This window comes from Pelophylax lessonae (assembly GCF_965119305.1).
Source record: "Pelophylax lessonae genome assembly, chromosome: 7".
In the NCBI taxonomy this organism is placed as follows: Eukaryota; Metazoa; Chordata; class Amphibia; order Anura; family Ranidae; genus Pelophylax; species Pelophylax lessonae.
Genome location: NC_138774.1, coordinates 69,009,871 through 69,298,228, shown reverse-complemented (window position 1 = coordinate 69,298,228; position 288,358 = coordinate 69,009,871). Strand labels below are relative to the sequence as shown.

General features: G+C 44.9%; 2 protein-coding genes across 2 annotated transcripts; both read left to right on the top strand.

Moving 5' to 3' along the window:
* The first annotated feature begins 47,862 nt into the window (after positions 1 to 47,862).
* LOC309559467 (cytochrome P450 2G1-like) lies at positions 47,863 to 158,586 on the top strand. The gene is made up of 9 exons (XM_082262739.1): positions 47,863 to 48,088; positions 87,467 to 87,629; positions 89,324 to 89,473; positions 93,001 to 93,161; positions 101,283 to 101,459; positions 104,505 to 104,646; positions 139,940 to 140,127; positions 146,570 to 146,711; positions 158,206 to 158,586. The coding sequence occupies exons 1-9, from the start codon at positions 47,909 to 47,911 to the stop codon at positions 158,385 to 158,387; spliced, it is 1,485 nt and encodes a 494-aa protein (XP_082118865.1). The 5' UTR covers positions 47,863 to 47,908; the 3' UTR covers positions 158,388 to 158,586.
* An 89,605-nt stretch (positions 158,587 to 248,191) lies between these two features.
* LOC309559462 (cytochrome P450 2H2-like) lies at positions 248,192 to 288,050 on the top strand. Its single transcript, XM_082262734.1, has 9 exons — positions 248,192 to 248,447; positions 250,362 to 250,524; positions 259,893 to 260,042; positions 264,157 to 264,317; positions 265,498 to 265,674; positions 266,155 to 266,296; positions 281,419 to 281,606; positions 285,382 to 285,523; positions 287,522 to 288,050. The coding sequence occupies exons 1-9, from the start codon at positions 248,265 to 248,267 to the stop codon at positions 287,701 to 287,703; spliced, it is 1,488 nt and encodes a 495-aa protein (XP_082118860.1). The 5' UTR covers positions 248,192 to 248,264; the 3' UTR covers positions 287,704 to 288,050.
* The last annotated feature ends 308 nt before the right edge of the window (positions 288,051 to 288,358 follow it).

Genomic DNA, 288,358 nt, shown 5'->3' with positions numbered 1-288,358 from the left:
TTTTTATGTTCTTATATTTGATATGGGATATCTGATATGTGTAACATAAGCATGTGTTTAATATACTTACATCCTCTGTGTTTTATACTGGTATCTGTTATGGAATAACAGATGTATGTAATTTGAGCATATGCTAATTATATAAAATGTTGGGGATTGAATGAGTTAATTGTACACAGGCGATGTCCCCACTGTCAGCAGGTAAGGTTATGTATCCATCCTTATTGAGGGATTAGGTTGCGGCGGAGGTGGGACCATAATGTAGTCCAATTCAATTGGATAATCGTTCTGTGTTCTTGTGGGTGTGCAGGGCCGGATGTGGTGGCCGTGAGCTCCACTTCCGGTTTCCGGTCTCGGCAACAGGGAGGCTGTGAGCTCCACTTCCTGTCTCTCACCTTGAGGGCTTGCCGAGAGGCGCAACGTCATTTCCGCTTTCCCTGACGTCCGGATTGGTAGACGCAGGGAGGGGCGGGGCTTGTAGCGTCACTTCCGGTGTCTCCAATGTCCGGATGAGCGGACTTGGAGACCAGCGGCAGGGTAGCTTCCGGCCGCTAACGTGAGCGGTACACGTAGTGGCGGCGGATTAGTTTCCGGCCGCCCACGTGGGGGAGATCTCCGCCCAGAATCTAGCACACACACCCCTCCCCAAAAGGGTATAAATATGAGGAGATGAGGCTGCGTGCTCACGCCCTCAGTAGAAGTCCAATGCCGACGAAACGCGTCAGGGCGTGAGCACGCGGCCATTCAGTTGTACACTAAGGACATCCCAGAGGATCCCCAGTCATAACGCCCATTGAGTCCGGGCAACATCGCGATCAGGTGGCTGGATCACCCGTACCGTGTGGCTCAGTGGGGACATCGTTTGCAGCGGGAGGACCGGGTTTTGTGCCTTGGATATTTGTTTCGCTTAACTACATCCGATTTCATGTGAGTGCGATTATAACCTTTTAATAAAGCCTTGTTTGTACATATTACACTATGGGTCCCTATTTATCCCCCTTTATGTGAGAGGAGAGGAGGAGGTGCTGTTCATATCTCTACTGGTTGGAGTGGAGTCCTGAGGGGATTGCCATCTGGGAGTGGAGGATCATCTGTGGAACAAAGCGCTAGACCCTAGCGTTAAGGGTACGTGTTTACTCTCAAGGGGGGGAGCACAGTGGTGAGGTGAAGGATACGGTAGTCGCAGAGTGACCAGCAAAGAAGTCTTGTTCAACACTATGTAACAAGTTTCCTATGCACCCTATCTCTCGTATAACTTTACCCTGTGAACACCATGGACCTATGAACTCTGGCTTTATTTTTATTTTTATTATCATTTTGCTATTTACCCTCAACCTGGTCAGAGGTTGTTTTCTAGCGCTGCTAGTGCTTATGCGGGCTGTGGCTCCTATACGCACCCTTTTACAGTGGGTTAATACAGCCTGTGGAAAATGTAAAGGTGTGTGAGGTTTGTGAAGCGCCACCTGAGCAGGGTGGTGGATGTGGTGCATTGCAGCCTGCTTTAAAAGATGGTGCATTTTCTCAGTGTGAAATGGGTAAAAGCATGTCACGATGTAATGATAAATGCACTGTGTTTGCTGCAGAATCCCAGGTGCCTCCTAGAGCAGGTGATGAGGTGCTGCAGAGCACCCAGGACAGAAGCACAATGGATAGGGATAGTTGGGCCAAACAATTGATAGCCATGCTAGACAAGGCTCTGGAATGTGAAAAGGGTGTGGACACAACAACTGCTATGCCAGAAGGAGGGATCGCAGAGCAGCCGGTGGCTGAGAAAGCGTTGGTGCCTGCGACGGTTGTTCCCTTCCAGTCAGAAGGACCGATTAAGGGTGCATGCATGGCAGATGTGGTATCCACAGCCCAACCTTTTAATGTCAAGTGTCAAGGTGACCATGTGACTGGTGTTGACGTGCAGAGGCTCATTGTTGTTGAGTTGGAGGGGATGAGTGGGAGACATACATCTGACAGTGTTCCAGGGGAGCACCAGGTTGTAATGATGGCTACCTCCGGTGAGGTTGATGCCCCTTTAAATGTCTCAACCTCTCAGGCTGCAGTGGATGAGCCCCTCCACGTCTACGATGAGGGAAAATCCCCTAAAAAGGTGTTGCATATCGATGCAGAGTGCATTGAAGTGACAAATGTGTTACTGGAACTGCTTGAACTAATAAAAGCACATTCCTTGTATACCTGGGTGCCTCCATTCCAGTCGGGTATGTTGGTATCCCGGAGTACCCATGGGTGGAGCCAGGTAGTACAAGCTGTGCTGGCTAACCTAAACTGGTTGGTACAGTGTGTTTTATTAGTGTGGCAAGTGATCTCACAGTTCCCTATGAGGGTGCTTCCAGATACTGTTGGGTATGGAAGGCTCTCTGGAGAGCTGATGGAGACATTGAAGGTCTCCCTGCCTGATGATGCGGTGACAGAGAACGCTTCTGCTAGTGCGGTCCGAGGTGTGGCTGAGCAGGTGTTAGTAAATGGTGCGGATACTGTCTCACCCACTAGACCTCATAAGAAGGAAGGGCCTGATATGGACGCGGCAAAACCAGAGATTTTGTCTGTCACCTGCAAAGAGGTACAATTTGAGGTACCCGGAGACACTCTAAAATACAATACTGATGGTAACAGAAACTGTGACATTGGAAAATGTGATCAATTAATGATTGGTACTACTAACAATAGTATTGGTGACCATGATGTTGAAATGTGTAAACCAGTGTGGGATATGGCATTATCTAATGATGTGGTACCAAGTTTATTAGGGAAAGACAGGTTAGGAATGTCAGAGGTTCCTTTGCATAATAGTCAGATGAAAAGCATTTCTGCTGCTGTGGTCTGGGGTTGTCCTGGTCAGTTAGCGGTATCCATGAAGGACTCATGTATTGCACCACTGGACAAACCCCCTGAGATGGAAGGGCTGAATGTGGACCAGCAAACAGCAGAAATCCTGTCTCTAGTTCAGATAGAAATGGATAAAGGAAAACTGGGTATCCAGAAGTAGGACTCCAATGCAATTCAGGATAGGGCGTGCCTGGAAACGCACCCGAAAAAAAGATTGGGCCCACGCAGCTGATAGCTGGCACAGATGTGTCCCGATCAGGAATTCGGGCTGGTGTGTTCCGCCCCCTACTGGGTCGAAACAAGGGGGGGGGGATATGTGACAGGTGGAGACTCTGTCACGGAGAAAGTGGTCATTTAAAGGACACAGAATGTGCACATTGGCTCTGTGTAAGACTACAGCGCATAGATGTGCAGTGGAGAAGACTGCTGTTGCAGCTTTCTCCAGGTTTTGGTTTACCTGAAAGGGGCTCTGTAGTTTGGAAATTTCAAAGTGTCTTGGGAGAGACGGAATCTCCAACTCTGTGTCCATGTTTTGTTGATGACCAGCAGGGTGTGTGCTCAGAGTCAGGTGCACACAGCCCTTATAATGAAGGTCTAGGAAGACATCAGGGCTCCCAGTTGGAGACTGCTTCAGCCACCAGACAGGAGGTCTGTTCGTGGGGAGTCAGGAGGACTCCGATACGCTCCGGGAGTCAGTGGCTGCAGGTGGCAGCCGGAGCACATGGGTGGGTGTGTGTGTGTGTGTGTGTGTGTGTCTGAAGAGACAGGAGACGGCCTGAGGACTAAGGCCAGAGTGAAGCTGCCAGCTTCATGGAGTTCATGGTCTGGGGGCCAGTGAAAAGAGCAGGGGTACTGCTATTGGAAAACTGCACGAGAGTGTGAGAGCCAGGTGGGCTGGTATTTTCAGTTTTTGTATCGACTGGAGAAGAACCCCTGCGTGGGAAAACCTATGTTACAGACTGTTTATGTTTGCCTTTTAATAAAAACGGGCTGCCATGCCCTTAAAATGTATACCTGACTGCAGTGAATCACTGGAGAAATGCATCTATCGCTATATATATATATATATATATATATATATATATATATATATATATATATATATATATATATAGTTCAAGACTGAAGGGAGACCATTGTTTAGACTGCTGAAAGTACTATACTTCCAGGGAGCTTTGGAAGAGCGAAGGATCATGGCAGAGCCTAAAAAACTATCTGCTACGCAGTGCGCACTCTCTCTTGCTTGCGGGGATTCAGCTAGTGCAGACCTGCCTGAGAGGTGTTGTCGGGACACTGTCAGTGATTGAGGCCTAGTGCATGCGACCTAGTGAGAGTGGAGCCTATCCTCAGCGATGCGGAGGCTGGTGACTACACGGAGGTAGTGGATCCAGTGGAGCTGAGATGAGAGCAGGCGGAAGCTGAGCTGATTGACGGGGAAAGCCGAGTATCGATCACTCCCAGATGCCGGGGCGTGGGAGAGCAAATCGTCTCCAGTCACTAGATTATTACATGTGGACACTGCCTGTGGAAGAGTGCCTGGTGACATCCCAATTGCAAGTATAATACAGGATTGCATCCATTATTACCCTGGGATTACAAATTTCACAGTGAACAGTGATACGAGCTCCAACTCCCGGCGAAGATTTAGCAAGGCCTTGCTAGGGAGGATAACTCAGCATTTGTTTGTTTCATAGGAAGTTAACTTCAGTAATTAGAGTTGCTATTAGTTTGAACCAGTAATAATTGAAGTTGTTACAGATGTCTCTTATTAGACCATAGCTTTTCAATATCACACTGATCATATCAGAGGTTCCTGACATTTTATGTGACTGTAATATCAGTGATATTCGACATCTCCTATTAACCTTTTATATTCATATTGTGTCAGTCTGTTAGATACCACTGACTTTACTGGGGTTTGATAGACTGCATTTAATACATTTTTACTACTAAGTTGTACCTGTTTATCTATACAAGTAAAATAACCAAACAGTACTTTTATTGCGTCAGTGTGTCTTTTGGAGAATATACCTGTAATGTCTGAACCTAAAGTGTCAGGTGGGTTCTCAGGTGAGTTCTCAGGGTCAGGTGAGTACAGAGGAACACCTGCTATTCAGCTAAACAGTCCCCTAGGGGGCAGTGCTACATATATAAATAAAGTGGTGCGCTACTCAAAATGTAGACAATGTTATGGTCAATTACCACTAATATTATTATAAAGTGCATAGGTGAAAAATTATTTCATATAAAAAAATATTAAATTTATATACATCTAATTCATATTAAAAAAAACTGTGAAAAAATTCATAGACCAATACAAGTTCATAGACTAATATAAAATGATAAATAAAGTGAGTTCAGGGGGGCGTGGCTTGCCGGCACCAGAGATGGCCGCTTAAGTCTGTGCTCTGAGGGGATAGAGAAGCGCTTCCAGCGACGACCGCCCGCCGACACCCGTATCGCCACACTAACCGGCTCTGGGGACACCCGCTGACAGCCTGCCCGGAATGTCCCGCAAGAGAAAGGACGATCATCGGCCGAAAAAGCTCACGGCCTTCTTCTCCCGTCCTCCGCCGCGGGTCCCTTCCCGCCAAGATGGCGTCGGCGCTCCTGCGGCCTTCTTCTCCACGCAGCCAAGGGGTCCCATCCGAGGTAATGCCGCCCCAGACCTCCCCATCATCTCCCACCAGACCAGGAGATTACTCCCCAGCCTCCTCTAGCCCTGCGAAAGCCCGCATGAGACTGGAGATGCAGCCCCCGGGTCCCTCACACAGCAGCCAGGACACTAGCCTCCTCTCCAATCCCACATTGCAGGCCTCATTTGCAGACTTCCCCACCACAGGCCAGCCTGTTCTGGACACTACCTTAAAGGACATGTTGCTCTCATTCCAATCCTCCCTGCTTCAGAATCTGTCCTCCTTATTTGGTAAAATTGCCTCTGATGTGCAGGGGATGGATCACAGGCTGAGCTCTGTGGAGGCTCAGATGGCTGACTGCACTGACACCATAAATGACATCATTGACACCTGTGATGAGACTAGAGATGAACAGCACTGGATTAAGGCTAAATTGGCAGACTTAGAGGACCGCTCTAGACGCAATAACGTGAAACTGCGTGGTATTCCTGAGTCTGTCCCTCAGAGCGAGCTCCACAACTATGCTAGCTCCCTTATGGCGGCCATGCTCCCTGACTGTTCTGCTATGGACCTTACTATCGATCGCATACACAGGCTGCCCAAGGCGTCCCATCTTGCCGACTCGGTACCGCGGGACACCCTTATGAGAGTGCCCTTTTATCAAACTAAAGACCATCTCCTGGCTGCATCCCGTCTCCAATGCACGCTCCCAGCCCCTTATGAGGGGATACAACTATTTGCGGATCTTTCTAAATTCACGCTCCAAATGCGGAGGCAACTTAGCTCCATCACCAAAGCATTGATGAATCACAATATCCCCTATAAATGGAGACACCCGGCGACTATCCTAGTTACTAAAAATGGGATCCCCCATACCATTTCCTCTCTACATAATGGCATGCGACTGCTCAACTCTTGGAGTATCATACCCACCCCTCCAAGGGAAGAACCTATGCAAACCATGTCTTACGGAACCCGCCAGCCCCGGAATCACCCTACTGGGGACTCCCGTCAGCGCCCTTGATCATCATGTGTGGCGGGCCCCATGACGCTCCAGCGCTCTCCTCTGTCCCACTCTCAGGGAACTATTGAAAGACTCTTCCCCCCCGATCCACTGGTAGTACACTAAGGCAGTGTCTCCTACCGGTGTTTCTCCGCTCTTGGATAGACTTTCTCGCTTCACGGAGCTTTTGTTATCTACCTACATACTAAGTGCAGTTATACAAGCACTGGTTCCGTGTCACTCACCACGAAGCTACGCTACTTGCTAATACTTTATTCCCCAGCCTTACAGGCGCTGCCACAGGGGCGTCTTCTGCAGCATAGTCTTCATTCATCTGCGGAGTTACTGTTCTTTTATTTTTGCTTGTTCTTTTCCTTTTTTGTTGTGTTGTTTTTACAGCTACTGGTCCACGCACACTTTGTTCCAGTGCCTTGGGCAGCGACGATCTCTCACCCATCCAGGCTCTACGTGATCCACTGGACTTGGTCACCCACGTCTCTCTTCGGAGTCCACTCATCCAACTGTGAGTACTTCTACTACACCACCCACCTAGCCACCTCAGCAACATGCCTCTCATAGTGTTGAGCGAACACGGACTGTATTATTCGTGTTCGTACCGAATAATTGGATTTTTTGTACCCGAACACGGACACGGACACTTTACTGTATGTTCGGGTAAAAATCCGTGTTCGGTCGTTTTATTTCCGGGTTTTGCATGCTTTGGCGCTCTTTTCATGGCGGGCTTTCAACAGCCAATCAACAATCGTTTAACTGGTGTGCCTTAAGCCATCCCAGCCATGCCTGCAAATGTCTCAGTAGCTGTGATTGGCCGTCTGAAGCATGTGACCAAGTCTTTATAAGTTCGAGGCAGCCGCAGCGGCGTCATTATGCTGCTTAGATTCAGGGACAGAGCACACATCAACGTGCTGGCTGCTGATTAGGGAAAGATAGGCAGGAAAAAACCATTTGTGTCCGGATAGAATTCAGGGACAGGTCGGAGTGTTTAGGCAGGGCGAGTTGTAGGCATTTTAGGGATAGAGTCTGCTGAATTATATAGGGTCAGTGTCTTCTACAAACTACAATCGATATTGCTGTGTGGGGGGTGGGGTCTGCACTCAATCCTGATCTACGATCTCTTCTCAATCCTGTTAGGGACAGAGTCTGCTGAATTTTAGGGAAACTGTGTTCTACAAACTACAATCGATATTGCTGTGTGGTGTGGGATTGGAGATAGGCAGGTGTCAGTGATCCACATCCATTTTTCTGTGTGTGAGCTGCAGTGAACACAATCTTTTTGGGCTGCAGTGAACACAATCTTTTTGGGCTGCAGTGAACACAATCTTTTTGGGCTGCAGTGAACACAATCTTTTTGGGCTGCAGTGAACACAATCTTTTTGGGCTGCAGTGAACACAATCTTTTTGGGGTGCAGTGAACAAAATCTTTTTGGGGTGCAGTGAACACAATCCTTTTTGGTGTGCAGTGAACACAATCTTTGTGGGGTGCAGTGAACAAAATCCTTTTTGGGGTGCAGTGAACAAAATCCTTTTTGGGGTGCAGTGAACAAAATCCTTTTTGGGGTGCAGTGAACAACATCCTTTTTGGGGTGCAGTGAACACAATCTTTTTGGGGTGCAGTGAACAAAATCCTTTGTGGGGTGCAGTGAACACAATCTTTTTGGGGTGCAGTGAACACAATCTTTTTGGGGTGGAGTGAACAACATCCTTTTTGGGGTGCAGTGAACAAAATCCTTTTTGGGGTGCAGTGAACAAAATCATTTTTGGGGTGCAGTGAACACAATCTTTTTGGGGTGCAGTGAACACAATCTTTGTGGGGTGCAGTGAACACAATCTTTTTGGGGTGGAGTGAACAACATCCTTTTTGGGGTGCAGTGAACAACATCCTTTTTGGGGTGCAGTGAACACAATCTTTTTGGGGTGCAGTGAACACAATCTTTGTGGGGTACAGTGAACAGAATCTTTGTGGGGTGCAGTGAACACAATCTTTGGGGGGTACAGTGAACACAATCTTTGTGAGGTGCAGTGAACACAATCTTTGTGGGGTGCAGTGAACACAATCATTGTGGGGTGCAGTGAACTCAATCTTTGTGGGGTACAGTGAACACAATCTCATACTGAAGGTTTGAGGGTGCTGCCTGTTCCATACTCCCCCTACTCCTCATCTAGCCTTTTAGGGGTACAAACAATAGTAATTGGGGCCTAGTGTGGTTGTGTACGTGTGATATACATACACTTTTTTGGGATCATATTTTCTATTCCGCTATTTAATCAAAAACCTTTGGGGATCAGTTAAATTGGGGGATAGTCTGTGTTGGTACGTGTGAGAGAGATCCACCTTTCCAAGTTGTTGGGGTTCATCTCATACTTCTGAAGGTTTGAGGGTGCTGCCTGTTCCATACTCCCCCTACTCCTAGCCTTTTAGGGGTACAAACAATAGTAATTGGGGCCTAGTGTGGTTGTGTACGTGTGATATACATACACTTTTTTGGGATCATATTTTCTATTCCGCTATTTAATCAAAAACCTTTGGGGATCAGTTAAATTGGGGGATAGTCTGTGTTGGTACGTGTGAGAGAGATCCACCTTTCCAAGTTGTTGGGGTTCATCTCATACTTCTGAAGGTTTGAGGGTGCTGCCTGTTCCATACTCCCCCTACTCCTAGCCTTTTAGGGGTACAAACAATAGTAATTGGGGCCTAGTGTGGTTGTGTACGTGTGATATACATACACTTTTTTGGGATCATATTTTCTATTCCGCTATTTAATCAAAAACCTTTGGGGATCAGTTAAATTGGGGGATAGTCTGTGTTGGTACGTGTGAGAGAGATCCACCTTTCCAAGTTGTTGGGGTTCATCTCATACTTCTGAAGGTTTGAGGGTGCTGCCTGTTCCATACTCCCCCTACTCCTAGCCTTTTAGGGGTACAAACAATAGTAATTGGGGCCTAGTGTGGTTGTGTACGTGTGATATACATACACTTTTTTGGGATCATATTTTCTATTCCGCTATTTAATCAAAAACCTTTGGGGATCAGTTAAATTGGGGGATAGTCTGTGTTGGTACGTGTGAGAGAGATCCACCTTTCCAAGTTGTTGGGGTTCATCTCATACTTCTGAAGGTTTGAGGGTGCTGCCTGTTCCATACTCCCCCTACTCCTAGCCTTTTAGGGGTACAAACAATAGTAATTGGGGCCTAGTGTGGTTGTGTACGTGTGATATACATACACTTTTTTGGGATCATATTTTCTATTCCGCTATTTAATCAAAAACCTTTGGGGATCAGTTAAATTGGGGGATAGTCTGTGTTGGTACGTGTGAGAGAGATCCACCTTTCCAAGTTGTTGGGGTTCATCTCATACTTCTGAAGGTTTGAGGGTGCTGCCTGTTCCATACTCCCCCTACTCCTAGCCTTTTAGGGGTACAAACAATAGTAATTGGGGCCTAGTGTGGTTGTGTACGTGTGATATACATACACTTTTTTGGGATCATATTTTCTATTCCGCTATTTAATCAAAAACCTTTGGGGATCAGTTAAATTGGGGGATAGTCTGTGTTGGTACGTGTGAGAGAGATCCACCTTTCCAAGTTGTTGGGGTTCATCTCATACTTCTGAAGGTTTGAGGGTGCTGCCTGTTCCATACTCCCCCTACTCCTAGCCTTTTAGGGGTACAAACAATAGTAATTGGGGCCTAGTGTGGTTGTGTACGTGTGATATACATACACTTTTTTGGGATCATATTTTCTATTCCGCTATTTAATCAAAAACCTTTGGGGATCAGTTAAATTGGGGGATAGTCTGTGTTGGTACGTGTGAGAGAGATCCACCTTTCCAAGTTGTTGGGGTTCATCTCATACTTCTGAAGGTTTGAGGGTGCTGCCTGTTCCATACTCCCCCTACTCCTAGCCTTTTAGGGGTACAAACAATAGTAATTGGGGCCTAGTGTGGTTGTGTACGTGTGATATACATACACTTTTTTGGGATCATATTTTCTATTCCGCTATTTAATCAAAAACCTTTGGGGATCAGTTAAATTGGGGGATAGTCTGTGTTGGTACGTGTGAGAGAGATCCACCTTTCCAAGTTGTTGGGGTTCATCTCATACTTCTGAAGGTTTGAGGGTGCTGCCTGTTCCATACTCCCCCTACTCCTAGCCTTTTAGGGGTACAAACAATAGTAATTGGGGCCTAGTGTGGTTGTGTACGTGTGATATACATACACTTTTTTGGGATCATATTTTCTATTCCGCTATTTAATCAAAAACCTTTGGGGATCAGTTAAATTGGGGGATAGTCTGTGTTGGTACGTGTGAGAGAGATCCACCTTTCCAAGTTGTTGGGGTTCATCTCATACTTCTGAAGGTTTGAGGGTGCTGCCTGTTCCATACTCCCCCTACTCCTAGCCTTTTAGGGGTACAAACAATAGTAATTGGGGCCTAGTGTGGTTGTGTACGTGTGATATACATACACTTTTTTGGGATCATATTTTCTATTCCGCTATTTAATCAAAAACCTTTGGGGATCAGTTAAATTGGGGGATAGTCTGTGTTGGTACGTGTGAGAGAGATCCACCTTTCCAAGTTGTTGAGGTTCATCTCATACTTCTGAAGGTTTGAGGGTGCTGCCTGTTCCATACTCCCCCTACTCCTAGCCTTTTAGGGGTACAAACAATAGTAATTGGGGCCTAGTGTGGTTGTGTACGTGTGATATACATACACTTTTTTGGGATCATATTTTCTATTCCGCTATTTAATCAAAAACCTTTGGGGATCAGTTAAATTGGGGGATAGTCTGTGTTGGTACGTGTGAGAGAGATCCACCTTTCCAAGTTGTTGGGGTTCATCTCATACTTCTGAAGGTTTGAGGGTGCTGCCTGTTCCATACTCCCCCTACTCCTAGCCTTTTAGGGGTACAAACAATAGTAATTGGGGCCTAGTGTGGTTGTGTACGTGTGATATACATACACTTTTTTGGGATCATATTTTCTATTCCGCTATTTAATCAAAAACCTTTGGGGATCAGTTAAATTGGGGGATAGTCTGTGTTGGTACGTGTGAGAGAGATCCACCTTTCCAAGTTGTTGGGGTTCATCTCATACTTCTGAAGGTTTGAGGGTGCTGCCTGTTCCATACCCCCCCTACTCCTCATCTAGCCTTTTAGGGGTACAAACAATAGTAATTGGGGCCTAGTGTGGTTGTGTACGTGCGAGATACATACACTTTTTTTGATCATATTTCCTATTCCGCTATTCAATAAAAACCTTTGAGGATCAATTGAATTGCGGGATAGTCTGTGTCGGTACGTGTGAGAGAGATCCACCTTTCCAAGTTGTTGGGGTTCATCTCATACTTCTGAAGGTTTGAGGGTGCTGCCTGTTCCATACCCCCCCTACTCCTCATCTAGCCTTTTAGGGGTACAAACAATAGTAATTGGGGCCTAGTGTGGTTGTGTACGTGCGAGATACATACACTTTTTTTGATCATATTTCCTATTCCGCTATTCAATAAAAACCTTTGAGGATCAATTGAATTGCGGGATAGTCTGTGTCGGTACGTGTGAGAGAGATCCACCTTTCCAAGTTGTTGGGGTTCATCTCATACTTCTGAAGGTTTGAGGGTGCTGCCTGTTCCATACCCCCCCTACTCCTCATCTAGCCTTTTAGGGGTACAAACAATAGTAATTGGGGCCTAGTGTGGTTGTGTACGTGCGAGATACATACACTTTTTTTGATCATATTTCCTATTCCGCTATTCAATAAAAACCTTTGAGGATCAATTGAATTGCGGGATAGTCTGTGTCGGTACGTGTGAGAGAGATCCACCTTTCCAAGTTGTTGGGGTTCATCTCATACTTCTGAAGGTTTGAGGGTGCTGCCTGTTCCATACCCCCCCTACTCCTCATCTAGCCTTTTAGGGGTACAAACAATAGTAATTGGGGCCTAGTGTGGTTGTGTACGTGCGAGATACATACACTTTTTTTGATCATATTTCCTATTCCGCTATTCAATAAAAACCTTTGAGGATCAATTGAATTGCGGGATAGTCTGTGTCGGTACGTGTGAGAGAGATCCACCTTTCCAAGTTGTTGGGGTTCATCTCATACTTCTGAAGGTTTGAGGGTGCTGCCTGTTCCATACCCCCCCTACTCCTCATCTAGCCTTTTAGGGGTACAAACAATAGTAATTGGGGCCTAGTGTGGTTGTGTACGTGCGAGATACATACACTTTTTTTGATCATATTTCCTATTCCGCTATTCAATAAAAACCTTTGAGGATCAATTGAATTGCGGGATAGTCTGTGTCGGTACGTGTGAGAGAGATCCACCTTTCCAAGTTGTTGGGGTTCATCTCATACTTCTGAAGGTTTGAGGGTGCTGCCTGTTCCATACCCCCCCTACTCCTCATCTAGCCTTTTAGGGGTACAAACAATAGTAATTGGGGCCTAGTGTGGTTGTGTACGTGCGAGATACATACACTTTTTTTGATCATATTTTCTATTTCGCTATTCAATAAAAACCTTTGAGGATCAATTGAATTGCGGGATAGTCTGTGTCGGTACGTGTGAGAGAGATCCACCTTTCCAAGTTGTTGGGGTTCATCTCATACTTCTGAAGGTTTGAGGGTGCTGCCTGTTCCATACTCCCCCTACTCCTCATCTAGCCTTTTAGGGGTACAAACAATAGTAATTGGGGCCTAGTGTGGTTGTGTACGTGTGATATACATACACTCTTTTTGGATCATATTTTCTATTCCGCTATTCAATAAAAACCTTTCTAGGGCAAGATCTTAAATTACAGAAATATGAGGAGACCGTCAAATAAGGGCCGTGGCCTGGGTCGTGGTGCTGCTGGTAGAGCTCCTGTTGCAAGGAGAGGACATGGTCGATCTGTGCCAGCTACACGCACAAGTGAAACACCTTCCTCAAGTGTGAGTAGGCGACAGAACCTGCATCAGTATTTGGTAGGGCATCAAACGCCCCTAGAAGTGATGAGGCCAGAACAAGTTGAGGCGATAGTAGATTGGTTTGCTGCTGACAGTGCCTCCAGTTCCTTCACATTGTCTCCCACCCAGTCTACTGCAGAAAGGTCAGAGTTGGCACCTGCAGCCAATGTCCAACCGTCTTTCACCTCACCCCCTTGCAAATCAGGCCAGCAGTCTGAGCCCCAAGCCATACAGCAGTCTCTTATTCTTTTTGAGGACTCTGTCAGCAGGGTTTCCCAGGGCCATCCACCTAGCCCTGCCCCAGAAGTGGAAGAGATTGAGTGCAGCGATGCCCAACCACTTATTTCTCAAGATGAGTACATGCAAGGATCATCGCAGCACGTCTCCGATGATGACGAAACGCAGGTGCCAACTGCTGCGGCGTTCAGCATTGTGGAGACCGACAAGGAGGGCAGGGGTGAAGACTGGGTGGAAGATGATGTGGAGGACGATGAGGTCCTCGACCCCACATGGAATGAACGTCATGCAGGTGAACTGAGTAGTTTGGAGGAAGAGGCGGTGGTCGCACAGAGCCACCAGCACAGCAGAAGAGGGAGCAGGGTGCAGAAGCGGAGCGGCCGTGCCCTAGACACTACGCCCGCTACTGCCCAACGCAGCAAGGGAACGAGCGCACCAAAGTCAGCTCAAAGGAGTTCTCTAGCGTGGAAGTTCTTTAGAAAATGTGCTGATGACAGGACACGAGTGGTTTGCACCCTGTGCAATCAGAGCTTGAAGCGAGGCATGAACCTTCTCAACCTGAGCACAACCTGCATGATCAGGCATCTAAGTGCAAAGCACGAGCTGCAGTGGAGTACACACCTTCAAAACCAAGAAACGTCTCTGGCTCATCCTGCTTCCTCTTCTGCTGCAGTCTCGGCCGCTCCAGCCACATCTGTAGTGATACCGGCACCTGCCACCCCGCAAACAGACGATCTGTCAGCAACACCACCACCTGGGTCACCAACAACCATCTCCACAATGTCCCGTGGAAGCGTTCAGCTTTCCATCTCCCAAACACTTGAGAGGAAGAGGAAGTACCCCCCTACCCACCCGCGATCCCTGGCCCTGAATGCCAGCATTTCAAAATTATTGGCCTTTGAAATGCTGTCATTCCGTCTGGTGGAGACGCACAGTTTTAAAAACCTTATGTCGGTGGCTGTCCCACAGTACGTCGTGCCCAGCCGCCACTACTTTTCCAGGCAAGCCATCCCTTCCCTGCACAACCAAGTGGGGGAAAAAATCAGGTGTGCACTGCGCAACGCCATCTGTGCCAAGGTCCACCTAACTACGGATACGTGGACCAGTAAGCACGGTCAGGGGCGTTATATCTCCCTAACGGCACACTGGGTAAATGCAGTGGCGGATGGGCCTGAGGCGGATAGCAATTTGGCGCATGTCCTTCCACCACCGAGGATTGCAGGGCGCTTCAGTTTGCCTCCTGTTCCTAACTCCTCCTACTCCGCTTCCTCATCCTCTACCGCCTCCTCATCCGGACAGCGTAACACCTTCACCACCAACTTCAGCACGGCCAGGGGTAAACGACAGCAGGCAGTTTTACAACTTGCCTGTTTGGGGGACAAACCACACACCGCGCAGGAGTTGTGGAGGAGCATGGAACAGCAGACAAATGAGTGGTTGCTGCCAGCGAGCCTCAAGCCCGGCCTGGTGGTGTGTGATAACGGGCGAAATCTCATAGCAGCTCTGGGCCTAGCCGGTTTGACGCACATCCCTTGCCTGGCGCATGTGCTGAATTTGGTGGTGCAGAGGTTCCTTAAAAACTACCCCGATATGTCAGAGCTGCTGCAGAAAGTGCGGGCCGTTTGTGCGCACTTTCGGCGTTCTCACCCTGCTGCTGCTCGCCTGGCAGCGCTGCAGCGTAACTTCGGCCTTCCCGCTCACCGCCTCATATGTGACGTGCCCACAAGGTGGAACTCCACCTTGCACATGCTGGAAAGACTGTGCGAGCAGCAGCAGGCCATAGTGGAGTTTCAGCTGCAGCACGCACGCGTGAGTCGCTCTGCGGAACAGCACCACTTCACCACCAATAACTGGGCCTCCATGCGAGACCTGTGTGCCTTGTTGCGCTGTTTTGAGTACTCCACCAACATGGCCAGTGGCAATGACGCCGTTCTCAGCTTAACTATCCCACTTCTATGCCTCCTTGAAAAAACAATTCGGGCGATGATGGAAGAGGATGTGGCACAGGATGAGGAGGAGGAGGAGGATGAAGAGGTAACATTTCCAAGGCTTTCAGGGCAGTCATTCGCAAGGGGCTCCGAGGGTGGGTTCCTGCACACGCAAACGCCAGGGACGCAATTGTCCAGCAGGGGCACAGTTCTGGAGGATGAGGAGGATGAGGAGGAGGAGGAGCTGGAGGAGGAGATGGAACCATGTTCACAGCAGGGTGGCACCCAGGCCAGCTCATGGCCATCACTGGTGCGTGGCTGGGGGGATACAGAGGACACGGACCATACACCTCCCACAGAGGACAGCCTTTCGTTGCCTCTGGGCAGCCTGGCACACATGAGCGATTACATGCTGCAGTGTCTCCACAACGACCGCCGAGTTGCCCACATTCTAACTTGTGCTGATTACTGGGTGGCCACGCTGCTGGATCCCCGTTACAAGGACAACGTACCGTCCTTAATTCACTCACTGGAGCGCGATCGCAAGATGCGCGAGTACAAGCGCACGCTGGTAGACGCCATGCTGCTGGCATTCCCATCTGACAGCGGGGCCACAGTGGAAGCACAAGGCAGAGGAGGAGGAGGAGGAGGTCGCCAACGCAACCAGGGCACCGCCAGCACCTCAGAAGGCAGGGTTAGCATGGCCGAAATGTGGAAAAGCTTTGTCAGCACGCCACAACAAACAGCAGCACCAGCAGCTCAGATGGAACGTCTTAGCAGGAGGCAGCATTTTACCAACATGGTGGAGCAGTATGTGTGCACACGCCTACATGTAGTGAATGACGGGTCTGCCCCCTTCAACTTCTGGGTCTCCAAATTGGGCACATGGCCTGAGCTTGCCCTTTACGCCTTGGAGGTGCTGGCGTGCCCTGCAGCCAGTGTATTATCTGAACGGGTATTTAGCACGGCTGGGGGCGTTATAACAGACAAGCGCAGCCGCCTGTCCAGAGACAATGTGGACAAGCTCACGTTCATTAAAATGAACCAGGCATGGATCCCACGGGACTTTTCCGTACCTTATGCAGAATAGCAATGGATACCGACCTTACCCACCCATTGTTCCATTTTTGCTCTTTCTCACTCTTTTGGGGTGTACCCTCATTTAAAATTTGTGAAAAGAAGCAGTGTTGGCTACCTCGTCCTCCTCCTCAGGGCCAGATTAATGTAGGGGCTATTGGAGCTGCAGCTCCAGGCCCCTACCTTTTATATAGGCCCCGGGTTGGCCATATTCACTGTTACCGCTCTTCTGTCACTTGTAAACACAGAAGTCTGGCTTCTATGCTCGCTTCCCCAGGCAGCACCCTCAGAACCTCCCCACACAGCGTGAAGGCCGGACAAGGAGGGACGGTTGGCGATGCATGGATGTGTTTATGGGCTTCAGAGACAGCATCCCATGTTGAATTAGGCATGCATGGCTGCACCCTTCCTCCTCTGGGTGCATGGCAAGGCACGGCCCTAAGGCCCTTCAAAATCCTCAGCACCAAGCCCATGATGCTGTTAATCCGGCCCTGGTCCTCCTCCACCGCCGCTTCCACCTACACCGCCCATAGGTGTGCGCAGCCTATTGCATTAAGGTGTGCACCCCAAAGTTGAAATACACATGCATGTGTTTGCCAGCAGGGAGAGTAATGTATCGGGGCCATGTACCTGTAGGCAAGGAGAAATAGAGCAGAGCAGGTCCCAGGGAGATCTTTCCCATCTCCTCACTGGCAATGCTATGTGCCCTAGGTGATTAGGGTGTGCCCAGGCACACCCAGCACACCCTGTGCGCACGCCTATGTCACCGCCACATCCACCACCACCTCAACCTCCCTCCTACTCCATATGGGCCTCGTCCTTCAGAGATGAAGAAGAACATTGTTTTATTTTTCTGTTTTTTTTTGTTGTTTTAAGTTATTTCCCTATCCACATTTGTTTGCAGAGCACTTGCCATGCTCTTAATTACGTTTTGCTGCCATTTGCAGCACTCTAGCCCTTTCCTTTGGTGTTTTAGAGCCATTTTAGTGCCTTAAAGTTCGGGTCCCCATTGACTTCAATGGGGTTCGGTGTCCGGGAAAAGTTCGGTAAAAGTCCGGGACACGGACCCGGACTTTTTTTTAAAGTTCGGCCGAACCCGTCGAACACGGACATCTAGGTGTCCGCTCAACCCTAGCCTCTCACGATCTTATCTCTCAACGCACGGGGATTAAACCACCCAGCCAAGCGCAAATCTCTATGGTCAACCGCCATCGCTCACCACAGTGACGTTCTCTGTGTCCAGGAGACTAATTTCTCGCAATCACCACTACTATACTGCCATCATAAAAACTTTCCACACATCTTTCACTCATGCTTCAATGCCAAGAAGCGGGGGTGATGATTGCTGTCAGGGACTCTGTTTTATTCCAACAACACCACCTGACAGCAGATGTCAACGGCCGCTACCTTATTCTTGTGTGTTCTATAAACAACGTGCAATACACAATCCTCAATGTATATGCACCCAATCAACGACAGATAACCTTTCTATCCATGGCTCTCAAAGCCGCTGCCAAGGTTCACAAGGGACATTTAATTGTCTGCGGTGATTTCAACACAGTTCCAGATATGACTTTAGACTCTACTGCCCCCTCCAAGCGCCACAACTCCCAGCTGAAAAAGCTACTTCATTCCCACGATCTACGTGATGCGTGGCGGTGCCAGCGCGCTGAAGAGCGTGACTACACGTACTTTTCCCCGAGCCACAATACCTATTCCAGGATTGATCTATTTCTGCTGGATAAGTGGTTATTGCAAAATGTTCTGTCTTCTGAGATCCACACGATAGCCTGGTTGGACCATGCTCCACTGACACTCACCCTGTCAGACAAATCGTCCCAACCATCCCATTTCATTTGGCAAACCAACAACTTTTTTCTCCAACAACCACATGTGGTCTCCTACATTTCTGACCAACTTGACCAATTTTTCGCACACAACCAACATTCTGTATCCGGCAGAACACCCACAAAGCGTTTGTTAGAGGACTCCTTATTCAGGTAGGCTCTAGGGAAAAGAAAAAGAGAACCGCCAGTGTGGACTCTCTTCTTTCTTCTATAGCAGACCTAGACGAGTTAAATAAGCGGCACCCTGATCATAATTGCAAACTACAGCTCGCTACTATGAGACAAGAATTGAGGACTTTATTGCTGGTGGACTTTGAACGCTTCCACCGCAGGTGTAAAGCAGCCTCTTATTCCACCTCCAATAAAGCTGGGAAGAGCATGGCACAAAAAATGAGGGGGCAAAGAGTTAAAACCAGGATAGAATATTTACACAACCCCACGTCCTCCAAAAAAGAATACAACCCACAAGACATAGCGGACGCGTTCAGTATATACTACGAGGCCCTCTATAACATTAACCGAGACCCGAACACTCACCAGCCCTCTCAGGAGGAGATTGATAAGTTTCTGGCTGCAGTCTCACTCCCTACCCTCTCGACAGAACAATTGGCACTCCTCAATGCCCCGTTCACGACACAAGAAATAGCAGACGTCATATCGGCCCTACCAGCCAACAAATCACCTGGAAAAAAATAAAAGGGGTTTGTTCCTAAATTGGCCTCTGTTATAGTAATAATAATATCACACTCAAGGGTATCTCTCCAAGTACCTATTGATCCCAATATACATAGCAAAAAACGGAATGTGTGAATTGGGTGGAAGTAAAGATGTGAATCCAACCCACCTTCACCGAAAAGAGGTGATCAAATATAGGTACCAATGATACACAAAGATAACTGTGGTGCTATAAAAATGTGAAAAAATGTTTATTGGGCACTTATGCCTGGTGAAGGAACTGGACACATGTATGGACACAAGACACAATATAAAATCAATTAAAAAACAAGAGGTGAACATGTATCAGACTGGAACCAAGAACATTGAAATAATGGTGCGGTTCAAGGCACGAAGTAGAGCTACCATGGAGGCGGGGGGGTAAAGACTTCTCAGGTCATGAGAATACAAGAGTCCTTGGCACAGCGAAAGATGATCATGTATAGCAAAAAGTGTTGAACGGATACACTGTGGCAGGACCAACAATCAAAAAATGGATTGGATAATCTAGAGCAAATCCTAGGTCTTGATAAAATGATGGTTAGTTATCCGATCATTGTACTGTGCTACTGTTCCATGATGGAAGTGTGAGGGGTTCCTTCAAGGTTGAAATTAAAGCACAGTTGGTGATGATATCACAAAAAGCAAAGCAGCCCAGGATAATGTGGTCCCCTCCTATGAGAGCCGTTAGGTCTAGTGCTGGGGGCATGAACTGTCCGCAGGGTTATCAAGTAGCAGACCGAGGTATATGATTAATGCCAAATGGTAAAGTCCTCCGTGCTAAGAAGTAGATAAGTAATGCACAGTGACATGTAAAGTCCAAGTGGAGCAAGTGTTCATACCTCCGTGTCTTGTAGAATGACTCTGCCGGCTCGTGGAGTCCTCCATCGGCGTTTCCCTTCCGTGCTAGCTCGAGCCTCCTTCCAGGTAGTGACGTATGGGTCCGTCAGTGGCGGCCCGACGTCATGTCCGGTATGGCGAGCGTAGTGCAGGGGGAGCTGCGGTGGAGCCGGCGATGCAGGAGTCTGAGACACAACAGGGAGGCTGGTCCAGGTGATACTGTTCAGCTGCCGCTGCCGCGTTTCACCAACCTTGCATCGGTTTCCTCAGAGCTAATTGGTGAGGGATTGGATGTTCACTTATATAGTGGTCAACGGGTAATCAACCAATCAGGCACAGGTGTATATGATCGGGAAAAGACCATCGGTGAGCATTACCATTATCTGGCCCCTAGGTGCCGGTATACCAACTGTACAAATTGAAAGAGAAAAAGAAACATCCAATTCCTCCCAGCGTCCGCCGAATAAACCCAGAAGGAAGTTGGCAGTTTACTCTGGTCGCTTGGCACAAAGCTTGTTAATATATAAGAGAGCCACATAGTACAGTGGAGCACAACTTGTCACGGGGGTAAATCAAATTACAAATGTGATGGTCTCAAAAAGCATAAACATCCAACAATGAAGTGCTATTCATGCAGTATATGTACAAAGAAGAATAAAAAAAAAATGATAAAGATAAAAATAAACAAATGTAAAAATATAAACAGATCACCTGGCCCTGACGGTTTGTCGGGCGAATACTTTAAACGCTTCTGTTCCGTCCTTTCACCCCATGTGTTACCTGTCTTTACCCAAGCTGCCACCTCCTCTACGTTCCCTCCTGAAATGCTTCAAGCCTTGGTCATCACCCTCCCGAAACCAGGGAAAGCCCCTACCTCTCCTCAAAACTTTAGGCCAATATCCCTACTAAACATAGATGCCAAAATCTACGCTAAATTGCTCGCTAATAGGATCAAAACAGTCCTCCCCTCCATAGTCCACTTGGATCAAACGGGGTTTACACCATTCCGCCAGGCATCAGATGCTACCAGGCGACTCCTTAACATCATTTATCAGGCTGAGACCTCTCGAACGCCTTCTCTGCTTCTCTCTTTGGATGCAGAGAAGGCGTTCGACAGGGTCCACTGGGACTGTTCTGACTAAATTCGGATTCCAAGGCACTATTCTGTCAGCGGTTCTTGCGTTATATTCCACCCCCTCAGCGAGAGTTTACACTTCCAACATGTTGTCCCGGCCCTTTGATATCACGAATGGCACTCGCCAGGGATGCCCACTATCCCCTCTGATATTTAACCTACTCATGGAACCATTGGCGGCCCATATACGCTCTAATCCCCTTATATCGGGGGTTCCAGTTTGGCGCGGTTACCCACAAGATCAGCTTATTTGCGGACGACGTGATAGTAATGCTTACAAATCCTACGACGTCCCTACCCGAAACATACCGGAACTTTCAATGGTTCAGCGAGGTATCTTATTATAAGGTCAACGTGACTAAATCTACCATACTTGATCTATATCTTGATCTAACGACTAAATCCATCCTCCAACAAAGCTTCCCGTTCTCATGGGCAGACCATTCCATTCCATACCTAGGTACCCACTTGACCAAATCAGTAAAATCCCTTTTCAAGTCAAACTATGCCCCTTTCCTTGCCAAAATGCAATCTGAACTCCAATCGCTCCAACATTACGAATTCTCTTGGTCCGGTAGACTCGCGGCGTTTAAAATGATGATTTTCCCCCAGCTATTGTATTTATTCCGTACGTTGCCTATTCCCATCCCCAACTCGTATTTCACATCCCTACAATCCATTTTGAGAGCATATATGTGGCAACATAAGAAACCGCGTTGTGCACACTCACTTCTGACCAAACACCGTCTAGCAGGGGGGACGGGCTATGTTGATTTCCAAGACTACTATCTTGCTACATTGACAACCCAATTGAAGGACTGGTTCCGCTCCTCACCCGCCACTAGCTGGGGTCAGATCGAATCTACTCAAATACCCAAATTGTCCTTACGAACTTGGTTATTAAGCGCCCCTTTTGGTTCCAAAGTCCCAACGACCTTCTCTCCCACTATGGTAGCTTCGCTAGCTGCATGGCGTAAACTCCTACCATTGACTAACACCTCCCCCAATATAACCCCACTACCGATACCATTGGAAATCGTTACCCTGTTAATCCCTGATATCTCTGTCATAGCATGGCAGACACATGGCATCATAACGTTACAAGCTCTTTTTCACGACAATGTCCTGAGATCCTTTACATCCCTACAGCAAGACTACAATCTCCCCCCCTCAACGCTCTTTACTTATCTCAGGATTAAACATCTTCTTTCTACTTTTCCCTCCCCGGTATATGGCCTTCCGACCTGCATATGGAACTTCTTGAACACCCCTACCACCTCTTTAAAGGGCATTTCACTGATATACTCGACCCTACACGACAGGTCCACACTTTCCAAATCTCGTCCTCTCCTTCAATGGGAGGCGGACCTGCAGCACTCTTACACACCATACCAATGGAAAACGGCACTCCGTCATGCATACAAACATACAAAGTGCTCAGCGCTTTGGGAACAAACAGTCAAGATTACCCTTAGTTGGCACTTGACACCCTCCAAATTGGCTACATTTTACAAATCAGCATCCCCGCTCTGCTGGAGACAATGCGGCCACACAGGTGATATATTCCATATTCTATGGGACTTCCCACTCCTGCGCCGGTACTGGCTAGCAATATTTAACAAATTAGGGGAAATCACACACTCTACCATGATACCCTCCCCAGCCCTTGCCCTGCTAAATCTTACAATAGAGAACTACCCCCCCCGACTCCAGACATATCATCACCCATGTGCTCCTGGCAGCCAGATTGACTATCACCAGGAACTGGAAAGGTTTACATCCCCCTTCTGTTCAAGATGTCTTGGACCTGGTCCACACCCACTGTACCTATGAGCTGATGTTTGCCTCCAGTAGAGGGAATTACTTAAAAGCCCTCTCAGTGTGGCAAACATGGCTAGGTTGGTCCCGCTCACTTACTAAGCCTGCTCTTCCTTGAACTCTACAAGGTCTTGTGTGGTGACTCTTGACAAGTCCTAATGTTCGTATGATGATCCCATGTTTCTATATGGCAATACCGTTTGTTCAGTTTTGATGCTTTTATACCTGTTGATATTGATGTATTTCAATGCTTGGAACATTGTGTATGATATATTTGACTTAATTTTTCTTGTATATTGTAAACTTCAATAAAAACCATTGAAAGTAAATAAAGTGAGTTCATTGGGTGAACTGTAGTGCAAAATTTATTTAGGCAGATGGTGGAAAAGTGCCAAAATTCTTTCACCAAAAGCTCAGCAAACACCCCTGTGTGCAATGGCCATTCACCTCCAGCAACCAGAAAGTGTGCAGCCAGAAAATGATAAGATGAGCCACCTAAAGCTCATATACCATCCTTCAGATTCCTTTAAGGTACATCAGTACGTGTGGCTCCATGGCAATATACAAGAGAATTCCTCATAGTGTAATATATGTACCAAATTTTATTAGGCATAAAATGTCCTCCAAAGTAATGCACTCACATTTAGTAGGCTTTATGCAGGCAGATTTCTCTCCGTGTGCCGAACCCCGACTCCACGGCTTCCTGGTATTGAGATGATAAAACGATCAGCCGGGGGAGACATCACTTGCTCTTCCTATGTGTTGCGTCCCTGGTCAGGGATGGAGCACAGCGACAAAGGCCGGAACTAAATAGCCGGCTTGTTGATCTTCATCACTATGGAGACGTCTCGCTCAGCTGATCAGCGTAACTCCCCAAATAAATAAAAATAAACGGTCCGGTAACACTTATAGTGATAACGCTTCCATCCCTAATTAATTTACATACAGAAAGGGAAGGTTGCCCTGGGACTTTAAATGAGGCGAACACAGGTGGCCACTCAATGAAGTAAATGTAATCTCAATTTAATAATTAGTATAAAAAATTACATCATGTAACATGGTAGATAAAACTTTAACCAAGCCAAACAAAGGTATAGGCACAAATATAGTACATGCTTGAAGTTAGTAACTGTATTGTTGCATGGATGTAAACAGGCATCTTAATAGCTTTGACGTATTTCCTGAGCAAACTGCTCGCTTCTTCAGAAATGGATGCACACATGCATGTCTGTAAAAAAACAAATGCAGAAATAGTATTGTAACAACAATCCAAAAATTAGTTATTGATGATGTTTGCAGGGTACAAAACCCATGAAGGATCCCAAGTCAGGGACCCATACTTGGTTTTTTTCACAATAAAATGCTTTATTGAGGGAATAAAGTTACACTTGGAGAAACAACATACAATTGAACATAGGTATCCAATAAATTGTGTATCATCGAATAATATGTTCAAGTAATAACATAGCTTATTCAGACTAGATAGGAAATAAAACCATAATACCTGCAACATGGCTCATGCATAGAAAAATATACGTTCAAATTTTCATGTTAGAAAAATAAAGAGCATCTCGGTTATGTATATGAGCCTGTAAGATTGAACCTGAAAGGAATAAAGCATTACCCATTGCAGATGGGCAAGTGGGCCCTGTCCAACAGCCAGCCATAGGGGTTGAGCTGGTGGGCATTGTCCCAAAAGGAAGAAGAGAGAGAAAAAGAGAAGGCAAAATAGCAAGAGGTGAATAGTAAAGAAAGAAGAGAGTTGTGTGGATGGGGGGGTGGGGGTGTAGATTGATGGAAGGGAAGAGCCGCCCCTGGTGTGGGGTCTCTGTCAATTAAAGGCTATTCCATAATGTGAAATGAATAGAATGAATAGAATGGAGGAACTTGGGGGTATCAAATCAATTGATACTTAACAGTTAATTTTTATGAGATTGTATTCCTCTGACACTGAGAAGACCTGCCACGGTAATCAAAGTTTAAGTTTCCGGGATTTATCACTTCTGTCGGTCTTCATAGCAATTGTCCTCTCCATTTCATGAAGTTGCTCTACTCTAAGGATCCACTCAGGTATGGAAGGCACACAAGCCGAGTTCCAATGTAGCGGGATTAAACTTTTGGCAGCATTAAGGAGGTGTCTCACTAAAGAAGATTTGTATCTTCTGTAAGAAAAATGATTCATGTGGAGAAGAAATGTGGGGGGCGTCAAATTCTAGATCTACGCCTGTTATGTGTTTAATCCAGTGATCAATTTTTTGCCAAAAGATCAGTATTTGTGCGCAGCTCCACCATAGGTACAAAAAAGTGCCCCGCTCTTTACTGCATCTCCAGCAAGAGTCAGATATTGTAGGAAACCATTGTTTAAGCTTTACAGGTGTTCTGTACCATTGGGTCCTAATTTTAAACGCTGTTTCCTGTAAACGAGTACTGAGCGAGCATTGGACCGAAAAGATGCAGGACTTCCTCCACTGTGCATTTGTGAATGATCTGCCTAAATCTCTTTCCCAAAGAGTTTTGTACACATCTGGAAGTGCAGAAGGCATTTCATTTAGCCATTTATAAGCCAGTGAGGTGACTTTCCTCATTGGTGCTTGAAGTAGACAGCATTTTTCAAAGCCTGTGAGGCTTCTATAGAAATTTGTCTTGTATTTATAACTAGGGTTGAGCGAACACCTAGATGTCCGTGTTCGACGGGTTCGGCCGACCTTTAAAAAAAAGTCCGGGTCCGTGTCCCGGACTTTTACCGAACTTTTCCCGGACACCGAACCCCATTGAAGTCAATGGGGACCCGAACTTTAAGGCACTAAAATGGCTCTAAAACACCAAAGGAAAGGGCTAGAGTGCTGCAAATGGCAGCAAAACGTAATTAAGAGCATGGCAAGTGCTCTGCAAACAAATGTGGATAGGGAAATAACTTAAAACAACAAAAAAAAAACAGAAAAATAAAACAATGTTCTTCTTCATCTCTGAAGGACGAGGCCCATATGGAGTAGGAGGGAGGTTGAGGTGGTGGTGGATGTGGCGGTGACATAGGCGTGCGCACAGGGTGTGCTGGGTGTGCCTGGGCACACCCTAATCACCTAGGGCACATAGCATTGCCAGTGAGGAGATGGGAAAGATCTCCCTGGGACCTGCTCTGCTCTATTTCTCCTTGCCTACAGGTACATGGCCCCGATACATTACTCTCCCTGCTGGCAAACACATGCATGTGTATTTCAACTTTGGGGTGCACACCTTAATGCAATAGGCTGCGCACACCTATGGGCGGTGTAGGTGGAAGCGGCGGTGGAGGAGGACCAGGGCCGGATTAACAGCATCATGGGCTTGGTGCTGAGGATTTTGAAGGGCCTTAAGGGCCGTGCCTTGCCATGCACCCAGAGGAGGAAGGGTGCAGCCATGCATGCCTAATTCAACATGGGATGCTGTCTCTGAAGCCCATAAACACATCCATGCATCGCCAACTGTCCCTCCTTGTCCGGCCTTCACGCTGTGTGGGGAGGTTCTGAGGGTGCTGCCTGGGGAAGCGAGCATAGAAGCCAGACTTCTGTGTTTACAAGTGACAGAAGAGCGGTAACAGTGAATATGGCCAACCCGGGGCCTATATAAAAGGTAGGGGCCTGGAGCTGCAGCTCCAATAGCCCCTACATTAATCTGGCCCTGAGGAGGAGGACGAGGTAGCCAACACTGCTTCTTTTCAAAAATTTTAAATGAGGGTACACCCCAAAAGAGTGAGAAAGAGCAAAAATGGAACAATGGGTGGGTAAGGTCGGTATCCATTGCTATTCTGCATAAGGTACGGAAAAGTCCCGTGGGATCCATGCCTGGTTCATTTTAATGAACGTGAGCTTGTCCACATTGTCTCTGGACAGGCGGCTGCGCTTGTCTGTTATAACGCCCCCAGCCGTGCTAAATACCCGTTCAGATAATACACTGGCTGCAGGGCACGCCAGCACCTCCAAGGCGTAAAGGGCAAGCTCAGGCCATGTGCCCAATTTGGAGACCCAGAAGTTGAAGGGGGCAGACCCGTCATTCACTACATGTAGGCGTGTGCACACATACTGCTCCACCATGTTGGTAAAATGCTGCCTCCTGCTAAGACGTTCCATCTGAGCTGCTGGTGCTGCTGTTTGTTGTGGCGTGCTGACAAAGCTTTTCCACATTTCGGCCATGCTAACCCTGCCTTCTGAGGTGCTGGCGGTGCCCTGGTTGCGTTGGCGACCTCCTCCTCCTCCTCCTCTGCCTTGTGCTTCCACTGTGGCCCCGCTGTCAGATGGGAATGCCAGCAGCATGGCGTCTACCAGCGTGCGCTTGTACTCGCGCATCTTGCGATCGCGCTCCAGTGAGTGAATTAAGGACGGTACGTTGTCCTTGTAACGGGGATCCAGCAGCGTGGCCACCCAGTAATCAGCACAAGTTAGAATGTGGGCAACTCGGCGGTCGTTGTGGAGACACTGCAGCATGTAATCGCTCATGTGTGCCAGGCTGCCCAGAGGCGACGAAAGGCTGTCCTCTGTGGGAGGTGTATCGTCCGTGTCCTCTGTATCCCACCAGCCACGCACCAGTGATGGCCATGAGCTGGCCTGGGTGCCACCCTGCTGTGAACATGGTTCCATCTCCTCCTCCAGCTCCTCCTCCTCCTCATCCTCCTCATCCTCCAGAACTGTGCCCCTGCTGGACAATTGCGTCCCTGGCGTTTGCGTGTGCAGGAACCCACCCTCGGAGCCCCTTGCGAATGACTGCCCTGAAAGCCTTGGAAATGTTACCTCTTCATCCTCCTCCTCCTCCTCATCCTGTGCCACATCCTCTTCCATCATCGCCCAAATTGTTTTTTCAAGGAGGCATAGAAGTGGGATAGTTAAGCTGAGAACGGCGTCATTGCCACTGGCCATGTTGGTGGAGTACTCAAAACAGCGCAACAAGGCACACAGGTCTCGCATGGAGGCCCAGTTATTGGTGGTGAAGTGGTGCTGTTCCGCAGAGCGACTCACGCGTGCGTGCTGCAGCTGAAACTCCACTATGGCCTGCTGCTGCTCGCACAGTCTTTCCAGCATGTGCAAGGTGGAGTTCCACCTTGTGGGCACGTCACATATGAGGCGGTGAGCGGGAAGGCCGAAGTTACGCTGCAGCGCTGCCAGGCGAGCAGCAGCAGGGTGAGAACGCCGAAAGTGCGCACAAACGGCCCGCACTTTCTGCAGCAGCTCTGACATATCGGGGTAGTTTTTAAGGAACCTCTGCACCACCAAATTCAGCACATGCGCCAGGCAAGGGATGTGCGTCAAACCGGCTAGGCCCAGAGCTGCTATGAGATTTCGCCCGTTATCACACACCACCAGGCCGGGCTTGAGGCTCGCTGGCAGCAACCACTCATTTGTCTGCTGTTCCATGCTCCTCCACAACTCCTGCGCGGTGTGTGGTTTGTCCCCCAAACAGGCAAGTTGTAAAACTGCCTGCTGTCGTTTACCCCTGGCCGTGCTGAAGTTGGTGGTGAAGGTGTTACGCTGTCCGGATGAGGAGGCGGTAGAGGATGAGGAAGCGGAGTAGGAGGAGTTACGAACAGGAGGCAAACTGAAGCGCCCTGCAATCCTCGGTGGTGGAAGGACATGCGCCAAATTGCTATCCGCCTCAGGCCCATCCGCCACTGCATTTACCCAGTGTGCCGTTAGGGAGATATAACGCCCCTGACCGTGCTTACTGGTCCACGTATCCGTAGTTAGGTGGACCTTGGCACAGATGGCGTTGCGCAGTGCACACCTGATATTTTCCCCCACTTGGTTGTGCAGGGAAGGGATGGCTTGCCTGGAAAAGTAGTGGCGGCTGGGCACGACGTACTGTGGGACAGCCACCGACATAAGGTTTTTAAAACTGTGCGTCTCCACCAGACGGAATGACAGCATTTCAAAGGCCAATAATTTTGAAATGCTGGCATTCAGGGCCAGGGATCGCGGGTGGGTAGGGGGGTACTTCCTCTTCCTCTCAAGTGTTTGGGAGATGGAAAGCTGAACGCTTCCACGGGACATTGTGGAGATGGTTGTTGGTGACCCAGGTGGTGGTGTTGCTGACAGATCGTCTGTTTGCGGGGTGGCAGGTGCCGGTATCACTACAGATGTGGCTGGAGCGGCCGAGACTGCAGCAGAAGAGGAAGCAGGATGAGCCAGAGACGTTTCTTGGTTTTGAAGGTGTGTACTCCACTGCAGCTCGTGCTTTGCACTTAGATGCCTGATCATGCAGGTTGTGCTCAGGTTGAGAAGGTTCATGCCTCGCTTCAAGCTCTGATTGCACAGGGTGCAAACCACTCGTGTCCTGTCATCAGCACATTTTCTAAAGAACTTCCACGCTAGAGAACTCCTTTGAGCTGACTTTGGTGCGCTCGTTCCCTTGCTGCGTTGGGCAGTAGCGGGCGTAGTGTCTAGGGCACGGCCGCTCCGCTTCTGCACCCTGCTCCCTCTTCTGCTGTGCTGGTGGCTCTGTGCGACCACCGCCTCTTCCTCCAAACTACTCAGGTCACCTGCATGACGTTCATTCCATGTGGGGTCGAGGACCTCATCGTCCTCCACATCATCTTCCACCCAGTCTTCACCCCTGCCCTCCTTGTCGGTCTCCACAATGCTGAACGCCGCAGCAGTTGGCACCTGCGTTTCGTCATCATCGGAGACGTGCTGCGATGATCCTTGCATGTACTCATCTTGAGAAATAAGTGGTTGGGCATCGCTGCACTCAATCTCTTCCACTTCTGGGGCAGGGCTAGGTGGATGGCCCTGGGAAACCCTGCTGACAGAGTCCTCAAAAAGAATAAGAGACTGCTGTATGGCTTGGGGCTCAGACTGCTGGCCTGATTTGCAAGGGGGTGAGGTGAAAGACGGTTGGACATTGGCTGCAGGTGCCAACTCTGACCTTTCTGCAGTAGACTGGGTGGGAGACAATGTGAAGGAACTGGAGGCACTGTCAGCAGCAAACCAATCTACTATTGCCTCAACTTGTTCTGGCCTCATCACTTCTAGGGGCGTTTGATGCCCTACCAAATACTGATGCAGGTTCTGTCGCCTACTCACACTTGAGGAAGGTGTTTCACTTGTGCGTGTAGCTGGCACAGATCGACCATGTCCTCTCCTTGCAACAGGAGCTCTACCAGCAGCACCACGACCCAGGCCACGGCCCTTATTTGACGGTCTCCTCATATTTCTGTAATTTAAGATCTTGCCCTAGAAAGGTTTTTATTGAATAGCGGAATAGAAAATATGATCCAAAAAAAGTGTATGTATATCACACGTACACAACCACACTAGGCCCCAATTACTATTGTTTGTACCCCTAAAAGGCTAGATGAGGAGTAGGGGGAGTATGGAACAGGCAGCACCCTCAAACCTTCAGAAGTATGAGATGAACCCCAACAACTTGGAAAGGTGGATCTCTCTCACACGTACCAACACAGACTATCCCCCAATTTAACTGATCCCCAAAGGTTTTTGATTAAATAGCGGAATAGAAAATATGATCCCAAAAAAGTGTATGTATATCACACGTACACAACCACACTAGGCCCCAATTACTATTGTTTGTACCCCTAAAAGGCTAGGAGTAGGGGGAGTATGGAACAGGCAGGACCCTCAAACCTTCAGAAGTATGAGATGAACCCCAACAACTTGGAAAGGTGGATCTCTCTCACACGTACCAACACAGACTATCCCCCAATTTAACTGATCCCCAAAGGTTTTTGATTAAATAGCGGAATAGAAAATATGATCCAAAAAAAGTGTATGTATATCACACGTACACAACCACACTAGGCCCCAATTACTATTGTTTGTACCCCTAAAAGGCTAGATGAGGAGTAGGGGGAGTATGGAACAGGCAGCACCCTCAAACCTTCAGAAGTATGAGATGAACCCCAACAACTTGGAAAGGTGGATCTCTCTCACACGTACCGACACAGACTATCCCGCAATTCAATTGATCCTCAAAGGTTTTTATTGAATAGCGGAATAGGAAATATGATCAAAAAAAGTGTATGTATCTCGCACGTACACAACCACACTAGGCCCCAATTACTATTGTTTGTACCCCTAAAAGGCTAGATGAGGAGTAGGGGGGGTATGGAACAGGCAGCACCCTCAAACCTTCAGAAGTATGAGATGAACCCCAACAACTTGGAAAGGTGGATCTCTCTCACACGTACCGACACAGACTATCCCGCAATTCAATTGATCCTCAAAGGTTTTTATTGAATAGCGGAATAGGAAATATGATCAAAAAAAGTGTATGTATCTCGCACGTACACAACCACACTAGGCCCCAATTACTATTGTTTGTACCCCTAAAAGGCTAGATGAGGAGTAGGGGGGGTATGGAACAGGCAGCACCCTCAAACCTTCAGAAGTATGAGATGAACCCCAACAACTTGGAAAGGTGGATCTCTCTCACACGTACCGACACAGACTATCCCGCAATTCAATTGATCCTCAAAGGTTTTTATTGAATAGCGGAATAGGAAATATGATCAAAAAAAGTGTATGTATCTCGCACGTACACAACCACACTAGGCCCCAATTACTATTGTTTGTACCCCTAAAAGGCTAGATGAGGAGTAGGGGGGGTATGGAACAGGCAGCACCCTCAAACCTTCAGAAGTATGAGATGAACCCCAACAACTTGGAAAGGTGGATCTCTCTCACACGTACCAACACAGACTATCCCCCAATTTAACTGATCCCCAAAGGTTTTTGATTAAATAGCGGAATAGAAAATATGATCCCAAAAAAGTGTATGTATATCACACGTACACAACCACACTAGGCCCCAATTACTATTGTTTGTACCCCTAAAAGGCTAGGAGTAGGGGGAGTATGGAACAGGCAGCACCCTCAAACCTTCAGAAGTATGAGATGAACCCCAACAACTTGGAAAGGTGGATCTCTCTCACACGTACCAACACAGACTATCCCCCAATTTAACTGATCCCCAGAGGTTTTTGATTAAATAGCGGAATAGAAAATATGATCCCAAAAAAGTGTATGTATATCACACGTACACAACCACACTAGGCCCCAATTACTATTGTTTGTACCCCTAAAAGGCTAGGAGTAGGGGGAGTATGGAACAGGCAGCACCCTCAAACCTTCAGAAGTATGAGATGAACCCCAACAACTTGGAAAGGTGGATCTCTCTCACACGTACCAACACAGACTATCCCCCAATTTAACTGATCCCCAAAGGTTTTTGATTAAATAGCGGAATAGAAAATATGATCCCAAAAAAGTGTATGTATATCACACGTACACAACCACACTAGGCCCCAATTACTATTGTTTGTACCCCTAAAAGGCTAGGAGTAGGGGGAGTATGGAACAGGCAGCACCCTCAAACCTTCAGAAGTATGAGATGAACCCCAACAACTTGGAAAGGTGGATCTCTCTCACACGTACCAACACAGACTATCCCCCAATTTAACTGATCCCCAAAGGTTTTTGATTAAATAGCGGAATAGAAAATATGATCCCAAAAAAGTGTATGTATATCACACGTACACAACCACACTAGGCCCCAATTACTATTGTTTGTACCCCTAAAAGGCTAGGAGTAGGGGGAGTATGGAACAGGCAGCACCCTCAAACCTTCAGAAGTATGAGATGAACCCCAACAACTTGGAAAGGTGGATCTCTCTCACACGTACCAACACAGACTATCCCCCAATTTAACTGATCCCCAAAGGTTTTTGATTAAATAGCGGAATAGAAAATATGATCCCAAAAAAGTGTATGTATATCACACGTACACAACCACACTAGGCCCCAATTACTATTGTTTGTACCCCTAAAAGGCTAGGAGTAGGGGGAGTATGGAACAGGCAGCACCCTCAAACCTTCAGAAGTATGAGATGAACCCCAACAACTTGGAAAGGTGGATCTCTCTCACACGTACCAACACAGACTATCCCCCAATTTAACTGATCCCCAAAGGTTTTTGATTAAATAGCGGAATAGAAAATATGATCCCAAAAAAGTGTATGTATATCACACGTACACAACCACACTAGGCCCCAATTACTATTGTTTGTACCCCTAAAAGGCTAGGAGTAGGGGGAGTATGGAACAGGCAGCACCCTCAAACCTTCAGAAGTATGAGATGAACCCCAACAACTTGGAAAGGTGGATCTCTCTCACACGTACCAACACAGACTATCCCCCAATTTAACTGATCCCCAGAGGTTTTTGATTAAATAGCGGAATAGAAAATATGATCCCAAAAAAGTGTATGTATATCACACGTACACAACCACACTAGGCCCCAATTACTATTGTTTGTACCCCTAAAAGGCTAGGAGTAGGGGGAGTATGGAACAGGCAGCACCCTCAAACCTTCAGAAGTATGAGATGAACCCCAACAACTTGGAAAGGTGGATCTCTCTCACACGTACCAACACAGACTATCCCCCAATTTAACTGATCCCCAAAGGTTTTTGATTAAATAGCGGAATAGAAAATATGATCCCAAAAAAGTGTATGTATATCACACGTACACAACCACACTAGGCCCCAATTACTATTGTTTGTACCCCTAAAAGGCTAGGAGTAGGGGGAGTATGGAACAGGCAGCACCCTCAAACCTTCAGAAGTATGAGATGAACCCCAACAACTTGGAAAGGTGGATCTCTCTCACACGTACCAACACAGACTATCCCCCAATTTAACTGATCCCCAAAGGTTTTTGATTAAATAGCGGAATAGAAAATATGATCCCAAAAAAGTGTATGTATATCACACGTACACAACCACACTAGGCCCCAATTACTATTGTTTGTACCCCTAAAAGGCTAGGAGTAGGGGGAGTATGGAACAGGCAGCACCCTCAAACCTTCAGAAGTATGAGATGAACCCCAACAACTTGGAAAGGTGGATCTCTCTCACACGTACCAACACAGACTATCCCCCAATTTAACTGATCCCCAAAGGTTTTTGATTAAATAGCGGAATAGAAAATATGATCCCAAAAAAGTGTATGTATATCACACGTACACAACCACACTAGGCCCCAATTACTATTGTTTGTACCCCTAAAAGGCTAGGAGTAGGGGGAGTATGGAACAGGCAGCACCCTCAAACCTTCAGAAGTATGAGATGAACCCCAACAACTTGGAAAGGTGGATCTCTCTCACACGTACCAACACAGACTATCCCCCAATTTAACTGATCCCCAAAGGTTTTTGATTAAATAGCGGAATAGAAAATATGATCCCAAAAAAGTGTATGTATATCACACGTACACAACCACACTAGGCCCCAATTACTATTGTTTGTACCCCTAAAAGGCTAGGAGTAGGGGGAGTATGGAACAGGCAGCACCCTCAAACCTTCAGAAGTATGAGATGAACCCCAACAACTTGGAAAGGTGGATCTCTCTCACACGTACCAACACAGACTATCCCCCAATTTAACTGATCCCCAAAGGTTTTTGATTAAATAGCGGAATAGAAAATATGATCCCAAAAAAGTGTATGTATATCACACGTACACAACCACACTAGGCCCCAATTACTATTGTTTGTACCCCTAAAAGGCTAGATGAGGAGTAGGGGGAGTATGGAACAGGCAGCACCCTCAAACCTTCAGAAGTATGAGATTGTGTTCACTGTACCCCACAAAGATTGAGTTCACTGCACCCCACAATGATTGTGTTCACTGCACCCCACAAAGATTGTGTTCACTGCACCTCACAAAGATTGTGTTCACTGTACCCCCCAAAGATTGTGTTCACTGCACCCCACAAAGATTCTGTTCACTGTACCCCACAAAGATTGTGTTCACTGCACCCCAAAAAGATTGTGTTCACTGCACCCCAAAAAGGATGTTGTTCACTGCACCCCAAAAAGGATGTTGTTCACTCCACCCCAAAAAGATTGTGTTCACTGCACCCCACAAAGATTGTGTTCACTGCACCCCAAAAAGATTGTGTTCACTGCACCCCAAAAATGATTTTGTTCACTGCACCCCAAAAAGGATTTTGTTCACTGCACCCCAAAAAGGATGTTGTTCACTCCACCCCAAAAAGATTGTGTTCACTGCACCCCAAAAAGATTGTGTTCACTGCACCCCACAAAGGATTTTGTTCACTGCACCCCAAAAAGATTGTGTTCACTGCACCCCAAAAAGGATGTTGTTCACTGCACCCCAAAAAGGATTTTGTTCACTGCACCCCAAAAAGATTGTGTTCACTGCACCCCACAAAGGATTTTGTTCACTGCACCCCACAAAGATTGTGTTCACTGCACACCAAAAAGGATTGTGTTCACTGCACCCCAAAAAGATTTTGTTCACTGCACCCCAAAAAGATTGTGTTCACTGCAGCCCAAAAAGATTGTGTTCACTGCAGCCCAAAAAGATTGTGTTCACTGCAGCCCAAAAAGATTGTGTTCACTGCAGCCCAAAAAGATTGTGTTCACTGCAGCTCACACACAGAAAAATGGATGTGGATCACTGACACCTGCCTATCTCCAATCCCACACCACACAGCAATATCGATTGTAGTTTGTAGAACACAGTTTCCCTAAAATTCAGCAGACTCTGTCCCTAACAGGATTGAGAAGAGATCGTAGATCAGGATTGAGTGCAGACCCCACCCCCCACACAGCAATATCGATTGTAGTTTGTAGAAGACACTGACCCTATAATTCAGCAGACTCTATCCCTAAAATGCCTACAACTCGCCCTGCCTAAACACTCCGACCTGTCCCTCAATTCTATCCGGACACAAATGGTTTTTTCCTGCCTATCTTTCCCTAATCAGCAGCCAGCACGTTGATGTGTGCTCTGTCCCTGAATCTAAGCAGCATAATGACGCCGCTGCGGCTGCCTCGAACTTATAAAGACTTGGTCACATGCTTCAGACGGCCAATCACAGCTACTGAGACATTTGCAGGCATGGCTGGGATGGCTTAAGGCACACCAGTTAAACGATTGTTGATTGGCTGTTGAAAGCCCGCCATGAAAAGAGCGCCAAAGCATGCAAAACCCGGAAATAAAACGACCGAACACGGATTTTTACCCGAACATACAGTAAAGTGTCCGTGTCCGTGTTCGGGTACAAAAAATCCAATTATTCGGTACGAACACGAATAATACAGTCCGTGTTCGCTCAACACTATTTATAACCATGGAGGAAGTCATGCATCTGTATGTAATTCCAGAAAGTCAAAGGGTGACTCCGTGTGCATCTCTTTTCCATTTCAGGAAAATGTAAAACTTTGGAGTCATGAAAACACCCATTAGCTAGTACAGCCCTTGTTGAGTCACCTTTCAAAACAGTAAAAGATCTATTGCCTACACCAGGAGGAAAATCAGGGTTGTTAAAAAGTGAGGTAATAGGACCTGGGCATGTTGATAAATTGTATTTAGTTGCTATCTTATGGAAGATATTTAAAGTTGTGTTAATAAGAGGATGTTTCTTTATTGCCTGCGGGTATGATGTCGGGCTAGACCAAGGTAGATAATGTGTATCATACTTTGTCCAGTGACATTCTACATTAACCCATGATTTAATTTTGCTATGGCAGTGCCAATCTATTATCCTCATAAGATGGGTTGCGTAGTAGTATTTTTGAAAATTCGGAATACCCATTCCTCTCGCTGTCTTGCTTAGTTGAAGGTATTGGAATCGGAAGCGAGGGTGCTTGTTTGCCCAAATAAAGGATCTTTGTAGGGAAGTGAGTTTACAGAAAAATGAGACTGGTATAGATATGGGAAGAGCGTGAAAAAGATAGAGAAGGTGGGGCAGAATGGCCATCTTGACAATGGCTGCTCTGCTAAACCATGAAAACTTCCCTCTGTCCCATCTTTTTATGTCATCACCTACTACCGCCTTAAGCAGAGGTAGAAAGTTAATATCATATAATGAGTCAAAGTTGGGTGGCAACCTAATGCCTAAGTATTTCAAAGAGGCATCTTCCCATTTATACAGGCAGTTCGCTTTGGTCATGTCTATCATATCTGGGGGGAGAGTTAAGTTAAGTGCTTCCAATTTTGAATTGTTTATTTTAAAATTTGAGAGAAATCTGAACATCTTGAATTGTTTATTTAGATTAGGGATTGAAACGTGGGGTTGGGCAATATAGAACAAAAGGTCATCAGCCTAGGCTGACACTTTGAACTCGTCTGAGTGAAGTCTGAGACCTTGGATTGATGGGTCTAAATTTATTGATCTAATTAGGGGTTCCAGGGTCAAAATGAATAGAAAGGGAGATAAGAGCAGCCCTGTCTTGTGCCATTATGAAGTGTTAGTGGGTCTGAGAAGACACCATTGACCTTGACTTTTGCCTGCAGGTTCGAATAGAGAGCCTGAATCCATTATCTCATGTTGATCCCCAGTCCTATATGTTCACAGGTGGTGAAGAGGAAGTCCCAGGCGACCCGGTCGAAGGCCTTCTCTGCGTCTGTGGACAGCAGGAGACCTTCAAACCCAGCGGCCGGTGCCCCATGGATCGGGTTCAGAGATTTGATAATATTATCCCTGGCCTCTCTGCTGGGCATGAATCCCACTTGTTCAGGGCCAATAATCTTCTCCAGGAATAAGCGCAGTCTATCAGCTAGAATTTTTGCTAGTATTTTGAGGTCAATGTTTAATAAGGAAATGGGTCTGTAGTTAGAGCAAATGGATGTATCTTTGTCGGGTTTTGGGATCACCATTATTTATATGAGCCAAGAGGAATTCATTAGAGGGCTGATGTTTATTCTTAATCACGTTAAGTGCGTCCATCAGATACTGGGCTAGGTAGTCTATGTTACGTTTATAATATTGTGATGTAAAACCGTCCGGCCCCGGACTTTTGCCTGATTTCAACACTTTAATTGCAATTTTGACTTCCTCAACTGATATATCGGCCTCCAGGCTGTCAATGTGATTGGGATTTAATGTCGGTAGGCCACTATCAATCAGATAGTCCCTAATGGCTTGATCCCTATGTGATGAAATATATTCTGGTTTATTCTGTGGCGGAATATTATACAGGTTAGCGTAGAAGTCCCCAAATGTGTTTGCTATGGCCTTGGAATCTTGGATTAAGTGACCATGTGTATTTTTGACACCTAAAATGTTGTTTGATAATTGTGCATCTTTGAGTGCCCTGGCCAGTGTCTTGCCCACTTTATCTCCATGTTCATAGTACAGTTATTTTTTTAAAAAGATGACCCTTCTCATGCCCGCCTCAAGGAGGGCTTGGAGCTCCTTCCTTGCTTTTTTTAATTCCTCTTCCACTTGTATAGAAAGAGTTTGTTTGTGCCGTGATTCCAGTTTGGATATCTTGGCAAGCAGATTGGCTATAAGCTGCTCTCTTTCACATTTCTTCTGTGCCCCTGTACCTATCAGTTCCCTACGAACAACCAATTTGTGTACCTCCAACACCGTGCGTGGTGAAACCTCCGGAGAACAGTTCTCGTTAAAATAATTGAGGATAGTAGATTGAATTTGTGTTGTTGTAGGTAGGTCTAACAGTAGGGAGGAGTTCAATCTCCAAGAGTAATCACACTCACGCCTTAGGGTGAATTGCATATGAAGAGAGACCGGAGCATGATCCGATATGGTCATCAGCCCTATCTCAGCACCAGATAGGTCCATCAAGTCTCTTTGGGTAACAAAAATGTTGTCTATTCTAGTGTATCTCTTGTGAGGAGCAGAATAAAAAGTAAAGTCTTTTGTTGAAGTGTGGAGAGTTCTTAAAGCATCAATCAGTGTAAGAGATTGTAGTCTTAACTTACGTTTTTTGAGGATTGAATACATAAGACTTGATTTTCCCGTGGAGGTATCACAAGAGGGATTCAATGGTACATTAAAATCCCCTCCTAGTATGACACAGCCCCAGGCAAATCCTTTTAGTTCATGTAACATTCGGTTACAGAAAGTCACATGGGCTTTGTTAGGAAAGTAAATGTTAGCTAAAGTTACAGGTTTGTCTAGTATAGAACCTGAGACAAACAGATATCTGCCATCTGGGTCAGCAGGGTGTTTGTCTACTACAAAGGGAGCGTCCTTGTGTAATAGGATAGCGACCCCCTTTGTTTTGGCCTGATCACTGGAAGCATAGAAAGCCTTAGGGAAGTATTTGTTAGTCAACACAGGATGATTGGGTCCCTTGTAATGAGTTTCTTGCTGGAATACCATCTGAGGCTTACATTTTTTCAATTCGTATAGAATACCTTTCCTTTTCTCAGGATTATTTAGTCCATTCACATTGTGAGAGACTAGTAAGGGGTTTTTACCCAGCTGTGTGTACACCATGGTGAGGGAGGTGAACAGTGTAAGACCCAAATGGGCACACCAGGGATGGAGGAGATGGGTGGGGAAAGGGTTGGGATGGTAAAGAAGAGAGGAAGAGGAGGGTTGAAGAAAGAGTAGAAGATAGAGACGAGAAGAGAGACTATAAAGTGGTCTGTGGTCGGCTTGTCAAAAATGATTAACAAAACCGAGCACGATCAATCTTAGGACTTATCAGTGTAGAGTTATCTATAGATTTTTGATATGTTATATATCCTTGAAGGGAGGTGGAAGGAGTCACAAAGGGATGACCTCAGTTATGAAAAGAAACTAGATGTCAATCACAATTATGAGACCGGGGCGATCCTAATCCCAAAAAGAAGTAATATGAAAAAAGGCAAAACTATTGCAACAGGCAACAACCATACAGTGTGTAATTTGTCTCCTCACCATGAATAACCACTTAAATGCAGTAATATTGTGGGTATGTGAGTATTTAACATTGTGACACGGCATAACTTTGTCAATAAATGCTCAGTGTGTTAATCTCATGATATCATCCCTTGGTCATCAATACATTTCCTCAACCTTCCCCCCCAGGGAAACGAGTATAGCTTGTTATTCAGAGTCTCATATCCCTGTATCCACCTGCGTATAATACATATGTATATACTTCCAGTTATTATCCATCAATCTTTGCTGACCCCAAATAGCCGCCTTCCTTCTACCGCTAAGCTCTATAGTGTAGGGACCAAAAAGGTAACAAAGATACCTGAGCTTCATCCCCCTCCTCCCCTGCTTCTTCTGTATCTCAATGCCCATTGTAGAAATAAACGTGAGAGAAAACATACCACCTTTTGTATTAAGTCCCACCAGAAGTATAGTACAAATACCTTACAATTTCTAGCTGTGAAATGTTAGCCATGATGAGCAGGAGCAGTTGTATATTTGAGATCAAAGCAAGTTTGCAGAAAGAATTTGAGAGTCAACAAAAGTAAAATAAAAAAAAAAAAAAAAACATTAAAACTGAATGCAACCAAGTAGTACCAGTGGTGAACCCTGGGGGGGGTCTCAAATAACCCCAAATCCCCAATAAATCCTCACTTCGGGCTATAGCATCTTGTGTGCTCAATTATAGCAGAAAAGCATAGATGTGTGGATCAAGTCAATCAATGGTATAACATTACAGGGGATCACTCACTGAACAGGGGGACAATTATCCTCAGAGGAATCTAGACAACCCACAGCTGATCTGAAGTAGGGCAAGTAAAATGGTGGTAGGCGGCCTATCAAAGGATCAGCAACAGGTTAAGCAGCAGGACACCTTCAGTTATCAACAGGTGAAGGAAGAGTCACCACTCCCTGTGTTGAAAACTAAAAGGTAAGTTTATCTGATAATACATGCTGCTCCACTGCCATCTAGTGGAGAGCCAAAGAGATTGCAGAACAAAAATAATGCTAGGTGAGGAATATGGACTGTCCCAGGGGTATTTTTATTAAAAAAAGTATTCCCAGGGTAGAACTCCGCTTTAAGTTTAAATGTGGACAGGGGAAAGGAAGATTCACAAAGGACCTATATTGGAGACTGTGATATTAAGTAGTCTACGATCAGAGATGGTTAACTACTGCCATCTAGTGGCAAATCAGGGTAAGTGCATGACAAATACATTGCCAGGTGAGGGTGGAGAAGACAACTGCATGGGCAGCAGAAAAAGAAAAAAGAAATGTTGAGCAGGAAAAATTTAACAGAAAAATGGTAAATGGTCTTAACGGGCAGTTCAAATTTCAGGAACATGGTAAAGGAGAGCCACAACGACGGCTATGTATTTCTCAGGAGTCATCATTTATGTTCCCTAGTTTTAGGTGTTTTTGGCGAAGATCCAAAAAGGGAGTTCGATTCACGTTTTTTCTGTTGCTTCCCTTTTTTTTGGTAGGGAGATCTTGAAGTAGAGGCCTCAGGGGTGTCCGGTACATGCCCAGGTGAATGTGGGATCAAGAACTTAGCATACCAGTCAGGCAATTCTATGCGGTCTATGCGGCTTAACAGCTCTCCTGTTTTTCAGGGTTATAGGGGAGAGATCCTGAAAAAGTTGAATTGGAACCTCGTTAAAGAGGATTTGATCGTTTTGTCTGGCCTTGGTAAGTATTTCTTCCTTTAGTGGGTGACTCGTTAGACAACAAATAATGTCTCTCGGGGAGGCATTATCTGGGGCCTTAGGGCACAATGCTCTATGAGCCCTTTCAAAGTCAATGGGGGACTCCTCAGGCCGTTACAATAGGCTATTAAAAACAGATTGTAAAGCAGGCTTGAGTTGCTCCCTTTCCACAGATTCAGGGATCCCCCTGACTCGGACATTATTTCTGAGACCCTGTTGTCTAAGTCCTCCAGTTGCCTATTCATGTTTATCAGATGGGATGAGTGTGATAGGGTCACATCCTCCAGCTTTCTAATAGTCTTATCTCTGTGCCTGCCCGCTTTTTCTACAGCAGCCATTTGGTCAGACAGCCAGAAGATATCAGCTTTCAGGTCTGTGATAGCAGCAGCAAAAGACCCTTTTATGTCAGCTGCAATTGCTGTCATGTCTTTATAGGTTAGAGGGTGGTCAAGGGGATCATGTTCTCCTACCGTGTCCTCTGTATCCGCAAGGGATTCGGCGTCATAGTCCCCTTCTTCATCATGCTGCGCTGCCCGCGCCATCTTGGGACCTAGTTATCCTCTCCTGCCCGGGGGGCTGAGATCCAAAGAAATCCGGGATATTTTTGCGGTACTGCTGGATCCGAGTCTTGGGGGCTCTGTGATGGCTCCGGACTTGCTAAATCTGCCCATATTTTTTGTTGAAATTGCCTGCCTGTGCTATAGGCAATAGATCGCTGACGGAGCTCCAGTCTCAGACGTCCATCCAGCTTGCGCACCAAGCCACGCCCCCCCATACTTACAAGTTGGCCGGGCTTGGACAGCGAAGAGACACTGAACTCCAGCGGCGGCATGAATCCCTGATCCGGGAGCTGATGGAAAGGGACCCAGAACCACCCAGCCGGGAGAGGATGAGGGACAGGGAAATGGTGTAGGTGTGCAAACTGAAGTGCCAGATGTCCATGATCACTAACTAAAATAAATATATGTAGGTTAGCAATGTAAAAATAAACTGCATCATAAATGTATAAAATATAAATATGTATTGAATGTACAGCAACAAGGATGTAAATACGAGGGCTGATGCAGGGATCAAAGGAGGAGATGCGCCCAAAAGTGAAACAAAATCTTAGGTATGAGCAGTGTGTGAAGCAAAGTGAAGACAAAGAAAAAGTGGTAAAAACAAAAAATACTGATTCGAAGAGATAGATATTGTACCATGTTTGGTGCAAACAAAAGGAGGCAACAAGGAAAGCAGTGATGCAGAAAGAAATGAATCTGAAATGGTGTAGTTTATGTCTGTGTACCCACAGTGTGTAGTGTGTGGACCCAGGGATAAGAGGCTACTCCCTTCATGCACAAACAGGTGAGTGAATGAATGCCTCTCTGTACCTGTCTCTCATATATATCTACCGGATAGGGCGTGGCCGGGTCCCACACCAAACGCCATGTGCTCTGGCTAAGGCGTGCAAACGCCAGATGGGCATTTGCCGTCAGATGGAGAAAGACGGTGCTGGCACGCCGATTTCATCCGGCCAAGAGAGATGACATGACGCGTGCATGACGTGATGACGTCACAAAATAATGGACGTCACCAGTCAGCTGCATCAGACATGGCGCCGATGGAAGGGTGGCCCCACCTGTCAGCAGACAGGAGGAGACAGCAGGGGAGGATGCACCTCCCCAGGACATGCATCGCAGCTCCCGGAACTGGTCAAAGTTGCAACTGGGAGGAGTGAAAATCGCCGGCCAGGTCTGGGCAACTGCAAGCAAAACAAGAGTAGGCAAAAACCACAATGAATTGGATGATAAAATAGTCAGATAAGACATACCAAACTGACAAACAACGAAAGGGCCAAAAGAGTAGCGGACCATAATGGGCAAATGGGTGTCTTCCACCCGGGTTCAATACAATAAAAATAAACGGTCCGGTAACACTTATAGTGATAACGCCTCCATCCCTAAATCATTTACATACAGAAAGCTGATGGAAAGGGACCCAGAATCACCCAGCCGGGAGAGGATGAGGGACAGGGAAATGGTGTAGGTGTGTAAATTGAAGTGCCAGATGTCCGTGATCACTGACTAAAATAAATACTGTATATGTATATGTTCTGGGTCCCTTTCCATCAGCTCCCGGATCAGGCGTTCATGCTGCCATTGGAGTTCAGTGTCTCTTCGCTGTCCAATTCCGGCAAACTTGTAAGTATGGGTCCCTAACTTGGGATCCTTCATGGGTTTTGTACCCTGCAAACATCATCAATAACTATATAGACAGAGGACTATCTCTATAGGTTTAAAGTAATTTAGAAAGCACCACGTCCCTATTGAATATTTTAATATAAGAAGTTATACTTGGAAGTATAGCTGGGTGCCACAAAGGGGGACTTTACAATAGGGTGCTTAGATATTATATGGTATACCAGATATAAAAAGAAAATATACAAAACAAATATTTTTGAGTAAAAAGGCAAAAATACAACTTTATTGTGAACAACAGTAAAAAATATACTGTGATTGAAGAAATCACAGTGTATTGTACAAAATTAAATTATATCACACCGACAATTGTCGGTGTGATATAATTTAATTTTGTACAATACACTGTGATTTCTTCAATCACAGTATATTTTTTACTGTTGTTTACAATAAAGTTGTATTTTTGCCTTTTTACTCAAAAATATTTGTTTTGTATATTTTCTTTTTATATCTGGTATACCATATAATATCTAAGCACCCTATTGTAAAGTCCCCCTTTGTGGCACCCAGCTATACTTCCAAGTATAACTTCTTATATTAAAATCATCAATAACTAATTTTTGGATTGTTGTTACAATACTATTTCTGCATATGTTTTTTCACAGACCTGCATGTGTGCATCCATTTCTGAAGAAGCGAGCAGTTTGCTCGGGAAATGCGTCAAAGTTATTAAGATGCCTGTTCACAACCATGCAACAATACAGTTACTAACTTCAAGCATGTACTATATTTGTGCCTATACCTTTATTTGGCTTGGTTAACGTTTTATGTACCATGTTACATGATGTAATTTTTTATACTAATTATTAAATTGAGATTGCATTTACTTCATTGAGTGGCCCCCTGTGTTTGCCTCATTTAAAGTCCCAGAGCAACCTTCCCTTTCTGTATGTAACTCCCCAAATATGACGAGCACGCTACTCGTAATAGATACATCAAAAATTCAAACACAATATACAATCGATTAAATACAGTATGTTGATTTAACCACTTCCATACCGGCACTTTCACCCCCTTTCTGCCCAGGCCAATTTTCAGCTTTTAGCGCTATTGCATTTTGAATGACAATTGCGCGGTCATGCAACACTGTACCTAAAAAAAATTATGTCATTTTTTTTCCCCCACAAATAGAGCTTTCTTTTGGTGGTATTTAATCACCGCAAGGTTTTTTTCTTTTTTGCTAAACAAATAAAAAAAGACCGAAAAGTTTGAAAAAAAAAAAAGTTTTTTTGTTTATGTATGTTTATGTATACAATTTTGTAAATAGATACGTTTTTTCCTGCACGGATGAGCACTGATGAGGCCACACTGACAGGCACTGATGAGGAGGCACTGATGGGGTGGCACTGATGGGATGGCACTAATATGCGGCACTGATAGGCAGCACTGATGGGCACTGATAGGTAGCACTGATATGCAGCATTGGTGGGCACTGATAGGCGGCCCTGCTGGGCACTGATAGGTGGCATTGATGGGCACTGATGGGCATTGATAGGCGACACTGATGGGCACTGATAGGCAGCACTGATGGGCACTGGGCACTGATAGGAAGCACTGATGGGCGGCACTAATGGGCACTAATGGGCACTGATAGGCAGCACTGGTGGGCAATAAGTGGCGTATTCTATTGGTCAATCCGTCCATCGTGCAATACTTCCGATCTAGGAAGTTGCCCTGACCAATGGGATCCAGCTGCGTTACTACGCTTCCGGTTTCCCCTCCCGTGCTGGTGGAACGCAGACACCGGCTCCGCCCACACTGCGTCATGCCGTTCTGACATGCGCAATTGGTTGGGGGCGGACTCGGGTTAAGGCAGTGCTGGAAAATAATGGTGGCCACAAAAAATATTGACACTTTGGGCCCAAATTGGAGATTTTCAATTAGGGGTGTACTCACTTTTGTTTCCAGCAGTTTAGTTTATTTTGAGGGGACAGCAAATTTACACTGTTATACAAGGTGCACACTCACTACTTTATATTGAAGCAAAGTGTTATTTCTTCAGTGTTGTCACATAAACAGATATAATAAAATATTTACAAAAATGTGGGGGCTGTACTCACTTTTTTGAGATACTGTATGTATGTATATATATATATATATATATATATATATATATATATATATATATATATTGTGGGGCTCGCATCAAGTATGGAACATTTAAAGGACACCGCCACTCACTTTTTCTTTCTTTTAAGGGCTTTCCTCGCCCATGTTTATTAAAGGAAAGTTCATCAAGCAGAAAAATAACAGGGTTTCCCTCGCAGGGGTTTCAGTCTTTCAGTTCTAAGCAAAATAAATGATCATTCAGCCCCTCTGGCTTGAATTTGCAGCACTGCAGCTCTGGCCTTAAACTCCAGGCCCTCGTCTGTCTCCCACAGACTTTGGCTCACCCTACAGGGTGCACACAGGTAGCAGCCTCATGCTGCACTGTCTCTCACGTGGAGCCCTCTTGACTCCAGGGCCAGACCTCCTGTCTGCCGGGGTGGAGCCCAGAACCATGGTCAGCTTACTACTAAAAGCGCAGCACACACCTGACCAATTATTATGCTGGCTGTTCTGAATATCTGGACCCAGGATTGGAGATTCCATTCCACCCAGATCACTTCCAGGCTCCTGGTCCCAAAATGGAATTTTTTTTTTTATATACAAACTTTTATTCAGGGTGTGTAAAGAGGCAGTACAAAAAACAAATAGGCATTAACATAGGTGCTTTACATTACATACGGTATTAGCATAATGACATTATGAGGCATTTCAGTGTGAAAGGTTATACAGACATAGCTACGTTATTGACAAAGTGTTCATCAATATTTAAGGAGAATCAAAAATAACGGTGCATATGAATGTTTTTTATAAGCAAAAAGGATGTAAGACTACCTTAGTTATTTGGGTTGGTGAAAAGAATATCTGAATGGTTAAACCAAGGATTCCATTTACGAATGTCATAGAATTGTAAAGGGTATAAAAAATACTTTCTCCTATCATAATGCTATTAATCTAGATTTCCATTGAAGTGTGGTGACTGATGGGGATTTCCAATTTGAGGCAATGAGCCACAGTATTGAAACACTGATAGAATCCATCCCACAGCTATCTGTACCCCAAACTGGACTTTTTAAAACACGGAGGAAACTGAAAAGCCAGTTTCCTCTTCATGTCACAAGCTCCCTGGAGACCCTCAACCCATCTGGTTGAGAACTTTGGGTCAAAACCTCTTTCTAGACCCTGGCAGGGCCACACAATATATACTGTATATATATATATATATATACTGCTCAAAAATATTAAAGGAATGCTTTTTAATCAGAGTATAGCATCAAGCCAATTAAACTCCTGGAAAATTGATCTGGTCAGTTAAGTAGCAGAGAAGGTTGTTAATCAGTTTCAACTGCTTTGGTGTTTATGAAATGAACAACAGATGCACTATATGGGCAACAATTAGACAACCTCCAAAACAGGAATGGTTTTACAGGTGAAGGCCACTGACATTGTTTTCCCCTGCGGTATTTAAAACTCTCCATTGGCAATGCTTTAAAAATGTTTACAGGTTACCTATTTAAAGCTACAGAGGAGGTCTAGAGCTCTCGCTCTAACGTTTGCAGCAATATTGTAACTTACATGTGTGGTGCGAGCATTGATTACATATGAGTGCTTGACTTACGTATGCGTTCGCTTCTGTGTAAAAAATACCTCTGTAACTACATTTATCATAGCTGATTCCAAGTGCAAGAAATATGAGATCCTAAAAGTTGTACCTATATCAATCTCTGTGATTTGTAGATGGCCACACATCAGTCTGTTCTACTATACCTCCTTTCTAAGTGATATTTATCCTATTCAGTCAATAAACTATGGATAGGCTTTTGCTACAGAGAATGTCATGGCTCCAGGTAGACATTAGTTGAAGGTTGAGACAAAATAGTTGCTTAAAATGCCAGAGATTTAAAATAAATTCTATGTTTTTGTCATCTCTTTCATGCTGGTCAGCTTCCGAATAATACAATATAAAAAATATTACCTTCCCTACGTATTGCAAAGATATTTCACTTACATGGTATTTAAAAACCTGCAGGATTAGTAATGATTAGCATAGCTTTATAATCTGTTATGCAATATGTCTGTAACTAGACCAAACTCCAACACCCTACCTGTCCTCATAACATAGTTGGAATGTTGTCAAAGTTCAGCTCACACATAAATACAGCGGTTCCTGGTTTTCAGGCAGTACAGGTTGTACTGAGATAGTTGTCACGATGGCGGTGAATGTGGCAGCGACACTTCTCCTCACCTCTGCGGTCACTCTCCTGATTTACCTCATTAAATGGTGGGTGAATGTAAAGAAGAAAGACTTGCCACCAGGGCCCACCCCTCTGCCATTTCTGGGGAATATTCTGCAGATCAGTACCACTGAAATGCCACAATCTCTGGTGAAGGTAAGAATAATTACACAGGATATTCTAAAACAATACTGTTTTCTTGTAAACACAGCAAGAGCGAGCCTCCAGCGGCACGCGCACGCCGCAGAGAGAGGGAGGTATCTGGCGACGTAGGTCTACGTCGCTAGACCCAGCTGAGCCACTCTGCTGTAATAGTAGCAGCAACATGAGTGCTCCGCAAGTGGTTAAAGAAGACCTGAGGAACCTTAGCCGCTTGCTGTCCGTTTACTGTATATATATATATATATATATATATATATATATATATATATACATACACAGTGGCAAGGCAGCTCTCCTGCTCAGGATTGCATACCTGGTGCATGATCCTGCAATTCCGGGTCTTGGGCGTGTCCACTAGTGGCCCGCACCTTCAGTGATTAGACAAATGCCAATAAGCCATTGTTATATGGGATGTGTTATATCTTGTATGTGGCTATTTGTTTTGATTCAAATTATTGTGTATATATATTGTGCTTTTCTGAATGATTATCACAATGCAATGTCAGCTATTCCATAAGGTTACATGTATTTTTTATTTATAATTATGTATCTGTTTTGTCTTTTCACTTTTGGATTCCCTTTTAGGAGACTATAGAGTTCTCTAATTATCTATGTTCATTCTTTAGAACAGGAAGGATTGGGAGACAAGGATTTTTTGGCACAACAACTTAATAAAATTCTATTTTTATTTAAATTCATATAAAAACAGGGAAAGAGAGGTATTTGATATAAAAGATACGACTTGAAAACAGGCCCAAAAATATATACAACTATGTATCAGTTGTTAGAGTATCAATTCCATACAGAAATACAGAAAATTCATACAAATTCTTATAAGAACAAAAATACTTGACATCAGAGGAATCTTGCCGACGGATTGCAGAGGGAACAATGGCCGTCCAACCAGACCAGCTGATGCTGTATTCAATAAGTCTTATACATATGTTCAATATTGCTCAACATGTTTCGCCTTTTTCAAAGCTTCATCTGGAGCATTTTAATGAAATACTCCTAACAATTTTATAGAGCGAGACATCTGTCTCAACTCTACTTGTAAGTAACGGGGAGGATGTCGTGGGTTTATCGGAGCCTCATGAAGTTGGTAAGTAAGTAAAAAGCCTTGGACATGTAGCAACCAAGGAATGGTAGGTGCCTGGCTGTCATCAACAGAGCCAGCACTGAGAGAAAGCTCTGGCTATGAGTTCCCAATGTAGACCCATAGAGTAGGTACTTTACGTGAGCTCCAAACAAGTATCCTCAAACGTCCTCCCCGGATGGGGAACCGCCACCATTAGAAAATTGGTGAGCCCATCACAGAAGCAGGAAAGGATGTTTCTGGGGTGTGATCAGTACATATTCTGTGTACAGAACAGCTCCAGGTAGCCATATTGCACTGCATTTTCAGAAAATTACAACAGCTGCAGATTAAAAAGGAAAGCTAATTTTTAATAATATTCAATTACAATATGATTTGTGTCGCAATTGTATACGCTATATTGTTTTTTCTATATTTGCTATTTTTTTTTTCCACGAAAGTGGAGTTGCTCTTTTTAGTCAGCTGAGAATGCTGAAACTAGGCGAACGTCTAAATACCACTGCCACATCTGGATTGATGTTTCCCTAATATGCATGCTCATGTGCATGCAACTGTATGTGATTGAACAAAGTATTAAATAATAATAATAATAAAGTAAATAATCACACACTAGCGAGCACGCAGGGTGTTAGCATGGTTGGGACTAGAACTCATGACTTATGAGCGCAGACCACTACGCCAATGTGCTGAGTACAATTAGACATACCTAAAAGTTTAGTATTATTAACCACTTCTGGACTGGAAGATTTTCCCCCTTAATGACCAGGCCAAATTTTGCGATTTAGCACTGCGTTACTTTAACGGACAATTGCGCGGTCATGCAATGCTGTACCCAAATAAAATTAATGTCCTTTTTTTTACCACAAATAGAGCTTTCTTTTGGTGGTATATGATCACCTTTGCGATTTTTATTTTTTGCGCTATAAACAAAAAAGAGTGACAATTCCGAAAAAAAACAATATGTGTTTGGCCGCAGGCCAGTATTTGTGGGAGGAGCTAGCGGGCTTTTATAGCGCTGCTCCTCCCCTACTCCGGCCTGCTGCTCCCGCTGTCAGTTGCTCTGGTCCCTCGCTGCTGACGCTCGCCGTGGACTTCCGCCCCTTCGCTTCTGCCGAACTAACGGTCTCGTGTGCGAGACGCCGCTGCCGCGTCCCTACAGCCGGATCCGTCTTCTCTTCTCCCGCTCGTGCAGCCATGCAGGCTGCTTCTCGCCGGATCAGGTACCTTCGGAGGGCAGGGGGAGGGGGGGCTTGCTGCTGCCTTGCCTCTACAGGCCACGGCTATATCAATCACCAACTTGTGCACCAAGTTCGCTGGGCAATCGAGTGGGGGGGGTTGGCAGCTGGAGGAGGGGGGAGGGGTTGGTCTGCCTGCCAGTCTTACGGCCCACGGCTCATTATTTCATCAAGTCATTTGCATTCGCTGGGTTCTCATTGGGCATTTGTCAAGAGGTGGGGGGATGGCATCTGGGGCATTTCGGGGGGGGGGGGTTTATCTGGGGCCTACTGTACTGTTCTTTAGCTTCTCTAATCCTGCCCACTAGTACCCATTATGGCATGCTATCTCAGGGCTACTACCCCAATGTTTCTTGGGGTTCATATGTTGCTGCCTCTGGTTATTTTCCATCTACTGATTGCCTTGTTCTCTTCAGGGTTTACGTCATGTCCATCAATACCGGTATCAGGTACTACTGCCAGGTTGCAGGTTCTTTCCATGTGTTTCACACTACGGCACTACCACTCATGTTAGTTAATCGCAGATGCCACTCCGGCATTTTGTCCATAGTCACTCGTTGGCCAGTCACTACGTTACTACTTTCGCCACTGGTCCTCCACATGCACCATAGTCACCTCGGTATGCTAGTACCGGTTATCTTGGTTCCCCTTCCATCACGCAATCATCATGCACGCAACACACCTTTCAGTATGTCACCATCAGGTACCGTTCAGTTCCATTTTCTTCGCTCATCACTGCCTATTTTTTCACTACTACCGTACTACCATATTTCACCATATTTCCACTCTGTGTATCATTTTGTCTTGTTCGAACCTCATGGGTGCTGCTAGTCGCTGTTGCTCTGACCTACTGCATATGTACTGCCGTTATGTGTTTTTGTCCCCCCCGCAGGGTGAGTGAACTGGCTGTTAGGGCTAGGTGCTGGCCTTATACCTCTCCAATATAGCTGGTCCCACGAGGCCAACTCCCCAATCTCAACACGGAGATTCTTCGCCCCTTTGGGCCAAACCATAGCTAGAGCCTCGCTTCACCCTTCTCATGGGGTTTATAGTTAGGGCCTCATCTGACACGGCCACACGTTTTTGGTTCTTTACTGTCACCGAGAGGCCAACCTCCCCGCCACCACGCTAGTGGCTCGTGCCCCACGCCCAAATCATAGCTAGAGCCTCTCATCTGCCGCTTGGCAACTAGCAGGGCCTCACTCGTCACGGGGTAGTCAAGTTTTTCGCCTGCAGGCACTAGTTAGCCTGCCAGTTCTGTGTTGGGGCTCTAATGGTTTGTTAATCAGATGTTTGGTGTTCTATTTGTTTCTTTTCTGCAGCATGTCTCAAGGAGCCATCCTGGACGAAGGATCTTCTCCCCCTTCCACACCAGCTAGGCCTGGCACGCCAGATAGAGTTTGTACCCCCAGGGGTCACCGGAATCCGTCCCCTCTAGGCTCCTATGGGTCCTGGACCATTCCAAAAATCTCTGCGGTTTTACACCACAGAGAGGAATCCCTTTCCCAGCCACGGCTAGGAAGGCTGAACTGTTCAAGATCCTCTCTGCGCATCCGGAAGATCCTGGTCTGGGTACCAGCTCTCAGGGCAGTGGATCAGACATGCAAGGAACTTTGGACACTATTTTGTCTACTCTACAGACCATCAGCGATAGACTGACCAAGCTGGAGGACGCCAGTCCGGCCCACGGGGTTCCTCCTCCTTCCTTACCATTGCAGGCTCCCGCTCCTGTTAGTGGACAGGGTAGGCCCCCAGTTTCTCCCTTCTTCTCCCCAGCTGCTTCTCCTATAATCACCCCGGCGCACATGGTTCCCCCAGCCCTCCGCAAAGAAATCCTTGATGGGAAGGATGTGAATCTAGTTGCCCTGCTTATTGCCTCCCAGGACGTCGTGGAGAACAGGGTTTATAACTACGGGGATTTGGCCATGGTGATGAAGGCCAGAGACCCTAGGCTCAACAAAAAGCTGACCATCCCGGAGTTTGTCCTGGCCTTCGGTATTTATAGGGATGTGATATGCTCAGTATACCCACATCGGCGGGAGGAATTAGACTTGTATCTCCACAAGGTAGTTGATCTGGGCCACAAATACGGGGGCTTCACGTTCTATGATTTTCACAAATCAGTTTCAGCTAAGGCAGCAGCAACTTTGGCCCAGTTTAATGTTCGGGTCTGATTGGAGCCTCCTGGACACGGAACTTTTTTGTAGCCACTTTCCAGGCCTAGTACCACCTTCGTGCACTACATGCTCCTCCACCTCACACACTGCCAAACTTTGCCCCATGGAGTCCAAGCCCTCCATGCCTGGGGTCTCGGGGGGTGCTGGTAGGCTGGAACAACGTGGCCTCAGAGATAAACTCGGTCGCCCGATTGTTTATCTAGGCAAGGCTCAGGTCTGCAATAATTTCAACGGGGGTGCCTGTAGCTTCAGTGCTTGCAGGTTGCTCCACGTTTGTTCGGTTTGCTTTAGGGTGCAAAAAAAAAAACAATATATATATATATATATATATATATATATATATATATATATATATATGGCAGACTTTGGTAATGTCTAATTTCTACTTTTGGAAAATGTTGAGTTTTGTCTGTTCATTCTGTAATCCTAGTACTTCTTTATATTATAGGTCTAATTGTATTCTGTACAGTGACAATCTTTAGCACTCACTGTTAGTTAGCAGCACTTAGGTCATAAGTTCAAATCCCAATCATGCTACCAGCCACCTAAATGTAGCTCTGGCGTATCTTTAACCACAAGAGCGATTGCACAAATGCAAATCAACACACTGCACAGTAAAACATGTTCAATATTGTGTGATTGTTTCAATTTTACAGATTGATGATATTTTTGTCACATAAAATACCATTACATACATTTAAAGCATTTAAAATTCTGTGAACAATCATGCTGCTGTGGAAAATTGGCGTTTGCCTAGTTTCAGCATTCGCAGCTGACTAAAAGTTAAGTAGGTGATGGCATGTCTGGGATTTGAACCCATGGTTTGAGTGTTTATAGATATGAGTGCTAACCACTAAAACATTGAGCTGAGCATGATTATACTTAGAATATTAAGTAGTACCATGCTTGATTAATTAACGTAAATCTCGAAAATATATATTGTGCTCAAATGCAAGATCAGTGCTAAATTGTCAACAATTTGTAGCTGTGACTTGTTTTGCTTATATTTATATGTTTCTCATTATTGTAAGAGTTATATCTCTATTATATATATGGCAGACTTGAACATAGATCAAGAGAATCTATATTCTCCTCAAATTCAAAATCAAGCTTACGGCGCCAAGCAGCAGTACTCTTCCGAGGGCATATGCACCCAGTTTCATGGTAATGCATTTCCGGATCGTCCCGGACAAATGCATATGCATTATATCGAACATATGTCATTACGAGTACCTTGTGATGCCCTTTGGCTTGTGTAATGCACCGCTGTCTCAGATTACTCGGGTAATCTGATGGACTGCAGATAGGTACTCGGGCATCCTGGGCTGGTGACAGGTACTCTGATGACAGGTACTCAGAGTACCCGAGTACCTATCATCAGAGTACTTGAGTACCTATTATCGGAGTACCCGAGTACCTGTCATCAGAGTGCACAAGGACAATGCATTTGGCTGGTTGTAATTGGACACAGCCAGTCACATGGTAAAGATACTTTTTTTATTGGTTCTTTACACTGATCGGGGATGGGCTGTGTCCTTACGGACACGCCTCATCCCCGATCGCTGCGCTGTGTACCCCCGGGGTTGCGGGAAAGCGGCAAGAATGGACGTCCACCCGGAGGGAGGAAGCATCCCTGCCAGCGTAATTTTACAATGCACCGGTAGGGAAGTGGTTAAACAGCCCTAAGTCCTTTGGGTGCAAAAAGTTAATCAATGTACATGTACCCTGGAAGTCCCAAGTGCCATTGACCAACCTGTTTCTGTGATATGCCATTTGGGTCCAAGGCTGGTTATGGCTGATTGCTGTCAGCATGCTCCTATAGAACCATCTCTAATTTTGAGGCTTTTCTGTTGGTAAGAGGCTGCAATTGGTGCTGGTGTGGAATTCACAAGCCTGCTTCTTGTCCTTCCCCGTGGAACATATATGGCAAGATTTGCAAAGATGGTGGAACCCTCCTACACCGAAAAAGTAAATTTCTTTGGGCATTTACCTATAGGTGGTAGAATTACATCAGTCATGAGGTCTGTTTCTTGATTTATTCTGTTTTATTTTTTGATTATTGGTGTGAGAGCGTAGAATAGTGGTGTTACCCTATGAATTTGGGTAATGACATTTTGATTTGGATTAATGATGTTGGTACACATTACATTTTTGTGGTAAAAAAATGCATCATTTGGAAATAAACAACACACAAATTTGTTACTCATTTTAAATTTGCATCAGCAATGGTATTGTGTGTGGGTTGTGAAGACAGCTGTGGGAGTTTAAGTTAAGATTTATGTGAGATGGAGAACAACAAGTGCATTATCTGCCATTTACTTATCAGGTGTCAAGAAGCAAAGTGTCTGAGCATGCTCAGTGTAGCAAGAGCTATATCCCAGATGACAAAAGTCCCTGGGCATACACAATGCACATGGCAGTATCTCTCTCTCTCTTGATATAGATATATATGTAGAGAGTGAGAATAATATCTGCTCCAAATGCATGAAAACATTACAGATTACTGGCATTGTTTAAAAAAAAAAAAAAGGAATAAGAAGCAAAACAAAAAGGCAGCAAGGACAATTTTCTTTAGGAATTCAACAATTCATACCAAAATTAAAATGTATGTTTTTGTGTAAATACCAGTTGTACAATTTGAATCAATGGATGACACTTGCGTTTATATATCTTACGCCAATTTTTACGGCAGCGTACTTATTTCTAACATTCGCAAATTCCCAAATTCACTATAGCACCTGCTTACAATTGACAAGGCGTAGGATTGTAACTATTTTTATGATCTGTGCATGCGCACACATGCTGCTTCATAGTCGTAGGCCGAGGGATAATTTATCTCTTCTCAGACTTTACAATAAATTTCTTTTTAAACATAATTATTTTTAAATGTTTCAAAACAGATCATCTCCAAACAATATACCACATCTTTAGGAACCATTTCAGCTATGCTATCTTGCTCTAAACATTATTTCCATGTGCAATATTGGTTTTACTCGCTCACTGACTTCTATTACCTATAGTAAATTCCATTCGCCACTATGTTCTCCCGCACGCTATACTGAACTCAGTTTAGGAGTAGTGTTGAGCGAACACGGACTGTATTATTCGTGTTCGTACCGAATAATTGGATTTTTTGTACCCGAACACGGACACGGACACTTTACTGTATGTTCGGGTAAAAATCCGTGTTCGGTCGTTTTATTTCCGGGTTTTGCATGCTTTGGCGCTCTTTTCATGGCGGGCTTTCAACAGCCAATCAACAATCGTTTAACTGGTGTGCCTTAAGCCATCCCAGCCATGCCTGCAAATGTCTCAGTAGCTGTGATTGGCCGTCTGAAGCATGTGACCAAGTCTTTATAAGTTCGAGGCAGCCGCAGCGGCGTCATTATGCTGCTTAGATTCAGGGACAGAGCACACATCAACGTGCTGGCTGCTGATTAGGGAAAGATAGGCAGGAAAAAACCATTTGTGTCCGGATAGAATTGAGGGACAGGTCGGAGTGTTTAGGCAGGGCGAGTTGTAGGCATTTTAGGGATAGAGTCTGCTGAATTATAGGGTCAGTGTCTTCTACAAACTACAATCGATATTGCTGTGTGGGGGGTGGGGTCTGCACTCAATCCTGATCTACGATCTCTTCTCAATCCTGTTAGGGACAGAGTCTGCTGAATTTTAGGGAAACTGTGTTCTACAAACTACAATCGATATTGCTGTGTGGTGTGGGATTGGAGATAGGCAGGTGTCAGTGATCCACATCCATTTTTCTGTGTGTGAGCTGCAGTGAACACAATCTTTTTGGGCTGCAGTGAACACAATCTTTTTGGGCTGCAGTGAACACAATCTTTTTGGGCTGCAGTGAACACAATCTTTTTGGGCTGCAGTGAACACAATCTTTTTGGGCTGCAGTGAACAAAATCTTTTTGGGGTGCAGTGAACACAATCCTTTTTGGTGTGCAGTGAACACAATCTTTGTGGGGTGCAGTGAACAAAATCCTTTGTGGGGTGCAGTGAACACAATCTTTTTGGGGTGCAGTGAACAAAATCCTTTTTGGGGTGCAGTGAACAACATCCTTTTTGGGGTGCAGTGAACACAATCTTTTTGGGGTGCAGTGAACAAAATCCTTTGTGGGGTGCAGTGAACACAATCTTTTTGGGGTGCAGTGAACACAATCTTTTTGGGGTGGAGTGAACAACATCCTTTTTGGGGTGCAGTGAACAAAATCCTTTTTGGGGTGCAGTGAACAAAATCATTTTTGGGGTGCAGTGAACACAATCTTTTTGGGGTGCAGTGAACACAATCTTTGTGGGGTGCAGTGAACACAATCTTTTTGGGGTGGAGTGAACAACATCCTTTTTGGGGTGCAGTGAACAACATCCTTTTTGGGGTGCAGTGAACACAATCTTTTTGGGGTGCAGTGAACACAATCTTTGTGGGGTACAGTGAACAGAATCTTTGTGGGGTGCAGTGAACACAATCTTTGGGGGGTACAGTGAACACAATCTTTGTGAGGTGCAGTGAACACAATCTTTGTGGGGTGCAGTGAACACAATCATTGTGGGGTGCAGTGAACTCAATCTTTGTGGGGTACAGTGAACACAATCTCATACTTCTGAAGGTTTGAGGGTGCTGCCTGTTCCATACTCCCCCTACTCCTCATCTAGCCTTTTAGGGGTACAAACAATAGTAATTGGGGCCTAGTGTGGTTGTGTACGTGTGATATACATACACTTTTTTGGGATCATATTTTCTATTCCGCTATTTAATCAAAAACCTTTGGGGATCAGTTAAATTGGGGGATAGTCTGTGTTGGTACGTGTGAGAGAGATCCACCTTTCCAAGTTGTTGGGGTTCATCTCATACTTCTGAAGGTTTGAGGGTGCTGCCTGTTCCATACTCCCCCTACTCCTAGCCTTTTAGGGGTACAAACAATAGTAATTGGGGCCTAGTGTGGTTGTGTACGTGTGATATACATACACTTTTTTGGGATCATATTTTCTATTCCGCTATTTAATCAAAAACCTTTGGGGATCAGTTAAATTGGGGGATAGTCTGTGTTGGTACGTGTGAGAGAGATCCACCTTTCCAAGTTGTTGGGGTTCATCTCATACTTCTGAAGGTTTGAGGGTGCTGCCTGTTCCATACTCCCCCTACTCCTAGCCTTTTAGGGGTACAAACAATAGTAATTGGGGCCTAGTGTGGTTGTGTACGTGTGATATACATACACTTTTTTGGGATCATATTTTCTATTCCGCTATTTAATCAAAAACCTTTGGGGATCAGTTAAATTGGGGGATAGTCTGTGTTGGTACGTGTGAGAGAGATCCACCTTTCCAAGTTGTTGGGGTTCATCTCATACTTCTGAAGGTTTGAGGGTGCTGCCTGTTCCATACTCCCCCTACTCCTAGCCTTTTAGGGGTACAAACAATAGTAATTGGGGCCTAGTGTGGTTGTGTACGTGTGATATACATACACTTTTTTGGGATCATATTTTCTATTCCGCTATTTAATCAAAAACCTTTGGGGATCAGTTAAATTGGGGGATAGTCTGTGTTGGTACGTGTGAGAGAGATCCACCTTTCCAAGTTGTTGGGGTTCATCTCATACTTCTGAAGGTTTGAGGGTGCTGCCTGTTCCATACTCCCCCTACTCCTAGCCTTTTAGGGGTACAAACAATAGTAATTGGGGCCTAGTGTGGTTGTGTACGTGTGATATACATACACTTTTTTGGGATCATATTTTCTATTCCGCTATTTAATCAAAAACCTTTGGGGATCAGTTAAATTGGGGGATAGTCTGTGTTGGTACGTGTGAGAGAGATCCACCTTTCCAAGTTGTTGGGGTTCATCTCATACTTCTGAAGGTTTGAGGGTGCTGCCTGTTCCATACTCCCCCTACTCCTAGCCTTTTAGGGGTACAAACAATAGTAATTGGGGCCTAGTGTGGTTGTGTACGTGTGATATACATACACTTTTTTGGGATCATATTTTCTATTCCGCTATTTAATCAAAAACCTTTGGGGATCAGTTAAATTGGGGGATAGTCTGTGTTGGTACGTGTGAGAGAGATCCACCTTTCCAAGTTGTTGGGGTTCATCTCATACTTCTGAAGGTTTGAGGGTGCTGCCTGTTCCATACTCCCCCTACTCCTAGCCTTTTAGGGGTACAAACAATAGTAATTGGGGCCTAGTGTGGTTGTGTACGTGTGATATACATACACTTTTTTGGGATCATATTTTCTATTCCGCTATTTAATCAAAAACCTTTGGGGATCAGTTAAATTGGGGGATAGTCTGTGTTGGTACGTGTGAGAGAGATCCACCTTTCCAAGTTGTTGGGGTTCATCTCATACTTCTGAAGGTTTGAGGGTGCTGCCTGTTCCATACTCCCCCTACTCCTAGCCTTTTAGGGGTACAAACAATAGTAATTGGGGCCTAGTGTGGTTGTGTACGTGTGATATACATACACTTTTTTGGGATCATATTTTCTATTCCGCTATTTAATCAAAAACCTTTGGGGATCAGTTAAATTGGGGGATAGTCTGTGTTGGTACGTGTGAGAGAGATCCACCTTTCCAAGTTGTTGGGGTTCATCTCATACTTCTGAAGGTTTGAGGGTGCTGCCTGTTCCATACTCCCCCTACTCCTAGCCTTTTAGGGGTACAAACAATAGTAATTGGGGCCTAGTGTGGTTGTGTACGTGTGATATACATACACTTTTTTGGGATCATATTTTCTATTCCGCTATTTAATCAAAAACCTTTGGGGATCAGTTAAATTGGGGGATAGTCTGTGTTGGTACGTGTGAGAGAGATCCACCTTTCCAAGTTGTTGGGGTTCATCTCATACTTCTGAAGGTTTGAGGGTGCTGCCTGTTCCATACTCCCCCTACTCCTCATCTAGCCTTTTAGGGGTACAAACAATAGTAATTGGGGCCTAGTGTGGTTGTGTACGTGCGAGATACATACACTTTTTTTGATCATATTTCCTATTCCGCTATTCAATAAAAACCTTTGAGGATCAATTGAATTGCGGGATAGTCTGTGTCGGTACGTGTGAGAGAGATCCACCTTTCCAAGTTGTTGGGGTTCATCTCATACTTCTGAAGGTTTGAGGGTGCTGCCTGTTCCATACTCCCCCTACTCCTCATCTAGCCTTTTAGGGGTACAAACAATAGTAATTGGGGCCTAGTGTGGTTGTGTACGTGTGATATACATACACTTTTTTTGGATCATATTTTCTATTCCGCTATTCAATAAAAACCTTTCTAGGGCAAGATCTTAAATTACAGAAATATGAGGAGACCGTCAAATAAGGGCCGTGGCCTGGGTCGTGGTGCTGCTGGTAGAGCTCCTGTTGCAAGGAGAGGACATGGTCGATCTGTGCCAGCTACACGCACAAGTGAAACACCTTCCTCAAGTGTGAGTAGGCGACAGAACCTGCATCAGTATTTGGTAGGGCATCAAACGCCCCTAGAAGTGATGAGGCCAGAACAAGTTGAGGCGATAGTAGATTGGTTTGCTGCTGACAGTGCCTCCAGTTCCTTCACATTGTCTCCCACCCAGTCTAATGCAGAAAGGTCAGAGTTGGCACCTGCAGCCAATGTCCAACCGTCTTTCACCTCACCCCCTTGCAAATCAGGCCAGCAGTCTGAGCCCCAAGCCATACAGCAGTCTCTTATTCTTTTTGAGGACTCTGTCAGCAGGGTTTCCCAGGGCCATCCACCTAGCCCTGCCCCAGAAGTGGAAGAGATTGAGTGCAGCGATGCCCAACCACTTATTTCTCAAGATGAGTACATGCAAGGATCATCGCAGCACGTCTCCGATGATGACGAAACGCAGGTGCCAACTGCTGCGGCGTTCAGCATTGTGGAGACCGACAAGGAGGGCAGGGGTGAAGACTGGGTGGAAGATGATGTGGAGGACGATGAGGTCCTCGACCCCACATGGAATGAACGTCATGCAGGTGACCTGAGTAGTTTGGAGGAAGAGGCGGTGGTCGCACAGAGCCACCAGCACAGCAGAAGAGGGAGCAGGGTGCAGAAGCGGAGCGGCCGTGCCCTAGACACTACGCCCGCTACTGCCCAACGCAGCAAGGGAACGAGCGCACCAAAGTCAGCTCAAAGGAGTTCTCTAGCGTGGAAGTTCTTTAGAAAATGTGCTGATGACAGGACACGAGTGGTTTGCACCCTGTGCAATCAGAGCTTGAAGCGAGGCATGAACCTTCTCAACCTGAGCACAACCTGCATGATCAGGCATCTAAGTGCAAAGCACGAGCTGCAGTGGAGTACACACCTTCAAAACCAAGAAACGTCTCTGGCTCATCCTGCTTCCTCTTCTGCTGCAGTCTCGGCCGCTCCAGCCACATCTGTAGTGATACCGGCACCTGCCACCCCGCAAACAGACGATCTGTCAGCAACACCACCACCTGGGTCACCAACAACCATCTCCACAATGTCCCGTGGAAGCGTTCAGCTTTCCATCTCCCAAACACTTGAGAGGAAGAGGAAGTACCCCCCTACCCACCCGCGATCCCTGGCCCTGAATGCCAGCATTTCAAAATTATTGGCCTTTGAAATGCTGTCATTCCGTCTGGTGGAGACGCACAGTTTTAAAAACCTTATGTCGGTGGCTGTCCCACAGTACGTCGTGCCCAGCCGCCACTACTTTTCCAGGCAAGCCATCCCTTCCCTGCACAACCAAGTGGGGGAAAATATCAGGTGTGCACTGCGCAACGCCATCTGTGCCAAGGTCCACCTAACTACGGATACGTGGACCAGTAAGCACGGTCAGGGGCGTTATATCTCCCTAACGGCACACTGGGTAAATGCAGTGGCGGATGGGCCTGAGGCGGATAGCAATTTGGCGCATGTCCTTCCACCACCGAGGATTGCAGGGCGCTTCAGTTTGCCTCCTGTTCGTAACTCCTCCTACTCCGCTTCCTCATCCTCTACCGCCTCCTCATCCGGACAGCGTAACACCTTCACCACCAACTTCAGCACGGCCAGGGGTAAACGACAGCAGGCAGTTTTACAACTTGCCTGTTTGGGGGACAAACCACACACCGCGCAGGAGTTGTGGAGGAGCATGGAACAGCAGACAAATGAGTGGTTGCTGCCAGCGAGCCTCAAGCCCGGCCTGGTGGTGTGTGATAACGGGCGAAATCTCATAGCAGCTCTGGGCCTAGCCGGTTTGACGCACATCCCTTGCCTGGCGCATGTGCTGAATTTGGTGGTGCAGAGGTTCCTTAAAAACTACCCCGATATGTCAGAGCTGCTGCAGAAAGTGCGGGCCGTTTGTGCGCACTTTCGGCGTTCTCACCCTGCTGCTGCTCGCCTGGCAGCGCTGCAGCGTAACTTCGGCCTTCCCGCTCACCGCCTCATATGTGACGTGCCCACAAGGTGGAACTCCACCTTGCACATGCTGGAAAGACTGTGCGAGCAGCAGCAGGCCATAGTGGAGTTTCAGCTGCAGCACGCACGCGTGAGTCGCTCTGCGGAACAGCACCACTTCACCACCAATAACTGGGCCTCCATGCGAGACCTGTGTGCCTTGTTGCGCTGTTTTGAGTACTCCACCAACATGGCCAGTGGCAATGACGCCGTTCTCAGCTTAACTATCCCACTTCTATGCCTCCTTGAAAAAACAATTCGGGCGATGATGGAAGAGGATGTGGCACAGGATGAGGAGGAGGAGGAGGATGAAGAGGTAACATTTCCAAGGCTTTCAGGGCAGTCATTCGCAAGGGGCTCCGAGGGTGGGTTCCTGCACACGCAAACGCCAGGGACGCAATTGTCCAGCAGGGGCACAGTTCTGGAGGATGAGGAGGATGAGGAGGAGGAGGAGCTGGAGGAGGAGATGGAACCATGTTCACAGCAGGGTGGCACCCAGGCCAGCTCATGGCCATCACTGGTGCGTGGCTGGGGGGATACAGAGGACACGGACGATACACCTCCCACAGAGGACAGCCTTTCGTCGCCTCTGGGCAGCCTGGCACACATGAGCGATTACATGCTGCAGTGTCTCCACAACGACCGCCGAGTTGCCCACATTCTAACTTGTGCTGATTACTGGGTGGCCACGCTGCTGGATCCCCGTTACAAGGACAACGTACCGTCCTTAATTCACTCACTGGAGCGCGATCGCAAGATGCGCGAGTACAAGCGCACGCTGGTAGACGCCATGCTGCTGGCATTCCCATCTGACAGCGGGGCCACAGTGGAAGCACAAGGCAGAGGAGGAGGAGGAGGAGGTCGCCAACGCAACCAGGGCACCGCCAGCACCTCAGAAGGCAGGGTTAGCATGGCCGAAATGTGGAAAAGCTTTGTCAGCACGCCACAACAAACAGCAGCACCAGCAGCTCAGATGGAACGTCTTAGCAGGAGGCAGCATTTTACCAACATGGTGGAGCAGTATGTGTGCACACGCCTACATGTAGTGAATGACGGGTCTGCCCCCTTCAACTTCTGGGTCTCCAAATTGGGCACATGGCCTGAGCTTGCCCTTTACGCCTTGGAGGTGCTGGCGTGCCCTGCAGCCAGTGTATTATCTGAACGGGTATTTAGCACGGCTGGGGGCGTTATAACAGACAAGCGCAGCCGCCTGTCCAGAGACAATGTGGACAAGCTCACGTTCATTAAAATGAACCAGGCATGGATCCCACGGGACTTTTCCGTACCTTATGCAGAATAGCAATGGATACCGACCTTACCCACCCATTGTTCCATTTTTGCTCTTTCTCACTCTTTTGGGGTGTACCCTCATTTAAAATTTTTGAAAAGAAGCAGTGTTGGCTACCTCGTCCTCCTCCTCAGGGCCAGATTAATGTAGGGGCTATTGGAGCTGCAGCTCCAGGCCCCTACCTTTTATATAGGCCCCGGGTTGGCCATATTCACTGTTACCGCTCTTCTGTCACTTGTAAACACAGAAGTCTGGCTTCTATGCTCGCTTCCCCAGGCAGCACCCTCAGAACCTCCCCACACAGCGTGAAGGCCGGACAAGGAGGGACAGTTGGCGATGCATGGATGTGTTTATGGGCTTCAGAGACAGCATCCCATGTTGAATTAGGCATGCATGGCTGCACCCTTCCTCCTCTGGGTGCATGGCAAGGCACAGCCCTTAAGGCCCTTCAAAATCCTCAGCACCAAGCCCATGATGCTGTTAATCCGGCCCTGGTCCTCCTCCACCGCCGCTTCCACCTACACCGCCCATAGGTGTGCGCAGCCTATTGCATTAAGGTGTGCACCCCAAAGTTGAAATACACATGCATGTGTTTGCCAGCAGGGAGAGTAATGTATCGGGGCCATGTACCTGTAGGCAAGGAGAAATAGAGCAGAGCAGGTCCCAGGGAGATCTTTCCCATCTCCTCACTGGCAATGCTATGTGCCCTAGGTGATTAGGGTGTGCCCAGGCACACCCAGCACACCCTGTGCGCACGCCTATGTCACCGCCACATCCACCACCACCTCAACCTCCCTCCTACTCCATATGGGCCTCGTCCTTCAGAGATGAAGAAGAACATTGTTTTATTTTTCTGTTTTTTTTTTGTTGTTTTAAGTTATTTCCCTATCCACATTTGTTTGCAGAGCACTTGCCATGCTCTTAATTACGTTTTGCTGCCATTTGCAGCACTCTAGCCCTTTCCTTTGGTGTTTTAGAGCCATTTTAGTGCCTTAAAGTTCGGGTCCCCATTGACTTCAATGGGGTTCGGTGTCCGGGAAAAGTTCGGTAAAAGTCCGGGACACGGACCCGGACTTTTTTTTAAAGTTCGGCCGAACCCGTCGAACACGGACATCTAGGTGTTCGCTCAACCCTATTTAGGAGTAAATCTACAGCGTCTCCACCGTAGAAACTAAAAGTACGCACATTCCCCTACTAGGTGTTATAGTAAATTAGGCCCTTAGACAGAGATTGAGGAAAAATCCAAAAATTTGGAGTTGTCAGCAGTGGAGGAGGTGAAGGAAAATCCTCCAGTGGGAACACCTGTTCTTATGACAACTCTCTAAGGTGGGAAATTGTTTTCATTGGGTAGCTTTCCTCTAATTTCCTTTTGTGGTTTTTGGGACAGGGAAGTGAATCCCCCCCACTGGGACACAAGTAGTACTCTATTTAAAAAAGCTTTTGCCTTTACATAAACTCTAAGAATTGGAATGATAATCTAGCTTGTAGTTAAAGCAGCAACAATCTCACTAATTTACCGGTTTTCCAGAACAATACCAAAGAAAGCTCAAGGTAAAAATGTTCACTAAATGTTATTAAATGTTATTAAAACCTAATCAAACACATCCATGTTGTTTTCTGCACTGTTCATCTACATGCCGCCTTTTAATGCATGTGCAGTAAATATTGTTTGCAGAAACCAAGTGAACACCAGCAAAACTCATGCTGGGCTAGTGGCGACCTCCTTTTTACCAAGTGAAATAGAGTTTAGGGAACCCACCTACTCACAGGGGAAACTCCACCAATGTCATTCGTACATGTGATTCCTGCCTGAGGCCCTAAGTGGGAAAAAAACAATCACTTTTCAAAATAAACAATGTCCATTTGGTCTTGCCTTTTCAAACTTTTACTGAAATGCACACAACATAATTCATCTGAAGCTCAGGGAACATCTTTAATTAACAGAGAAGCACAATCATCACATGGGCAGCCAGCTCTCCATTTGCCATTCCTTCTTCTCACTTCTTCATACCCTGAAGGCTCTGAAAACTTAAAGGCCCACTACGGGGAAGTACTGGTTGCCTTGTACTATCACATCCTGAGGACTCTACGGTTTCTTCCTTCCATATATATCCCACCTATGCTCCACTTACCTCTTTTTTTCTTTTTTCTCTTAGAACTTTTTTACTGAAACATTCTAAGTTTGCATACAGTATAATTGTAAAGCTATATCATTGTGGTGCATATAAGAGTGAACAATGGGCAAAGCATAGTCAGCCAAACTGCAATGTAGGAAAGCGCACGCCGACCTCGGATGATAACGTTTATTAACCAACAATACAACACATATAGATTGCGCTCACATTTTGGTCCTAAAAGGACAGACGCATCTTTGGTAGCCGCCTGCTCCTCCTCTCCCTCCGGGGTGGCCTCTGGTCTATCCTTTAGCGGCTCTTAACTCAGTACACCGCTCCAGCCTGCTCACCAGTCACTTCCTGCTCCTGCCCCCCCGCCGGATTTGTACGCGCAGACCGCAGTGCGCCTGCGCACCGACCCTCCGTCAATCACAGCCAAGTTGGCTTGCCTGAGTCTCGGCCGAGGCTACATGCGGTGGTAGACAGATGGATAGGGGGATGTCAGGGGATGCAGCTCCACGATATGGTTGCTATGGACAACGTGTTTCGGAGGCGGAGCCTCCTTCTTCAGGTCCCCTAAAGCATAGTCAGACATATTGGAAAAGAGTTCCATAGTTCTACGTGTAGTAACTTGTAAGTCCGTTCCAGATGGGAGGAGGAGGGGGGGGGGGTATGGTACTAAGAGTTGAAAGTGGGTCCGTTGGTACAGGGGAAGATGATATTTAAGTTGAACATAGGAATGCGGAGTGGGAAGAGTAATCAGTGCTAACATGATGGCAAGAGGTTAGTGGAAATAGGGAGTAATATCCAGCTGAGTGTACTTAAGCCAGGGAGCCAAGTTCCTTTTGGAAGATGGAAGATCTGGGGCCAGCCAGCAGGGGAGAACCCTGGAAGGTGGAAGCCTGGAGAGCGATCGCTGCTGTCCGGTGGAAGCCGACAGCGCCAATCGCTCTTCTGGCCTCCACCTTCCATGGTTCTCCCCTGCTGGCTGGCAGTCCCGCCGCTTGACACAGAGACACCCCATATGGGCAGAACCTGTTAGACACCCACTGGATGTCTCTTGGATACCGCTGGGACTCATTTTTTTTTTACAGATTAGCCTTTGTACCTACTGGTTCTTGCTTGTAAGTGTTTTATCTCCTTGAGGCAATTAATACTTGTTTATACTGCACTTAGAAGAACCTTCTGCTGTTCCCTTTTGTTTACACAAGAGAGCTGCTTCCCTTTTCTTGAAGTGCTGTTAAAGTGCACATCTCAAGACCACCAGCCTCTTGTTTTTACCCCCCCCCCTTTCTTCCTATTCAGGTACAGTGCATCAGTACATTCCCCCAGAGCACCCTGTTTCTACTTGTCTGATTATGTTGAAGTAGGGTTTATTGAATACGTTGAGGGTAATGAGTCGCTGTTTCAGGGCAGGATCACTAGTATTTTAATAAAGGTGTCTTATTTGAAACAATGAAAACATTTTTAATTACATTAACATGTTAAAGCTTATATGACAATTAAGTAATGGATTCTTACAATATTATAATGTCTGTTGTTTGTAAAAAAAACAAAAACATAGGTAGTAAGCATGGTATAGGAGGTAAAATAAACAATTTTCTTTCTTCAAACACAGAAAATCTTTAACAATTAGCCCTGGTTCACACTTATGCGAAATCTATGTGGATCAGATGCAATCTGAAAAGCATAGATTTGCATGTCATCTAAAAAAGCATTATTTCCAATGAAGGCTGTTCACATATATGCCATGCAAATTTAATCCAGGCTCAAAAAAGGTGTTTAGTGCGATGCAGTGCCAATTTCAGCTCTATAGACTTCCATAAGACTGGATTGAAATCACAGTCCAGTGTTCACATCACTGCGATAATTTTTTATTTATGCCTAGATTTTATATAAAATAAAATTGCAGATGTGAACACCCCCCCCCCCCAACCACACAGGTTCCCACAAAATTTGCATTGAAATCACACACAGCAAGCAGAAATCACAATGTAGATTCGCACTGTGTACTGCTTTAAATTTGCACTGAATTTGCAGCGCAAAAGTGTGAACCGTGGCTTAATAGTCATATTGGTGTGATATGATAAAAATGCATCTGAAAAAAAGGTTAGGCTGGTGTTCAGCATTTATCAGCGTTTGAATTTTCCGGTTTCTGCACGTGGTGTATTACGTTTTGTGAAGACAGACTGCATGGTGCTTTCCAGTTGTAGCTTCTGGTCCACAAAGTCTTGTGTTGTTGTATTTTTGTTGTTTTCTAGCCATTCATTTTTGGCTTTACAAGCATTTCTAGCTAAGTTCTTATCATCTTTATGGAGTCTCCCTTGAACCTTTCTTAGGGTCTGAGATAGTTTGCTGAATAAAACTTATGTAAGTCTTCAGCGCCAACCTGGCTTCTGCATGGAGTATAGGGCTAGTACCGGAGGTAGCTGTACACAATACCGCCACACTCCACATGGAAAAAATCCCTTCTCATAGGAGTGCCAGCATGGTGAAGGAGAAGACGGCTCCTGGAGGCCCCTCCAAGTGTTGCTGTTTTAATTTCTTTATATAGAGAGTCTAGATGCAATTAGGATGTGGGTGAGAGTGACATGGTATTGAATTTTTCAAGCTTCCAAGACTAAGTCTGGGAGAGCAAGTTGGGGTATGATATTTGTGGAGTTGCTAGTAATATTATTGGTGGAAAGGGTTTGAAGTTATTGCCATAAGGAGAAGAGTTTTGGGTAGGACCACCAAACATGAATAGTGGAATAGTGGATCCGACATTGCCGCCTTTGCTCCAGCAAGCAAAAGATTAGGAGGATGAAAAATGGGCTAGTTTAGCAGGTGTTTTGCTTGGTACCACTTTGTTATAATTGCAGAGAAGGCTACTTTTCCATAACTAGTAATTTCTTGTGGCTCTGTGTGTTACTAAGCGCCTTGTAGAAGAATGAGGATCCCTTCATAGGGGATGCAGGGTGTTCATAGGCTTTGATGATGTGAGCCATGAGAGGTCGGTCTGACCAAGCGATAGAAGCCATGGCGTGTCATATTCTTAGGTATTTATACATATATATTTATAATATCATTGGGGTTGATTTACTAAAGGCAAATTGACTGTGCACTGTAGATCTGTGGGGAAGATGTAAAAAGAAGCTCTGTTGAATGCTATCATCCAATCACGTACAAGCAAACATGCTGTTTTTTATTTTCCTTGCATGTTCCCCTCAGATCTACAGTGACTGAACTTCAAAGTGCACTTCTAAGTGCGCTTGTAGTGCACAGTGAATTTGTCTTTAGTAAATAAACCCCATTGTTAGGGATGTTGAACTTTTCGTGTAGCTCTTGGAAGGTACGAAAGGATCCGCTATTTGGGATACTCCCAATAGTGGTGGCACCAGCTGTTATCCAAGAAGAAAGTGACATGTCAGTACATATAGTTTCTAGTGCTGACAGAGGGAAGGACCCCATAATGTCTGTTGACAGTCCCTTTGTTTGTTGGCAGATTGAGCTCCAGACTTTTACTTTTGCATTAACTGTGCTTAGGAAAGATGGTCGATGTTGTAGCCAGATGGCGGCTAGCAGAGACGGGGTCACCCTCTCTACAGCCCAAAACTGTAGATCAGTGGGGTCCTGGTTCTGATGCCTCCTGAAATGCTCCGACACGCTATGGTACGTTTATAATGTTTGTAATGTGTTGACCCACACGTTTCTTAAGGGTCCTTTTTGTTCTGCCAATATAAATCAAATTGCACGGACACATTAAGGCATATACTACGTGTGTGGTGTCACAAGTTATTAAACTTTGGATTTTGAACTGTTTTCCTATAGCTGGGACCTCAAACACATCCCTTTTCTTCAGGTTGTTTTTAGCGAATGAGCATGCCCGGCAACGCCCACATTTGTGGAAGCCTTTTCTATCAGGGAAGAAGGTAACATTTGGGGGGTCCAAAACCTTCTTAACCACTCTATCCCCAAAGTTGGGGGCTTTGCGGTAAATGAAGGGAGGGTTGGTTGGAAGGACTGGACCTAGTACCCGATCTTTTAGAAGCATAGGCCAATGCTTCTTAAAAATTGCCTCGACATTCCTGTAATCACTTGAAAAGTCTGAGAGGAAACTCCATTCTTTCACATTATCTACAGACTTGGTTTTATTCTTTAAAACCTCTGATCTAGGCAACTCAAGAATCTTTTTAATCTCTAGATCCAGCTTATCTTCTTCATACCCTTTTTGAAGGAACCTCTCTTTAATAACTGCTGATTATGTCATAAAATCGTCATCAAACGTGCAGTTACGCTTAACCCTCATGAGTTGGCCCCTGAGAATGTTCTTCAACCATGTGGGGTGGTGGCCACTCATGATTGAAAGGTAACTGTTACGATCCGTTTGTTTAAAATAGACCTTTGTTGCAAACCCTTTAAAATGTCTAAAAATAGTCACATCTAAAAATTGTATGCTTGTCCTGTCCCAATGGAATTCCAACTTGATGTTGTTGGAATTCGAATTCAAATGGGACATAAATAGTAACAGAGATTCTTCAGAGCCTTCCCATATGAACAGGATATCATCAATGAACCGTTTATAGTAACGTAGTTCATTTTTTTGTTGATTAAATACAAATTTGTCCTCCCATTCGGCCATAAAGATGTTCGCCAAGCTGGGAGGAAATTTCGCTCCCATGGCGACACCTGTCTTTTCACTAAAAAAACAATCCTGAAACCAAAAATAATTGTGGGAGAGACAAAAATCTAGCGCTTTATGGATGAATCTCTTTTGCTCAAAGGGTATCTCGTCCCTCTTACTCAAAGCCCAATTAAGGGCCAACAGAGCATCATCATGCTGGATGATGGTATAGAGCGAGGACACGTCGGCCGTCACTAGGAAGGCCGACGAGTCCTCGCTCAATAACACATCATCCAGCGATATCAACAGATCTTTTGTGTCCTTCAGAAAGGCTCTCGTGGTCAACACACTGGGTTGGAGAAATTTGTCAAGATATTGGCCTAAGCTAGCGGTCACAGACCCGATCCCATTAACAATAGGGCGGGCTGGAGGACAATCCACGTCCTTATGTATTTTTGGGAGCGTGTATATTGTGGGAATCCTACACACGCTCGGGGTCAGATATCTTTTCTCCTTCTTTGTTAAGGCATATGTCCTATAACCGAACTCAACCAGGTTTTTTAGTTTCTCATCAAACCTAGATGTCGGATCGGCAGATAGCTTGATATAGGTATTCTCATCATTCAGCATGCTGGACAATTGTTGGTGGTAGAAGCTTTTATCAAGTATCACCACTCCCCCTCCCTTGTCCGCTGGTCTGATAACGATTTCTTTCCTTTTTTCTAAGGATTCAAGACCTTCTGTGATATGCCTCATGCTATTCTGAATTTTTTTGGTGTTGGGTATTAATTCTTGCAAATCATCAAGAACTGAATTTTTAAAGACTTCCACATAATGATTGTTATTAACTTGGGGGTTCATGATAGATTTGTTTTTTAGACCACTATTCAACATAGACCCCCCACTCACATTACTCACAGAGGTGATGGGGTTATTCAAAAAGTGCTTTTTCATGTTCAATTTTCTAATGTACTTATGAGTATCGATGTACACGTTAAATTTATTAACGGCCCGTTTTGGTGCACATTTTAATCCCTGGTCCAGCACGTATAGTTCTTTCTGAGTCAGTTCAACTTGGCTCAGATTAAAGATCCCTTGATTTAGAGTTCCCTTCTCCTTTTTCTTGTGCTGGACCCTTCGTCCAGCTCTGACTCCTCTTCTTGTGTGTTGTTTTCTACCGGTCGTCCTGGTCCCCCTAGGTGTGGGTGTGGGAAGGGGCGGCATCTCCCCCGTCCCCTCCCTCTCCCTAAAAAAGGCCCATTCCTTGAAGATATATAAATATATGTATGTGTGTATATACACCACTATACACAAGTTCAGATGTTTTGCCTGCCTCAAAAGAACCCAAAAAAATGCCAAAAAAAACGCTAGCGTCAAAAAAAAAATGCCCAGGTGTGTTTTTGCTGGCATTTTTTGGGGGTTTTTGGAGGCAGGCAAAACATCAGAACTTGTGCACAGTACCACTATACACAAGTTCAGTTTTTCCTGACTGCAAAGAACCCAAAAAAATGCCTGCTATTAAACCGGCAAGGTGTGAAAACTCCTGTGCTGAAAGTGTTCTAATACAAACAATCTTTTTTTTTATGGTTCTGGACATGCTACAGAGCTGAAACTTCACATGTACACTTTTTAGACCCCCCAGATACGAAATCCAAAGTAAAAATCAAAAAATCTCTTTTTTTTAATTTTTTTTTTAATATTTCAATAATTGGCTTTTTTATCAAAAATGACAATTTTTAAGAACTTTTTTGTGTGATTTTGTGTCTGGGGGGTCTAAAAAGTGTACCTGTGAAGTTTCAGCTCTGTAGCATGTTCAGAACCAGAAAAAAAAGATCATATAGGTGTAAAAGGAGGGTCCCACATCCCTGTTCTACTGAAAAATTATCTTTTTTTTTTGTCATGGTTCTGGACATGCTACAGAGCTGAAACTTCACATGCACACCTTTTAGACCCCGCCAGATACTAAATCTCTCTTTTTTTTTTTCAATAATTGGCTTTTGTATCAAAAATTACAATTTTTAAGAACTTTTTTTTGTGTGATTAATAGTTAATGGGGCATGACCCAGAACCCTATGGACTTTTTAGGGGCATTTATTGGGTTTTAGGGCTTAAAAATTGTGTTTTTTGATTACCGAAGTTCGGGTCCCATTGATTTCAATGGGGTTCTAAAAATCCGGGCCGAACTTTCGGGAAGTTCGGATGTTCTGGCCGAACCGAACTTTTCAAAAGTTCGATCATTCCTAGTCATAAATACAATGACATTGTCAGCATACAATCCTAATTTATGGGTACAACCTCAGATTTGCAACCTGGTCAGTCTGTATTAGTGTAGGGATGTGCATTGACATGCATTCAGGGAGTATTTTTGCGTACATTTTAAGGTCTGCTTTAAGGAGCGATATGGGTTTGTAGTTGGCTGGTTGGTCGTGGGGCTTACCATGTTTTGGTATGGTGACAATGAGGGCCTCTAAGGACTCTTTTGGGATGTTGCCCGTTCTTATAGTGTGACTGAATGATTTGCATAGGTATGGCATTAGGACGTCTGCAAATGTCCTAGAGTATTCATTGCAGTAGCTATCTGGCCCTGGGACTTTGTGTGGAGGAAGTGATTGGATTGCTTTTAGGATCTCTGCTTCATGTAATGGAGCATTAAGCTCCTCTAGTTGGCCCATTGTGAGGGCAGGTAGTTGTAACAAATCGAGGAATTGTGAAATTTTGGTAGGATCATGGCTGGGGGACTCTGTAGGGGCATTCAAATTATACAGGGGTTCCTAAAATTCTTTAAAGAAATTGGCGATGTCTGTGGAGTTACTGACCCTTAGTCCTTGGGCTGTATGCATGTAAGGAGTTTTGGATGCAGCGAGTTTGTGTTTCACCTGCTTGGCTAAAAGGGCGGCAGGCCTTTTCCTGTAAGCATGCCAATTTACACTCAGACGTTTGATGTGAAAGTCGAAGGAAGCATGTAAGAAAGTGTGGAGTTCCTCTCAATGTTTGCGTAAGCAGGTAGTGTCTGAGTTGTTAGGAGAGATTTTGTTTGGTTTTTTAAGAATTTGGATCTGCTCAAGAAAACTGTTATATTTCTCAGCTCGTATACGTTTCTCACATATATTGTATGATGTATATCTCCAATAATGTGCAAACAAAAATTGTTTTTTTTTTTTTTTTTCCTTGCACGTGATTGGGTATTCTTTGCAAAGTGAAGCTTTACCTCATTTACTAAGCTCTGGAACAAAGTGCACACTCAATTTCTCTTTAGTAAATCAACCCCTTTGTATTTTGTGAATGGGTTCCCAGAATGGGTTGGCACAGTGGATACATGCAACTCTGCAGCTGCTGAAGGTCCAACATCGAAGCACCAGAAGAATAGCAATAGTTGATCCCCCGGTGCTCAGGAAAAGTGTCAATTGTAAAGTAAAAAGGTAAGTCCAAGTAGTTTAAACAAGAAAAATAACCCTCGATGTGACCACTAGGGACACAGCGATTAAATCAACAGCCCCTGGATGGGAAAACCATGGAAATTGAGGTGAGGAAAACCTGTCTAAGCAGTCAAATGGATGTCGGGTGGAAACAGTTGGTTGCCAGGTTTCAACAAGCCATGAAAATTAATTCAGCCAAAAAGCATCATAAACTAAGGAGCAAAAAAATGATTAATGATACACATGAAAAACAGATAAAAAATGAAGAGTGGGTAGCTCAAAATGCAGGGAACAGGAGTGTGTAATGAACAGAATGCAGGGAACAGGAGTGTGTAAAGCAAAGTATGAGTCAGGAGTAGGGTTGAGCGAACACCTAGATGTCCGTGTTCGACGGGTTCGGCCGAACTTTAAAAAAAAGTCCGGGTCCGTGTCCCGGACTTTTACCGAACTTTTCCCGGACACCGAACCCCATTGAAGTCAATGGGGACCCGAACTTTAAGGCACTAAAATGGCTCTAAAACACCAAAGGAAAGGGCTAGAGTGCTGCAAATGGCAGCAAAACGTAATTAAGAGCATGGCAAGTGCTCTGCAAACAAATGTGGATAGGGAAATAACTTAAAACAACAAAAAAAAAACAGAAAAATAAAACAATGTTCTTCTTCATCTCTGAAGGACGAGGCCCATATGGAGTAGGAGGGAGGTTGAGGTGGTGGTGGATGTGGCGGTGACATAGGCGTGCGCACAGGGTGTGCTGGGTGTGCCTGGGCACACCCTAATCACCTAGGGCACATAGCATTGCCAGTGAGGAGATGGGAAAGATCTCCCTGGGACCTGCTCTGCTCTATTTCTCCTTGCCTACAGGTACATGGCCCCGATACATTACTCTCCCTGCTGGCAAACACATGCATGTGTATTTCAACTTTGGGGTGCACACCTTAATGCAATAGGCTGCGCACACCTATGGGCGGTGTAGGTGGAAGCGGCGGTGGAGGAGGACCAGGGCCGGATTAACAGCATCATGGGCTTGGTGCTGAGGATTTTGAAGGGCCTTAAGGGCTGTGCCTTGCCATGCACCCAGAGGAGGAAGGGTGCAGCCATGCATGCCTAATTCAACATGGGATGCTGTCTCTGAAGCCCATAAACACATCCATGCATCGCCAACTGTCCCTCCTTGTCCGGCCTTCACGCTGTGTGGGGAGGTTCTGAGGGTGCTGCCTGGGGAAGCGAGCATAGAAGCCAGACTTCTGTGTTTACAAGTGACAGAAGAGCGGTAACAGTGAATATGGCCAACCCGGGGCCTATATAAAAGGTAGGGGCCTGGAGCTGCAGCTCCAATAGCCCCTACATTAATCTGGCCCTGAGGAGGAGGACGAGGTAGCCAACACTGCTTCTTTTCAAAAATTTTAAATGAGGGTACACCCCAAAAGAGTGAGAAAGAGCAAAAATGGAACAATGGGTGGGTAAGGTCGGTATCCATTGCTATTCTGCATAAGGTACGGAAAAGTCCCGTGGGATCCATGCCTGGTTCATTTTAATGAACGTGAGCTTGTCCACATTGTCTCTGGACAGGCGGCTGCGCTTGTCTGTTATAACGCCCCCAGCCGTGCTAAATACCCGTTCAGATAATACACTGGCTGCAGGGCACGCCAGCACCTCCAAGGCGTAAAGGGCAAGCTCAGGCCATGTGCCCAATTTGGAGACCCAGAAGTTGAAGGGGGCAGACCCGTCATTCACTACATGTAGGCGTGTGCACACATACTGCTCCACCATGTTGGTAAAATGCTGCCTCCTGCTAAGACGTTCCATCTGAGCTGCTGGTGCTGCTGTTTGTTGTGGCGTGCTGACAAAGCTTTTCCACATTTCGGCCATGCTAACCCTGCCTTCTGAGGTGCTGGCGGTGCCCTGGTTGCGTTGGCGACCTCCTCCTCCTCCTCCTCTGCCTTGTGCTTCCACTGTGGCCCCGCTGTCAGATGGGAATGCCAGCAGCATGGCGTCTACCAGCGTGCGCTTGTACTCGCGCATCTTGCGATCGCGCTCCAGTGAGTGAATTAAGGACGGTACGTTGTCCTTGTAACGGGGATCCAGCAGCGTGGCCACCCAGTAATCAGCACAAGTTAGAATGTGGGCAACTCGGCGGTCGTTGTGGAGACACTGCAGCATGTAATCGCTCATGTGTGCCAGGCTGCCCAGAGGCGACGAAAGGCTGTCCTCTGTGGGAGGTGTATCGTCCGTGTCCTCTGTATCCCCCCAGCCACGCACCAGTGATGGCCATGAGCTGGCCTGGGTGCCACCCTGCTGTGAACATGGTTCCATCTCCTCCTCCAGCTCCTCCTCCTCCTCATCCTCCTCATCCTCCAGAACTGTGCCCCTGCTGGACAATTGCGTCCCTGGCGTTTGCGTGTGCAGGAACCCACCCTCGGAGCCCCTTGCGAATGACTGCCCTGAAAGCCTTGGAAATGTTACCTCTTCATCCTCCTCCTCCTCCTCATCCTGTGCCACATCCTCTTCCATCATCGCCCGAATTGTTTTTTCAAGGAGGCATAGAAGTGGGATAGTTAAGCTGAGAACGGCGTCATTGCCACTGGCCATGTTGGTGGAGTACTCAAAACAGCGCAACAAGGCACACAGGTCTCGCATGGAGGCCCAGTTATTGGTGGTGAAGTGGTGCTGTTCCGCAGAGCGACTCACGCGTGCGTGCTGCAGCTGAAACTCCACTATGGCCTGCTGCTGCTCGCACAGTCTTTCCAGCATGTGCAAGGTGGAGTTCCACCTTGTGGGCACGTCACATATGAGGCGGTGAGCGGGAAGGCCGAAGTTACGCTGCAGCGCTGCCAGGCGAGCAGCAGCAGGGTGAGAACGCCGAAAGTGCGCACAAACGGCCCGCACTTTCTGCAGCAGCTCTGACATATCGGGGTAGTTTTTAAGGAACCTCTGCACCACCAAATTCAGCACATGCGCCAGGCAAGGGATGTGCGTCAAACCGGCTAGGCCCAGAGCTGCTATGAGATTTCGCCCGTTATCACACACCACCAGGCCGGGCTTGAGGCTCGCTGGCAGCAACCACTCATTTGTCTGCTGTTCCATGCTCCTCCACAACTCCTGCGCGGTGTGTGGTTTGTCCCCCAAACAGGCAAGTTGTAAAACTGCCTGCTGTCGTTTACCCCTGGCCGTGCTGAAGTTGGTGGTGAAGGTGTTACGCTGTCCGGATGAGGAGGCGGTAGAGGATGAGGAAGCGGAGTAGGAGGAGTTACGAACAGGAGGCAAACTGAAGCGCCCTGCAATCCTCGGTGGTGGAAGGACATGCGCCAAATTGCTATCCGCCTCAGGCCCATCCGCCACTGCATTTACCCAGTGTGCCGTTAGGGAGATATAACGCCCCTGACCGTGCTTACTGGTCCACGTATCCGTAGTTAGGTGGACCTTGGCACAGATGGCGTTGCGCAGTGCACACCTGATATTTTCCCCCACTTGGTTGTGCAGGGAAGGGATGGCTTGCCTGGAAAAGTAGTGGCGGCTGGGCACGACGTACTGTGGGACAGCCACCGACATAAGGTTTTTAAAACTGTGCGTCTCCACCAGACGGAATGACAGCATTTCAAAGGCCAATAATTTTGAAATGCTGGCATTCAGGGCCAGGGATCGCGGGTGGGTAGCGGGGTACTTCCTCTTCCTCTCAAGTGTTTGGGAGATGGAAAGCTGAACGCTTCCACGGGACATTGTGGAGATGGTTGTTGGTGACCCAGGTGGTGGTGTTGCTGACAGATCGTCTGTTTGCGGGGTGGCAGGTGCCGGTATCACTACAGATGTGGCTGGAGCGGCCGAGACTGCAGCAGAAGAGGAAGCAGGATGAGCCAGAGACGTTTCTTGGTTTTGAAGGTGTGTACTCCACTGCAGCTCGTGCTTTGCACTTAGATGCCTGATCATGCAGGTTGTGCTCAGGTTGAGAAGGTTCATGCCTCGCTTCAAGCTCTGATTGCACAGGGTGCAAACCACTCGTGTCCTGTCATCAGCACATTTTCTAAAGAACTTCCACGCTAGAGAACTCCTTTGAGCTGACTTTGGTGCGCTCGTTCCCTTGCTGCGTTGGGCAGTAGCGGGCGTAGTGTCTAGGGCACGGCCGCTCCGCTTCTGCACCCTGCTCCCTCTTCTGCTGTGCTTGTGGCTCTGTGCGACCACCGCCTCTTCCTCCAAACTACTCAGGTCACCTGCATGACGTTCATTCCATGTGGGGTCGAGGACCTCATCGTCCTCCACATCATCTTCCACCCAGTCTTCACCACTGCCCTCCTTGTCGGTCTCCACAATGCTGAACGCCGCAGCAGTTGGCACCTGCGTTTCGTCATCATCGGAGACGTGCTGCGATGATCCTTGCATGTACTCATCTTGAGAAATAAGTGGTTGGGCATCGCTGCACTCAATCTCTTCCACTTCTGGGGCAGGGCTAGGTGGATGGCCCTGGGAAACCCTGCTGACAGAGTCCTCAAAAAGAATAAGAGACTGCTGTATGGCTTGGGGCTCAGACTGCTGGCCTGATTTGCAAGGGGGTGAGGTGAAAGACGGTTGGACATTGGCTGCAGGTGCCAACTCTGACCTTTCTGCAGTAGACTGGGTGGGAGACAATGTGAAGGAACTGGAGGCACTGTCAGCAGCAAACCAATCTACTATCGCCTCAACTTGTTCTGGCCTCATCACTTCTAGGGGCGTTTGATGCCCTACCAAATACTGATGCAGGTTCTGTCGCCTACTCACACTTGAGGAAGGTGTTTCACTTGTGCGTGTAGCTGGCACAGATCGACCATGTCCTCTCCTTGCAACAGGAGCTCTACCAGCAGCACCACGACCCAGGCCACGGCCCTTATTTGACGGTCTCCTCATATTTCTGTAATTTAAGATCTTGCCCTAGAAAGGTTTTTATTGAATAGCGGAATAGAAAATATGATCCAAAAAAAGTGTATGTATATCACACGTACACAACCACACTAGGCCCCAATTACTATTGTTTGTACCCCTAAAAGGCTAGATGAGGAGTAGGGGGAGTATGGAACAGGCAGCACCCTCAAACCTTCAGAAGTATGAGATGAACCCCAACAACTTGGAAAGGTGGATCTCTCTCACACGTACCGACACAGACTATCCCGCAATTCAATTGATCCTCAAAGGTTTTTATTGAATAGCGGAATAGGAAATATGATCAAAAAAAGTGTATGTATCTCGCACGTACACAACCACACTAGGCCCCAATTACTATTGTTTGTACCCCTAAAAGGCTAGATGAGGAGTAGGGGGGGTATGGAACAGGCAGCACCCTCAAACCTTCAGAAGTATGAGATGAACCCCAACAACTTGGAAAGGTGGATCTCTCTCACACGTACCGACACAGACTATCCCGCAATTCAATTGATCCTCAAAGGTTTTTATTGAATAGCGGAATAGGAAATATGATCAAAAAAAGTGTATGTATCTCGCACGTACACAACCACACTAGGCCCCAATTACTATTGTTTGTACCCCTAAAAGGCTAGATGAGGAGTAGGGGGGGTATGGAACAGGCAGCACCCTCAAACCTTCAGAAGTATGAGATGAACCCCAACAACTTGGAAAGGTGGATCTCTCTCACACGTACCGACACAGACTATCCCGCAATTCAATTGATCCTCAAAGGTTTTTATTGAATAGCGGAATAGGAAATATGATCAAAAAAAGTGTATGTATCTCGCACGTACACAACCACACTAGGCCCCAATTACTATTGTTTGTACCCCTAAAAGGCTAGATGAGGAGTAGGGGGAGTATGGAACAGGCAGCACCCTCAAACCTTCAGAAGTATGAGATGAACCCCAACAACTTGGAAAGGTGGATCTCTCTCACACGTACCAACACAGACTATCCCCCAATTTAACTGATCCCCAAAGGTTTTTGATTAAATAGCGGAATAGAAAATATGATCCAAAAAAAGTGTATGTATATCACACGTACACAACCACACTAGGCCCCAATTACTATTGTTTGTACCCCTAAAAGGCTAGATGAGGAGTAGGGGGAGTATGGAACAGGCAGCACCCTCAAACCTTCAGAAGTATGAGATGAACCCCAACAACTTGGAAAGGTGGATCTCTCTCACACGTACCGACACAGACTATCCCGCAATTCAATTGATCCTCAAAGGTTTTTATTGAATAGCGGAATAGAAAATATGATCCCAAAAAAGTGTATGTATATCACACGTACACAACCACACTAGGCCCCAATTACTATTGTTTGTACCCCTAAAAGGCTAGGAGTAGGGGGAGTATGGAACAGGCAGCACCCTCAAACCTTCAGAAGTATGAGATGAACCCCAACAACTTGGAAAGGTGGATCTCTCTCACACGTACCAACACAGACTATCCCCCAATTTAACTGATCCCCAAAGGTTTTTGATTAAATAGCGGAATAGAAAATATGATCCCAAAAAAGTGTATGTATATCACACGTACACAACCACACTAGGCCCCAATTACTATTGTTTGTACCCCTAAAAGGCTAGGAGTAGGGGGAGTATGGAACAGGCAGCACCCTCAAACCTTCAGAAGTATGAGATGAACCCCAACAACTTGGAAAGGTGGATCTCTCTCACACGTACCAACACAGACTATCCCCCAATTTAACTGATCCCCAAAGGTTTTTGATTAAATAGCGGAATAGAAAATATGATCCAAAAAAAGTGTATGTATATCACACGTACACAACCACACTAGGCCCCAATTACTATTGTTTGAACCCCTAAAAGGCTAGGAGTAGGGGGAGTATGGAACAGGCAGCACCCTCAAACCTTCAGAAGTATGAGATGAACCCCAACAACTTGGAAAGGTGGATCTCTCTCACACGTACCAACACAGACTATCCCCCAATTTAACTGATCCCCAAAGGTTTTTGATTAAATAGCGGAATAGAAAATATGATCCCAAAAAAGTGTATGTATATCACACGTACACAACCACACTAGGCCCCAATTACTATTGTTTGTACCCCTAAAAGGCTAGGAGTAGGGGGAGTATGGAACAGGCAGCACCCTCAAACCTTCAGAAGTATGAGATGAACCCCAACAACTTGGAAAGGTGGATCTCTCTCACACGTACCAACACAGACTATCCCCCAATTTAACTGATCCCCAAAGGTTTTTGATTAAATAGCGGAATAGAAAATATGATCCCAAAAAAGTGTATGTATATCACACGTACACAACCACACTAGGCCCCAATTACTATTGTTTGTACCCCTAAAAGGCTAGGAGTAGGGGGAGTATGGAACAGGCAGCACCCTCAAACCTTCAGAAGTATGAGATGAACCCCAACAACTTGGAAAGGTGGATCTCTCTCACACGTACCAACACAGACTATCCCCCAATTTAACTGATCCCCAAAGGTTTTTGATTAAATAGCGGAATAGAAAATATGATCCAAAAAAAGTGTATGTATATCACACGTACACAACCACACTAGGCCCCAATTACTATTGTTTGTACCCCTAAAAGGCTAGATGAGGAGTAGGGGGAGTATGGAACAGGCAGCACCCTCAAACCTTCAGAAGTATGAGATGAACCCCAACAACTTGGAAAGGTGGATCTCTCTCACACGTACCGACACAGACTATCCCGCAATTCAATTGATCCTCAAAGGTTTTTATTGAATAGCGGAATAGGAAATATGATCAAAAAAAGTGTATGTATCTCGCACGTACACAACCACACTAGGCCCCAATTACTATTGTTTGTACCCCTAAAAGGCTAGATGAGGAGTAGGGGGGGTATGGAACAGGCAGCACCCTCAAACCTTCAGAAGTATGAGATGAACCCCAACAACTTGGAAAGGTGGATCTCTCTCACACGTACCGACACAGACTATCCCGCAATTCAATTGATCCTCAAAGGTTTTTATTGAATAGCGGAATAGGAAATATGATCAAAAAAAGTGTATGTATCTCGCACGTACACAACCACACTAGGCCCCAATTACTATTGTTTGTACCCCTAAAAGGCTAGGAGTAGGGGGAGTATGGAACAGGCAGCACCCTCAAACCTTCAGAAGTATGAGATGAACCCCAACAACTTGGAAAGGTGGATCTCTCTCACACGTACCAACACAGACTATCCCCCAATTTAACTGATCCCCAAAGGTTTTTGATTAAATAGCGGAATAGAAAATATGATCCCAAAAAAGTGTATGTATATCACACGTACACAACCACACTAGGCCCCAATTACTATTGTTTGTACCCCTAAAAGGCTAGGAGTAGGGGGAGTATGGAACAGGCAGCACCCTCAAACCTTCAGAAGTATGAGATGAACCCCAACAACTTGGAAAGGTGGATCTCTCTCACACGTACCAACACAGACTATCCCCCAATTTAACTGATCCCCAAAGGTTTTTGATTAAATAGCGGAATAGAAAATATGATCCCAAAAAAGTGTATGTATATCACACGTACACAACCACACTAGGCCCCAATTACTATTGTTTGTACCCCTAAAAGGCTAGGAGTAGGGGGAGTATGGAACAGGCAGCACCCTCAAACCTTCAGAAGTATGAGATGAACCCCAACAACTTGGAAAGGTGGATCTCTCTCACACGTACCAACACAGACTATCCCCCAATTTAACTGATCCCCAGAGGTTTTTGATTAAATAGCGGAATAGAAAATATGATCCCAAAAAAGTGTATGTATATCACACGTACACAACCACACTAGGCCCCAATTACTATTGTTTGTACCCCTAAAAGGCTAGGAGTAGGGGGAGTATGGAACAGGCAGCACCCTCAAACCTTCAGAAGTATGAGATGAACCCCAACAACTTGGAAAGGTGGATCTCTCTCACACGTACCAACACAGACTATCCCCCAATTTAACTGATCCCCAAAGGTTTTTGATTAAATAGCGGAATAGAAAATATGATCCCAAAAAAGTGTATGTATATCACACGTACACAACCACACTAGGCCCCAATTACTATTGTTTGTACCCCTAAAAGGCTAGGAGTAGGGGGAGTATGGAACAGGCAGCACCCTCAAACCTTCAGAAGTATGAGATGAACCCCAACAACTTGGAAAGGTGGATCTCTCTCACACGTACCAACACAGACTATCCCCCAATTTAACTGATCCCCAAAGGTTTTTGATTAAATAGCGGAATAGAAAATATGATCCCAAAAAAGTGTATGTATATCACACGTACACAACCACACTAGGCCCCAATTACTATTGTTTGTACCCCTAAAAGGCTAGGAGTAGGGGGAGTATGGAACAGGCAGCACCCTCAAACCTTCAGAAGTATGAGATGAACCCCAACAACTTGGAAAGGTGGATCTCTCTCACACGTACCAACACAGACTATCCCCCAATTTAACTGATCCCCAAAGGTTTTTGATTAAATAGCGGAATAGAAAATATGATCCCAAAAAAGTGTATGTATATCACACGTACACAACCACACTAGGCCCCAATTACTATTGTTTGTACCCCTAAAAGGCTAGGAGTAGGGGGAGTATGGAACAGGCAGCACCCTCAAACCTTCAGAAGTATGAGATGAACCCCAACAACTTGGAAAGGTGGATCTCTCTCACACGTACCAACACAGACTATCCCCCAATTTAACTGATCCCCAAAGGTTTTTGATTAAATAGCGGAATAGAAAATATGATCCCAAAAAAGTGTATGTATATCACACGTACACAACCACACTAGGCCCCAATTACTATTGTTTGTACCCCTAAAAGGCTAGATGAGGAGTAGGGGGAGTATGGAACAGGCAGCACCCTCAAACCTTCAGAAGTATGAGATTGTGTTCACTGTACCCCACAAAGATTGAGTTCACTGCACCCCACAATGATTGTGTTCACTGCACCCCACAAAGATTGTGTTCACTGCACCTCACAAAGATTGTGTTCACTGTACCGCCCAAAGATTGTGTTCACTGCACCCCACAAAGATTCTGTTCACTGTACCCCACAAAGATTGTGTTCACTGCACCCCACAAAGATTGTGTTCACTGCACCCCAAAAAGGATGTTGTTCACTGCACCCCAAAAAGGATGTTGTTCACTCCACCCCAAAAAGATTGTGTTCACTGCACCCCACAAAGATTGTGTTCACTGCACCCCAAAAAGATTGTGTTCACTGCACCCCAAAAATGATTTTGTTCACTGCACCCCAAAAAGGATTTTGTTCACTGCACCCCAAAAAGGATGTTGTTCACTCCACCCCAAAAAGATTGTGTTCACTGCACCCCAAAAAGATTGTGTTCACTGCACCCCACAAAGGATTTTGTTCACTGCACCCCAAAAAGATTGTGTTCACTGCACCCCAAAAAGGATGTTGTTCACTGCACCCCAAAAAGGATTTTGTTCACTGCACCCCAAAAAGATTGTGTTCACTGCACCCCACAAAGGATTTTGTTCACTGCACCCCACAAAGATTGTGTTCACTGCACACCAAAAAGGATTGTGTTCACTGCACTTCAAAAAGATTTTGTTCACTGCACCCCAAAAAGATTGTGTTCACTGCAGCCCAAAAAGATTGTGTTCACTGCAGCCCAAAAAGATTGTGTTCACTGCAGCCCAAAAAGATTGTGTTCACTGCAGCCCAAAAAGATTGTGTTCACTGCAGCTCACACACAGAAAAATGGATGTGGATCACTGACACCTGCCTATCTCCAATCCCACACCACACAGCAATATCGATTGTAGTTTGTAGAACACAGTTTCCCTAAAATTCAGCAGACTCTGTCCCTAACAGGATTGAGAAGAGATCGTAGATCAGGATTGAGTGCAGACCCCACCCCCCACACAGCAATATCGATTGTAGTTTGTAGAAGACACTGACCCTATAATTCAGCAGACTCTATCCCTAAAATGCCTACAACTCGCCCTGCCTAAACACTCCGACCTGTCCCTCAATTCTATCCGGACACAAATGGTTTTTTCCTGCCTATCTTTCCCTAATCAGCAGCCAGCACGTTGATGTGTGCTCTGTCCCTGAATCTAAGCAGCATAATGACGCCGCTGCGGCTGCCTCGAACTTATAAAGACTTGGTCACATGCTTCAGACGGCCAATCACAGCTACTGAGACATTTGCAGGCATGGCTGGGATGGCTTAAGGCACACCAGTTAAACGATTGTTGATTGGCTGTTGAAAGCCCGCCATGAAAAGAGCGCCAAAGCATGCAAAACCCGGAAATAAAACGACCGAACACGGATTTTTACCCGAACATACAGTAAAGTGTCCGTGTCCGTGTTCGGGTACAAAAAATCCAATTATTCGGTACGAACACGAATAATACAGTCCGTGTTCGCTCAACACTAGTCAGGAGTACAAAATAAAGAGTGCAGGAGTCAGGGGTGTGTAATGCACAGTGTAGGGGTAAGGGAAGTGCAAAATCCCCCCCACCTTACCCTTTCAGCAAACAATTCCACTTCATCCTCTCCAAAAACAAGCCAGCACTAATTTGCACATTCACCCCCCAGTACTAATCCTTTCTCCCCATCCCAGAACAAATCTTTCCATGCAAATCCCCCCTCCCAACACAAATCTTCTTCCCCCTTTCGCAGCACAAGTCCTCATCCACCTTCCCCAAATCCCCAGTCTCAGCACAATTCCCCCTTTTTCCCTATCCTAGCACTTATCCCTATGCCACTCAGTTCCCCCTCACAGTACAAATCCTCCTTTCCCCCAGTTCCCCTCCTAGAATAAATCCTCTTCCACTCCCCTAATACTCTGTCTCTCTGCACAACTTCCATTCCAGTACAAATCTTCTTTCCCCCTAATCCCCCTTCCCAGCAAAACAAATCTCCCCCCCCCCCCAATTTCTTCTCCCAACAAAAATTGTCTCCCCCCCTCAAGAACAAATCCCCCCACCCCCCTATCCCTCTTCTAGCACAGATCCTTCTCCTCCCAGCAAAAGTCCTTTTCCCTCTTCTCAGCACAAATCTTCTTCCATCCCCCACTCCCTCAGCGTTTTATGCTCATTTCCCGAACCACATTAAAAACGCACTGCAGTCCTGCAGCGGATGTCAATGTTAACTTAATGAAACCCCAAATGCCGGTCACAAATGCAGTGCATTTGCCTGCACCAGATTGAATGGTACAGTAATACAATGCGATCTGGTTGCTGTGCATTTTTTTGCATGCAGTACTTTTGGTGCAGTCTGGCATGATTTCAGCCCATTCAAAAGAATGGGCTGAAATTGCACTGCACCCAGGTCACATGTGAATTGCACAGGACGAGCAGTGCGTTCCTGTGTGATTGATGGTGTGAACAAGTCCTGTGTCCTGGAGCCAAGTACAAGTTTCGGCCCTTGGCTCCACTAAGTTGCCTGGCGGGGGGACACTAGTTTGGGCACCTGGGGCAATTGCACCACATCTCTTGTGGGAAGCCTGGGTTGTCACTTTTGTGGCAGCCAGAATCTCTTTGATTTGTGGGAGGGTAAAGGATTTGTGCTAGAGGGCGCTTTGTTAGGGGAGAAGACTTTTGCTGGGGGGGGGGGGGTGGATTTCATATCCAACCCCCCTTCTAGCACAAGTCCTCTCCAATCGAAAAGTATCCCTTAGAACATATCCTCTCCCCTCCTCCAAGTGAACTTTGTAAATTTCCCCCCTTCCCCATGTCCCTTCCTCTGCAAGTCTCATGTATATGTTACAGACCTCAGATCAGCTGCACACACAGAGCGGTTTTCCCTTCTTCCCGCCTCTATCACCTGTCTATGTACCGGAAAACATCACAGCAGAAGGAGGAGGTAGCGCATTCAGTGCGCTCAGCTATGCACTGTGTCAGAGGTAGCCAGCAGGGAGAAACGCCGGCTGTTATACAAAGCTTTGCTTGGGGTGTGCAGGACCCGACACCCCACACAAGACAGGGCAGGTAGTAACTGGTGCCCGCGCCAGTGTGCCCCTGCTGGGCGAGTCAATGGAACTTTTTCCGGCACTGGGCTCCAATCTGGGACTCAGCCTTGATTCACCTAGACTCTGGGACATACATCAAATCCTGGGACAGTCCCAGCAAATCAGGGACAGTTGGGAGGATAATGCTAGGGGCCAGTGTGGTGCACAATTTATTGCATTGCACTGCTCCCCTTTTTTTTTTGTATGAGTTTTATTTGAAGTATACAAAACATACACTTCATTCACTACAATGTTCAGCAGAACACTGTGGTGCACTGCCTGATATTTCAGTGCAATTCGGGCCAGTGAGCTGCGATAAAATGCAGCAAGTCTGCAATTTATCACAGCCTGCCTGCATTTTATTGCACCACGTTGCAGCACAGCACTAGGTTGCATTGCATTGTAAATAGGACACATAGGAAACAATTGTTTCTTATGTGTCCCTGCGGTGACAAGCGTTTTACCAAGCAGTAAAATTTTGGTCACCGCACATAGCGTGAATTGGCCCTTGTATCTCCTGTTCTAGTCCCACTCTTCCAGCTGGGATTGTAAGAAATACTTTATTTCTACCTATCCCACCAGAATCTGTAGTTTATTTTTGCCTGTTTCTGCCTCCCTTTCTCCTCCTTTCCAACTGCCTCTGACTGCCATACAAATTTTGTTTTCTTTGTTCTCAGCTGTCAACTCCACCTGCACTTGAACTGCAGTTTTTTCAGCCTCTGCTGGAATGTTCCTTCCTTTCAGCTGCAGCCCACTCACATATTGGGTTCCTTTATTTAATATATAAAGAATATTTTCAAGAATACTATATTGTTTATGGATTATATCAACTGGATTTACTGGGTTGTATACTTATTTGCTTTGTATTTTGTTTGTTTGTTTGATCTTTTTTTGCGTTGTCTTGTTGCCTCAACGGGAACATATTTAGTTTTTTTTTTTTTTCTTTCTTATTTTTGTTTTTGTGTTGATCAGTCACATTTTCGGGTTTTTTATCTTGGTTTTTATACTTCTCAGTAGAGCAATGGTATGTGCCTTTTTTGGCTCCAATAATACCACATCAAGGTCAGTACATTAGGTCATATACTTACAGCTTCAGCTATTTCTGAACCTGGACAACTTTGTTTGAAAATAAAAATCTCTTTCAACAGCTACGTGAAAAGTACGGACCTGTGTATACAATATATCTGGCCAACAATCGAGTGGTCATGCTGATTGGCTACGATGCTGTGAAGGAGGCCCTGGTTGATCACAGTGACGTATTCAGTGACAGAGGGGATATGGGTCTAATAGAACTATTGTTTAAGGATTTCGGTAAGATGCTAAAATCAAAATAGTAATCCTGAATTTGTGTCATTTTTAGCTTTTTATATATGCCTTTTTGATACACTTGCAACATAAATACACTCAATAAAATTGTAATACCAAGATCATATTAAAGGCACACTTTAGCCAACTTAAAAATTTAACATGGTAGCACACATAGGCAGTGTTCAAATCTTTGGTTTTTGTAGGACAACATGATTGCAATGTTTTTATTGTGGAAGTTAGTGAGCACAGACACCAAAACATTGAAGCTGGTGGGCCCAAAAATGTTTTTGGGCTTATTATGAAACAAATATCTTCCTGAAAATGACGGATAGTCCTCTTTCTGAAAGGGGGGGATTAGGCCCTCCTAATAGTTTCTGTTGTATAAGCATCTGCTGTATTCAATATTTGGATTAATAAAGTCCATTTATGGATGAGTAGAGCGAAAAGGGTGTGTGATCAAGATGGATCAAGATGCTGATTCCAGTGACATGGATTTGTACAGTAAGCACAGTCTATACCTAGAAGTGGAAGAGCAGCCAGCTAGGTCAGGAATGCATGGTGATCTAGTGACAGCAGCTCTAGCAGTGGAGTGGTGGACAGATTCTATGGGGGCACTTGCTACAATGTCTTGGCTGCCATTATGCAGTGCTCAGGCATGTCACAAAGCTTGCCTATCGACCAGATTTGAATTTTTTTTTTCTGATGGCAACCAGTGACTTGTGGCCCTGGTATCCTAGCAACCAATGATGCAATAGGTTTGCTAGAACACAGGCAGCCAGTTCATATAGCATTCTTGGATTCCAGGATGCAAGCAGCACAGTGAAAAGTTTTAATTTAATGGCATTAATAACTTCCTGCTCCAGTAGGATTGCACAGATGAAACTGTCTAATCTGGCCATTTAGTTCACCCAACCTGTGAATTGCATCCATGCAGAGTTCAGAGCTAACCCTGCATGGCTGCTGATGTGGATCTCATTCTTATTAGTGAGGAACGTAAAATGTAGAAAATAGAAACTTGTGTCAATGGATGCAGAATTCCCCTTCTTCAAGCTTTGGGCAGAGATTCGTAATTAGATCAAGAGAGCACATGTCATGATAAACTCACTTGGGGTGAGCTACTGGATTCACATTGACTGGTGCCAATTCAGCTAACTGCATATTGACATAGCATGGATGTATTACTCAGCATTTTACAGAGTACATAAAGCCATGCACATAAGGTCTTCTCTCCAAAGGAACTTGCGGTCTAATCTCTCTATTACACTTAAACATAAACCAATGCTTGAGGAAGCCAGTTACATTTTGGATCCTGGTCATGTGACGTTTCCACAGAGAGGATCCCACCACAGGATGTGAATCGGCTGGCTGTGTTTGTTGCCGTTTGGAATTGAGAAAATATCCCCTTAACTGGGAGCTTCTCAATTAAATTATAAGTGTTTTCAGATTGAGGGAGGAAACCCCATACAAAACAGTGAGAACACTCAAAATTGATGCTGATAATTTCCCTGGTGGGATTCATGCTAAAGACTTGTATAAACACGGCAAGAGCCCCAAGCACTGTGGTGCAAGAAACCAGTAAATATTTTTCACATTATATACTGTAAAAAAACAGAGGAAATCAAAAAGTCGCTGTTTAAAATATTAGCATTTTTAAGAATCTTCAGGAACAATATTGATTAAAACCTTACAATTTTTAGGGGTCATCATGACCAATGGAGAGAGATGGAAGACAATGCGTCGATTTTCCCTGACAACACTGAGAAATTTTGGGATGGGGAAGAGGAGTGTGGAGGAGAGAATCCAGGAGGAAGCTCGGTGTCTCAGGGACAAGTTTATAAAGATCAAAGGTAGGTGAAGATAAAGCTAAATTAATATAATGGTAACTCCCAACCCCACTTTTACATGGAATTATCTAACTTGTTGATCTAAACTATTTATTTACTAAAACCATTTCCAAAGATCCCTACTGCTAGGCTGGTGTGAGAGTATAATCTGACATGGCGATGACTCCCAGAATTTTATCAACTGGCACGTGATGTGTTATTAAAAAACAATCTGAAGATTGATGGCGACTGTAATATGTAAATGAGTAAAGTTACCAGGCTGCATTGTCTTAACAGCCTTTTTGAAATAAAACACATCCCCCAGCTCACAGCTATTGTCTTGAAAGAAAAATGTAGGGTGATAGTAATATTTCAGCTTTTTTGGAAAACATATGCAAGTATCAGAGAAAGCTATACTAGCTAACCAAATCTGCAACTAAAATGTTTCTAAGAAGAATTTCTTCAGCTTTAAAGTTGAACTTCAGCCTAACTTTCAGCTGAATATAAAAAGTTTGAGCTAGAGGTTTGTGTGGTTTGACAAATAACTAAGACGGACAGTTTCTGAGAGAGCCCTAGTACCACAGGGAAAGAAAACCACTGTGAGTGGCTTTCTAGAGCTTCCAGATGGTGAAAATACACTCACACTTGAAGTGAAACTTACCGCCAATGTTCTGATCGTAGCAGGGGGAGGTTTCTTCCCAGAGCTTGCATGCACACCTCACAGGATCCAGCCTCGAACACACACAAGGGCACTGATAACCTTTCCTTCCTAGACCTGATGCAAAAAAATGTCCAAAATGTTAGACTTACGAAGCGTTGCCACAGACATCAAAACCACTCTTTCAGGCCATAGTGGACCTCAAGGAAGATCTCCGCTAGGTGGCATGTCATTGTTAATTAAACCATGTCCCACCATGGGGACACCATATTGGAACTCCAACACATTTCTACCCACCCCAAATTACAACTCATTGAAATGCAAAGACATGTGGAGGACCTAGATAATACGAGATGTTAGAGGAATCCATGGATCTAGGGCATACCTGAATCGGTTGAGCTGGACCACAGTATACAGACCCTATTTACCAATTTACTGGAGAAGCCACCAGATTCCTAAGTAGATTTGAAGGGGCCCACAGAGTTTTCCCACGCAAGGAGGAATCAGAACCCCAAGAAATAATGTATATAATGCTATAGATTGTTATGTAGTGTAATGTATGTGATGTACAATGTAAGATGTCAATATTATATAAAATGCGCTGTCAGTCAAGTTTTATGTAGGGCAGTGGATGGACATAGACACAAACCTTTTTAAGAGTGTCTGTGATTGGCTACAAGTGTCACAGGCAATAATGAATAGTGGACCCTCCCCATCCCAAATAATAAGGATATCGTCAATATAACGACAAAAGAAAACTATATGTGGGATATAAGGATTATTGTTTCAAATATAGCGGGTTTCCCAATGCCCCATCGTAGTCTCCCATATACGAGTAGTGTCTTTTTTTATATATCTGCCACTTTTCTTTTACATAATAGTTATGACTTGTATCAGCTATAGTTTTTTATTAGTAATGACGTTCTTGTAATATATTAGTAAATATGTCTATATATCAGTTTCTGTAGTGACCATAGCACCGGAACTCCTTCTAGTGCAGAGTGTCCCGCCCCTCTACTGTGATTTCCGCTATTGGTCTTTATATGACCGCGTTATGCGGGTCTTCTCCATCGTCTGAGGAAGGAGCTTTGTACACATGCTCCGAAACGCGTTACGTCATCATTGTTAGACTTGCGGCTCACTGCTGTCTAAGCTTGACCCGGCTCCCCCCATTGGCTTCCCCTGGTATTGTCATCTCCCGGCTGCTGGTCGGCCTGAGGGCGTAAGTACCACGTACATGAAGGGATTTAGGAGCTATGAGTACAAGCACCTACTTTAATGTAAGTTTTTATTAATGTCATGCAATTAAAGTTTCACTGCTACACTCAGCGGTGCCTGCCCTTCTTTTGCTTGTGTGCCAGCAGGATCTCTGCTTCTGCCTGTAAACAGCGCTGCCCTCCGTGATAGCACCGGAACACTGCACAACTTAGAAGTCCTGACTGTTCCGCCCTCTTTTTCTTCCACCTAATTGGGGACCCATCTTACTGCACAAGTGCCCAACACATCCTTTGTTTTTGGAGGTCGGCTGGTCCGTGACAAAATCTGATAAAATCTGTATAAAATTAAGCCAAAATTTTGCAAAAATGGGTCCAAGGACACTTGGGAACAGGTAGAGTAAGAAGTGGACCAGCATGGAGTTTTTTAGTGACCTCGTTTTGGGCACACATATGACAAGCAGCAATACAGTCTCTGACAATATGACCTATGTGAACCCCCAGTACTGATGTGAGATAAAGTCCAAAGTCTTGCAAAGTCCTTGATTCCCAACAAGCTTGGATGTTTTCCCCATGCTAGACAAATGGCATGATAAGTTATTCATAGTGACCATCATTTTTCACTCATCACCCTCACTGATGAGATTGCAGGCTTTTACAATATCTAACTGAGAAAACGGTAGCACCATGGACACTATGAGTAATGTATACAGGGGCATAAATAACCATTTTTCCTGCCCACAAAGAAGAGGCCAGCACCAGCAGGTGAGATTGACTTGTGAATGACACACTGTTTAAGGTATTCTCTGCGGTACTCATATATGGCCTGAGTCTTTGGTCTAGATTTGAGCTATACATGGCCATGGGGGCATGATTTCAGGTGGGACCTCAATGGAGAAGTCATATAGATGATGAGGCAGAAGAGTCTCAATTAGATGTTTACAAAAGACATCATCAACATTACAATAGGGTATAGGAAGTCCAGAAAAAAAAAGGAGGAGTCTTAACCGCGCAAATGGAACAGGCTGGTTTGACCTTCACAAGGCTATTACGATGATGTTGGATCCCAAGACAGAATGTCACCAGAAAGGCAATTATGTACTGGAGAGTGTTGATGGAGCCATGTTATACAAAGCAGTAGCTAACTGACCAACTCAAATGTGAAAGAATATTCTTATTTTCCAAATATAGGTAGCCTGGTCATGAAATAGATGCCCTCCAAAATCAATGTACTATTGATCACCAAATAAGAATGGGTTTCTTCAGAGGTACCAGTTAAGTTTTACTGGTACCTTTAAAGAAAGCTGTTTTCATTTTGGTGATCAATAATGGATTGATTGCTTAGAAACAAAGCTTTGATTCATAAAATTTGCACCAGCTCTGGAATCTAGGTAGGCTTCAACCAAGAGGGTCTGCTCAAGGAAGAAGAGCTAATTGATATATAACTTTTTTAATGGGAGTGATCTAGCTTCACCTATTTTTTTAAGCTATTAAAATGTGCTTTGCAATGTGATCATACTGTATTCTTTTAGTACATCAAACCCACCTTGTTCATGTCAGCTTATATGTTATCATGTATTGTTTACTCAAGGTCCTAATGCATCTGAAATGGTTTGGTAAATTTTGGATACTGATGTCTGGGATGAAAATGCTGATTGGTTCTGTTTGTGTAATAACAGATAAACCAATAAAACCGATTCATCTGCTTAAACTGGCTGTCTCTAATGTCATCTGCTCCATTGTATTCGGTGAGAGATTCGACTACGAAGACAAGAAGTTCATGGCCCTTCTGACATATATTCAAGAAATTGGAAACCGAATGAACTCCCGATTAGGACAGGTAAATCTATATCTATTCATATATATATATATACAGTGCGTGTGTGTATATATATATATATATATACCTGCCTTTACATGCACATGAACTTTAATGACATCCTAGTCTTAGTCCATAAGGTTCAATATAGAGTTGGCCCACCCTTTGCAGCTATAACAGTTTAAACTTTTCTGGGAAGGCTGTCCACAAGGTTTAGGAGTGTCTATGGGCATGTTTGACCATTCTTCCAGAAGCGCATTTGTGAGGTCAGGCGCTGATGTTGGATGAGAAGGCCTGGCTTGCAGTCTACGCTCTAATTCACCCCAAAGATGTTTTATTGGGTTGAGACAGGCCAGTCAAGTTACTTCACCCCAAACTCGCTCATCCATGTCTTTATGGACCTTGCTTTGTGCACTACATAAATGAAAATGTATTGGACAGATTACATAAAGGTAGAATCCAGTAAAATCATAATAGATTGATTTGTGATGACAAATACATTTAAAAGTCCAACGTTAGCATGAATATAAAACATAATTAAATACTGCAGCCGATAAACTTGATGCATTTCACAAATCAAAATTTGCTTCGTCAGGAGGAGTAAATGCGTAACATATACCTATAAGGTAAAATGACAGTATAATAAATATACTGTATATGGATATCTCAGCTGAATATTGGTTTCACAAAGATCGAACAGGATATTCGACAGAGTAGCCATCAATACTCTATACTTACTAAATCAGTCTAGACATAGCAGTGCTAGTAAAAGTGGTCCTCTGGGGAGTTTATCCCGGGAGCCGTGGCAGAACACCAATGGACCATGGGGTCAGATGAAGAGCAGGTCTAGTGCTACCAGAGTATGTATCCATGTACCTGAATTCAGGTTGACAACCCTCCAGAATGCCAACCAGTAACTACAAAAATAAGTATATATGTGTGTGTATAAGTGACCATTAGTGGTGGTACTAGAATCTGAAAAAAAAATTGTAGTAGCAGCTGAAGAATTAAATAAAAAATATATAAAAATAGTGGAAATGAAGGCATAGGGACCGTGAACAGAGTGAAAAAAAACAGCAAGATTCCACTTGATGATGGAAGTGAATAAAAGCGAAAAGAACATTGGAAGTCATAAAATGTGTAAAAATGAACTGACTTACTATGACAAAAATAGTGCAAAAATGTGGTGTCCTGCCCTGTCATAAGAATCCCCAACTGTCCAAAATGGATATCTCCCAACGCCATGTATGCTTCCCAAAACATGCGGGGAAAGCCATAGAGTGAAAACTCTTTTGGCATAGCCGCAGGGTAGAAAAAATGCCCTACGTTTGCCCCACAACAGGCAACGTGGTGATCCGAATTACAATAGTAACGAATTTAAACAAATGCAAAATAACTAAACAAAATTCGGCCAAAATTTTAATTAAAATTCTAATCAAATTTGAATCAATTTAAAAAATAAATACAAAATCAAAAACAAATTTGAAAACAAGAAAATAATTTACAAAATAGAATAGAAAATAAAGGAATAGATTGGAAAAGAAAAAGAAAAGAAAAGAAAAGAGTAAAACAGAACAGAATAGAACAGAATAGAATAGAATAGAAAAATAGAACATAATAGATAAGAAAATAATAGATAAGCAAAGAATAGAATAAAATAGATTAGAAAAAAAAAGAAATAGAATAGAAAAGAATATAATCAATTAGAATAGAATAAAAGAGAATATAAACATTCTCTGAAATTTTGAATTTCAAAAATAATGAATTTGACTCAGAATAGAATAGATTTGAGTAGAAAAGAAAATAATAGAATAGAAATGAATAGAATAGAATAACATAGAATAGAAAATAAAGAAATAGAATAGAAAAGAATATAATCAATTAGAATAAAATAAAAGATGATATAAACATCCTCAGACATTTCAAATTTCAATAATGAATTTGACTTAGAATACAATAGATTTGTGTAGAAAAGAAAATAATATAATAGAAATAAATAGGATAGAGAATAAAAGAATACTTTCAAAAACAATAAAAATTGTGGACTGTGCTATGGTGGCGTGAATAGTGATCAACAAATTTCCAATATGGTCGTGCAACTCTTGATATAGCCCACCATGCATAGTGTGAAGGGAGAGTGTGAGTTACCATCACTCATTGAAGTACTGGAGGCACTTTATGAGCACGAAGGACTTATTTTAACTATATGATGCTGAGTTGTATTGTTTAGTATGCATAACATTTTAACCACCTCCCACCCGGCCACTGTACATATATGGCCGGGTGGGAGTCTCGTCCTTCCGATCGGACGTTCCGGAACATCCTTCAGAAGAAGCTAGATTGCGCCGCCGCGGGCTCGCGCAGCGGCGCGATCTCGATGTTCCTGTGTCCCTCGGACACAGAGCAACAAGATGCGGCAAGAGGGCCCTGTGATTGGCCCTCCTGATCACATGACGGATGTGTCCAATCACAGCCATCATGTAATGTAAACACAGCAGTTGTAACGGCTTCGATCTCTTCTCCTCCTGACAGATACTGTCAGTGTGGAGAAGAAGAGAGGATCTGTACTGCAGCCGGGGGGATCAGTGCGTATTTCTAATTACTCACTGATCACAGGGGGGGGGTCTGTGCTGGTAATCAGGAAATTGATTACCAGTGCAGCCCTGGGGGGTGCCACTAGAGCCACCAGGGATGCCCACCCATGACCACCAGGGATGCCCACCATGGCCACCAGGGATGGCAAACAGAGCTCAGAGAGCCTGCCAGTGGTGCCTTCCCTATCACTGCTGCCCACCAATGCCATCTATCAGTGCTGCCCACCAGTGCCCATTATTGCCCACCAGTGCTGCCTATCAGTGCCCATCAGTGCCGATCAGTGCCGCCGATCAGTGCCCAATAGTGCTGCCTATCAGTGCCCATCAGCGCTGCCTATCAGTGCCCACCAATGCTGCATATCAGTGCTATCTATCAGTGCCACATATCAGTGCCCATCAGTGCTGCATATCAGTGCTAATCCATCAGTGCAACCCCATCAGTGTCTCCTCATCAGTGCCTGTCAGTGTGGCATCATCAGTGCTTGTCAGTGCAGGAAAAAATGTATCTATTTACAAAATTTTATAACCTAAAAAAAAAAATTTTTTTTTTTTCAAACTTTTCGTTTTTTTTTTATTTGTGCACCAAAAAAGAAAAAAAATGGCAGTGATCAAATACCACCAAAAGAAAGCTCTATTTGTGGGGAACAAATGACACAAATTTGGTTTGGGTACAGTGTTGCCTGACTGCGCAATTGTCATTCAAAATGCAACAGCGCTAAAAGCTGAAAATTGGCCTGGGAAGGAAGGGGGTTTAAGTGCCCAGTATTGAGGTAGTTAAATTATATTCTGGATATCACACACTGATGGGACTTTTATTATTATTATTATTAAAGTAACATTTAATGCCTGTGAGAAAGGATATATGTGTTTTAGATGGTATATGGGCTATATTAAAAATGGCATGACCATATTAGAATTTTTTTTTTTTTTTTTTTTTTCAGCAAAGTTTCACAGTGCTTATGTTGATCACTATACACATCACTATAGTGTAGCTCACAATTGTTATTGTTTTGGAAAGTTTATGTACCAGGCAAGTAATTTTTCTCATCCTGGGGGGTTTCGCGGCTTTGGGAAATATTGGTTTTGATTTAAGTGTCCTGGGCAAGGGGAGTAAACGGTTAAATATCACAAAAGAATAGAATAGACCAGAAAAAATTAGAATAGAAGAGAATAAAAACAATATAACCTTCTTCCAAAATTCTAATTTCAAATAGAATAGAAAAAACAACAGAATACAATAAATTAGAATATAACTGTCTTCTGAAATTTGAGTTTGAAAAAGAATGAATTTGAATTAGAAAAGAATAGTTTAGAATATAATAGAATTCAATAGAATAGAAAAGAATAGAATACTTTCCAAAACAGTAAAAATTGTGAACTGCCCTATGGTGGCGTGAATATTTATCAACAAAGGCACTGTGAAAATTTTGCTGAAAAAAATAAAAATTTCCAATATGGTCGTACAACTCTTCATATAGCCCGTATATCATCAAAAAAAACACATAGATTGTGGATTATAGATTGTAACACACATAGTGCTAGAAATCGTGAGTGCCGAGAGGGCACATTAACATATGAGTGTATACCTAGCAAGGAGGGGGGATGGGGGGTGGCGACATTGTTGCTTTTTATGTGAATTCATTAATAAACTACCTGCTCAATGAGTTCTCTCTGTGATCTCTTGATACATGCCAATAATCAATCTGGAATTAAATTGGTTGGAGGCAAGTAAGGGGACCAGAACCAGTGGCATTTGAGACGCCATATCTACACTTAGGCATTTAATGATCCTCCATCTGGGGTAAAAAAAAAAATGAGATTTCTTTGGATTTAGTGTCTGGGGGGGTCTAAAAAGTGTACCTATGAAGTTTCAGCTCTGTAGCATGTCCAGAACCAGAAAAAAAAAAGATAATTTTTCTTAAAATTTCAATAGCGCAGGGATGGGGTTACGCTCCTTTCACACCTGGGCGTTTTTTAAGAACTTTTTTTTTTGTGTGAAAAATAGTCCCTGGGGCATGGCCCAGAACCCTAGGCACTTTTTAGGGGAATTTATTGGGTTTTAGGGCTTCAAAATGGTGTTTTTTGATTCCATATATATATATATATATATATATATATATATATATATATATATATATATCTATCTACATTACGGTCACCTTGGCATGGAAGAGTTCGGTCACCCTGGCATAGCAGAGTCAGTTCACCCTAAACTACATTACGGTCACCCTGAGTTCAGTCACCCTGGTATGGCAGCAGGCTAAGTCAGCTAAACTTCATTACGGTCAGCCTGACATGGCAGAGTCAGGTTACCTAAACTACACTACGGTCACCCTAACACTTTTACTGTCCCTACAGAAACTAAATTATTGAATCTAACTATAGTGGTATATAGTACCCTAACTACACTGCATATCCCTTTCCTCACACTAAAAGAACAGCTCCATACTGCAGGAGTAACACTAATGCTTCCACTCTCTTCCACAGCCCCTGTATTACTGTGCTAGAGATTTGGCGGGGCTATGTTATATACTGGGGGGCGTATTCACTACTGATTGGCCTCTGGACCTCCTAGTCACTCCAATCGGCTTTTACTGATGTTTCTGGGCCAATCACGGGCAAAACATCTGAACTTGTGTACACACACATACTTATATGTATTTTACACTTAGACATATATAGGTGTTATAGGAGCGTAACTATATTAGTGTAAATGATTTCATTAGCGCAAGCATATATTTTTGCTACTATCACACCTATATATGTCTAGGTGTGTATATACATATATTTCTGCTACTATCACACCTATATATGTCTAGGTGTGTATATACATTTAAGTTTGTGTGTATATATTCCCGTATACACAAGTTCAGATGTTTAGCCTGCCTGCAAAAACCCCAAAAAAATGCCTGCAACAACACACCTGGGCATTTTTTTTTTTACGCTAGCGTTTTTTTGGGCATTTTTTTGGGGTTATTTGGAGGCAGGCAAAACATCTAAACTTGTGTATAGTGGTATATATACCACTATACACAAGTTCAGATGTTTTTCCTGACTCCAAAGAACCCAAAAAATGCCCAAAAAAACGCTTGCTACTAAACCGGCAATGTGTGAAAAGCGAGAAGCCAACTGCCTGTGTTCTAAGTGACAAAATACAAACAATCTTTTTTTTTTTTATGGTTCTGGACATGCTACAGAGCTGAAACTATACAGATTTTTTTTTTTTTTTTATTATTATTATTTTTTTTCAATAATTGGCCCTCAAAAAACTATCAAAAATGACAATTTGTGTCTGGGGCGTCTAAAATGTGTACCTGTGAAGTTTCAGCTCTGTAGCATGTCCAGAACCCCCAAAAAAAGATCATATAGGTGTAAAAGGGGGGTCCCACCATCCCTGCTCTACTGAAAAATTATCTTTTTTTCTGGTTCTGGACATACTACAGAGCTGAAACTTCACAGGTACACATTTTAGACCCCCCAGACACAAAATCACACAAAAAAAGTTCTTAAAAATTGTAATTTTTGATAGTTTTTTGAGGGCCAATTATTGAAAAAAAAAATAATAATAAAAAAAAAACTTTTTTAGACCCCCCAGATACTAAATCCAAAGACATTTTTTTTTAAATTTTTTTTTTAATTTTTTTCAATAATTGGCTCTCTATCAAAAATCTATCAAAAATGACAATTTTTAAGAACTTTTCTTTTGTGTGATTTTGTGTCTGGTGGGTCTAAAAAGTGTACCTGTGAAGTTTCAGCTCTGTAGCATGTCCAGAACCAGAAAAAAAAGATCATTTGTAATAGTGCAATTATAGATCTGGAATATGGCTTCTCTTCTTTCACACCTTGCCGGTTTAGTAGCAAGCGTTTTTTTGGGCATTTTTTTGGGTTCTTTAGAGGCAGGCAAAACATCTGAACTTGTGTATAGTGGAATATATACCCGTATACACAAGTTCAGATGTTTAGCCTGCCTCCAAAAACCCCAAAAATATGCCTGCAACAACACACCTGGGCGTTTTTTTTTTTTTTTTTTTTACGCTAGCGTTTTTTTGGGCATTTTTTTGGGTTCTTTGGAGGCAGGCAAAACATCTGAACTTGTGTATAGTGGTGTATATGCACACATACTTATATGTATATACACACCTACACATATATAGGTGTGATAGGAGCAGAAATATATTGGTGTTAATTATTTCATTAGCGCAAGTTGTTTTTTCTGCTCCTTTCACACCTGTATATGTCTAGGTGTATATATACAGACATGGGTGTGTATATATACCCCCTATACACATGTTCAGATGTCATGTCTGACTCCAAACATGTCCTCAAAAAAGCACTAGCAACGCCTGCAGCCAAAAATGCTGGCGGCGGCGAAGCCATATCCCTGCAGCGAAAGTGACTTCAGAGAAACTAGCTTTTCTCTATAGTAGTCACCCTGCTATGGAAGGGTTTGGTCACCCTGCCATAGCAGTCACTGTCAGTTCACCCTACACTACATTACGGTCACCCTGACACTTCACACTTTCCCTACAGAAACTACATTTTTTAAGCTAACTAAAGTGTAAAGGAGCACTCTAACTACACTAGATATCCCTTTCCTCACACTAATAAATGCTAAATGACACTTTTAAAGTAAAATTAACAGAACTGCTTCCATTCTCTTCCATGTCCTGTATAACAATGCTAGGAATATGGCGGGGGCTATCTTATATACTGGGGGGCGTATTCACTAATGATTGGTCTAGGGACCCCCTAGTCACTCCAATCACATTCCTAGCATTCTCCTGCCCCCTCAATTGGCTTTTGCTAATAGTTCTGGTCCAATCATGGGCTTTTAAAGCCCATTTCCTGAACCATTGCATTTTGGTCGGTTCTGGTTGCCGAATTCCAAACTTTTTGGGCAAAAAGTTCTAAATTCGGCCGACCCTCAAACACCCAATGTTCGGGCTGAACCGATGGTCGACCTGAACCGTTCGATCATCCCTACTCATCACTAACAAGTCTATAGTTACTTGGTAAAGATTTTAAACTCTTTTTAAATAAAGGCACCTTATTGGCCCTGTGCCAATCTAGTGATTCTGTTCCAGTCCTTAAAGAGTCCCTAAAAATTAGAAACAATGGATTTGAAATGACAGAGCTCAATACTTTTAGGATCCTTGGGTGGATGCCATCTGGTCCCAGTGCTTTATTTACCTTTCTTCTGTCTAAATATTTCTGGACCATATCACTTTTGAGCCATTGGGGCTGTGTCAATACCGTCCCCATCACTAATTATTATGATGCCCTGGGGTAAGTAATATCTTGCTCTGTTTAAAAAAAGGAATTTTAAAGACTAATATTACTTTGTATACAAAGGAGTTTGAATTCCAGCCCAGCATCAAGTGGATATCTTTTTCAAAGGATGGTTGGAAGTTAGTAAAGGATAGGGAAACTGAGAATATTAGAGACCTGTTGTGATAAAGTTCAGTATTTTATTATGAAATGTATTATTAAATATTGTATGTAATGTATTTTTTCAATATTTAATGCCTTAATTAAAAATGTATTTCAGCTTCTTAATCTGTTCCCAACCTTAATGAGCCATGTCCCTGGCCCCCACCAGAAAATTTTCTATTATTTTGAAAAGATTGGAGAGTTTCTACAGGATAGGGTGGAACTTCATAAGGAGACATTGGATGTGAACTGTCCTCGTGACTTCATAGATTGCTTTCTCATTAAAATGGAAGAAGTGAGTTTGTTTTAATTTCTTGGTCTAGAGTCTGACCTCTTTTCTAAAGCATTTGATGTTTTAAAGAATTATTCAGCTTTACTGCATGGTTTGTACAAGTACAAAAGTGCCAAATTATATAAACTGTAACATATACATACAGTGGCTCTGTTGCACATTTTGAGGTGGATGTAAACCCCATTTATGAAATCTGACATGACATATATCAGTAGTGTTTACCTATCTCTTTCCATAGGCCTATGTCCCGTGACTTTCTGCTGCTCCGTTTCTCTGTTATCAGCATGATAACTTCTGACAAGCTCTCCGACACACGAGATAAAAGCAGCTAGAAATTTGTATCAGGGAAGGGACTCAAAGACAGATGAGCAGAGAGCTTGTCTATTCACAGCACAGCTCTGCAAGTTTATTCATTCCTCTGCCTATGTGGAGGGGGGGGGGGGGTACGCCTTTTCTCCAATCAGCTCACACACAGTGTATACCCAGACTCCCCTCCCACTGCTGAAACAGGAAGAACATTTTCTAACGCAAATTGCCCTTTCTAAAGAATAATGAAAGCTGAAGACAGCAGATATACATGTAAAACCCATGTAGGGAGCTTTGCCTCATCTCTGTGTATAATCTAAGGCTGTTCACTTCACAGGGTATATGTGAGGGTTTATATCCACTTTAAGGATATTTGAATCTGTAAATGATACTCCTGCTTATTAGTCATGAGTCGAACATCCTGTTTCCAGTTTGCACCAGAACACCATGGACAGGGGAAAAGTTTGTTCGAACATTCAAACTTCATTAAAGTCTATGGGACTCGAACCTGAAAAATCAGAAGTCCTCATTTTAAAGGTCTAAATGAAAGTTATTGCCTAAAAAAAGTGTATGGGGACCCAGGAACTGCCCTGGGGGGACATGGATCAATGTAATTTTTTTTTTTTAAACGATTGTTTTTACAGGAGCAGTGATTTTCATGATGCTTAAAGTGAAACTATAAGAATGAAAAATTCCTTTAAATATCGTGTCTGGGGGGGTCCCCTTAATGTTCATGTAAAGTGGCATATTTGTGTGATGTATGTAGCCTTTGGCAGCAATACTGACATTTCTAAAGGAAAAAATGTAATTTAAACTTGCTCGCGTCTGTAATATATTGTCGGCTCCCGGCAATACAGATAAAAAAAATGAAAGGAAAAAAAAAAAAAAAACGGCATGCCCCCCCAGTCCATACCATGCCATGCCAAAATAAAAAAATAAAAATAAAAATTGAGCCATGCTGTAAAAAATTTGATTTGAAATTGCATGTACTTGTCATACAGGTCCACGATGGTGCTTGAAAACCGTGACCACACAGTTACTCTTGCCGGGCACAGGGACAGGCCCTGTCATTAAAAATTAGATACAAAAGTAGAATTGCATGAACTTGTCATACAGGTGCAGAAAAATTGGGCCTTTGGTGTTTGTGGTGCCACCGTAACACTGTAAACCCTCACAGTTACTCTTGCTGGGCGCAGGCCACAGGGACAGGCCCTGCTGTTAAAAATTACATATGAAATTTAAATTGTATGCACCTGTCATACAAGTTCAGAATAAATTAGGCATTGATTGTTGGTGGTGACCTAAACCTAAAACATTGTTGGAAGCTATCAGAATCAAGATTGAGGAATAGGATAGGCAGCATATGCAGCCTTCAAGGGATAGCAGACCCCTAGCATCAGGGGCTTGATAGCTGCTGTTGATCCAGGACTGATTCATTTTGATAAAAGTCAGCTGGTCAACAAAGTCTGTGGACAGACGCACTCTTTTGTCCATCACAAAACCTCCAGCAGCACTGAATGTCTGTTCGGAAAGCATGCTGGAAGCAGGACAAGCAAGTAGCTTGATTGCATATTGAGCAAGTTCTGGCCAGTGGTCCATCCTCAAGACCCAGTAACCCAGTGGATGCTCAGTTAGAAAGGTCTCCAAGTCTGCTCTTGCCCCTAGATAATCATGCACCATATGGTGGAGACGCTGCCAATGGTTGCTTAAACCTGATAGCCCTGGGTGCTGAGGACTAAAGAACTGTTTAAAGGCATCGATCAGCAGGCCACCTTCTCCACCACTCCTCCTTTGGCTGAACTATGCCTCAGAAATACGTCCAGAGAACATTAAACTCCCAGTGTCTGGAAAGGTGTTGCACAAATTTTTCTTTTCTTCAAGGTGTCCTCAAGATTTTTCATCCTCTGCTCCCTCTGGGAAGGCAGGATGAGCTCTGCAACTTTACCCTTGTAACATGGATGGAGCGGAGAAAGAGAGAGAGAGAGAGAGCCGGGATCCGGGACTGTGCTGATGGCAGGGAGATCCTTGCTGCCAGCCTCAGAGGTGGCTCTTTAACTAGGCAAATTAGGCGGCCACGAGGCCCCTGTTCCTCTCCCCTGCCTCAACCACTTCCTATCTCGCCCTCACACTCTATACACTGTTGCTGTGTGAGCAGCCTTATGTAGTGTGGGGCGTGTACTTAGCCCCTGAGCCATGATTGGCTAAAGGCAGCCTGCCTTTGTCTGATCATGGCAGAGATGATTTGATTGGCCAAAGCATGGAGGCCAGGGTGCATGCTTTGGCCAATCACATAATGCACTGTAAGCGCGCAGTGCATTATGGGTGCGGGAGCTCGAATTTCCCACGAAGAAGCCCATTTGTTCGCCGTTCGGCGAGCGGGGGAACAGCCAATGTTCGAGTCAAACTCACGTTCGACTGGAACACGAAGCTCATCCCTACTGCTTATTATTATGTAAACATTATAGTAAAAGCTGCATAATTAGTCCAGTGCCTCTGCCAGATTGCAGCTGTCCAAACTCTTGGGAAGAGGTGAAAGGGGAAGGAGGGGGGAAGCTTCTTTTAACTCTGATGCTCCACCAATATGCAGACGAAGATCAAAAAATAGTATGTTTTAGAGTGGGAGAATCATTAATTATTAGTGGGGACTGGCTAGTAACAATAGATATTTACTAAATGTATGTGGATTGCAGTAGCCATATGTTGTGTTTGGCTGCTAACTTTTTTATGAAAATATTTTTCCAGGAAAAGAACAACCCAAAAACAGAATTCCATAATGATAACTTACGAGGAACAGTAAATGACTTGTTCTTTGCTGGGACTGAGACAACAAGTATGACCCTGAGATATGGCTTCCTGATTCTACTCAAATACCCCGAGATACAAGGTAACACCATCTGTTCTTACCATAACCATTAGGATGACTGCCCCTCTGTCCATCATTTTAAAGGTACATTCCCATCCCATCCCATCCAACCTGCCTGATGAACAAGGGCCTGTGCAGATGAGCTTTTCTTTGCTTCAAATGTTTTTTTCATTTCTATGGGTGTGCAAAACTCACTGGAAGTAGGTCAGAAGGAGGTCAAGTGTACCTACCGCTATTACAGATTTTCCTGGTTTAAATTCCCAAGACCTTCCTCTGTTCAGTCAAAGCATAATTTATCAATTTTCTTAGGTCATATAGGTCCAGAAAGATCTCTTACAGACTCCTATCTCTGACTAAAACATGGGGGGGGGGAGCGTGGCCAAGACTCAGATGTGGCCAAACGTGTCTCCGAGAGCTCTCACCGCCTCCTATATGTCAGGTATTCTGGGGCGTCGGAATTCCCGTAGACACTATAAGGCTGAGGAACAAGCAGCAAGCAGATACAGCAAGAAACCTACTTGCTCTGACCATAATACTGCCATGACAAGGTGGGGGAAGAAGGATGAACAACCCAGATTGACAGATGGGATCTAAGATGGTGCCTGCAGCCAGCCCATGCCACAGCGCGTGTCCAGAGACTGCTTGTGGGACATGGACATAGCAAGCAAGCTGGAGAGATCTGTCTGCACAACTTTTAGTTAGTAGAGCACACCCCCAGTCACCACTGGCTCACATGGGGACACTGACACTCAGCTTGCTGTCTTGAATTCCCCTCCTGCATCGGTCAGTGGGAGAAGCCACGTGAGGGAGACACACAGCATGCTGCCCCAACTAACACAGCGCTGGTGCTTGTTCCACCTTCTGGTACTGAGCCCACTCTCAGTGATGTGTTTCAGGGCTTGTAATGTCTCACTTCTCTCCCTCACATCTCAAATGCTGGGCATTAAAGTGGGCCTAGCCCTTGCCCGCCATGACATGCAAAACATACAGACAGAACAATTGCCTTGAAAGGGAGGCTGTAGAATGACCTTCCCACTATGAAAGTGACATGAAGAATACCCAAACACAATTTATCAACCACGATCGCAGACTGGAAGACTTGAAAAATAGACAATGGAAAAATAATATCCTTATCCCGGGTCTGCCTGTTGAAGGCAAACACTCGGTGGATTTAATAGAACAATGGCTGTTAGATACCCTTGGCAAAGAGGGGTTTACTTCTATGTTTGCAGTGGAACAAGTGCATAGGATTCCAACTAAACCCCCAAGACCAGGCACTCCACCCAGGCCTTTCATCCTTAAAATATGAATTTTCTTTTTATGATATGTACTTTGAAACCTATGCATTCTAAATTGGCAAATGTCTATATACCTCCACCATACTCTGATAATGTTTTAAAACAGCTAGTCAGGCCTATGTCTCAGCATCTGGCACTCGCAGTTCTAGTGGTGGGAGACTTTAATAATGTACTAAACCCCACTTTGGATAGATTACAACTGGCAAGCAGCCCTGGGATGCTGACTGAGACAAAATTTGCAAAGCGACTGAAGGAGCTTGGTCTGATGGACGACTGAAGATTAACCCATCCCAATCTCAAGGAATTCTCTTTTCTATCCAGGATTGACCTTGCACTGGGAATGAGCTCTTTCCTTCCATCTGTTAAGGCATCTTCTTATGGGTCTTTGAGCCTTTCTGCCCAGTCACCCCTTCTGGTGTCCCTTGCTGTCTGTGGTCTGGGGAGGATATCTCCATGCAAGGTGAATCTCTACTTGTTAACCTTAAACATAAATCATTTGAGCAAATATGTACTGAAATATATATGGGTATTGCTGCGCTTAAACGATAATACTTAAAATCATAAATAAGGTGAAAAGCAGCTAACACGGATCTTGATTCTAGACATAGATCAATATCTATGGCCTTTTATACTGTGTACAGGATCTATAGAACTAGCCTTCTATACCATGTACAGGGACCTATATTGTATACAGGCACTTAGCAGAAAGCAGTGTGGGCTGAGCAGCAATCTGCAGCGAGGGAGCTGTGGAGAAAGAGCCGTGGGTGACACGTGCGGGGGGAGCCGTACTAGGATACCGGAAGCCGGGCGTGGGTGCAGAGGACCCCAGGGACTGGGACAGAGAGCGGCGGTAGCGGCGGTGAAGGATGGACACCGCACGGTACTGAGGAGAGGAGGAGAGCGTTCCCGGAAGCAGGGGAGGTGGAGAGGAGGAGGAGACCCAGTGTGTGAGGCAGTGTGTGAGGCAGCAGTTGCAAGCAAGGCGGGGGAGAAAGCTGTGTGACTGTGCTCTGTGAACCAATAGCTGTGTGACTGTGCTCTGTGACCGATAAGCTGTGTAACTGTGCTCTGCAACTGACAGCTGTGTAACTGTGCTCTGCGACTGATAGCTGTGTAACTGTGCTCTGCGACTGATAGCTGTGTGACTGTGCTCTGCGACTTATAGCTGTGTGACTGTGCTCTGCAACTGATAGCTGTGTGACTGTGCTCTGTGTCCGATAGGTGTGTGACTGTGTCCTGTGACTGATAAGCTGTGTAACTGTGCTCTGTGACTGATAGCTGTGTGACTGTGCCCTGTGACCGATAAGCTGTGTAACTGTGCTCTGCGACTGATAGCTGTGTGACTGTGCTCTGTGACCGATAGCTGTGTGACTGTGCTCTGTGACCGATAGCTGTGTGACTGTGCTCTGCGCTCCAATAGCGATCTGGGACTGACTGACCATATAGCGATCTGCGACTGATAGTGGTCTGTGACTTACCTTGCTCTGCGACTGATAGCGTTCTGTGATTGACTGTGCTCTGCGACTGATAGTGATCTGTGACCGACTGACCATGCTCTGCGACTGTTAGCGATCTGTGGCCGACCGACCGTGCTCTGCGACTGATAGCGATCTGTGACTGACTGACCGTGCTCTGCGACTGATAGCGATCTGGACTGACTGACCTGCTCTGCGACTGTTAGCGACCTGTGACTGACCGTGCTCTGCGACTGATAGCGATCTGTGACTGACCGTGCTCTGTGACTGATAGCGATCTGTGATCTGCGATCTGCAACTGACTGACCGTGCTCTGCGAATTATAGTGATCTGCGACTGACCGACCGTGTTCTGTGACCAACAGCGATCTGTGACTGACCGTGCTCTGCGACTGATAGTGATCTGTGACTGATCGTGCTCTGTGACTGTTAGTGACCTGTGACTGACCATGCTCTGCGACTGATAGCGACCTGTGACTGACTGACCGTGCTCTGTGACTGATAGCGATCTGTGACTGACCGTGCTCTGCGACTGATAACGATCTGCGACTAACTGAGTGACCGTGCTCTGCGACTGATAGCGATCTGTGACTGACTGACTGTGCCCCGCAACTGACGGTGCCCTGCGACTGACGGTGCCCTGCGACTGACTGAGCGTGCTCTGCAACTGAGTACCTGGGAAGACTGGTAAGTATCTTAGTGACTGGTGAGTATCTTAGCGACTGGTGAGTATCTTAGCGACTGGTGAGAATCTTAGCGACTGGTGAGAATCTTAGCGACTGGTGAGTATCTTAGCGACTGGTGAGAATCTTAGCGACTGGTGAGTACCCCAGGTTTAGTACCAGGGGAGATAGAGGTAGTGTAGGTAAGAAATAGCAGGTTGTTACTATTATCCCCATAGAGTAGTGGGTAATAATGTCCGACAGGATTGCGGATGCCACTCAGTGCACTTCTTGCTCCATGTATGCGTTCCTTGATGAACCAATCGAGGGCGAATACTGCTGTGCAGGATGTGTGCGACTTGTTGCTCTGGAAGCCCAGATCCTGGATCTAGAAAACATAGTGGCAACATTGCGTAGCATCAACAACCTGGAAAGGAGCTTGGACATTACCCATCAGGCGCTGGCAGGGTCTGGCATAGAGGAGGGAGGAGTAGAGGAGACGCAGGCATCAGAGGTAGGCAGTCGGGTGACCTTTAGGAAGGGTAGAGGGATGAGTGTCAGGGAGGCCAGTCCTGAGTTGGAACACCCTAACAAATTTGCCAGGTTGCAGGTTGAGGGGGATATCAGCTCAGGGGTGGCAGTGCTGGAGCAAGCGCCCTCCCCCAGCTGCCAGGGGAGTGGCAGCTCCAGGAAGAAGGGGGGCCGAGATTCAGGAAAGGTTAGACAGATTGTGGGAGTTGGGGACTCAATCATCAAGAGGACAGAGAGGGCAATCTGTCGAAAAGATTGCGGTAGCCGGACAGTATGTTGTTTACCGGGCGCTCGAGTTCGGCACATCGTGGATTGGGTAGACAGATTATTGGGCGGGGCTGGGGATGACCCAGCGGTCATGGTGCATGTGGGCACTAATGACTAAGCAAAAGGAAGGTGGAGGATTCTAAAGAATGATTTCAGGGACTTAGGGAAAAGATAGAGGAATAGGACCTCCAAGGTGGTTTTCTCTGAAATACTGCCGGGACCTCGAGCCACACAAGAGAGGCAGAAGGAGCTTAGGGAACTTAACAAGTGGCTGAGGAATTGGTTTAGGAAGGAGGGGTTTGGGTTCCTGGAGAACTGGGCTGACTTCTCAGTCGGCTACTGGCTCTTTAGTAAGGATGGGCTGCACCTTAATGGGGACGGTACATCTCTTTTGGGGAGAAAGATAGCCACCAAGTTGGAGGGGCTTTTAAACTAGGAGACGGGGGGGGGAGGGCTCAGAAGTACAGTCAGTCAGGAGGGAGCAAAGGACAGAAGGCAGTAAAAGAGTCAGCAGCGACAGTAGTTCCATAACGTCAATTAGGGGGTCCGTGCGGGAAAACCTCAGACCAAACAGGAATAAACATAATCACCATCCACGATCAACTTCCACAAAACTAAGAGGGGTATATGCTAATGCCAGGAGCCTAGCTAATAAAATGGATGAGTTGGAAATGTTAGTACATGAGGAAGACATAGAACTTGTGGGAATAACGGAAACTTGGTTCGACCCCTCAAATGACTGGATGGCAAATATCCAAGGGTATTCGGTGTACCGGAAGGACAGGGTAGGAAAAAAGTGGGAGATGGGCATGTCTCTATGTCAAGAACAATGTAATGGTGATAGAGAGGAGTGATATTACGGAAGGGATGAGTATGGAGTTAGAATCCGTGTGGGTAGAACTCCATAGGGAAGAAGAAAAGGGAAAAGTAATTGTGGGGGTTTGCTATAGGCCACCCAACCAAAGGTAGGAGATAGAGCTGGAATTTATATCACTGTTGGGTAAAGTGGCAAAACTGGGATCAGTCATCATATTGGGAAACTTCAATTATCCCAACATTAACTGGGAAGAGGGGACTACACACTCACAGAAGGCCCGTCTATTCACGGAAACCTTACAGGACAACTACATGTCACAGTTGGTGGATTCTCCTACTAGAGAAAATGCTGTCCTGGATCTATTGATCACTAATGACCCAGACCTAATCTCGGAGGTAGGAGTCCAGGACAACCTGGGCTCTAGCGATCACAGGATGATCACATTTAGTGTAAATAACAATATAACAAGGCAAGGGGGGAACATAAGAACCCTAAACTTCAGAAGGGCAAACTTTCCAAAATTGTGCTTATTGATGGAAAGGGTAAACTGGGACCAAACCCTGGGATCACTGACCACGGATGAAAAATGGGAATGCTTTAGGAACATATTAAACAAATGCATCTTGCAGTGCATTCCTATGGGAAATAAATTTAGAAGAGACAAAGCCAAACCTGGCTGGCTAAACCGTAACGTTAAAAAACGGTCTGCCCCTATCTAGCTCAAAGCTGTGAGCTAGATAGGGGCAGACTAGTGGATGTGGTGTACCTGGATTTCGCTAAGGCGTTTGATACAGTTCCCCACAAGCGCTTAATTTATAAAATAAGGTCTGCAGGTATCGACCGCAGGGTTTGCTCTTGGATACGGAACTGGCTAAAAGGCCATGTCCAAAGGGTGGTAATAAACAGCACATACTTAGCCTGGTCTGAGGTGGTAAGCGGGGTCCCCCAAGGCTCAGTCCTGGGACCAACCTTGTTCAATTTATTCATAAACAGCATTGAGGACGGGATCAGTAGTTCGATATCAGTTTTTGCAGATGACACAAAATTGGGCAGGGCAATAACTGCACAGCATGAAGCAGATATCCTACAGAATGACCTGGACAAAATAACAGAGTGGGCAACGACATGGCAAATGAGGTTTAATGTGGAGAAGTGTAAGGTTTTGCACTTGGGGACTAAAAACATAAAAGCACAATACACGTTAGGGGGGGAACCCTTGGGGGAATCAAAAATGTAGAAAGATCTGGGAGTCTTGGTATATAATAGACTAGGAAATAGCATGCAATGTCAAGCAGCAGCTGCCAAAGCCAGCAGAAATTTAGCATGCATAAAGAAAGGGATGTATTCCAGAGATAAGACTATAATCCTTCCACTTTATAAAACTCTGGTCCAACCACATCTGGAGTATTCTGTCCAGTTCTGGTCGCCAGTCCTCAGGAGGGATGTGTTGGAGCTGTAGAGAGTCCAGAGAAGGGCAACTAAACTGATTAGGGGATTGGAGGACCTTAATTATGAAGAGCATCTGCAATCGCTTGATTTATTCTCCCTGCAGAAGAGACGCCTGAGAGGGGACATGATAGCAATTTATAAATATCTCAATGGTGATCTCAGAATTGAAAAAAAGCTATTCAGTCAAAGGGATTGCATGAGGACTCGAGGGCATACAATGCGATTAGAGGAGAAGCGTTTTAACCTAAGGCAACATGGGGGGTTCTTTACTGTTAGGGCTACAAGATTGTGGAATTCTTTACCACAAGAGGTGGTTTCTGCGGGAAGTATGGTGGCTCTCAAAAGACTCTTAGACGTACATCTCAAGGATCAGAACATTCAGGGGTATGTGAGATGATTACGGCCACACACACCTACACAGGTTGAACTGGATGGACTATTGTCTTTATTCAACCTCACCTACTATGTAACTATGTAATAAAACATGTAGGGTAAAGGTGTAGCGCTAATCTTATTGGGTGAAAAATGCAAAAATGCAAGTCCACATATAGGGGAAAGTCCACAAAATGGAAGTGTCCACTCCACACGAAGATGTGCAAGGGTTAAAGATCCAAAACCCACCACCATGCTAGAAGACACACTGCCTCTTACCAGAAGACATGGACCCCCATTACAAAGGTCATGTCAAGTGTTCAAATGTGTAGTCACACCAGCACTCCTCCCAGGATGACAGGTACGATCCCCTCCATAGGTACAAGCGCCACGGTGACACAAAACAGAAGTATCCTCATAGCGTATTATGTATATAATTGGTTTATTGCATGCATATAATCAAACTTTTGATGTACTGAAGTTACATCGTTATTGGCAAGAAGTACTAGCCACTATAAACACTGTGTTTCAGGTAACTTTGGCAACAGACCCAAGTATTTGCCCATTAAGTGCTGTATCTTAGATGAATCTGCTTTGCCTGACAATACATATATCATCATTAGAGCCCTCTTTCAAGCAAGGAAGTTAGTTTGGCAAAAAAAGCTGGCACCACATCCCCCTACTTGGGGGGAATGGTAAGTTTAAATTAACACTACCCTGTCTAGTGAGAAACATATATTTCAGCATAGGAAGTGCCCTACACGGTTTGAAAAGATATGGGATGTTTGTTTAGCTATAGGGATGACCTTGCCGTTCGCCCGGTCGGTCGCGGCAAATCTTGCTTGTTCGCTACTGGCCAAATTTGCGAACACATGGCATTGTTCGCGGTGGCCATATTAGTTTACATTGGTGAGAACTTTGACCCATGACACAGCTGTCAGGTGGAACGGGACAGCCAATTAAAACATTTCAGCACATGGACATGCCCCCTACCCTATAAATAGACCTGAGCTGTTGGCCATTTCACATTCCACTTTTTGCCAGTGTAGGGGGAGGTCTGCTGTGCTCATGAGGGAGAGATTGCCAGACACAAATAGCTCTGTGAAGATCCACAAAAGTCCTTTTCAGGGCTGGTATTTCGGTATAGGTCTACTAGTATCTTCTAAGGTTAGGGGCAGGTATCCAGTCAGTGCTGTAGGGACAGTTAGAGATCAGCAGCAGTCACACACAAATCGCTCTGTTAATGTCCACAAAAGTCCTTTTCAGGGCTGGTATTTTGGTATAGGTCCAGTCTTTCTTCAGTATAGGGTCAGGTATCCAGTCTGTGCTTTCGGGGCAGTTAGAGATCAGCATCTGCAGTGACACAAATCGCTCTGTTAATGTCCACAAAAGTAATTTAAAGGGCTGCAAATTTTTTGGTATTGCTGTGCAGTGCACTAAAAGGGGGGGGGGGGGGGAATCCACAGTATAATATACTTTGTAGAAAGCATAATATAGTGGATTAGTAGTATTGTGCACTGTGCAGCATTGTGCCAGGTGTGTTAACTGAGCGTTGCTGCAGCAATACTACAAACAGTGTCAAACTCCCTGGCCAATTTTTTGAACAACTGGTGTGATAGACCAGTGGCCCCCCAATACCACATATTGAAGTGGGGTGTTATCTGAGTATAGTTTTACAAGGGTATTTGTGTCCTGCAACAATATTGCCTCTTTTGCTGAGTTAAGTCTGATACACACAGTACCAAACTCAATGGCCAATTTTTTCAAGAACTGGTGTGATAGACCAGTGCCCCGCAATATTGAAGTGGAGTGTTATTTAACAGTATTCTTTTCTAAGAGTGTATTTTAGTCCTGCAAAAAATTGGCCTCTCTTGCTGTGTTGACTGTGCCAAACACAGTGACAACAGTTACTGGCCAATTATTTGTAGAACTGGTGTGATAAACCTGTGGCCCTCCAATACCACAGATTGAAGCGGGGTGTTATCTACCTTTTTCCAGATATACTGCGATTCTCTAGAGACTTTTGTCACAGGGTAATTAAAAACATGACAGGCAGAGGAAGAGGCAGACACGTAGGCAGGGGTGGTAGGGGTAGGGCAGGAGCAGTAGGCCGGAGACAAACTGTGAAGTTTCAAAAGCCGTATGCAATTACGTCAAAGGACGCACCAGACTTGGTTGAGTGGCTCACTCAGCCTTCCACTTCCCCACCCTCCTCATCCTCTCTATCTGCACCCTCTTCACTCTCTGTTGTGTGCACCCCCCAAAGACACCACCACCACATACCCTCCACTTGAGTCACTGGAATTATTTTCCAATCCATCACAAGACATTTGCGATGTGCAGCCATTGTTGGAATTGGATCAGGAAAAGGACGTAGCAACACAGCAGTCTGACGACAGTACCCAGATCAGCCCAAGGAGGTTGGTCCCGCTGTTGCTGCCTACTCCGAGATCTCAAATGTTGGTGGTGGGAAAGGTGATGTGGATGATGAAGAGTCTATGGACGTCACGTGGGTAGCCACAAGAGAGGAAGAGGAAAAGAGTTCAGAGGGAGGGACGGACCGGCAGATAGGGAGGAGAGTCAGGCAGAACTTGCATTGCACAAGAGGTACAAAGCAGACTGCAAATGTATCAGGAGCGAGCCATCAACCATGTACAGTCACATCTGGCGCTCCCAGGACACCGACACATGGCTCAGCAGTGTGGGCTTTTTTAATGTGTCCGTAGCTGACAACAGTGTTGCCATCTGCAGCCTTTACAGTTAACGCATAAGTCACGGTAAGCCCAACACTCAACTAGGGATGACCGCCTTAAGAAGGCACCTGAACTCCCATCACCGAGCCTAGTGGGAGCAACATCGTCAGAACCCACAAAGCCACACTCCAGGCTCTCACCGTCCAGCCCCTTCTCTTTCTCCTCACATTTGCCCTCCCCTCCATCTTCCATGATGCCATCACGTTGTTCTGGAAAAAGGCAGGCTTCTGTGGTCCAATTGTTGGAGCGGAAAAAAATGATGACGCCGGATAACCCTCTTGCCCAACGTTTCACTGCTGGCTTGTCAGAACTGATAACCCGCCAACTACTGCCATATAAACTGGTGGACTCGGAGGCCTTTCGTGAATTTGTGGCCATTGGAACACCACAATGGAAGGTCCCAGGCAGGAAATATTTCTCGCAGAAGGGCATTCCAGAGCTGTATGGCCATGTTCAGCGGCAAGTGAATATATCTCTGGCACACAGTGTTGGTGCCAAGATATATCTGACCACAGACACATGGTCTAGCAAACACGGGCAGGGAAGGTATATCACTTTTACTGCCCACTGGGTGAAACTTCTGAAGCCGTCAAGCATGACACCCGTGGCACCCGTGTAGATTTAGTTGTACTGCCACAGATTACAAGCAGGCCTGCCTCTTCTTCTCCTCCTCCACCTCTATCCTCCCTCTCCTCCTAGGCTGACTCCTCCTCTTCCGCTGCTACCGTCTCTTCTACTGCGCCACCCAAGATCCCCAGAACCTATTCCACGTGCCAGGTGAGACGTTGCCATGCTGTGCTGCATCTGTTGTGCCTGGAAGCCAAGAGCCACACTGGTCCTGCACTCCTTTGAGCTTTGAGTTCACAGGCAGATCAGTGGCTGACACCGCTGAATTTGACAGTTGGTAATGTGGTGTGCGACAACGGTGCCAATCTGCTGAGCGCGCTGAAAGAGGGCAAAGTAACACACGTGCCATGCATGGCACACGTCCTGAACTTGGTGGTGCAGCGATTCGTTGGCAAATACCCTGGGGTCCAGGACGTCTTGCGGCAGGCCAGGAAAATCTCTGCCCATTTCCGAAGATCTTACACAGCCATGGATCGCCTTGCTGAGATTCAACGGCGACACAACCTGCCCGTCAGGTGTCTTATTTGTGACTGCCCGACGCGATGGAACTCAACGTTGCATGATATGCTTGATAGGCTGCTCGAGCAGAAACGTGCAGTTAACGACTACCTATTCGAACTCTACAGCAGGACAGGTTCATGGGAGCTTGGGTTTTTTTCTGCGGCCATTCGATGAGATCACCAAACTGGTCAGTCTTGGCCAGGGTGCCATAAGTGACATCATACCTTACGCCTTCTTTCTGGAGCATGCATTGCGTCGTGTCATTGATCAAGCCGTCGAGGAGCAGGAGCAGGACGATGAGGAAGTCGTGATGTTGGATAAATTCCCAGTGGGTGCTAATCCATCTGAGACAAATCAACAGCAAGAGTCTGAAGAGGAGTCAGAGAAGAATGGTGCTGGGGGGATGAGGAGGAGCAAGAAGAGCATGCTTTAAACCCTTCTGGGATCCCTGGTGTTATCCGTGGATAGGGGAGGAAAACGAGGACAACATTATCCTGGATGATGAGCTGGAACCAGGCCACTACACCGCTTCCAGTTTAGTGCGAATGGGGGCCTTCATGCTCCAGTGTTTTAAGGGGGAACCCCGTATAAAACGCATAAAGGCCAAGGAGCAATATTGGGTGGCAATGTACTTAGACCCCCGGTACAAACACAAAATGGCGGAAATGTTACCACAATCACAGAGGGCGGTCAGAATGCAGGGCTTCCAGGCCTTGCTGCGTGAAATGCTGCATTCTGCTTTTCCGTGCGCTGGCAGAGGAATTTCCAGTCACAGGGAGACAGTTGCGAGTAGCAATCCAACAGCGCCTACAAGAAGAGGGCGGTTTGAAGATGTCTTGGTTACTTCAGATATGAGATCCGTCCAGTGTCCTGTCCGAAAGGATGTTCATCGCAGCAGGGGGGATTGTGACCGATAAGCGCACTCGCCTAGCTCATGACAGTGTAGACTACCCCACATTTATAAAAATGAATGAGGCATTGATCTCTGAGGAATTCAACACATGTGACCAGTAGACCATGTTTCATTGAAATTCCTCATGCCAGGCCACAAATATCTGCCAGACCGCCATCCACCCACAGCAATTCCTGGTCCTTGGCTTCACTACATACAGCGGCATAAAAGGCCTTTCATGTCCATTGAATGGCAAATTTTTGGGGCCTTTCAGGGCCGACAATTATTTTTTCTGTGAATGCCTAATGTACCTCCAGCCATCAAATACTACGTTCTTAGCTGTCAGTTAAACCCATGTGGGCTAATTTTTGGGGCCTATACAGGCCGACACTTACTACTGTATCCTGTGAATGCCTAATGTACCTCTAGCCATCAAATACACTACGTTCTTTGCTGTCAGTTAAACCCATGGGAGCTAATTTTTGGGGCCTATACAGGCAGACACTTTCTTCTCTATCCTGTGTGAATGCCTAATGTACCTGCAGCCACAGAATACTATGTTCTTAGCTGTCAGGTAAACCCATGTGGGCTAATTTTTGGGGCCTTTTATGGCCAACACTTACTTCTGTATCCTGTGAATGCTTAATGTACCTTCAGCCACAGAATACTACATTCTTAGCTGTCAGGTAAACCCACGTGGGCTAATTTTTGGGGCCTATACAGGCCGACACTTACTTCTGTATCCTGTGAATGCCTAATGTACCTTTACCCACAGAATACTACGTTCTTAGCTGTCAGGTAAACCCATGTGGGCTAATTTTTGGGGACTTTTATGGCCAACACTTACTTCTGTATCCTGTGAATGCCTAATGTACCTCTAGCCATCAAATACTACGTTCTTTGCTGTCAGTTAAACCCATGTGAGCTAATTTTTGGAGCCTATACAGGTCAACACTTACTTCTGTATCCTGTGTGAATGCCTAATGTACCTCTAGCCATCAAATACTACGTTATTTGCTGTCAGTTAAACCCATGTGGGCTAATTTTTGGGGCCTATACAGGCCAACACTTACTTCTGTATACTGTGAATTCTTATGTACATTCAGCCACAGAATACTACATTCTTAGCTGTCAGGTAAACCCTTGTGGGCTAATTTTTGGGGCCTTTTATGGCCAACACTTACTTCTGTATCCTGTGAATGCCTAATGTACCAGCAGCCACAGAATACTACGTTCTTAGCTGTCAGGTAAACCCTTGTGGGCTCATTTTTGGGGCCTATAAAGGTCGACACTTACTTCTGTATCCTGTGAATGCCTAATGTACCTCTAGCCATCAAATACACTACGTTCTTTGCTGTCAGTTAAACCCATGTGAGCTAATTTGTCACGTACCTGGTAGGTGAGCCTGACGTGTAGAGGAGGGCCTCTCGTACAACTCCGGCTCGTGGGTCTCTTATAGTGAGACAGCGGCCACAGGAGCACGGTGACGTAGGAGTGCCTGTAATCAGTCCAGTAGTAGCGTGGCCGCAGTGAGCGGGCTGGTATGAGACTGCTGGGAGCGAGCTTGCTGGGCTGGAGTTGTAGCAGGCCGGATGAGCAGGGTGCAGGGTCAAACAGGCCGGGTAGGTAATGGTCGGGCAGGTAGGACATAGACTATAGGCAGCAGAGTAATCGGGTCACAAGCCGGGTCGGTACCAGGAGAGCATCAATGCAGGATCAACAGGCAGGAGCGAAATCCAGAAGACAAACCAGGGTCAGGGTAGGAAGCAGACAAGCACAGGTTAGAGAAAACAAGCCGGATCAAGATCAGAGGTCACACAGAGTCAGAAACAGTACACAGGAAGCTGCAGACCAAACAGCAATGAATCCATGCAGAGAGTCAGTTTAAATAGCCGGGAAGTTCTAACTACCTTATGGACTTCTCTGACATTGCCCCCTCCCAATGGGCAACCTCCGGGTGCCCAACTGGCTTTTCTTCTGGGGATGGCTGCGAAAGAAGGCACGGATCAAGTCTGTGGCGTGCACATTATGTGCAGGTTGCCAGGACCATACCCCTTCCATTTGATCAGATACTGTATCTGACCCCTTCTCTTCCTACAGTATAGTATAACCTCGATCTCAAATTCCTCATCCCCGTTAACAATTACAGGTGCAGGGGTTCCTGATCTGCATTCAGGAAAGGGATCTGGCACTGCAGGTTCTAAAAACGATACATGGAACACTGGGTGTATTCTAAAGGACTCTGGTAAGGTTAGCTCATAGGAAACATCATTAATTTTTCTCCTTACCGAAAATGGTCCTACGAACTTTGGTGCCAGCTTCTTCGAGGGACATGCCAACTTCAGGTTTGTTGTAGCGAGCCATACTTGGTCTCCTGGCCGTAGGAGTAGCTCTCCCCTTCTTTTCTTATCAAACACCCTCTTGCTGTCCTCTTGTGCCTTTGCGATGGTTTCCTGTAACAACAAGTTATTAAGGGAGAAAAAATCCAGCGTACTCTGGACGGCTGGAACAGAGGATTCTGGAACAAGATCAGGTAAGAAGGTAGGGTGAAATCCATAATTAGCGAAAAATGGGGACTGCTTGGTGGCGGAATGACTGGCATTGTTATAGTCAAACTCTGCTAGCGGAGCATCTGATGTACTGCTCCAGAGTTTGGTTAGTCCGCTCTGTTTGTCCATTGGTCTGTGGGTGTGAAGATAAGGAAAGTTCAATTTTTAAAGTTCCGCACAAAGCTTTCCAGAATCTGGATGTAAACTGGATACCCCGCTCTGATACAATGTTTGCAGGGACTCCATGGAGCCTGACAATTTCTTTGACAAAAACCCGAGCAGTCTCAGCAGCAGATGGAGTATTCTTCAGGGGTAAGAAATGAGCCATCTTTGATAGGCGATCCACTACCACAAAGATAGCGGTACAGCCTTCAGACGGTGGAAGTTCGACTATAAAATCCATGGAAATCATCTTCCAGGGTCTGTCAGGTACGGGCAAGGGTCTGAGTAACCCCCAGGCCTTATTACGAGTAGTCTTACTCCGGATGCAAGTTGTACATGCATTTACATAGGCCTTGCAATCTTTCTCTAATCCCAGCCACCAGAATGTGCATTGCACCAACTCAGAAGTCTTGTGAATCCCAAAATGGCCTGCCAAAGGATGATCATGACAAATTCCTAGGACAACTACCCAAATTCTTTCTGGTACAAAAATCTGTTCCCCTTTCCATAACAGTCCATTCCTTGCCTGTAACGTGACCCCTGGAGGGCTGTGTGTTCCTGCAGAAGCCTGCTGTAGTTGTGACAGAAGGTCAGATTGCAACAAAAGAAATTTCCCGGCTGGTAAAATAGTGTCTGGAACTGGTAAGTCTCTAAGGTCCTCAAACATGCGGGACAAGGCTTGGTGTTCTTTTTTTAAATTTGATGATAATTTTTATTAATTTTTTACATATACCAGACAGATTAACATACACAAACATCAAATCAATACACAAAAGTACCGACACATTTCATACCCTCCCAACACAAACACAAAAAAAAAGATGGGTATCAGTGGAGAAGGGGCAGGGGCTATTTTCCCCGTACTGCTGAATATGTCGGGTTTCTCTTAAAGTCGTCCCTATAACCGGATGAGAGAAAATCCTATCCGTAGGTGAGTAAATTGACCACGGTGCTGGGGGGGTCAACTGACCCGCCTCAACAACTTCCAACCCTACCCAACGCTTATTGGACTTGTTACAGTTCCAGTCCACTACCCGAGTTAAGTGGATAGCCCTGTAATACCGGAATACATCTGGTAGCCCTATCCCGCCCTGTGATTTTGGCAAGGATAGGGTCTGTAGTCTTATTCGAGGTGTCCTAGAGGCCCAGATAAACGAACGGAACAAAACCTTCATCTGACGAAAAAAAGTCGGTGGTAAAGTTATTGGAAGAGTCTGCATTACATACAGAATCCTGGGCAATATATTCATTTTTAATGCATTACACCTACTGAACCAGGTTAGAGTTAGTTGCTGCCAAGCCCTCAGATCATTTTTGATCTTTCCAAGTAAAGGAATATAATTTTTCCTATATATTTCTAGCGGGTCCGCAGTAATTTGAATCCCCAGATATTTTAACGAGCCCTCGGCCCAATGGAATGGAAAAGCGGACTGTAATTGTAATTCTTCTTCCAATGGCATAGCAATGCTCATCGCAGCTGATTTCGTCAAATTGATCTTATAGTTAGCAAGCATTCCATATATTCTGAGTGTCTCCAATATATTTGGAAGTGACACGGTGGGATTTGTGACGAAAAACACTAGGTCGTCTGCAAATGCAGCGACCCTGTGCTGTTCGCCCCCTACCCTTAATCCAGTAATATCTGGTGCCCTTCGTATTGTACATAACAGGGGTTCAAGTGTTAAGATAAAAATAAGTGGGGATAATGGACAACCTTGCCTAGTCCCGTTTGATAACGTAAAAAAGTCTGATCTCCATTCATTAACGCGTACTGCTGCTGAGGGATTAGCATAAAGTGATAGAATATATGTCAACATCTGCGGCCCCACTCCAATATGTGACAGGGTGGCCTGGATAAAATGCCAGGACACCCTGTCAAATGCTTTCTCCGCATCTGTGGAAAGCAACACCATCTTATTATGGGAATCGTGTGCCGAATAGATGATATCCATGACCCGCGTTGTGTTGTCCCTTGCTTCACGTGATGGGACAAAGCCCACCTGGTCAAAATGTATCAGATCGGGAATATACGGCAAGAGACGATTAGCCAGTATTTTAGCCATAAGTTTAGTATCACAATTCAGGAGTGAGATGGGGCGGTAACTACCACACAATAGGGGGTCTTTCCCCTCTTTAGGTATAAGGGAAATGTATGCCCTTAGAGAATCTATAGGTAGTGCCGCCCCATTCAAAACTGAATTCATGTGCCTCAGGAAAGGTTGTACCAAAGGTGTTCTAAAATTTTGATAATAAGGCAATGTAAAACCGTCTGGTCCTGGTGCTTTATGTATTTTAGTCTGAGCCATTGCCTCCGCTAACTCCTTCTCTGTAATCTCCCCTTCCATTGCTAATGATTGATCCTTTGATAGGACAGGCAGGCCGGAGTCCTGTAGATAACTCGCTATCTTTTCTAACTTTTTTTTTTCCCTGTCCAAATTTCCTCCCTCCACGGGCTGCAAATTGTACAGAGAGCGATAAAAAGTGCAGAACTCATCTGCAATCGCCGATGAGGTATACACTTCTCCCCCACCTGCCTTCTTTATGCGGGGGATATGTGTTTGTTTCCTAGGGCCCCTGAGTGTCCTTGCCAGCATCACTCCAGGTTTGTTCGCATACTCAAAAAAGTATCTTTTGACCATGTCAGTTTCTTGTTTATTTTTAAAAAGAGGAGATCATTTAGTTCCTCTCTCAACCGTGTAAGAGGGATCAAATGCTCCATGGCCAATGATCTTTTATGTTGTCTACTAAGAGTCTCTACTTGTGATAACAGATCGTTAACTTTTTTCTCCTGTAATTTTTTCCGTTGGGAGGCTAAACGCATTATCTCTCCCCGCACCACACACTTGTGTGCTTCCCAAATTATTGAAGGAGACAAGGCTTCATCTCTGTTATCCAGAAAATAATTCCTTTAAAACCTCTTCAATTTTCGTCCTAATCTCAGGAAATTGTAATAAGGACTCGTTAAGGCGCCACGAAGAAGGTCTAGGGAGCATAGAGTCCCAGTCCATAGATACATGTACCGGTGCATGATCTGACATGGAAAAATCATCAATATTGGATGACATAACTAACGGAATGTCTGACTGCGGGATCAGAATACGGTCTATTCGAGTGTAGGCGTTGTGGATCGGAGAATAGTACGTAAAATCCCGTTCCTTCGGGTGCATTAATCGCCATGGATCTACCAAATTTAAAATCGCTAATTCGCGCTGAAATCGTCGTATCCGTGCGTATGAAATACAGGAGGACTTCTTTGAAGTATCTATGAGTGGTTCTGGGACAAAGTTGAAATCCCCCCCTACTACTAGATGGCCTTCCCTGAATCCCAATATAGCCGGTGTTAATTGCTGCAGGAATGTCAGATGGTCTGAATTGGGTAGATATACATTTACTAATGTTAGTTCTGTTTGGCCAATACTCCCTTTCACCAGCAAGTATCTTCCCATGGGATCTGCCATTGTGTCCTTTAATGTCCACTTAATCGTCTTAGAGATAAGGATACTCACTCCCTTTGACCTCGCAATAGGGGAAGGGGCATGATATGCCCAAGGGAAATCCCTATTGCCTAATTTAGGCAAAGAGTCTTTCCTAAAATATGTCTCTTGCAAGAATGCTATTTGTGTATGCCACCGTTTCAGATCCTGCAACAGGCGTGTACGTTTCTGTGGGGTGGATAAACCTCTGACATTAAATGTCGATATTCTACATCCAAATTTCGCGTGTCTAAACTGATTCGTCCTTTTAGGTGTCCCCTTTGCCTCCTCTCCCTCTCTCCCCATCTTAGACCCATACAGGGCCATAAGTGCTGACAGCGTCCACCAGCACAAAAAAAAAAAAAAAAAAAAAGTTACACCCAACTAACTGTCTGGCCTTACATATAACCCCCCACCCACAACCCAACCCAGATAAATGTACAATTGCCCTAAAATCAGGAAAGTTTTGCGCAACCAGGCGTGTCCTATTATGGGGTAGGTGTGCTTGACTGGCACCGTGAGAATGATAGTAAATGAGAATTTATGTAGACAATGAGACCCAAGGGTTAGTATACGTCAAGCAAAAAATTAAAACACAAAAAAACTCAAATTCTTCCATTGAAGACATGGAGCAATGGAGAGAGCGTGCCCTCCCCGCTTTATATTACCTAGAGAAAGGGGAAAGGGGCACAATACCCCTCCCCCATCCCAGAAACCGATTGGCAGGGGGGTAGGTCTGTGAGGGTGGAGCCGGAGAAACCCCAAAAAAAGGGAAACAACAGGCACAGCCCTTTCCCCAGCCCCAAACCACACACACTCCCCCCCCCCCACCCTCCCCTTACCCAAAGCCCCATTTTTTGCAGCTAGGGCTCACCCCGCACAAAAAAGAAAAAAGAAATGGGAGAGAGAAAAAAAAAAGGAGCCTTTCCCCTTCTCCGCCCCTTTATAAATTCAAAGCCCTCCGCCCCCCTCTTTTACTAGGAGGGGAAGGGAGAGGATTTAAAAAAAAGGGAAAAAAACATCCACAGGTTCATGTAATTGAAGCTATTTTCCACACGTAATAGAAGTTCCCATGACCTAAAGTATGGCAGGTATTTCATCCGTCGTTGTCTCTGGAGGGATCCTCTGTAGAGATGTATAGAACTGTTCGCCGGCGAACAGTTCCCGGCGAACTTAGCATGTTCGCGTTCGCCGCTGCCGGCGAACATATGCGATGTTCGGTCCGCCCCCCATAAGACATCATTGAGGCAAACTTTGACCCTGAACTTTACAGTCAGCAGACACATTTCCAGCCAATCAGCGTACCTCCCTCCCACACCCTCCCACCTCCTATAAATAAGCAAGGGCAGCATCCATCTTAGATCATTCTGAAGCAGTGTGTGTAGTGAGAGTAGGGAGAGCTGCTGCTGCTGCTGCTGCTGTTAAGCTAGGGACAGTTAGTCAGTGTTCCTGGTCTTGCAGTGTTCTTGGTCCACTACTGCTGTAATATCAGCACCCCAAAAAGCCCTTCTAAGGGCTGGTATTTGTGTTTTTTTTTTTTTTTTTATATATATATATATATATATATATATACCTAGCGTCCCCAAAAGCCCTTTTAAGGGCTGGTAATTGAGTTGTTTCTTCATATATATATATATCTATATCTATCTAGTGTCCCCAAAAGCCCTTTTAAGGGCTGGTAATTGAGGATTTTTTTATTTATATATATACATATATATATATATATATATATAGTGTCCCCAAAAGCCCTTTTAAGGGCTGGTAAGGTAATAGATTTTTTTCTTATATATATATATATATATATATATATATATATATATATATATATATATATATCTATTGTACACTGCAGTTGCCTGCCCGCTGTGTGTGAGAGGCCACAGACCTACCACAGACTGTACTGTGTGCACACCACACTCATTTCGGGTGGCACAGGCACAGTACCTGGCATTTTAAAAAATATTTTTTTTTCCTCTGTCATAATTGCAGTGAGTGCTGTGTCAGGTCCACAGAGTGCACTGTACCCACTGCAGTGCACTGCCCACCACTGATATATATACGTTGGCACAGCATCTTGTTGCAATAAATTGAAAAAAAAAATATTTTTTATTATTGCAGTTGCCTGGGCTGCCAGTGACTGTCAGGTCCACAGAGTGTACTGTGCCCACTGCAGTGCCACTGTGTGCCCACCCACCACTGATATATAAGGTGGCACAGCAGCTTGAAAAGTAAAAAAAAAATATATATTTTTTTAAATTGCAGTTGCCTGGGTGCCAGTGACTGCTGTCAGGTCCACAGAGAGTGTACTGTGCCACTGCCCACCCACCACTGATATATAAGGTGGCACAGCAGCTTGCAAAGTAAAAAAAATATATATATTTTTTTAAATTGCAGTTGCCTGGGTGCCAGTGACTGCTGTCAGGTCCACAGAGAGTGTACTGTGCCACTGCCCACCCACCACTGATATATAAGGTGGCACAGCAGCTTGCAAAGTAAAATATATATATATATTTTTTTAAATTGCAGTTGCCTGGGTGCCAGTGACTGCTGTCAGGTCCACAGAGAGTGTACTGTGCCACTGCACACCCACCACTGATATATAAGGTGGCACAGCAGCTTGCAAAGTAAAAAAATATATATATATTTTTTAAATTGCAGTTGTCTGGGTGCCAGTGACTGCTGTCAGGTCCACAGAGAGTGTACTGTGCCACTGCCCACCCACCACTGATATATAAGGTGGCACAGCAGCTTGCAAAGTAAAAAAAAATATATATATTTTTTAAATTGCAGTTGCCTGGGTGCCAGTGACTGCTGTCAGGTCCACAGAGAGTGTACTGTGCCACTGCCCACCCACCACTGATATATAAGGTGGCACAGCAGCTTGCACTCATAGTACAACAGTAACAACACATTAAAAAAAAAATGACAGGCAGAGGCAGGCCACCCCGCAAGCGCCGTCGTGGTCGTGGTGCTGTGATTTCCTTAGGCCCTAGAATAATGCCCAGTGTTCAGAGGCCACCACAGACCCTGAACTCAAAAAATTCTGAGGCCATAGTTGACTGGCTTACACAGGACACCCAATCGTCTACAGCTTCCGCTCGGAACCTTAATGCACCATCCTCCTCCAGCTCAGCTTCGGGCACCTCTCAATTTACCACTCGCCAGCCCGCCGGCACCACCACCAACACTAGCACCACAGCCGCTTCACTTGATCCGTCAGAGGAGTTATTTTCACATCAGTTTGAAGAAATAAGTGATGCGCAACTATTAGTGCCAGAGGATGTAGATAACGGGGATATGTCTCAGTCAGGCAGCATTATACACATGGACGTACATTGTGATGATGATGATGATGATGATGCTGTACCTGCTGCTGCTGCCTTTGCTGAGTTGTCAAGTGAAGCGGCTGATGATGACGATGTGTCTGTGGATGTCACCTGGGTGCCTGCTCGAAGAGCAGAAGAAGAGGGGGAAAGTTCAGATGGGGAGACAGAGAGGAGGAGGAGACGAGTTGGAAGCAGGGGGAGGAGGTCATCGCAAGGAGCTAGTGGCGCAGTCAGACAGCATGTAGATTCGGCACCCGGGGTCAGCCAGACAGCACGCCAATCAACGCAAGCTGTTGCCACCACCAGATTGCCGTCCTTGCAAAGCTCAGCAGTGTGGCATTTTTTTTGTGTGTCTGCCTCTGATATCAGCGATGCCATTTGTAACCTGTGCCAAAAGAAACTCGTCGTGGGAAGTCCAACACCCACCTAGGTACAACTGCTTTGCAAAGGCACATGATCTCACATCACAAACGCCTATGGGATCAACACATGAGTAAAAGCAGCACACAAACTGAAAGCCACCATCCTCCTCCTGGTCCAGCATCTTCAGCCACGTCAACCACTGCTGTCCTCCATGCCCCCTATCAACAACCCGCCCCTCCGCCTCTCACCTTCAGCAGTTCCTGCTCGTCACCTGCCCACAGTCAGGTGTCTGTGAAGGAAATGTTTGAGCGCAAAAAGCCAATCTCGCAGAGTCACCCCCTTGCACGGCGTCTGACAGCTGGCTTGTCGGAACTCTTAGCCCGCCAGCTTTTACCATACAAGCTGGTGGAGTCTGAGGCCTTCAAAAAATTTGTCGCTATTGGGACACCGCAGTGGAAGGTACCCGGCCGAAATTATTTTTCACAAAAGGCAATCCCCAACCTGTACTCTATTGTGGAAAAGGAAATCATGTCACGTCTGGCACACAGTGTTGGGGCAAGGGTCCATCTGACCACTGATAGCTGGTCTGCAAAGCACGGTCAGGGCAGGTATATAACGTACACTGCGCATTGGGTAAACCTGCTGGCGGCTGCCAAGCATGGAATGCGTGGCTCTGCTGCAGAGGAGTTGGTGACACCGCCACGACTTGCAGGCAGGCCTGCTGCCACCTCCTCTACTCCTCCTACTCCATCCTCTTTGCTAACCTCCTCGGCTGAGTCCTCTTCTGCTGTTGCGTCTTGCTCCACACCAACTGCACCCCCCCAGCTCCCCAGGGGCTATTCCACATGCCGGATACGACAGTGTCACGCTGTCTTGGGGTTGACTTGCCTGAAAGCAGAGAGTCACACCGGACCAGCACTACTGTCCGCCCTGAATGCACAGGTGGATCAGTGGCTGACCCCGCACCAACTGGAGATCGGCAAAGTGGTGTGTGACAACGGGAGCAATTTGTTGGCGGCATTGAATTTGGGCAAGTTGACACATGTGCCGTGCATGGCACATGTGTTGAATCTGATTGTGCAACGTTTTGTGCAGAAGTACCCAGGCTTACAGGACGTCCTCAAGCAGGCCAGGAAGGTGTGTGGCCATTTCAGGCGTTCCTACACGGCCATGGCGCACTTTGCAGATATTCAGCGGCGAAACAACATGCCAGTGAGGCGCTTGATTTGCGACAGCCCGACACGTTGGAATTCAACACTGCTAATGTTCGACCGCCTGCTCCAACAAGAAAAAGCGGTCAACGAGTATTTGTATGACCGGGGTGCTAGGACAGCCTCTGCGGAGCTGGGTATTTTTTTGCCACGCTACTGGACGCTCATGCGCAATGCCTGTAGGCTCATGCGTCCTTTTGAGGAGGTGACAAACCTAGTGAGTCGCACTGAAGGCACCATCAGCGACATCATCCCATATGTTTTTTTCCTGGAGCGTGCCCTGCGAAGAGTGCTGGATCAGGCCGTAGATGAGCGTGAAGAGGAAGAGTTGTGGTCACCATCACCACCACCAGAAACAGCCTTACCATCGATTGCTGGACCTGCGGCAACACTGGAAGAGGAGTGTGAGGAAGAGGAGTCAGAGGAGGAATGTGGCTTTGAGGAGGAGGAACACCAACCACAGCAGGCATCCCAGGGTGCTCGTTGTCACCTATCTGGTACCCGTGGTGTTGTACGTGGCTGGGGGGAAGAACACACCTTCAATGACATCAGTGAGGACGAGGAATTGGACATGAGTAGCTCGGCATCCAACCTTGTGCAAATGGGGTCTTTCATGCTGTCATGCCTGTTGAGAGACCCTCGTATAAAAAGGCTGAAGGAGAACGACCTGTACTGGGTGGCCACGCTACTAGACCCCCGGTATAAGCAGAAAGTCTGTGATATGTTACCCAATTACCGGCAGTCGCAAAGGATGCAGCAGCTACAAAATAAGTTAAAAACTATGCTCTACACAGTGTATAAGGGTGATGTCACAGCACAACGGGAATCCAACAGGGGAAGAGGTGAAAGTAATCCTCCTCCTACCACCACAACCACGCCGGCAAGGACAGGACGCTTTACAGACGTCTTGTTGATGGAGGACATGCGGAGCTTTTTTAGTCCTATGCATCGCCACAGCCCTTCGGGGTCCACCCTCAGAGAACGACTCGACCGACAGGTAGCAGACTACCTTGCCTTAACTGCAGATATCGACACTCTGAGGAGCGATGAACCCCTTGACTACTGGGTGTGCAGGCTTGACCTGTGGCCTGAGCTATCCCAGTTTGCCATTGAACTTCTGGCCCGCCCCGCTTCAAGTGTGCTGTCAGAAAGGACCTTCAGCGCAGCAGGAGGTATTGTCACTGAGAAGAGAAGTCGCCTAGGTCAAAAAAGTCTTGATTACCTCACGTTTATTAAGATGAATGAGGCATGGATCCCGAAGGGACTGACAGTGGGGGATGCATTTGACTAAAAAAGGCCTGGTGATGACTGAGATGCCTTGGCCTAAAAATGGTCCACACGCTGCTGTATATAATCATTCTCTGCATGCCGGATGACTTACGTGACGTCTCCGCCACCAACTACGGTTCAAGCCGCAATGTTTTAGTGCACTTTCTGCCTTAAAACCTCAATTTTTCAGGCCGCTGCTACAGCAGCGGCTGCAACAATACCTACTTTTTCATGCATGTGTACATGCCTAATTTTTCTGGCCTCTGGTGCTACACTGTGGCTGCAAAAAAACAAAAAACAAAAAAAAAGGCACATACATGTGTCAATTCCCCTTCGTGATCGTTACCTTGTCGTGGTGAAGGGGCTTGCGTATCACAATGAAGCGATCACCTCTAGGATTGTGTTGGCACACCCCAGATGATAAGGTCGTTGCTTCATTGTGTACAGACCAAAAGCGATCCGCAGGATAATTTTTCCTAAAAAAAAACATTCATTTTCTTTCATTCTTTCTGCGGAGCTGGGTATTTTTTGGCCGCGTTACTGAATGCTCATGAACAATGGCTGTAGGCTCATGCGTCCTTTTGCGGAGATGACAACCCTGGTGGTCAGTCGAACCCAAGGCAACATCATCGACCTCATCCCATATGCGTTTTTTCTGGAGCGTGCCCTGCGAAGAGTACTGGATCAGGCTGTAGATGAGCATGAAGAGGAAGAGTTGTGGTCCTCATCACCACCAGAAGCAGCCTTGTCGTTGTCAATTGCTGGACCTGTGGCAACGCAGAGAGAGGAGTCTGAAGAAAAGAAGTCAGAGGAGGAAGGTGGCTTTGAGGAGGTGGAATACCAGCCACAGCAGGCGTCCCAGGGGGCTTGTTCTCACCTTTCGGGGACCCTTGGTGTTGTATGTGGCTGGGTGGAGGAAGAGACCTTCAATGATGTCAGTGAGGACAAGGAACGGGACATGGCTAGCTTGGTATCCAACCTTGTGCAAATTGGGAGTTTGCGGTTGTGCAAATGGACTGACTGACTGTTAAACGGGGAGTTTGGTCTGTCAGAGTTTGGTCTGTCACTGTGAAGCGGGCGACGGGCGTAACCCTTACACTACTTGACGGATAAAACATCATACCTGATCGTATTCACACACTGGATGTTTTGGTGCTGGTTTACACTGCCGCTACCACTAAAGTAGCGTCGCTTCCAGTGCGACTTTGGCGCGACTTAGCGCGACTTTGGCGCGACCTCATCGCGAGGTGACTTTTTATTTGGCCAATCACAATATCATGTTTTGTGACCTTCACCTAATTTCCTTTTCCTGTTTTTTGTTTTACATATTTCCCCATGTGTGCAGTGTTGTCTGTGTCATAGCTCAACTGATAGGCATGTTTGCCTTGGCATATCATATTTCAGCTTGCCAGAAAGAAAAAAAGACAGCTGGAAAGACACTGCATTAGTTTTCTACTAAAAATCATAAGAAAAATGCTGTTTTTTTTGGGTTGTGGACATACTACAGAGCTGAAACTTGACAGGTACACTTTTGTGACCCCCCAGACACTAAATACAAAAAATGACATGCCTGCCTAAAAAAATGCCCGATAAATGCCTGCAAGAGAAAAAGACAGCCGCAGAGAAGCCGTATTCCTGAAAATATAAGAAAAATGCTGTTTTTTAGGGGTTCTGGACATGCTACAGAGCTGAAACTTGACAGGTACACTTTTGTGACCCCCCAGACACTAAATACAAAAAATGACATGCCTGCCTAAAAAAATGCCCGATAAATGCCTGCAAGAGAAAAAGACAGCCGCAGAGAAGCCGTATTCCTGAAAATATAAGAAAAATGCTGGTTTTTAGGGGTTCTGGACATGCTACAGAGCTGAAACTTGACAGGTACACTTTTGTGACCCCCCAGACACTAAATACAAAAAATGACATGCCTGCCTAAAAAAATGCCCGATAAATGCCTGCAAGAGAAAAAGACAGCCGCAGAGAAGCCGTATTCCTGAAAATATAAGAAAAATGCTGTTTTTTAGGGGTTCTGGACATGCTACAGAGCTGAAACTTGACAGGTACACTTTTGTGACCCCCCAGACACTAAATACAAAAAATGACATGCCTGCCTAAAAAAATGCCCGATAAATGCCTGCAAGAGAAAAAGCCAGCCGCAGAGAAGCCGTATTCCTGAAAATATAAGAAAAATGCTGTTTTTTAGGGGTTCTGGACATGCTACAGAGCTGAAACTTGACAGGTACACTTTTGTGACCCCCCAGACACTAAATACAAAAAATGACATGCCTGCCTAAAAAAATGCCCGCTAAATGCCTGCAAGAGAAAAAGCCAGCCGCAGAGAAGCCATATTCCTGAAAATATAAGAAAAATGCTGTTTTTTAGGGGTTCTGGACATGCTACAGAGCTGAAAATTGACAGGTACACTTTTTAGACCCCCCAGACACTAAATACAAAAAATGACATGCCTGCCTAAAAAAATGCCCGATAAATGCCTGCAAGAGAAAAAGACAGCCGCAGAGAAGCCGTATTCCTGAAAATATAAGAAAAATGCTGTTTTTTAGGGGTTCTGGACATGCTACAGAGCTGAAACTTGACAGGTACACTTTTGTGACCCCCCAGACACTAAATACAAAAAATGACATGCCTGCCTAAAAAAATGCCCGATAAATGCCTGCAAGAGAAAAAGCCAGCCGCAGAGAAGCCGTATTCCTGAAAATATAAGAAAAATGCTGTTTTTTTAGGGGTTCTGGACATGCTACAGAGCTGAAACTTGACAGGTACACTTTTGTGACCCACCAGACACTAAATACAAAAAATGACATGCCTGCCTAAAAAAATGCCCGATAAATGCCTGCAAGAGAAAAAGCCAGCCGCAGAGAAGCCGTATTCCTGAAAATATAAGAAAAATGCTGTTTTTTAGGGGTTCTGGACATGCTACAGAGCTGAAACTTGACAGGTACACTTTTTAGACCCCCCAGACACTAAATACAAAAAATGACATGCCTGCCTAAAAAAATGCCCGCTAAATGCCTGCAAGAGAAAAAGCCAGCCGCAGAGAAGCCATATTCCTGAAAATATAAGAAAAATGCTGTTTTTTAGGGGTTCTGGACATGCTACAGAGCTGAAACTTGACAGGTACACTTTTGTGACCCCCCAGACACTAAATACAAAAAATGACATGCCTGCCTAAAAAAATGCCCGCTAAATGCCTGCAAGAGAAAAAGCCAGCCGCAGAGAAGCCATATTCCTGAAAATATAAGAAAAATGCTGTTTTTTAGGGGTTCTGGACATGCTACAGAGCTGAAAATTGACAGGTACACTTTTTAGACCCCCCAGACACTAAATACAAAAAATGACATGCCTGCCTAAAAAAATGCCCGCTAAATGCCTGCAAGAGTAAAAGCCAGCCGCAGAGAAGCCATATTCCTGAAAATATAAGAAAAATGCTGTTTTTTAGGGGTTCTGGACATGCTACAGAGCTGAAACTTCACAGGTACACTTTTTAGACCCCCCAGATGCTAAATCCAAAGAAATTTTTTATTTTTATTTTTTTTTAATTTTTCCAATAATTGGCTCTCTATCAAAAAATTATAATTTTTAAGAACGTTTTTTTGCGTGATCCCTCTCCGGCATGCCACAGTCCAGGTGTTAGTCCCCTTGAAACAACTTTTCCATCACTATTGTGGCCAGAAAGAGTCCCTGTGTGTTTTAAAATTCGCCTGCCTATTGAAGTCTATGGCGGTTCGCCCGGTTCGCCGGTTCGCAAACATTTGCCGATGTTCGCGTTCGCCGTTCGCGAACCGCGAATTTTAGGTTCGCGACATCACTAATCCTCTGCCGACATTGAGACTGCGATGTACTGTATGTAGATAGAGGCCCACCGTTTCCGAACACACTTAACCAGTCCTGGATTGGCACTGGGGCTATTTCAAGGAAGGCAAATAGGTCTAAAATTGGTCATGCCACCTTAACACAAACGATTTTTTATTTCTCATAATCACTAGGTGGAACGGATAACCCCAATGATATGTAACTTTTATCCTGTGTAATTCTTCTAGTAGAGGTTTCAGCAGGGTTCTCATCTTAAGGGTGTTATAAGAGAGGTCCGGTAAAAAACGGATTTGATTCCCTTCAAAGTCCCATGAGTCCAAGACCGCCTAACAACCTCCTCTTTAAATGAGTAATAATGGATTCTAATTAGAACGTCCCTTGGGCGATCCAGACCACGGGTATGTGGGGTCTTGACCCTATGAACCCTATCTATTTCTATATGTTCTGTGAGTGGGCGTTCCATTACACCATTCATAATCTTCACCGCACATTCTTTGAGTTCAGGGACGGTAACTGACTCCGGCAATCCTCTAAGTCTAACATTATTTCTGCGGTTGCGGTTTTCATTGTCATCTTGCTTAAGTTGTAGGATGAGAATTTGTTTTTGTAACATTTGTTGAGAGTGCTCCAATTCATTAATTCTAACATCAATTTGGGACTGCACCTCCTCCATCTGACCCACCCTGTTGTCCACCTTATCCACTTTAACCTTAATCAAATTAATTTCGTCTTTCAAGTTACTCACGATTGTAGTTGCCATGTCGCTTATGTCCTGTTTCGTAGGAATACGGGACATGAATTCTCTCCACTCTGTGACGGGCAAATATTGGTGCTTTGTGGTTGGTGGTATCTGTATTGCTCCCTGGTCTTCTGGGGCAGGGTCATGAAGGGGAAGATCTTGAACACTAAGAAGAGATTCTCCCAACTGTTCCATATTGGTTTTTGAGGTATTTTTGTGCTGGGGGATGGGGCCCGTGGATACCGCGGTCGGTGGTCGTGTCGTCGCCATCTTAACCGCCACTGCACAGCTCTGTGTGACTGCAGGTCTTCTCAGAAAGTAAGTAGTGATATCCGTTCATTTGCCAATGGCCTCTGCTTCTGTCACACTTTGTACGGCAGGCATATATGCTGCACCTGCAGGTACACAAAGCGCCAACTGGCTAAAAACACCGCTTGCAGGGACCTGGAGAAACTATCCCCGTCTAGCAGACACACGCCGGCACCTCCTCCTCCTCACGGGGCTCCAGGCTGTTGCGCACTAATGGCGCCAAAAGCTCCGATCTCCACGGGCATACACCACGCGCTGACCCCCGGATGTAGCCCGAGCCGCTCCGGGACACCGACAGGTACGTAGCTGTACTGTTCCTTGGAGGGTGCCTGGGAGAGCCACGGGCTCCGGCCCGCTGATCCCGCTAACAGGGGCTGGGAACGCTGGCTGGCGAGGACAGGCTCCGCTTCTACTCACAGAGCTCCATGCTGCTGCGTGCTCACGGCGCCATCCGGGCTTGGTGTTCTTTGACCCTGGTCTGTAAGTAATGTGGAATATAAATCTTGAAAAAAAAAGTGCCCAGCGGGCTTGGCATGGCTTGAGGCGTTTTACTGATCGCAGATACTCTAAGTTCTTATGGTCTGTGTAGATCAGTATCGGGTGGGTGGCTCCTTCCAGCAAATACCTCCATTCCTCCAAAGCAACTTTAATCGCAAGGAGCTCTAGATCTCCCACATCATAATTTCTTTCTGCTGGGGTGAGTTTTCTTGAAAAGAATGCTACAGGATGGACCACATTCTTGAGGCCTTGACGATGTGATAGAACTGCTCCCACAGCGCTTTCTGATGCATCCACCTCCACGGGGTAAGGATGAATCTGGATGACTTAGGACAGGAGCAGTGGTAAAACGTTTCTTTAATGTCTCAAAGGCGGCCTGTGCCTCAGTAGTCCAGCAAAAACAAATACCCTGCTTGGTGAAACATAGTTACATAGTTAGTGAGGTTGAAAAAAGACATCAGTCCATCCAGTTCAACCTATGATGTGTGTGTGTGTTTGCTTTTAACCGTACATTGTATACCCCTGTATGTTGTGGTCCCTAAGGTGCCCGTCTAATAGTTTTTTGAAACTATCAATGCTCCCTGCTGATACGACTGCTTGTGGTAGGAGAGATGATGGCTGAAAAGTTCCTGATGAATTTGCGGTAGAAATTGGCGAATCCTACAAATCGTTGTATCCCTTTCTTGTCCGCGGGAGCTAGCCAGTTAAGGATCGCTGAAACTTTCTGTGGGTCCATCTTGATTCCATCAGTGGAAAGTATTAAGCCCAAAAACTGGATGCTTCGTTGCTCAAAGTCACATTTTTCGGCTTTGGCATAGAGTCCATGCTGGCGCAGCCGACATAGCACATCTTTAACATGTCTACGGTGCACCTCTAGGGAAACAGAAAATATCAGGATGTCATCCAGGTAGACAACGACAAAGATATCAAGGAAGTCCCTAAAAATTTAATTGATGAAGTGCTGGAAAGTAGCTGGTGCGTTGCATAAACCGAAGGGCATAACTAAGTATTCAAAGTGCCCGAATCGAGTTCGGAATGCAGTCTTCCATTCATCCCCTTTCCGGATACGGACCAAGTTGTAGGCCCCTCTCAAGTCCAATTTTGTAAAGACCATGGCAGATTTTAGCCTTTGAAACAGTTCAGGAACTAAGGGAAGAGGATAGCGATTTTTCACTGTAGTCTTGTTTAAGTCGCGGTAATCTATACATGGTCTCAAGGAATGATCTTTTTTCTCCACAAAGAATATACCTGCACCGGCCGGTGAGGTAGAAGGCCGGATAAACCCCTTCTGCAGGTTTTTATCAATGTAGTCCTTCAAGGCCCCTAGTTCCTGTTCGGACAAGGGGAAGATGCGTCCAAAAGGGATTTTGGCTCCAGGAAGCAGCTCGATGGGGCAATCATAGGGTCTGTGTGGAGGAAGAGCATCTGCTCCCCGTTTGCTGAAAACATCTAAGTATTCATGGTAGGGCTTAGGAACCACTTGGCACAATTATGCGTCTGAGTCAACGCACAACAAGGTAGTTGATGATGGAATTGACGCTGTTATGCAATGTTCTTGGCAATATGGTGAAAAAACTGGACATTTCCAGAGTTCCAATCAATCTGAGGGTTGTGTGCCTGTAGCCAGGGTAGGCCCAAGATGACAGGAAATAACGGTGAAGAAATTGCGTCAAGACGCAGTAGTTCCTGATGGTTATTGGAAGTGATGGTCAGGATTGGTGGGGTCTCTTTGGTTACAAGTCCTGATTTAATGCAAGACCCATCAGCCAGGAACACGGTGAGGCCTTGTCCTCTGGTTTGCAGTTGAATATGTTGTTGAGCTGCGAAGGACAGGTCGATGAAACAGCTACAAGCTCCTCAATAATAGCGGTCATGGACACAGTCCTTCCAGGAAGCCGGAAAGAGATGGGCAGAGCTATGTGAGCTGAGCTGGCAGGTAACGGTGACTGGTTAACTGAAGAAACAGAGAGACACTTACGCCGCTTAGCTGGGCAGGTGCGCACATAGTGACTGGCTTCTCCGCAGTACAAGCAAAGGTTATTTACACGTCGGCGTTGACGTTCTTCTGGAGTCAATGAAGGGCGGATCAGACCTGATTGCATGGGTTCAGGTGATTCTGGAGCAGGTGGAGCAGAATTTCCAAAGACCGGGTTGGAAGGGACAGAATTCCTATGTAACATCCATTCCGGGCAGAACTGTTGTGTAGATCTTTCAGATCTGCGTTCACGTAAGCGGCGATCAATCTGAATTGAAAGAGTGATTAACCCTTCCAGGGAGCTTGGCACTCCAACCCGACCCGGGCAAGCTCATCCTTAAGACTTTCTGAGAGACCCAAACGAAACTTGTGACGCAGGGCTGCATCGTTCCAAGCGGTATCTGCGCTCCAGTGTCGAAAGTCAGTGACGTAGTATTCAACTGCTCTGCGGTCTTGCTGGAGAGCATGTAGAGCTGCCTCAGCGGTGGTGGTCCGCTGTGGGTCATCATATAGCCGTGACATGGCGTCAAAGAATAATTGCATGGTATTGAGTTGTGCATTATTCTCTTCTAACAACTGGTGGGCCCAAGACTGTGGTTCATCTTGAAGCAGAGAGATGATGAATCCTACCTTAGTGGATTCCAGGGAAAAAGTCAGTGGCTGCAGAGCAAAGTAAAGTTGACATGCATTTCGGAACGCTCTAAACTTACTCCGGTCATCGGAAAACCTCTCAGGGGTTGGTACTTGAGGTTCAGGGGATAACATCATTACCGTAGGATTGGTTACAATCCCAGCTTGAATAGCAGATGTGGCAGAGGTGGGAACTGAGGCAGGGATAGTTGTTGGTGTAGTCCAGGACAGAACACGTTCCTCCAGATGAACATATCCTTCCTGTAGCGTCTTAACTGCTTGAGAAAGCGCAGCGAGGTGCTGACAGATTTCATCCACTGGAGACGGTCCTCTTGCAGGCTCAGTCATGTACCAGGAGAGCAGCAATGCAGGATCAACAGGCAGGAGCGAAATCCAGAAGACAAGCCAGGGTCAGGGTAGGAAGCAGACAAGCACAGGTTAGAGACAACAAGCCGGATCAAGATCAGAGGTCACACAGAGTCAGGAACAGTACACAGGAAGCTGCAGACCAAACAGCAATAAATCCATGCAGAGAGTCAGTTTAAATAGCCAGCTTGGCCCCATCTAATGGCGGGAAGTTCTAACTAACTTATGGACTTCTCTGACATAATTTTTGGAGCCTATACAGGCCGACACTTACTTCTGTATACTGTGAATGCCTTATGTACCTTCAGCCACAGAATACTACGTTCTTAGCTGTCAGGTAAACCCATATGGGCTAATTTTTGGGGCCTATACAGGCCGACACTTACTTCTGTATTCTGTGAATGCCTAATGTACCTCTAGCCATCAAATACACTACGTTCTTTGCTGTCAGTTAAACCCATGTGAGCTAATTTTTGGGGCCTGGAATGGCCGACACTTACTTCTTTATCCTGTGAATGCCTAATTTTTCAGACTGGAAATGAAAAACAAAGGGTCTGTAAAGGCTCCGCCAAATTGTGGAATGGATGCGGACCCATTTTACAGATGTGTGAATGGACCCTATATGTATTAGACATGTATTTACTGGCTGCTGTCAGTTCTGGCTTATTTATGAAAAAAAAAATATTTATATTTTTTTGCTGTAAAAAAAAAAAGAATTTAGGGCAACTTTTCCAATTGCAATACTTTTGTTATGACATTGTCCATGTACTGGGACTATTTATGCACAGCTAGTATGTCTTTTGTGGCTGCAAATATGACCTAAAGGTTTTTAAAGTTGGCCTCCCATTAAAGTCAATGGGGTCCGCCGCGAACTCGCTGTTCGCAGACTTTTGAGAAAATTTGCGGCTGATGTTCGCGAACCTCCCCGGCCAATGTTCGTCCATCTCTATTTAGCTAACCCTGGACTGGCCCCAACCCATTTCTTCTATCCATTATTCTATATAGACTATTGTGTAGGGTGTATCTTGAATATGCCTGTCAATAAGATGGACATCCCCCCTAAAAATTCTCAAGACTTTGGCGTGGATGTGTGGGAGACGACCATAATAACTAAATGAGACTTGTGATATAAAATGTTTTATTACTGATAAAAGTTACAAAAGGCATCTATGTTCTTTGTTTTTGTTCTTTTTGTTTTTGTTTTTTTTTTGACAGTATGTTAGTCTGTAACTTCAGTAGAGACTTTATTACCAAATGTACTACATCTCATGATGCTGCCCTTAATGTAACAGATGATTGTTTCACTATATATACAAATTACATGACATAGACATGGTTCGGGATGAAAGCTGTAAACAGTGTTGTGTGATTGGTTTGTATGTGTTAACAACATGAAATGTTTAATAAAAATATCTGATTTAAAAAAAATATATGAGGGGGGCACAGGGTTTCCAGACCCTTTCAAATATCACTGTGGTCCACATGAATAGAGTCCTTGATTAGATTACACATGCTGCTTTCAAACCGTGGGTTGTTCTGGAGCAAAATATGGTCTCACTTCTGTTATAAACTCTGCCCAGACAATACTCAATGCTTCCACTGCATTCCAACTCCACCTCTTGATAGGCAATACACTTACAGTGATTCCAAAACTGGGTTGCGTTCCTTCTGCTTTCTCTGGTCCATCAGGTATGTCACTGGTTATTGGTTCTATGGGTTTCCCTACTGGTGCCTTCAATCTATGCTTCAGGCCTTATCTTGCTGCTAACCAATTTTGACTTAAAAACTATGGCTGCGGGTAGGAGAAAATCTATTATAGAAATGTAATCTATAGTAACCCCTCTATTACCATACTGCTAGACTCTCCAAATCACTTTCATACTCCTACTGTTACTTTGGAGTCATGCTCCCTTTTTGAGACCTACTATGTGGATGTCTCTTCCTTTTGACATGGCTTGTGTACCTCCTATTACCTCCTTTCTTGTCCATGTGCAGAGTATGAATCTGATCTCAGTCTCACCTTAACGGATGAACAAAGGGATCATATCCTATTTTTTACAAATTAGTGGGCCACTTCAAAGAGGATCCAGGAGGCTGGGCTTCCATACACCTCAGCAGTGCCACAGGCTGATCGCCTCCATGCCACGCCGGATTGATGCAGTAATTCATGCAAAAGGAGCCCTGACCAAGTATTGAGTGCATACTATAATGTACATGGACATACTTTTCAGTAAGCCAACCTTTCTGTTTTAAAAAAAACTTTTTTTATTGGTCTTATGTAATATTCTAAATTTCTGAGACACTGAATTTTTGGTTTTCACTAGCTGTAAGCCATAATCATCAAAGTTAAAAGAAATAAATGCTTGAAATATATCACACTGTGTGTAACGCATCTATATAAAATTAAAGTGTTTCACTTTTTGAATTGAATTACTGAAATTAATTAACTTTTTGATGATATTCTAACTTTATGCAATGTACCTGTATATGCTGCAGAAGATTACACAGAAGTCAGATTAGGGTGAAAATTAGGGATTTTCCTAGCTTTAGCATTGTTGTTTTGTTTACTGAGCCCACTGAACATTTTTACTTTTTACCTGGAAATGCTTAAAAATATTTATCCTTTATCTTTCAACAAATGCATGGTAACATTTTATTTTTCCAAGAAAATTCTGCCTATAGCATGGTTTAAAAACAATGCCTATGTTTGTGACAGAGAGAGTGACTCCTATTGAGCCAGCTTTAAAATGCAGCAGAATAGCTTAACTTGGGAAAAGCCCTATAGATTTAAAATCTTTTTTGTGTGATATCACCTTTGGGTGCTCATTCAAGTTAGTAGGCTTTGCTGCGTGTGACAAAACACACGCAAACGACTTCCACTGTATGAACATCACTGATCTCATTTAAATGAAAAAATACAGATGGGACATGTTACATTTTTTTACTCTCTTAACTTTTTGTGTTCTTCAGAGAGGATCCATAAAGAGATTGACAATGTAATAGGCAGCGATCGCTGTCCATCAGTGGAGGACAAGAGTAAGATGCCATATACAGATGCCGTCCTTCATGAGATCCAGAGATTTGCAGATATTGTACCAGCAGGAGTACCCCATGCAGCCAGCGAAGACACGTCCTTTAGAGGATATCACATTCCGAAGGTGCTCTTCTCAGAGTTTCAAGATGGTTTGGGATGTCTCTGTGTTTTGTCTGTGTATCTAGTACCTGATTCCATCAGACCCACTGTAAGTCTGATAGTGAAGTATCTCCCTTAGAAACGGTAGGTCGAGAGGTACAATATCTTCCTACCCTCACATAAGTCATTCCAGTGCCAGGATCCACTGTGACACTTAGCCAGCACTAACAATAATGTATACAAAACTATTATCCTTTTCTTTGTTGCATACTAAAGCGAAGGATCATCTGTATTTACAATAGTCAGTGCCTCTGCACACCAGAGGCACTTGTCATCACCTTCTTGCTATTTAGAAACTAGCTAGTTTTTGCAAGTAGTATATGAAGGTAAATTGGTTGTAGTATTGTTCCTTATGAAGCTAGAATCTTATAAGAGAAGGGAATGTACTTCATCCATTTTAGGAAAATAATGTCACAAGGGCAAGGATTTTGGCACCTTCACCCTATGCAAGGCTAGAACTTTTGTCTCCCATGTTTTGGTTGTTACTGGTTAGGAATAGAGGGAAATCTTCCAATGGGAACATTTGTTCTAAATAAACCAGCTAAGAGAGGATTTCTCTTAATTTGGAAAGATCTTGACTCACTTTTTGTTGTGTCTCAAGGCAGAATTTTGGGGAAATCTGCCAATGGAATCCAGACTAGAGATGTCCTGAACTATTCGCCGGCGAACATCGCTTGTTCGCGTTCTCCTCGGCGGGCGAACATATGCGATGTTCGGTCCGACCCCTATACATCATCATTGAGCAAACTTTGACCCTGTACCTCACAGTCAGCAGACACATTCCAGCCAATCAGCATACCCTCCCTCCCAGACCCTCCCACCTCCTAGAAAAAAGCAAGAACAGCATCCATCTTAGATTCATTCTGAAGCTGCAGAGTTATGCTGGCCATACACGTATAGATTTTCGTCTGGAAATTTTCGTTTCAAGAAAATTCGTTTGATTTTCTAATCGTTAGTGGGGTTAAATCGATGTCCTTTTTCGACTGCAGCAACGGGAAAATTCGTAGGGGCGGAAGGGAAAACTTTTCTCGATCAACGAATTTTCGGGCAGTGTATGTGGTAATCGTTCAGAAATTACATTCATTTTAAAATTAAATGTTAAAAGCAAAAGACAATTTTCGAACGACATTCGTCTATTCAAAGAATGTTCAAAGAATGTTCAAAGAATATTCCCGTCCAAAAATCAATACGTGTATGGCTAGCATTAGTTAGAGCAGGGAGAGTGCTGCTGCTGCTGAATTAATAGGGAAATCATTAGCTAGGCCAGTGTTCTGTGTCCACTCCTGCTGTAAGGACAGCATCCTGACAGCACCCCAAAAAAGCCCTTTTTAGGGCTGGTATATCAGTCTGCTTTTATTTATTTTTATATATATATATACAGACTGTACTGTGTGCAAACCACTCATATCTGGTGGCACAGTACCTTGCAGATAAAAAAGTCATTTAATTTTTACCCTTTAATATAATTGCAGTTGCCTGCCAGTGTGTGTCAGGCCCACTGACTGAACTGTGCCCACTGCCAGTGCCCACCACTCATATAGGGTGGCACAGCACCTTGCAGATAAAAAATTCATTTAATTTTTCCTCTGTTATATAATTGCAGTTGCCTGCCAATGAGTGTCAGGTCCACAGACTGTACTGTGCCCACTGCCCACCACTCATTTAGGGTGGCACAGCACCTTGCAGATAAAAAAGTAATTTCATTTTTTTCTCTGTAATATAATTGCAGTTGCCTGCCAATGAGTGTCAGGTCCACAGACTGTACTGTGCCCACTGACCACCACTCATATAGGGTGGCACAGAACCTTGCAGATAAAACATTCATTTAATTTTTCCTCTGTAATATAATTGCAGTTGCCTGCCAGTGAGTGTCAGGCCCACAGACTGCACTGTGCCCACTGTCCACCACTCATATAGGGTGGCACAGCACCTTGCAGATAAAAAAATAATTGAATTTTACCTCTGTAATATATTTGCAGTTGCCTGCCAGTAAGTGTCAGTTCCACAGACCGTACTGTGCCCACAGCCCACCACTCATATAGGGTGGCACAGCACCTTGCAGATAAAAAAGTAATTTAATTTTTCCTCTGTAATATAATTGCAGTTGCCTGCCAGTGAGTGTCAGGCCCACAGACTGTACTGTGCCCACTGCAAATGGACTGTTTGCGGTTGTTTGCGGTGCGTTAAACGGGGAGTTTGGTCTGTCAGAGTTTGGTCTGTCACTGTGAAGCGGGCGTAACCCTTACACTACTTGATCGATAGAACATCATACCTGATCGTATTCACACACTGGATGATTTAAAGCACGTTATTCCAAACAATTTAGGAATGTTAGGCGATTTATGCCCTTTATGGATTAAAACCCGACTCTGCGTCAACTACGTAATTTTCCATGGGAGTTTTGCCATGGATCCCCCTCCGGCATGCCACAGTCCAGGTGTTAGTCCCCTTGAAACAACTTTTCCATCACTATTGTGACCAGAAAGAGTCCCTGTGGGTTTTAAAATTCGCCTGCCTATTGAAGTCTATGGCGGTTCGCCTGGTTCGCCCGTTCGCGAACATTTGTGGAAGTTCGCGTTCGCCGTTCGCGAACATAAAATTTTATGTTCGCGACATCTCTAATCCAGACAAACATTTAACAGGTAAATAAACCATTCCTTGCTCCAAAAAAGGTTTTGGCTTTGGATAAACTTTAAATTTATGATTCTTGCTGGATCCTACCAGGTAACCAAAACCAATTAAGTAATTGTAAATTGTAGGTTTAAAATTCACCTTTTCCAAAATATAGTCTAGGCAGTAAAGGGACCTCAGTGGGTAAAAGTGATGAGCCGAACACCCCCCCGGTTCAGTTCGCACCAGAACACCGAGAACAGAGGAAAAGTTTGCTCGAACAAACAAACCCCATTGAAGTCTATAGCACTTGAACCTCAAAAATCAAACAGCCTCATTTTGAAGGCTTAAATGCAAGTTTTGCCCCAAATAAGTGTATGGGGGCTCAGGTACTGACCTGGGGAACATGTAGCAATGAAAAACAATCGTTTTTAAAGGAGCAGTGATTTACTGATTTTAATGAGGCTTAAAGTGAAAGTATCAATAGATCAGCCAGTGTGGTATATACATCTATAAATATATATATATATATATATATATATATATATATATATATATATAGATGTATATATACCACACTGGCTGATCTATTGATACATAAAATGCACAATCCACAAACTACCTGCCTAATCTCACTCCTATCACATCCTCTAACACACTACAACGGCTGCCGTGTAAGCAGCAGCCTTATATAGTGTGGGGCGTGGACTTAGCCCCTGAACCATGATTGGCTAAAGGCACCAACAGAACATTGTGCTGTGATTGGCCAAAGCATACAGGTCAAGGTGCATGCTTTGGCCAATCACAAGCATTGCATTATGGCGGGCAAATTTCCCGTGAACGACCAAGTTTGTTTGTTGTTCTACGAATGAACTAACACCAACTTACCTTCGACTCGAACTTGAAGCTAATCCCTAATAGACAACTACTTAATAGACACTGAGAATGTGGTTTGGATTACTTCAAATGGGACAGTAATATTTATCAACAATATCCCTCAAGAAATATATGAAGATTTAATTCCACTTTACACTGTGAGACCTGTAGCCTGTTGTAGACCGTTGCCATGAAATCTGTGACTCCTAAATAATCAAAGCATTGCTTAGAGGTGGATTCCATGTACTTCAATGTAGGAGACTGACAGTCTGCTACTGGGGTCTGCTATTGTCTGTTTAATAAGGTGTTCTGTGTTTATACTTAGGATAATGTGTAATGCATATTGTTTTAACCTTGTTGCCGGCCAGTCTGGTCATCAAGTGTTGAGTTAATTAGCATGTTAATTGTCTGGGTGTGGATACCTATTCACCTATTGTTTCTATCCAGATGGCTAGTTAATTAGCTCAGGTTAATTATATTTCTGTGTAAAGTTTGTTCTGTTAGGGTAATCTGATCAGGAGGGGGGTGTCATCCAGTGTGTGGTATATATTCTGTGTGTTTGTTCAGTAAACAGTTCCAGATCTTATACAAGCTATTCTCAGCTAGTCTTTTATAAAGCGGCGATAATATCTGATATATATGTTTAAGACTGTCACAATTGTCATACCTGGATGCCTGACCAAAAACTCCCAGTGAGCAATCCTCAGCCTTGCTGCTAGGACACAAAAACCCTTGGTTGGGGATTGCTGAGTGATTTTGACCAGGCTTTCAGAGGAGCCTAATGGGCCTACAGGTATCACAATAAACCTAATGAACGTTCTACAAAGTTGCACAGTTTTTCTACTAGGGCCCTTTGACTTTGTATGCTATTTTAAGGTGAACTTAGCCTCTAAACCTGAGCTCCAGGTTTCCTGTGACTTTAAATAGTTTGTTTGGAACAAGTTGGTCCACACAAACTATTTCCTTCACTAAGTGCTGCACTGGCTCTAAGCACTGTGGTCTCTGTTTATGAAACTGAGATGAGCAGTGATCCTGCTGATCGCAGCTCATCTTGGATCATTATCGGTTTATGAAAAAGAGATGATCAGGGGAGAACTGAGAGGGGAAGAAGGAAGACAGAATCAGGGGAGAACTGAGGGGGAAGAAGGAAGATTATTGACATCCTTCTTTCTCGATCAGACCCCCCAACACTGTAAACATGTCCCACTGCCATATTTATATATATATATATATATATATATATATATATATATATATATATATATATATATATATAATGTATGTGTCTGTGTATACAGAGTATATATATATATATATATACATACACAGTATCTCACAAAAGTCAGTACACCCCTCACATTTTTGTAAATTTTTTATTATATCTTTTCATGTGACAACACTGAAGAAATTACACTTTGCTACAATGCAAAGTAGTAAGTGTACAGCTTGTGTAACAGTGTACATTTGCTGTCCCCTCAAAATAACTCAACACACAGCCATTAATGTCTAAACTGCTGGGAACAAAAGTGAGTACACCCCTAAGTGGAAATGTCCAAATTGGGCTCAAAGTGTCAATATTTTGTGTGGCCACCATTATTTTCCAGCACTGCCTTAACCCTCTTGGGCATGGAGTTCACCGGAGCTTCACAGGTTGCCACTGGAATCATCCTCCACAATGACATCACAGAGCTGGTGGATGTTAGAGACCTTGTGCTCCTCCACCTTCTGTTTGAGGATGCCCCACAGATGCTCAATAGGGTTTAGGTCTGGAGACATGCTTGGCCAGTCCATCACCTGTACCCTCAGCTTCTTTAGCAAAGCAGTGGTTGTCTTGGAGGTGTGTTTTTGGGTCATTATCATGTTGGAATACTGCCCTACGGCCCAGGCTCCGAAGGGAATCATGCTCTGCTTCAGTATGTCACAGTACATGTTGGCATTCATGGTTCCCTCAATGAACTGTAGCTCCCCAGTGCCAGCAGCACTCATGCAGCCCCAGATCATGACACTCTCACCACCATGCTTGACTGTAGGCAAGACACACTCTTTTTTGTGCTCCTCACCTGATTGCCGTCACACACGCTTGACAACATCTGAACCAATTAAGTTTATGTTGGTCTCGTTAGACCACAGAACATGGTTCCAGTAATCCATGTCCTTAGTCTGCTTGTCTTCAGCAAACTGTTTGCGGGCTTTCTTGTGCATCATCTTTAGAAGAGGCTTCCTTCTGGGACGACAGCCATGTAGACCAACTTGATGCAGTGTGCAGCGTATCGTCTGAGCACTGACAGGCTGACCCCCCACCCTTTCAACCTCTGCAGCAATGCTGGCAGCACTCATATGTCTATTTCCCAAAGACAACTTCTGGATATGACGCTGAGCACATGCACTCAACCGCTTTGGTCGACCATGGCAAGGCCTGTTCTGAGTGGAACCTGTCCTGTTAAACCACTGTATGGTCTTGGCCACAATGCTTCAGCTTAGTTTCAGGGTCTTGACAATCTTCTTATAGCCTAGGCCTTCTTCATGTAGAGCAACATTTTTTTTTCCCAGCTCCTCAGAGAGTTCTTTGCCATGAGGTGCCATGTTGAACTTCAAGTGACCAGTATAAGAGAGTGAGAGCGATAACACCAAATTTAACACACCTGCTCCCCATTCACACCTGAGACCTTGTAAACACTAATAAGTCACATGACATGGGGAGGGAAAATGGCTAATTGGGCCCACTTTGGACATTTTCATATAGGGGTGTATTCACTTCTGTTGCCAGCGGTTCAGACATTAATGGCTACGTGAAAATGTCATATCCTAAACTATAGTCTGTATCCTTCCAGGCCTTCTATCACTCCCTTCATTTTAAGGCTTCCTTAATGCTTGCCTATATCTGTTTCCAGGTAACTAATTCGCTTTTTAAAACATTTTAGGGAACTATGGTTTTTCCAGTCTTAACTTCTGTCTTGAAGGATCCCAAACAGTTCAAAAACCCTGAAAAATTTGACCCTGGACATTTCCTTAATGAGAATGGAACTTTTAGGAAGAGTGATGCCTTCTTGCCATTTTCTGCAGGTACTATGTTTTAGTTACTTACAAGTATAGCTAATCATTTTTTAAATATGCAGAGGATTTTAAATTTAAACCATGGTGTTTCAGAACATTAACTTATTACACAAAGCTTACACATCAGGATTAGGGATGAGCTTGTATTCCTCCCCAAACTCCATAATTAGCTGTTAAGGACCAATTATCTGTGGCCGGGAGATTCCCTACCCTGCAGCTGCATGTACAAACCCAATTCCAAAAAAGTTGGGGCACTGTACAAATTGTGAGTGAAAAAGGAATGGAATCATTTACAAATCTCATAAACTTATATTTTATTCACAATATAATATAGATAACATATCAAATGTTGAAAGTGAGACTTTTTGAAATGTCATGCCAAATATTGGCTCATTTTGGATTTTATGAGAGCTACACATTCCAAAAAAGTTGGACAGGTAGCAATAGGAGGCCGGAAAAGTTAAATGTACATATAAGGAATAGCTGGAAATTTGCAACTTATTAGGTCAATTGGCAACATGATTGGCAGTGTCTCTCAGAAGTCAAGATGGGCAGAGGATCACCAATTCCTCCAAATATCAGAAAGGAGTTTCTCAGAGAAAAATTGCAAAGAGTTTGAAGTTATCATCATCTACAGCAGTGGCAGCCCGTGCATAGGGGGCGCCAGGGCGCCGCCCCCCTACCCCTAAAAAAAACGAAAAAAAAAACAAAAAAAAAACGAACAAATAAAGTTGTATGAAAAAAAAATTTGGGTTCGCCGGCCTGAACCCAAGGAACTGGTGGCTGGGGGGGGTGGGGTTACGTCCCAGAAGAGGCGCCGATTGGCTGCCTTCTGGGGGGTAGGGGGGTATCCTGGGCGCAAGTCTTTGCGGTTGGACACCCCCACTTTCTGATATCCTGGCTGTGATTGGTCCAGTCTACAGCCTGGACCAATCATCATCCAGGATATCGCTGACGTCGCAATGGGGGCGGTGCCGGTGTGTGCGTCAGTCACTCACCGTCACCGCCGCTCAGAGAAAAGGAGAGGCCGCCCGCCGGTTCCCGCCGCCGAGACGAGGGAGGAGGACCCGCCGCAGAAGAGTAGGAAGAAGCTGAGCCGCGCCGCCGCCAGGTAAGTTTGAACGGAGCAGGCAGCCCGCCGGTTCCCGCCGCCGAGACGAGGGAGAAGGACCCGCCGCAGAACCGAGACGAGGGAGAAGGACCCGCCGCAGAAGAGGAAGAAGCTGAGCCGCCCCGCTGCCAGGTAAGTTTGAATGGAGCACGCACGCTGGCACTCTGCATCGATTGGGGGACAATGCTGGCACTCTGCAATCATTGGGGTACAATGCTGACACTCTGCAATCATTGGGGTACAATGCTGGCACTCTGCAACGATTGGGGTACAATGCTGACACTCTGCAATCATTGGGGTACAATGCTGTGGCGCTCTGCAATCATTGGGGGACAATGCTGGCGCTCTGCAATCATTGGGGGACAATGCTGGCACTCTGCAATCATTGGGGGACAATGTTGGCACTCTGCAATCATTGGGGTACAATGCTGTGGCGCTCTGCAATCATTGGGGGACAATGCTGTGGGCGCTCTGCAATCATTGGGGGACAATGCTGGCACTCTGCAAACATTGTGGGCCAATGCTGGCGCTCTGCAATCATTGGGGGACAATGCTGGCACTCTGCAATCATTGAGGGACAAAGCTGTGGCACTCTGCAATCATTGGGGGACAATGCTGTGGCGCTCTGCAATCATTGGGGGACAATGCTGTGGCGCTCTGCAATCATTGGGGGACAATGCTGTGGCGCTCTGCAATCATTGGGGGACAATGCTGTGGCGCTCTGCAATCATTGGGGACAATGCTGTGGCGCTCTGCAATCATTGGGGGACAATGCTGTGGCGCTCTGAAATCATTGGGGGACAATGCTGTGGCGCTCTGCAATCATTGGGGACAATGCTGTGGCGCTCTGCAATCATTGGGGGACAATGCTGTGGCGCTCTGCAATCATTGGGGGACAGTGCTGTGGCGCTCTGCAATCATTGGGGGACAATGCTGTGGCGCTCTGCAATCATTGGGGACAATGCTGTGGCGCTCTGCAATCATTGGGAGACAATGCTGTGGCGCTCTGCAATCATTGGGGGACAATGCTGTGGTGCTCTGCAATCATTGGGGGACAATGCTGTGGCGCTCTGCAATCATTGGGGGACAATGCTGTGGCGCTCTGCAATCATTGGGAGACAATGCTGTGGCGCTCTGCAATCATTGGGGGACAATGCTGTGGCGCTCTGCAATCATTGGGGGACAATGCTGTGGCGCTCTGCAATCATTGGGGGACAATGCTGTGGCGCTCTGCAATCATTGGGGTACAATGCTGTGGCGCTCTGCAATCATTGGGGGACAATGCTGGCGCTCTGCAATCATTGGGGGACAATGCTGGCACTCTGCAATCATTGGGGGACAATGTTGGCACTCTGCAATCATTGGGGTACAATGCTGTGGCGCTCTGCAATCATTGGGGGACAATGCTGTGGGCCCTCTGCAATCATTGGGGGACAATGCTGGCACTCTGCAAACATTGTGGGCCAATGCTGGCGCTCTGCAATCATTGGGGGACAATGCTGGCACTCTGCAATCATTGAGGGACAAAGCTGTGGCACTCTGCAATCATTGGGGGACAATGCTGTGGCGCTCTGCAATCATTGGGGGACAATGCTGTGGCGCTCTGCAATCATTGGGGGACAATGCTGTGGCGCTCTGCAATCATTGGGGGACAATGCTGTGGCGCTCTGCAATCATTGGGGACAATGCTGTGGCGCTCTGCAATCATTGGGGGACAATGCTGTGGCGCTCTGCAATCATTGGGGGACAATGCTGTGGCGCTCTGCAATCATTGGGGACAATGCTGTGGCGCTCTGCAATCATTGGGGGACAATGCTGTGGCGCTCTGCAATCATTGGGGGACAATGCTGTGGCGCATTGCAATCATTGGGGGACAGTGCTGTGGCGCTCTGCAATCATTGGGGGACAATGCTGTGGCGCTCTGCAATCATTGGGGACAATGCTGTGGTGCTCTGCAATCATTGGGAGACAATGCTGTGGCGCTCTGCAATCATTGGGGGACAATGCTGTGGCGCTCTGCAATCATTGGGGGACAATGCTGTGGCGCTCTGCAATCATTGGGGGACAATGCTGTGGCGCTCTGCAATCATTGGGGGACAATGCTGTGGCGCTCTGCAATCATTGGGGGACAATGCTGTGGCGCTCTGCAATCATTGGGGGACAATGCTGTGGCGCTCTGCAATCATTGGGGTACAATGCTGTGGCACACTCTGCAATCATTGGGGACAATGCTGTGGCGCTCTGCAGTGATTGGGGACAATGCTGTGGCGCTCTGCAGTGATTGGGGACAATGCTGTGGCGCTCTGCATTGAAAGGGGCTCGCACGCTGAACTCTGCATTGATGGGGGCACGGAACAGTTGCATTGAAGGGGGCACGCATGCTGAACTCTGCACAGTGTTTATTGCATTGAAGGGGGCACAGCACAGTTGCATTGAAGGGGGCATGCACGCTGAACTCTGCATTGTTGGGGCACAGTACAAAGTTCATTGCATTGAAGGGGGCACAGTGTTTATTGCATTGAAGGGGGCACAGCACAGTGTTTATTGCATTGAAGGGGGCACAGCACAGTGTTTATTGCATTGAAGGGGGCACAGCACAGTATTCATTGCATTGTGGGGGCACAGCACAGTGTTCATTGCATTGAAGGGGGCACAGCACAGTGTTTATTGCATTGAAGGGGGCACAGCACAGTGTTTATTGCATTGAAGGGGGCACAGCACAGTGTTTATTGCATTGAAGGGGGCACAGCACAGTGTTTATTGCATTGAAGGGGGCATGCACGCTGAACTCTGCATTGTTGGGGCACAGCACAGTGTTCATTGCATTGAAGGGGGCATAGCACAGTGTTCATTGCATTGAAGGGGGCACAGAACAGTGTTTATTGCATTGAAGGGGGCACAGCACAGTGTTTATTGCATTGAAGGGGGCACAGCACATTGTTCATTGCATTGAAGGGGGCACAGCACAGTTGCATTGAAGGGGGCATGCACGCTGAACTCTGCATTGTGAGGGCACAGCACAGTATTTATTGCATTGAAGGGGGCATAGCACAGTGTTCATTGCATTGAAGGGGGCATAGCACAGTGTTCATTGCATTGAAGGGGGCACAGCACAATGTTCATTGCATTGAAGGGGGCACGCACGCTGAACTCTGCATTGAACGGGGCATGTACACTGGTCTCTGCATTGAAAGGGGGCATGTACGCTGGTCACTGCATTGAAAGGGGGCATATACCATCTCCTGTACCATGACCTGTGACATGCCTATACCATACCTGTGCCATGCCTATACCATCACCTGTGCCATGCCTGTACCATCACCTATGCCATGCCTATACCATCACCTGTGCCATGCCTGTACCATGACTTCAAAGTCACGCAATTTTTTACTGCGTTTTTTGACGTGAAGCAATACCTATTACATTTTTATTTTTGCGCCCCCCCAAAAATTTTGAGCACCAGCCGCCACTGATCTACAGTGCATAATATCATCCAAAGATTCAGAGAATCTGGAACAATCTCTGTGCGTAAGGGTCAAGGCCGGAAAACCATACTGGATGTCTGTGATTTTCGGGCCTTTAGACGGCACTGCATCACATACAGGAATGCTACTGTAATGGAAATCACAACATGGGCTCAGGAATACTTCCAGAAAACATTGTCGGTGAACACAATCCACCGTGCCATTTGCCGTTGCCGACTAAAATTCTATAGTCAAAAAAAGAAGCCATATCTAAACATGATCCAGAAGCGCAGGCGTTTTCTCTGGGCCAAGGCTCATTTAAAATGGAGTGTGGCAAAGTGGAAAACTGTTCTGTGGTCAGACAAATCAAAATTTGAAGTTCTTTTTGGAAAACTGGGATGCCATGTCATCCGGACTAAAGAGGACAAGGACAACCCAAGTTGTTATTAGCGCTCAGTTTAGAAGTCTGCATCTCTGATGGTATGGGGTTGCATGAATGCGTGTGGCATGGGCAGCTTACACATCTGGAAAGGCACCATCGATGTTGAAAGGTATATCCAAGTTCTAGAACAACATATGCTCCCATCCAGACGTCGTCTCTTTCAGGGAAGACCTTGCATTTTCCAACATGACAATACCAGACCACATAATGCATCAATTACAACATCATGGCTGCGTAGAAGAAGGATCCGGGTGTTGAAATGGCCAGCCTGCAGTCCAGATCTTTCACGCATAGAAAACATTTGGCGCATCATAAAGAGGAAGATGCGACAAAGAAGACCTAAGGCAGTTGAGCAAATAGAAGCCTGTATTAGACAAGAATGAGACAAAATTCCTATTGTTAAACTTGAGCAACTTTTTAAAAAGAAGAGGGGATGCCCCACAGTGGTAAACATGGCCTTGTCCCAACTTTTTTGAGATGTGTTGATGCCATGAAATTTAAAATTAACTTATTTTTCCCTTAAAATTATACATTTTCTTAGTTTAAACATTTGATATGTCATCTATGTTGAATTCTGAATAAAAAATATTGAAATTTGAAACTTCCATGTCATTGCATTCTGCTTTTATTCACAATTTGTAGTGTCCCTACTTTTTTGGAATCGGGTTTGTATATAAAAGAGCGGAGATGTTTGTGACATCATTGACCTAATATGGCCATATGATCATTTCAAGTCAATGATGTCACAATCATAAAGAACAAAGGAAGAACAACCTATGAGAGTCACACGAAGTCTCCACCCTGCACCAATGATGTAAGAAGATAAACTACAAGTACTGAGCTGCCATCTAACAAATAATGACAATAAAAATAAAAGGGTGAATTGGATCAAATGACCCAGACCACCAGGCGGCGCTGATAAATGGTAAATATGAATGTGAACTATATTCCAAGGACACCCATGATATTAAATCCAAAAAATAAAATAAAATAAAATACACAATAAATAGAATTTGCAGTATTGGGATAAATTATAGAACAACAATATATATGTCTATAAATGCTCTGTAAATGCTCTATAAACAAGTCCAATTAATAGGGGATGATCCTGAAGTGCACCATGTAAGGGAAATCATATAAACGATGTAAATAGTCCTTCACCACACCATGTGTAGCCTCTCCCAATGGTGATGCACTCACCAGAAATCAATGGGTAAAAAGCACATCATATCCTTTGAATGCAACCAGGACCTCAATGACCACCCCAGACTGGGTCTTCTTAGGCAAATAAAAGCAGTGATCCTGGAATAAGTAATTCTCTCCACACCATTCCTCTTCACTCCAGGAAGGGGGATAACCAGGATTCTGTGAATCTGACAAATTAAAAATGTTTCTCTTTGCTAATAGGCAAAGAGTAGAAAAAAAAAAGCATGTGGTAGTGTGGGTGGGGGAATGAGTCTGGTGCAGACTTTAAGGGGGGGGGGGGGGGGCTTTATTAAAAAAAAAAAAAAATGTGAGAGTTAAAAATGCATATTAGGTCCTTAATTAATGCAATCTGACTGGTCAGGAAGGGGGGAGGAGCATGACGCCCCTCACTCCTGAACTCTACCTGCCTCCCCCCAGCAAAGTGCCTTGTCCCGATGTTGATGAGGACAAGAATTACTTTCCCACAACCCTGGTAGGTGGGGGGGGGAGTCTATGGGCAGGAGGGTTATTGGAATCCAGAAGCTCCCTTTAACAATTTAGGGGCCCCCATATATCTCTCCCACTATGGGTTACATAGTACTCATTCTCAAAAAATATGTTTCCTAAAAATAAAGACACCCAAAGGTTTGAAAAGTCCTTTGTTAAAGAAAAAACAAAAAAAAAATGCCCAAAAATTGTCCCTCATTGTAAATCAATCCCGATTCCTGACACTCTCTGGCTCACTTAAAAAATAATAATGACTACCTGCCATACACAGTCAATCCTGATGCTAGCCAAAGCTGAATGACAGCTGTAATGATGAAAGTGATTCACTGCCCAAATATGGTCAAGTGGCCATATTTAGGCAATGGTGTAACAACTCCAATCCCCACCTATTTGCATATGTAGCCTGGGATTCAAATCCATGTAAGCGAATGAGCTGAGTAATGTCAATGGTTTGTAAGGACGTAGAGGGTTCAAGCACTCACTGCTTCCTTAGCAACCATTGACAACCAGAAGCTTTGGCCGATTTTCAAGAAAATTGTGACAAAAAGTTACAACCTCATAAAACTTTCCATGCCTTTTACTAAATATCTTGGATGGTCTACTTTCCAAAAATTGGTAATTTGGGGGACATTTGTACTGCCCTGCCATTTTAGGGCCTCAGGAAACGTTATTTTCAAATATATATATACCATAGTTTGTAGACTCTCTGACACAGACTAAATAGTACACACTGATTTGGGTTATTTTTACCAAAGAAACATAGCAGACTGCATTTTTACGGTAATTTTTCGTTTATATAGCAAAAAATTAAAAATCCAGTGGTTATTAAATACCACCAAAAGAAATCTCTATTTGTATGAAAAAAAATTGGAAAAATGTATTTTGGGTACAGTGTAGCATGACTGAGCAATTGCCAGTTAACCACTTCCTTACCGGGCCATATACAAATGATGCCGGCAGGAACACTCCGTCGATCCATGCGGGGGTCATATGATGTCCGCCCGTTCCCGCTGCTCTCCCGGCCCCTCCCCCGAGGGCGCGGCTTTCGGGGATGCAGCGTGTTCGTCGGGACACAGCCCATCCCTGATCAGTGTAAAGAGGCATTAAAAAAATGGCTCTTTACCATGTGACCGGCTGTGTCCAATCACAGCCGGCCACATGAACTTCCCTGGCGCACACCGCTCGTGTGTTCCTCCAGGGGCACGCAGAGTGGCGATCGTGGATGGAGAGTGTCATCCCTGATCAGGGTAAAGAGCCAATGAAATTGGCTCTTTAACAAGTGACCGGCTGTGTCCAATCACAGCTGGTCACAGAATGTCAACAGAGACCACGGTAACTAGCTGTTACAGTGTTCTCCTCCTCACACACTGATCCTGTGTGAGGAGGAGATTGCGGTAATAGTGAGTTACTGATTATAGTGCACCATAAAACACACTGATTGCCCCCTCCAATAAAGAGGACCTGTCACTAGCCCATCAAAGTACCTGTCACTAGCCCATCAAAGTACCTGTCACCAGCCCATCAGAGTACCCTAGTACTTGTCACCAGCCCATCAGGTACTCTGATGACAGGTACTCGGGTACTCTGATGGGCTGGTAACAGGTACTCGGGTACTCTGATGACAGGTACTTGGATACTCTGATGACAGGTACCCGGGTACTCTGATGGGCTGGTGACAGGTACTTGGGTACTCCGATGACAGGTACTCGGGTACTTTGAGTACCTCTCATCAGAGTACCCGAGTACCTGTCATCAGAGTACCCGAGTACCTATCACCAGCCCGTCAGGCTTTTGCAAGTAAGTCACTAAGTTCCTGTGAAAACAAGGGTCCTGCCCTGGGTCTCCTTCTCAGCTCAACTTCCCTTATCAACAGGCAAGACAGCTCCAGGACCACTTTGGGCCTATTTCATTTCTGGAGTACATAGCAGGTCCCACTTAGGCTTTTGGGCCTAATAGATAGGTCAGTCCACCAGCACCTCCTCACACCTCAGTCTGTGGGGAAGAGAGAGATCACAATGCCTGCCCCAATTATTTATACACTCCACCTGAATACACCAGTAGCCTGAACCTACTGGGTTGGCTGAAGAAAATATAAATATTCATAACTCATCCTTTTTATGAAATCTCATACTATTTCCAGTGGGACCATTGAAACTTACTGGCAGCAATTAGAAATCACAACGTCTCTAAGGTTAGGGATAGACCAGGTGAAGACCCATACAAATCAGCCTTGGCTGACTACCACCCAGCCAAAAACTAAATTTAGCCGTTAATGACAGGGTGACTACACTTACTGGGATCTGATAGGCATAGGCTTCAAGGTTTATTTACTTCCCATACCAAAAGTCCTTTTTTTCATTGATACACAGGCACATAGTTTGTTTTATAAGGGCTCTTACAGATGTGACACAAATACCTGCAAATATTGCAAATTAAGTCTTCGGTGATGGAGGAAAATTACCCGATTAAAGATTATATGAATTGTACTGTATGTTCTTTACAATATGTGAGTTGTACCAGTCACCCCTGAGCAGACTTGTATAAAGTACTCGAAATTTCTACTTGAGTAAAAGTACAAGTGCTCGATCAAAAAATTACTTGAGTAGAAGTGGAAGTGCTCGCAGAAAAAGTTACTTAAGTAGAAGTACTAAAGTATTCAACATTTTTTTTACTTAAGTATTGCAAGTAGTTTTTTCAAAAAATTTGCTACTTAAGTACTAAAAGTAAAAAGTACCAGTAGTTTTGAAAAAAAATTTCTACTCAAGTACTGAAAGTAGAAGTACAAGTACTGTGTTATGTAGTTATTAAAGAAATAAGTCAAAAGTTTGAACATCATATTGTTTTTATTATTTCAAATGATTTATTCAAATGATTAACCTGTGTTTGTTAGTAGTTTCTTGATGCACTTTAAGCGCTGTAGCACCATTTATTTGTTTGTTTCATATTTTCTTTTTATTGGAAAGATTTGGTATAGCAGCTTTTATTATACACAGCCTTTATTTTCGTATGCGCTGATTTACAAATGACATTATACACATTTTTTTGAGCTTTATGCAACCTGCCATCTACTGTTCTGGCAGTGGTAACTTTTTTAAAAGTAACGAGTAACTATGCAGCACAAAAAAAAAATACTTGAGTAGAAGTATCGAAATCATCGAAAAAATGTAGTGAAGTAAAAGTAGAAGTAGGAGAAAAAAATTCTACTCTAGGAAAGTACAGATACCGCATTTCGGTACTTAAGTACAGTACTTAAGTAGTTCTACTTCGTTACTATACATCTCTGCCCCTGAGACCTAGAATAGGGGAACATTACACTGCAACTACTAATTACAATGTGAAACAATTTGCAATGGTATCCTGTCATTTTAGAGATATTCATGAGATAAATAAAATGGGATTAAACCCCTTCTCCCAAAAGGACGTCCCCGTACGTCCCCTGGTTAAAGGTGTTATGTCGGAATGTTGCCTGCAGCTACAAGAGCAAGAGCAATAATTCTAGCAGTAGACCTCCTTTGCAACTGGTAACCTTTAAAAATGTTTAAAATGTCTCATAAGGGGATTTTCAAGTATCGTAGTTTGTTGCCATTCCATGAGCGTGTGCAAATTTAATGTGTGACATGTTAGGTATCTATTTACTTGGCATAACATCATCTTTTATATTTTACTAACAAATGGGTATTGCATTGTGTTTGCCTGCAATACAATTTATTAGAGTGTATTTTTTCCCAAAAATTTGCATTTAAAAAAACCGCTGCGCAAATATCGCGCGACATAAAAAATTGCAACACTCACCATATTATTCTCTAGAGCCTCTGCTTAAAGAAAATATATAATGATTTGGTGTTCTAAGTAGGCCAGTGGTTAAATTTGATAGTTTAGAGAAATAGGCAAAACCTGTGAGGGGAGGTGAGGGCTGAAATGCGTGAGCATGGGGTGGATATGTAACTTTTATTTTGTACTGAATAAAGCATCTCTCCATGTCTCAAGTGTAGGTGCTGCTCTACTTGATTCAACTTAAGCACATTACAGCACCATAGACTTCTATAAGGCTTGTCTACCTTTGTCTACTGGCTGGAAGTTTATAAGAAGGTTTATACATTTTAACACTTTCATTTCACTTTCAACACTCATTGAGGCTCCATGCACACTGGCTTAAAATTGCTGCTGCTACTACAGGGGTTTTGTGTTCTGCCTTAGGAAGCAGCTCAATATAGTCCTATTTTTCCATGCACATTAAGATGATTATAGGCATATTTTAAGCTTAATATTTAGAGCCAGGGAAAAAAAACTGTTCTGGTTTGCTTTTCTGATTGGAGCTTTCTGGCAGAAAAAAAGAAAAACTCTCCTAAACTCACCTAAATTATATACAAAAAATTCTCTATATAGGCGTTTTTTTCTGCCAGGGGAATTGGAGTTTTTTTAAGCCCAGTGTGCATGGAGCCTTAGGGGTAATTTACTAAAACTGGAGAGTGCAAAATCTGATGCAGCAGTGTATGGTAGCCAATCAGCTTCTAACTTAAGCTTGTTCAATTAAGCATTGGAAAAAAAAAAAAAAAAAAACCCTGGAAGCTGATAGATTTCTTTGCAGAGGTGCACCAGATTTTGCACCTTTCTGTTTTAGTAAATCAACCCCTTAATGTCAGGTCAGTACAGCAATAGAAGGGTCAATGGGGGCACCATTGTTGGGCTATGCATAGGGAATCAGCTGCCTTTAATCCATCCCTGACCTAAGACTATACTAAATTGCATGCTTTTAGTAGTAGTTATTGATGTATTTTCTCTCCTCTTTCCTAGGAAAACGTGTATGTATGGGGGAGGGTCTGGCTCGCATGGAACTCTTCCTCTTTTTTACAATTATTCTCCAAAGGCTTACTCTGAAACCCACCGTGGACAGAAAGTACATAGAAATTACACCAGAGCCCAACAGCAATGCTTCTAGACCTCGTGAATATGAGATGTTGGCTGTGCCTCGCTGAGGGACCATTTTTATTGAATATGGTATTCATGTTTCAAGATCATTTATCACTTTACAATTTTTAAAAATAATGTAATATGGACTTTCCGGGTTCCCTCTATAAAGTTCTATAAACAATAAGTGCCTGAGTGACAGCACCTGGTCAGATCCTGAATTTATTTCAAAGCAGGGACATTATTTGGCTGTCTGTTCACCCAATGATTGTGTGGGATAGCTCTCAGGAAACATTATTGTAGGAACTGTTACAATCTAGAATGATTTGTTATATGTAAAACACTTCAGAATATGTAATAAAGTACCTTTTAAAATGGACCAATTTTTTTGTTTGAAAAGTCAGGGATGCAGTGGAACTGATGTAGGATTTCCCAACTAGGACATTAACACATGCAGTGGGGGAACTACCCTTTTGCAAAGGTTGCCCTGGAGCTCCGCCATTGTGAGGGAACCCGCCGCCCCAAGAACCTGGAGTGTGGCTCCCCAGCGGCTGCAGGGCTCTGAGCTGTGAGCCTCTTTTACACAGCCCAGAGCCAGTGCTAACAGTCCCCCCCCCCCGCACAGGTAGGAGAGGAGAGAGAGACAGCTGATAAGCTTCTCCCCCTCCCGCCCTCTCTTTCTGTTCTGCCCTGCCCACACTCCCCGGCAGTGTTGTGCCCCAGAGAAGGGGAAGTGTGGGCGGGACGTTTGAAGTCCCATCTGCCAGATAAGGAAAGGTACAGCCTGCCGGTCAATCCATCCATCTGTGAGTGAAGTGTCCCCCCTCCCTCCCTTCTGTCTCCTGCCTCCCAGTGAGTATGCTAATGTAAGAGGGACTCTGATGTAAGGGGCGCTCTGTGAACTCTGATGTAAGGGGGGCTCTGTAGACTCTGATATAAAGGGCTCTGTGTGCACTGTGATGTAAGGGGGCTCTGCAGATTCTGATGTAAGGGGCTCTCCAGGCTTTTATGTAAGGGGACTTTGCAGACTTTGATGTAAGTGGGGCTCTGCGGACTTTGATGTAAGGGGGCTCTGCAGACTCTGATGCAAGAGGTTTCTCTGTGGACTATGATGTCAGGGAGGCTTGGCAGACTCTGATGTAAGAGATGCTCTGTAGAATCTGATTTAAAGGGGGCTTTGGGACCCCTCATTAAATGCTAGGAACTCTGATATAAGTTAGCTCCGGTTATCAGAGACCCCCTTATATCAGAGTTCCCCTTTCCACCAGAGTCTCCAGAGTTCTCCCTTACATTAGGGTCTGCCCCTAATGTAGCTTGTAGAAGCCTGATATGTTTCGCGACAGAGCGCTTCCTCAGGAGCTTGAGCATAAATTCTATATAAAATGAAAAACTGGTACAAAACATATATTCAATACATGTGTATAATAATAAGAATTGTTCACTTTTTCGGTTAGCGCTAGAGCCAGAATCATCCTCAGGCGCAGACTGGGTGACACAGTGGATGTGGGGATACATGCATAAAGGCAACCAACCACCAGGGAGCACTCAAGGGCCACATTAGTATCTAATGATAATAGGATAAACTGCACAGAGGTATAAACCTATATGTGGTTCATAATGAGAGTGGAGAAAGAAGACAAGAGAAAAGGACGTGGATTCCCCACGGGTTCTTGACCCAAACTTTACCCCGATCCCGAAGCCCATTGAAGTCAATGGTGAAACAAACTTTGGAGCACTAAAATGGCTCTAAAAAAACATTTAGAGGGCTGCAAAATCTTCTCCAGGGCATGGCACGTGTTTGCAAACAAATGTGGATAGGGAAATAACTTAAAATAACATAAAAATAAAAAATAATCATCTTGATCTAGGAGGACGAGGCCCATATGGAGTAGGAGGTTGAGGTGGCAGTGGATGTGGCGGTGTAGGTGGAAGCGGCGGTGGAGGAGGACGAGGTAGCCAACACAGGCTTTTGTTTTTAATTTTACATTTCTTTTTAAATTAGGGTACACACCAAAAGAGTTAGAAAGATCAAAAATACAACAATGGCTGGGTAAGGCCGGTATACATGTATATTCTGCACAAGGTACGGACAATCCTGTGGGATCCATGCCTGGTTCATTTTAATGAACGTGAGCTTGTCCACATTGGCTCTGGACAGGCCGCTGTGCTTGTCTGTGATAACGCACCCAGCCGTGCTAAATACACGTTCAGATAATACACTGGCTGCAGGGCAGGCCAGCACCTCCAAGGCGTAAAGGGCAAGCTCAGGCCATGTGCCCAATTTGGAGACCCAGAAGTTGAAGGGGGCAGACCCATCATTCAGTATGTCTAGGCGTGTGCACACATCAGTGTTGGGGGTAACTAGTTACAAAGTAACTGATTACAGTAACTACATTACTTTTTTGGTAACTAAGTAATGTAACTAGTTACAATACTAATATTGGTAACTACACTACTTTACTAGGCTATAGGAGGTAACTACACTACTTTACTAGGCTATATGCTATAGGAATGCACTTTCCTGCATTACCCAAGCCGTGTGATACAATCGTTATTTCGAAGAATAGAGAGGGATGAAGTTTATGACTTTTTTGTTGCATTTTATGTTTTATTCTGTTTTTTCAGGTTTTGTTCTCATGTTTCCCAAAGCCTGTGTTTATACAATAAACTCTATGCAGAAGGAGTGTCATGTATCTTCTTCTACACGGTCAATTAAGAAAGAGGGAAGTAAAGTAATAAGTAGTGAAGTTACTTTTCAAATGCAGTAACTAGTAAAGTAATCTCATTGCAATTTACAGAAGTAACTAGTAACTAGTAACTAGTTACATTTTTTGAGTAACTACCCCAACACTGGCACACATACTGCTCCACCATGTTGGTGAAATGCTGCCTCCTGCTAAGACGTTCCATATCAGCTGGTGGTGCTGCTGCTTGGTGCTGACAATGCTTTTCCACATTTCGGCCATGCTAACCCTGCCTTCTGAAGTGCTGGCGGTGCCCTGGCTGGGTTGGCGAGCTCTTCCTCCTCCTCTGCCTTGGCCTTGTGCTTCCACTGTGCCCCCGCTGTCAGGTGGGAATGCCACCAGCAGCGCGTCTACCAGCGTGCGATTGTACTCGTGCATCTTCTGATCACGCTTCAGTGAGGGAATTAAGGATGGTACGTTGTCCTTGTAATGGGAATCCAGCAGCGTGGCCACCCAGTAATCAGTACAAGTTACAATGTGGGAAACTCGGCGGGCGTTGCAGAGACGCTGCAGCATGTAATTGCTCATGTGTGCCAGGCTGCCCAGTGGCAACGAAAAGCTGTCCTCTGTGGGAGGTGTATCGTCTGTGTCCTCTGTATCCCCCCAGCCATGCACCAGTGATGGCCATGAGCTGGCCTGGGTGCCACCCTGCTGTGAACATGGTTCCATCTCCTCCTCCTCATCCTCGTCATCCTCCAGAACTGTGCCCCTGCTGGACAATTGTGTACCTGGCGTTTGTGGGTGCAGGAACCCACCCTCGGAGCCACTTGTGAATGACTGCCCTGAAAGCCTTGGAAATGATAACTCTTCCTCCTCCATCATCGCCCAAAGCATTTTTTTTTTTTAAGGAGGCATAGAAGTGGGATAGTTAAGCTGAGAACAGCGTCATCGGCACTGGCCATGTTGGTGGAGTACTCAAAACAGCGCAACAAGGCACACAGGTCTCGCATGGAGGCCCAGTTATTGGTGGTGAAGTGGTGCTGTTCCACAGAGCAACTCACGCGTGCGTGCTGCAGCTGAAACTCCACTATGGCCTGCTACTGCTCGCACAGTCTGGCCAGCATGTGCAAGGGGGAGTTCCACCTTGTGGGCACGTCACATATGAGGCGGCGAGTGGGAAGGCCGAAGTTACGCTGCAACGCTGACAGGCAAGCAGCAGGGTGAGAACGCCAAAAGTGCGCACAGACGGCCCGCACTTGATGCAGCAGCTTTGACATATCGGGGTAATTTCTAAGGAACCTCTGCACCACCAAATTCAGCACATGCGCCAGGCAAGGGATGTGTGTCAAACCGGCTAGGCACAGAGCTGGAGATTTTGCCCGTTATCGCACACAACCAGGCCGGGCTTGAGGCTCACTGGCACCAACCACTCTTCGGTCTGCTGTTGAATGCCCCTCAACAACTCCTGTGCGGTGTGTGTTTTTTTCCCCCAAACAGGCAAGTTTTAAAACTGCCTGCTGTCGTTTACCCCTGGCTGTGCTGAAGTTGGCGGTGAAGGTGTTACGCTGACCGGATGAGGAGGCGGTAGAGGATGAGGAAGCGGAGTAGGAGGAGTTAGGAACAGGAGGCAAACTGAAGCGCACTGCAATCCTTGGTGGTGGATGGACATGCGCCAAACTGCTATCCGCCTCAGGCCCAGCCGCCACTGCATTTACCCAGTGTGCTGTTAGGGAGATATAACATCCCTGACCGTGCTTACTGGTCCACGTATCCGTAGTTAGGTGGACCTTGCCACAGATGGCGTTGCGCAGTGCACACCTGATTTTGTCACCCACTTGCTTGTGCAGGGAAGGGATGGCTTGCCTGGAAAAGTAGTGGCGGCTGGGCACGACGTACTGTGGAACAGCCACCGCCATAAGGCTTTTTAAACTCTGCGTCTCCACCAGACAGAATGACAGCATTTCAAAGGCCAGGAATTTTGAAATGCTGACATTCAGGGCCAGGGATCGTGGGTGGGTAGGGGGGTACTTCCTCTTCCGCTCCAGTGTTTGGGAGATAGAAAGCTGAACGCATCCACGGGACATTGTGGAGATGGTTGTTGGCGACCCAGGTGGTGGCAGATCCTCTGTTTGCGGGATGGCAGGTGCCGGTCTAAATACAGAGGTGGATGAAGAGGCCGAGACTGCTGCAGAAGAGGAAGCAGGAGGAGCCAGAGACCTTTCTTGGTTTTTGAGGTGTCTACTCTACTGCAGCTCGTGCTTTGCACTTAGATGCCTGGTCTTGCAGGTTGTGCTCAGGGTGAGAAGGTTTATGCCTCACTTCAGGCTCTGATTGCACAGCATGCAAACCACTCGTGTCCTGTCATCATCACATTGTCTGAAGAACTGCCACGCTAGGGAACTCCTTTGAGCTGGCTTTGGTGTGCTCTGTCCCTTGCTGCATTGGGCAGAAGCAGGTGTAGTGTCTAGGGCAGGGCCGCTCCGCTTTTGCACCCTGCTCCCTCTTCTGCTGTGCTGGTGGCTCTGTGCAACCACCGCCTCTTCCTCCAAACTACCCAGGTCACCTGCATGAGGTTCATTCCATGTGGGGTCGAGGACCTCATCGTCCTCCACATCATCTTCCACAAAGTCTTCACCCCTGCAACCCTTGTCGGTCTCCACAATTCGGAATTCCGCAGCAGTTGGCACCTGTGTTTCGTCATTATCCGAGATGTGCTGCGATGGTCCTCCCATGTACTCATCTTGAGACATAAGTGGTTGGGCATCGGTGCACTCAATCTCTTCCACTTCTGGGGCAGGGCTAGGTGGATGGCCCTGGGAAACCATGCTAACAGAGTCATCAAAAAGAAGAAGAGACTGCTGCATGACTTGGGGCTCAAACTGCTTGGCTGATTTGCAAGGGGGTGAGGTGAAAGATTGATGGACATTGACTGCCGGTGGCAACTCTGACCTTTCAGCAGAAGACTGGGTGGGAGACAATGTGAAGGAACTGGAGGAACTGTCAGCAACCCAATCTACTATCGCCTGTACTTGTCCTGGCCTCAACATTTGTAGAGGCGCATTAGGCCCTGCCAAATACTGCTGTAAGGTTCTGTCGCCTACTCGCAGCTGAGAAAGGTGTTTCACTGGTGCGTGTAGCTTGCACAGATCGACCACGTCCTCTCCTTGCAACAGGAGCTCCACCAGCAACACCACGACCCAGCACTAACATGGTGGAGCAGTATGTGTGCACACGCCTAGACGTACTGAATGACGGGTCTGCCCCCTTCAACTTCTGGGTCTCCAAATTGGGCACATGGCCTGAGCTTTCCCTTTACGCCTTGAAGGTGCTGGCCTGCCCTGCAGCCAGTGTATTATCTGAACGTGTATTTAGCATGGCTGGGGGCGTTATCACAGACAAGCGCAGCCGCCTGTCCAGAGCCAATGTGGACAAGCTCACGTTCATTAAAATGAACCAGGCATGGATCCCACAGGACTTGTCCGTACCTTGTGCAGAATAGACATGTATACCGCCCTTACCCAGCCATTGTTGTATTTGATCTTTCTAACTCTTTTGGGGTGTACCCTAATTTAAAAAGAAATAAAATTAAAAACAAAAACCAGTGTTGGCTACCTCGTCCTCCTCCACTGCCGCTTCCACCTACACCGCCACATCCACCGCCACCTCAACCTTCTACTCCATATGGGCCTCGTCCTCCTCCTACATCATTCAAGATGATTATTTTTTATTTTTCCGTTTTTTCTGTTATTTTAAGTTATTTCCCTATCCACATTTGTTTGCAGAGCACTTTCCATGCTCTTAAGATGAGTTTGCTGCCATTTGCGGCCCTCTAGCCCTTTCCATGTTTGTTTTAGAGCCATTTTAGTGCTCAAAAGTTCGGGTCTCCATTGACTTAAATGGGGTTCGGGATCAGGGTAAATTTCGGGTTAAGTCCGGTTCACTAACCCGGACTTCCAGGTGTTCGCTCAACTCTACTTGTGAGCAGTGCCATGCAGAACAGCAGACAGGAGCAGTTCAGGTTAACAGGCCAAGCTTAATAACAGGTCACAGGTTAGGTCAGCAAAGGAATACATTAAGACCACAATTTAGCAAGGTAGTCAAGGAGTGCTGGGCCTTACGTAGCCTGCTTGGCATCAGTGTGAAGACTGATTGTGCATGTAACCACACATTAACTTACACAGAGGTGTGCAGGGAATATGAAAAAACTGACAAAGGTTCAAAAATAAAACAATTCTTTGGTTGTAAATACTATATATTTTAATCCTGTACTACACAATTGTGATATGAAGCTTTTGCCTAAAACAGATTATGGTATCAGTTTCACCTTTGTTCTAAGTTAATGCTTACAATGTGTTGCCTTTTCTGCACTGGACTGACCCGCAATTATTTTTACTGGCCCTGTAGTCAGCTATCAATATTTTTAGAACCTGGTGCACCCTGTTCTTCTTGTTCTTGATTTATTACACTATGTGCTTTTTCATACTTTATCATTAAAATCATTGTGAACTGACCCAAGGTTGTCCAGTGTATTTAGGAATCTTAAAAAATAGAATTTTAGATCTATTCCTACAAATGTGCTGTCATATTTTTACACATATTTGTTTCAGGATAGAACATGTAGAGGATCAGTTTTTGACTAAAGGATTTGTTAATTCCGTCCCCCTAGTGAAATTCCAAATAAACACATGGGCTGCTTGACATGACTTTAGGAAGAGTGGAGCTTTCTAAAATCCACTCTACTGAGGAAATAGCATCTTCATGTTTGATTATGGTGTAGGGGAGAGTGGTGCTAGGTGGTGGGCATCTAGTGGGGGGACAACACACTGGAGGTATAGAGATTGCCTTGCGGTTTGCCCGGCGGCAAATTTTGCTTGTTCGCAAAAAGTCGGACTTTTGCAGATGTTCGCGAATATGTCCGCGCCGCCATTTTCTTTTTCATTCAGAAGAACTTCGACCCATGACACAGCCGTCAGGTGGAAGGGGACAGCCAATTGAAACATTCCAGCACATGGACAGTCCCCCTACCCTATAAATAGACCCGAACTGGCGGCCATTTCACATTCCACTTTCTGCCAGTGTAGGGAGAGGTCTGCTGTGCTCATCAGGGAGAGTTTGCTAGACACATGTAGCACTGTGAAGATCCACAAAAGTCCTTTTCAGGGCTGGTATTTTTCGGTATAGGTCTAGTATCTTTTGAGCTTAGGGAGCGGTATCCTGTGGTTGCTTTAGGGGCAGTTAGAGATCGGCTGCAGTCACATAGAAATCGCTTTGTCATGTCCACAAAAGTCATTTAAAATGCTCCAATGTCGTTTTAGGGTCTATTACAGTCTCTTTACTATAGGGGCAGGTATCCTGTGGTTGTCACAGATGTGTGAATGGACCCTATATATATTAGACAATGTATTTACCGGCTGCTGTCAGTTCTGGCTGATTTATGAAAAAAAAATATATATATATTTTTTGCTGTAAAAAACAAAAAAACAAAAAACATTTAGGGCAACTTTTAATTGCAATACTTCTGTTATGACATTGTCCATGTGCTGGGACTATTTGTTCACAGCTAGTATGTCTTTTGTGGCTGCAAATATGACCTAAAAGGTTTTCAAAGTTCGCGTCCCATTAAAGTCAATGGGGCCCGCCGCGAACTCGCGGTTCGCGGACTTTTGAGAAAATTTGCGGCTGGCGTTCGCGAACTGACCCGGCCGATGTTCGTCCATCACTACTGAGGTACCGTATGAGATTGCCATGGTGGCCCCTACTACCCCATCCATACCTACCACTGAGTGAAGCATATCCTGCTGACTTACACCAGGTGTAGGAAAGAGTGGGGCCGGGTGGTGGGCACCCAATGAGAAAGGAATGACACAGAGGTCCGAGATTGCAAAGAAGTGTATTTTTGAGAACTTTCCAACCACACCAAGAGTCTATACAGCTATAATGAACTGGCAGAGGCACTCAAAGATACCAATGCAGCCTTGCATTTGGCAATGCTCAGATGCCTCAGGAGAAAATATATTATAAGTATACAGCATGCAGAGGGAACCAAATAACATGCTTCCTTCTTATTTAATGGATCCTTTTTTAGTCCCTTATTCACCAATAGGGTTGAGCGAACCCAGACTGTATTGTTCGGGACTTTTGGGTATTCGGTACCCGGACCAGGACCCGAACCCGAACCTGAACATTTCACTGTATGTTCGGGATACAGTCCATTGTTTGGTAATTTATTGCATGTTTTCGCGCGATTTTAATGGCGCGGTTTCAACAGCTGCAAGGCAGCCAATCAGCAAGCGTTTAACTAGTGTACCCTTAGAAACCATCACAGCCATGCCTACTAATGGCATGGCTGTGATTGGCCAGTGCAGCATGTGACCCAGCCTCTATATAAGCTGGAGCGTCACTCTGCTCTAATTATACTAGAGACAGGTTCCTGCTGCTGCTGCTGAGGGAGAGATAGGAGATTAATGTAAGAAATAGTTGCGCTAAGCAATGTGAAGGATTCCAAATATAATTAAATAAAATAAATTTAAATACCATGAAGCAGCTACCCTAACCATATACTGATGGAGAAAACCCAAATAGTTAATTGGTATAGGCATCCAAGAATCTAATTGAGGAATGTTTGGTGTCGCCCTGACTGGGCAGGAAAAACTTGAACGAAATAAAGATTGAAATAATAAAGGATAAAAATCAGGTCAGACTGTCCTCGGGGCAGACCGTAGAGGGTAGCTCTGTTCTCAGTCATGTTGCCTTACCTGAATGTCGAGTAGGAGGATGTACAATGGTGGCCCGCACTCAGAGTTGAGAGCGTCTGCCATTTAAGGCGCCGACACATGCGCAGAGACCAGGGGGTCTCCGCCCATGGCGTGTATGAGAACCAATATAGGCGTAAAATCCATAAAAAGTCCAAATAAAATGGTTAAAAATCCACGTGAAACAGTGTAAACACACAGGCACTCTTGTAAGTGGAAGGGTGCAATAGATCCGCCACCAGGAGAATAGCCAAAATACCCTTACCAGATCTAGGATAAATATGTGTCTTAAGCAACAGAAATGGCAATCTGGGGGTTTCAATCCAAGGGGTAACAGACTAATCCACATCCATGGTATGATTCAAAGCTCAATACTGGTAAACATTCCACTCACATAAAAGGATAAGATAAAAACCCTCATGGTGTAGTATATTGAATAAGCATATTTATTGAGTCAAAAGAAGAAATACACTCACATTACACCAGAGCAGTTTCGGAATGTATGTACAAATCAGCGTGGTTTCCGTTTCTAACCAACAAGATGGCCACGGACGTCCTCAGCTGCGCATGCGTCCGGGCATCCACCAATGGGGAACCAAAGCGTTTCGTCATACACAGCTAAATACCAGGAGGACGAAGCAGATTGGCTAACAAAAAAACGGAAGTAGGAGCTACAATTAAATATGCTCCAAAGACCGGAAGAGGAAGAAGCAATTATACTAAACTGGCCAATATCAGTAATACCCCACATAACATGGATATATATTTAATAGATAATGGACAAATTTTAGTTAAATCATTAATTAGACAACATAATATGTCACCATAATGTCACATATGAAGTTTATCTACGGACGTGCGCAGTCTAATAACAGCGCCATCTTGTGTTTAAAAAACAGAACTGCAAATGAACCACACCATTAAAACCCTGTCAAATTCAGCCAAAAAAAATATAACAATATTAAGGGGACATAATTAAAAAATATATTATTAAAAAATTGGACTGAATCAATTACAAATAGATACAGAGAATCTATTACATATATAATTCCAATAATTAAGATGTATCGAATATAAACCCAAGGAGAAAAAAAAGGGATGGCAGTAAAGGAATTTTAGGAATTAGCGATAAACGCATTTACGTCCCACACTCAATATTATGTCCATATGGTATGTAAGATTTAATCCTATAAATCCAGGCGGTCTCCAGCTTAGAGACCCCTCTAGTAAGGTTACTGCCCCTCCAATTACCTGTGAACCTATCAATCCCAAGGAACAAAGTACCTGCAGGGATTCTATTATGGCATGTATCATAGTGTCAGGAGACACTATGTTTTGGGAAACCCTTAATAATATTTGAAATATGTCCCATTCATCGCACTTTAAGCATTCTAGTAGTGCGCCCAACATATTCTAAACCACATGGACATCTAATAAGATAGACCACGTGTTTAGAGGTGCAGGTGATAAAAGGTTTGTTTTTATACGATTGTTTGGTTGCACAGGTTTCAAACTCCTCACATTTACTTCTTCAGCCTGCCCCTACAATAATCTATCGCTGGTAGATTGCTTTCAGGGAAAGAATAGGAAGAATCTTCTTTAATCAGACAGCGATCGGCATTGATTTTATTGTGTGGGGGTGCAGTGAATGATCTTTTTGCCCTGACCTGAGCCCAGTGAGGAGGAGGGAGAAAAAAAAAAAAAAACTTTTATCAGTCTGTTAGATTGGCGGCGTGTGGCGTGTAGCAGCCATGTAATGCAAGCTCAGTGCATAGGTGTCTGCTTAATCTGGATTTAAAAAAGGAAAACTTTATTCCTTCATATTTTACTTTGACATATAGTGTTTAGACACAGCTTTTTTAATCTGCTCTTCGAAAAGCACCAATGTAAGGGAAAAATATATTTTTTTCAGTTTTTAGGGAAAAAAATATTTTTCAGTTTTTCATTCAAATGGGTTTTTTAATTATTCAATAGCGGAATAGAACAACAACAGTATCCAACCTGTTAGGCGCGCGGCGTGTAGCGGCCATGTAATGCAAGCTCAGTGCATATGTGTCTGCTTAATCTGGATTTTAAAAAAGCAAACGTTTTTTCCGTCATATTTTACTGTGACATACAGCTGTTCTAATCTGCTATTCAAAAATCACCAATTTAAAAAGGAAAGATATTTTTTTTTTCATTTTTTCCTTTATATGTTGCTGTGAGATAAAGCCTTTAGACACTGCTGTGTTCTAATCTGCTCTTCAAAAATCACCAATTAAGGGAAAAATATTTTTTTTCATTTATACTGTGAGATACACCCATTGGATACTGTTGTTCTACTCCACTTTTCAATAAAAACCCATTTAGGGGGAAAAAAATTAAATTGCGGCCTTGTCTGCATAGGTTAATGTGAGATACACCCGTTGTATATTCTTGTTCTATTCCGCTATTCAATAAACACCCATTTAGGGGGAAAAAAAATGCGGCCTAGTCTGCATATTTTACTGTGAGATACACCCGTTGGATACTGTTGTTCTATTCCGCTATTCAATAAACACACATTTGGGGGGAAAAAAATGCGGCCTAGTCTGCATATTTTACTGTGAGATACACCCGTTGGATACTGTTGTTCTATTCCGCTATTCAATAAACACCCATTTAGGGGAAAGAAAGATATTAAATTGCGGCTTAGTCTGCATTTGTACATGTGAGATACACCCTTTTAGATACTGTTGTTCTATTCTGCTATTCAATAATCACCCATTTAGGCGAAAATTAATAATTTTGCAGCATTTGCTGATTATGTTACTGTGAGATACATCCTTTAAATTTGTTTGGCGCATCTCCTTCCACCACCGAGGATTGAAGGGCGCTTCAGTTTGCCTCCTGTTGCTAACTCCTCCTACTCTGCTTCCTCATCCTCTACCGCCTCCGCATCCGGAGCAGTGATCATTTTCAAGGCTTTCAGGGCAGTCATTCACAAGTAGCTCCGAGGGTGGGTTCCTGCACCCACAGACACCAGGTACATAATTGTCCAGCAAGGGCACAGTTCTGGAGGATGACGAGGTGGAGGATGAGGAGATGGAGGAGGAGGAACCATGTTCACAGCAGGGTGGCACCCAGATAACAGATACTACACTTGACTTGATCTTAGCCAAAAGGTCGAGAAGAGATGCTGGTGGCATTCCCACCTGACAGCGGGGGCACAGTGGAAGCACAAGGCGAAGGAAGAGGAGGAGGAGGTTGCCAATGCAGCCAGGGCACTGCCAGCACCTCAGAAGGCAGAGTTAGCAAGTATGAAATGTGGAAAAGCTTTGTCGGCACGCCACAACAAGCAGGACCACCAGCTATTTTTTTTTTTTTTTTAAGCCCGTGGTGTGAACAGACTATCACCCGGTGGGTGCATAAAAAAGTGCACACCAAAAAAGTGAAACACAAAAAGTGCACAGGGTGTACACATGGTCCCTGACCCTAATCCCCCGGGGTGCAAGGCTCCTGACAGGGACTGGGGTACTTACACTGGCTAACTTGGCCAAAACCAGGCAGCCCCCTTCTTTAGGAGGTCTGTTGAAACAGACCACCCCAAGTACTAGGTGGGGCTCTCCCAAAGAGAGACTCCATGAGAGAGGGCGAACCAATCTAGAAGGCCATATCCACCCCCTCCCAAGACTTTCAGGGACAGGCCCAAGGACCTACACCCTACCAATCACGCTGTGCAAAATAAAGTGTACCGCCACAATAAAAAACACAAAACGTGAGACACACAACACATAAGTGTGGGGAAAGGGATAGTGGAGAAGTGCAAGGTTAGTGCCACGTTGCAATACTATGGCAGGCCCTTCGGCCAGGAATAAAAAATTCCTCTGGTCCTGACTCCTGACCAAAAGGCCCGGCCCAAGAGGCAGGTGTGAAAAATGTGTGTAGGAAGTGCAGTGTCCTTGGTGCCATACTCATAGTGTTGCCATCCACCATGAATTATGGCACCCCTGGACTGCCACTCCAGGGGCACATACACCACAGGCTTTTCAGAATCCCAGTCCCTGGCAAGACCAGTGCAGCCCCGTCCCTACCAGAAGGCCTCAGAACTTAGACAGCTTTGGGAGAGCCCGGCCCACAACCAGGGACACATACCTTTTCCAAGGCCAGACTCAACCCAGAAGGGCGAAAAAAGCCCCCCCGCCCCCATCACCGTTCCTTACCATATACAGTTCCTTACCATTCCTTACGTACTATACACATACTGAATGACGGGTCTGCCCCCTTCAGCTTCTGGGTCTCCAAATTGGGCACATGGCCTGAGCTTGCCCTTTACGCCTTGGAGGTGCTGGCCTGCCCTGCAGCCAGTGTATTATCTGAACGTGTATTTAGCACGGCTGGGGGCGTTTTCACAGACAAGCGCAGCCACCTGTCCAGAGCCAATGTGGACAAGCTCACGTTCATTAAAATGAACCAGGCATGGATCCCACAGGACTTGTCCGTACCTTGTACAGAATAGACATGTATACCGGCCTTACCCAGCCACTGTTGTATTTTTGATCTCACTCTTTTGGGGTGTACCCTAATTTAAAAAGAAATTTAAAATTAAAAACAAAAACCAGTGTTGGCTACCTCGTCCTCCTCCACCGCTGCTTCCACCTACACCACCACATCCACCTCCACCTCAACCTCCTACTCCATATGGGCCTCGTCCTCCTAGATCAAGATGATTATTTTTTATTTTTTTGTTATTTTAAGTTATTTCCCTATCCACATTTGTTTGCAGAGCACCATGCACTTAAGATTTTGCTGCCATTTGCAGCCCTCTAGCCCTTTAAAGGTTTGTTTTAGAGCCATTTTAGTGCTCAAATGTTCGGGTCACCATTGACTTCAATGGGGTTCAGGATCAGGGTAAAGCTCGGGTTAAGTCCAGGTCACGAACCCGGACTTTTTTTTCAAGTTCGGACGAACCCGCCGAACCCAGACATCCAGGTATTCGCTCAACTCTATTCACCAACCATTTTTAATCCTTCTTGAATTCTAACGTAGGATTTTATTCCAAAATTGTGTAGGTATCTCTATCCTGGAGTAGACAATTAATCTCATTATCACAATATTCCTTACTATTATGGTTTGGAAAATGTTTCTTGACCCAAAGGATCCTTTACACTTAGTTGTTCCGGTTGTTGTGTTACTGCTCCTCATTAAAATGCATTTCATTTAGGCAATCTATGCAAATGAATGGGCTACAAACACACAAGAACAGACGAAAAAAAATGGACATTTAGCTTTTTTTGACACAGTAAACCACAATACAAATGCGCTATCCTGTATTGTGGTGAGCACATGTGCATCAGAGGCCCGTTGGCTTAGTGCATTAGGGTCCCATTCATAATAAATGGCGCACCAATATGCAAATGCAATAACATACATTAAAAAGCATTAACACAATAACCTTTAAAGCCAAATGTAAATGGGCCCCCATAAAATGTACTATATTGCAGCCTGTAGATGATAGGCTCCTTTTTCTTTATTTTCACCTGGCACACTTCATGTATTAGGGGAACAATCCTCACTGTATTGCATCTATGGAGAAGCAGCATTGTCGCCTTAGGACAGTAAGTATAATAGGACTACAGAACTCACACAAACCCCCCCCCCCCCAAGGTGTTTTTAGTTCACAGAGGTTGGTTGAAACAATTTTAACTAACAAAGACTTTCAATGGTATTCACTGCTAGGGTTTACATACAATTTAAATACCCATAAAGTAGACCCTGTGTGTTATTTCATTCAGCACTTTGCCTCCTATACTGCTATATCAGCACTTCTTTGTTCAGAATTTCAGTTTACTGGTTGAGTCATTTCATTGAAGGCAATGAAAACAGCTGATTAAATTGTGACCGGGACATATTTGTACACTGGGAGTACTTTACACCTGATAGGAAAGATCAACCCAGTTTAGGTGATCTGAGTTTAGGTTAGATGAGTGCAGATAACGATCTTTTACAAAGGCAGGTAAACAAGCAAAGTTAAAGTGAAATTATAGCTTTTTCAAAAAATTTTTGAATTTTTTTTCTTACATGTAAAAGGAGATATAGTAAGGGCTGGTTCACATCACTTTTCAAAAATGCTTGGCGCCAAAATGCATGGTACCATGCAATATAGTCCCTTCAAATGCAATTTGTTTGTGATCTGAGTTTGGGGTGCCATTACCATTACATTGGCAGCTGCAGCAAATCGCAAAAGGCACCGAGCACAGTGCAGGAAAATCGCATAAAATTAGCCTTTCCTGCAATGCGTTCAGGTGTGAACCAGCCCTAAATGGGACATACATCCTTATACAGTATATTGCCTTGTTTCTATGTTTAATTTGAAATAATTGTACATAAAGATGGCTGCAAATCATGTACTTCTGTGGAATGTACCTACCTTAAAGGCTAAGTTCACCTTTAAAAAAAAACATAAATGCACATACGAGGTCTGTCTGTATCAGCCATGTAATATGAAAAATAGAGACAAATAAGAAGATACAAGAATCATTGAACAGTATGTAGAGCAACTATGCCTCAGTCCCCTTCAAAGTAAGCACCACCATGGGACCTCACACAAAATTTCAGACAGACACAGTTGTTTTTTCGAATTCCTAGATCAGGTTTCAGTTCTCACACTATCAGTTTCTAATCTTTGTGGATTGCAGTCCATACACATTCAACATTCTCAGGTGTTCTGCTTGTTGCAAGTCTTCCAGGACATGGATCACTTTCAACAGATGTCAACAGATTCTTGACCATCTTCGAAGCATTTGTGCCCCCCTTTTTTTGTGCTACACTCATCCTTTTGAATCAGTCAAATAGTTTCTGTGGAGAAATGTTTAAGTTTAACAAAAAATTTGATGCAAATTTGTTGCTCTACTTGCTCAGCCATTTTGAATGCAATGGCCACACAGTGCACATGCTCACTCAACGGCATCTAGCATCCCACTGATTAGTACAGTGAAGTCGTCATTGTTCACACATGCGCTTCCCAGTTCACTTTCCTTGGCTGCCAGGTTAAATTGATGTTGTGCAAACCGTGCTCCTATTAACCACTTCAATACTGAACACTTCCACCCCCTTCCTGCCCAGATCAATTTTCTCACACTTTGACTGACAATTACTCAGTCATGCAACACTGTGCCCAAACAAAATTTTTATCATTGTTTTCACACAAATGGTAATCACTGGGATGTCCCAAAGCAGTATTAGCATGAGGGGTGGGAAAAATAACGCAAAGAAGAATGCAATTTCCCAAGGTTAAACGTAGCCAACCAGGTAACAAGGAGCTCAACCAGAAACAACTGGAGCTCACCCAGAAAAAAAAACATACACCCTCAAAGAGAAAAAAGTTCTCTTTAGACAGCAGCCTGCAAAACCTTGCAGCCAAAAGAGGCATCCAAAGATGCCAACACCTCTACCTTGTAGAATTTTGTGAACGTATGCACTGACAACCTAGTTGCCGCCTTGCAAACTTGCATCACTGATGCCTGATGGCGAAAAGCCCAAGAGGCACTCAGCGCTCTAGTAGAATGCGCCTTCACCGGGAAAGGAGGAACTTGACACTTTAGTGAATAAGTCTGAACCACCGTCTGCCTGATCCATCTGGATATGGTCGCAGCAGATACAGCCATTCCTTTACGAGGTCTTTCAGTAAGGACAAAAAGAGAGTCTGATTTCCTACAAGATTCAGTAGCCACCAGGTAAACTCTAATTGCCCGAACCACATCCAAAGAATACAAAGCAATTTCCTTGGGATGCTTGGGATTAGGACAGAGTGAAGGCAGCACAAGGTCTTCATTCAAATGGAAATCAGAAACCGCTTTAGGAAGAAACGACTGATATCTCTGTGGACCACCAGATAAGGTGAACGGCAAGACAACGCCGCCGATTCAGACAACCTGCGAGCAGAAGTGATAGCTACTAAAAAGGCAACCTTCTGAGATAAAGTAAGCAAGGGAATCTCCATAATGTTCTCAAAAGGAGGTTTTTGAACAACAGATAATACTAAATCAAGATCCCACGGAGGTAACAGGGATCGCCTTGGAGGCATCATATGACGCCCCCCTGTGTAAAAGGCAAATCAGGGCATGAGTAGCTAAAGGACGTTTGAAAAACACAGCCAAAGCTGACACTTGGCCTTTAATAGTGCCCAAAGCCAAATGCTGTTCAATGCCTATTTGAAGAAAGGTCAAAACCCTAGCTACCGAAAACATGCGAGGGTGCACTTTCAGCGATTCACACCATGAAATGTACGATTTCCATGTACGATGATAGATCTTCCTGGAAGTAGACTTCCTGGCCTTCAATAATGTAGGAATCACAGAGTCAGAAAGACCTCAATCACTATATACCTGGCTTTCAACAGCCACACCGTTAAAACCAGCGACTAAAGCAGGATGGAAGATCGGCCCTTGAGACAGCTGATTTTCCATGAGAGGAAATCTCCAAGGAGCATCAGCGACCAACCTTACCAGGTCTGCGTACCAAGACTGACAAGGCCAGTTAGGCTCCGGCAGGATGACTGGAATCCCTTCCACCTCTTTTCTGTGCAGAAGCTTTGGCAGGAGTTTCAGCGGAGGGAACATATAGATCCGCTGATACTGACCCCAAGAAGCCTCCAGTGCTTTGGCGGTCAGAGGATCCCTCCACCTGGTTACAAACCTCTGAACCTTCTTATTGAGTCGAGAAGCAAACAGGTCGACATCGGGTGTCCCCCACCGGACACACAGGAGGTGAAACACCTCCGGGTGTAGGGACCACTTCCCCTGATCCAACACCTGACGACTCAGGTAATCCGCCTGTCAGTTCTCCACACCTGGGATGTGCACAGCAGAGAGACCTGAGACAAACTTTTCTGCCCAATCCAGGATCTCGGCCACCTCCCGGGTCACCTAGACACTCTTGGTGCCCCCTTGATGATTGATGTACACCACGGCAGCATAACTCAATGGTCAAGAAGATATGAAGCTGCGTCTGTCAAAGAACAAATAGAGAAACTTACTTTTTTTTTTAAACAAAGTTGTCCATTTATAAGATATTTATAACACATAGCATGTACATAGAAAAAAATTATAGCCCAAAATACATTCTGCTACTCGTCCTGAGCATGGCGATACCACATGTGTGAGACTTTTACACAGCCTGGCCACATACAGAGGCCCAACATCCAAGTAGCTCCTTCAGGAGTTCTAGGATCATAAATTACACATATCATTTCCTGACTACCTATGACACTTTTGAAGGCCCTGGAAAATGGAAACGCCCACAAAATTATCCCATTTTGGAAAGCAAAAAGTACTCGGCTACCATGATGAGCTGCAGATAGGTACTTGGGTACTCTGGGCTGGAGACAGGTACTCAGGTACTCAGATGGGCTGGTGACAGGTACTCTTTATTACTGAGGCAATTTGTGTGTTTTCCTGTGCACTTTAAGCGTTAACTGCCTGTTACCACAATCTCCTCCACATAAACAGTGTGTGAAAAGGAGAACCCAGTAACAGGCATTTACAGCGTTTTGTTTACATTTTTGACCAACTGTGATTGGAAACAGCCAGTCACATGGTAAAGAGCCAATTTTATTGGCTCTTTACCCTGATGGGGGATGGGCTGTGTCAGAGTGACATGCATCGTCCCAATCGCCGCGATGCGCTCCCCTTGGGGAGCGCACAAGCGACAGACAGTGCATGTGACCGGCTGTGATGAGAGATATTTTCATTTTGAATGCAGTTTTCATGTCCTTAGATGCAATTGCTGCATACCTTTCTTTCTTCAGGCTATTTTATTTTCCTTTTTTTAACCTAGTGGTTCTGCCATTACCACACTTCCTGTCCTAGGGGAACAATGCTCATAACTGTACTGAAAAATGGAAGTATGGCATTGCCACCCTAGGACATGAAATGGGCTAGGTCTACACAAAACTCCCTCCCCCCTTTCTTTTCTCCATAACATAGGATTGTATTTTACAGAGATAGCTGGAAACCTTGTTATTGATAATAGTGCAGCGCAAAAGAAAATGAAAATTTTTTGCACTTTGGTTACAATACTTTATAAGCAACCACTTTGAATGGTGTACTTAACATAGTAAACTGAGGAAGTTCATTGTTAGGGTTTACATACACTTTACATACAGTTTACGCTTGCCACTCACACATCAATTTTGCATAATTGCTTTTAATAATTTTTTTCTATAATTGTTGGGGCTTTTTGTCTTGGTAAGTATGTTTTACTATTTTATTTTGATTACAACCAAATTAAAATTATATGCTAGCCATGTAAACGTTTTTATATATTTATTTTTATTAATCCATGCAGAATAGCACAATAATATTGCTTTGAACAATACAGTAATTGCTGACATTACAATACTGGCTGCAACTACAATAATTACTACAATTTATGAATCCTTAAAGAGGAACTATAGAGATCCTGTAACTATAAAGTCTCCACCAAAAGGTAAAACTTTTGACATGTTTTAAGGTGGATCCCCAACTTACATTAATCTTTACCATGACATTGCATACTGAATATGACATCACAATACCTACTATTCAATCCTACAAATCGACTGTGACATCCTACTACCCTTCTATGGCATCATAATATTACATATAATATCACAATGCTATTTATGAACTGACAATACCAACTATGGTATAATATATTGACTGTAAGGTCACAATAATGGCTGACGTCACAATACTTGTAACAACGCAATAGTTTTTTATTTTTTATAGGAGCATAATAAAGTTAACACTTACTATTACATTACAAGAAGTTTGAGAGAAAAAAAATACATTTTATAATGTATAAAAATGTTCCAACCTTTTCAATCACTTAATACATAGTTAAATCTAAGTCTAAAGGAAATTTAATAGGAATATTGTATAATGCATGGCCAGCTAAAGATGAAGAGGTGTGAGAGGCAGGAACTGGTGATGGAGGGGATGATGAGAGTTAATCTATGGGGGGGGGGTTGACGGAGAGCAGGGGATGAAGACAAAGATGAAAAGGTGTGAGGAAGGGCAGGAACTGGTGATGGAGGGGATGATGAGAGTTAATCTTTGGGGGGGGGGGGGGGGGTTGATGGAGAGCAGGGGAGGGGATGGAGACAAAGATGAAGATGAAAAGGTGTGAGGGCCTCCAGGATGATCCAGCCCTCTTCCTTTTACACTGTTCCTCTGTCCCTCCAGCCCGCTATAAGAAATTGGTCTTACATCACCTACTAAACGCAGCCAAGGCGTGCATAGGCTTGTTCTGGAAGTCCACGACCCCTCCGTAGATACAGCTTTGGCTGTCCAGAGTTAAGCTCATCAATGATTTTGAGGACCTGGTGCTGACCTCGCAGGGTAGGAGGGAGCTCTATACACAAACTTGGGGCTGCTGGAATAGGTTTGCTTATTCGGATGAAGGAAGGGCACACCATGGTATCACCTAATTTCTCAGGACTAGGAAGCTGACACACCGCACGGGATCCATCCGGTCTCCCCCCGCTGTTTTCCTTCCCCCATTTCCCACTGGGTTCTATACTAGTCAAGATAACGGTGTTGCTTATACCCCTGCGCTAAATCACTACCTCTTTCCCTCTCTATCCTCTCCCCCTGTTTCCCTCCCCCCCCCCTCCTGTCTTCATCTCCACCCTCTTCTCAGGAAACCTAACTCCCCCCTGACTTCCCCCCACCGGTCCTTTTATCCCATTGTCCCCCTATGTGTTGTAAGCCCTCTCCCTCTCTCTCTAGTGAGAAATGTTCTTCAGTTACCACAACAAATGGTGACATAACTCTTAGTACATTTCATCATGTGCACCTGATGACCTGTTGCTAAGTCCACACGTCACTGAATATTGTTTCAATATTCCACAAAGTGTCATGTTGATGGTTTTCAATTGCTCACTTGCTCCTTGGGTTATGTGCTTTAATAATTTGATGATGCCTTTCTCACTTGTTTATTGTACCTCAGATACACGCTACAACACTGTAATGCCTTAATTTTTATACACCTTGTTGATGTTCCTTATTTTGTCCTAAATAAAGTATTTGAAAAAAAAAAAAGAAAAGAAAAGTGTGAGGGGGGTCAGGAATTGGTGATGGTGGGGATAATGAGAGTTAATCTTTAGGTGGGGTTGAAGTTGATGGGGAGCAGGGAATGGAGCTAAAAATGAAGAAATGTTGGGACCAGAAATCAATGATTGAGGAGTCGATAAGAGTTAACATTGGTGGGGTGTTGCAGAAGCTGTGTTATGAGCAGCTGAGTTAAGACCGAAAAATAGTATTTTTCCATTATTGCAAGAACTTAAATTGGAGTAATTACTAGAATGGTTTATTTTAATTGAACCAAAATATTTATTGATAAATACAGCATGCAAGTTTTTCACTGGAAAAAACAAACAAACCCTAGGGCAAGAGTAAAAAACCCTTATTTATGAGGGGGAGTGGCTTGGCCTCGCTGGAAGATGGCTACCTAAAAGCGGAGCTCCCACCGCCACAAACTTGCCTTCTCATCTGCTTGAGGATTGCAACACAAACAGCCCTGGGCAAGCATTGGGGCTACCTTCCGCGCCTCCTTTGCCACCAGATCCCGCTCCCTGCGGGACTCCGGGACCAGGATTAGCCAAAACATCCCCAAGATCTTCCAACAGGCCACAGTCAGTCCCAGTCTCCTAATCCTACGCCATCCGCCTGCACCTACGTGGCTGTTGCTTCTGGGGGCACTGAAATGAACTACCTGCCTCATCCCACACAACCGCAGCTCAGTATAGATGAACTATGAGCCATAGCTGTGGACATTAAGGACACACTAGGGGGGGGGGGGATCTCAGATCTCAAAGCGGACATCCAATCCCTGTCAGGCAGGGTTCAGGACATTGAAAGAGTTCCCCATGATAGGGTGCTCCGCTCAGTGACCCATAAAATTGACAACCACACGTTGCAGATGAGAGGGACCTCCAGTGCCACCTAGAGGACCTGGACAATAGAGGGAGGTGCCATAACCTGCTCATACGCGGCCTACCCGAATCAGACGATAATGACCAACTCTCTCCCACCATCATCGGCCTGTTTAATAACCTCCTTGACCGTCCCCCTCAATCTCCACTTGACATGGAGCACATCCACCCTGCCCTAAGACCTAGGGGGAGAGAGGGTGACCCCCCGAGGGATGTAGTATGCTGTTTAGTGGATTATAGATTAAAAGAGGAGATTCTGAGAAAGCTGAGAAAGGCAAGAAACAGGATTCAGCTTGAACATGAGGGGGCTATAATTCACATTTATCAGGACCTCTCCAACATCCCCCTCCAACACCACAGGGATCTGAGACCCCTTCTAGAGATCCTATGCACAAAAGGAATTCCACACAAGTGGAAGTCTGCCACCTCACAAGGCCGCACAGCACTCCAAAGAGTCCCTGAGGACCTCCCACACTTTTGCGCCTCTCTGTGTCTACAACCAATGGATCTCCCTAATTGGTATGCAAAATTCAGAGGAGCCCCCCCCCCCCCCCTATAGAAACGCCTAAAGGGAAGAACCCATGGAGGCACAGGACACCCGGAGCAGACGCCAGCGATCTCCCTCAGGGAACAGATCCCTCTCCATACACATGGGCCAGCAACACGGCACAAGCGACACTAAGCCACCTCAGTACCGGAGGGCTCGCAGAGATGATTGAAACTTGCACTACCGTCTTGTCTAAGCACCGGATCCTGGTTTATCCCACGCAAGTTATGCTTGTTGTTATTTATTTGGCGTTTCTGTTCGTTCTTGTCCGTTATTAAACTCCCACTTCTATGTAGTCTATGTGACACTTCTAAAGCTGCCGTAGCACGCGATATGCTGCCTGACACCTGTTATATTCCGGCAGTCTGGGTGACATTCCACATCGTATTTTACTCTCTTCTGCCACCTTATGTTAGATAGTTGAACTGCCTCTACAATAGGAAGCAGATGAACATCCACTGCACTAGGAGAACTGCTCCAGCATGTGTCAAACGGATCACTCGTCCTGCCCAAGGAGTGTGGTCAGAGGCTCCAAGATGACATTCCTTTTTTTGGGGGGGATTTATTGTATACATTCCTAAAATCTGCAGTATATAGCTCTTCTGCAGCTGCCGCTCTATGCTGTGGAGGGTGTTTGTTCCTCTTCATGGCACCCCCCATGGTAGCACCAACTGCACCCAAAGTTTTTATTTTTTCTATGACTTGAGTTATGCCTGCCCTCCTATGCAACTGTGCTGATGCTACTCACCCTGACCGTGGTGACTAGGTCTCTCCTGGTCTGCCACCTTTTGGGGTGGACCCCGTCATCTTGATGCAGTTATGTATGTTAAATGTACTATGATTCATTATGCAAGCTTAGATTTGCTATGAGGCTATTCACTGTTATATCTATTCTGCTTCTTTTTCCAACGTTGCCTAGTCAGACCTGCTATCCTTTAGGCCATAGTCACATTCCTATGTTGGACTTTTGGGCTAGTGGTGGGGGTGGAGGAGGAGCGGTGTGTTTTATCGCCTTTCTCTCTCTTTTCCCCCACCGCTCCAGGATTTGGTGAGCCCCATCCTTTTGGATACTGGTCGTTAGATTGGACCTCCTTGGGGATGATGCTAGTCTTTGTTATTTCTTTTACCAATTGCGTGAAATTATGTTTGGTTATATTACGGGATGCTGATGTTACTACTAACCATTATTTTTTTACTTATCTCCCACTATTTTTCTAATCCAAGTGCCGCAGCATACGATGACCCCCCTTAGGTTCAGCTCAACTCAATATGCTTCCTCTAACCTTATCTTCGCAAACACGGAAAATTGCTAGCCCCGCCCTCTCGGGTCCTCCAAATTAAAGTTAATGAACATACTTACCCCTCATGTTAGGCAAACTTAACTCTGCTACTACCTCCCCCTTACCACTCTTCTACTATTCCTCCAAAATTATAGATATCTCTTTTCGATTCGTGGCGGGGATACCCATTGGTAGGCTGCCGTTGCTTTTTCCTCTCCGGTTAGGACAACTCCAACCCCCATATAGTGGTTTCATAAACTATTCAAACCCCTACCATAACATCCACTATACTCCACACTTCCGATCCGAGTCTTGATTCCTGACAGGTAGGCCGGTCCCCTGTCTTCAGACTCTCCCCTCCCCTGAACACTGCCCTACCTTCCCGTACACCACCTGATTAGGGTTTCTGCAGACTCCCCAGCTACATCTACACCCCCCCTTCCCACTCCCCCTTTTTTTTCTTCTGTCTCTTATGGCTCCTTCCTCTGCCTCTCCCCCCATCAATGCCTCTGGTAACAACCCCCCTGCACATTCACTCAAGCTTTACTCACTGAACACCAAAGGCTTGAATGTACCTGAAAAGCAATCTAAGCTCCTCCTCTCCCTACACAAGACTAAAGCCCATAGTGTTTCTCCAGGAAACCCATTTCAGATCTGACAATATACCTAAACTATACAGTAGCCAGTTCCCCACAGTTCTTCATGCATCCATGAGCGAATCCAAATCCAAAGGAGTGTCCATACCAATTTCGAAACATTGCCCCCTACTAATTCAGGACTCCTTGGCAAACAAGGAGGGTAGATTCCTCTTTGTGAAGGGCACCCTTCATGGGAAGTCTCTCACATTAGCCAACATATACGCACCTAACAAGAACCAGGTTTCCTTTTTCCGCAACACGTTTTTCCATCTAACATACAACAGGAAAAACCCTCTGGGTGGGACTTTTAAGGGCAATGGGTAGACAAAGTATGAAACATGTAAAAAGGATCACATGAATCCAGAGAGAACCTCTGGATTAGTTAAAACAAAATGATGCGGTTACACAATGTCATACACAACACCTGCCAAAAGAAAAGAGCATATTGTGAAAAACATAGATAGCTAAGATCCAACGCGTTTCTAAAATGGTGAGGTCAAATTCTTCCTCAGGGGTCTACATGAGCATGGCTATGTACAGATGTCTAGAAAAATAATGATGAAACAATGTCATTATATCAGAATGATCATAAATATATATCACAACAAGTTAACATAATAGACTACATAGAGAAAATAAATATAATTTCTTACACACCTACAATCACAGATGCTCTGGTGTTTGGAATGAAGCAACCACATGTTTAAAAGAACCAAGCCAGAGTATTTCATACAAGGCTGAAATCAGTCAGTACCAGAGCGGGCCACTGGCCAAGATCCTGGGCACCCCAAGCGTCCACAAGAGGCATGAGTACGAGACCTCCACTTGTCACTGGAGTATCTGCATAGTTTAAAATGGACAAAAGTCAGTGATCTACCCTAACAAGGGACATATATAGTATGGGGCTACCAAAACATGGAAAATACCTGTGAAGTACTTGATACATGATGCAGAGGGTTTTATTATGCAAGGTGTAAGGCAATTACTTTCTCCATCTAACTGACTTCCACACGGGCATGCTTATAGTAGGCGGTGATTTTAACGTAGCCCTCTCCTTGATACTTCTTCGAGTTCCTCATCACTACCATACGCTGCGCTCCGTGTGATTAAAACCCAACTTGCAGAGTTACTGTTACATGATATCTGGCGCACTTTATACCCAGACACCAAAGATTTTACTTACTTTTCAGCTCCTCATAATACATCCCTTGGAAAAGCCTCTATTGACCCAATGTTAATTTCTGATCATAACCCTATTAGCATTACCCTCACCCTATCTTCCAAAGCCCGAAATTTGCGACTTTGGCACCTATACAACTCCTTGCTATCCGACCCTGTGCATGTCTCCACCCTAAACACTAGAATATCTCAATACTTTGAGGAAAACAAGTCCCGAGATATCGCCTACCACTCTTTGGGCTGCTCACAAGTGCCTTATAAGAGGAGAATTTATAGCCTTAGCATTAAAATGGAAAAAAGCCCACCAGGCTTACATAGATGAACTTACGACACAAATCTGATCCCTAGAACACCTACATAAATGGTCCCTAGCCACTAAAACGTTAGCAGAACTCACTGAACTAGGGAAAGCAGTTTGGCGCAAATTCTCCTTATCACAACGCCTGTTTTATGAATTTGGCAACAAATCGGGCAAATTCATTGCCAGAGCCCTTCAAGCTAAAAGAGCAGCCAAGACGATCCACTCCCTTACAGGCCCAACAGGTAACAAAATTACATCTAATGAGGATATCGCACACCAGTTTGTCCGCTATGACTCCTCTCTTTACAATCTTCGCCCAGAGGACTCCCCAGAATCCAGAGACAACAGATTAGAGAAAATTAGAGATTTTCTACAGCAACATTACCCCCACATCTTTATCTCCTTTTACATTTACCAATTTAAACGGCCTGATTACTGCAGAGGAAACATCTTCCAGCACTCTTACAACTCAAACCAGGTAAGTGCCCGACCCCTATGGTTTAACAGTAGGATATTACGAGTCATTCTCCGATACCCTCTTGCCCCACCTAGTACAAACATTCGACACCCTCCCAATGTCCCCAAACATAGGCCCTGATTTTCTAGAAGCCCATATTACGGTTGTCCCCAAACCAAGCAAAGACCCAGCCATAGTTTCGAACTACAGACCTATCTCCCTCCTGAAGGCTGATATAAAGCTTTACGCCAAAATACTTGCCAACCGCATTCTCCCTATACTCCCTGATATAGTATCTACAGATCAAGTGGGTTTTTTTAACGAGGAGAGAAGCTCAGGACAACACCATTAAGGCCGTTAACATTCACCATTCACCACTGGCTTACATCTTCCTGGGACTCAGGGATTCCTCTTGTCCCTCGATGCAGAGAAGGCATTCAACAGGGTGGCATGGGACTACATGTCTGCAGCACTGAACCCAATTGGGATCTCCAGGGCGAATGCTACAAATTATCTCAGCCCTATATTCCACCCCCACAGCGAGAGTACGGGTAAACAACCACCTGTCGGATGCCTTCTCCGTGTCAAATGGAACAAGACAGGGTTGTCCACTCCCCCCCCTTATTTTTATTATCACACTTGAACCCCTACTTTGCCAACTTAAGTCAAATCCAGACATCAAAGGAGTGGACGTTGCGGGTAAATCATATAAAATAGCGGCCTACGCCGATGATATTCTCCTGTTCCTCACCGAACCCATTACCACTATCCCCAACCGACTGAAAGATTTAGGCCTGTTTCATGACATCTCCAGCCTAAAAATAAACTTCTCAATATTGTGGGCGCTCAATGTTTCCCTACAAACCCATGTCCTTAACCAATGTCAGATAAACTTTCCTTTCAAGTTGGATCCACAATCTATTACATATTTTGGGATACAGCTCCCTAGCAAACTATCGCACCTCTATACAAAAAATTATCTCCCAATTCCGAATACTATTAAAGCTGACCTATCTAAATTGACACATGGCCCCTTCTCTTGGTTTGGAAGACTAGCATTTATTAAAATAAACATTCTCCCTAGACTTCTGTATGTGTTACAAACTATCCCCATCAAACTTCCCCCCTTGTTCTTTTTTTTTTCCTTTTAAAACAAAGTTTATTGAAGGTCGCAAGAGTGCATTACAATTCACAAAAGCAAAAATACAATACTTAAAGGGCGTAGTACAAGCAGTACAGAGGAAAACTATCCGTGCACAGACGGGGATAATCACATACCACTGGGCACTGAGAAAAGCATTGCAGGCAACATATCAAGGGTCAAGAGCATTGCGGTGTAGCCGCCGCAGGGAGAACATCTAAAAGATAAAAGTAAACAACAGAAAGAAAAAAAAACAGCACTGAGATAGGCACTTGTATCAATGCAGGAACGAGGGGGGTCTAGTCAGAACAGGTGGAGGCTGTTTCCAACCATCTGCCCCACACCTTTTCAAATTTGGCAGGGCAACCCCTATGGCGATAAATCAACTTTTTATATAGCAGGGTAGAATTCACGTCTGCTCTCCATGCCTGAAATGAGGGAGGTTGGGGCCTCATCCACACCTTGGCGATCAATTTACGGGCACAGAATAAGGTTTTGTGTAGGAAGGTAGAGAGGAATTTATTGATATCAGAGTCGAGGAACAGTCCCAGGAGACATACCCTTGGGTCCAGCTGTAATAGGGAGCCCATGTGACAATCTGCAGCCAGAAGGGTTGAATTACTGGGTATGACCAGATAAGGTGGAAGAAGGTGCCTGTGTGTGCATGGCATCTAGGACAATGCGGGCTAAAGTCTGGACGATATCGTGCAACTCGGGCCGGTGTTAAGTATGCCTTGTGAAGTATGTAGAGTTGGGTCAATCTGTCAGGGAGTATGGGGGGCGAAAGGCGCGCGCAGTCAAGGATAGAGTCCCAGTCCGTTTCATCCAGGGGGCCCAGGTCCTCCACCCATTGAGCTCTGGCCCTGTCAGACACGGCCTCCGTAGCTTTACATCGGAGCTCCAGGTAGAGCACAGAGATAAATTTGGTCGGGTTGTCCGAGTATGACGTCAAGGACAGGAGGTTTAGCTAAGGTCGGGAGAGCATCAGGGAACTGGGCCTGTAGGGCGTGGCGCAATTGCAAGTATCTAAAGAACAGGGAGGACGGAAGGTCAAAGTCAGCTTTTAACGTTTGGAACGAGCGAATCCCGGTGGGGCATAAAACGTGAGACAAGTATAGAACGCCGTGGCTCGCCCCGAGGGGGTGGAGAGCTCACCGAGGTGCAAGTTAGGCCAAAGGGGGGTGTGGGTATGAGTAGGATCGAGTGCCAGCTTGCGTAGGGCCAGTGCTCAAACACGACGGTGATGGAAAAGCATAGAATCGTGAGGGGGAGGGGGGGCCAGGGGGTCTCGCACCCGAAAAAGTACCTATGGCGGGGTGTGGGTAGGAATATCTGCTGTCCTGCAGACCAGGGACTGATAGTGTGGAGCCTCGGAAGCACAGAGGTAATAGAAGTGGGAGAGTTGGGCAACCAAATAATAAAAGTGGACATCAGGCAGAGCCACCCCACCCTGTGTGGTGGGATTTTTAAGGATTGCCCATAATAATTTGTGTCGGCCCGAGCCCCACACACATGTGTGAAGGATAGTATCGAGAATCTTGAAAAAGTTGAGGGGTACCAGTGTAGGAGCGTGCCAAAGCACATACAGGAGATTAGGCAGTAATACAATTTTCACTAGATTGACTCTACCCATGACACCAAGGGGCAGCTGAGCCCACGCTTGTGTGCGTTGTTTAACCAGGGGGATAAGAGGGTCAACATTATCCGCTATATAATCCCTGGGGGTGTTGGTAACTAGAACACCCAGGTATTTAATCCTAGAGACTCTAGTCAGAGGCAAGGAGGCCGATGCGGCCGTAGGGGTAAAGGAGTCAAGGGGTAGAATTTGTGACTTAGACCAATTAATCCTTAGTCCGGAGTGTCTGCCAAAGTTGTCGATGGTGTGAAGGGCATGTTGTAGGGAGGGGCCCGTGTCCGCAAGATATAGCAACATATCATCAGCGTATAAGCTGACAGTGTCAGTGATATTACCCAGGCATAATCCCTGGACGCCAGGGTGCATCCTGAGAAGAATGACCAGGGGTTAAACAGCAATGGCGTAGAGCAGCGGGGAGAGAGGGCACCCCTGGCGAGTGCCGCGGCCCAGCGGGAATGGATCAGACAACCACCCGTTCACCGCAACCCTAGCCACTGGGTGAAAGTAAAGCAGTTTAACCCAGGTTATAAAGCAAGGCCCAAAGCCAAAGCTCACCATACACTCCCAAAGGTAGTCCCACTCCACCAAGTCGAAAGCCTTGGCTGCGTCCAAGGAAACAACCGCTCTAGTACCCACCTGCTCATGACAGGCTTGGACGTTCATATACAGTTTACGGATATTCATGGCCGTATTCTTGCCCGGCATGAAGCCAGTCTGGTCTGCATGAATGAGAGACAGGATGGCTTCATTGAGGCGCATAGCCAGGATTTTGGCCTAATTTTGATATCTGCTTGTAGGAGTGAGATGGGGCGATATGACTCGGGGAAGTGGGGGTCCTTGTCGGGCTTGGGAATGACAATGATCGTGGCCTCGCGCATCGACTCAGGGAGGGTATTGGTGTCATAGGCATGTTGATATAGGAACTTTGCAACCTGGGGGAATGAACATAGACCTAGACATAAATTGCTTTATATCAAATTATTAGGGCATAATGAGCAGTCCATTGTAAATTCCCACAGTACTTGCTTCACAATAATTAATAAGGGTATAATGTGTATACATTTTAGAGCAATTTTATAGTGTATTTTTACAGTATTTATATATACTTATTTTTATAGTATTATTATGATACTTGTGATTAGTGTTGAGCGAACACGGACTGTATTATTCGTGTTTAGTGTTGAGCGAACACGGACTGTATTATTCGTGTTCGTACCGAATAATTGGATTTTTTGTACCCGAACACGGACACGGACACTTTACTGTATGTTCGGGTAAAAATCCGTGTTCGGTCGTTTTATTTCCGGGTTTTGCATGCTTTGGCGCTCTTTTCATGGCGGGCTTTCAACAGCCAATCAACAATCGTTTAACTGGTGTGCCTTAAGCCATCCCAGCCATGCCTGCAAATGTCTCAGTAGCTGTGATTGGCCGTCTGAAGCATGTGACCAAGTCTTTATAAGTTCGAGGCAGCCGCAGCGGCGTCATTATGCTGCTTAGATTCAGGGACAGAGCACACATCAACGTGCTGGCTGCTGATTAGGGAAAGATAGGCAGGAAAAAACCATTTGTGTCCGGATAGAATTGAGGGACAGGTCGGAGTGTTTAGGCAGGGCGAGTTGTAGGCATTTTAGGGATAGAGTCTGCTGAATTATATAGGGTCAGTGTCTTCTACAAACTACAATCGATATTGCTGTGTGGGGGGTGGGGTCTGCACTCAATCCTGATCTACGATCTCTTCTCAATCCTGTTAGGGACAGAGTCTGCTGAATTTTAGGGAAACTGTGTTCTACAAACTACAATCGATATTGCTGTGTGGTGTGGGATTGGAGATAGGCAGGTGTCAGTGATCCACATCCATTTTTCTGTGTGTGAGCTGCAGTGAACACAATCTTTTTGGGCTGCAGTGAACACAATCTTTTTGGGCTGCAGTGAACACAATCTTTTTGGGCTGCAGTGAACACAATCTTTTTGGGCTGCAGTGAACACAATCTTTTTGGGCTGCAGTGAACACAATCTTTTTGGGGTGCAGTGAACAAAATCTTTTTGGGGTGCAGTGAACACAATCCTTTTTGGTGTGCAGTGAACACAATCTTTGTGGGGTGCAGTGAACAAAATCCTTTGTGGGGTGCAGTGAACACAATCTTTTTGGGGTGCAGTGAACAAAATCCTTTTTGGGGTGCAGTGAACAACATCCTTTTTGGGGTGCAGTGAACACAATCTTTTTGGGGTGCAGTGAACAAAATCCTTTGTGGGGTGCAGTGAACACAATCTTTTTGGGGTGCAGTGAACACAATCTTTTTGGGGTGGAGTGAACAACATCCTTTTTGGGGTGCAGTGAACAAAATCCTTTTTGGGGTGCAGTGAACAAAATCATTTTTGGGGTGCAGTGAACACAATCTTTTTGGGGTGCAGTGAACACAATCTTTGTGGGGTGCAGTGAACACAATCTTTTTGGGGTGGAGTGAACAACATCCTTTTTGGGGTGCAGTGAACAACATCCTTTTTGGGGTGCAGTGAACACAATCTTTTTGGGGTGCAGTGAACACAATCTTTGTGGGGTACAGTGAACAGAATCTTTGTGGGGTGCAGTGAACACAATCTTTGGGGGGTACAGTGAACACAATCTTTGTGAGGTGCAGTGAACACAATCTTTGTGGGGTGCAGTGAACACAATCATTGTGGGGTGCAGTGAACTCAATCTTTGTGGGGTACAGTGAACACAATCTCATACTGAAGGTTTGAGGGTGCTGCCTGTTCCATACTCCCCCTACTCCTCATCTAGCCTTTTAGGGGTACAAACAATAGTAATTGGGGCCTAGTGTGGTTGTGTACGTGTGATATACATACACTTTTTTGGGATCATATTTTCTATTCCGCTATTTAATCAAAAACCTTTGGGGATCAGTTAAATTGGGGGATAGTCTGTGTTGGTACGTGTGAGAGAGATCCACCTTTCCAAGTTGTTGGGGTTCATCTCATACTTCTGAAGGTTTGAGGGTGCTGCCTGTTCCATACTCCCCCTACTCCTAGCCTTTTAGGGGTACAAACAATAGTAATTGGGGCCTAGTGTGGTTGTGTACGTGTGATATACATACACTTTTTTGGGATCATATTTTCTATTCCGCTATTTAATCAAAAACCTTTGGGGATCAGTTAAATTGGGGGATAGTCTGTGTTGGTACGTGTGAGAGAGATCCACCTTTCCAAGTTGTTGGGGTTCATCTCATACTTCTGAAGGTTTGAGGGTGCTGCCTGTTCCATACTCCCCCTACTCCTAGCCTTTTAGGGGTACAAACAATAGTAATTGGGGCCTAGTGTGGTTGTGTACGTGTGATATACATACACTTTTTTGGGATCATATTTTCTATTCCGCTATTTAATCAAAAACCTTTGGGGATCAGTTAAATTGGGGGATAGTCTGTGTTGGTACGTGTGAGAGAGATCCACCTTTCCAAGTTGTTGGGGTTCATCTCATACTTCTGAAGGTTTGAGGGTGCTGCCTGTTCCATACTCCCCCTACTCCTAGCCTTTTAGGGGTACAAACAATAGTAATTGGGGCCTAGTGTGGTTGTGTACGTGTGATATACATACACTTTTTTGGGATCATATTTTCTATTCCGCTATTTAATCAAAAACCTTTGGGGATCAGTTAAATTGGGGGATAGTCTGTGTTGGTACGTGTGAGAGAGATCCACCTTTCCAAGTTGTTGGGGTTCATCTCATACTTCTGAAGGTTTGAGGGTGCTGCCTGTTCCATACTCCCCCTACTCCTAGCCTTTTAGGGGTACAAACAATAGTAATTGGGGCCTAGTGTGGTTGTGTACGTGTGATATACATACACTTTTTTGGGATCATATTTTCTATTCCGCTATTTAATCAAAAACCTTTGGGGATCAGTTAAATTGGGGGATAGTCTGTGTTGGTACGTGTGAGAGAGATCCACCTTTCCAAGTTGTTGAGGTTCATCTCATACTTCTGAAGGTTTGAGGGTGCTGCCTGTTCCATACTCCCCCTACTCCTAGCCTTTTAGGGGTACAAACAATAGTAATTGGGGCCTAGTGTGGTTGTGTACGTGTGATATACATACACTTTTTTGGGATCATATTTTCTATTCCGCTATTTAATCAAAAACCTTTGGGGATCAGTTAAATTGGGGGATAGTCTGTGTTGGTACGTGTGAGAGAGATCCACCTTTCCAAGTTGTTGGGGTTCATCTCATACTTCTGAAGGTTTGAGGGTGCTGCCTGTTCCATACTCCCCCTACTCCTAGCCTTTTAGGGGTACAAACAATAGTAATTGGGGCCTAGTGTGGTTGTGTACGTGTGATATACATACACTTTTTTGGGATCATATTTTCTATTCCGCTATTTAATCAAAAACCTTTGGGGATCAGTTAAATTGGGGGATAGTCTGTGTTGGTACGTGTGAGAGAGATCCACCTTTCCAAGTTGTTGAGGTTCATCTCATACTTCTGAAGGTTTGAGGGTGCTGCCTGTTCCATACTCCCCCTACTCCTAGCCTTTTAGGGGTACAAACAATAGTAATTGGGGCCTAGTGTGGTTGTGTACGTGTGATATACATACACTTTTTTGGGATCATATTTTCTATTCCGCTATTTAATCAAAAACCTTTGGGGATCAGTTAAATTGGGGGATAGTCTGTGTTGGTACGTGTGAGAGAGATCCACCTTTCCAAGTTGTTGGGGTTCATCTCATACTTCTGAAGGTTTGAGGGTGCTGCCTGTTCCATACTCCCCCTACTCCTAGCCTTTTAGGGGTACAAACAATAGTAATTGGGGCCTAGTGTGGTTGTGTACGTGTGATATACATACACTTTTTTGGGATCATATTTTCTATTCCGCTATTTAATCAAAAACCTTTGGGGATCAGTTAAATTGGGGGATAGTCTGTGTTGGTACGTGTGAGAGAGATCCACCTTTCCAAGTTGTTGGGGTTCATCTCATACTTCTGAAGGTTTGAGGGTGCTGCCTGTTCCATACTCCCCCTACTCCTAGCCTTTTAGGGGTACAAACAATAGTAATTGGGGCCTAGTGTGGTTGTGTACGTGTGATATACATACACTTTTTTGGGATCATATTTTCTATTCCGCTATTTAATCAAAAACCTTTGGGGATCAGTTAAATTGGGGGATAGTCTGTGTTGGTACGTGTGAGAGAGATCCACCTTTCCAAGTTGTTGGGGTTCATCTCATACTTCTGAAGGTTTGAGGGTGCTGCCTGTTCCATACTCCCCCTACTCCTAGCCTTTTAGGGGTACAAACAATAGTAATTGGGGCCTAGTGTGGTTGTGTACGTGTGATATACATACACTTTTTTGGGATCATATTTTCTATTCCGCTATTTAATCAAAAACCTTTGGGGATCAGTTAAATTGGGGGATAGTCTGTGTTGGTACGTGTGAGAGAGATCCACCTTTCCAAGTTGTTGGGGTTCATCTCATACTTCTGAAGGTTTGAGGGTGCTGCCTGTTCCATACTCCCCCTACTCCTAGCCTTTTAGGGGTACAAACAATAGTAATTGGGGCCTAGTGTGGTTGTGTACGTGTGATATACATACACTTTTTTGGGATCATATTTTCTATTCCGCTATTTAATCAAAAACCTTTGGGGATCAGTTAAATTGGGGGATAGTCTGTGTTGGTACGTGTGAGAGAGATCCACCTTTCCAAGTTGTTGAGGTTCATCTCATACTTCTGAAGGTTTGAGGGTGCTGCCTGTTCCATACTCCCCCTACTCCTAGCCTTTTAGGGGTACAAACAATAGTAATTGGGGCCTAGTGTGGTTGTGTACGTGTGATATACATACACTTTTTTGGGATCATATTTTCTATTCCGCTATTTAATCAAAAACCTTTGGGGATCAGTTAAATTGGGGGATAGTCTGTGTTGGTACGTGTGAGAGAGATCCACCTTTCCAAGTTGTTGGGGTTCATCTCATACTTCTGAAGGTTTGAGGGTGCTGCCTGTTCCATACTCCCCCTACTCCTAGCCTTTTAGGGGTACAAACAATAGTAATTGGGGCCTAGTGTGGTTGTGTACGTGTGATATACATACACTTTTTTGGGATCATATTTTCTATTCCGCTATTTAATCAAAAACCTTTGGGGATCAGTTAAATTGGGGGATAGTCTGTGTTGGTACGTGTGAGAGAGATCCACCTTTCCAAGTTGTTGAGGTTCATCTCATACTTCTGAAGGTTTGAGGGTGCTGCCTGTTCCATACTCCCCCTACTCCTAGCCTTTTAGGGGTACAAACAATAGTAATTGGGGCCTAGTGTGGTTGTGTACGTGTGATATACATACACTTTTTTGGGATCATATTTTCTATTCCGCTATTTAATCAAAAACCTTTGGGGATCAGTTAAATTGGGGGATAGTCTGTGTTGGTACGTGTGAGAGAGATCCACCTTTCCAAGTTGTTGGGGTTCATCTCATACTTCTGAAGGTTTGAGGGTGCTGCCTGTTCCATACTCCCCCTACTCCTAGCCTTTTAGGGGTACAAACAATAGTAATTGGGGCCTAGTGTGGTTGTGTACGTGTGATATACATACACTTTTTTGGGATCATATTTTCTATTCCGCTATTTAATCAAAAACCTTTGGGGATCAGTTAAATTGGGGGATAGTCTGTGTTGGTACGTGTGAGAGAGATCCACCTTTCCAAGTTGTTGGGGTTCATCTCATACTTCTGAAGGTTTGAGGGTGCTGCCTGTTCCATACCCCCCCTACTCCTCATCTAGCCTTTTAGGGGTAAAAACAATAGTAATTGGGGCCTAGTGTGGTTGTGTACGTGCGAGATACATACACTTTTTTTGATCATATTTCCTATTCCGCTATTCAATAAAAACCTTTGAGGATCAATTGAATTGCGGGATAGTCTGTGTCGGTACGTGTGAGAGAGATCCACCTTTCCAAGTTGTTGGGGTTCATCTCATACTTCTGAAGGTTTGAGGGTGCTGCCTGTTCCATACCCCCCCTACTCCTCATCTAGCCTTTTAGGGGTACAAACAATAGTAATTGGGGCCTAGTGTGGTTGTGTACGTGCGAGATACATACACTTTTTTTGATCATATTTCCTATTCCGCTATTCAATAAAAACCTTTGAGGATCAATTGAATTGCGGGATAGTCTGTGTCGGTACGTGTGAGAGAGATCCACCTTTCCAAGTTGTTGGGGTTCATCTCATACTTCTGAAGGTTTGAGGGTGCTGCCTGTTCCATACCCCCCCTACTCCTCATCTAGCCTTTTAGGGGTACAAACAATAGTAATTGGGGCCTAGTGTGGTTGTGTACGTGCGAGATACATACACTTTTTTTGATCATATTTCCTATTCCGCTATTCAATAAAAACCTTTGAGGATCAATTGAATTGCGGGATAGTCTGTGTCGGTACGTGTGAGAGAGATCCACCTTTCCAAGTTGTTGGGGTTCATCTCATACTTCTGAAGGTTTGAGGGTGCTGCCTGTTCCATACCCCCCCTACTCCTCATCTAGCCTTTTAGGGGTACAAACAATAGTAATTGGGGCCTAGTGTGGTTGTGTACGTGCGAGATACATACACTTTTTTTGATCATATTTCCTATTCCGCTATTCAATAAAAACCTTTGAGGATCAATTGAATTGCGGGATAGTCTGTGTCGGTACGTGTGAGAGAGATCCACCTTTCCAAGTTGTTGGGGTTCATCTCATACTTCTGAAGGTTTGAGGGTGCTGCCTGTTCCATACCCCCCCTACTCCTCATCTAGCCTTTTAGGGGTACAAACAATAGTAATTGGGGCCTAGTGTGGTTGTGTACGTGCGAGATACATACACTTTTTTTGATCATATTTCCTATTCCGCTATTCAATAAAAACCTTTGAGGATCAATTGAATTGCGGGATAGTCTGTGTCGGTACGTGTGAGAGAGATCCACCTTTCCAAGTTGTTGGGGTTCATCTCATACTTCTGAAGGTTTGAGGGTGCTGCCTGTTCCATACCCCCCCTACTCCTCATCTAGCCTTTTAGGGGTACAAACAATAGTAATTGGGGCCTAGTGTGGTTGTGTACGTGCGAGATACATACACTTTTTTTGATCATATTTCCTATTCCGCTATTCAATAAAAACCTTTGAGGATCAATTGAATTGCGGGATAGTCTGTGTCGGTACGTGTGAGAGAGATCCACCTTTCCAAGTTGTTGGGGTTCATCTCATACTTCTGAAGGTTTGAGGGTGCTGCCTGTTCCATACCCCCCCTACTCCTCATCTAGCCTTTTAGGGGTACAAACAATAGTAATTGGGGCCTAGTGTGGTTGTGTACGTGCGAGATACATACACTTTTTTTGATCATATTTCCTATTCCGCTATTCAATAAAAACCTTTGAGGATCAATTGAATTGCGGGATAGTCTGTGTCGGTACGTGTGAGAGAGATCCACCTTTCCAAGTTGTTGGGGTTCATCTCATACTTCTGAAGGTTTGAGGGTGCTGCCTGTTCCATACCCCCCCTACTCCTCATCTAGCCTTTTAGGGGTACAAACAATAGTAATTGGGGCCTAGTGTGGTTGTGTACGTGCGAGATACATACACTTTTTTTGATCATATTTCCTATTCCGCTATTCAATAAAAACCTTTGAGGATCAATTGAATTGCGGGATAGTCTGTGTCGGTACGTGTGAGAGAGATCCACCTTTCCAAGTTGTTGGGGTTCATCTCATACTTCTGAAGGTTTGAGGGTGCTGCCTGTTCCATACCCCCCCTACTCCTCATCTAGCCTTTTAGGGGTACAAACAATAGTAATTGGGGCCTAGTGTGGTTGTGTACGTGCGAGATACATACACTTTTTTTGATCATATTTCCTATTCCGCTATTCAATAAAAACCTTTGAGGATCAATTGAATTGCGGGATAGTCTGTGTCGGTACGTGTGAGAGAGATCCACCTTTCCAAGTTGTTGGGGTTCATCTCATACTTCTGAAGGTTTGAGGGTGCTGCCTGTTCCATACTCCCCCTACTCCTCATCTAGCCTTTTAGGGGTACAAACAATAGTAATTGGGGCCTAGTGTGGTTGTGTACGTGTGATATACATACACTTTTTTTGGATCATATTTTCTATTCCGCTATTCAATAAAAACCTTTCTAGGGCAAGATCTTAAATTACAGAAATATGAGGAGACCGTCAAATAAGGGCCGTGGCCTGGGTCGTGGTGCTGCTGGTAGAGCTCCTGTTGCAAGGAGAGGACATGGTCGATCTGTGCCAGCTACACGCACAAGTGAAACACCTTCCTCAAGTGTGAGTAGGCGACAGAACCTGCATCAGTATTTGGTAGGGCATCAAACGCCCCTAGAAGTGATGAGGCCAGAACAAGTTGAGGCGATAGTAGATTGGTTTGCTGCTGACAGTGCCTCCAGTTCCTTCACATTGTCTCCCACCCAGTCTACTGCAGAAAGGTCAGAGTTGGCACCTGCAGCCAATGTCCAACCGTCTTTCACCTCACCCCCTTGCAAATCAGGCCAGCAGTCTGAGCCCCAAGCCATACAGCAGTCTCTTATTCTTTTTGAGGACTCTGTCAGCAGGGTTTCCCAGGGCCATCCACCTAGCCCTGCCCCAGAAGTGGAAGAGATTGAGTGCAGCGATGCCCAACCACTTATTTCTCAAGATGAGTACATGCAAGGATCATCGCAGCACGTCTCCGATGATGACGAAACGCAGGTGCCAACTGCTGCGGCGTTCAGCATTGTGGAGACCGACAAGGAGGGCAGGGGTGAAGACTGGGTGGAAGATGATGTGGAGGACGATGAGGTCCTCGACCCCACATGGAATGAACGTCATGCAGGTGAACTGAGTAGTTTGGAGGAAGAGGCGGTGGTCGCACAGAGCCACCAGCACAGCAGAAGAGGGAGCAGGGTGCAGAAGCGGAGCGGCCGTGCCCTAGACACTACGCCCGCTACTGCCCAACGCAGCAAGGGAACGAGCGCACCAAAGTCAGCTCAAAGGAGTTCTCTAGCGTGGAAGTTCTTTAGAAAATGTGCTGATGACAGGACACGAGTGGTTTGCACCCTGTGCAATCAGAGCTTGAAGCGAGGCATGAACCTTCTCAACCTGAGCACAACCTGCATGATCAGGCATCTAAGTGCAAAGCACGAGCTGCAGTGGAGTACACACCTTCAAAACCAAGAAACGTCTCTGGCTCATCCTGCTTCCTCTTCTGCTGCAGTCTCGGCCGCTCCAGCCACATCTGTAGTGATACCGGCACCTGCCACCCCGCAAACAGACGATCTGTCAGCAACACCACCACCTGGGTCACCAACAACCATCTCCACAATGTCCCGTGGAAGCGTTCAGCTTTCCATCTCCCAAACACTTGAGAGGAAGAGGAAGTACCCCCCTACCCACCCGCGATCCCTGGCCCTGAATGCCAGCATTTCAAAATTATTGGCCTTTGAAATGCTGTCATTCCGTCTGGTGGAGACGCACAGTTTTAAAAACCTTATGTCGGTGGCTGTCCCACAGTACGTCGTGCCCAGCCGCCACTACTTTTCCAGGCAAGCCATCCCTTCCCTGCACAACCAAGTGGGGGAAAAAATCAGGTGTGCACTGCGCAACGCCATCTGTGCCAAGGTCCACCTAACTACGGATACGTGGACCAGTAAGCACGGTCAGGGGCGTTATATCTCCCTAACGGCACACTGGGTAAATGCAGTGGCGGATGGGCCTGAGGCGGATAGCAATTTGGCGCATGTCCTTCCACCACCGAGGATTGCAGGGCGCTTCAGTTTGCCTCCTGTTCCTAACTCCTCCTACTCCGCTTCCTCATCCTCTACCGCCTCCTCATCCGGACAGCGTAACACCTTCACCACCAACTTCAGCACGGCCAGGGGTAAACGACAGCAGGCAGTTTTACAACTTGCCTGTTTGGGGGACAAACCACACACCGCGCAGGAGTTGTGGAGGAGCATGGAACAGCAGACAAATGAGTGGTTGCTGCCAGCGAGCCTCAAGCCCGGCCTGGTGGTGTGCGATAACGGGCGAAATCTCATAGCAGCTCTGGGCCTAGCCGGTTTGACGCACATCCCTTGCCTGGCGCATGTGCTGAATTTGGTGGTGCAGAGGTTCCTTAAAAACTACCCCGATATGTCAGAGCTGCTGCAGAAAGTGCGGGCCGTTTGTGCGCACTTTCGGCGTTCTCACCCTGCTGCTGCTCGCCTGGCAGCGCTGCAGCGTAACTTCGGCCTTCCCGCTCACCGCCTCATATGTGACGTGCCCACAAGGTGGAACTCCACCTTGCACATGCTGGAAAGACTGTGCGAGCAGCAGCAGGCCATAGTGGAGTTTCAGCTGCAGCACGCACGCGTGAGTCGCTCTGCGGAACAGCACCACTTCACCACCAATAACTGGGCCTCCATGCGAGACCTGTGTGCCTTGTTGCGCTGTTTTGAGTACTCCACCAACATGGCCAGTGGCAATGACGCCGTTCTCAGCTTAACTATCCCACTTCCATGCCTCCTTGAAAAAACAATTCGGGCGATGATGGAAGAGGATGTGGCACAGGATGAGGAGGAGGAGGAGGATGAAGAGGTAACATTTCCAAGGCTTTCAGGGCAGTCATTCGCAAGGGGCTCCGAGGGTGGGTTCCTGCACACGCAAACGCCAGGGACGCAATTGTCCAGCAGGGGCACAGTTCTGGAGGATGAGGAGGATGAGGAGGAGGAGGAGCTGGAGGAGGAGATGGAACCATGTTCACAGCAGGGTGGCACCCAGGCCAGCTCATGGCCATCACTGGTGCGTGGCTGGGGGGATACAGAGGACACGGACCATACACCTCCCACAGAGGACAGCCTTTCGTTGCCTCTGGGCAGCCTGGCACACATGAGCGATTACATGCTGCAGTGTCTCCACAACGACCGCCGAGTTGCCCACATTCTAACTTGTGCTGATTACTGGGTGGCCACGCTGCTGGATCCCCGTTACAAGGACAACGTACCGTCCTTAATTCACTCACTGGAGCGCGATCGCAAGATGCGCGAGTACAAGCGCACGCTGGTAGACGCCATGCTGCTGGCATTCCCATCTGACAGCGGGGCCACAGTGGAAGCACAAGGCAGAGGAGGAGGAGGAGGAGGTCGCCAACGCAACCAGGGCACCGCCAGCACCTCAGAAGGCAGGGTTAGCATGGCCGAAATGTGGAAAAGCTTTGTCAGCACGCCACAACAAACAGCAGCACCAGCAGCTCAGATGGAACGTCTTAGCAGGAGGCAGCATTTTACCAACATGGTGGAGCAGTATGTGTGCACACGCCTACATGTAGTGAATGACGGGTCTGCCCCCTTCAACTTCTGGGTCTCCAAATTGGGCACATGGCCTGAGCTTGCCCTTTACGCCTTGGAGGTGCTGGCGTGCCCTGCAGCCAGTGTATTATCTGAACGGGTATTTAGCACGGCTGGGGGCGTTATAACAGACAAGCGCAGCCGCCTGTCCAGAGACAATGTGGACAAGCTCACGTTCATTAAAATGAACCAGGCATGGATCCCACGGGACTTTTCCGTACCTTATGCAGAATAGCAATGGATACCGACCTTACCCACCCATTGTTCCATTTTTGCTCTTTCTCACTCTTTTGGGGTGTACCCTCATTTAAAATTTTTGAAAAGAAGCAGTGTTGGCTACCTCGTCCTCCTCCTCAGGGCCAGATTAATGTAGGGGCTATTGGAGCTGCAGCTCCAGGCCCCTACCTTTTATATAGGCCCCGGGTTGGCCATATTCACTGTTACCGCTCTTCTGTCACTTGTAAACACAGAAGTCTGGCTTCTATGCTCGCTTCCCCAGGCAGCACCCTCAGAACCTCCCCACACAGCGTGAAGGCCGGACAAGGAGGGACAGTTGGCGATGCATGGATGTGTTTATGGGCTTCAGAGACAGCATCCCATGTTGAATTAGGCATGCATGGCTGCACCCTTCCTCCTCTGGGTGCATGGCAAGGCACGGCCCTTAAGGCCCTTCAAAATCCTCAGCACCAAGCCCATGATGCTGTTAATCCGGCCCTGGTCCTCCTCCACCGCCGCTTCCACCTACACCGCCCATAGGTGTGCGCAGCCTATTGCATTAAGGTGTGCACCCCAAAGTTGAAATACACATGCATGTGTTTGCCAGCAGGGAGAGTAATGTATCGGGGCCATGTACCTGTAGGCAAGGAGAAATAGAGCAGAGCAGGTCCCAGGGAGATCTTTCCCATCTCCTCACTGGCAATGCTATGTGCCCTAGGTGATTAGGGTGTGCCCAGGCACACCCAGCACACCCTGTGCGCACGCCTATGTCACCGCCACATCCACCACCACCTCAACCTCCCTCCTACTCCATATGGGCCTCGTCCTTCAGAGATGAAGAAGAACATTGTTTTATTTTTCTGTTTTTTTTTTGTTGTTTTAAGTTATTTCCCTATCCACATTTGTTTGCAGAGCACTTGCCATGCTCTTAATTACGTTTTGCTGCCATTTGCAGCACTCTAGCCCTTTCCTTTGGTGTTTTAGAGCCATTTTAGTGCCTTAAAGTTCGGGTCCCCATTGACTTCAATGGGGTTCGGTGTCCGGGAAAAGTTCGGTAAAAGTCCGGGACACGGACCCGGACTTTTTTTTAAAGTTCGGCCGAACCCGTCGAACACGGACATCTAGGTGTCCGCTCAACCCTATTCGTGTTCGTACCGAATAATTGGATTTTTTTTACCCGAACACGGACACGGACACTTTACTGTATGTTCGGGTAAAAATCCGTGTTCGGTCGTTTTATTTCCGGGTTTTGCATGCTTTGGCGCTCTTTTCATGGCGGGCTTTCAACAGCCAATCAACAATCGTTTAACTGGTGTGCCTTAAGCCATCCCAGCCATGCCTGCAAATGTCTTAGTAGCTGTGATTGGCCGTCTGAAGCATGTGACCAAGTCTTTATAAGTTCGAGGCAGCCGCCGCAGCAGCGTCATTCTGCTGCTTAGCTAAGGGACAGAGCACACATCAATGTGCTGGCTGCTGATTAGGGAAAGATAGGCAGGAAAAAACCATTTGTGTCCGGATATAATTGAGGGACAGGTCGGAGTGTTTAGGCAGGGCGAGTTGTAGGCATTTTAGGGATAGAGTCTGCTGAATTATAGGGTCAGTGTCTTCTACAAACTACAATCGATATTGCTGTGTGGGGGGTGGGGTGAATCTGCACTCAATCCTGATCTACGATCTCTTCTCAATCCTGTTAGGGACAGAGTCTGCTGAATTTTAGGGAAACTGTGTTCTACAAACTACAATCGATATTGCTGTGTGGTGTGGGATTGGAGATAGGCAGGTGTCAGTGATCCACATCCATTTTTCTGTGTGTGAGCTGCAGTGAACACAATCTTTTTGGGCTGCAGTGAACACAATCTTTTTGGGCTGCAGTGAACACAATCTTTTTGGGCTGCAGTGAACACAATCTTTTTGGGCTGCAGTGAACACAATCTTTTTGGGGTGCAGTGAACAAAATCTTTTTGGGGTGCAGTGAACACAATCCTTTTTGGTGTGCAGTGAACACAATCTTTGTGGGGTGCAGTGAACAAAATCCTTTGTGGGGTGCAGTGAACACAATCTTTTTGGGGTGCAGTGAACAAAATCCTTTTTGGGGTGCAGTGAACAACATCCTTTTTGGGGTGCAGTGAACACAATCTTTTTGGGGTGCAGTGAACAAAATCCTTTGTGGGGTGCAGTGAACACAATCTTTTTGGGGTGCAGTGAACACAATCTTTTTGGGGTGGAGTGAACAACATCCTTTTTGGGGTGCAGTGAACAAAATCCTTTTTGGGGTGCAGTGAACAAAATCATTTTTGGGGTGCAGTGAACACAATCTTTTTGGGGTGCAGTGAACACAATCTTTGTGGGGTGCAGTGAACACAATCTTTTTGGGGTGGAGTGAACAACATCCTTTTTGGGGTGCAGTGAACAACATCCTTTTTGGGGTGCAGTGAACACAATCTTTTTGGGGTGCAGTGAACACAATCTTTGTGGGGTACAGTGAACAGAATCTTTGTGGGGTGCAGTGAACACAATCTTTGGGGGGTACAGTGAACACAATCTTTTTGGGGTGCAGTGAACACAATCTTTGTGGGGTGCAGTGAACACAATCTTTTTGGGGTGGAGTGAACAAAATCATTTTTGGGGTGCAGTGAACAACATCCTTTTTGGGGTGCAGTGATCAAAATCCTTTTTGGGGTGCAGTGAACACAATCTTTTTGGGGTGCAGTGAACAAAATCCTTTGTGGGGTGCAGTGAACAGAATCTTTGTGGGGTGCAGTGAACACAATCTTTGGGGGGGGTACAGTGAACACAATCTTTTTGGGGTGCAGTGAACACAATCTTTGTGGGGTACAGTGAACAGAATCTTTGTGGGGTGCAGTGAACACAATCTTTGGGGGGTACAGTGAACACAATCTTTGGGGGGTACAGTGAACACAATCTTTTTGGGGTGCAGTGAACACAATCTTTGTGGGGTGCAGTGAACACAATCTTTGGGGGGGTACAGTGAACACAATCTTTTTGGGGTGCAGTGAACAACATCCTTTTAGGGTGCAGTGAACACAATCTTTGTGGGGTGCAGTGAACAACATCCTTTTAGGGTGCAGTGAACACAATCTTTGTGGGGTACAGTGAACAGAATCTTTGTGGGGTGCAGTGAACACAATCTTTGGGGGGTACAGTGAACACAATCTTTGTGAGGTGCAGTGAACACAATCTTTGTGGGGTGCAGTGAACACAATCATTGTGGGGTGCAGTGAACTCAATCTTTGTGGGGTACAGTGAACACAATCTCATACTTCTGAAGATTTGAGGGTGCTGCCTGTTCCATACTCCCCCTACTCCTCATCTAGCCTTTTAGGGGTACAAACAATAGTAATTGGGGCCTAGTGTGGTTGTGTACGTGTGATATACATACACTTTTTTTGGATCATATTTTCTATTCCGCTATTTAATCAAAAACCTTTGGGGATCGGTTAAATTGGGGGATAGTCTGTGTTGGTACGTGTGAGAGAGATCCACCTTTCCAAGTTGTTGGGGTTCATCTCATACTTCTGAAGGTTTGAGGGTGCTGCCTGTTCCATACTCCCCCTACTCCTAGCCTTTTAGGGGTACAAACAATAGTAATTGGGGCCTAGTGTGGTTGTGTACGTGTGATATACATACACTTTTTTTGGATCATATTTTCTATTCCGCTATTTAATCAAAAACCTTTGGGGATCAGTTAAATTGGGGGATAGTCTGTGTTGGTACGTGTGAGAGAGATCCACCTTTCCAAGTTGTTGGGGTTCATCTCATACTTCTGAAGGTTTGAGGGTGCTGCCTGTTCCATACCCCCCCTACTCCTCATCTAGCCTTTTAGGGGTACAAACAATAGTAATTGGGGCCTAGTGTGGTTGTGTACGTGTGATATACATACACTTTTTTTGGATCATATTTTCTATTCCGCTATTTAATCAAAAACCTTTGGGGATCAGTTAAATTGGGGGATAGTCTGTGTTGGTACGTGTGAGAGAGATCCACCTTTCCAAGTTGTTGGGGTTCATCTCATACTTCTGAAGGTTTGAGGGTGCTGCCTGTTCCATACTCCCCCTACTCCTCATCTAGCCTTTTAGGGGTACAAACAATAGTAATTGGGGCCCAGTGTGGTTGTGTACGTGTGATATACATACACTTTTTTTGGATCATATTTTCTATTCCGCTATTTAATCAAAAACCTTTGGGGATCAGTTAAATTGGGGGATAGTCTGTGTTGGTACGTGTGAGAGAGATCCACCTTTCCAAGTTGTTGGGGTTCATCTCATACTTCTGAAGGTTTGAGGGTGCTGCCTGTTCCATACTCCCCCTACTCCTCATCTAGCCTTTTAGGGGTACAAACAATAGTAATTGGGGCCCAGTGTGGTTGTGTACGTGTGATATACATACACTTTTTTTGGATCATATTTTCTATTCCGCTATTTAATCAAAAACCTTTGGGGATCAGTTAAATTGGGGGATAGTCTGTGTTGGTACGTGTGAGAGAGATCCACCTTTCCAAGTTGTTGGGGTTCATCTCATACTTCTGAAGGTTTGAGGGTGCTGCCTGTTCCATACCCCCCCTACTCCTCATCTAGCCTTTTAGGGGTACAAACAATAGTAATTGGGGCCTAGTGTGGTTGTGTACGTGTGATATACATACACTTTTTTTGGATCATATTTTCTATTCCGCTATTTAATCAAAAACCTTTGGGGATCAGTTAAATTGGGGGATAGTCTGTGTTGGTACGTGTGAGAGAGATCCACCTTTCCAAGTTGTTGGGGTTCATCTCATACTTCTGAAGGTTTGAGGGTGCTGCCTGTTCCATACTCCCCCTACTCCTCATCTAGCCTTTTAGGGGTACAAACAATAGTAATTGGGGCCCAGTGTGGTTGTGTACGTGTGATATACATACACTTTTTTTGGATCATATTTTCTATTCCGCTATTTAATCAAAAACCTTTGGGGATCAGTTAAATTGGGGGATAGTCTGTGTTGGTACGTGTGAGAGAGATCCACCTTTCCAAGTTGTTGGGGTTCATCTCATACTTCTGAAGGTTTGAGGGTGCTGCCTGTTCCATACTCCCCCTACTCCTCATCTAGCCTTTTAGGGGTACAAACAATAGTAATTGGGGCCCAGTGTGGTTGTGTACGTGTGATATACATACACTTTTTTTGGATCATATTTTCTATTCCGCTATTTAATCAAAAACCTTTGGGGATCAGTTAAATTGGGGGATAGTCTGTGTTGGTACGTGTGAGAGAGATCCACCTTTCCAAGTTGTTGGGGTTCATCTCATACTTCTGAAGGTTTGAGGGTGCTGCCTGTTCCATACCCCCCCTACTCCTCATCTAGCCTTTTAGGGGTACAAACAATAGTAATTGGGGCCTAGTGTGGTTGTGTACGTGTGATATACATACACTTTTTTTGGATCATATTTTCTATTCCGCTATTTAATCAAAAACCTTTGGGGATCAGTTAAATTGGGGGATAGTCTGTGTTGGTACGTGTGAGAGAGATCCACCTTTCCAAGTTGTTGGGGTTCATCTCATACTTCTGAAGGTTTGAGGGTGCTGCCTGTTCCATACCCCCCCTACTCCTCATCTAGCCTTTTAGGGGTACAAACAATAGTAATTGGGGCCTAGTGTGGTTGTGTACGTGTGATATACATACACTTTTTTTGGATCATATTTTCTATTCCGCTATTTAATCAAAAACCTTTGGGGATCAGTTAAATTGGGGGATAGTCTGTGTTGGTACGTGTGAGAGAGATCCACCTTTCCAAGTTTTTGGGGTTCATCTCATACTTCTGAAGATTTGAGGGTGCTGCCTGTTCCATACCCCCCCTACTCCTCATCTAGCCTTTTAGGGGTACAAACAATAGTAATTGGGGCCTAGTGTGGTTGTGTACGTGTGATATACATACACTTTTTTTGGATCATATTTTCTATTCCGCTATTTAATCAAAAACCTTTGGGGATCAGTTAAATTGGGGGATAGTCTGTGTTGGTACGTGTGAGAGAGATCCACCTTTCCAAGTTGTTGGGGTTCATCTCATACTTCTGAAGGTTTGAGGGTGCTGCCTGTTCCATACCCCCCCTACTCCTCATCTAGCCTTTTAGGGGTACAAACAATAGTAATTGGGGCCTAGTGTGGTTGTGTACGTGTGATATACATACACTTTTTTTGGATCATATTTTCTATTCCGCTATTTAATCAAAAACCTTTGGGGATCAGTTAAATTGGGGGATAGTCTGTGTTGGTACGTGTGAGAGAGATCCACCTTTCCAAGTTGTTGGGGTTCATCTCATACTTCTGAAGGTTTGAGGGTGCTGCCTGTTCCATACTCCCCCTACTCCTCATCTAGCCTTTTAGGGGTACAAACAATAGTAATTGGGGCCTAGTGTGGTTGTGTACGTGTGATATACATACACTTTTTTTGGATCATATTTTCTATTCCGCTATTTAATCAAAAACCTTTGGGGATCAGTTAAATTGGGGGATAGTCTGTGTTGGTACGTGTGAGAGAGATCCACCTTTCCAAGTTGTTGGGGTTCATCTCATACTTCTGAAGGTTTGAGGGTGCTGCCTGTTCCATACTCCCCCTACTCCTAGCCTTTTAGGGGTACAAACAATAGTAATTGGGGCCTAGTGTGGTTGTGTACGTGTGATATACATACACTTTTTTTGGATCATATTTTCTATTCCGCTATTTAATCAAAAACCTTTGGGGATCAGTTAAATTGGGGGATAGTCTGTGTTGGTACGTGTGAGAGAGATCCACCTTTCCAAGTTGTTATGGTTCATCTCATACTTCTGAAGGTTTGAGGGTGCTGCCTGTTCCATACCCCCCCTACTCCTCATCTAGCCTTTTAGGGGTACAAACAATAGTAATTGGGGCCTAGTGTGGTTGTGTACGTGTGATATACATACACTTTTTTTGGATCATATTTTCTATTCCGCTATTTAATCAAAAACCTTTGGGGATCAGTTAAATTGGGGGATAGTCTGTGTTGGTACGTGTGAGAGAGATCCACCTTTCCAAGTTGTTGGGGTTCATCTCATACTTCTGAAGGTTTGAGGGTGCTGCCTGTTCCATACTCCCCCTACTCCTCATCTAGCCTTTTAGGGGTACAAACAATAGTAATTGGGGCCCAGTGTGGTTGTGTACGTGTGATATACATACACTTTTTTTGGATCATATTTTCTATTCCGCTATTTAATCAAAAACCTTTGGGGATCAGTTAAATTGGGGTATAGTCTGTGTTGGTACGTGTGAGAGAGATCCACCTTTCCAAGTTGTTGGGGTTCATCTCATACTTCTGAAGGTTTGAGGGTGCTGCCTGTTCCATACTCCCCCTACTCCTAGCCTTTTAGGGGTACAAACAATAGTAATTGGGGCCTAGTGTGGTTGTGTACGTGTGATATACATACACTTTTTTTGGATCATATTTTCTATTCCGCTATTTAATCAAAAACCTTTGGGGATCAGTTAAATTGGGGGATAGTCTGTGTTGGTACGTGTGAGAGAGATCCACCTTTCCAAGTTTTTGGGGTTCATCTCATACTTCTGAAGGTTTGAGGGTGCTGCCTGTTCCATAACCCCCCTACTCCTCATCTAGCCTTTTAGGGGTACAAACAATAGTAATTGGGGCCTAGTGTGGTTGTGTACGTGTGATATACATACACTTTTTTTGGATCATATTTTCTATTCCGCTATTTAATCAAAAACCTTTGGGGATCAGTTAAATTGGGGGATAGTCTGTGTTGGTACGTGTGAGAGAGATCCACCTTTCCAAGTTTTTGGGGTTCATCTCATACTTCTGAAGGTTTGAGGGTGCTGCCTGTTCCATACCCCCCCTACTCCTCATCTAGCCTTTTAGGGGTACAAACAATAGTAATTGGGGCCTAGTGTGGTTGTGTACGTGTGATATACATACACTTTTTTTGGATCATATTTTCTATTCCGCTATTTAATCAAAAACCTTTGGGGATCAGTTAAATTGGGGGATAGTCTGTGTTGGTACGTGTGAGAGAGATCCACCTTTCCAAGTTGTTGGGGTTCATCTCATACTTCTGAAGGTTTGAGGGTGCTGCCTGTTCCATACTCCCCCTACTCCTCATCTAGCCTTTTAGGGGTACAAACAATAGTAATTGGGGCCTAGTGTGGTTGTGTACGTGTGATATACATACACTTTTTTTGGATCATATTTTCTATTCCGCTATTTAATCAAAAACCTTTGGGGATCAGTTAAATTGGGGGATAGTCTGTGTTGGTACGTGTGAGAGAGATCCACCTTTCCAAGTTGTTGGGGTTCATCTCATACTTCTGAAGGTTTGAGGGTGCTGCCTGTTCCATACTCCCCCTACTCCTCATCTAGCCTTTTAGGGGTACAAACAATAGTAATTGGGGCCTAGTGTGGTTGTGTACGTGTGATATACATACACTTTTTTTGGATCATATTTTCTATTCCGCTATTTAATCAAAAACCTTTGGGGATCAGTTAAATTGGGGGATAGTCTGTGTTGGTACGTGTGAGAGAGATCCACCTTTCCAAGTTGTTGGGGTTCATCTCATACTTCTGAAGGTTTGAGGGTGCTGCCTGTTCCATACTCCCCCTACTCCTAGCCTTTTAGGGGTACAAACAATAGTAATTGGGGCCTAGTGTGGTTGTGTACGTGTGATATACATACACTTTTTTTGGATCATATTTTCTATTCCGCTATTTAATCAAAAACCTTTGGGGATCAGTTAAATTGGGGGATAGTCTGTGTTGGTACGTGTGAGAGAGATCCACCTTTCCAAGTTGTTGGGGTTCATCTCATACTTCTGAAGGTTTGAGGGTGCTGCCTGTTCCATACCCCCCCTACTCCTCATCTAGCCTTTTAGGGGTACAAACAATAGTAATTGGGGCCTAGTGTGGTTGTGTACGTGTGATATACATACACTTTTTTTGGATCATATTTTCTATTCCGCTATTTAATCAAAAACCTTTGGGGATCAGTTAAATTGGGGGATAGTCTGTGTTGGTACGTGTGAGAGAGATCCACCTTTCCAAGTTGTTGGGGTTCATCTCATACTTCTGAAGGTTTGAGGGTGCTGCCTGTTCCATACTCCCCCTACTCCTCATCTAGCCTTTTAGGGGTACAAACAATAGTAATTGGGGCCTAGTGTGGTTGTGTACGTGTGATATACATACACTTTTTTTGGATCATATTTTCTATTCCGCTATTTAATCAAAAACCTTTGGGGATCAGTTAAATTGGGGGATAGTCTGTGTTGGTACGTGTGAGAGAGATCCACCTTTCCAAGTTGTTGGGGTTCATCTCATACTTCTGAAGGTTTGAGGGTGCTGCCTGTTCCATACCCCCCCTACTCCTCATCTAGCCTTTTAGGGGTACAAACAATAGTAATTGGGGCCTAGTGTGGTTGTGTACGTGTGATATACATACACTTTTTTTGGATCATATTTTCTATTCCGCTATTTAATCAAAAACCTTTGGGGATCAGTTAAATTGGGGGATAGTCTGTGTTGGTACGTGTGAGAGAGATCCACCTTTCCAAGTTGTTGGGGTTCATCTCATACTTCTGAAGGTTTGAGGGTGCTGCCTGTTCCATACCCCCCCTACTCCTCATCTAGCCTTTTAGGGGTACAAACAATAGTAATTGGGGCCTAGTGTGGTTGTGTACGTGTGATATACATACACTTTTTTTGGATCATATTTTCTATTCCGCTATTTAATCAAAAACCTTTGGGGATCAGTTAAATTGGGGGATAGTCTGTGTTGGTACGTGTGAGAGAGATCCACCTTTCCAAGTTGTTGGGGTTCATCTCATACTTCTGAAGGTTTGAGGGTGCTGCCTGTTCCATACTCCCCCTACTCCTCATCTAGCCTTTTAGGGGTACAAACAATAGTAATTGGGGCCTAGTGTGGTTGTGTACGTGTGATATACATACACTTTTTTTGGATCATATTTTCTATTCCGCTATTTAATCAAAAACCTTTGGGGATCAGTTAAATTGGGGGATAGTCTGTGTTGGTACGTGTGAGAGAGATCCACCTTTCCAAGTTGTTGGGGTTCATCTCATACTTCTGAAGGTTTGAGGGTGCTGCCTGTTCCATACCCCCCCTACTCCTCATCTAGCCTTTTAGGGGTACAAACAATAGTAATTGGGGCCTAGTGTGGTTGTGTACGTGTGATATACATACACTTTTTTTGGATCATATTTTCTATTCCGCTATTTAATCAAAAACCTTTGGGGATCAGTTAAATTGGGGGATAGTCTGTGTTGGTACGTGTGAGAGAGATCCACCTTTCCAAGTTTTTGGGGTTCATCTCATACTTCTGAAGATTTGAGGGTGCTGCCTGTTCCATACTCCTCCTCCTACTGCTCAACCATCCTTTTAGGGGTACAAACAATAGTAGTTGGGGCCTAGTGTGGTGGTGTACGTGCGAGATACATACACTTTCTTTTTGATCATATTTTCTATTCCGCTATTCAATTAAAACCTTTGGGGATCAATTCAATTGCGAGATAGTCTGTGTCGGTACGTGTGAGATCCACCTTTCCAAGTTGTTGGGGTTCATCTCATACTTCTGAAGATTTGAGGGTGCTGCCTGTTCCATACTCCTGCTCCTACTGCTCAACCATCCTTTTAGGGGTACAAACAATAGTAATTGGGGCCTAGTGTGGTTGTGTACGTGCGAGATACATACACTTTTTTTGATCATATTTCCTATTCCGCTATTCAATAAAAACCTTTGAGGATCAATTGAATTGCGGGATAGTCTGTGTCGGTACGTGTGAGATCCACCTTTCCAAGTTGTTGGGGTTCATCTCATACTTCTGAAGGTTTGAGGGTGCTGCCTGTTCCATACCCCCCCTACTCCTCATCTAGCCTTTTAGGGGTACAAACAATAGTAATTGGGGCCTAGTGTGGTTGTGTACGTGTGATATACATACACTTTTTTTGGATCATATTTTCTATTCCGCTATTTAATCAAAAACCTTTGGGGATCAGTTAAATTGGGGGATAGTCTGTGTTGGTACGTGTGAGAGAGATCCACCTTTCCAAGTTGTTGGGGTTCATCTCATACTTCTGAAGGTTTGAGGGTGCTGCCTGTTCCATACTCCCCCTACTCCTCATCTAGCCTTTTAGGGGTACAAACAATAGTAATTGGGGCCTAGTGTGGTTGTGTACGTGTGATATACATACACTTTTTTTGGATCATATTTTCTATTCCGCTATTTAATCAAAAACCTTTGGGGATCAGTTAAATTGGGGGATAGTCTGTGTTGGTACGTGTGAGAGAGATCCACCTTTCCAAGTTGTTGGGGTTCATCTCATACTTCTGAAGGTTTGAGGGTGCTGCCTGTTCCATACTCCCCCTACTCCTAGCCTTTTAGGGGTACAAACAATAGTAATTGGGGCCTAGTGTGGTTGTGTACGTGTGATATACATACACTTTTTTTGGATCATATTTTCTATTCCGCTATTTAATCAAAAACCTTTGGGGATCAGTTAAATTGGGGGATAGTCTGTGTTGGTACGTGTGAGAGAGATCCACCTTTCCAAGTTGTTATGGTTCATCTCATACTTCTGAAGGTTTGAGGGTGCTGCCTGTTCCATACCCCCCCTACTCCTCATCTAGCCTTTTAGGGGTACAAACAATAGTAATTGGGGCCTAGTGTGGTTGTGTACGTGTGATATACATACACTTTTTTTGGATCATATTTTCTATTCCGCTATTTAATCAAAAACCTTTGGGGATCAGTTAAATTGGGGGATAGTCTGTGTTGGTACGTGTGAGAGAGATCCACCTTTCCAAGTTGTTGGGGTTCATCTCATACTTCTGAAGGTTTGAGGGTGCTGCCTGTTCCATACTCCCCCTACTCCTCATCTAGCCTTTTAGGGGTACAAACAATAGTAATTGGGGCCCAGTGTGGTTGTGTACGTGTGATATACATACACTTTTTTTGGATCATATTTTCTATTCCGCTATTTAATCAAAAACCTTTGGGGATCAGTTAAATTGGGGGATAGTCTGTGTTGGTACGTGTGAGAGAGATCCACCTTTCCAAGTTGTTGGGGTTCATCTCATACTTCTGAAGGTTTGAGGGTGCTGCCTGTTCCATACTCCCCCTACTCCTAGCCTTTTAGGGGTACAAACAATAGTAATTGGGGCCTAGTGTGGTTGTGTACGTGTGATATACATACACTTTTTTTGGATCATATTTTCTATTCCGCTATTTAATCAAAAACCTTTGGGGATCAGTTAAATTGGGGGATAGTCTGTGTTGGTACGTGTGAGAGAGATCCACCTTTCCAAGTTTTTGGGGTTCATCTCATACTTCTGAAGGTTTGAGGGTGCTGCCTGTTCCATAACCCCCCTACTCCTCATCTAGCCTTTTAGGGGTACAAACAATAGTAATTGGGGCCTAGTGTGGTTGTGTACGTGTGATATACATACACTTTTTTTGGATCATATTTTCTATTCCGCTATTTAATCAAAAACCTTTGGGGATCAGTTAAATTGGGGGATAGTCTGTGTTGGTACGTGTGAGAGAGATCCACCTTTCCAAGTTTTTGGGGTTCATCTCATACTTCTGAAGGTTTGAGGGTGCTGCCTGTTCCATACCCCCCCTACTCCTCATCTAGCCTTTTAGGGGTACAAACAATAGTAATTGGGGCCTAGTGTGGTTGTGTACGTGTGATATACATACACTTTTTTTGGATCATATTTTCTATTCCGCTATTTAATCAAAAACCTTTGGGGATCAGTTAAATTGGGGGATAGTCTGTGTTGGTACGTGTGAGAGAGATCCACCTTTCCAAGTTGTTGGGGTTCATCTCATACTTCTGAAGGTTTGAGGGTGCTGCCTGTTCCATACTCCCCCTACTCCTCATCTAGCCTTTTAGGGGTACAAACAATAGTAATTGGGGCCTAGTGTGGTTGTGTACGTGTGATATACATACACTTTTTTTGGATCATATTTTCTATTCCGCTATTTAATCAAAAACCTTTGGGGATCAGTTAAATTGGGGGATAGTCTGTGTTGGTACGTGTGAGAGAGATCCACCTTTCCAAGTTGTTGGGGTTCATCTCATACTTCTGAAGGTTTGAGGGTGCTGCCTGTTCCATACTCCCCCTACTCCTCATCTAGCCTTTTAGGGGTACAAACAATAGTAATTGGGGCCTAGTGTGGTTGTGTACGTGTGATATACATACACTTTTTTTGGATCATATTTTCTATTCCGCTATTTAATCAAAAACCTTTGGGGATCAGTTAAATTGGGGGATAGTCTGTGTTGGTACGTGTGAGAGAGATCCACCTTTCCAAGTTGTTGGGGTTCATCTCATACTTCTGAAGGTTTGAGGGTGCTGCCTGTTCCATACTCCCCCTACTCCTAGCCTTTTAGGGGTACAAACAATAGTAATTGGGGCCTAGTGTGGTTGTGTACGTGTGATATACATACACTTTTTTTGGATCATATTTTCTATTCCGCTATTTAATCAAAAACCTTTGGGGATCAGTTAAATTGGGGGATAGTCTGTGTTGGTACGTGTGAGAGAGATCCACCTTTCCAAGTTGTTGGGGTTCATCTCATACTTCTGAAGGTTTGAGGGTGCTGCCTGTTCCATACCCCCCCTACTCCTCATCTAGCCTTTTAGGGGTACAAACAATAGTAATTGGGGCCTAGTGTGGTTGTGTACGTGTGATATACATACACTTTTTTTGGATCATATTTTCTATTCCGCTATTTAATCAAAAACCTTTGGGGATCAGTTAAATTGGGGGATAGTCTGTGTTGGTACGTGTGAGAGAGATCCACCTTTCCAAGTTGTTGGGGTTCATCTCATACTTCTGAAGGTTTGAGGGTGCTGCCTGTTCCATACTCCCCCTACTCCTCATCTAGCCTTTTAGGGGTACAAACAATAGTAATTGGGGCCTAGTGTGGTTGTGTACGTGTGATATACATACACTTTTTTTGGATCATATTTTCTATTCCGCTATTTAATCAAAAACCTTTGGGGATCAGTTAAATTGGGGGATAGTCTGTGTTGGTACGTGTGAGAGAGATCCACCTTTCCAAGTTGTTGGGGTTCATCTCATACTTCTGAAGGTTTGAGGGTGCTGCCTGTTCCATACCCCCCCTACTCCTCATCTAGCCTTTTAGGGGTACAAACAATAGTAATTGGGGCCTAGTGTGGTTGTGTACGTGTGATATACATACACTTTTTTTGGATCATATTTTCTATTCCGCTATTTAATCAAAAACCTTTGGGGATCAGTTAAATTGGGGGATAGTCTGTGTTGGTACGTGTGAGAGAGATCCACCTTTCCAAGTTGTTGGGGTTCATCTCATACTTCTGAAGGTTTGAGGGTGCTGCCTGTTCCATACCCCCCCTACTCCTCATCTAGCCTTTTAGGGGTACAAACAATAGTAATTGGGGCCTAGTGTGGTTGTGTACGTGTGATATACATACACTTTTTTTGGATCATATTTTCTATTCCGCTATTTAATCAAAAACCTTTGGGGATCAGTTAAATTGGGGGATAGTCTGTGTTGGTACGTGTGAGAGAGATCCACCTTTCCAAGTTGTTGGGGTTCATCTCATACTTCTGAAGGTTTGAGGGTGCTGCCTGTTCCATACTCCCCCTACTCCTCATCTAGCCTTTTAGGGGTACAAACAATAGTAATTGGGGCCTAGTGTGGTTGTGTACGTGTGATATACATACACTTTTTTTGGATCATATTTTCTATTCCGCTATTTAATCAAAAACCTTTGGGGATCAGTTAAATTGGGGGATAGTCTGTGTTGGTACGTGTGAGAGAGATCCACCTTTCCAAGTTGTTGGGGTTCATCTCATACTTCTGAAGGTTTGAGGGTGCTGCCTGTTCCATACCCCCCCTACTCCTCATCTAGCCTTTTAGGGGTACAAACAATAGTAATTGGGGCCTAGTGTGGTTGTGTACGTGTGATATACATACACTTTTTTTGGATCATATTTTCTATTCCGCTATTTAATCAAAAACCTTTGGGGATCAGTTAAATTGGGGGATAGTCTGTGTTGGTACGTGTGAGAGAGATCCACCTTTCCAAGTTTTTGGGGTTCATCTCATACTTCTGAAGATTTGAGGGTGCTGCCTGTTCCATACTCCTCCTCCTACTGCTCAACCATCCTTTTAGGGGTACAAACAATAGTAGTTGGGGCCTAGTGTGGTGGTGTACGTGCGAGATACATACACTTTCTTTTTGATCATATTTTCTATTCCGCTATTCAATTAAAACCTTTGGGGATCAATTCAATTGCGAGATAGTCTGTGTCGGTACGTGTGAGATCCACCTTTCCAAGTTGTTGGGGTTCATCTCATACTTCTGAAGATTTGAGGGTGCTGCCTGTTCCATACTCCTGCTCCTACTGCTCAACCATCCTTTTAGGGGTACAAACAATAGTAATTGGGGCCTAGTGTGGTTGTGTACGTGCGAGATACATACACTTTTTTTGATCATATTTCCTATTCCGCTATTCAATAAAAACCTTTGAGGATCAATTGAATTGCGGGATAGTCTGTGTCGGTACGTGTGAGATCCACCTTTCCAAGTTTTTGGGGTTCATCTCATACTTCTGAAGATTTGAGGGTGCTGCCTGTTCCATACTCCTCCTCCTACTCCTCATCCATCCTTTTAGGGGTACAAACAATAGTAATTGGGGCCTAGTGTGGTTGTGTACGTGCGAGATACATACACTTTTTTTGATCATATTTCCTATTCCGCTATTCAATAAAAACCTTTGAGGATCAATTGAATTGCGGGATAGTCTGTGTCGGTACGTGTGAGATCCACCTTTCCAAGTTGTTGGGGTTCATCTCATACTTCTGAAGATTTGAGGGTGCTGTCTGTTCCATACTCCTCCTACTCCTCATCCATCCTTTTAGGGGTAGAAACAATAGTAATTGGGGCCTAGTGTGGTTTTGTACGTGCGAGATACATACACTTTTTTGGATCATATTTCCTATTCCGCTATTCAATAAAAACCTTTCTAGGGCAAGATCTTAAATTACAGAAATATGAGGAGACCGTCAAATAAGGGCCGTGGCCTGGGTCGTGGTGCTGCTGGTAGAGCTCCTGTTGCAAGGAGAGGACGTGGTCGATCTGTGCCAGCTACACGCACAAGTGAAACACCTTCCTCAAGTGTGAGTAGGCGACAGAACCTGCATCAGTATTTGGTAGGGCATCAAACGCCCCTAGAAGTGATGAGGCCAGAACAAGTTGAGGCGATAGTAGATTGGTTTGCTGCTGACAGTGCCTCCAGTTCCTTCACATTGTCTCCCACCCAGTCTACTGCAGAAAGGTCAGAGTTGGCACCTGCAGCCAATGTCCAACCGTCTTTCACCTCACCCCCTTGCAAATCAGGCCAGCAGTCTGAGCCCCAAGCCATACAGCAGTCTCTTATTCTTTTTGAGGACTCTGTCAGCAGGGTTTCCCAGGGCCATCCACCTAGCCCTGCCCCAGAAGTGGAAGAGATTGAGTGCAGCGATGCCCAACCACTTATTTCTCAAGATGAGTACATGCAAGGATCATCGCAGCACGTCTCCGATGATGACGAAACGCAGGTGCCAACTGCTGCGGCGTTCAGCATTGTGGAGACCGACAAGGAGGGCAGGGGTGAAGACTGGGTGGAAGATGATGTGGAGGACGATGAGGTCCTCGACCCCACATGGAATGAACGTCATGCAGGTGACCTGAGTAGTTTGGAGGAAGAGGCGGTGGTCGCACAGAGCCACCAGCACAGCAGAAGAGGGAGCAGGGTGCAGAAGCGGAGCGGCCGTGCCCTAGACACTACGCCCGCTACTGCCCAACGCAGCAAGGGAACGAGCGCACCAAAGTCAGCTCAAAGGAGTTCTCTAGCGTGGAAGTTCTTTAGAAAATGTGCTGATGACAGGACACGAGTGGTTTGCACCCTGTGCAATCAGAGCTTGAAGCGAGGCATAAACCTTCTCAACCTGAGCACAACCTGCATGATCAGGCATCTAAGTGCAAAGCACGAGCTGCAGTGGAGTACACACCTTCAAAACCAAGAAACGTCTCTGGCTCATCCTGCTTCCTCTTCTGCTGCAGTCTCGGCCGCTCCAGCCACATCTGTAGTGATACCGGCACCTGCCACCCCGCAAACAGACGATCTGTCAGCAACACCACCACCTGGGTCACCAACAACCATCTCCACAATGTCCCGTGGAAGCGTTCAGCTTTCCATCTCCCAAACACTTGAGAGGAAGAGGAAGTACCCCCCTACCCACCCGCGATCCCTGGCCCTGAATGCCAGCATTTCAAAATTATTGGCCTTTGAAATGCTGTCATTCCGTCTGGTGGAGACGCACAGTTTTAAAAACCTTATGTCGGTGGCTGTCCCACAGTACGTCGTGCCCAGCCGCCACTACTTTTCCAGGCAAGCCATCCCTTCCCTGCACAACCAAGTGGGGGAAAATATCAGGTGTGCACTGCGCAACGCCATCTGTGCCAAGGTCCACCTAACTACGGATACGTGGACCAGTAAGCACGGTCAGGGGCGTTATATCTCCCTAACGGCACACTGGGTAAATGCAGTGGCGGATGGGCCTGAGGCGGATAGCAATTTGGCGCATGTCCTTCCACCACCGAGGATTGCAGGGCGCTTCAGTTTGCCTCCTGTTCCTAACTCCTCCTACTCCGCTTCCTCATCCTCTACCGCCTCCTCATCCGGACAGCGTAACACCTTCACCACCAACTTCAGCACGGCCAGGGGTAAACGACAGCAGGCAGTTTTACAACTTGCCTGTTTGGGGGACAAACCACACACCGCGCAGGAGTTGTGGAGGAGCATGGAACAGCAGACAAATGAGTGGTTGCTGCCAGCGAGCCTCAAGCCCGGCCTGGTGGTGTGCGATAACGGGCGAAATCTCATAGCAGCTCTGGGCCTAGCCGGTTTGACGCACATCCCTTGCCTGGCGCATGTGCTGAATTTGGTGGTGCAGAGGTTCCTTAAAAACTACCCCGATATGTCAGAGCTGCTGCAGAAAGTGCGGGCCGTTTGTGCGCACTTTCGGCGTTCTCACCCTGCTGCTGCTCGCCTGGCAGCGCTGCAGCGTAACTTCGGCCTTCCCGCTCACCGCCTCATATGTGACGTGCCCACAAGGTGGAACTCCACCTTGCACATGCTGGAAAGACTGTGCGAGCAGCAGCAGGCCATAGTGGAGTTTCAGCTGCAGCACGCACGCGTGAGTCGCTCTGCGGAACAGCACCACTTCACCACCAATAACTGGGCCTCCATGCGAGACCTGTGTGCCTTGTTGCGCTGTTTTGAGTACTCCACCAACATGGCCAGTGGCAATGACGCCGTTCTCAGCTTAACTATCCCACTTCTATGCCTCCTTGAAAAAACAATTCGGGCGATGATGGAAGAGGATGTGGCACAGGATGAGGAGGAGGAGGAGGATGAAGAGGTAACATTTCCAAGGCTTTCAGGGCAGTCATTCGCAAGGGGCTCCGAGGGAGGGTTCCTGCACACGCAAACGCCAGGGACGCAATTGTCCAGCAGGGGCACAGTTCTGGAGGATGAGGAGGATGAGGAGGAGGAGGAGCTGGAGGAGGAGATGGAACCATGTTCACAGCAGGGTGGCACCCAGGCCAGCTCATGGCCATCACTGGTGCGTGGCTGGGGGGATACAGAGGACACGGACGATACACCTCCCACAGAGGACAGCCTTTCGTTGCCTCTGGGCAGCCTGGCACACATGAGCGATTACATGCTGCAGTGTCTCCACAACGACCGCCGAGTTGCCCACATTCTAACTTGTGCTGATTACTGGGTGGCCACGCTGCTGGATCCCCGTTACAAGGACAACGTACCGTCCTTAATTCACTCACTGGAGCGCGATCGCAAGATGCGCGAGTACAAGCGCACGCTGGTAGACGCCATGCTGCTGGCATTCCCATCTGACAGCGGGGCCACAGTGGAAGCACAAGGCAGAGGAGGAGGAGGAGGAGGTCGCCAACGCAACCAGGGCACCGCCAGCACCTCAGAAGGCAGGGTTAGCATGGCCGAAATGTGGAAAAGCTTTGTCAGCACGCCACAACAAACAGCAGCACCAGCAGCTCAGATGGAACGTCTTAGCAGGAGGCAGCATTTTACCAACATGGTGGAGCAGTATGTGTGCACACGCCTACATGTAGTGAATGACGGGTCTGCCCCCTTCAACTTCTGGGTCTCCAAATTGGGCACATGGCCTGAGCTTGCCCTTTACGCCTTGGAGGTGCTGGCGTGCCCTGCAGCCAGTGTATTATCTGAACGGGTATTTAGCACGGCTGGGGGCGTTATAACAGACAAGCGCAGCCGCCTGTCCAGAGACAATGTGGACAAGCTCACATTCATTAAAATGAACCAGGCATGGATCCCACGGGACTTTTCCGTACCTTATGCAGAATAGCAATGGATACCGACCTTACCCACCCATTGTTCCATTTTTGCTCTTTCTCACTCTTTTGGGGTGTACCCTCATTTAAAATTTTTGAAAAGAAGCAGTGTTGGCTACCTCGTCCTCCTCCTCAGGGCCAGATTAATGTAGGGGCTATTGGAGCTGCAGCTCCAGGCCCCTACCTTTTATATAGGCCCCGGGTTGGCCATATTCACTGTTACCGCTCTTCTGTCACTTGTAAACACAGAAGTCTGGCTTCTATGCTCGCTTCCCCAGGCAGCACCCTCAGAACCTCCCCACACAGCGTGAAGGCCGGACAAGGAGGGACAGTTGGCGATGCATGGATGTGTTTATGGGCTTCAGAGACAGCATCCCATGTTGAATTAGGCATGCATGGCTGCACCCTTCCTCCTCTGGGTGCATGGCAAGGCACGGCCCTTAAGGCCCTTCAAAATCCTCAGCACCAAGCCCATGATGCTGTTAATCCGGCCCTGGTCCTCCTCCACCGCCGCTTCCACCTACACCGCCCATAGGTGTGCGCAGCCTATTGCATTAAGGTGTGCACCCCAAAGTTGAAATACACATGCATGTGTTTGCCAGCAGGGAGAGTAATGTATCGGGGCCATGTACCTGTAGGCAAGGAGAAATAGAGCAGAGCAGGTCCCAGGGAGATCTTTCCCATCTCCTCACTGGCAATGCTATGTGCCCTAGGTGATTAGGGTGTGCCCAGGCACACCCAGCACACCCTGTGCGCACGCCTATGTCACCGCCACATCCACCACCACCTCAACCTCCCTCCTACTCCATATGGGCCTCGTCCTTCAGAGATGAAGAAGAACATTGTTTTATTTTTCTGTTTTTTTTTTGTTGTTTTAAGTTATTTCCCTATCCACATTTGTTTGCAGAGCACTTGCCATGCTCTTAATTACGTTTTGCTGCCATTTGCAGCACTCTAGCCCTTTCCTTTGGTGTTTTAGAGCCATTTTAGTGCCTTAAAGTTCGGGTCCCCATTGACTTCAATGGGGTTCGGTGTCCGGGAAAAGTTCGGTAAAAGTCCGGGACACGGACCCGGACTTTTTTTTAAAGTTCGGCCGAACCCGTCGAACACGGACATCTAGGTGTCCGCTCAACCCTACTTGTGATGTCTCCTAGGGTGGGCCGATACTGTTTACAAACAAGATATGTGAAACGGATGCATCTCGCGATGATCCGAACCAATGCACACACCTAATTTTTGGTGACACAGAATATAAATTTAAATGACACAATACTAAGTTTTTTAGGCGCACTCACATTTATATCAATTTATTTAATTAATTTATTCATTCACCAGGCACAAGTGAATACCACGTGCACATTTTTTCCATTTTATTCCACTTATATATATATATATATATTTTTTTCACATATAAGTTTTATACACTATGTATTAATCTCATATATTTTTTCTGCCATCCACATATTTAAATGATTAATGTTAATTGTATAGAGAAGAATATAAGCACTAAGCACTTTCTTCAAACACATAAGAGCACATATAATGGTACATATACACAATGGGATAGCCCTTTGCATTTGAATAAACCACTGAGATACAAATTATTCGGCCGCTATTATGATAACATATCACGGAACATCGAGGGATGCATCCGGTGTAAACAAGGAAGTAGAAGGGAGGACCGTACTGCGGAAGTGATCGCCGCACGGCACATATAAGACTGACCTCCGCAACGTGCGTACAACTTCCGAAGACGTCACATTCTGACGAAACGCGTCAAGTTGGCACGCACGTTGCCCCACCCAGAGTCCGCAGGTGGAACGCACGCCGGAGACCACGCTTCCGGGTCCGGCTAGGTTACCGCTACACACGGAAAACGTCTGACCGAGAGGCTGGAGCTGCACCGGCGAGGACAGGGGCAAAATTATCCTTGCATTTTTCGTCATTACAGACTGTTCGAATTTGAGAGTTTTTTTCACACTGAAGTGGACTTGGTTTTATTGCACTAGAGTTTTAAATGAGCATTTTGTTTGCACATTCCGGAATGGCTTTTAAAGATTTGCTCACAGCATTTTATTTGATGTGGAAATAAAAAAGAGTTTTTAACACTCTGCACGAGGGGAAGTCCTTTTTGTTTATATTTCCACTCTGAGAGCCACAATACCGTTTGGGAGAAAAGGAGTCTGTGTGTCAAACACCCACCTGGGAGAACAGCCCACGATCGGGGGACCCGAGTGCTAGGAGCCGGGAGACACAACACCCAAGCCTGGTTTGTTTCCTTGTTGGCGTACGCCATCAGGAATCCACTTCGTCTGGTAAGTGAGTTTTCTTACCACTTGAGCACCAGCGGTGAATGGCGAGGGAGCACAATATTGTCACGAATATACAGAGACTTTCTTTGCACCATTGCACTATTGCACCTTATCTAAGAGACTCTTCCCGCACTAATATGCCAAAGTTTTTCCTCTTCCATTTTATGATATTTAATACGTTTTTAATAATTATAGAATTGGAATTATAAATTGAATATTCACAAAGGTTTTATATGATGGGAGTGTTTTAGGTAAATTTTATTGCTATTTATTGGCCAAACATGATATAGTGGGTAAGCAATTTCCGCACTACACATGATATTGGTTTTTCCATATACTTTTAATATTTATCCCATGAAACAGTTGCATATACAACATTGTATACTGTATATATATGAAAGGAATAGCGCAGTTTTTTGAAAATTGATATGTTGATATACTGTAAGTAATTCAGGCGTCAGTTCCTCTGTTTAAGCGGCATAAAAGTCTAACGGCAAGCCGTCAGAGCCTGGGGCCTTAGCAGAGGCTATCTTGTCCACAGAGAGGGGAGCGTCAAGGGCGGTTCGCTGGGAATCTGACAACTGTGGGAATAAGATGGGCTGAAAAAAAGTCCTAGTCTCAGCGGTAGAAGTAGTCTTTCGAGAAGCATACATCATGGCATAAAAGGAGCGGAATTGTGCTGCCACCAGTGGGGGATCTGACACGTCAGCGCCCGTGGCGTCAGTTGGGTCACTACAACCGGGGGTCTGGAGTCGTGATGGGCTAGATACGCGAGGAGCTTCCCAGCCCTTTCGCCCTGTTCAAACACACGCTGGTTGTAGAAAAAGTTTTTGTCTAGCCTTTTCATAATGAAGCTGATCCACCGCGCGAGTAAGGGACTTAAGGGTCATGAGATTAGAGGGAGAGGGGTCCCGAATAAACGAGTCAGTGGCCGATGCTAGTTGGGAAACAGAGTGTTGGAGAATGGCTCTAGAGGATGATTTTATCTGATTAATGGGGTGAGAGAGGACAGAGCGGACATGCAGCTTAAACATTTCCCAAACAGAGGTCGCGCTCGCGGAGCTGCGGTTAGTGGTGAAGAAAAAGCCCCACTCTCGGGGGAGGTCCCCTTGTTCCACCAGAGCTTTCAGCCAGAACGGGTGGAGTCGCCATGGGCGAGGCACTACCTGGGGGGAGAGGGACAAGGTCACCCAGCATGGGGCGTGATCCGAGAGGGACCTGGGCTCAAATGATGAACCCACTAACATGGGGAGGAGGGAAGCGGAAAGTAGGATAAGGTCAATGCGCGACATGGTCCAATGCGTGGCGGAGAAACAGGAGTAAGCCCTAGTATGGGGATGTTGATATCACCAGGCATCTACCAATGCAAATTCAGTGAGCAAACGGCCAAGTCTAGTGGTATCAGGCAGGGAGAGAAAGGCGGGTACATGCATACGATCCAGGGATGGGTTGAGGACCATGTTAAAGTCCCCAAGCCATATAACAGGGACATTAGGGTGCTGAGCCATAATTGAAAGACCCTCAGATACAACAGCTACATTATATGGGGGGGGGGGTATGTAGCAGGCAAGAATCAAATAAGGTTTGGTATACATAAGCAAGTGGAGGAAAACAAACCTGCCCTGGGGGTCCGTGCATACATCAATAATGGAGGCCTGGGTGGACTTAGCAATAAGGACCGAGATGCCACATGAGTGAGAGCTGTAAATAGCGTGGAAAGCCCACCCGATCCAAGGTCTCCTCAGGGCACGGCATAGGGAGTCAGTGGCATGGGTCTCAAGTAGCACCACCAAATCCACCCTGTAGGACTTGAGGAAGGCAAAGACAGCCGAGAGCTTCAACTTGTCCCCAAGGCAACGGACATTCCAGGTAACAAATCTTATGGGGGGCATAGGGGGAAGGCGGTGAAAGCAAGAGGAGGCATCACAGCGGATGGCCCCAAGGCAGGTTCGTGAGCAAAGCTACTTTGCAAAGAAACAATCAGCAAATGAGAAAACATTATCAAGTAAAATGCACCAAAACATAGAGCATATTAGAAGCACATGTGTTGTAAAAGGAAAAAAAATAATAACAATCCCATCAAAACAACCCTCCCCCCCACCCGGCTCTCCGTCGTTTTAACTCGGCGAGAGCATGTATCCCAAACTCTGTGCAGACGTGCCATGACAAATACAAAAAAAAGGGTAAAAAAGTCAGAGGCACAGGTGAAGCTTTCCAGGCTCAAAAAATAAAAAAAATAGTTTGACACATCTGCACAGTAAAAATTGAACTGGGGCGAACTATCGCTGGTGGGTCAAAAAAAAAAAAAGGGGTAGGACTGGATACAAAATCCAAGCAATGGTGGCACAGTGACCTGCGTCAGGCTGCGACCATGGTCCGCTCTCAATATAGTAAGGAGAAAAAAATTGTGTGTTCACCTGGGGAAAAAAAAAAAAAAGAGTGGGGCGGGCACACACTGCCCCCGGGGGGCAGACAGACAGGTACAGGAGCACAGCAAGGGCTAAACATCCAGGGGCAAGAGGGGATGGGGTGTCAGATTCGGGGATGTCAGGAGTCACAGGGGGGTGCCATGGGCAATGCATAAGAGGGGGGGATGTATAGGAGAGTTCCCGATGATCCGTAAGAGAACTATGTCTGGCCTGGCATCAGCCCCTGAGGGGGGACAGCAGTGAAATGAAAGTAACGAAGAATGAGGGCACACAAACAGGTGTTAGGCAGGACGGCTCCCGCCCGCAGCTTGTTGGTCCAGCCACATGGAGGCTTGGTCGGCATCTTCAAAGAAATGTGCACGGTCATCACATGCCACCCGGAGGCGTGCAGGGAAGAGCATGGCGTATTTCAAGTGGTGTAGGCACAGGCGGCGTTTGACATCTGTGAAGCGGGATCTCTGTTTCTGAAGCTCCGCTAAGAAATCCGGGAAGGCCATAATGTGAACGTTTTGATAGGGGATATTACCCCGCTCTCTGGTGAGGCATAGGATTTTGTCTCGGTCTCGGTAGTTGAGGAACTTAGCAATAAAAGTTCTGGTAGCAGCTCCCTCAGTAGGGCGGCGGGCAGGCATGCGGTGGGCCCTCTCCCCTGTAAAGGTGGTAGAAAAGGCTTCTCTCCCATATGTAGAAGTGAGCAGGGTTTCAAGGAAAGTAGCCGGGTCTGGACCTTCAGCACCCTCAGGCAGTCCGATAAAATGGACGTTGCAGCGCCTGGCCCTGTTCTCCATGTCATCTTGCTTCTGGGAGAGCTGCTGCAGCTGCCTCTGTAGTGTGTCAGTGGTGTATTGTAGTGGGTGAATAGTGTCCTCAGCTCGGCCTAAACTGGTCTCTGCCTCTGTCACCCGGTCCTTAAGTTTGGCCATGTCCTGTCTAATGAGTGATATGTCGATCTTTACCTCATCAATTATGCTGGTCAGCGTGGTCTGACAGGTGGCGATCGCTTCCAGGACCTTTGCAGTGTTGGCAGTTGTGGAGGCCTCAGAGGTGGCAGCACCATCTTGCTCAGGGGGGTGCTGCTCTTGTCTCCTGAATTTGTCCAGGGCAGGGACAGCGGAGGATTTCGTGCGAGGCGGCGACATGCTGCAGGGGACCTACGGCACAGGTGCGGTAAGTTTTGGGCAGAGAAGGAGCGGTGGAACACCCAGGATAATAGAAGGAAGAGACGGTGAGAGCGGAGGAGAGCTTACATGCGTCCTAAGCCATCGCCGTCCAGGCCACGCCCCCTCATTCTTTTTGACATATAAACGGGTATGTTCTGAATTCATATGGCCCTCTAAACGTCAGAGATTAAACTGGGACAAACTTACCTCCCCAAAGATGAAAGGGGGACTTGGTCTCTCAAACCTGCAAAAAAATGACTGGTCCCGCCACCTATCTAGGATTATAGACTTGCACATCCACCCTCGCACTAAGGATTGGTTTGGCCTTGAAGGCTCCATGTCCAACATTCCCATTTAATATCTCCCATGGATTAAACTCGCCTTAACCCCTAAAGAAATATGGCCTGCCATATCTCACCTCTGACGTCTCCATGTCCAAAGTACCACACAGAGCCGGATACTTCTTTGATAATGGCACATTGTTCTCGAATGAGTTCCTTCTATCGCGCTTCCCAAACCACAAAATCCCATTTTTCAATTACCTGCAGATTAGAAACTTCGTGTTGAAGTCTAAGGAATCCTCAAGTCGGTACAGAGCCTACACCCCCTTTGAATCACTCTGTAACAAAAAGAACCCCAGCGCCATCTGATCTTGGCCGTCTACTCTATTCTCTTTACCTCACATAACCCAAAGACAAACACAATGAGCCGTCAATGGGAGGGTGACTTGTCCCTTGACCTATCCGAAAACGATTGGGAACATATTTATACTCACATTCACAAGGGTTCCACGAACGTCTCTGCTCAGGAAAACTGTGTCAAAATATATACAAAATGGTATAGGACCCCTGATAAGCTGCATAAAATCTCTGCAGAGATCTCACCTATGTGTTGGCGTTGTAACCAACAGAAAGGTGCCCTGCTACATATATGGTGGGATTGCCCACTCATCCAACCCTCCTGGAGAGACGTTCATGCTCGTATCTCCTGCATCACCACTTTTACACCTGACTTTACCCTGGCCCAATATCTCCTCCATCATACCTCTCTGCCGCAGTCGACTTACAGGAAATCACTCATCCTTCACCTCATAAACGCAGCCAAAATGTGCATCCCATGCCGATGGTTGTCCACCTCCCCCCCTCCACAACAGATTGGCTCAAGCGCATCAAAAATGTTGCCGACATGGAAGATCTTATGCACCAAGCCAAAGACTCCCCTGGAAAATTCTATAATTCCTGGGCCCCTTGGCTGGAATTCACTCAATCCGAAGACTACCTTAGACTGATAAACCACTCCTCATGAAAACTTGACCCTGATCACTCCCTTATGTAGACAATGCAGTTATCAGCTTGCACGCCTAAGCTTGCACGCCTAAGCTTACATTGGCCTCTCCTCTCTCTCACTGCTCCCCACAATCTTATCCCTTTACCCCCCATTTTTTCTTTTTCCTACCCCCTCCATATTCCCTACAGATTTCTCCCATTGTGTCCCCCCCATTACGCACCTGCTGAGCCCAACCACTGACCAATCTTCAACTAAGCTACCCACGTTCCCTCTCCCCCCATGCTCTCTACAATTGACATCCCAACTCTTTGCCCTACTCGATGACACACACTTGTTACCCACAGCCGCCCGCAATCGCAAGGAGCATTAGAACCCCAATTATGATGGTAAATCCCCGGGCTCAGACACAACTTGTTCCCCTTGGGGGTGTCCCAACCCTGGGTGGGCCATCAAGCCATTATAAGGACCCTAGCTATCATGCCACTCTCTTCTAGGCTGAGACCCTGTGGACCACTCTGAAATTGTTTGGGTCGTCTCTCTTCTATATTTTTTATGCAAGTTATATATATGTGTTTACTTACATGTACCATGATCGTGTTACTTGCCTGGATATTGTGAATGTTTAGTCTCAGCCTTGTTCACCTTGTTTATTCCTTCAAAATTCCTAATAAAACGTTCTTAAAAAAAAAAACCTTAGTTATACCTCTGTAACTTTACGTGTGCACAGGGTGTGTTGGGTGTGCCTGGGCTTCCTGGTGCCCCTGTTTCTTCCTGGAGTGCTGGCAGCTGCCCTCCTCTCCTGCTGGCTGCTGTAGGGGATGTTTTAGGATGGAGAACAGGGGTAGCGGCCAGTAAATATGTAATTTCCTGGCCCTTTTCTTTGCTAAATAAACACAGCAAGTGATCTGTACCAATCATTTCTAAGTTCATCCTTAACTGAAGCATAGTAAACTATGTGAATTGTGAATGAACAGGAAGCCACTCAGCACAGAGCACTTCTCATTCGTTCACTGTCCAGTGCAGCTGAAACTGGAGAAGGACAGGGGAATCTCTTTCCTCTTTCCCTTTCTCTGTCTCAAAAGTGAGACAACAGGGGTCTGTTTCACCAAAGCTAAACATAAAAGGAAATTGAATAGGAAAAATGTATAATGTATGGCCAGCTAAAGATGAAAAGGTGTGAGAGGCAGGAACTGGTGAGGGAGGGGATGATGAGAATTAATTTTTGGGGAGGTTGACGGAGAGCAGGGGATGGAAAGCAAAGATGAAATGCTGTGAGGGGGGGGCAGGAATTGGCGATGGTGGGGATGATGAGAGTTAATCTTAAGGGGGGGGTGTTGAAGTTGATGGGGAGCAGGGAATGGAGCCAAAAATGAAGTCGGTCGATAACAGTTAACATTGGTGGGGTGTTGCAGAAGCTGTGTTATGAGCAGCTGAGTTAAGACCGGAAAATAGTATTTTTCCATTATTACAAAAACTTCCATTGGAGTAATTACTAGAAAGGTTTATTTTAACCTTCCTGGCGGTATGATTATGTCAGGAATTTTGTACCAAAAGCGGTACAATTTTGATGCATGGAAATTTGATGTTATGTATTGTAGGCCTACAAGTCTTAGTAACTACTTACTTAAACCTGACCAAACAAGACTCTAGTAGACATCCCAGATGTGATAAAGTTTGAAACACAAAATCATAAATTATAATATAATAAATAACTATAAATAAGTTAATATGTACATATTGTGACAGGAAGTCAGGTAAATCTGGGAATGTAGTCACAGGAAGGAGATACATTCCCACCTGCTTTGAAAAATTCACTGATACTATAGGGTGTTGGCTGCAAAAAGAGCCAGCAGGAAGTTGAAAACCATTCAGCTGTTCAGAATGAGGAGATCAAGGCCTCTATAATTTGTCCAGAGAAAATCTATTGAGTGCTGCCTCCTGTCGCCGTGTAGGCTGGGAAGAGGAGGACAGACATACGTGTACCTCCCGACGCCGTGTGGGCATGGGAGAAGGACTGCTGCCGCCTGTCGCCGTGTGGGCTGGGAGAGGGGGACAGTCGGATGTGTGCCTCCCGACAAGCTGGTGAGCATGGGAGAAGACCCCCTACAGCGATGTGAAGCTAAGGAGGGTAACCAAGAGTGAAGACGTCTCAAAGGTGAGAAGACAAAGTGTTCCATGTGAAGAGTGTGAAGAGAAGTGTTCCATGTGAAGAGTGTGAAGAGTAAAGGGACCTGTTATAAATGAACATGTGCTGTGTGAAAGAAAACAAAGGGACATGTTCAATGGACAATGTTTGTGCTGTGTGAAAAGCAAACAAATGGACATTTGAGTGTCTGCTGTAGGATCAGCAGTGTCGGCCCAACAGTAGGTTGGAAAGACTTCTTAGGTAGGTTCCAGCTGTGAGAAGGTAGCCGCCCACAGAGGCAAGGATTTATTTTGTGTTTTATTTTATTTTGGATGTTTTGCTGCATACAGCCTGGTGAAGAAAACACCATTTAATAAACCAACTGTTTGTTTGCAAGCACTTGTCGGCTATCTCTCTGTGAAAACGCACCCCCAAAGGGGTCATCCACGCCTACCACCGAGCTAATCCCTTACATATGGTGGAGGTATGCAGTGGGCATAAGCAGAGATCCCTGCAAGGAAGTGCAAATGGTTGATGAACTTTGTCTGGTGCATGAGATTGCACAATCTATGTGTGCAGGAGAGAAGATCCTGACAGAAAAAAAAAAAAAACGTGTTTTAAAGAGACAGGGGTCTCAAAATTTTTTGATGAACTTTGTTGTGTCTGGTGCAAGTGACTGCACAAACTGTGTGCGCAGGAAAAGAGATCCCGCAAGAGAGAGAAAAACTACATGTGTTGAAGAGACAGTGGTCTGAAAATTTTTTGCTGGACTGTGAAAAATTTGTTTGTGGAGTTATTGAAGATGGGGCGTTCCAAACGCCTGAAAAATGCAAAGATAGATGAAATGAGAGACCGGATTCTATGGATGGAGGGGATGTTGCCGTCTGAACCAGCCCCATCCATGCCTAAAGAGAGTCTACTAAAGAGGAAGGTTGTTGTCCCTAGCAACACTGATGAAACCGCTATGGAGACGCAGTGTGCTCAGATGAAAAGTAAACTCAAAATGGAGGAGATGTTGAAACATCTGATTATATCAAATGCAGCTCAACAGCAGGCAAATGCGGATTTTCAGCAGAGCTTTGCAGCTCAACAAAAGGCTCATCAAGAGAGCATGGCAGGCTGGAAACAGAGACGCCAGCAGCCAATGGAGGCCATCGGTATGGAGGAAACCGAGTATGTGTGCAGGGCTGAGTTGGATGCCTGGCAACGGAAAATGGAAGAAAAGGAACAAGCCTTGGAATTGCTTAAAATGGAGCATAGAAACTTGCAGGAAATGAATGAACTACTCAAGTCTCATGTGTTACAGTGGGAAGAATCCACTGCTCTTCTTTTGGTCGAGTTGCAAAAACGCAGAGAGACTATAATGGAGAAAGATACCATCCTCATGGAAAAGGAAAGTGAAATTCAGACTTTGCAGAAGCAAAGTATGGCTGATATGTTGGAGTTGCGTAATCAGCTGGAAAAAAGTCTTCAGTCTTTGGGAGCTACAAAAATAGACCTGCAGGAGTCGCAGGAACAGAATGTCGCTCTGAAAACGACATTGTCTCTCAGCGACAACGAGAAAAGTGAAAGAGAGGCTAAATTACTGAGTACTGTGTATGAGCTCACTACTTTGAGCAATGTGGTAGATGAATTGCGTGCGGACTGTGAAAGTTGGAAAGGGGAAGCCCAACGTGTCCAGCAGCAGTTAAAGGAGAAAGAAGCCTGTGTGGCAGAATTACATTCTTATTCCCAGATGCTAGCCAATGAGGTGAAGGCTCTTATGCAGGGAAAAGAAGATTGTGAACATAAGAGGGAAAAAGTAGAGGCACAGCTTCTGGAATCGCAAGTCAAGGTGTCAGAAGGTGACCGATTGTGTGCTAAGCTGTCAGAGAAGGCAAACCGACTGCAGGTTGAGTTGGACAATGTTACAAATCAGCTTTCTCAAGCAGACAGCAAATCTAGAGAAATTGCGGAAGATTTTTCTATCTTGGAATCGCAGCTGCAAGACACGCAGGAACTCTTACAGGAAGAGAGGTGTCAAAGGCTGAGTTTTAGCACAAAGCTCAAACAAATGGAAGATGAGAAAAATGGCTTCCTGGAACAATTAAAAGAGGAGGCGGAAGCAAAGAAAAACCTATCAGAGCAAGTCGCAACATTGCAAGCTCAGATAGCGGTTATGAAAAAACGCATGGAAGAAAGCGTTGGTTCATTACAGTGTGTTGAAGATGTGAAAAAGAAGTTTGATCAGATGCTTGGTGAAGAGAAGAATGTGTCTGCAAAATATGCAGAAGAACGCGCACGTGCAGAAACGGAGGTGCGTGATAACGAGAGCAAAGCCCTGTTCTTGGCTCGCTCTTTGGAGGAAGCTCTAGAGTGTAAGGCTGAACTAGAAAGTGTTAAACAGCTGCGTACAGAAATGGAAGAATTGGTCAGCTCCAAGGATGATGTTGTGAAAAGCGTTCAGGAGCTAGAAAAGTCTAAGCGAGCCTTAGAACAGCAACTAGAAGAGATGAAGATTCCGTTGCAGGAACTGGAAGAGGAATTCCAGGCAACAGAGGATCTGTCCCAAAGAGGGGATAGTGTGCCTGATGCAGTTTTTAAAAGGATCAGTGTTTTGGGGTCTGTCCTGAGTGAGCCTCAGAAATGTGACGACATGTGGCTTGAATCACCCCTTTGGAATAAACCGTTCCTTCAAAAACTTCAAGCATTGGAAAATGTATCATTAGAGCTTCAGCAAACAAAGGAGCTGAGTAAGAAATGTGGTGATTTCTCAGTTCAGGCTGAAAACCTAGTGGAGAAAACTAAGGCTGTTGGTGAAAACGTGAAGCAAATGAATAAGTGCCTTTCAGGGAGTGTTTCCAAAATGGAACTGGTGAAAGACGGGTGGCAGAAGTTTGATCGTGATCTTGAGATGCATTCCATGTGGAATTCAGATAGAGAAAAAGAACTAGGTGACCTTGAGCGGTCAAATAGTTCAGCAGAAAGTGCATTGAAGAAACCTGTAAAAGAATGTGTTGCAGTTCCATGCTTCTTCACTGATGCAGAGAGGAGGTCTATAATGGATACCACCCAGATCGCTGGGTTCAACTGTGTTGTTGCCTTTGACCCCTATGTTGGTGGAAGGAAAGTTGATGATGTTCTGGTTGGCTACTTCTGTGAAGAGTTTGGCAAGAAATATAAACTGAATATCAAATCAAATAGTAGGCCTTTACTGCGACTCGCTCAGGAGGGCGAAAAGTTTAAGAAGTTGATGAGTGCAAATGCTTCAGATCTGCCTATGAATATGAAATGTTTGAATGATATTGATATCTCTGGGAAAAGGAACAGGGGTCACTTTGAAGAAATGTGTGACAGCCTGTTGTCTCAATTGGAAAATCCTCTGCACAGCATCTTAGAGCAAGCAAAGCTCAAGAAGGAAGATCATTCCCTTTTACAACAAAAAGTCAATGATTGTGTACAGCTGTATGGAGAGGCAACTCAAGTCACAGAGGGATGTCAAGAGTCCCTACTTGGAACAAGCCTTAGTGAAGCAAAGGTTCTCAAAGTTTTGTGGAAAACATTTATGGATTGCAGAGAGAGGCGTCTTAAGAATGTTGAAGACATTAAGACTAGCCCAATTGAGTTGCCTATGGATCACGGTCCTCCATGGTGGATTGGACAGACGGTTATGAGGGACAAGCTGTCTGACATTTATGAGAAAGCTGTCAATGAAGATGACAGAAACGAGAAGGAGCAAAATTATGCCAAAAATGCAGTTGAAGAATGTGTATATGAGATGAGAGACAAACTGTGTGGCATTTATGAGAAATCTGTCAGTGAAGATGACAGAAACAGTTTCATCCGGAAGCTTGAGGATAATAGGAGGCTTATCAGTGAGTCAGCAGTGCCTGACACATGCGTGCCTGGAAATATGTGTCCCAACCCTAGGGTTGAAACAAGAGGGGGGGGTATGTGACAGGAAGTCAGGTAAATCTGGGAATGTAGTCACAGGAAGGAGATACATTCCCACCTGCTTTGAAAAATTCACTGATACTATAGGGTGTTGGCTGCAAAAAGAGCCAGCAGGAAGTTGAAAACCATTCAGCTGTTCAGAATGAGGAGATCAAGGCCTCTATAATTTGTCCAGAGAAAATCTATTGAGTGCTGCCTCCTGTCGCCGTGTAGGCTGGGAAGAGGAGGACAGACATACGTGTACCTCCCGACGCCGTGTGGGCATGGGAGAAGGACTGCTGCCGCCTGTCGCCGTGTGGGCTGGGAGAGGGGGACAGTCGGATGTGTGCCTCCCGACAAGCTGGTGAGCATGGGAGAAGACCCCCTACAGCGATGTGAAGCTAAGGAGGGTAACCAAGAGTGAAGACGTCTCAAAGGTGAGAAGACAAAGTGTTCCATGTGAAGAGTGTGAAGAGAAGTGTTCCATGTGAAGAGTGTGAAGAGTAAAGGGACCTGTTATAAATGAACATGTGCTGTGTGAAAGAAAACAAAGGGACATGTTCAATGGACAATGTTTGTGCTGTGTGAAAAGCAAACAAATGGACATTTGAGTGTCTGCTGTAGGATCAGCAGTGTCGGCCCAACAGTAGGTTGGAAAGACTTCTTAGGTAGGTTCCAGCTGTGAGAAGGTAGCCGCCCACAGAGGCAAGGATTTATTTTGTGTTTTATTTTATTTTGGATGTTTTGCTGCATACAGCCTGGTGAAGAAAACACCATTTAATAAACCAACTGTTTGTTTGCAAGCACTTGTCGGCTATCTCTCTGTGAAAACGCACCCCCAAAGGGGTCATCCACGCCTACCACCGAGCTAATCCCTTACAATATACAGTATCTCACAAAAGTGAGTAAACCCCTCACATTTTTGAAAATATTGTAATATATCTTTTCATGTGACAACACTTAAGAAATGACACTTTGCTACAATGTAAATTAGTGAGTGTACATCTTGAATAACAGCATAAATTTGCTGTCCCCTCAAAATAACTCAACACACAACCATCAATGTCTAAACCGCTGGCAACAAAAGCGAGTACACCCCTAAGTGAAAATGTCCAAATTGGTTCCAATTAGCCATTTCCGCTCCCGGGGGTCATGTGACTCATTCGTGTTACAAGGTCTCAGGTATGAATGGGGAGCAGGTATGTTACATTTGGCGTTATTGCTCTCACTCTCTCATACTGGTCACTGGAAGTTCAACATGGCACCTCATGGCAAAGAACTCTCTGGGGATCTAAAAAAAAATAAATGTTGTTTTATATAAAGATGGCCTAGGCTATAAGAAGAATGTCAAGACCTTGAAACTGAGCTGCAGCATGGTGGCCACTCAGAACAGGCCTCGCCATGGTCGACCAAAGATGTTGAGTGCATGTGCTCAGCATCATATCCAGAGGTTGTCTTTGGGAAATAGACGTATGAGTGCTGCCAGCATTGCTGCAGAGGTTGAAGGGTTGGGGGGTCAGCCTGTCAGTGCTCAGACCATACGCCGCACACTGCATCAAATTGGTCTGCATGGCTGTTGCCCCATAAGGAAGCCACTTCTAAAGATGATGCACAAGAAAGCCTGCAAACAGTTTGATGAAGACTAGCAGACTAAGGACATGGTTTACTGGAACCATGTCCTGTGGTCTGATGAGACCAAGATAAACTTATTTGGTTCAGATGGTGTCAAGCGTGTGTGGCAGCAACCAGGTGAGGAGTACAAAATCAAGTGTGTCTTGCCTACAGTCAAGCATGGTGGTGGGAGTGTCATGGTCTGGGTCTGCATGAGTGCTGCCGGCACTGGGGAGCTACAGTTCATTGAGGGAACCATGAATGCCAACATGTACTGTGACATACTGAAGCAAAGCATAATCCCCTCCCTACAGAGACTGGGTCCCAGAGCAATATTCCAACATGATAACGACCCCAAACACACCTCCAAGACGACCACTGCCTTGCTAAAGAAGCTGAGGATAAAGGTGATGGACTGGCCAAGCATGTCTCCAGACCTAAACCCTATTGAGCATCTGTGGAGCATCCTCAAAGGCAAGGTGGAGGAGCGCAAGGTCTCTAACATCCACCAACTCCGTGATTTTGTCATGGAGGAGTGGAAGAGGACTCCAGTGGCAACCTGTGAAGCTCTGGTGAACTCCATACCCGAGAGGGTTAAGGCATTGCTGGAAAAGAATGGTGGCTACACAAAATATTGACACTTTGGGTCCAATTTGGACATTGTCACTTAGGGGTGTACTCACTTTTGTTGCCAGCGGTTTAGACATTAATGGCTGTGTGTTGAGTTATTTTGAGGGGACAGAAAATTTACACTGTTATACAAGCTGTGTACACTCACTACTTTACATTGTAGCAAAGTGTAATTTCTTCAGTGTTGCCACATTAAAAGATATAATAAAATATTTACAAAAATGGCAGAGGTGTACTCATTTTTGTGAGATACTAATTATATATATATATATATATATATATATATATATAAACACACACACACATACACATCTGTTGTTTGCCGGGCGTCTGTTGTTTGCCGGGCGCTCGGGTTCGGCACATCGCGGATCGGGTGAACAGATTATTGGGTGGGGCTGGGGAAGACCCAGCTGTCATGGTACACGTGGGTACCAATGACATAGGCAGAGGAAGACGGAGAGTCCTAAACGATTTCAGGGACTTAGGCGCTAAGTTGAGGACTAGGACCTCCAAGGTAGTATTTTCCGAAATACTACCTGTACCTCGAGCCACACCAGAGAGGCAGCGGGAGATTAGGGAAGTTAACGAGTGGCTGAGGAGCTGGTGTAGTAAGGAGGGTTTCGGGTTCCTGGAGAACTGGGCCGTCTTCTCAGTCGGTCACCGGCTCTTTGGTAGGGACGGATTGCACCTAAATGGGGTGGGTGCAGCCGTACTGGGTGCGAGGATGGCCAAAAAGTTAGAGGGGCTTTTAAACTAGGGAATGGGGGGGAGGGTACAGATGTAGAATTAGCCAGTGGAAAGCAAGTTTCAGAGGGCAGAAATGGGGGCATTAGCGGTAGGGTGTTCGGAGCTCCTATACCCAGGGTGGGTACGGGGAAAAATCAAGAGAGCAGCCTAAAAACATCAAAATTACGAGGCTTATATACCAATGCCAGAAGCCTGGCCAACAAGATGGGAGAGCTGGAGCTGCTGATGTTTGAGGAGGACTTAGATTTTGTGGGGATAACTGAGACTTGGTTTGACAGCTCTCATGACTGGATGGTGACCATTCAGGGGTATTCCCTTTATCGCAGAGATAGAGAGGGTAAAAAAGGGGGAGGGGTATGTTTGTATATTAAGAACAGTATACAGGTAAATATGAGGGATGATATTAATAATGGAGCTATGGACGAAGCAGAATCCCTATGGGTAGAGCTTCAAAGGGAAGGCCAACTTACCAACAATACAGACCTGCTCACGGATATAGAAATACGGGACAACTTAGGGAACAGTGACCATAGGTCAATTGGTTTCAGTATTAATTACAGTAATAGGAAACACAAGGGTAATATAAGGACACTGAATTTCAAAAGAGCCAATTTCCCTAAACTGCGCTCGCTGCTAGAAAATATCAAATGGGATAGAACCCTGGGAACAAAGAACACGGAGGAAAAATGGGAGTGCTTCAAGAGCATACTTAACAAGGGGGTGGGCCAGTGCATTCCACAGGGAAATAAATTTAAAAGAGCAAAACTAAACCCTGGGTGGCTAAACTCCAACATAAAAATGTATATTAGAGCTAAAGAAAAGGCCTTCAAAAAATACAAGACTGAGGGGTCATTGGCAGCATTTAAGCACTACAAAGAGTGTAATAAGAAATGTAAAGATGAAATCAGGGCGGCTAGAATAGAACACGAGAGACATATAGCGGAGGAGAGTAAAAAGAACCCCAAGAAGTTCTTTAAGTATATAAACAGTAAGAAAGCGAGGCCAGAACACATTGGCCCCATAAAAGATGATAAAGGAAAAATGGCCACTGAGGACAGAGAAAAGGCGGAAGTGTTAAATAATTTCTTTTCTTCAGTCTTCACAAAGGAATCGGGGGGCTACACGAACCCAGCTTGTAAGGCCGAACTAAATAATACACCTCAGGAAGTGCCGCCATGGCTAACAGAGGATAGACTTAGAGCTAAACTAGAGAAACTTAACATAAATAAATCCCCGGGACCGGATGGCTTGCACCCAAGGGTTCTTAATGAGCTCAGCCAGGTGATTGCCAGACCATTATTCTTGATCTTTAAGGATAGTTTACAGACAGGTATGGTGCCAGCTGATTGGAAAAAAGCCAACGTGGTACCAATATTTAAAAAGGGGCCGAGATATATCCCGGGTAACTATAGGCCGGTCAGCCTAACATCAGTAATCTGCAAAATTTTGGAGGGGATGATAAGGGACCACATACAAGACTTTAGTAATGAAAACGGTATTATAAGTAGTAATCAGCATGGATTCATGAAAAATCGTTCATGCCAAACCAATCTATTAACCTTCTACGATGAAGTGAGCTGCCACTTAGATAAAGGTAAGCCTGTGGATGTGGTGTATCTGGACTTTGCAAAGGCCTTTGACACCGTTCCCCACAAACGCTTACTGTACAAACTAAGGAAGGTAGGTATGGATCATAAGGTGAGTACCTGGATAGAGAACTGGCTCCAGGGGAGAGTCCAGAGGGTGGTGATTAATGGGGAGTACTCTGATTGGGCGGGTGTGGAAAGTGGGGTCCCCCAGGGTTCTGTCCTGGGACCAATCCTGTTTAATTTATTCATAAATGATCTAGAGGAGGGGATATCTAGTACAATCTCAGTATTTGCAGATGATACTAAATTAGGCATGCCAATATCTTCTATGCAGGATGTGGAAATCTTGCAAGCAGACCTGAACAAAATAACGGGGTGGGCAACTACATGGCAGATGAGATTTAATGTAGAAAAATGTAAAGTAATGCACTTGGGGGCCAGTAACCAGAAAGCAAGCTACTCACTAGGGGGGGAACCTCTGGGTGAGTCTAGGATGGAAAGGGACCTGGGGGTACTGGTAGACAACAGGCTTGGAAGTGGCATGCAATGCCAAGCCGCTGCAAGCAAAGCCAACAGAATACTGGGTTGTATAAAAAAGGGGATTCACTCCAGAAATAAAGAGATTATTCTTCCACTCTACAAAACTCTGGTCCGGCCACATCTGGAGTATGCTGTCCAGTTCTGGGCACCGGTCCTCAGGAAGGATGTGCTGGAACTGGAGAAAGTCCAGAGAAGGGCAACAAAAATAATTAGGGGAATGGAGGACATCAGCTATGAGGAAAGGCTACAAGCACTGAACTTATTTTCTCTGGAGAAGAGACGATTGAGGGGGGATATGATATCAATGTACAAATACTGTACCGGCGACCCTAGCATAAGGAACAAACTATTCAGAGTAAGGGAATACAATAAGACACGTGGCCACTCACTAAAACTTGAGGAAAGGCGGTTTAACCTTAAAGTGCGTAAGGGGTTCTTCACTGTAAGAGCGGTAAGGATGTGGAATTCTCTTCCGCAAGCAGTCGTATCAGCGGGGAGCCTTGATAGTTTCAAAAAACTATTGGATGGACACCTTAAAGACCACAACATACAGGGGTATACAATGTACGGTTAAAAGCAAACACACACACACATCATAGGTTGAACTGGATGGACTTGTGTCTTTTTTCAGCCTCACTAACTATGTAACTATGTAACTATGTAACACATACATATACATACATACATATAGCATCCTACAGGTAGGTGCTGGGTAAATGTATAGTGGGCCTTGTCTGCCTAACAGCAGGGCTGTGATTTATTTGGCTAGGGTGTCAGGGCTTCCAGATGTGCCTGCTGAAGGGAGAAGTATCCCCACTGGCTCGTGTGAGAGGCTTCTCATAGTGCGTGGCACGGTGTCTTTGGCGGGAGCAGAGTCCCAGTAGGGAGAGTGCAACTGTCTCTCCTCCTGTCTGAGGAAAAGGATATCTTGGGGTGTCGTCTGAGTATCCAGAGAGTGCTGAGTTGAGCTGAGGGGATCCGGTGTGCTGAGAGCAAGAGGGGTCCAGTCCCAGGAAAGCCTACACAGGTTGTGAGTACTGAGGATTGCCCCTAGGGGGTCTGCCTAGAGTCAGAGGGGACCACTCTGGAAGAGGTTCTGGGATCCAATGTCAGCTAACTGCAAAGGGGGTACATATCAGTGGACCCTGAAGAATTACAGTCAAGGGGGCATCTGCATCTGGGCCCTGAATTGCATAGAGTGTGTCAGTTGCAAGTACAGATTTGCAGAGTTCTACTTCATACTACCTCAAGCTGGCCAAAGCGGGGGACAGTATTCAGTGAATTGTACAACATAACAGTGTCAGGAGTTCTACAGTTTCACAGTCCTGGATCTTCTGGACTTTCAGTCGAGGATTCAGCACTTCTATTAGGTTTCAATGTGTACTCAGTGTTAGTGAGCGTTGGCTGGCACCGCTTGGCGTCAAGGAAGCGCCAACAGGCATTTTCAGGATCAAAGTCCCAATTGTAATTAGTTTGAGCCTAAAGGAGTATCCCAATCATTGCCTTCTCCCATCCCCTTTAACTTATAATAAAAACCACAAACAAAGATGCTGGAGTAGTCGTTGCTTCAGTTGTCACACCCAGGGACTCAGCTCACATGGGCTGGAGAGGATTCCGGCACTAATGGCAAACCCACATCGAAACTTTGCTACATTTGGGGGCTTGTCTGGGATTTTGCCATTAGCTACTGGGCCAGTTGCCATTGGCAACGACACAAGAAAAAGTCCAAAAAATAAATTTTTGTGTCCGGAACTGCTACATCAGCATCAGGCCGGGTGTGAGACTGCAACTGTAGGAGGCAGGGAGAGTGGACTGAGGTTAGAGGCCCACAGAGAGGGATACTTGTGGCAACGCAAATGCTCCAAGAAAGACTGCAAAGTGACCAAGACTCTTCATATGGATTATGAGATGTATTCTGCTGTCAGGAAGTGGAAAGCAGGAGACAAGTGTGTCAGGATGCGCGGATGCAACAACTGCCTGAAAGCAAGGAGTCCTGGTGTGGACAGTGAAAATGGCGCCAAGTGTCCAGGGAAGGACAGAGAAGTGGACGCTGAAGGTCCTAGTGTGGATGGTGAAATTTTAGGCCAAGGGGCACGGGAAGAGAGGTGCCAGGGATCGGGTGGTGGTGCAAGCTATGTGGAACAATGTTGATCGTGCATTTGACAGCGGGACATTTATTCTTTATGGCTGGTGCACACATACTGTGGGGATTGTAGTCAGCCACGCCGAAGAGGGCCATGGAGCTAGTCCCGGAGCCAGTATGGAAGATGTTAATTGCACGTGTGTGGCAAAAGCGCATTGGAGGCCCTAGTGCAATTAAGATGGGCGGATGTATGTCTAGAAAGTGACATACTCCGCTTTGCAACTATTTCCCAAATGCTTGCAGCCCAGCAGCATGGCGGGGGAAGAGTTACAGTACCGCGCAGGAAAGCGCGCCATGAGCAGGACTGCCCAAGGGGAGGAGTGATCGCCCAACATGGTGAAAGGGTGGAGACAGCGGGAACATCTGGCCAATCCAGAGAGGCAGAGGGGAACCTATTAATATCCCCTCCTTCGTGCGAGCCCGTGTGGGAGACACGTGAAGAGGAAGGAGACATGTCGTTCACAAGAGGAGCGAATTGTGTTCCCGCTATTGCTGCCACCATGTGCGAAAACCCTGCAGAACAGAGCCGAAAGCAGATCCACCAGCCTGATCCCCCCACTAGTTTGGGATATCGGTGTCCGGATGGTACCGGACGGCGGGCTCACGTTGTGCACCGGAGGAGGTCGGGAGTTCCTTGGAGTGGTATGTCCTCAGTGTACGACTGTTACTCTGAGGGGGCAGGCGTGGGTTCAATGTGGTGATTTGCTGCTAAGGGCAGAGAAGAGCAAGGGCCGCCCTAGGTAGCTTACAGTCATGTGGGATACAGGCCTCACTCAGGAGGTGATGGGGAACGAGTCCAAGTTCCTCCGTGGTGCAGGGAGAGGGGTATTCAAGCTGATGATGCAGATTGAGACCTTGCCAGCAGTCGGTGGGCTCACACTCTGCGGGGAGGGAGTTTGGTCGCAGAGCTCCATAGGGAGGGGATCCGTGTCCACCCAGACAGTAGGGACCTGGCCAGAAGTACCGCCGGTCAGGGCCCTAACGGCATCTGCCCCTATCAGTATTCCCCAGCCTGTGCAGACAGAAATTCCCCAAGTGACTTCTTCCAGCACCAGTGGTGAAGGTGAAAAGTGCCCTATCAGGGTGAATTCCCCATCTTTCTATGCAAAATATGGGTCAGTGGAGGAAGATATAGATGATTGGGGATCCATTGAGGAAACAGAGTGGGAATGGGGATCAGAGACTGGCAGTAGTTCCCCAGGTCCCAGAGTTGTTGTCCCTTTTGACCAGTAAGTCAAAGAGGCCATTAAAAGAGGAGAACTGGCTCAGAAAGAACTGGCTCAGAAATTGGGGTTCTGTGAGGCCTATGTCACAAGGGTCCCAGACCTCACCCCACCAGGGAACATTGCCAGGGCCCGAGATCAGAACATTGCCAATGAGGAAATGATCCAGAGAGTTCACACCCCATTTTCTCCACCAGGGAGAGGTAACTGGAGGACCCTTCCCAGGTTATCTAGAATACAGCGCTGGATGCAAAAAAAGGTTGCACTGAAGTATGGTTATGGCTACCCCTATGCTCCAAGGGAGGTCCTGCTGCTGGTGGTGAAATTCATAATGGAAAAATATAATGCTGACTTTGAATTGCATCTGTTGAAGTGAAATAGACCCTTTTGGGCCATCGGGCCAGGGTCTTTGGAAAAGAAAGTCAAATGTTGCATTGCTAGACCTTTTTGGCCCATCGGGTCTGGGTCTTTGGAGAGTTAATTTTTGTGTGCTAGATCCTTTGGGCCATCGGGCGGGGATCTGTTGTGGATTACAAATGACTGTGTGGGACTTCATCCACAGTCTGTACAGAAGAAGAAGAAATTGCTGCAAAGTTTGTGAGTGGTCAATAACTTTGGTGTGGGGTGCCCTGCTGGACAACCGTGATGTTTCCCTGACTCAGCAGGACTGTGGGTCATGATAGACTGTGACCTGCCCTGTTTCCTCACTGAAGTGCTCAAAGGGACAGCAGAAGGCGCTGTGTTTCACTTCAAAAAAAGAGGACTGTCTAGACAGCTAGTGTTAGGGAACAAGCTTCTTCGAGTTAAAAGAGGACCCCGGCGTGTCAAGACACTGGTTGGCAGAGGTAGTCAGGGAGGGAATGGAAAGGTCACCCTTGTTTTTTTTTTTTGAAGGAGGGTCTTTCCATTCAACTGTTCAGTTAGTTAGAAATGTGATGTGATTTCTATGTGATGGGATTGACTAACTTTTGCTTCCACTCTCTATACAGGTGGGACCACCTTAGAGTTAGACAGTCAGGATGTTTGTATTGTATTTTTTTTTCCTTGTTATTCTCCACCAGGTGAGTTCATTTGGTGGGGGGTGCATCAGTTTTCATGCACCTTAAAATGTGTATATTCATGTACAGCAGATTGTAAAGATTTATTTTTTCACACTAATTTATTCTGTAAATTTGTTTTTCTCTTGTCCCCCTTTCCAGGTTTGTGGGATACTCCTGATTTTGGCAGAGTTTTGATAGGAGGTGGCTGCCTCAGAGTCAGAGGGATCTGACTCATTTGGTGTGGGGTGGGTGTAGCACCCTACAGGTAGGTGCTAGATAAATGTATAGTGGGCCCTGTTGGCCTAACAGCAGGGCTGTGAATTATTTGGCTAGGGTGTCAGGGCTTCCAGATGTGCCTGCTGAAGGGAGAAGTATCCCCACTGGCTCCTGTGAGAGGCTTCTCGTAGGGCAGTGTGGGAGGCCCAATCAGGTGACACATCCCAGCTTGTAACTACCCCAGAAGGCAGATTGGGCTGCGAGGTATTCTGGGAGTGGGTATAAGTTTGGGGGGGAAGTGCGTGGCACGATGTCTTTGGCGGGAGCAGAGTCCCAGGAGGGAGAGTGCGACTGTCTCTCCTCCTGTCTAAGGAAGAGGATATCTCAGGGTGTCGCCTGAGTATCCAGAGAGTGCCGAGTTGAGCTGAGGGGATCTGGTGTGCCGAGAGCCTGTGGAGAGCCAGAGGGGTCCAGTTCCAGGAAAGCCTACACAGGTCGTGAGTACTGAGGATTGCCCCTGGGGGGGGTCTGCCTAGAGTCAGAGGGGACCACTCTGGAAGAGGTTCTGGGATCCAGTGTCAGCTAGCTGCAAAGGGGGTACATAGTCAGTGGACCCTGAAGAGTTACAGTCAAGGGGGCATCTGCATCTGGGCCCTGAATTGCATAGTACAGATTTGCAGAGTTCTACTTCATACTACCTCAAGCTGGCCAAAACAGGGGACAGTATTCACTGAATTGTACAGCATAACATTGTCAGAAGTTCTACAGTTTCCCAGTCCTGGATCTTCTGGACTTTCAGTCGAGGATTCAGCACTTCTATTAAGTTGCAGTGTGTACTCAGTGTAAGTGAGCGTTGGCTGGCATCAGCTGGCGTTAAGGAAGCGCCAACAGGCATTTTCAGGATCAAAGTCCCAATTGTAATTAGTTTGAGCCCAAAGGAGTATCCCACTCATTCCCTTCTCCCATCCCCTTTAACTTATAATAAAAACCACAAACAAAGATGCCGGAGTTGTCGTTGCTTCAGTTGTCACACCGAGGGACTCAGCTCACATGGGCTGGAGAAGATTCCGGTACTAATGGCAGACCCACATCAGGCCACAGGCTTGGAAACTTACTATATATAAATATATATATATATATATATATATATATATATACACACACACACACACACACACACACACACACACATACAAACATATACAGCTGCACTGGACAGTGAACGAATGAGAAGTGCTCTGTGCTGAGTGGCTTCCTGTTTATTCATAATTCACATCGTTTACTATGCTTCAGTTACGAATGAAAACAGAAGTGATTGGTACAGATTACTCGCTGTGTTCATTTAGCAAAGAAAAGGGCCAGGAACGTACATATTTACTGGCCCCTACCCCTGTTCTCCATCCTAAAACATCCCCCACAGCAGCCAGTGGGAGAGGAGAGGAGAGAAGCTGCCAGCACTGCAGTGGGAAACAGGGGTGCCAGGAAGCCCAGGCACACTCGACACACCTAAAGTTATAGAGGTATAACTAAGGGTTTTTTACTCTTGCCCTAGGGCTTTTTTATCCAGAGAAAAACTTGCATGCTGTATTTATCAATAAATATTATGGTTCAATTAACCTCCTTGGCAGTATTCCCGAGTGTGGCTCGGGGTGGAATTTCAGTGCCATTAGCGGTTACCCTGAGCCACACTCAGGGTACCGCCAGGGAGAAGTCACTGGATCCTGGAAAAGGTTACTTACCTTGTTCCCAGGATCCCACGATGTATTCCGGCAGTGTATGGCGGGCGGATCTTCCGCCTGATGAGGTGTGCCCTGGCTTCCGTTCCGTGCGAGCGTCACGTCGCAGGAGGCTGGAACCGGCGGCAAATTCAAAAAGTAAAACACAAATACATTGATATATTGTAATCTCATTGGATTACATTACTAAATAAAATAAATTGACTCTTAGTTTGCTCCCTAGTGCCCCTACCTGCAGTTTTACTCTACTATATATACTGTATATATATATATATATATATATATATATATATATATATATATATATATATATATATATACATACACAGCACTCAAATTTTTCACTCGCCTACTCGCATCTTGCGAGTGGAAAATTATTTATGGCGAGCGTGGGGCTGCTCCAGCCGGGTGTCGCTCAGGGGAAGAGGAAAGCCGATGGGACGGGATTACCATAGAGCGGGGATCGTGCCCGTCAATGCACTAACCAGTGCAGGGGAAGAGAGAGGAGAGGAAGAGGAAATCTGGCCGGATAAACACAAAGCACGATCGTTCCGCTGTAACAGCTTTAAATGTAATTGCCGGGCGCTCGCAGACACACACAGTCCCGCCTCCTAGCCTGGCTTCTTTGATAGAGGAGAACACCTGGCCAACTGGGACGTGTGACGTCTATCAAAGGAGTCGGGCTAGGAGGCGGGACTGTGTGTGTCTGCGAGCGCCCGGCAATTACAATTAAAGCTGTTACAGCGGAACGATCGTGCTTTGTGATTATCCGGACAGATTTCCTCTTCCTCTCCTCTCTCTTCCCCTGCACTGGTAAGTGCATTGACGGGCACAAGTGAAGCTGCATTACTGGGCCCAATTTAAGCTGCATTGATGGCACAGTTAAAGCTGCATTGATGGCACAGTTAAAGCTGCATTGAAGGGCACAGGTGAAGCTGCATTGAAGGGCACAGGTAAAGCTGCATTGATGAGCACGGGTAAAGCTGCATTGATGGGCATGGGTGAAGCTGCATTGATGGGAATGGGTGAAGCTGCAATGAGGGGCTCGGATGAAGCTGCATTGAGGGGCTCGGATGAAGCTGCATTGAGGGGCTCGGATGAAACTGCATTGGCGGGCATGGGTGATGTTGCATTGACGGGTATGGATGAGGTTGCATTGACAGGCAGGGGTGAGGTTGCATTGCCGGGAACGGGTGAGGCTGCATTGATGGGCACAGGTGAGGTTGCATTGATGGGCACAGGGAAGGCTGCATTGATGGGCACTGGTGAGGCTGCACTGATGGGCACTGGTGAGGTTTCACTGATGGGCACTGATCAGGCCGTACTGATAAGCTTCATTGATGCTGCTGCACTGATGGGCACTGGTAGGCTGCATTGATGGGCACTGATAATGTTGTTATTAATATTTATTTTTATAACTTCTGCAATATGCAAAAACATTTAACAATGTCATTCTATGAGATAATTTATCAAGGCGTGTTTAGGGGTGGGATTAGGGGCGGGACAGGGTAGGAGTTGGGTGGGACAACTGGTGGCGAGTAACACTTAAGCACTTAAGGCCTGGCTAGTAGCTCAGGACTTAAAATTTTGAGCCCTGTATATATATATATATATATATATATATATATAGTAGGGGATCAGACTCAAGGCAGGGACACAATCCCAATTTCTTTAGAAAATGTCAGGTTTAATCCACACTCAAAGTTCATAACAAAAGAAACTGGCTCCTGGACAAACAAACAAAAGTAAACTTCCGCTCAAACTGAGCCTTACTGTGTTTGTAGTCCTTTTAAAGTCCTTGTTCAAAGGTAAGTGTCCTTTCTGGAACAAACGATAATATCCCAGTTTTCAGAGACAATCAGCCATGCTCCAATTTGCTTCCTCTAATGGAGACATCCACACTCTCGCTGAGATCCAAGTCCAGCTGCCTTAATCAAGGCCTAGCCAGAGACCAACAAACTGTGGTCCACTGAATTGGGAATCTGTCCCACCCAGAGCACTATCAGATTCCCAGTAAAACCAGCCCCGGAACAGACTTTACTAATAAAGGGTAAAGACTAGCACTCTTTACCATAATGTCTTTGCTGATTTTACCTTAGATTGAAAAATCTAAGAAACCATGGAGGAACATAGATCCCATCAACCACTTCCCCAGCCATTTGGAGCTGTGTTTACCAGCACCCTGCTACAATATATATATATATATATATATATATAAAAAAAAAATATATATATATATATATATATATATATATATATATATATATATATATATATATATATATATATATATATATAAAGTAGAGTAAAACTGCAGGTAAGGGCACTGGGGGCAAACTAAGAGTCAATTTATTTTATTTAGTAATGTAATCCAATGAGATTACAATATATCAGTGTGTTTGTGTTTTACTTTTTGAATTTGCCGCCGGTTCCAGCCCCCTGCGACGCTCGCACGGAACGGAAGCCAGGGCACACCTTATCAGGCGGAAGATCCGGCCGCCATACACTGCCGGAATACATTGCGGGATCCTGGGAACAAGGTAAGTAACCTTTTCCAGGATCCAGTGACTTCTCCCTGGCGGTACCCTGAGTGTGACTCGGGGTTACCGCTAATGGCACTGAAATTCAACCCCAAGCCACACTCGGGAATACTGCCAGGGAGGTTAATTGAACCATAATATTTATTGATAAATACAGCATGCAAGTTATTCTCTGGATAAAAAAGCCCTAGGGCAAGAGTAAATATGTAATTTCCTGGCCCTTTTCTTTGCTAAATGAACACAGTGAGTGATCTGTACCAATCACTTCTGTTTTCATTCTTAACTGAAGCATAGTAAACTATGTGAATTATCAATGAACAGGAAGCCACTCAGCACAGAGCACTTCTCATTCGTTCACTGTCCAGTGCAGCTGAAACTGTGGAGAAAGGGACAGAGGAATCTCTGTCCTCTGTCCCTATCTCTGTCTCAAAAGTGAGACATCAGGGGTCTATTTAGACCCTTGGTATTCCACCACAGGCCCCCAATGGGGCTTCTAAAAAAATTGTAAAAAAATAATATTGTTAAAAATAAAAAAAACACTGATACTGCCCACTGCCCTACTGACATCAATCTCTGCTCTGCTGACACTGTCCACTGCTCTGCTGATATACACGCATGTGTGTTTGTGCTTTTGGGTGCACACGCTAATGCAATTGGCTGTGCACACCAATACCAAGACATGTGATAGCTGACTCCAAGTGCAAAAATTCTAACATGCCAAAATGTTGTATTTATATCATTCTTTGTATTTTATAGACTGTCACATATAACTTTATTTCAATATAGGGCTTTTCTGAGTAATTATATATTGGTTTAGTTAATGAAATCTTGACAAGGCTTTGGCTGAAACACAACTCTAGGCTCTAGGTACACATTAGCTGCTTAAACTGCAATCCATTTTATGCTGATCTACTCCTGAATAATACAACATAAAAAGTTTATTTAATAAATAACACATTCATATTTTATGTAAAGACCTGCAGGCTAAGTAACAATTAGGAAAGCTTTATAATCTGTTACACAATGTGCCTGTAATTGGACCAAACTCCAACACACCCTACCTGTCCTCAGTGGTTAAATCTTAGTTGGAATGTTGTCAAACTTCGTCTCACAAATAAATACAGCAGATCGTGGTTTAGAGTGAGTACACAGAGATTATTTTCATGATGGCGGTGAATGTGGCAGCAACACTTCTCCTCGCTTCTGGAGTCACTCTCCTGATTTACCTCATTAAATGGTGGATAAATGTAAAGAAAAAAGACTTGCCACCAGGACCGACCCCTCTGCCATTTCTGGGGAATATTCTGCAGATCAGTACCACTGAAATGCCACAATCTCTGGTTAAGGTAAGTGTAATTACACTGAATATTCTAAACCAATGCACTTTTCATGTATTCTAGGAAGAAATCTTTAATAGTGTCAAGAAAAGATGCAAACTAAGCTGCTACCTTTTCCAGTCTATGAGTTCCATTTATATCCAATTCATGGGGAAATTAGCAGAATAAGTAGAAAGCACTCCCAAAACTTAAAGTGGTTCTATACCTAAAAAAAAGTTTTGTTTTTTTCTTTTACCAAAAAATGCCCGGCAACCTGTTCTCCTTCTGTCCCTAAACATGTACCTGACTCCTCTCACTGCTCCAGCATTATCCAAGATGCAGCACCGCTCTTCCATCGTCCTGGTCTCAAAGGAGACATTGAGGACTGCCATAGACTTGCCACTACAAAAGTCCTCTTTTGGTGGACTTTGAAGAGTTAGAAGGTCATGAAAGTTTGACAGCTTACCCATAGTAACCAATAACCACATTTATGTGTATGGTTTTTGCGTATTTTCACCTTTACCATGTATTCTCAGTTCATTATAAATGAATAAAAAACCTTGCGAGTAACCCTATATAATATTAAAATCTAAAAATGACAGCCGCAAGCGTGTCTCACATTCCCATAAAATGTGTGTAATACATAAACCAAAGACATCAATGTGCCGCACTCCTTATACCCAATACTAAATTTAAAACCTATATGGTGTCTAATCTCATCAAAAACAAAATTAATATTATTATATTATATTAATAACAATCCCAAGATTTTTCTTTCATGAATGATTACAAGTGAGGAAGCCATCTGTGTTTAAATTGTTTTTAGCCTTTGGAATTTCTAACTAAATAGGTAACCGTAAGTGCCTTGGACTTTATTTTCTTGGATTACTGTCTTTGCTCTAACTTTCTAAAATAAACAAAAAAAAGATCAACAATTGGGATATATGCTGCTCAGACTAATAGCAAATCAGAACAGGGATCAATCAGCCTGGGAATAAGGGTTTGTTCACACCAGATGCAATGGGGCTGTGCAGGCAGTCATTTTAAGCACAGCCCTGTACATAGATATAGCAAAATGCCTTGTTTTCTTCAGTGTCAATTAAGTACTTTTTTTTAATCCGTCGGGTTACAATGCAAAACACTGCATCCCAATGCTGCTACGCTTAATAGAACTATTTAAAATGTTAGTCGTGACCGTTCAATAAAGTTCTGTAAATGAGCCCTAATGGCACTCTGTGACCCACTTCATTGTTTTACTTTCCTTGCATGCAGTATCCGCTTATTTATTGCCTGGTCTCTTTGAGTATGGCACAGGTCAATGAGACACCATGCCCTGCCTATATGTCTTCTGATTGATTTCCTTTCAGTAGGGATGCAGGAGAAGCTCTGTGCTGTCTGCTGACTGTTCTGAGTGAACAAGAGACACGATTGTCTGTACTCCTAATAAGCTGAATAAGGGTCCAAAAATTAGAGGAGCTGCAATATTCTCTTCTTTCTTCTATTGTCAATATACTGTTGAAAGCTGACTATAGATTTTAGGGGGTTTTCAGATCTGCAGGGGTCTGTCAACCCCCACGCTAGAAGATCTTCAATGGGGTGCATAGACCTTCATAGACTTGTATGCTCAGCTTTGCCTTTTCCAAACAGTAATGGAAATAGAACACACAAAGCTGGTACCAAATTACAAAAATAGGCTGCAGAGGAGTGAAGGACTGAGATGGGTCCTAGCACTTCAGTGATGTAAGTGAAGCAAGAAGATGTGTCTCCATGCCTTGGTCTTGGTGAAATATCTTGGTGAAATGGTCTTGGTGAAATATCTTCATGCCTGGGACCAGCCTAATACCTCAAGACAGTTTTTAGAAGCTCATTAGTTCAAATTCTTCCAGTCCCAGCTTGTCATGAACCTGTACAATTCTGTTTAAAAACTCAAATCTCTATCAACAGCTCGGTAAAAAGTATGGACCTGTGTATACACTCTACCTGGTCAACAATCGAGCGATCATGCTAATTGGCTATGATGCTGTGAAGGAGGCTCTGGTGGATCACAGTGATGTGTTCAGTGAGAGAGGGGGTGCCGATTTAATAGAATTCTTCTTTAAAGATTTCGGTAAGATCCTAAAAACAAAATAATTATCCTTAACTGATGTTATATGTTTGCATTAGAGACTATCTGTAATTGTTATATTGTAAACATGGGATCAAAGCTGTTAAATTTAAACATCTAACATGGAAGAGCACACACGGTGAAGCCAACCTTCCATAAAAATCTTTTGTTCTTGTATTGGAACATGCTTACAGTGTTTTTTTTTTTTTTTTGTGGTAGAAGGGGGGGTCATAAGATTGGACGCCAAAACACTGGTGGGCCCTATAAGATTTACTCTGGCCAATTATGAAACAAATGTCTCCCTGAAACTGAAAGGCAGAGAGTTATCTCCCTGTTCTTAAATATGCAGAAGCCTAATAGGTCAAGTGCATACATACTTCACTAACTATGAATAGCAAGTGGGATTGATTATTGGTTGTGTACTGAGGAGTGCCTATTATAAACAATTGCACAATTGATTGATTTATAGATAACATGTTTGTGGGGATGTGGCTTCCTCCTTCTTCGAGGTTCATGCCTCGACCTTCTTCCTGGTTAGAGCCAGGTTAAACAAAATGAAATAAACTGGCTTGGGACTGAATTTTCATTGACTGGTGCCGATTCTGCTAGCCAGCACAAGTCAATGTGCATCCACTCCAGTTTATCCCAAAACCAGATTAATATTGTTGGCATTGGCTGTATACTACATTCCTAACTAATAAAGGCTGGTAATGAATCAGTTGTATGCACCGCACTATGCAGTCATTAATTATCAGTCGGATGAACAACATCCTCATCACTATCAGGAGCTGAACAGCCTTGGACCCAAAAATGGTCCTCATATACCACCTTCCCCACAAAGGCATATGTCATACAAGGTACTCGGACATTTTTGAAAAGTAAGAGTTTAGGGAGTTTCTTAAGAGATGATTGTTTTTGTTCTCCAGGAAAACCTATAAATGGCTGTTTTACAGAAAATGTATTACAAAACAGAAGATTAGTAACAGTAAAAAAAACCTGGATTAAAAGTGAAAAGCACTTAACTTTTAATTCCAATCTGCTGCAGAGTAAGTCCAATATGATGTATCAGATTTATCGTGAATGACCTTTAGCATTCCTTACCATTACAAGTGGGAGCCCTAAAGTGCAAAATCAGCCATCTATTATTGTCCCTGAAGAGGGTGTTTACAGAATTAACATAACCAATCAAAGGGCTTGAGAGTTGAGAGGTCTTCTGAAGGAATATTGAAGTGTTTGAATGACCCTGCTATACAATCCCCTGTCTGCCATTTAACATTCTCGGCTTTCCATCTAACTTTGGGTTGTTTTCTGTCAATTGTACTGTAAAATAGAAAGTTTTCTCTTGTTAATTATATTGCATTCCATGACTGTGTAGCACAGACATTGGATTTAAATCAGATTGTTTTCATCACTAAGTACTGTTTATGATACTGCTGGAAGTTTTACAACCCCCTGCCTGGCATCTAATGGCTCGCACACACTTGACGAAAATCAGACGAAGTATCGTCCGATTTTTCTTGCTCTTGCTCAGCAGTCATAACCATTTTTAGTTGACAGTGCATAACGTTCACAACATTTCTCGTCCGATTTCTTGTTTTTCTTGGGACGTTTGAATGTAGAATGTGATGTAAGTACGTATACGTGTGACCCCGAGGCCATGCCTTTGAGTTACATCTTGTTGATGTGTCGTGACTTTTTTTCTCGGATCGTTCGTGTTATTGGTGCACCTCGGATTATTCGTCAGTTTATCGCCATTTTCCTGACAAAACGATTTGGAAGATGGACATCCAAAAAACTGAGACCCTTGCAATAGTTGGTCTTGGAGTTCTGGCTATCCAAAGGCAGCAGCAAAAGAAGAGAAAGAGCAGAACCTGGTGCAAGACATGGCTGCTGAACCGTGACAAATTCTCTCATATGTCACTATTGAGGGAATTGAAAGAAAACAATCCTGATGATTTCAGAAATTATTTGCGGATGACAGATGAGTGCTTCCATATACTCCTGAATACAGTGCAGCCATACATACAAAAGCAGAACACCATTCTGCGAGAAGCCATCACAGCAGAACAGCGATTAATTGCCACATTTTGATATCTGGCCATGGTCAAAAGCCTACAGGATCTGAAATTCACCACTGGCATCTCCCTACAAGCTCTTGGAGTCATCATACCAAAAACTTGTCATGACATCATCCAAGTATTCCAGGATGAATACATAAAGGTACATATACATGTATTTTAAACTGAATTGATAATTGTTGAACATACCTGTTCAAATCCCAAAACCTAAAAACATATATATTGATATTCAAAAATATTTTCTTCTTTTTGTATGTTATCAGTTCCCTACAACTGCATAGGAGTGGAAGGAAATCGCACTAGAATTAATGAGCAGTGGAATTTTCCAAATTGCGGAGGAGCTGTGGACGGTAAACATGTTCGAATTAGCCCTCCCCCAAAATCCGGTTCCTATTATTATAATTACAAGGGCTTTTTCAGTATCATTTTTATGGCAGTTGTAAATGCTAACTACGAGTACATCAATCTGGATATTGGGAAGAATGGCCGTAATTCAGATGAAGGTGTAATAGATCAGACCAAATTTTATGAAAGGTTGATGAATGGAACCCTAAATTTGCCCAACTGTGAGGAGAACATCGAAAACCTCAACTTTGTATTCGTAGCAGATGACGCCTTTGCGCTCTCAGAAAATGTTTTGAAGCCATTCTCTTTGCGCAACCTCACAAGAGGAACAGTGAATATACAATTATCGACTTTCTCGGGCTAGGCGTGTGATGGAGAACACCTTTGGGATCATGGCGAATCGTTTCAGAATTTTCCTAAAAACAATCAACCTGGAAATATATAAAGTCAACAATGTTGTTCTTTGTTGCTATATTTTGCATAATTTTCTCCGAAGACATGCAGATAAATACATTTCTGCACATCAATTTGATGAGGATCCAGCCAGGACAGGGAACACATCTCGTGCAAAGGAGCATGAAGTTCTTGAGGTAATGACACCCAATTGGCATAGGCCATCCTCGAATAGCCACACAAAGCGCTAGACAAAACAGGCTTAACTACATGCACTATATCAATGGAATAGGTGCAGTGGATTGGCAAAATGACATGTAAACATCAGTCAGTATGTATTCATTAATAGCTAATGTTTCTTGATTATTAATACCCAGCCCTCAAATTTTGTACTCGCCTGCTCGCATTTTTCAAGTGGAAAATTATTTAGGGCGAGTGTGGGGTTGCTCCGGGAGCCGCTCAGGGGAAGGGAGAGGAGAGGAAGAGGAAAGCTGGCCAGCCAACAGACTGGATAATCACAATGCGCGGATCATCCCACTGTAACAGCTTTAATTTTAATTGCCGGGCACTTGCCTCCTAGCCCAGCTTCTTTGATAGACAGAACACGTGGCCAACCAGGACGTGTGACGTCTATCAAAAGAGCTGGCCAGGAGGCGGGACTGTGTATGTCGGCGAGCGCCCGGCAATTAGATTTAAAGCTGTTACAGCTGGATGATCCACGCTCTGTGATTATCCAGCCAGCTTTCCTCTTCCTCTCTCTCTCTTCCCCTGCACTGGCCAGTGCATTGACAGGCACAGGTAAAGCTGCATTGATGGGCACAAGTGAAGCTGCATTAACAGGCTCAGGTAAAGCTGCATTGTCGGGCACAGATAAAGCTGCATTGATGGGCACAGGTGAAACTGTGTTAACAGGCTCAGGTAAAGCTGCATTGATGGGCACAGGTGAAGCTGCATTAACAGGCTCAGGTAAAGCTGCATTGTCGGGCACAGATAAAGCTGCATTGATGGGAACAGGTGAAGCTGCATTAACAGGCTCGGGTAAAGCTGCATTGTCGGGCACAGATAAAGCTGCATTGAAGGGCACAGGTGAAGCTGCGTTAACAGGCTCAGGTAAAGCTGCATTGACGGGCTCAGGTAAAGCTGCATTGATGGGCTCAGGTGAAGCTGCATTGACAGGCACAGGTGAAGCTGCATTGACGGGCACAGGTGAAGCTGCATTGACGGGCACAGGTAAAGCTACATTTAACAGTGTCATTTTATGAGATAATTTATGAGGGCATGTTTAGGGGCAGAATTAGGGGCGGGGCAGGGTAGGAGTTGGGTGGAGCAACTGGTGGCAAGTAACCCTTAAGGCCTGGCTAGTAGCTCAGGACTTGAACATTTTGAGCCCTGGTTAATTACATGTTTTCTGTTTATATCATATGCCTTCATGTTCTGAGTATAATAAATATTTCAAAAATATATACGTTGTGATGTTCTTGTCTTATATTTTTGCGTCCCCACATAGCCAAGCGTTGTAGATCAATTATCATATACATATTGACAATTAATAAAACACATTTCTGATGTTATAATAAAGAGACTGAACCATTACTTCCAAAAATAGAAAAATAGACTTTATTGCCACATTTTGAAAGAAAAAGTTAATTATAACGATTTCAATTATAAAATTGCACATAATTTCCCTGGTGCAATGCGTTTTATTGGTTTGTTAACATTTGCAAACATTAAAGTGCATAAACACAGTACAGTACAGTCAAGGAACTTTGAACAATGTCATCTTAAATTCACCTGTTAATGTTTGCAGAATCCACATTGACAAAGGGCGTTTCCAAAATCTCAATGTGTTTAAGGACACATTCTGCACTATGATTTATCAAACATTATTGCAAAAATCAAACTTGGCTATGTGCCGATATAGCATTCATACACTTGTTTCTCACAAATAGAACATTTGTCTATCATGTCTACACAAGCTCTCTTCATAGCAGTTTAAAAAGACACCTTTAATTTTACTTTACTGGACTGGCTTTGGGTAATAATACAGAAATTAAAGTAGTAATTAGCACACACCCTGCATCTGCATTACTAGTTTCTATGTTATCACCTAGCAGTGAGTGTTAACCTTGGCACCCCAGATGTATTCAAACCACATTTCACATGTGGTTACAAAACAACAGGTGTGTCGAGGTGTGCCATCATTGAGGACCTTGAGTCAATCCTGTATGTATGCAGACGTAATAAGCAGTGTTATAAAAATGGTTATGTTGAATTATTTTCAATATCTCTTTTTTGGAAACAAGTACATTACTGCTATGTTGGACAATATTGGGTATAATTGACCTTGACAAGTAAAGAAAAAGTGAACACTGAAAACAATGTCAATTATACATAATTCGAGTTTGAACATTATTTTAACATACGTGCAGGTGTCATTGTCTTCTATCTAGATTCAAGGTGAGGAGATCAAATTGCACAAAATAAATAAACATAATTTTTAGCGGATTGATCAGACGTGGCAAAAGAGGGGGGGCAGGGATTGGGTAAGGGTTTTGGAGGGTTTGGAAGGCAACCTGCATCCCTGTGTCTGAGCACAATATCAGAGATGACAAGCTCTATGAAAAAGCGGTTACTACAGTATTTTCTGCACACCATTTCAACATTCTCTGCAGCCTGCAATACCTTGCAGGCAAAAGAGGCATCTGGGTCAACCTTCAAAAAATAAAGATTTCTTGGCTTTGGCATCTAATAATTTGTTTAAGGCCTTCCTATGAAGAAGTAGTTATGGGTCAACCTTCTAAAAGAGGCATCTGAAGATGCCAACAAATCTACCTTGTAGATTGTAGGTGAAAGGACAATAACAATGACATGTGTAAAAAATATTACAACATTGTTTAATATTCACAACTATAGTAGACTGTGGCAGTAACAACATACATGATTCTCACTACAGCTCTAGAATTTACCAAGTACGTCTATAAAGTCCTGCGATTTGTGACATAAACCAATTGCTGCATCCCTTATTTTTTCTAATTCATGACAGCAGTGGAACAAATCCATTGTCATCCTTGAAATCGTGCCACTATCCACACCACGACCTGTAGGAATAAATACATTTAACAAACAAAATTTGTAAAAGGTAATGTTAATTCAAATAATATGTAAACGTACATGTGTGGGAGACAGAATCACTGTCATCTCTTCTTGGAGAAACATGATTATCTGCATCATCTCCATCAAAGCTCACATCAAGTTTCGGAATGTCAAAAGTGACTGGGCTTTGGAATGTCAACAGCGCCTGCAAGAAGAGGGCGTTTTGAAGATATCTTGGTCACTTCAAATATGAGATCCTTCTTTCAGCCGAACCATTGACAGCTGTACTCCAGATCAAGCATCAGGGAACACCTAGACTGACAAATTTCCGACTACATCGGGTTAACGGCCGATGTGGACACTCTTAGGAGTGATGAACCCCTGGACTACTGGGTGGGCAGGCTTGAACTCTGGCCAGAGTTTGCACAGTTTGCAATGGAACTGTTGGCTTGCCCCCCATCCAGTGTCCTGTACGAAAGGACGTTCAGTGCAGCAGGGGGGATCGTGACCGATAAGCGCACTCGCCTAGCTCATGACAGTGTAGACTACCTCACATTTTAAAAATGAATGAGGCATGGATCTCTGAGAAATTCAACACATGTGACCAGTAGACCATGTTTCATTGAAATTCCTCATGACAGGCCACAAATATCCGCCAGACCGCCATCCACCCACAACAATTCCTGGTCCTTGTCTTCGCTAAATTCAGCGGCATAAAAGGCATTTCATGTCCATTGAATGCCAAATTTTTGGGGCCTTTCATGGCCGACAATTATTGAATGCCTAATGTACCTCCAGCCACAGAATACAACTTTCTTTGCTGTCAGGTAAACCCATGTGGTCTAATTTTTGGGGCCTATATGGCCGACACTTACTTCTTTATCCTGTGAATGCCTAATGTACCTCCAGGCACCAAATACTACGTTCTTAGCTGTCAGGTAAACCCATGTGGGCTAATTTTTGGGGCCTATACTGGCCGACACTTACTTCTGTATCCTGTGAATGCCTAATGTACCTCCAGCCACCAAATACTACATTCTTAGCTGTCAGGTAAACCCATGTGGGCTAATTTTTGAGGCCTATACTGGCTGACACTTACTTCTTTATCCTGTGAATGCCTAATGTACCTCCAGCCACCAAATACTACATTCTTTGCTGTCAGGTAAACCCATGTGGGCTAATTTTTGGGGCCTATACTGGCCGACACTTACTTCTTTATCCTGTGAATGCCTAATGTACCTTCAGTCACCAAATACTACGTTCTTAGCTGTCAGGTAAACCCATGTGGGCTAATTTTTGGGGCCTATACTGGCCGACACTTACTTCTTTATCCTGTGAATGCCTAATGTACCTCCAGCCACCAAATACTACGTTCTTAGCTGTCAGGTAAACGCATGTGGGCTAATTTTTGGGGCCTTTCATGGCCGACACTTACTTCTGTATACTGTGAATGCCTAATGTACCTTCAGCCACAGAATACAACGTTCTTAGCTGTCAGGTAAACACATGTGGGCTAATTTTTGGGGCCTGAAATGGCCGACACTTACTTCTTTATCCTCTGAATGCCTAATTTTTCAGACTCAAATTGAAAATCAATGGGTCTGTAAAGGTTTCGCCAAATTGGGGAATGGATGCGGATCCATTTTACAGATGTGTGAATGGACCCTATATGTATTTGACATGTATTTACCGGCTGCTGTCAGTTCTGGCTGATTTCTGAAAAAAATATATATATTTTTTGCTGTAAAAAAAATTTAGGGCAACTTTTCCTATTGCAATACTTCTTTTATGACATTGTCCATGTGCTGGGGCTATTTGTGCACAGCTATTAAGTCTTTTGTGGCTGCAAATATGACCTAAAGGTTTTTAAAGTTTGCCTCCCATTAAAGTCAATGGGCCCGCCGCAAGCTTGCGGTTCGTGGACTTTTGAGAAAATTTGCGGCTGATGTTCGCGAACCGCTCTGGCCGATGTTCGTCCATCACTACTTGTGAACTCAAAAAGGAAAATAGGTCTCCTTTACTAAAAGCTTTGCACTTAAGGTATAAATATATTTTCATATAATAGGAGGCAGGGCAGTAGATACTTTTCTTTCCTGGGAGGGGGATCAGTTTTAGGTACCCAGAAGACAAAAGTTAGCAAACTTGCCAGGTTGTGACAAATTGTGCATGTTGCAAATTGTGCTACTAGTGGGAGGTGCTTAAAACTTGACTCAGCCTGTGTACCCAAAATTATGCTTTATTTACCGTGTTACAAGTGAGATACTAGCAGACATGTATGGACCCTACCACATGAATACTGCAGATGTCCTCCTCATGGTGATCATGGCAATCTCACATACTCTGTCCTAGCAGACATTTTATATGGTAAAATGTGGGTGTGATCAAACTCTTAGCAGTGGGAGTGGCTTAATGGTGAGGGATGCATTGTGTACAAACTGAAGGGTTAAAGAGCGCACTATGTACAGAGTGCAGGGTTTAGGAGTGTGCTGTGTACCGAGTGTAGGGTTGAGTGGTATGATATGTACAGGGTGCAGGGTTAAGGGGTGCACTATATACTGACTGCAGGGTTGAGGGTTGCACTACATAGTGAATGCAGGGTTGAGAGGAGAGCTACGTACTGAGTGCAGGCTTGAGAAGTGCACTACATACTGAATGCAGGGTTGAGAGGTGCGCTATGTACTGAGTGCACGGTTAAGAGGTGTGCTGTGTACAGAGTGCAGAATTGAGGGGTTTCCTGCATACAGTGCAGGGTTGAGGGTGCAGGTGCGTAATAATTGAGGAACACAGGCTGTACAGTAACAGGAGGCACTTCTAGCAGCTCCTCATTTTTCCTTCATTTCTACTGGGGAAAAAAAACTTGTTCTCTCCTCCCTCACCTTATTGATCATTGTCGGCGCTTTGCTGATTGAAGTTTCGTTACACACTGACCTCTGTAAATTTTTTGGTGCAGACCAGGGCACTGAGGGCAGGATTCTCTTCCCCTTCCCCTTCCCCTTCCCCTTCCCCTTCCCCTCCCCCTCCCCCTCATTGCAGGATATTTAAAATTAGCAGAAAAGATGCCAAGCACCTTTATGTGGCCGGCCGTGCAGTGTGCACTGGGCCAGCAGGTCCCCTCCTTCCATGCCGAGCCAAGCAGACCTGCCCCCTGCCCGAACCGAGCCGGCCCACCTCCCTGAGCTTGTTCCAGTCCATTGACAATTACAGACGGGAGCACAGCTTCCTATTTTTTCACAAACATACTCTGCCCTAGGAGGGGTTCAGACCCTCCTGACTCCCCCCTTATCTACATCCCTGATAGGAGGAAACCCATGCGAAGACAGTGAGAACCCACAAGTTCCATGCTAATAGTGTCCCTGGTGGGATTCATGCAATACAGAGGGAGTCAATAGGCCATTGTTTAAAATGTTTGCATTTTACAGGGTCTTCAAGAGCAACATTTATAAAACCTTTCAATTCATTTAGGGGTCATCATGAGCAATGGAGAGAGATGGAAGATAATCCGTCGATTTTCCCTAACAACACTGAGAAATTTTGGGATGGGGAAGAGGAGTGTGGAGGAAAGGATCCAGGAGGAAGCTCAGTGCCTCAGTGACAGCTTTATGCAAAGCAAAGGTAGGTGGAGATAATGCTGAATTAGCACAACGTTGACCCTAAACCCACTTTTACATAGAATAACACAACCCTGTTGATCCAAACTGTTTATTATCTAGCACCAACTCCAAAGATCCCAATTGCTATGCAGATGTGACAATATGATTTTATATGGTAGTGGTTACTTGGATTATATCCCCTGGCATGTGATGTGTTATAAAATAAAAGTCTAGGCACTGATGGGGGGGGGGGGCTGTAAAGCTGCTTCTTTGTATTTTATGAGTTTCTAGGGATTGACAGATGCCTCCTAAATTTCAGCAACGCACAGTAGGAACTAATTCACAATGCACTGACTGACTGGCCACAGTGTTTGCAGTTGCTGGTCAGGTTGAATACTGGCTTGTCAGACACATTGAGGATTACAACAAAATGGCGCCTGTCCGCAAACTGTCTCAGTATATAGTGAACTCCTCTTCATTAAAAATGGATTTAGCTTGGTCTCCCACACATACTGTAATAGAACCCCCCTAGCATGTTTCACCCAGTAGGGGCTTAATTTCAGTGACCTTTACGATTATATCTGAAAAACATAAGAAATTACCGTATTAATTACCAATGTACAGTATATTACTAGAACATTTTAAATAACTATTTCTGCTGTGCTATATTTAACCTTTAACCTTACCTCAGACTTGCACATTTGTACAGGCTCCTCTCCTCTACTGAAATTTCTTGCTCTGATTTCACTTTACACTTTGAAGCTTCAGCAATTCAAATAGACCCAACCACATTTTCCGGCTGGAGGATGACCTCATCTATCATTTTCCTTCCCAGTTTTACTGCTCCTGTTGGCCCCTTTCTTTCATTGGATTTCATTTATTTTAATCATCGGGGTTTAGAATCAAATGTGGGCATTACCTGGGGCAATCTGCATGCAAACACATGCAGTGATGTTTTCAGAAAGCTATGCACAACACCCTGCTGGCCCCTTCCACTCACCAAGGTCTACCTGCATAGCATAGAGAAGCACAGAGACCTGATGATAACAATACTGGGTCTAAAATGAGGTATGCAACGAAAACAGAAAGATTTTATTTATTCATATTTTTATTTGTTTATTTTAAAAATGTCAAAAATGTCATTAGCCTGTTCACAATAGGGGAGGGAGAAACAAGGAAAGGTAAACTATAAGCACAATAAACTTTAGCTTTAGCCATTTGCCGACTGCCTAACGTACATTTACTGGGGCAGGTCAGCTCTGTTGCATGAAATTACGTACCTGTACATGATTTTGTGCAATAGTCACTAGGGGGGCATGCATGCGCTGCTGAAGGCCCGATCGCGTGCTGATTGGATAGACGGGGGAGCCAATCAGCGGGTTTGACGGACCCAATGTTGGCCGGCCACCTGGGATCGTTCCCAAGAGAGGCAGAACCTCAGTCTGCCTATGTAAACAAGGCAGATTGTCGTTCTGACAGGGGAGAAGATAGAGATCCTGTGTTCCTGCTAAGCAGGAACACAGATCTCTGCATTCCCCCAGTCAGAGCAACCCCCGCACAGTTAACAAGCACCCCCTAGGGACACATTTAACCCTTTGATTGCCCCTGATGTTAACCCCGTCCCTGCCAGTGTCATTAGTACAGTAACAGTGCAAATTTTTGTAGCACTGATTACTGTAATAATGTCACTGGTCCCCAAAAAAGTGTCAAAAGTGTCAGTTAAGTTATAAAAATAAAATGCCATTAAAATATCCTATAGTTTGTAAACACAATTACTTTTGCACAATCAATATACGCTTATTGGCTTAAATTGATAAAGAAATTTGATTTTTGTTTTTTTTTTTTTTTTATTGGATGTGTTTTATAGCAGGAAGTAAATTTTTTATTTTTTTTCAAAATTGTTGCTATTGCTGCACCAAAAGAAAGCTCTATTTGTAGGAAAAATAGGATATATTTTTGGGGTACAGCGTCGCACAATCATGCAATTGGTAATTAATTAATGCAGTACCGTATTGCAAAAAATGGCCTGGTCATCAAGGGGGTAAAAACTTCTGGGGCTGAAGTGGTTAAAAAAAAAGATGTGCAAATTACAAAAATCACAAAGAAAAACTGAATTGCATATACAGTACAGTATCAAAGAACTTCTTATGGGTGGGTAGAAGAGAATATATAAATAGGTTAAGAAGACACAGGGGGCTACCATGTCCTCTAATGCATGTATAAAGACAATCCTAAAAAATGATGGACACATACAACAAAAAATAAAATAACCAAACTTTATTTGTCTATAACAATGGCCATTAAATTTTTAACATCTAAAATTGAATATGTTTGCCTTCATATAACAGTAGATAAACTCCCCTTAGTATATTGAATAAACCAAAAGCCAGAAGATGTATAAAATCAGCACTGCAAGTAATGTATTGGAGGGCCACAAGGAGTATCCACATGTTTTGTGGGGAGTACTGCTTCCTTTAGGAGAATGGAGGTATCACAGTAGTAGTTTACAATGTAAACAGAAATAAATATGAGCAAAATACAAAAACATTTAATATTAAACATATTATATAATCTGACTCACTAAAAATCAGCTACAGATATGGTGGAACATGGGCGTCCATAATGCTCAACTCACTCCCTGCAAGTGTGGGAGCGTATGTATGATGGAACCCCTAAGGGGAACAGCAAACAGACTGCAGGAAACAAATAGAAAAAAAAGAAAATCTAAGTTTTACTACATCATGTTGATTTTTTTCTTTTCCTTGCCCAGGGATAGTTGCACATCATAGAAGGCGCTATAAACCTATTGTGGAGAAAAGTTATTTAAAAAATCTGAACTAAGTAAATTATCATAGGGTTATCATCTATATTGCTGAAGAAATCTGAAATGGCTTCTGTAAAATTTAGATGATAAGACACTAATGTTATGCTATACGTATGTATGTAGTACTGCCCCCTAGAGGACTGCTGAGTATTACACCTTAGGATTTCCCTGGGTCACCCATGGCAACTGGTTGCAGAAAATTAACATTTTAAGTCCTTGGCTCAGTCAATGATCAGTCCAGGGGATGTTGTTTTGTAGTTTTATTTAGAACTGGAATGAGAGAAGGGATAAGTTGGATACTCCAACTAGTAACTATTCACAGTATTGAGGACATCTGACTTAAGGATGTGGCAAGGCCGCTGCTTCACCCTATCACTTGGATGAAGATAATATTAGTGTTCCAGCTTATAATTATCTTCAGGGTTCTAACTTGGCACCCCCATTCTCTCTGGCTGACACCCGTCCACTGAATCTACACTCTGGAGTGGTCCCCTTCCTGGGCAGACCCCTGGGCAATTTCCTCTGTACTCATGGACACTGTTTTTCCAGATTCACTTCAGCCCCAGCTCCTCCAGTCAGCTTCTCCTGGACCTCTGGATTCATCTACACACGCTCTGGCTCGTCAGATACATCGAAGAGTACAACAAAATAGTGCCCATCCGCACACTGCCTCAGCATATAGTAAACTACTCTTAGTTAAAAATGGCTTCTGCTTGGTCTCCTACCCATAAAAGAACCCCCTGACATGTTTCACCCAGTAGGGGCTTAATTGTAGAGGTCTCTATATGCTGAGGCAGTGTGTGGACTGGCACCATTTTGTTGTAATACTGAAGCCTTGAGTTAGAAAATTAACCTATTCCTCAGATGGCAGGTGTTGGCCTGACCAGGTTGGAGACAGGTGGTGTTGCTGCTATAACAATCAGCAGGTAGAATTCATTCACACCTATACCTCCTAGTCATTTGGATTGGAGAAGGCTGCAGTACAAGGTGAGAAAAATTACATGGTGACAGAACTACACAGTTGCATATCACCTTTTAAGAATTATTAAAGGAGTAAAGGCCACATAGCAAGGTAAATTTGCATCTATCTTTATCTCATTTTTAAAATGAGTAAAAATACATTTTGCAAAGTGAACACTAATGCTCTACTTCTTCAGTAAATCAGCCCCAACATGTTTATGCCAGACTTTTGTGTCATCTCTTAGTATTTACCCAAGGTTCTCAGGTTAAAATTGTTAAAATTGTTTTCTAAATTATAGATATTGATGTTGGGTATAAAAGTTCTAAAATTATTCTGCTTGTGTAAAAACAGATAAACCAATAAATCCGACTCATCTGCTGAGACAGGCTGTTTCCAATATCATCTGCTCCATTGTATTTGGGGAAAGATTTGAATATGAAGACAAGAAGTTTGTGACCCTTTTGACACTTCTTCAAGATTTTTTTATCCTGTTGAACTGCCGATCAGCCCAGGTAAATGTGCTGTATATATTGTACAATTGTATGTGTATAAACACTATGCTTATTTTACAGCAATGACATGTTTTATAAATGTAAAAGAAACATTAAAGAAACTTTATGCAGGTTGTGTACCTTGATGTGAAAATTAAACCCAGTTTCCTAGTGCTGCAAAGTCTGTGCTTAAGTGAGTTCTTCTTTTATCTTTTAAAGCATATCTAACCCCAAAAATAACTGAAGCTTACTAGTCCTTAGATGGGATGGCTCCATTCATTTTCCTTTTTTAGGCTAAGAAAATTTTCAGCAAGTAGAGAAAAAAACAGATGATCTGGCCAGAAATATAATGTCCTCGTCCCTTTCAGAGAGCTCAAAAGAAAGCATAAACATCCTTATCAATCAACCTTGTAATGGAGGTGAACATGTTTGACATTCAGCCAGTTTGACAACTATGGCTCCTTTCATAGATAAAGTCAGTGATACGGATGGAAAAATGAGTGTAGCCAACTGGGAATAGGAAGTGTGGATTACCAGAAAAGGTAGAAAGCTGGGGAAAAAATAAATATTGCAACAGCTACATTCAAAGACTGGTAAGCTGTGATACATAACATTTTTGTTTTTGAGTTTTGGCTAGGTTGACCAGATGTCAGGAGGCAGTTGCCAACTTTAGGGGGCTGTCCTCAAAAAAAATTGTCCCCAATTATGTCCACTGGTAAATGAATGTGTCCATGATTTCTGTCCAACAGTGGCTAAAGTGTAATCCATCATGGCAACATTTCTGTGATTGACATGGAGCAGGAGGTAGGAGAGGAGTTAGTCTGCTCTCAGCTGTGCCCAGAGTTATTAATAATATCACATGCCAATATTATGTGGTCTATCTGGTCCCTACACTTTTGGCTTGTGTAGACTTATCCAGGAGGCGAGGATATGGATTATTTTCTGCCTTGTACATAGTTTTGTGTTTTCAATAGGACCCAGTATGAGTTTTTAAACTTCAGTCTAATACACACACAAGACATTTGAGGCCCAGCACCGGTTGAAGAAAAATTTAAAAGGATAGCAGTTGGTTAGCAATAGACATGAAAAACTTTGCATACAGTATTGGCGATTTGTTTTGGTAATGTTGTTCAGTATGTTTACAATGTAAGGGAGATATAATGCACATTTTTTTTAAACCTGCATTAAAACTTCGTTTCAGCTTATGAATCTGCTCCCAACCTTAATGAGCCGTGTCCCTGGCCCCCATCAGAAGCTTTTTCCAATTTTTGAAAAACTTAAAGAGTTTATAGAAGAAATTGTGGAGTCTCACAAAAAAACATTGGATGAGAATTGCCCTCGTGACTTCATAGATTGTTTCCTCACAAAAATGGAAGAGGTTAGTGAGATTTTTAATTCTTGTTCTAGAATCTGATCTCTTTTTTAATGCAAGGAATGCTTTAACAGTTTTTTTTCAGCTTTTACTGCGTGCCTTGTATGAAGTACAAAAGTGCTAATCGATACCATATTGTAACTTTTATATACAATATCTCAGTTGTACATTCTAGGGTAGTTTGCTGTTGTAAAAGGTATTCCTGGCCAGTGTACTGATTGATTATTATTTTGTTGGAGTTATAGTAAAAAGTTAATGATTAGTCCAATGCCTCTGCCCTAATGGCAGCTATCCAAACTGCTGGGAAAAGGTGAGAAGCTGGAGGGGGTTCTTTTCATTCCTACGCTCCACCAAGAAGCAGACTAAAAACAAAAATCAGTATGAGCCACGGTAGGAGCCTGGTTTATAATTAGCGGAGACTTACTTATATTATGGTAGCCTTATGTCCCATTTGTTTGCTAAAATGATATTGAAAATATTTTTCAGGAAAAGAACAACCCAAAAACAGAATTTCATAGGGATAATTTACTAGGAACAGTTATTGACCTGTTCTTTGCTGGGACTGAGACCACAAGTGTAACACTAAGATATGCCTTCTTGATACTACTCAAATACCCTGAGATACAAGGTACTGTAACTCCATCTTTTTAAATTAAACCTCTCACGCTCAACTATTTGATCAACGTAAAAAAAAAAAAGCTGCAGCACACAACCTTACCAACTTTCTTCAAATCACAAACATCACCAGTGCCACGCTCAAAAGCAGTTTCAAAAGTGTAAATTTTAAATAAAAAAACCTGTGCTACAAATAAGTGTGCAGATACTTAACAAACAAGTTCATAATAATATATGTTTAGTCCATATATTATTAGTCCATAACCAGTGAATATGATAATGAGTTCCAATTAAAACCAACTGAAAAAGTTTGTAACCAATCTTCACATGACACTTCACTGTGAAATCTAGTGAAATGTTTCCACCACCTTAAAGTAAATATGGCTGCTCACCCTAAATTATAGATGCTTAAAGGATAAGTTCTCCTTTTGTAATATGTTACAGATGCAACAGCCCCCGCTCCACCTCACTCCCTAGTTTTGACAGTGAGCAGGGGATCTTCTCCGCCTAGCTGCGTCATTCATTTACAGTGTTATGTGAATGTGAAAACTACAAGTACTGAAAGCCTTTGTGGCTGTTGGCTTGTAGTTCTCAATGAACTACCAGGGCGCTGTTGAGTGCTCTAGGTAGCTTCCTGTCAGAGTGTAACTGCCTGCTGGTACAAAGTGCGAGCAGACAGTTTACGCAGACTGTCTGCAAGAGCTCTGCATTGCAACCATGATCTGCTGGTCGCGGGTGCAACAATTTGCATACTCATAGTAAAAAAAATAAGAGGTGCATATTTTAATACCTGCAAAAAGAGGTGCATTTATTTTTATTTTTTTACAAAGGTCAACTTATCTTTCCAAGAAATTAAGGTCAGCAAGATTGTATTTCCTTTTATTAAACGGGATCAATTCTAATAACCTCTCAGGATTATCATATCCCCCTTAGAAGACACGGTGACCCTGTGTCGAGCGCGTAGGGGAGGGGCCCGGACCGTATCACAGCTAACTCCAGTCAGAAAAGGAGCAGCACATAGAGGATCCCCATTCCCACCAGATCGCCATCACATCCAATTGCTACTAAAGATGCTTTTATGATTGGTGCAATTGAAGCACCCATTAAATGTGAGTACATTATTGTTTTATTTAATAAAATTTGTCTGAAAGATATAAGCACTACTGGAATCCCCCCATTTTTTCACGTAAACATCGCAGGGCATTATGAGGGACACCAATTAAGGAGAAATAACCCCCCGGGGAGACCAACAGACCACCGGCTCCGCGAAAGGTGACCCTAATTAGGGCAATCTGCGCTGTAAGACCTAGCTTAACCACTAGGTCGCAGGAGTGGAGGTGAGAACCCAGACTCACAGGGTGTTGCGGGGGAGGTCACTCTAAATCATTATTGGATGCACATTCTTAAATGGACTATTCTCCAGAATCCAATGGGAAGTGCAATATCCAGCACTGAAAAATAACACTAGACACTTTTTGCACTATTTATCTTTTGGCATTCACTTGGTAAAATAGCGTATGTTGATGTATTATATCATTGGTTTTATATATATAGGCACGGCATGCACTTTGATTGATTATCACTACAAATATTAATATTTATTGTCACTGCAGAAATACTAATTGCACTTAGCACTAGGAAAATTTAAGTCACCTTTTCACTGTATGTTTTATTATTTATATTGTCATTATATCATTATTGAATGCACTTTATATAACCAAATTCATGATATTTATCTATTGAATATATTTTGCACATATATAGATCACATTTGCACATATACATATCTATAAGTGTTTTGAGCACTTTATATTGCTCGGCATTTCCTATATTCACTCACTTAGTAAATACATATATATAAAAAAAATCATACATTATTAGTGAAAAAATTATTTATAATTCATAAAAATTAGTTCATAGAAATACAAAAAGTATAAGGTCCTGTGAATAAAAAATGTGCACAGTGTCCTTTTAAAATCCACTCTTGCTGTGCCTTCTCGTGCTACAGGTGGAATGCCTTGTGTGGTGTTGTAACACTCAGATTAAAGCACAACATGCAGTGAACCCCAGTGTCTTCACTCCTGTCCCCGTCCGATATCGCACTCACCAGATATCCTACCCCTTTTAATGGGGGTGTCTCACTGTATATAGATATGCCTGGTTAGTGTGGCTGCTCCAGTCTCCTTATGCTCCCCCTCATATACAATGGTATAGTAGCATCCTCTCATATGGGTCAAAAGGATAAAATAGAAACAGCCCCCATAGTGTAAAAATGTAAAGGCAGGGTTTAGTAATAAAAGTAGTGCACTTACATAAAATAATCAGTCACTGGCGTGAACATCCAGGAAGTCCGGGACGCCGTGACACAAACCACAAAACCAGAAGTTGCGCAGTGATGCTTGGCTTCGCCCTACACTTTGTCACTCTGACGTCATTAGGAGTGGCACCATATTGCTGCTCCCTCCAGTTTTTATAGTGTACGGTATCATGGAAACCTGGTACACGTGACCCGTGGCCATATTGGAATCTAAATATAGTCACGGCACTAGAATTATGTATGCTCTAATCCTCCCAATTTGTTTCCGTATTTTTTCAACCCAGTTGTTACCAAACCATTGTATGAAAAAACACTTAAGGGGAAAACCGATTTTTTATCAGTTTTAAAGGGGAAAGTCAAATTGATGGAAGAGCAGGAAGAAGAAAGCTCAGAGTGACATGTTGCCCCGAGGCGAGGTCTGATAATGAGTAGGGAAACATGACAATCTGGGCTTTCCTGTTCTTCCATTAATTTCACTTTCACCACAAAATTGATTAAAAATCAGTTTTCCCCTTAAGTGTTTTTTTATACACTGGTTTGATTAAAAAAATAAAAACAAATTGGGAGGATTAGTGCATACATAGTTCTATTGCCGTGACTATATTTCATTTTCAATATGGCCGTGGGTCACGTGTACCAGGTTGCCATGATACCATACACTATATAAATCTGAGGGAACAGCAATATGGCGCCGATCCTGATGACATCAGAGTGACTAAATGCATTGCGCAACTTCCTGTTTTGTGACTTGTGTCCGTGCACGGCATCCCAGACTTCTTAGATGTTCACGCGAGTGACAGATTATTTTATGTAAGTGCACTACTTATTAATAAACCCTCTTTCCTTTTTTTACACTATGGGGGCTGTTTCTTTCTTATCCTATTGAGCCATATGAGAGGATGCCACTATACCATTGTATACAAGGGGAGCATAAGGAGATGTGGAGCAGCCATACTAACCAGGCATATCTATATACAGCGAGAAACCCCTGTTGAAAGGGGTAGGATATCTGGCAAGGTGACATGGGTGAAGACACTGGGGTTCACTGCATGTTGTGATTTACCCTGAGTGTTACAACACCACCCAAGGCATTCTACCGGTAGCACGAGAAGGCGCAGCAAGATCACGAGTTGATTTTAAAAGGACACTGTGCACATTTTTTTTATTCACAGGGCCTCACACTTTTCATATTTCTATGAACTAATTTTTATGAATTATAATAAGTTTTTCACTAATAATGTATGATTTTTTACATATATATATTCACTAAGTGAGTTTGGAACTTAGCACTTTTTTGGAGTAATTTGCACCATCAATGTTTTGCATAGGTTTTAATTAATTTGCGATTTTTCACATATAACAAATGGGGGTTTTTGATTTTTGATTTATCCACTTTTCATTTAAAATGTTGGTTATACTTACCAATTAACACTACTTTGTTAATAAATATTTGGAAACATTATAGAGCAGTGCCATTACCCACTTCTTTTGACACAATCTCTTTCTTAAACGCCACCTTTGGTGGTTAGTCACTGTGGGGGCAGCAGCCATATATAAACTAGATCGATAGCGTGGAAATACATATTTTATCTATCAAGACACATGTGGTCCCTTTAAACAGCTGGGGTCAGCTTGAGGTGTCATCTCTACCTATCAGAAAAATAAGGGTGATTGCCCTGTCTTAAATTGATTGAAAAATGCAACTTTGTGACGCATAAAGAGAGCATAACTTGCCTGCTGAGTAAGGGCTTGTGTTGTTTTGCTTGCTTCAGAAGGGACTTGCTTTCCTATACAAGTCTATGAGAACTTAAAATCCGCTGGAAGCAAATCAGAAGGTCAACTGCAGGTTAGTTTCACCTGTCAATTAGTTCGGAGGCCATTAATCCGACCTTAATTCAGATTTTTATCCAGACATTTCTGCACCAGTTGACATCACTCCCTGTAATCTGGTATTGTTGAAACACACCCGCCGGTGATGTTGGAACTCACTGCTTGCTAAAACTCATACACAGAATTCCTGATGTGCAAAACAACAGTATTTGGAAAGGGAGGACCCTCACCTTATATAACAAAAATGTGTAGCGCTAATACATAAATAGTGAACAGGTGAAAAACAACAACCATAAAACAGTGAAATAGTATATGAGTGGTGTGAGCACTCTAAAGGTGTAAATGGTATAAACCAGTGATGGGGGACTACAAGTCCCAGAAACTATAGCATAAATAAGTGTAGCGGGGTTAAACATGCCTAAAGACACTGTTTGATATGTGGGAAGGAACTAGGCTCCCTCTAGTGGTAGCTGCATGGAATTTCCCGGGCTGTGACTTCCTTTTCACAAGATGAAGAAACTACATCTCCCAGGCTGCTTTGCAAGATCCAGGAACTAGGCTCCCTCTAGTGGTAGCTGCATGGAATTTCCCGGGCTGTGACTTCCTTTTCACAAGATGAAGAAACTACATCTCCCAGGCTGCTTTGCAAGATCCAGGGTGCACGGCTGCACCGCACGGCACTATGGGGGAGGTTATTTAAAGGAAGAGAGAAGCGCGCGAAGGGGGGGGGGCCTTTCTGCGCTGGACTCTGAGGAACCAGCGAGCGAGAGTGAAGGACTGACACTGGATATTGGGCCAGAGCCTTTTAGCCTGGAGGGACGACGTGGAACCGTCCCATCTCAAGCACGAGGCACATTCCTGGAGGTCATACTGCTGTTTGCCGAGACCGGAAGTCATCCGCCAGAAGGACCCCGCGCGGCTGGCATATAGCCAAAGGACTGAGACCGCAGTGGAAGCGCGCGAAGGAGAAACTTCTGTTGGTGAGAGGGCACATGCCCAATAACTGACTTTATCTGCTGAAGAGACAGTTTTATCTACAGATAGCGGTAGCGCAGCAGGAGGTGATAAAACCCCGGGGTTTATCACCATACTTTCTCAGGAGACTCATAGACAAACAATAAGGTCTGTAAAGGAGTCGCCAGAGGCTTATCTCTCTCGCAGAAGTTATTGCTCAGTTACGCAGACACCCTGCGGTGACAACTAACAGCTCGTTGTTTTTTTCTCTCTTGATCTTTATTCCTAATCTGGATTACAAATGAGCTCTATTCAATAACCTTGCTAGCGAAGATCAACAAGAAAGAAGAGAACTCTGGGGGAGGGACTCAGATAGGCCCACCTACCTGGTACTGTGTCTAGCCTTAATGCAGGAGGAGTGTGGGGGTATTCTTTTACCTTTTTAAAGCTGTTTTAAATAACCTTTTATGGACTTGTATTGTATTGTATTGTATCTTCCCTATTCAATTTGATACATAGTAAACTAAGTTTGGTTAATTACAATCTTGTGCGTTGTTCCATTGTGTCACCCAGAAGGACTACTATTCAAGAAGGTAACAAGGTATTGTTGCATAGTGAAGTATTGTATTCCAACCTGTGTATCTATTTGATAGTCCAGTCCTATTCTGGGTCAGTTGTGCCTGAGGAGGGATCGAGCCAATTTGATTGGGTTGTTAGGCAGGGTGTAGACCCAATAATATAATCAGCAGCTCCTGCGGGGGTGGTGCTACACGTGGGGGCTCGTCCGGGATTTCTACAGTCCTGCAATACAACCCTCTCAGCCATAGAATCCCCTCCCACGCAGAAATGGATCCTGTCGCTGCTGCTGAGTGGTGCAAGGAAGAGAATGTCATAGTGGAAAATGGCCTGGTGGTTGAAATCAAGGGAGAAGCCTGGACTGAAGAAAAGCTCCTCCCTGTTTTGAGGGCACTATCCACAGACAGGAAATTTTGGGTGATTGACATGAAAACTGACACCACTGTCCCACACACGTATGCACTGTGTGAGTGGAGGAAGGGGGTCCCTGATTATTTCAACGGAAACAGTGTAAAAACTACTGACCAAACAGAACTTTTCCTGATACATCCAGGAGTTCCTATTGCGGGTCCCTCATCCACCACCCCTGGGGTATCCAGCCAAGAAAAAGGTGTCCAAGAAGGGCATCCTGAGTCATCACCTTTGTCGACTTTTAGCTCAGAACTGTGTGCTGTTCTTGGGGAGATTGTGGCAAAATGTAGTAGGGACTCCTCGAGCTATTTGATGACTGGATATAGGAAGCTCCGGACATTCTCTGGGAAACAGCCTGTGCCTTCAGCAGAAGATGGGTTCGAAGAGTGGTTAGATACCGCCACTCAGGCTTTGGAGGAATGGGAGGTACCAGAACAGCACAAGAAGCAGAGAATCACAGAGAGTTTAAGGGGACCTGCATTAGAGGCTGTACGTAATCTAAAGCTTAGCAAGAAGAACTGCACTGCACAGGATTATTTGGACATTCTGCAAGATGTGTTTGGTCGGACGGAGAACGCGGCTGAACTTCTCTACCAGTTGGACCACTGTTATCAAGAAGAGGGGGAGAAGTTGTCCGAATTCATTAAACGTCTGGATAGGATTATCCACCAGATTCTGTTAAAGAAAGGAATAGACCACCGGAAAATAGATGAGACTCGTGCACGACAGGTTCTGAAAGGGGCTCAACCTTTAGATCCCATTGCCATACTGTTACGAACTCGTCGAGATGGCGGCATTCTAGAATACCCCGATCTGATTCGAATGGTCAGAGAGGAAGAGGTTATGTTGGACAACAAGAAGAAAAGTCGGCAGTTTGACTCAACTGCCCGGGTTGGAGTGATAAGTGTGGAAGAGGGTGACTCTCAAGTTGAACTCCTAAAGACCCAAGTGTCTCAGTTGATAGAAATGGTGTCCATCCTGACTGGTCAGGTATCCACTCTACCCAAGGGGAGTATATCGGAGAGGCCAGATGAACCTGTTAGTCTCAGCACAGATCCAGAGCCACGGCCTGCAAGATTGTTAACTTGTTTCAACTGCGGGGGAGTTGGGCATGTTAGAAGGGTATGTCCCAGCTCAGGAAATGCTGCCACGAAACCTCGCGAGCCAGCGGGAAACTTCAGAGGACACCGGTGAAGGAGTCAACCGGGTGTCCGCCAGTCTTAAGGGACTCCAGAAGTGGTGCAGGATCAGGGAAACTGAGTCAGGGGGTCAGACCCAAATATAATACCCCCAGTTCTAGACTCCGGGTTACTGAGGGAAGGAAAGTCAATGCACACCGGGTTCAGCGGGGGCCCAGATCAAGGAAGAAAAAGGAGAAGAGGGCCAGGGTACAGAGAACTGAATCAGACAACCAGGCTACATCAAGAGAATTCCCAACTAACTTGGTCGGGCCCTCCCCAGTGGTCTCGGTTCAGGTGGAAGGAATTTACACAAGAGCCCTCCTTGACACAGGGGCCCAGGTGACTCTTTTGTATAGAGACTTCTATGATAAATATCTTACCCATCTACCTTTGCAGAAGTTGGAAGATCTGGAGATATGGGGTATTGGGACCCAAAGTTTTCCCTATGACGGGTATCTGCCAATCAAGTTGACCTTTGATCCATCAGTGGCTGGTGAAGCGGAAACCTTCGACACCTTAGCGGTGGTCTGTCCTCGTCCACCAGGGGCCAACAAAAGCTCTCTCATCGTAGGAACAAACACTGACCTGGTAAGGCGCCTTCTGATACAACTGGTCCAGGGACAAGATGCTCAGGCGCCAAGGATCCATCCCATGCTACGGCAGGCCTACCAACGATTAGTGTTGGAGCAAGAGACCCCCGCAGAAGGAGTTGGACAACTCTGGAAGCTGGATAGAGCAGAAAAGGTCTTACAGCCAGGAGAGGTGGCCTGTTTTAAGGCTTCTGTTAAACTCACATGGCAACAGCCGGGTCCCTTCATTATCTTTGAATCAGGTCAAAAGGAGAGACAGAGAGGGATAGAAGTGATCCCTGAGGTGATCCCTTTGAAGGTGTTACAGGAAAACCGTGGAAGGGTTTTAGTGAGTGTCAGAAACACCTCTATTACACCAGTGAAGGTACCGGCCAGAGTGCTCCTGGGCCAAGTCAACCCGGCTACCCCAGTTGCCCCCATTGATTTCAAAGAAAAGGAACAGGGTGAAGCGGTTATAGAGGAGCTTTGCTCTGGAAACGCTGCCCTCCCGCCGGAATGGGTGAAGAGGGCCAAGGCACAACTTGCTCGATGTAGGGAAATATTCTCTAAGGACGAGTTTGACGTGGGATGTGCCAGGAGCGCTACTCATAAGATCCGCCTGAGTGAGGACAAGCCTTTCAGGGAGAGAGTCCGGCGAGTCCCCTTAGGTGACTTAGAAGATCTACGTCAACAGCTGGCAGAGCTCAAAAAGATCGGGATTATCCGAGAATCCAGGAGCCCGTATGCTTCCCCGATAGTGGTAGTCCGGAAGAAAAATGGATCTTTGAGGCTTTGTATCGACTACCGAACGCTGAACAGAAGAACCATCCCAGACCAGTATACCACTCCTCGAATCGAAGATGCCCTACAGAGTCTGTCAGGGGCGAAGTGGTTCAGTGTGATGGACTTAAAGAGTGGGTATTATCAGATCCCCATGCACCCTGAAGATCGGGAGAAAACAGCCTTCATCACCCCTGTGGGGTTCTTTGAGTTCAATCGCATGCCTCAGGGGTTGTCCGGGGCCCCTGCTACCTTCCAAAGGCTGATGGAGAGGACCGTTGGAGATATGAATTTGATAGAGGTACTGGTATACTTGGATGATGTTATCGTGTTTGGCAGAACTTTAGAAGAACATGAGGAGAGGTTGGAAAAGGTCTTGAAGAGGCTACATGAAGAAGGTCTGAAACTTTCTCCTGAGAAGTGCCAATTCTATCAGTCCTCGGTCCATTACCTGGGCCATATCGTGTCTGAAGAAGGGGTGGCCACTGACCCGGACAAGCTGGATGCTGTTGCTTCCTGGCCGAGACCCACAAATGTGACCGAACTCCGGTCATTCTTGGGCTTTTGCTCCTATTACAGGAGGTTTGTGGAGGGGTTCGCCCAGATTGCCCGACCCCTAAATGAGCTCCTGAAGAATGAAGAAGATGATGTCCCTGAGTTGGTAAAGCCGGCGAAGTCCACCATAGGCCCCCGGAAGGCTAAGGAATCCATCCAGGATCAGTGGACCCCGGAATGCGAAGGGGCCTTTGTCCAGCTGAAGGAAACCCTAACCACTGCCCCTGTGTTGGCCTATGCGGACCCCACAAAACCATATGAACTGCATGTTGATGCCAGCCGAGATGGGCTGGGGGGGGTACTTTATCAGGAGCATGAGGGTCATCTGCGACCTGTTGCCTATGTGAGCAGAAGCCTATTGCCTGCTGAAAGGAATTATCCTACTCACAAACTTGAATTCTTGGCCTTGAAGTGGGCAGTGGTTGACAAATTGAAAGACTACCTGTACGGAGCTGAATTCATTGTCAAGACAGATAATAATCCCCTCACCTATCTGTTGACTACGGCCAAGCTGGATGCAACAGGACATCGATGGTTGGCTGCCCTCTCTAGCTTCAATTTTAGCCTGAAGTATCGGCCAGGAATCGGAAATAGGGATGCAGATGCCCTATCCAGAAGGTTGCATGTTCCACAGGAACCTGCGGAAGAATGGACTCATTTGGCTCCAGAAGGGGTGCGTGCCCTATATCAGGGAACTGAATTTCGATCCCGAGGAGGGTCAAGAGCAGAAGAGATTGGGGTTTCGGCTATCGGAGTACCCAAATGCTACTGCCAGGTGACCCAAGTTGAAGGGGAGGGTTTGCCCCGGCTGTCCAAAAGGGACTTGCGGAAGGAGCAGTTGGAAGACCCTTTGGGAAAACTTCTCTTGGAAGCTCTGGAGATCCAGAGCCCTGAGTTGCTTCTAACTGACTCCCCTCAGGGGGCCCGTCTGTTGCATAGAGAGTGGACCCGGTTACAGATCAGAGAAGGAGTGGCCTACCGGAGAGGTCCATCTGAAGATCTGGAGGAGAAGTGGCAACTGTTCTTACCAGCTAAATACAGAGAGGGAGTTCTGGCCGCTCTTCATGATAATCATGGCCATCTGGGGCCCGAAAGAACCTTTCAGCTTGTCAGGGACAGGTTCTACTGGCCTTGTATGAGGGCCGAAGTTGAAGGATACTGTCATTCTTGTGTCCGGTGTATACAGAGGAAGACTCTGCCACGTCAAGCAGCCCCAATGGGCCATCTACAAAGTCAGGGACCCATGGAGCTGGTGTGCATTGATTTCCTTTGCTTAGAGCCTGATCTGAGTGGCCAGGGGAATGTCCTTGTGGTAACAGACCATTTTACCAGATATGCTCAAGCATTCCCAACAAGGGATCAGAAGGCCTCAACGGTAGCCAAAGTTCTTGTAGAGAAGTTCTTTGTACATTATGGGTTACCACAACGCCTCCATTCTGATCAGGGAAGGGACTTTGAAAGCAGACTGATCAAGAGACTGTTAGATATGTTAGGCATTCAAAAGACTAGAACCACTCCCTACCATCCACAGGGGGATGCCCAGCCTGAACGATTTAACAGGACTCTTTTGGATATGTTGGGGACTTTGAGCTCAGAGAAGAAACAGCATTGGGGCAAGCACGTAGCTGCCATTGTGCATGCCTACAACAGCACTGTCAGTGATGCTACTGGATATTCCCCTTATCGGCTGATGTTTGGAAGGGAGGCTCGGTTGCCAGTGGATTTGGCCTTTGGCATTTCGCCTGATCATACCTCTTCAGCATCGCATAGAGGATATGTGGACCGACTGCGGAAGAGTCTGAAAGCGGCCTATGACAAGGCTCAGGCCACATCTGATCAACGTGGACTGCGGAATAAAAAAAATTTCGACCTAAAAGTTCGGATCCATGACCTGCAACCAGGGGACAGGGTTTTGTTGAGAAACTTGGGTGTCCCGGGAAAACACAAGTTGGCAGACCGCTGGAAGTCCCAACCTTATGTTATCTGCAAGCAACTGCCAAACCTTCCTGTGTACCAAATTCGGCCTGAAGGAAGTGTGGGTCCATTGAAGGCTTGGCATCGGAACCATTTGCTGCCTCTCTCTGAAGCGGTTCGTATGCCCCCTGTGGAAGACTTGTCAGAGGCCCCTTCGACTTCTCGCCGGTCCAGACCAGTTACCAGATCTCAGACGACGCTCCCAGATGAGGGAGAGGGAAGTTCTCCATCTGAAGATTTGGAAGAGGAGGTACCCGACTGGTTGTGGTCATCTCAGTTGCCAGAACCCACACCTGCCTCCCTGTCTTCATCTGACTTGGCTGATAGAGGAGCCCTTCGGGCAGAAGCCCCTGAATTCATACCCTTTCATATGCTTCCAGAAGAAGCAGCTGAGGATGAAGATCCTGAGGAGGAGGTTGCACCCTTCTCTGAAGAAGAACTGACCTCTCTTGAACCATCAGGTTCCTCTGTGTTGGAACATGAGGAGGGGGACATTGAAGAATCCTCAGAAGTGCCTGATCCTAGCACCTCTGAGAGCATGCCTCCACGGGAACAGAGGGAAAGGAGAGTCATTCACCCACCTAAGAGACTGACCTATGATCAATTGGGTGAATGTTCGGAAGAAGCTGTTTTTACCTCCAAAAGATCTCCTGACCAGCCTAGTTCCTCCACTGTAGATTTGGTGGGGGACAACCCTAGCTCACCCCCAGGCACAACTGTACAAGCCACCCAAGTTTTGGGGGGTCTGTGAGAGATCATGAGAACAAAGTATTGAAGTAGAAAACGTTTGCATTTAAGTTTGTACATAAGGATATTGGGTTTGGCCATTATAATAAGCACAGTTTTTGATGTTCACAATTCGGTTTACTTTGTGAGTTAATGTTTGCGCACATTTTGTTGCTCTGACCTCACTATATGTTTTTTTCTCTTTCTCACCTTTTGATGTTTTTTTTTCAACACAAACTTTAAGATGTAAGTGTTTAAGAAATTGCAAAGGCACATGTGCTTTTTAAAGGAGCACTATATAAAAGCACTAGAAATCAGCACTATATTAACACTGTAGAAATCACTTATTTGTTTATTAATTGCACTTTATCGTTTTACTGTTGCACTGCTATTAGAATACAAAATTGGATGTATTCAGATTGACTTATTTCAGCAAAATGTTAATGTTTTTGTTGTATAATGCCAACCTATGCACTAGGGTACATACTGTTGACCTCTTTGGGGACCAAAGTTTCTCAAGTGGGGGGAGTGTGTAGCGGGGTTAAACATGCCTAAAGACACTGTTTGATATGTGGGAAGGAACTAGGCTCCCTCTAGTGGTAGCTGCATGGAATTTCCCGGGCTGTGACTTCCTTTTCACAAGATGAAGAAACTACATCTCCCAGGCTGCTTTGCAAGATCCAGGAACTAGGCTCCCTCTAGTGGTAGCTGCATGGAATTTCCCAGGCTGTGACTTCCTTTTCACAAGATGAAGAAACTACATCTCCCAGGCTGCTTTGCAAGATCCAGGGTGCACGGCTGCACCGCACGGCACTATGGGGGAGGTTATTTAAAGGAAGAGAGAAGCGCGCGAAGGGGGGGGGGCCTTTCTGCGCTGGACTCTGAGGAACCAGCGAGCGAGAGTGAAGGACTGACACTGGATATTGGGCCAGAGCCTTTTAGCCTGGAGGGACGACGTGGAACCGTCCCATCTCAAGCACGAGGCACATTCCTGGAGGTCATACTGCTGTTTGCCGAGACCGGAAGTCATCCGCCAGAAGGACCCCGCGCGGCTGGCATATAGCCAAAGGACTGAGACCGCAGTGGAAGCGCGCGAAGGAGAAACTTCTGTTGGTGAGAGGGCACATGCCCAATAACTGACTTTATCTGCTGAAGAGACAGTTTTATCTACAGATAGCGGTAGCGCAGCAGGAGGTGATAAAACCCCGGGGTTTATCACCATACTTTCTCAGGAGACTCATAGACAAACAATAAGGTCTGTAAAGGAGTCGCCAGAGGCTTATCTCTCTCGCAGAAGTTATTGCTCAGTTACGCAGACACCCTGCGGTGACAACTAACAGCTCGTTGTTTTTTTCTCTCTTGATCTTTATTCCTAATCTGGATTACAAATGAGCTCTATTCAATAACCTTGCTAGCGAAGATCAACAAGAAAGAAGAGAACTCTGGGGGAGGGACTCAGATAGGCCCACCTACCTGGTACTGTGTCTAGCCTTAATGCAGGAGGAGTGTGGGGGTATTCTTTTACCTTTTTAAAGCTGTTTTAAATAACCTTTTATGGACTTGTATTGTATTGTATTGTATCTTCCCTATTCAATTTGATACATAGTAAACTAAGTTTGGTTAATTACAATCTTGTGCGTTGTTCCATTGTGTCACCCAGAAGGACTACTATTCAAGAAGGTAACAAGGTATTGTTGCATAGTGAAGTATTGTATTCCAACCTGTGTATCTATTTGATAGTCCAGTCCTATTCTGGGTCAGTTGTGCCTGAGGAGGGATCGAGCCAATTTGATTGGGTTGTTAGGCAGGGTGTAGACCCAATAATATAATCAGCAGCTCCTGCGGGGGTGGTGCTACATAAGTCTTCCAATATGATGAAAAATAATAAAATCAAAAGTCCATAGGTGAAGAAAAAAACAAAGTGCCTAAAAGGAGTGATGAAAAAAACTGGAAAGGAACCACTAACCCCAATAATAGTGGAGAGTCTAATTAGAAATCCATAAGAAACACCCACGAGGAGGAATATATGGTGAGCTGCTTACCAGACCCTTAAGGCCTTCTGAGAAAAATAGGTAGACCACAAACCACTTTAGAAATGGAGAAGGTCAAATGGATTCCACGGAACACTCCTCAGACTGTATTTAGGCGACAGATCCAGTTGTTGTCAATATATAGTTTTGTATCTGGTAAGAGGCTTACCCTCCCCCCTGACCAGGAAGGTGTGGGAAGATATTTACCTTTTTCGCTCCTCAGCGTGTGATTTTCCAACTGGATCTGGCTACCTATATGCCCTTTTGTACTGTCTTTCTGGTAAGAAGCTCACCTACACTGGTGGTGGAATATTCCTGTGTCATCTGCTTTTCTTATCACGGACACTCATATTTGGACTTTTGCCATTTGTTTTTTTTTGCACTTTTTTCACCATTTTTGGTGTATCTTGTTTTGTGGTACATTTTTGTGCCACGTTTATCACACTATTGGTCACTTCACTTGGATTTTTGAATTTCACTAATAATGCTGTATGTTTATACACCATGTTTAACTATTCACTGTAGGAGAGACCCAGATTTATTGGTCATTTTTCTATATTTTTTATTTTTATTCTTTCTTTAGTGTTTCACTTTGCAGAACACCTACACACTTGTTTAGCGCACCTGATATTTTTTATTTAAAAATACAATAATCTTTATTACAAAATTCCTTAAAATATCATAAAATCATAGCAACACCCTCTACTTGTTAATATGTCAACAGATACCCAATCCCAAGCATGGACGCATGGGTCCAGTCATGTGGAATAAATGGAAGTCCATCAATAGAAAGTAGGGTTTGTATTGGCGTGGATATCAAGAGTTAGGTCCATAATTCCTCAATGGAGGAATTATGCCATAATTATGCCATATGCCATACTTTCAATTTTTGCTTGGAACTGATCCTTGATTAGAAATGCAATCTTTAGTGTTCAACAAATGCATGGTTGCAATTATTTTTCTCAAAAAAACACTTCCTGTACAGGTGTAAAAAAAAATGCCGTCTCAGCATAGTAAAAACACTTTACGATTTTAAAACACTCTACAACTCTGGTGTGTGATATCACCCTTCAGAGGTCATTCATGTTAGTAGACGTGGCTGCAATTTTCAACGGGTGGCAAAACACAAATCATTTCCAATGTATGAATATCACTGATCTCACATAAATCAATAAATACAGATTTGATAATATGTAAAATTTTTCATGCACTTCTCTTTCTGTGTGCTCCAGAGAAGGTCCATAAAGAGATTGGCAATGTGATAGGCAGAGATCGCTGTCCATCAGTGGAAGACAGAAGTAAGATGCCATATACAGATGCTGTCATTCATGAGATCCAGAGATATGCTGATATTGTACCAGCAGGAGTACCCCATGCTGCCAGCAAGGACACCACATTTAGAGGATATCACATACCAAAGGTACCCTTTCTCAGAGTTCCAAAATGGTCTGAGATGTCTATCTATCTATCTATCTATCTATCTATCTATCTATCTATCTATCTATCTATCTATCTATCTATCTATCTATCTATCTATCTATCTATCTATCTATCTATCTATCTATCTATCTATCTATCTATCTATCTATCTATCTATCTATCTATCTATCTATCTATCTATCTATCTATCTATCTATCTATCTATCTTCTGATTTGATCAGGCATAAGTCTGGTAGTAGATGAGCAGGCATTTTCCTTCAGAAAAAACGGTCAGGAGGTACAATATTTTCCTACCCTCACATGAGTCATTTTAGTACCTGGAGTCACCATGACACTCAACCAGCACAAACAATAGAGAATGCAGTATTGTGACCCTTCTTTTGTTCCGTAACAGATTGAAAGATCAGCTGTGCTTACAGCATAACTTTTAAAAAAGTTGCAAAACCTCCCCATGCAACAATAGTAAGTGACTCTTTTCACCAGAGGCCTCCTCGCTTTTAAAGATTTAACCAATAATTTCAAGATGATTTAGGAATTTGTCATTTTTACTTAAAGAGTTTGAGATATCTATAGCCACCCTATGGCTGCTCATAGTCATTAGAGAAAGTTGGGTGTACAAGCAGGGTTTAGCTGTCCTCAGGGCATTAGGATTGAGTGCAAGTAAAAGTGTAAGATTTTTTTCAGTTGTCTCAACAATTGCAAGTTGATTCAATACTTTTAACCAATACCTTCTACTGAGGCACGCCACTCATGCTCAGTTTGGAGCACATAGCTCAACAATTGATGATATAAGTTTCCTAGATTAAGTTCTCAATTCCAATAACACTAAGGGTATGATATCCTTCTTATATGCCCAACTACTGCATAAAGGTTCTGGGGATCCCCTACTGAGGCGCCGGGTCAGATGGGAAGAAGGTTTAAGGGTGCTTTCCTGAGAACTTTGAAAATAATTTCTTTGGAGCCTTACCTCAATTTATTTGTCTCCCTCTCATAGGTCAACACAATTTTTCATTTTCCACAGGGCCTATAGAAACCCAGCTTTCTTATATACCATTGGTGGTGGACAGTACCCATAGTGTATTAAGTGCGGACCTTCACAACGCAAGAAGACAGCCTCCTCTATGTACATTGCATTTCCATTCGTAACCACCCACTTCCTTGTATATTTAGATACTTGGATTCCCCTGACCCTGATGCTTCCACCTTGATTCTTTGAGGTGCGAAGGTCAATATTTGCTTAACATAGATTTATTAAGGGAAATCTCCCAATAAGACCCATTCAGCAAAATGAAGACACTAGATATAGAATAATTTAAAGAGTCAAAGGTATATGTGTCAAGATAATTTTCGATTAAAGTACTTGTAAGCCTCAGACATGAAATATGAACAAAGCATATCCTTCTATGTGTGTACTTGTCTCAATTAAGAGCACTAAGTGTCCTTTGTGTCTCCTGCTTCATTCCTCTGCTATCAGCATAAATTACTTCTGACAAGTTTTCCTGACACCAAGAGAAAAAAGGTGACAGGGGAGGGAACTCAAGTACACAGCCTATGATTGACAGCCTCAGAGCTGTTACTGTGTTCTGTGTTAAGGTGGGGGTGTCCGGTGTCCCTTCCCTCCAATCAGCTCTCAAAGCTCTCCTCACAGAGCTCTCCATAGTTTAATTTTAGCTTCTGCACCCTGTTTCTGAAAGCTCAGACAAGCTTTATAAATTCTCAGCTTTGAACTAATGTAGAGAAGAGAGAATTGCAGATAAACAGGTACAACTTATGTGGGAGAATTTTTTCTTATCTGTGTATCACCAGAGGCCAGTAACTTCACTGGGCATATGTAAGGGCTAACAAGTAACAACCACTTTAAGGTTTTTTTTTTTTTTTTTTTCTATTAAGCCTCTCATTGGCTTACTGTGCTTTCACTGCACACTGTATGCTTCCCACCATGTGCATTAGAAACTGCAGCAAGTCAGGTAGAGCCCAATACATTTCCTGGTTGGAGGCATCAAGCAGCATCTAGCCCTTGCCTCTCCAGCTTTACTGTCCCTGTCCCATCCCTTTCGTTCATTGGATTTCAGTTCTTTCAGTTATTGAGGCTCAGCATCACATGTGGGTTTTACCCAGAGAAAAAGTAAAAACAAATCAACAGTTCAGCACTAAAAGCTTTAACAGAATAAATACCTATACCCTTAAATTGACAAATATAAAGAAACATAAAATATATTCATATAATAGTCCCAAAACACAAAGTCCACACCATTCAAAAAATATCTTAAAATTCTTACTTCAGTAAGATTCTCAACACATATGAGATAATATTCACAAGATGTCCTTTTACAACAGAAAAGGTCTATAAGCGAATGTGCCATCAAGTTCAAGGTATACTGTAGGTATTTATTCTGTTACAGTTATTAGCACTGCACTGTTATTTTGCTTTGACTTTTAAACTTTGGTGTAATAACTTTCCAGTGCTAGCTAAATTTAATTCTTTATGTTATTGGGGCTAGGCATAGTTGTGTATGCAGTTTTTCTTGTATTTAATTCACGCCTGCATTCAAATACAGTCTGCCTGGGAATGCCCACTCCAGCATACCGACATCTACCCATGGAGGCATTTCACCCATGAAGGCAATTTAATATTTGTATAACTCTTCCCTCAAGCTAGCCCACTGCTTGCAGTAGGGGTAATGGCTCTTGAGAAGACTAGTGAGACAAGGTGCTGTGCTGTTTTCAGGAGACTATGTACAACACCCTGCTGGCTCCCCCTATCAGCACTGAACTGCCTGCATTACATAGAGACCCAGTGATGACATCACTATGTGTAAAAAACTATATTTAATCAAAATTGAAAATATTTATTTAAAAATATAATTAGCATGTTGAGGATGTTGAGGTTTTTGTCTGTTGTAGTTTCTGTATGATGTCACGGTTCTCCATGGTCTTGTTCTAGTGGAATCAATTGAATCCCTTTTTATAAGGTTAGTAAGGAGCCTTTCTGTCCATCAGTTAGCTAGGAAGTCAAGAGAAAATAGCAGCAAGTGGAAACCAGAAGAAACAGAACTGCTATTTCCCCCAACGAGATGTTCAATGTGTGAGCAAATTGTGGTTGCTGTACTGCCTCCTGCTGCAATACCCCTTGTTCTGTACTGTTATGGAAACCTTTGTGCTCTGCACTGTTGAGACGTTATGCAATATGCTTTACTGTGAGAAAGAATCTGAAGATATACCTGTTAAACAACTCTTAAGGTAAATTTTCTTTTCTGCTAGTGATTATTCTGGACTGATCTTCCATTCTATGAAGTTAATGGTGTAGCCAATAGCTTGGGAAACTTGAGATTTGGCAAACAACTTGAGTCAGCAGTGAGTGGTGGTTTTGTAATGGAGGATCCGCTAAGGGCACTGGCCAGAAAGATTCCCTGGGTGCATATGTCCGTCAGTGACCCCTTGTCTCATGGGCCTCTGGTGTAGGATAGGGTCCTTCTATTGGTTAACCTGGAACCACTAAAAAGAAAATTCCTGAAATAAAGTTTATTTGGGACTCCTGATCTGGCCTAGGACTGTTGTAACATGAAACCTAAGTGTATATGAAGAGGTCACTGCCCCTGCAAAGCTGTACCGTGAGCGGCAGTCTGCATTCCTTCTAGGCCTTATAATGCTTTCTTCTTTTTACTACTTTGGTACTTTTTTGTAATTTTTCAACAATACCTACTTTTTTTGCCTGCATCTTTTTCCAATTAACCAATTGAATTCTTTAATTTTAGGGAACTTTGGTGTTTCCAATTCTAACCTCAGTTTTGAAGGACCCCAAACAGTTCAAAAACCCTGACAAATTTGACCCTGGACATTTCCTTAATGAGGATGGCACCTTTAAGAGGAGTGATGCCTTTATGCCATTTTCAGCAGGTACCATCTTGTAGTTAATTACAAGTATAGCTAATCATTTTTGGGTAGACAGTGGGCTCTTAGTTTAAACTAGAGTTGGGCTGGACATCCCCCTGTTCGGTTCGCAGCAGAACTCCTGAACAGGGGAAAAGTTCTCACACATTCTTATTGCTTTTTGAAACTTCTTTGGTGAATGGGTAGGGGTACAATACACCATACTCATTCGCATAGGGGGAGCAGGGATCTGGGGGCCCCCTTCTTAACCACTTTACCGCTAAGTACTGGAATAGTACTGCGGCAAAGTTGCTCGTTCCCGTCTGACGACGTAGACCTACGTCGCCAGACTCCTCCCCTGTAGGCGGCGCTCACGCGCCGCCGGAGGCACACTCCCGCTGTTTTCATTCACAGCGGGAGTCGGGCCAGGGGAGGAGCAGCGGCGGGGATCTAGTGTGGAGATCCGCCCGCCTGTGTAAACACAAGCGGGCGGATCTCCTCAGTGACAGGGAGTGACAGATCGGAGTGTTCAGCATAGCTGGACATCCAATCTGTCCCTGTCTCACACAGTCACCTCCCCCCCCACATGTCAGTAAGCACCAGGCATACATTAACCCCTCCCTCTCCAATAAAATTAACCCCTTCCCTGCCAGTGTCATTTTTACAGTAACAGTGCATATTTATAGCACTGATTACTGCAGTAATGTCACTGGTACCCCCAAAAGTGTCAAAAATGTCAGTCAAGGGTCCGATCTGTCCGCCGCAATGTCACAGTCCCGCAAAAAAAATCGCAGATCGCCACCATTACTCGTTAAAAAAAAAAACACCAAAAATGACATAAATCTTTCCCTTTGTTAGTAAACGCAATAACTTTTGCGCAAACAAATCAAAATACGCTTATTGCGATTTTTTACCAAACATGGGTAGCAGAAAACAAATTGGCCAAAAATTTTAAAAAAAATTGTTTTTTACATCTTTTTTGGGGGGAATTTCATATAAAAAAATGTGAAAAATATTGTTATTTTTTCAAAATAAACACTCTTTTCTTGTTTATAGCGCAAAAAGTAAAAATCGCACAGGTGATCAAATACCACCAAAAGAAAGCTCTGTTTGTGGGAAAAAAAGGACCTCAATTTTGTTTGGGTACGGCGTCGCACGACCGTGCAATTGTCAGTTAAAGTTGCACAGCGCCGAATCGCAAAAAGTGGCCCAGACGTAAGACAGCAAAATGCTCTAGTGGTAAAGTGGTTAAAGGGGATTTCCAGATTCCGATAAACCCCCACCTGCAGACTCCCACAACATGGGGACAAGGTGCTTTTGGGTGGGAGGCAGAGCCCCTCTGCCCCAAAGCACCTTCCATGTTGAGTGCATGTTGCATGGTATGGTTCAAAGGGGGGGGGGGTTCTCACTCGTCCTCCCCTTTTCCTGACCTGCCAGACTGCATGCTCGTGTAAGGGTCTGATATGAATTTTGGTGGGACCCCACGCCGTATTTTTAGGTTTTGGCGTGGGGTTCCCTAAAACCCACACCAGACCTGAAGGGGACCCCACGCTGTTTTTTTTTTTTTGTTTTGTTTTTTACTACTTTCCTTACCGGCAAATGTTTTTTTTTTATTCAGCTGACAGAGGGGAAGTCCATTGACAATTGACAACTGATGACTCATTTGTTGTTAAGGACGCTGCGGCCGACTTCCCGGCCACTCTACTGAACAACTAGCTTTTACTGCTCCCTGATTGGGCAAAGTTTTGGCCAAACAGGGCGCAAAATGCACTGTGCAGGGTGCAGTGCATATCAGGGAGTTTGGTGAGACGACCACTGGCCAAACACCCTGCAAATTCGGGTGTTCCCTGAATGGGATGAACAGCCAATGATTGGCCTAAATTCATGCTCGGGCCGAACCATTCACCCAACTCTAATTTAAACCATAGTTGTGTTCTGGAACATCAATTTATTTATTAAACACATCAGGAAAAGACCTTTTTTTTTTCAAAAAGTGACAGTTGTGTTTTCTCTCTTCTTTCCCAGGAAAACGTATGTGTATGGGGGAGGGTCTGGCTCGTATGGAGCTCTTCCTCTTTTTTACAACCGTTTTGCAAAGATTTACTCTGAAACCCACCATGGACAGAAATTACATAGACATTACACCAGAGCCCAACAGCAATGCTTCCAGACCTCGAGACTATGAGATGTTGGTTGTGCCTCGCTGAAAGACCTTTGTATATTCTGGTGTTATTGGATATCTTGTTCATGTTTTAAGAGCACCTATCAGGCTATCACTTTAAAGTTTGCAAATAATATTGCAATATTTTGTGGACTTTCATTGTTCTCTCTCTAATGTTCTATAAACAAAAAGTACATGAGCAATAGCACCTGCTGGGGTCCTGAATTTTTTTTCAAAGAATGGATGTCATTTTAATGGAATCTATCTGTTCACCACATGATTGTGTGATATGCAGAAACATTATTCTGCTGGGCCCAGGAATGGTATGTGAATAATGCATTGTTATACAGTATGTAAAACACTTCAGAATATGAAATAAAGTACCTGTTAAAATGTTAGAAAAGTCTTGGTTCAATGAAACAAATGTAGGATTGAGCATTTGGTTGGGTGACGATTGTGCATTAAGGTGGGACGATGTTTTTTTAGGAGAAACTTAGCATGTTCATTTGATTGCACTTTGCTGACCCCAATGTAATAAATATAATAGAGTGTTAGAAATCAACTAAACACAAGCACATCCTCTATCGACTTGAGAATGTATTTCCAGATTATACTAGATCAGTTTAGCTATAACATCCATAGATATTAGTGTGCCACAATTAAAGCGTGGCAGCATTTGCCATACTCAATGAATGATTTGT

Coding starts and splice junctions, on each gene's coding strand:
- LOC309559467 (XM_082262739.1), top strand. CDS start 47,909: ATGGCGGTGAATGTGGCAGCGACACTTCTCCTCACCTCTGCGGTCACT. Junction 89,474..93,000: donor CAAGTTTATAAAGATCAAAG/GTAGGTGAAGAT, acceptor GTGTAATAACAG/ATAAACCAATAAAACCGATT. Junction 101,460..104,504: donor TTCTCATTAAAATGGAAGAA/GTGAGTTTGTTT, acceptor ATATTTTTCCAG/GAAAAGAACAACCCAAAAAC.
- LOC309559462 (XM_082262734.1), top strand. CDS start 248,265: ATGATGGCGGTGAATGTGGCAGCAACACTTCTCCTCGCTTCTGGAGTC. Junction 248,448..250,361: donor TGCCACAATCTCTGGTTAAG/GTAAGTGTAATT, acceptor CTCTATCAACAG/CTCGGTAAAAAGTATGGACC. Junction 260,043..264,156: donor CAGCTTTATGCAAAGCAAAG/GTAGGTGGAGAT, acceptor GTGTAAAAACAG/ATAAACCAATAAATCCGACT.